The sequence below is a fragment of the Mauremys reevesii genome, linkage group 20 (genome assembly GCF_016161935.1).
Source record: "Mauremys reevesii isolate NIE-2019 linkage group 20, ASM1616193v1, whole genome shotgun sequence".
NCBI classification, from domain to species: Eukaryota; Metazoa; Chordata; order Testudines; family Geoemydidae; genus Mauremys; species Mauremys reevesii.
The window spans coordinates 23,738,888-23,992,871 of NC_052642.1; the positions used below are offsets into that span (position 1 = coordinate 23,738,888).

At 55.1% G+C, this 253,984-nt stretch overlaps 11 protein-coding genes and 1 non-coding gene across 28 annotated transcripts in view; 6 read left to right on the forward strand and 6 right to left on the reverse strand.

The window, feature by feature from the left end:
• Positions 1-8,378, reverse strand: part of SARM1 (sterile alpha and TIR motif containing 1) — a 10,563-nt gene extending 2,185 nt beyond the window's left edge. The window contains exons 1-7 of the mRNA XM_039508091.1: positions 7,839-8,378; positions 2,716-3,334; positions 2,245-2,457; positions 1,582-1,673; positions 835-1,070; positions 555-657; positions 78-267 (exon numbers count right to left, since the gene is read on the reverse strand). Of these exons, the coding sequence (XP_039364025.1) occupies positions 78-267; positions 555-657; positions 835-1,070; positions 1,582-1,673; positions 2,245-2,457; positions 2,716-3,334; positions 7,839-8,305 (1,920 nt within the window). The 5' untranslated portion in view covers positions 8,306-8,378. The remainder of the gene's footprint in view (positions 1-77; positions 268-554; positions 658-834; positions 1,071-1,581; positions 1,674-2,244; positions 2,458-2,715; positions 3,335-7,838) is intronic.
• A 6,266-nt stretch (positions 8,379-14,644) lies between these two features.
• Positions 14,645-20,754, forward strand: VTN (vitronectin). Its single transcript, XM_039507524.1, has 8 exons — positions 14,645-14,786; positions 15,374-15,493; positions 15,966-16,292; positions 16,725-16,864; positions 17,334-17,490; positions 18,097-18,249; positions 19,804-20,088; positions 20,572-20,754. Exons 1-8 carry the CDS (start codon positions 14,726-14,728, stop codon positions 20,667-20,669), a joined length of 1,341 nt encoding a protein of 446 aa, XP_039363458.1. The 5' UTR covers positions 14,645-14,725; the 3' UTR covers positions 20,670-20,754.
• KIF12 (kinesin family member 12) lies at positions 20,733-29,761 on the reverse strand. The gene is made up of 17 exons (XM_039507529.1): positions 29,611-29,761; positions 29,161-29,226; positions 28,960-29,038; positions 28,762-28,883; positions 28,071-28,146; positions 27,160-27,294; positions 26,820-26,955; positions 26,263-26,354; positions 25,776-25,917; positions 25,543-25,661; positions 25,182-25,286; positions 24,682-24,817; positions 24,366-24,495; positions 22,400-22,532; positions 21,792-21,928; positions 21,442-21,587; positions 20,733-21,077 (listed from the first exon to the last, which is right to left on the reverse strand). The coding sequence occupies exons 1-17, from the start codon at positions 29,688-29,690 to the stop codon at positions 20,959-20,961; spliced, it is 1,953 nt and encodes a 650-aa protein (XP_039363463.1). The 5' UTR covers positions 29,691-29,761; the 3' UTR covers positions 20,733-20,958.
• A 2,230-nt stretch (positions 29,762-31,991) lies between these two features.
• SEBOX (SEBOX homeobox) lies at positions 31,992-33,755 on the forward strand. Of its 2 annotated transcripts, none has more exons than XM_039507526.1 (4): positions 31,992-32,135; positions 32,276-32,463; positions 32,586-33,061; positions 33,534-33,755. In XM_039507526.1, the coding sequence occupies exons 1-3, from the start codon at positions 32,021-32,023 to the stop codon at positions 33,042-33,044; spliced, it is 762 nt and encodes a 253-aa protein (XP_039363460.1). In that variant the 5' UTR covers positions 31,992-32,020; the 3' UTR covers positions 33,045-33,061; positions 33,534-33,755. The 2 variants fall into 2 exon arrangements, with proteins under 2 accessions (XP_039363460.1, XP_039363461.1); XM_039507527.1 differs by having other exon boundaries at positions 32,586-32,744.
• Positions 33,756-40,626: 6,871 nt separating this feature from the next.
• TMEM199 (transmembrane protein 199) lies at positions 40,627-46,574 on the reverse strand. The gene is made up of 6 exons (XM_039507528.1): positions 46,293-46,574; positions 44,598-44,671; positions 44,336-44,425; positions 43,731-43,773; positions 42,965-43,077; positions 40,627-42,781 (listed from the first exon to the last, which is right to left on the reverse strand). Exons 1-6 carry the CDS (start codon positions 46,480-46,482, stop codon positions 42,686-42,688), a joined length of 606 nt encoding a protein of 201 aa, XP_039363462.1. The 5' UTR covers positions 46,483-46,574; the 3' UTR covers positions 40,627-42,685.
• Positions 46,575-46,595: 21 nt separating this feature from the next.
• Positions 46,596-55,114, forward strand: POLDIP2 (DNA polymerase delta interacting protein 2). Its single transcript, XM_039507525.1, has 11 exons — positions 46,596-46,859; positions 46,956-47,037; positions 47,590-47,687; positions 48,568-48,664; positions 49,315-49,390; positions 50,070-50,177; positions 50,457-50,593; positions 51,592-51,618; positions 51,821-51,946; positions 52,986-53,065; positions 54,643-55,114. Exons 1-11 carry the CDS (start codon positions 46,693-46,695, stop codon positions 54,755-54,757), a joined length of 1,113 nt encoding a protein of 370 aa, XP_039363459.1. The 5' UTR covers positions 46,596-46,692; the 3' UTR covers positions 54,758-55,114.
• A 6,098-nt stretch (positions 55,115-61,212) lies between these two features.
• Positions 61,213-73,444, forward strand: TSR1 (TSR1 ribosome maturation factor). Its single transcript, XM_039508498.1, has 15 exons — positions 61,213-61,365; positions 61,445-61,545; positions 61,716-61,929; positions 62,043-62,177; positions 66,382-66,812; positions 67,607-67,766; positions 68,337-68,482; positions 68,828-69,033; positions 69,473-69,635; positions 69,935-70,045; positions 70,567-70,699; positions 71,278-71,394; positions 71,673-71,813; positions 72,277-72,351; positions 72,491-73,444. The coding sequence occupies exons 1-15, from the start codon at positions 61,260-61,262 to the stop codon at positions 72,667-72,669; spliced, it is 2,418 nt and encodes an 805-aa protein (XP_039364432.1). The 5' UTR covers positions 61,213-61,259; the 3' UTR covers positions 72,670-73,444.
• Positions 70,279-70,369, forward strand: LOC120387614. Its single transcript, XR_005590259.1, has one exon. It is a non-coding gene; the product is annotated as a small nucleolar RNA SNORD91 family (small nucleolar RNA).
• Positions 73,445-74,610: 1,166 nt separating the features above from the next.
• Positions 74,611-80,141, reverse strand: SRR (serine racemase). 5 transcript variants are annotated; one of them, XM_039508343.1, is made up of 8 exons: positions 80,083-80,141; positions 78,295-78,472; positions 77,472-77,604; positions 76,733-76,836; positions 76,518-76,637; positions 76,229-76,303; positions 75,381-75,590; positions 74,611-74,929 (listed from the first exon to the last, which is right to left on the reverse strand). In XM_039508343.1, exons 2-8 carry the CDS (start codon positions 78,460-78,462, stop codon positions 74,726-74,728), a joined length of 1,014 nt encoding a protein of 337 aa, XP_039364277.1. In that variant the 5' UTR covers positions 78,463-78,472; positions 80,083-80,141; the 3' UTR covers positions 74,611-74,725. The 5 variants fall into 5 exon arrangements, with proteins under 5 accessions (XP_039364277.1, XP_039364274.1, XP_039364278.1 ...); XM_039508340.1 differs by lacking the exon at positions 80,083-80,141 and adding an exon at positions 79,596-79,895; XM_039508344.1 differs by lacking the exon at positions 80,083-80,141 and adding an exon at positions 79,178-79,475.
• SMG6 (SMG6 nonsense mediated mRNA decay factor) lies at positions 79,773-222,362 on the forward strand. 10 transcript variants are annotated; one of them, XM_039508330.1, is made up of 19 exons: positions 79,773-79,903; positions 83,458-85,228; positions 88,188-88,380; positions 89,649-89,759; positions 90,541-90,647; positions 92,099-92,177; positions 93,897-94,007; positions 96,002-96,214; positions 117,603-117,664; positions 125,303-125,448; positions 156,968-157,084; positions 157,758-157,923; positions 168,777-168,978; positions 203,186-203,362; positions 207,961-208,110; positions 215,214-215,367; positions 219,131-219,342; positions 219,686-219,767; positions 222,089-222,362. In XM_039508330.1, the coding sequence occupies exons 2-19, from the start codon at positions 83,463-83,465 to the stop codon at positions 222,217-222,219; spliced, it is 4,179 nt and encodes a 1,392-aa protein (XP_039364264.1). In that variant the 5' UTR covers positions 79,773-79,903; positions 83,458-83,462; the 3' UTR covers positions 222,220-222,362. The 10 variants fall into 10 exon arrangements, with proteins under 10 accessions (XP_039364264.1, XP_039364260.1, XP_039364269.1 ...); XM_039508326.1 differs by having other exon boundaries at positions 79,851-79,976; positions 207,964-208,110; positions 222,089-222,225; XM_039508325.1 differs by having other exon boundaries at positions 79,883-79,976.
• A 4,283-nt stretch (positions 222,363-226,645) lies between these two features.
• On the reverse strand, positions 226,646-234,686 carry HIC1 (HIC ZBTB transcriptional repressor 1). Of its 2 annotated transcripts, none has more exons than XM_039508338.1 (2): positions 233,723-234,686; positions 226,646-231,318 (listed from the first exon to the last, which is right to left on the reverse strand). In XM_039508338.1, the coding sequence occupies exons 1-2, from the start codon at positions 233,772-233,774 to the stop codon at positions 229,406-229,408; spliced, it is 1,965 nt and encodes a 654-aa protein (XP_039364272.1). In that variant the 5' UTR covers positions 233,775-234,686; the 3' UTR covers positions 226,646-229,405. The 2 variants fall into 2 exon arrangements, with proteins under 2 accessions (XP_039364272.1, XP_039364273.1); XM_039508339.1 differs by lacking the exon at positions 233,723-234,686 and adding an exon at positions 231,813-231,882.
• Positions 234,687-236,212: 1,526 nt separating this feature from the next.
• On the reverse strand, positions 236,213-243,537 carry LOC120387498 (hypermethylated in cancer 1 protein-like). 2 transcript variants are annotated; one of them, XM_039508337.1, is made up of 2 exons: positions 243,420-243,537; positions 236,213-240,014 (listed from the first exon to the last, which is right to left on the reverse strand). In XM_039508337.1, the coding sequence occupies exons 1-2, from the start codon at positions 243,428-243,430 to the stop codon at positions 238,091-238,093; spliced, it is 1,935 nt and encodes a 644-aa protein (XP_039364271.1). In that variant the 5' UTR covers positions 243,431-243,537; the 3' UTR covers positions 236,213-238,090. The 2 variants fall into 2 exon arrangements, with proteins under 2 accessions (XP_039364271.1, XP_039364270.1); XM_039508336.1 differs by lacking the exon at positions 243,420-243,537 and adding an exon at positions 242,405-242,724.
• Between the last annotated feature and the right edge of the window lie 10,447 nt (positions 243,538-253,984).

A 253,984-nucleotide genomic window follows, 5' to 3' on the forward strand; every position in this document is an offset into this window, starting at 1 on the left:
AGCCAGAGCCATCTCCAGCCCCTCCCACTCCTGCAGTGCCACCAAGTCCCTCTGAGCTCCTGCCCGGGGCGTCTCACCTTGTGCACCCAGTCCTTGCGGTCAGGGTCCCCCATGCACTTATCCAGCGTGTTTGGCGAGAGAACCAGCACGAAGTTGCGGGCGCTCATCACGCTCTGGATCAGCTTGTCCTCAAACTTCCCCGCCTCCAGCTTCTCCACATCTATGAACACGCTGAAGCCATGCAGCTGCAGATGGACCTTCAGCAGGCTGGGGGCAAAAGAGGCACCATCAGGGCACCCCCTGTCCTTGTCATCTCAGCCAGGGGCACCGTGAGATAGAGGAGCAGAGAACAGGCTCCGACAGAGCCAACTGCAGCCCCCCAGATGGTAGCTGCTGGCTCAGGCCTGCGCAGGCTCCAGGCGTGTGGGCTGTCACAGAACTAACAGGCAGGGACGCTTTAAGCCCTGCCTCTGACTGGGCCACCAGGGGTCTAGAATGAGGAAGGTGCAAGTCAGCATCAGCAGGGAAGCAGGATGGGGTTTGGGGGCACTCACCTGGCCAGCTGGGAGCCAGTGCTCCGTCGGTAGCTGATAAACACGTCCGGCCCCTCGGAGGTGGATTTGCAGCCACTGCACGGCAGAGGAGAGTGAAGCATTTCTAGATATGAGAGTGGATAGCAGCAAAGAGTTAATGGTGATCTGTGAACGGTCACCCGGCAGCCAGACTAGTCCTATCCGGACCCCGACCCAGTGATCTGACCAGCCCTGGCCGGGACTGACCAGTGACCAAACTGGCCCCTGGTGTCTCTCTGCTGAGATGGGAGCAGGGCCTTACCCCTGGCAGCAGAGAGAATGCGCACGCGGTGGAAGCCCACATCGATGCGGCAGTCCTCCTGCAGCTGCTCCTCCGTCACACGGTGCAGGAAGTTGCGGTCGATGCCACAAGTCACCAGGTTGTACGTGTACTGGCGGAACTTGGGGTCAACGCTGCCCAGCCAGTCGGCCAGGTTGCTGCGGTCGCAGGTGGAGTAAATTGCATATGTCTTCAGCTCCGTCAGCTCGCGGAAAAACCTGGCAAGTTGATGGATGTAAGCACAGGGGGGAGGGATTTGATGGGGCTCAGAGTCAGGCAGGCACTCGGGAAGAGAAGAGAGCACCCAGGTGCTGGGTGAAGGGTGCATGAGAGAGATGGACACACAGACAGTTGATTGACTAGTGGAACATCTCAGCATTGAGACGTGACGGGGCAGGACCTGCAGCCAGGGGAGCAGAACCCAGGATCAGTCTGCAGCTTTCTGAGTAGCGCACAGGGCCCCATCCCAGTTCCTGTGCTGAGGAGAGCCCATCCCATCCAGCCACTCCCTGTGGCACTGGCCACCTTGTGAGAACTCCCCCGGCAGCAGGATGGAGTCACAGGTGGGCACAGGGCCCCAAGAGCCTAGGCCTCTCCCAGTGTGAGGTCAGAGGCAGCTGCCTCTGGTGCTCCTGTCACAGCAGGGAAAGGAGGGGAGAGGCGAAGGTCTTTGCCCTGGACTCTCCTGCTTGTCTCTGCAGTGACTGCTGTGGGACACAAGGGTCCTACCTCTTCCGGATGATGCTAGAGGCCATCCCCAGATCTTCCCGCAGATCCGTCTCCGTCAGTCGCAGCAGCAAGTCCCCATCCACCTCGTGCTCCTGCCAAGAGAGGAGAGTTCAAAGCTGCCCACCAAGAGCTGCGGCACAATGCACATGGAGCCCTGAGCCAGGGAGGAGGCTCAGCCCGGGGACGTGGATGAGATGCTCCATGCAGTGTACGGTGGGCAGCCCACAGGAGGGCTCACGGGGCAGCTCCACTGTCCTAAGCCATCCAGAGATGGGACTGCTCATTGACAGCCTCTCCCTCCAGACTCCTGCAATTCCAACGTGCTCTGGCTACTGGGTCCAGGTGACACGTGACATGCGGTGGCCTATTGCCCCAGCTGTGATCAGGCAGGGATTCTCCCCTGGGACGGCAGTGTGTGAGGATGGAGGGCTTGCAGCACTGGTGAGACAAGACGCTGGTCTAGTCCCGTCTAGCTCTCCTCAAGGCTCAAGGTGCCAGGTGGAGACGTTGCCCTGGAGTGGCAGTGGCCATGAATTGCTCCATTGCTCTGGGTGACGGTGTATCTATAGGGGTCCTTATTACAGATGGTTACAGGGTGTGTTCTTTGTGTGTTCCCAGCAAAGGGCCTTTGCACTGGCCCTTTCCCCGCAAGCATGGCCCTACCAGGAAGCTCTGGCAGTATTTGTTGAATCCAGTCTGTTGCAGCCACGTCTGCACCTCGGTGGGTTTCCAGCTGGAGACGGTGGGCAGGATCCGTCGAGGCACCTCCTCACCCATCATGCGCAGCGCCTTCTTGGCCAGCGACGAGGCGGTGCTGTTGGTGGAGTAACACACTATCCTCTTCAGGCTCTGGGCAGCCCCAATTTCACTGAAAATCTGGGCACAGAAGAGCATGAGTCGTCCCATCCTTGTTCCCCTGAGTACCTTCCCGCTGCTTCGTGCTGCGCAGTCCTGGCACGTGGGCATTGCAGGACACCACAGCACCCTCCTAGGCAGAGCTGTGAGCACGTGGCGGGAGCAAGCGATGCCCCATTTCCCAGAAGCTGCAGGGCTGCTTGGATGCAACCTCAGTGCCCCTCCTCCCCCCACATCTACTTGTCTCAGGTAACTCTGCCCCCCAAAACCCAGCCTTACCTTGGTTTTCTTCTGCCTGGCTTTGATGGTGGCCTCTGTGCACAGGTAGAAGAGAGCGATGCACTGCGCCTCCAGCCGCGAGCTGTCCAGCAAGGGGACCAGCTGCTGCAGGTCCTTTGCTGTCCTTCCCTGACTGTTGTCACTGCTGTCCAGCAAGTCGCATGCAAACCGCTCCGGGTCCAGAGAGGCGATGAAGGGCTCCACTAGCGCCAGGGTCCCCGACCGCTCCACCTCTTTCTCGATCTCTTTGTTGGTGGCCAGCACCGTGATGGCCAGGCATGCGTGGAGGCGGATCAGCTCGTCATCTTTGGAGAACACCAGTGGGAAGAGCCACTCTGCCGTGTTCTTCTCGATCATCAGCCGCTGGTTGGCTTGCCCGCCGTACATGGCGCAGTTGGCCAGGGCCATGGCACAGTGGCGCAGTACAACGAGATCGGTCCAGCGGCACCAGTAGAGGATGGCGTCCAGGCCCCCGTCAGAAATGAGCTGGAAACAGGTCTCCTCAGTGTGTTTGAACATGTGCTCCAGGATACCTGAGAGGCTGCGTGCCACCTGGGGGCTGTCTCGCTCCTTGGTCAGATTCAGGATCACCCCCAGCCCAATCCGGGCAATCCGGTCCCTGGGAGAAAGAGAGGCAGGGGTGAAACCAAAGAGAATGGCAGTGCCAGGGCAACCAGAGACTGAACCCATCAATGTTTACATGGCACTAAGAGACTGGTATTTGCCCCAGGAGAGACAGAGGTTTCTATTGGCAGTGGAATGCCTCCAAGGGGCACAGATGCCAGGATGCTGTCTCCCATGTAGATGGGCTGCCAGGATTGCCTGCCCCTCCATAGTGCGGCTAGATACATACAGGGCTGGTACTAGAGAACCACTTTGTTCTCGTGCCTGAAGAGCCTTACAAATCCTCTTGGAGCCAGAGAGCATCCGGAGCCACCTGAGGAAGCATGGCCCAGAGACCCAGCTCCCAAGGGTTCCCTCCCACAATCTCAGGCCATCACATGAGCAGCAAGTGAATTTCCTGGGTTTACACCTCACCTGACTCCCCTCCCCCAATGAGGCTTGTCCCTGAAATTCTCCAGCCGTCGCCATCTTCTCAGCAAAGCTCCCACCAACCATCAGCCACCTGCTCAGTAGATTCAAACCCTCTTCTTCTTTCCCTTCTCACTTGCCTCTGAGCCCACGGGGGGCGTTCACTAGATGAAAGCTGGGAGCAGCCTCTGTTAGCGACACTTGCTCCCCAGCCAGGTTTCCCCTCCCAGCAGACGGTGTCTGGCCAGGTTGCAACAGAGTGCGTGGGGCCTCTGCACCATGCCAGCAATAGGCTAATGCGGATTGCAGGTCCAGGACAAGCACCGGCGGAGGGCACTGGAGCAGTCAGTACTGATCACAGCTCCAGCCAGTGGCTGGGACGAACAGAGTCCACACAGGGGTGGGCTGGAGGGTCAGCAAAGTCCCTGCAGGCAGACAGCAACTTTGCCAAATTAGAGGGATGCAGGCCAGGCAGCCCCTCTCTCCCCCAGTGCAGGTGAGATGGGTGTTTCTGGGAACTCCTGTTCTCTGTGCTGCTCACAGTGACCTGGGGCTAAATTTGACAGCAATCAATTCCAATAGCTCTGGAAAACAGACTCAGCCTGGGGCTGGGGTCCACAGTCCAGGCCCTTCCACCCAGTCTCCAGGTTCACCAGGTGCGTGGGGATTCTCTGAATCTCTGGCTAGGGCCGGGCACTGTCATCTAGAGCTTGCTGCAGCATGGGAACCATTACAAAGGATTCTGGGTAGGAGCTGCTGCAACTGGCAGCTTGTGTGGCCATGGCAGGAAGCAGGCTGAGAACCTGAGTTTAGTCTGAAGTGCTGCAGCTCAGTGTTCAGCCTGGGAACGCTGGGAGGGGGGTACCTTGGTGTCACCCCCATGGGGTTCTGGGCTCAGTGACACTCCAAGCCTGCAGTTGCTAGGGGCAGAGCACAGCCTGCTAGGCTGCAGCAAGGCGGCTGGCTGGGAGCAGAATGAACAGACTCGTCTCCTGGCCCAGATGCAGGATGTGTGGTTCTGGCTGAGTCAGGCAACGGGGCTAAACGGCCGCTCCCTCTTGCCAGGAACTGAGGGGCTGAATTCAAACTCTCTGAGCTGATGTTTCCTCCCATGTTAATGACATCCTAATGCATTCTCCTCATTAACCTCTTTGCCTCTCTGGGCCCCGCTGCTACCACTGGGCTCAGAATAGGCTGTGAATTTGGACGAGCCCCAGACTCCGCACTGGGGCCAGCTGCAGTACGTGCTGATCGATACTTGCACCAAGCAGCGTTTGCAGAGACCTTGCCCTCAGAAATGCCTCCTGCTCCGGAGCTGAATGTGTACGTTACAGCTGTTCCCTGACAGCAGCGAGTCCCACTACCCTCACACACAGATGCATGTGCAAAGAACGTGCCTCGTGCATTCACTCTCTTAGCGTGAATCTTTCTGCCTCCGTTCCTGTCCCAGAAAAGCGAGTCCTAACCGTCGGTGACAGCCTCTTTGGACACCCAGCTGTGCAGACCCGCGTTCGTGGGAGCTCTGCGTATCCTCAGCTGGACATTCAAGGCAGTGTCAGTCTCAACTGCCTGCTGGTGCCTGGACACAGTGCTGCCCTGGCAGGCAGGACTTGTGAGGGTGCGGCAGATCAAGCAGCACTGGACCAAGGTCCATGCAGAGCATACTGGCTCAGGCATTGAGTCCTGGAAGAGGAGGCAGAATGGCGGCTGGGTGGAAACCTGCTGGAGACCAGGAGAGGCAGGGGAATTGTGGATGAAAATGTCCAAGCTGGAGTGAGCTGCCATGTGGGGCAGCTGGCAGGACGGATGGGATAGACAACGTGATTGTCAGATTTGCGGGAACCATTAAAACAAGAAGTTCAGCTCAGATTGCAGAGTCTTCCTGCCTCGGCCTCCTCCACGCAGGGTCCAAGACCCTAGGTTTGCACTGTCCAGAGCAGGCGAGAGCAGATACAGTCCAGTCTGGGAGCCAGGAACCAGGCTGGGGAGTCTGGGCAGCCAGCACAGGGGGCAGGGAAAGGCTGTGGGGATAATTGGTAGGGAACCAGGGAAACCAACAGCCTAGCTCACAGCTGGGGCCGAAAGGCCAATGGCAGCCATCAGGAGGGACCTGCTAGAGTTTGGGGTAGATGGGCTGAGTCTGGGTGAAGCTGCCGGCCCACGGTCCTGGCATCTGCAGCACTGAGACCGGGGCTTGGTCGACGAACATACTGAACTGGCAGGGAGTTAGGGCTTAGAACCAACTGCCCCGGCCCCAGCCCCAGCCACTCAGTGTCCTGGGACAAGGAGAGCGGACACGGCTGTCAGCCCTAGCACACTGGGACGCGCTGGCAGGCTGAGGTCACTGGCTGTGATGAGGCGCACCCTGCGGGAGATGATATCACAGCCCAGCCCAGAGACAGGCTGCAGCAAGAGAGAGGACAGTGGGAAAACTCTTCCCGGCACTAACCCGCCCTCTGTGCTGCCTGCTCCAGAAACCTGTGCTCAGCTAGAGGAGTGAACAGGCAGAGCTGTGTGACTGAGCATGGAGGGCAGGTCTCATTTCATCCAAGCGGGACGGCTGGAGCTGTCAGACCCAACCCAGGTACAAGAGGTGCCTGAGCCGGTTCCTATGGATGTCAGGGGCAGAAGTCCTCGTCTCCCTGCCTACTTCCTAAGAGGCTGAGAACTGCGAGAGCCAGTTAGCTGAGCCTGGGACTTGTTCTGAGCATTGGGACCTGTAGCTCCGACAGCCCGAGTGTGCTAGCAATTGTCTAGCTTGCTTCACTCGTTAGGGGTGACTGGTCCCAATGAACGCCTGATCCCTGGTGATGCAGTGGATGTGCAGGGGTGCACAGATGTGGGGGACAGCACAGCACCACCCCAAGGAGCTGGCAGTCTCAAGGGGGCAGAGATCTGAATGCACGCACTTAGAGAAGGGAAGATCCAGACGCTGTACACAGACATGCTCCCATCCCTGTGCTGGAGAATATACAGTTATCACTAACCACTTGTCTGCCAGGCCAGCAGAAGAGTCTAATTCCCGAGCACAGCCCTGCAGAGACCGTTCTGGAGGAAGATCTCTCCCTCGCCATGCTAAGATCCCTAGCTAGGGAGTGTCACCCTGAGGGGCAGAGGAGCTTTGCTCTGGGAGCTCAGGGAGCCGGAGGCTTGCATGCCCTCTGTGTTACCGAACACACCTCCCAGCCAGAGCTCTGACCCAGGCAGCGAGTCCCTTGGACTTTGCCTCAGCCCCTCTTTCATGGCTGCCACCTCTCCAGCCTTTAGGGCTTCTGGTCTAATCCACTGGCCCATCCCTCTGTCTGTACAGCACCTAGCACGGTGGGGCAATGGGGGGCCCTAGGCATGACCATCGTAACCATGGTTCATCATCCTCAGCTGCCGAGCATGCTGGGCAGCCTCAGCCACGAGCCGGCTCCCAGAGGGCACATCCCCCTGACTGCTGAGGCCTGAACGGGGGACACCAGGTGTGAGACACAAACGCAACATGCTGCTGGAGTCACCCGTTTGTGTGAATGACTCGACGCCCTGCCCCAGGAGCCTGCAGCCCGGAGCTCATCACAGTCTGCAACAGAAGGGAGGGGTGGCGGGGCCCTTGGGCAGATGGGTGTGTGAAACATGGGGGAGGCCAGGGGGGCGTCTGCCTCGGTTGTGTGCGGAAGCAGTGTCTGTATGATCATAGGCAGTGGTCTGTGTGTGAGGGAGGCAGTGTCTCCGGGTGTGGTGGTCTGTCTCGGGTGTTTTGGGGTGTCTCCGTACCGTGGGCTGGGGGTCTGTGGAGTGTGTGTGTTTGGTGGCTGATGTCTGTGCTGGGGGGTCTCTGTGGGATGTGCTCTGGGGTGGGGAGGTGTCTTTGTGGGATGTGCTGGGGATCTCTGTGCTCTGTGTGGGCAGTGGGTGGGGGATGTCTGGGGGCTGGGCTGTGGGTCTGTTATCGGGCATGTGTCTCTGAGGAGAGGGCTCTGTGGGGGGCTTTGTGGGGGGCACTGGGGGGGAGGGCTCTGTGGGTGTATGTGGGTGTGCTGGGGGAGGGCTCTGGGGGGAGGGCGCTGGGGGGGGCTCTCGTGGGTCTGTGCCCTTTGCAGACTCACCTGTTTTCTGCCACCAGGATCTGCTCCAGGAGTTGGCTTGCCTGGCACTTGGTTTCCAGCTCTGTTGCCTGGAGCAGGTTCAGCAGCAGGTCCAGGCCCCCCTCCAGGCGGATCACGTCACACAGAGCTTTGGCCACATCTCTCCCCAGGGTGGGCATCACCCAGGCCTCCTCCACCAGCTGGAAGATCTCTGTGATCCCCTTCCTGAGATCCTCAGGGTCGGCTGCCTGCTTCATGGAGGAAATGGCCAGGTGCAGATCAGGGAGGATCCGATCCAGAGCCACCTGGACATCCGTGCTCACCCCAGGGGACACTTCTCGGTGGTTGCAGGCAGCCCCCGCCCTGGACCCGGACCCGGACCACAAGCACGCCTGGCTCATGGACTCAGGCACCGACGCCCTCTCCGAACTGGACATGGCAAAAAACCGGCACAGTTTATAGATGGAGACGAGCAGGGTGAGAACCATGGGCAGCCCCTAGAGCAGCATCCCAGCTCAGACGCCACAGGAGGGCACCGGAGCCTTGGCCTGGGGCTCGTCCTGGAGGGCACAAAATTAGCTGCAAAGCGCTGTGCACAGGCCCCTGGGCAGGCCAGTGGCCGCACGGCCTGGTGCCCTCGGAGGGGCGAGAGCAGCAGAGGGGAGATGGAGGAGACGGGAGGGATGGAGAACAAAGCGGGTGGAGGCTGGGGGAAGGAGGAGGGGTGGAGCTGGGCCGGGTACCAGCTGCAGTGCTTGGCCTGTGCCAGCTCTTTCTCCCCTCCCAGACTCGGATGCTGTTGCCGCTGCCGGGATGCAGAGCTCTCAGGACCAGGTGAGTGAATGGCAGCTGCTGCCTGCACTGCCTGCTCCAGACCCATCCAGGCTCCGCCTGCTGTCGGCTCAGCATCCTCCCACGGCCCCTGGGGGTGATGTCACCCAGCTCAGGTCCCGCCCCTACAAGGAGGATCTGTCCCCATGGCAACAACATCCCCTCCTCCTGCTGCCACCAGAGATGCTCTGGCAATCCACTGAGCAGGGATGGCAGCCTTCCCCTCAGGCCCTGCTCACCCAGAGCCCCCCTCTGCCCCCCCAGCTGATCCCCCCTGAGCCCCCCTCTGAGCTCCCCCAGCTGATCCACCCTAAGCCCCCCCTACCCCCAGCTGGTCCACCCTGAGCTCCCCTCTGCCCCCCCAGCTGGTCCCCCAGCTGATCCCCCCGAGCCCCCCTCTACGCCCCCCCAGCTGGTCCACCCTGAGCTCCTCCAGCTGATCCACCCTGAGCCCCCCCAGCTGATCCACCCTGAGCCCCAGGTCCTCCACCTGTATCTCCCTCAGACCACGCCCTTCTATCACCCCCTATCCTGAGACCCCTTCCCAGAGCCCTGCCATCTCCTCTCTCTCAGGCCCTGGGGGCAGAAAGCTCCTTCCTTCCCCTAAGTCTCCTTTGGCCACTCCTCCAAGATGGGGCGGGCAGCCTGAGAGAGCCCTGCCCAGCCCCTGGCCGAGGTGCTGGCCAGTGACAGTCTCACCCCCTGAACTCTCCCCCGTGCCATCAGCAGGGTGGGGCTCACGGGAGGGAGGGAGTGGGGGTCGCGGGCTGTCCCTTACCCCGGGCTGGCCTGGGGCCTGGGGAGAGCAGCGCACACTGGCCTTTCCCTCTCTCCTCTGCAGCCCCCACGAAGCTGCAAGTGGCAGCCCCTGCCCGCATGTCCCCTGCTGCCGCAGGCCCAGGTCACAGCAGCTCTGCTGGCGCATTACGGAGCCACGTGCGGGGGTCCAGCGCTGCAGTTTGCTGCTCGGTTCCTTCTCCACATGGTTGGGTGAGTCGCCCTGTCTGCCTGTCCCAGCCCGGGGACAGTTCTCTGCGTACGTTGGCTACTGGGCCAAGCTGGCCTCATTCAGAGCGGTGTCAATCAGGGTGACGCCATTGGCTCAGGATTTGCCCCAGGGTAGCTGCAAGCAGGATTTGGCCTGGTACCTGCTTTTGTTACCTAGCCCAGGCAGACACGCAGGGCAAAACGCATGGCTGGAAAGAGCCATTAAAACCCTTTGCACCAGAGCCAAGCCGCAGCCGCCTCAGCCTGAGACTTGAATCCAGGGGGCTGTTTTGGTGCCTAGCAGCCAGCGGTCACCTTCTCTGCACCCGCGTGGACGGACAGAGCCGGGGGCCGTTACCTTGTGGCAGGGGACAGTAACTAACGGGATCTGACCGGGCCAGGCCTCCAGGAGACGCTGAGCCGTAAGGAGTTTCCTAGCCCATGATTTCTGCCCAGTGCTAGCAATAGTTCATGTAGCTAGGAGTCCGCAGAGAAAAGGGGCTACCCACCGTAGTGAGCATCCCTAGCTGCTGGCCAGCTGGTGTGTGCGCGTGTCCCTGGGTGGGTGGTAGCAGGTGTCTGTGCATGTCCCTGGGGGGGGGCGGGTAGCTGGTGTGTGTGTGTGTGTGTGTGTGTGCGTGTGTCCCTGGGGATGGTAGCTGGTGTGCGTGTGTCCCTGGCAGGGGGGTAGCTGGTATGTGTGTGCGTGTGTCCCTGGCAGGGGGGGTAGCTGGTGTGTGTGCGTGTCCCTGGGGGGGGGGGGTAGCTGGTGTGTGTGCGTGTCCCTGGCAGGGGGGGCAGCGGGTGTGTGTGCGCGTGTCCCTGGGTGTGGGGGGGTAGCTGGTGTGTGTGTGCGTGTCCCTGGGGATGGTAGCTGAGGTGTGTGTGTCCCTGGGAGGTGGTAGCTGGTGTGTGTGTGTCCCTGGAGGGTGGGTAGCTGGTGTGTGTGTGTGTGTGCATGTCCCTGGGGATGGTAGCTGGTGTGTGTGTGTGTGTGTGTGTGTGTGTCCCTGGGAGGTGGTAGCTGGTGTGTGTGTGCGTGTGTCCCTGGCAGGGGGGGTAGCTGGTGTGTGTGCGTGTCCCTGGGGATGGTAGCTGGCACGAGCGTGCGTGTGTGTGTCCCCCTGTCGCTAGCCAGTTAAATTATTAACCTTTTGCTTTTCCATCTCTCTTGCTTTCCCTCCCAAGCCCAGAATTCTTTGGGGGGGGGGGGTTGTGAGAGCAGCAGGCTGGGGCTCTGCGTGTGACCTCAGCTTCCACCTACACCCAAGCGCGCTCCAGCTGGGAGAGGGCCTAGATCAGACCCTTAGTCTGGCCAGTTACTCTTGGCTCTACGCAGGCTGACAGGCAGGTCTCCGGGCTGCCCCCTGCGCCTGCCCCCGCTGAGCAGCTCCTGCGTGCAGGGCGTTTCATCAGCTCTCCCTGCTCAGGGTGACGGGCCCTGCAGCCCGAAAGAGGAGAGAGCCCACGTAGCTGAGTGCGGCCGATTGCCTGGGTCCATGTCCAGGCAGCAGGCCCCTCCTGTGGGGCTCCCCCTATGGTGGCGGTGGGGGGCAGCGGCAGAGATCAGTATGCCTCGTGCCTTTGCTTAGATCCCTGCTGCGGGGATCCCTGCTGCTTGCGTTACCCTGGGTGGCTGGAGAGGCTGCTGTTTGCTTTGCTCAGGAAATGGGCATCGCTGACTGGCTCTGCCCCTTGGGGAGGAATTACAAAGCCCCGTTTGGCTCTTATCCTCTCCCCTGGGCAGGGCTCGGCACCTGCAGCCTGTCTCGCCAGCCCCTGCCCAACACAGCTCGGGGGCCAGGGGCGGCACAGGCTGGACCTCTCCTTGAACAATGTATCAACTTCCCGTCCGGCTCATCTACCCAACGGGGAGACACCGACTCAGAGAATCACGGACATGTCGGGCTGGAAGGGACCTCGAGTCCAGTCCCCTGCGCTGAGGCAGGACCAAGTAACCTCGACCAGCCCTGGCCCGAGTTTGTCCAGCCTGTCCTTAAACAGCTCCAGTGATGGGGATTCCACACCCTCCCTTGGAAGTGCTTAACTCCCCGTAGAGTCCGAGCGTTTTGCTAATATCTAACCTCAGTCTCCCTGCTGCAGATTAAGCTGATTACTTCTTGTTCTACCGTCAGTGGACACTGAACAACCGATCACTGTCCTCTCTATAAGAGCCCTGAACATGTGTGAAGACTGTTATCAGGTCCGTCCCCCCCCCCACACACCATCGTCTTTTCTCAAGACTAAGGTGCCCCATTTTTTGCCCTTTCCTCAGGTCAGGTTTTCTAAACCTTTTCTCATTTTTATCGTATCTGTTTTCAACCATGTGAATGAATAGGAAGAAAATTAGGCCTTTATCACTGAACTAAAAGATAACTGGCAAACCCTATCCATACCGGCCTGCCTTTCCCACTGCCCTGGCCCTGGGGCCTTGCTAACCCCATTCGTCTGGGGCAGAAAGCCTTCAGCGACCCCTGCTGAGTGCGTTCCTAGTGCAGGATGGGAGGCTGAGGCGGATCTGAGAGCTCCCGGGGAACCTTGTCTCTGTCTCCCAGCCTACAGAAGGGGTGGTAAGGCTGACAAACCACCATGACTCCTGCAAGGGCAGAGAGCAGCGCACGCAGACCAGTCCCCAGTCTCTCCAGTCCCAGCAGCTCTGTCACTAAGTGTGAGATGCCCCACAGCGGGCAGAGCAGCCGGGCCCTGCTTTGCAATGGGACACTGCCCTATGCTCAGGCAGCGTGTACAGGCTGAGCCCAGGTGGATCCTGGACCTTGCTCCTTGCCCCCTGATGGCTGGGAGTTATCAGGAGCCAGGAGGAAGAGCTGAATTCATGTTAATTAGTAACAAGAGGGTCTGATGAAAGGAGAATTCTGGGAGCAGAATACACAGAGCTCTGTGTACCCAATGAACTGGAGAGCAAAGGGCCCAGACTCTGCTGGATGCAGCCAGGCTGGTCGCTGGCCCCTGGCTTCAGCCCCCCACCACTCTGGAGTGCCGGGCGGTTTGGTCACTTGCCCTGCAGCTGCTGAGACACAGGGAAATAGCTTCACTCAGATCCTAAAGTGCAGCCATCACTGCATGTCCTGGGGGCTCGTGTCAACATCGCCAGCCCCAGGCAGTCACAGATCCTTAGTCAGGCCCAACAAATCATGAGATTGGCTCAAGAATCCCAAATGCTGGGTTCTGGCCATTTGCTCTCTGAGCCTTTGGGGGTCAGTAGGATCAGAAGAGGCTAAAATAGGGAAAGAACAAGTTAAAAATTATTTAGACAAGTTAGATGTCATCAAGTCACCAGGGCCTGATGAAATACATCCTAGAATACTCGAGGAGATATCTGAGCCATTAGCTGAAAAGTCATGGAAGACGGGAGAGATTCCAGAAGACTGGAAAAGGGCAAATCTAGTGCCCATCTATACAAAGGGAAATAAGGACAACCCGGGCAATTACAGACCAGTCAGGTTAACTTCTGTATCCAGAAAGATTATGGAGCAAATAATTAAGCAACCAATTTGCAAACATCTAGAAGATAATGAGGTGAATAAGTAACAGTCAGTGTGGATTTGTCAAAAACAAATCACGTCAAACCAACCTGATAGCTTTCTCTGACAGGGTAACAAGCCTTGTGGATGGGGGGGAGCAGCGGATGTGGTATATCTTGACTTTAGTAAAGCTTTTGATACTATCTCACATGCCTGCCTAGGAAGGAGCACTGCAGAAAGGGATCTGAGAGTCATAGTGGATCACAAGCTAAATATGAGTCAACAGTGTAATGCTGTTGCAAAGAAAGCAAACATCCTTCTGGGGTATGTTAGCAGGAGTGATGTAAGCAAGACACGAGGAGTAATTCTTCTGCTCTACTCCACGCTGATTAGGCCTCAACTGGAGTATTGTATCCAGTTCTGGGCACCACAGTTCAGGAAAGATGTGGACAAATTGGAGAAAGTCTGGAGAAGAGCAACAAAAATGATTAAAGGTCTAGAGAACATGAGCTATGAGGGAAGATTGAAAAAACTGGGTTTGTTTAGTCTGGAGAAGAGAAGACTGAGGGGGGACATGAGAACAGTTTTTCAAGTATGTAAAAGGTTGTTACAAGGAGGAGGGAGAAAAATTGTTCTTAACCTCTGAGGACAGGACAAGAAGCAATGGGCTTAAATTGCACCAGGGGAGGTTTAGGTTGGACATTAGGAAAAACTTCCCAACTGTCAGGGTGGTTAAGCACTGGAATAAATTGCCTAGGGAGGCTGTGGAAGCTCCATCACTGGAGGTTTTTAAGAGCAGGTTGGACAAATCCCTGTCAGGGATGGGCTAGATCGTACTTAGTCCTGCCATGAGTGCGGGGGACTGGATTAGAGACCTCTCGAGGGCCCTCCCAGTCCTACGAGTCTCTGATTTTCAAACTTTTCGCTGCAAAAGTGAGGGCTAGAAAGCTACTGGCTATAAAATGGAAGCTGAGATTCTCATGTAACTTTCGCCACAGGAGCTGGGTTTTAAGGTTGTCAGGCACACACGTGACTCACGAGTTGGTAACATTCTTGGAACCTGGAGCAGCGTTTTACCTCCCGTCTCCTGTAGGCTGGCCTTGGTCTCGGTTGTTGGGTTTAGGGTGACACACAGGCCAGAGTGGCTGGTCTGGTGGCCCTTCCAGGCCTTAGACGATGACCGTCTGAAAAGGCCTCTCATCTCCTGCCCTGCTGGCTCCAAGGAGAGACTCGCTGGCCAGCTCCTTACTGTGGGGCTGCTGAGGCGTTTGGAAAAGACTCCCCGGCCCACACCAGCCAGTGGGTTTCAAACCTGGTTCTAGCCGCTTTCAGCTTGGTGCGTACGGGTTTTGTTTAGCCCTGCTAGAGAGTCAGCCCCCAAAGCAGGGTCCCAGCAGGTACTGCCTGTGCAAAGGCCTTCAGACCCCTTCCAGGCCTGCGAGGGGGAGGCCGGGGGAGTCAGTCACCTCCTGCTCTTTTGCTTTTTTGACCTTCTGACTGTTTGTTTTCGCCCTGGAGAGGGGCAGGCTAAGCAAACAGCGCGTTCCTGGGACAGGAGGCTGCAGCCCAGCTCCAGCAGCGCCTGAGCAGTCCCAGGAGCCACGCACCATGAGGCTGCTGGTCCCAGCTCTGATGCTGGGTTTGCTCTGCGGGGCTTTTGCAGCTGAAGGTAAGTCTCTGCTCTCCCTCGGCTGGGCTCCCTGCTGCACAGGCCAGTTCCCTAGCTCCCGCTTCCAGCTAGCCTTTGAGAGAGAGCCAGTGGGTCTGTTGGGCTTCTGGGGGCTGGGGCTAGTGAGGCCTCCAAGGAGCCCGGGAGAAAGCAGCAGCTGAGTTCCCCAGGAGCCTGCTGGGGTTCTGGCCGGGATTGCCAGGCAGCCTCTTCTGTGGACAGGATCTTGAAAGGAGCAGCCAGGCGCTGCTGACCTCTCCCCACAGGCAGATCTCCGTTCACGGCACTAGTCCCACATCGCACACCCCACAGACACCCTCAGCTCCAGCAGGTCCTGGGGCTTGGGGAGAAGCACAGCAGGGAGCTAGTGAAATCCTGCTGCAGTGCGCAGGGCTGGCCTGCTACAGAAGTGCAGCTGCCTGGGTGGCGAGGCTGACAGCAGCCGGGTCCCGTTTGCAGCAGCAGCCAGCCATCGCTAGCAGGTGGGGCTGGTGTGGGGCGTCGCTGGCCGCCCCGGGGGCCATGGCTCATTCCCTGGGGGTGGGTTTGCTGCAGTTACTTCCTGCCTGGCAGTTGGCTGTTTTCAGAGTCGTGTGTGGGCCATTGCGAGGATGGTTTCAATGCCCAGAGGAAGTGCCAGTGCGACACCCTCTGTGTGTACTACCAGAGCTGCTGCAGTGACTACGCCAGTGCCTGCAAGACGAAAGGTACCTGCCCCCTCTGGAGCCCCCCAGGCCCTTTCCCCTTGCCAGGGAGCAGTCACAAGCAAGGCCCGGGCTCCCTGCGGTTGCCATTGGCTGGCTGGTAGCAGGAAGGGTGCCCCAGATTTGCGTGTGGCAATGTGCCCAGGTCAGTGAGTGCCCAGCCAGCATGGCCCCTTTCAGTGGCTGCGGTGGTCAGTGGGACGTTCCATTAGGAGGCAGGCTGATGCTGAGCCCCCTTCACTGAGGGGCCCTTGTGATTTCCAAGGGGCAGGAAGTCTGGGGGGCTAGAGACTGATTCAGGGGGTGGGGAGTGTAGGAGGGACCCTTCTTCCCACGCTGAGTGGGAACGTTCTGGCAGCACATCACCTCTGGCCCAGCCACTCAGAGCCCCAGCACAGAGTCAGGGCTGTAGCATCCCCTGGGCTCCCGGCTGCTGACTGGCTCATGCTGAGCCTCTCTCTTGCCCTGTGCGCAGTGACCCGTGGGGACATGTTTGCGTTCCCCGAGGACGACTACGTGGACTACAGCACCAATGCTACCTGGGGTGACGACACAGAGCTCCTCGACACAGGGACTGACGCCCCAACCACATCTCCAGAGCCAGTCACTGCTGCCACTGTCGCTTCGGTCACAGCGCCAGGCAGTGGTGCCCACCTGCTGGTCCCCAGTGGGCCGGAAGAGGTGGAGCAGGTGCAGCAGGAGGAGGAAGAGGCGCAGCTGGAGGAGGAGGAGGAGCTGTGCAGCGGGAAGCCCTTCGATGCATTCACGGACCTGAAGAACGGTTCTCTCTATGCATTCCGAGGTACTGGGGGGCGAGTGCTGCCCGCGGGCGCTGGCTCAGAGCCAAGGGCTGCACAGGCTTCCCCCTCCAGGGCACTGACTCGCTTCCATCTCAGGTCACTCCCATCGGCCAGATGCTTGAGGGGGAAGATGGGTCTCAGCCCAGTTCCCATCCAACCCACCATCACAGCTGGCACTGGCTGGGCCCTTGACAGCCTGGGCTGACGGGTCACAGAGACAGCTGCTGTGCCGGCAGGGCAGAGCCCTGGGTCGCTTGCATTGCCGTGGCTGTCCTGGGCCTGGCGAGGGGCTCCGGCTTGGTGCAGAGCCTCCCTGCAGATAGCCAGCCTTTCACAGTGTGCACTTGGGGCAGGAAACAAAGCAGTGGGGGACTTTGTGGGGGTGGGGGCGGTGGGAGCTGCCCCTCACGGCTCCTGTCTCCCTCCTCGCTCAGGGAAATACGTCTATGAACTGGACGAGAAGAGCGTGAGGCCTGGCTACCCCAAGCTCATCCGCGATGTCTGGGGCATCGAGGGACCCGTCGATGCCGCCTTCACACGCATTAACTGTCAGGGCAAGACCTACATTTTCCAGGTGGGGCCGTGGGCAGGGATTGGCTAAAGTCCTGCCTGTGCTGCTGCTGCATGGCCTGACTCGTGAGCACCACTCACACCACCGGGCCGCCCCAGCCAGCCGCCGCCGGCTCCTTTGGGCGGCCCCGCTCTAGGCTGCCACCCTGACAAGCTGTGAGGCCTCGTCCCCCTGGCCTGTGCCCCTTTGCAGGAGGGCGGCAGGGGGCAGAGCTGGCAGGCCAGGCACACAGCTGATGGCCCCGGTCAAAGGTAGGAGAGTGACAGGAGTTTGCCAAGAGCCCTTGGGCATGCACCGGGCTGCCCCGTTGGTGTGTCCGGGCGTGGCCAGGCCGGTGTCCTGCATGGCAGCGGGGAGAGCGCTAACGGGGGTGGAATTTACATAGCTCAGGGTTGTGGGTTCATGGCCCAGAGTCCTTGTGGCTCTTGAATCCTGCTCCCCAGGTGACCCTGCCTTGTGGCTGTCTCCCAAGGGCAGTCAGTACTGGCGCTTTGATGACGGTGCACTGGACTCCGGCTACCCCCGCAATATCTCGGATGGCTTCCAGGACATCCCTGATGACATCGACGCAGCCTTCGCCCTGCCCGCACACAGCTACCACGGCCAGGAGAGAGTCTATTTCTTTAAAGGTAAATGAGCTGCTTTCCCAGCCGGCCCAACTACCCCTCCCCGCTGTGTCTCCCCACAGTCCCCCACACCCGGGCAGTGCCTCAGCTCACTGCAGCCCATTGTCCACTGGCCCTGCCGTTCTCCACAGCGCCGGGCCGTCCCTGCCTGGCTGCTCAGCCCGAGGGCACAGGGCACATGGGGCCCAGCAGCTGCATACCAGGCGGTGGGTGAAGTTGGCGCTGCCAGCTCCAGGCACTCACAACTCAGGAGAGTGGCTAGAAAGGATGAGGGTTTAAGACACTAATAACCGTGGTTTCGCCCGTAGCTGGGGCATGTCGGCTGCTCACTGCACTCGGTCATGGCACCCAGCTGGATTGGATTGAAAGGAGAGCCAGGCATCTCGCCGCTCACCTGCCTCCAGGGCCTGGGGTGTTACTAGCACCAAGACGTGTGACAACACGCTCGGCGCTGGGCCTGGCTACGCTATGAAGGCTGGAGAGCCCCTGGCCGCTGAGTGGAGCTGCCTTGTACTGCCAGCCAGTCCCAGTGCTGGGGGATGCCCTGCCCTGCTCCAGCCAGCAGGATGGCATCTCTCCAGCCTGACAGACTCCATGTCTCGTTTCCAGACAAGCAGTACTGGGCATACGACTTTGCCAACCAGCCCAGCCGGCAGGACTGCGAGGTGTCCTCCCCATCGCTGGTGTTTGATCACTACGCGCTCATGCAGGGCGACAGCTGGGAGGACCTCTTCCAACTGCTCTTTGGGGGCACCCCACGCAGTAAGTGGGGAGGAACGGCCCAGGTTATGGGCCCGGGCAGAGCAGGTCATTGAAGCCAGAGGGCTGGGGCAGGGGGAACCAGAGGCCATGGGACGCACCCCAAGCATGTATGAGCTGCTAGGGGCTTTGCAGAAAGGGAGTGACGCAGGTTGGGAGGTCAGGTGCTAAACAGGACAGGCAGGTTAAGGGCCCCTGATCCAGCTCTGGCGTATGTTAGACCCCAGTGCTCCTCAGTGGGGCCAGCTCCACCTAACACATGCAAGAGGCCAGATTCACAGGGAGCCTGGAAGGGAGTGATAGCACAAAGCACACCCCCACATGCTTGTGACAAAGTGGGGCTGTTCTTAATGTTTCCTCTGAATACTGTGTGGGTGCCTCCTTTCTGGCCTTTGTCTCTTTCCTGGGCCAGGAGGTCACCTGATCTTGTTCTCCCCCACCTTTAGCATCCCCTTCCCTGGGCGATGCTCTGGCACTGCTCCCCACAAAGCCAGTCAGGACTTTGGGGAGCCTCCTCTCCCTCGGAGCAGACTGTCTGCAGGGCAAGAAGCTCACACGGCTTCACCTCCTGGGTCTGACCTTGGAGCATTCAGCATCCTCTGCCCCTCCGTGCGCTTCCCACAGCGAGTCCGCCCTGGCGGGGTCCTGGGGAAGCCAGAGGGTCCTGCACCCCCACTTTGCAGTCAGATGTGACTCTCAGCCAGCCAGTAAAACAGAGGTTTATTCGATGACAGAAACACGATATAAAACAGAGCTTGTAGGAACAGAGAATGGGACCCCTCAGCTGGGTCCATCCTGGGGCCCAGTGAGCCAGACCCCCACGTCTGCCCTCACTCCTCGTCCCCAGCCAGCCCCAAATGGAAACCCCCTCCAGCCCCTCCTTTCTGGCCTTTGTCTCTTTCCCGGGCCAGGAGGTCACCTGATCTCTTTGTTCTCCCACACCTTTAGCATCCCCTTGCAGGGGGGAGGGGTCTGGGCCATTAGTTGCCAGGCGACAGAGGGTCGGCCAGAAACTGAGGCCCCCACACAGTATTCAGAGGAAACATTAAGAACAGCCCCACTTCCTCACAATGCTGCATCCCCCCAGCCCCAGAACACCTGCACATCACAACCCATGTCCCCAGGCTGCATCACCCCCCCGCACCCGCTGCTCCCCCCATGCAGGTGACATACCAGGATGGAATCAGGTAGCAGGTCCTGTCTGTTTTAACTGGCGCCAATGCTGCGGAGCTGTGCAAGGTGAAGAGAAAGCTGGGGAGGAGAGGGACGGGGTGGGAAACAAGGCTAGGCTCCAGGACCCCTTGCGGCAGGCTGGATCCTGCCATCACGTCTCTCCTCCCAGCCTGCTCCTTGCCCTGTCACGGGGATTGGGGTGGCTCTGCTGCCCCCCGCCAGCTCCTTTCCTTCCCTGTTCTGGAGGCCCTGGGGACCCCACTCCCTGAGGCAAGGTGGGTCAGGGGCTGCCTCCCCGCTGGGTGAGCCTCTCCCTGTGGCTGGGACACCACACCAGTTATGCTGCCAGCCAGTCCTCATGCCCATGCTGTGCTGGTCTGCCAGGTGGGGCCAGTGGACCGCGGTACATCAGCAGAGATTGGCGGGGAGTGCCGAGCCACCTGGATGCTGCCATGGCCGGCAGGATCTACGTCTCCTCAAGGGCCAGCAGCTGGGCTCGAAGGAGGAAATCCCGCCGGCACCGCAAGAGGTACAGGAGCCGGCGGCCGGCAGCTCACACCTTCTGGGACTGGCTGCAGGATGATTCCGACTCCTCGGACACGGACCCTGACTGGCTGCCCGGGGGCTCCCAGTGCCAGCCCATCCAGAGCGTCTACTTCTTCCTGGCAGGTGGGTCCCAGCACCATCAGCTCACCCCAGCTGCTCTCACAGCTGACCTGACCTAGCCCCCCCCCACCCCCAGCAGGGCTGGGCTTCAGCTTTGCCATGCGGCCCCACCAGCCCCATTATGGCCACCCTCTCCCAGGGCCCTGCAGTTCTGCTCAGCCTGACTGTGCGCGATTGGGCTGACTTGTGGAGAGGCGCCTCATGGGGGGGAGGAGAGCCGGAGCTGGAGCAGGCTGGGACCTGGGGCAGGGGGATCCTCACAGAGGGGCAGGCTGGGCCTGGACACGGGAGTCAGGCTGCCCTGGCGGGGCCTGGACTCTGGCCGGGGCCTGGAGCAGGGTTGTCCCTGCACTTGGTGGGAGGCTAGGGGAGGCCAGCAAGGCCCGTTCAGCTCCTGCTGCTCTGAGCTGTGGTTGAGGGTGGGGTGAGTGGAGCCCTGGGCCCTGTTCCCTGGGGGACTGACGGTCACGCCCTTCTCTCCCGCAGACAAGTACTATCGCCTCAACCTGCGCAGCAAGCGCGTGGACTTCGTGCGCCCTCGCTACCCACGCCCCATCGCTCAGTACTGGCTGGGCTGCCCATGAGCCCCCAAGGGGATGGGCTGCCGCCGTCCCGCCATATCCACAGCAGCTGGGTCTTTCGCTAAAGCCAAATAAACAGGGAGCTCTGTGTCAGCCCTGGACCGCGTCTGTCTGGGGCAGCGGGACCTTCGTGGGCCGGGCTATGCAGGCCACACCCCGGCCAGGCCCCACCTGCCTCCCCAGAGCCTGCAGGGGACTGGGCCCTGGGTCCTGGCCATGCACCAGGACATGGGGCGCTCCACCACGGCACTGAGAGGGTTAATGTTCCGTGGCGTGGGGCACGTGCTCAGAGTCAATCCCGGGCATCCCATGTGCAGCCGGAGCCCTGGTTCTGCAGGCTGTAGTATTGGAGCTGCTCCTGCAGAGAGTCCAGCACCTCCTCCAGCCGCAGCTCGGGGTCAGCACCTGCTGCTGGCCGCAAAGAACAGGAGCGATTAGTGGCAGCCCGGCCCTGGGCTCAACCCTCCTCCCCTCTGGCTGCAAGCGGGTGTCAGGGAACCAGAGCTGGGGAAAGGGTCACGCTCCTGGGATGGGCCCCAAAGCTAAGGAGCTCCCCACCCCCCCAGTTCAGCTCCATGAAGATATGACTTCCAGGGAGCCTCTGCCCCACATCTCCCTTAGTCTCTCTTGTGCAAGGCATGCTGGGAAGGGCTTCTCCTGTCCCAGGCTCACAGTATCTGCACAGTCGAGGGCCCCCTCTGGGGAGCCAGGGACACCCCAGTTCTGACCCCTCCAATAGGGAAACCTTGGCAGCTGCTGCTCTGTCACGTCTTACCTTGGCGCCCTGTGCTGCTGCCTGGCAGGGGAGGGGCTGACGGCATGACCTGCCCCTCCAGGCCGGGGGGAGGCTCGGGGCCCTGCTGCTGGGTGTCTCTCAGGAGCAGACACGAGCCAGCAGAGCTCTTCCTTCGGCCCAGGCTCCTGCAGAGCAAGCAAGGGCTGTGCTGAGTACTGGGGCCCACGTCAAATCTGGCCATGGCTGCCCCACCCCACTGCCTCCCACCCTGTCCCTGGGTCACCTTCTGACGTGCCCTGAGCCCCTGCCCTGTCCTGGAGCCTGTGCGCCTGCCTGCACAGCCCCACGGCTGGACTCACGCCTGGTCCCAGGCTGCTGCTGACTCTCACCTTTTCCCCTGGAGAAACCAGGGAGCCACAGGGTGCTGCTGGGGCCAGGGCTGAGCCGGATCCTGCCATGGGCTGCCCTGGCTGGGCCCCTGGAACCGGGAACTGCTCTGGGCAGTGAGCCCCTCCCATGGCGGCAGCTCCACGAGCAGCTGGAAGGACAAGCAGAGCCCTTAGGCTGAAAGCTCCTGTTGCCAGCCAGCCTGGCAGGGGGGCGTACCTGGGACAGGAGGCAGGGTCTGCAAGAGGAAGAGAGCAGGGGAGGGGCCGTGGCTCAGGCGTCCAGCCGGCAGAGTGCCTGTGTGTGCTGGGGCTTAGCCCCACACATGGCTGGGGGCGCCAGGGCCAGGGCGGAAGCTGGGGCAGGTGTCCCGCTGGAAGGGAGACGGGAGTCCAGGCCCCATGGCCCATCCGTTCTCTGCCCTTTTGCTGAGCTGGGTCCCGCAGGAGAGCGGCTTTCAGCCAGATTCCCCTGGGCAGAGCCAGAACCAGCCCAGACGCTGGGGCGGCGGCTCCCCTGGGGCATCACGGCCACGGGCTGAGACCAGCCTGCAGGACACGTGAGGGGCCAGGGCCGCGGGCGCCAAGTCAGACAGGAAGAGGAGACTCACGTGGCCACACTGGGCTGCGCCGGGGGCAGGGCGGGGGCAGGGCAGGGCCTGGATGCTGCAGGAGCCGGGGGCAGCTTTGGGGGAGCGTTGGGCCTGGCCCCAGCTGCTGAGGGTTGGGGGGGACTCCAGGTGCCTGGAACGTAAACGAGAGGAGTGGGAGTGGGGCCGCCCCGGCCATCACAACATGCCTGAGGAGGTGGGCCATCCCAGCCGAGGCAAGAGCCAGCAGCCCCACAGCTTGGGGGGAGAGACCTGGCAGGGTGCGACTTGGGGTGGGGGGGTCACCACAGTGACGGGCAGGCCAGTCTCCCAGCCAGCAGCGCCAGGGCCGGGTGGGGCCTGCAGTTCGCTGAGAAGCTGCCTGGAGCAGGAATTCCTGCAACACCCGTCAGAGGGGCTCCCTGAGCCTGGCTGTTCTGCCAGGCCTGCGCCTGCGCCTGCCCCAGGGACCGTGGCCCATGAGTAACTCAAGGCTGGCCGGAGGGTCGGGCCTGGGCTCTGCAAGGCGCTGGGAAGGAATTCGCTATAGTAACCTGGAACCCTCCCCAGGTAGTGTCCCGTCTCAGCACCCCCCCACGCCGCATGCCCTGTGGCCCCCACACACACATGCCCAGCGCCCCCCCCACACGCCCAGCGCCCCCCCCACACCCAGCACCCTCCCACACGCCCAGCGCCCCCCGCACACGCCCAGTGCCCCACACCCTGCGCCCCCCCTCACACACCCAGCATGCACCAAACATCCCCGCGCACGCCAAGTGCCCCCCCCCGTGCACCAGTGCGCACTGTGCATCCCCAGCACCCCCCGCATGTGCCGAGTGTCCCTCATGGGGCCCCCCACGCCAGCACTGAGAGGCCAGACCCTCCCGCCCAGTTCCTCAGGTGACTCAGAAATGCCTCCCCATCACGCACACAGCTCAGGGCCTGGCTAATGAGGGGTTTCCTCACCCTACAGCGCAGCTGCTGCCACCCACCCAGCCAGGCCTCCAGCCTGGGGCCTACCCACCCATGGGGCTCTCAGGCCCTGCCTGCATTGCCCCTCCCCCTGCCCCTGTACCTCGCCAGCTCCTGCGCCCTGGCGAGGGCTTGGCTGCTCGTCAGCAGGATCGGCTCCCTCCTTGGCCAAGCAGGACAATAGGAAGGGGAGAGTGTGGTGAGCAGTGGACGCTGGGCCCCACCCCAGCCATTCATCTAGACTTTAGCAGGGCCCACCCCCATGCAGGGTGCCTGCCCCGTGCCAGGCCAGATTCAGCACGCCCTCTGGGTAGTGCGCGGGGGCAACCCCTGGCTGGGTGTGAGGAGCCAGGAGGAGCGAGATCTGGCTCATTCACCCGGCCCAGCAGTGCTGATCTTTCGGGGTTCCAGGTCCAGCTAAGCTGTGCCCCCTCCCCGGTCGGGTGACTGAGCTGGGGCAGCCTGCAAGCTGCTGGGGGCTCTTCCAGGCATGGGGAAGGGTTGGTGGTGGTTCTTGGAGTCGCAGAGAGTCGGGCATGGCAGGGACTCTGCGGCGAGAGGCGGGCAGAGCCTGGGTGGGTGTTGTGGAGCTGCTGGTGAGTCTGTGCCGGGGAGAGCACCCTGTGCCAAGGCAGGGGCATCTTTGGCTTGGATCTCTGTGCCGAGGTGGGGGCATCTCTGGTCGGAGCAGCGGCTCCCAGCCAGGGGAAAGGCACTTGCCTGGGGGAGCGGGGCTCGGGTGCCCCTTCCCTGAGCCCAGCCTGGGAGGAGCTGGGCCTCGCTGCCTGCCACAGGATAGCAGCTGACTTGAGGTGGCTGCGGAACACACGGCGTGGCCCTGCCCACCCCATGTGTGTAGGGGGCATCGCTTTGCCAGTGACCTCTGTCCTAGGTACCAGGTCATGCCTGGGGCTCGCCCCCACATCAGGGCTCGAGGGAGGTGTGGGGCCAGCCCCCCTGCCAGGAGTTGAGTCTCCCAGAGGTCAGCCCAGGAGGGGGAACATCCTGTTGCTACCTAAGCTGCTCGTTCTCCAGCACAAACTCCTGCAGGAGGCCATAGAGGCTGCGCCTGGCCGAGCCGGGTGCTCTCCTCGGGGCCCCTCTCTGCCCAGGGGCATGGCTCTCCTCCTGGCACTCGGGCAGCTCTGCAAGGAAGACGAGATGGGTGACAACTGGAGCCCAGACGGGCCAGGGCCTGGGGGGTGGCAGGTCACATACTTCTCTGATGCACAAGCCCATGGTGCCCCTCTGCAGGCTCCCCATTCCTGTCCCCCAGGGCGGCCCTGGATCCCTCTGACCCCCAGCCCTGCCCCGCCCCCAGCTGTACGCACGTGTGGGGGCTGTGTGGGTGGCTGTGCTCCCACCCAGTATCCTGGGCAGCCGCAGCTGCTGGCGCAGGGAGAGGTTTTCCTCCCGCAGGGCCTGGATTTCTTGCTCCAAACTTCGCAGCAGCTTCTCCCGGGAAATCTGGGAAATCAAAGGCACAAGGCTTAGAGGGGAGGGGGCCCTGGCCACAAGGGGCCCTGCCCTGGGATGCAGCAAACTCAGATGTTCAGATGTTGTGAAGGCCAAGAGTATAACTGGGTTCAAAAAAGAGCAAGATGAGTTCCTGGAGGCCAGGCCCATCAACGGCTGTTAGCCAGGCTGGGCAGGGACACAACCCCATGCTGTGGGTGTCCCAAAACCGCCAACTGCCAGAAGCTGGGACTGGACGCCGGGGCAGGATCACTCGATAATTGCCCTGCTCTGTTCGTTCCCTCTGAAGCACCTGGCATTGGCTGCTGTCAGAGACAGGACACTGAGCTCCAGGTCTGACCCCACGTGGCCTTACCCTGTGTGCCACAGGCTTGGTGGTGACCTTCTTGGCCGTGCCGGCGAAGCGCAGCGTGCGCAGTGTCTCCGGGAGGCAGCGCGAGGAGGGCGAGACGCAGGCGACCTGCTGGACAAGGGACGAGGCTGAGGAGCAGTTCCCGGAGGGGCCCTCAGCAGAGACGGCTTTGGTGAGTCTCTCCCCGTGGCCCCGGCCTAGCCGGCTCAGGCAGGAATCCCAGACTCCTGGGTTCTAGTCCTGGCTTGCCCACAGCCTTGCAGTGTGACTTTGACAGGTCCCCGTCCCAGCTCTGCACCTGTGGGGCTGCGGCTCCAGGCCCTCACCCAGCCCTTCCCGGTACAGAGGGGAGCCAGGCTCCTACCATGAGCGTGATCCCGGATCCGCCCAGGGACTCGGCCAGCAGCCGGGTGAGCTTGCTGTCCCTGTACGGGATGTGACTCCGCCTCCGTCTGGGGTCCACCAGCAGAGAGATGCAGTGCCCTGCGGGGAGGACAGCCCGTCACACTCGCCTTGGCGCTCAGAAAAGAGCCTGCAGCCAGCTGGGGGTGCCTGCAAGCCTGGCCCCTCTCTCTGGCCCGGCTGCAGGGGCCTTACCCAGAGCCAGGAGACTGCGGTTGATGTTGCTGGCTTCCACTAAGCGCTCCCCAGCCGAGCCGGTGTCCTTCACCCTCTCGCTGCCGGCCAGGTCCACGAAGCAGAGCACGCCTTGCCGGCGGGATCTGGGATCTGGGCTCATCTGTGGGGAAGGGGAGGGACCATAGCTCACAGGTGTCCTGCCCCATGGGCCTTCAGGGACACTCCCAGCCAGGCAGCCGGCCCTGCACACCTGGGGTCTCCAGTGCAGGCCCTAGCGAGCCCAGCGAAGGGAGAAGCTCCAGGCCGGCTCAGACAGGCGTCAGCCCAGAGCAGCCCCTGGAGGGTGAGCAGGCCAGTAGCAAATCAAAGCCATTCAGGCCAGTGTTTGCCTCCCCGTGTGCCCCTAGGACCCTCCCTCCAGCTGCCAATGCAGCTGGCCCCCTGGGAGCAGGGTGGGCTATGCCATGGCCCCCGAGGCCCCGCGCGCTGGGGGCGAGTGACTCACAGCCTTGCGGCGGATGCGGATGGTCAGCAGGGCGTGGCTGCGGCTCGAGTGCCCATTCAGTGCATGCGCGGCGCTCCGCCGCCTTCGGGTGCCTGGGAGCGGGAGGCGCAGGCAGTTCAGAGCCGGGCGAAAAGGTTAAACAGCCCCTGACCCCCCCGGCGCTGGGCCTCACCCTCCTGCAGAACCTGCGCTCCCAGGGTCCTGAGCGCGTTACGGGGGGGCCCCTCTGCAGCTCCAGGAACGTCTGGCTGCTGCCTGTGCCCCCAGGCTGCCAGTCCTGCCTTGGAAAACAGCTGGGGACCTAGGCCAGAGTGATGCCCCAGTGCAGGCGGAAAGCTCCGGCACCAGGCAAGGCGGGACCGTGCCAGGGTCTGCTTGTGGGAGCAGCAGCTCCCCACCACTAGGCGCAGCAAAAGGGAATTCACTCCCCACCTGGCCACCGGGGGGCCCCTTCTGCACTGGGCTCCTTGCCCATGGGCTGCAGAGCCCTGGGGTGGGGGGTCCTGCCTGTGCCCCTCCCCAGCGCCCTGCAAGGCTGGAGACGCCCTGTGCGGTACCTTCCTGCAGCAGGTCCATGATGGCCTCCAGGCTCCCAAACTCCACTGTGAGCAGGTTCTCGATGTAGAAGCCCCTGGTTTTGCTCCATCGCACGGGCAGGGGCCTGGGTGGCCCTGGGCTCAGCAGGTCTCTCACCTGGACAGAGGAGAGGCAGCGGGACAAGTGGGAATGGAGCCCAGAAAGCCAGGAGCAGACGGGTGAGCGGGAAGGGCTGTAGCAGAGCGGTAATGGGGGGCAGGGACAGGTCTCTCTGGTGCCCATCAGCCAGCCCTGCACATGGGCTGGGGGCACGAGGTGCTGCAGCTCTTTGTCCAGGCAGGGTGGTGGGGGTGGCCCTACCTGCTCATTGTGTATCTCCACGTACGAGGCGCTGAGCACGAGGCCGGGTCTGTAGCGCTGCGTCTGCTCCAGGAGACACACAAAGGCCCTTTGCATCAGCCCCCCGAGGTAGGGAGTCGCTGGCTGGCCCTCGCCCTGCAGAGAGGGGAGAAGTCGGGGAAAGCCAATGGCAGGGTGCCCTGAGCTTCCACCCCCTGCAGCAGGAAACTGAGAACCATCCCCCACCCAGCACCCTGCCCCGCTCCCCACTGCGCCCCCTGCTGGGGGGGGCCCCAGAGCTGGGGTAACTGGGAGCTTCCCCCCACAGCCAGCGCCCTGCTCCACTCCCCACAGCGCCCCCTGCTGGGAGGGGCCAGAGCTGGGGTAACTGGGAGCTCCCCCCACACCCAGCACCCTGCCCCGCTCCCCACAGCGCCCCCTGCTGGGAGGGGCCAGAGCTGGGGTAACTGGGAGCTCCCCCCACAGCCAGCGCCCTGCCCCACTCCCCTCAGCGCCCCCTGCTGGGAGGGGCCAGAGCTGGGGTAACTGGGAGCTCACCCCACACCCAGCACCCTGCCCCGCTCCCCACAGCGCCCCCTGCTGGGAGGGGCCAGAGCTGGGGTAACTGGGAGCTCCCCCCACAGCCAGCACCCTGCCCTGCTCCCCACAGCGCCCCCTGCTGGGGGGGGGGCCCAGAGCTGGGGTAACTGGGAGCTTCCCCCCACAGCCAGCGCCCTGCTCCACGCCCCACAGCGCCCCCTGCTGGGAAGGGCCAGAGCTGGGGTAACTGGGAGCTCCCCCCACACCCAGCACCCTGCCCCACGCCCCACAGCGCCCCCTGCTGGGAGGCGCCGGGGCTCGTGATCCAGGAGGCGCTGGCTGCAGAACCTGCTCAGCGCGGCTGTCGGTTTGCCCCCGAGCAGGGCTCTCACCTGGGCTAAGGGTCCCGTTAACGTGTAGGTCTTTCCAGAGCCCGTTTGTCCAAAGGCAAAGGCAGTGCAGGAGAACCTGGGGGAGGGGGCGCACAGCCGCTGAGCACCTGCACCCAGGCCGCCCTCTCGTGGCGGAGCCAGGTAATGCAGACACGCGCTGTGGTAGAACAGCTGGGGGGCCTGTGACCCAGCGGCTCTGCACTGGCACAAGATGGTGCCGGGAGCACGTGGAGGTGAAGATGCGCAGGGCTGGGGGCACGCGCTGGTGTGAGGAGGATGGTGCTGGCAGTTACTGGGGAGGGAGGCCACAAATGGGAGTGGGTGCGGCTGGATGCTTGTGCCTGGGGGCGTGTGTAGGTAGAAAACTGCAGATGGCGGCTGGGAAGGAGGCCACAGTGGGGGTGAGCAAGGACGGGGAGCGTGTGCATGGCTGGCTGGGGCTATGGGGGGCAGGTGGAGGGGGAGCGTGTGCATGGCTGGGTGGGGGTTACGGATGGGAGTGGGGGGAGGGGGAGCGTGTGCATGGCTGGCTGGGGCTATGGGGGGCAGGTGGAGGGGGGACAGGTGCATGGCTGGCTGGGGGCTATGGGGGGCAGGTGGAGGGGGAGCGTGTGCATGGCTGTGGGGGGGTTACGGATGGGAGTGGGGGGAGGGGGAGCACGCTCTCCACTCAGGGTTGCCTCAGCCTCACCCATTCGCTGCCAGCTCTATGAGTCGCTTCATCCCGCTGCCTTCAAACACCCCTTCCTGGGACGTGCCTGCATCGAACACGGCACTTAACCTGAAGGCCGCCTCCTGCCCGGCCGCATTCACCTGGCATGGGGAGAAGAGAGCTGGCTCAGGATCAGGCCAGCGCCCAGCTTTGGCCTGTCCAGCGTGGGGCACTCACGTAGACGGTGTTGTCCCCAAGGCAGTGCACCACACGCTGGTCCCCTCTGCGGCGCTCCGGGCAGGTCAGGGGCCGAACCCTAGCCAAAGGGAAAGGCATCATTCACCATGCAGGCACCCTCCTGGCCCCAGGTGCCTGTCCCTAAACCCGGCCTCAGCTCATGCACCCATCAGCCGCCCGTCCCACTCCCTGCCCCCTCACCTGACCACCACCCGGAGACGTGTTTCCTTCCTGTCCACGGGATCCTCCTGTTCGCCTGCTGGGCTCCTGGGGAAAACAACCAGTGTGGGGAGCAGGGACTCTGGCAGCCGGGGGAGCCAGGGGCTGTCTTACTGGGCCATGCAGCTGCTAAGGTTTTGGGCTCCAGCGCCCCACAGCCCCTCACCAGCTGCAGCATTGGCACTTCCCAAGCTGAGGTCTGATGTGCCAGACGCAGCTGCTCAGGTATGTAGTTAACCCTTTCACCGCCAGAGGGAACGGCACCCTTGCACCTGGTGTGAAGGAACAGGAGACTCCAGGGCCCTTCTAGGCTGAAAGGACCTGTGGTCCTTTCCCCCTGCCAGGACTGGGTGCCCTGACCACCCTTAGTCCCTGGGTGGCCCCAGAGAGATGGGGTGGCCTTCCCCTAGCTCCTGTGAGACTCTGGCTTACTGCGCAGCTAGATGTAGTGGCTTGGCTCCTGCGCCCATCTTGGGCCCCTGCCCCTGCTCCAGCTCCGGCTCCGGCTCCATCCCACAGCTCTCCTCTGCAGGGTGAAATCTGCAGCTCTTCGGCTGCCCAGCCGCCCCCTTCTCCAGCCAGAACCACCCCCAACCAGCCTAGAGCTGCAAGTGCCAGCTCTCCGGTTAAATATTCACCTGCTCCAGCTTTGGGAGCTAGCCCCTCCCCCAGGCTCTTGGAAAGGGACCAGCTGCAGGGAGGCTCCCTGAGGAGAGGCCAGAGGGAGAAGGGGGCCAGAGTCTGGGTCCACCTGCCGCTGGAAGCTGGCCAACGCCAGCCCCTTTCAGAGGCACCCAGTGAGAAGGGTGGAATGACCCCAGCCAGCTCTGGGCCCCGCTCAGCAGGGAGAGGCCAGTGACTGAGCAGGTGACCAGGGCTGGAGGAAACGCAGTCTGGGGCCTGGCACAGGGCAGCCGCCAGGCGAGCAGCAGGGGCACCATGTGTCAGCCAGGAAGGGGCCATGACTCCCTGGACCCTCCCTGCCATGAGGGGCCCTGCACACGGCACACTGGCAGCGCTGCGTCCTGTCTGCCACAGAGAGGCCGGTATCCCGTGGAGCCCTCCCCACACAGATGAGAGGAAGAGGCCTGAAACCCTGCCCGCCCCCCCCCCCGAGGCCTGGTGTCCCTCTGCACTTCCACCAGGAGCCTTGGCCCCACTGACCCCTTTCTCCCCTCCCCCTCTCTGCTCCTCTGGCTGCTTGGTTAATTCACACTGAATCCACCTTCCAGCCCCCTCTGTCCCTGTGCCAGGAACTGCCCAAGGCACAGGGGGAGCTGGCCGTGCCCGTGCTACGGTGCAGGCAGCGCTCCCACCAGGGCAGCGCCAGCCAATCGGTACTGCAAACGGAGCAGCACAATCAGAGGCTGCGTCCCATCCACGCCCCTCCTCCCCCCAGGGCTGGAGTGAGCTCTGGTGTTTCACAGGGCCCTCCAGTGTCAGACTCTGGTGCCAGCCATGGATGGCACAGAGGGGCCTGCTCCCTGCAGCTGGCAGCCTGGCAAGAGGAGCACTCGCTTTTTATTCCCCTGGGAAATCAATTCCCCAAAGAGTCCAGCAGCTGCAGGTCACATGGCCCCTTGTGAGGCCAAGGCAGTTTGATGCTTAGCAGTGCAGGTGCAGATGGGCCGAGAGCGTTCAGGGCAGACAACCCACTGCTGACACCATCACGCCACAGAGGCGCCCGTGGGGAGCTGCACACAGCCGCTCAGCCCCCAGGCATTAATAGCGGATGTGCTGGCGCCGCTGGCCATTTGCCAGGCTGGGAGGTTGGCAGCCACTTTCCCCAGGGCACCCCGCCCTGTGTGCTGCCAGCCTGGAATGCGAGTGCAGAGGGGGCTGGCCTGGAGCACGGCTGACGGCTGGGCCCATAGGGAAAGGTGACGGGGGAATATCCTGTGCGGGGACCTGGGGCCAGCCCTGCCAGCACCCAGCAAGGAATTCGATGGGACCTGGTGGGTGCCAGCAAGAAACCGGTGAGGACCCGACCCAAAGGGAGGCTCAGCATTCACCATGTGGCCCCACACCCAAACCTGCTCTGCCTGGGGCCCCCTCTTGCTGAGACTCCCTCCCTCCCGGTGGGTCACAGCTTGGCCTGTCTCACTCCAAACCCGGAACCTGCAGCTGCCCCAGGTCTCAGCGGGGAAGGCGGAGCCCCGGTTAGTTACCCCTGGGCTCGGGGGAAGGGGGGCGCTGCTGCTCGGTGCCTGGGCCCTCCCTTCCTCAGTGCCTGGGCCAGCTCCGGGGCCACCCCTTGTCATCCCCACAGAGCAGGAGCAGGGCCTGGCCACTCACCCCACTGGGGGAAGGGCTGGTAGCCAGCAGGGGGCCAGGGCGCAGCCCAGGGCACCAGGACCTGGCTAAAGGAGCCCCAGCCGAGGGAGCCCAAAACAGCCCGGTCCCTGGGGGTGGGGAGAGACGGGGCTGGGCCGGGCCGGGCTGATGGAATGTGGGCTGGGCTGGGGTCGCAGGGATGGGGCTGGGCACAGCTGGGGTAGGGGGCTGGGATGGCCCAGGCTGACTGGGATCCCCCGATGGGTGTGGCTGGGCTGGGCCGGGCTGACGGAAGCGGGGCTGGGCTGGGCAGGGATGGGGCTGGGATGCCCCCACGGGCGCGGCTGGGATGGGGCTGGGATCCCCGACGGGCGCGGCTGCGGGGCCGGGCGGGCAGCCCGCGGCGGGATCAAAGCCGGCTCGCACCCGCCTGGGCGGTCCCAGACACCTGGGAGCTGCTGGCCGGGGAGGGGGAGCGGAGCGGAGCGGGGGATAAAAGGCCCCGGGAGCCGCCGGGCGGCCGCGCTGAGCCGCGAGACTGGACGGGGCGCGGGGACCCGGCAGGAGAATGAGCGGGGCTGGCCCCGCATCCGGCCCGCGACTCCTCTTCCCCGACGGAGACTCCGGCCGCTGCCCGCCGCCCGCCCGGGGCACCCCCGTGGCCGGGCCCGAGCCCCGAGCAGGTCGGTGCCCTGGGCAGAGCGCGGCGGGGCCGGGGGCTGGGCGCGGGGCCGGGAGCGGGGCTGGGAGCGGGGCCGGGGCGGGGGCCGCTCCCGGGGGCCGCTCCCGGGGGCTGAGCTCTGCCCGTCTCCCCCGCCCGCAGGGAGCCGCCCGAAGCCGGAGCGGGGCGCGGGGGGCTGCCCGCCGGGGCCCAGGAGGCGGAAGCGAACCACGTTCAGCCGGGGGCAGCTGTGCGAGCTGGAGCGGGTGTTCGCCGCGCTGCCCTACCCCGACATCGGCACCCGCGAGCGCCTGGCCGAGCTCACCCGCCTGCCCGAGGCCAAGATCCAGGTGAGCCGGGCCGGGCGGGGGAGCCTCCGGTGCCCCGTCGTATCCCGCGGGCCGGGACGTCGGGGCGCCCGCGGCTCTGCGGCCCGGGGCAGGGGAGTCCCTCACGGCCCTTCTCTCCCCAGGTCTGGTTCCAGAACCGCCGCGCCCGGAGGATCAAGAGCGGGAAGCTGGAGCAGCCGAGCTGCCGGCGGGCTCTGGCCAGTAAACCGCCCCCCTCCTGCCCCCCACCGCTCCAGGGCAGCTCCCTCCTGCCCCAGGGACAAGGGGCCAGAAGCCAACAGGTGCCCGAGCTCCGCCTGCCGGGCAGCTGCCCCCAGCAGTGCCTGGGCCCAGCGCTGCCCGGCCTCGTCTCTGCCTTCCAGGGGCAGCTCCTGTGGGAAGACAGTAGCCAGCCCCCCTGCAGCCAGGCGGGAGCCCACTGGCCTGTGGCTGCCCCCAGCCAGGCGGGGGCGCAGGGAGCAGACCCCATGGCCGGTGAGGGGCTCTCCTATTGGGATGTGTTCCCTGCGCAGACCTCCCTCGGGTACATCTCTGACCTCATCTATAACGCGGCCATCGTCACCAACCTGGGCGAGCCCTAGGCCTGGCCCCGGCCGAGGTGGGTGCCACAGGGGTTGTCGGGGGGCAGCCGTCAGGCCTGGCGCCTAGAGCTCCTCTGGAGCAGCTGGCACCAGGCACTGCTGGGCAAGACACTCGGACCTGCGGTGCCAGCTGGAAACTGCTGCCCATGGACATGGGGGCAAACCCAGCTAGCGAGGCCAGGCTGCCAACCTGGGGGAGGTTTCGGTTGGATATTAGGAAACACTGTTTCACTAGGAGGGTGGTGAAGCACTGGAATGGGTTCCCTAGGGAGGTGGTGGAATCTCCTTCCTTAGAGGTTTTTAAGGCCCAGCTTGACAAAGCCCTGGCTGGGATGATTTAGTTGGGACTGGTCCTGCTTTGAGCAGGGGATTGGACTAGACACCTCCTGAGGTCCCTTCCAACCCTGAGAGTCTATGATTCTAAACAGCCCTTAGCCATGTCAGCTCCCCTCCGCCAGGCTCCCAACCCCCACTCCATCTACCCACTAGGAACTGGAACAAACACTGGCCTGAATGGCAGCTGGGCGCTGGAGACTCTGGGCTGCCACAGGACACGGAGGACTAAGTGGTACCTGGCTGAATTAATCTGGAGGGAGGCTCTGCTCCCAGGGTGTGCAGTGGGGTGACCTCTGGATCTTGGCTTTCTTGGGTGTGTGCTGCAAAGCAATTCCATCACAATAATAAACGTGGGGCCGTGCCCCCTCCCCAGCTTAGCGCTCTAATTTTCATTAGAGGGGCAGTATTATTGCACTGACTCCTTAAGATCTTTGCAATACCATCCAATATCCTAAATGCGGGTCTGTGCTGCGGGCTGGCAAAGCGGGGCTGCCCGGTCCTGCATATCACAATCAGCCGTAATACCAACTAATCTTTCAAAAAAATACCTTAATCTCAGGCTGTATTTGCAAATGATTATGGCTGGGCCCCACCACGGACTTTATCTACATGACCTAATCCCGGCGCCATGTAACATTTCCAGGTTACAAAATAGATTTGCACATATCAGAAATATTAAAGCGTGTTTTTAGAAGGGGCTTAGCAGACATCAGAACATTAATCAACATTGTTAGCTCCTGGCACACTGCCCACCTGCTAGCCCCTCCCTGGCCAAGCTGGGCCTCCGGGTGCTGCGGCGGAGGGGGAGGACCCCCAGCTCTGGGGAGACGGTGTCAAGGCTCAGGCCTGCCCCAGTGCGGCAGGTGCTGGGTCCCCATACTCAGCGGTAAATCCAGCCTACTGTGGGAGGAGCAGCCTCCAGGGCAGGGTTCCCTGGCAGCAGTAGAACTTCCCCACATGGTGGCTGGTGCCTGGGAGTCCCCTTCTCTTTGCCTGCCAGTAACTGCAGAGGGGAGCATGGGAGGAGGGGCCATCGGAATCTCTCTGGCCCCCTGTAGCTTTGCTGCCCACGATCACAGGGTGCAGGGGCAGCTGTTTTTGCCCCCATGGCTGCTGGCCTGCTCGGTGGCTGGGATTCTGCCCAGAGGAAGGGGATTCTGGGACAAGTGTTCAGCAGCTGGGTCCAGGCCTGAAAATTATCTACCCCAAACCCATCCCCCAGAGGGAGGCTGCAGGCCTGGTTAGAAAGGCGCTGCAGAGGGGAATGTGGCACAGCCAGCCCCCCCGATAGGCTTGTAGGGCTGGGCCCATATGCCAGGTGAATTGCTAAGCCCCCAAGACAAGTATTTGAAGGCCATGAATCAGGCCCCCAAGTCACACGTTTGGCTTAGAAATCCTGACAGTTATCAAAATAATGGAGGGAGGGAGGGGTGTCTTTGCTGTCGGGTTTCTGAGTCTTCGGGGAGCACTTGAGTCACATTTTCAAGCTTTGTGCCCACGAGGACTAGACACTCCACTTAGCTTTGTTTTAAATGGAAGCCGAGAGTCTCCCTAATCAGTGGATTCCGGGAGCTGGGGCCCTTATGCGGAACATCCAATAGTGCAAGCCGCTCCGCCAGACAACAGTAGTTGTGTCTCTCCTGCAGCAGTGGGTGGCATCACTGGTCTCTGGTGCAAAGCAGGGAGCCGTATTTCTTACTGGGCTCAAGGTGTGTGTGGTGCTGGGGGGACACAGAACCCTGGACTCACAGCTTGGCAGTGGAGGGCTAGGTCCTGCACTGTTGAAGTTGATGGGAATGACCATGCGCCCTACAAGAACGAGGAAGTGATTTCCAGGTATTCTCATCTACGCTCAGCATCTCTGGCACTGTGTCTACACTGAGTTGGGATCTCATGTGGGTTTCACATCCCAGCTGCCTGGCAAGTTGCCTTTCAAAAGCTTAATTTGTAATTTAAAATCTCCCAAAGCCCATCACATCCTCTGACACCAGAACCAGCTCCCAGGAATGGACTCACCTGGCACCTGCATTCCTTCCCACAAAGTCATGCCACTGAGGCCACTGTCCCGTCATGGTGACTTTCAAACATGTGGGGCTGGGAAGTCACCGCGTGAGGGAGGGGAACTGCCTGCAGAGCCGCACTTACAATTTGAGGTGATTTTTAAAGGCAGGGCAGTAAACCCCCAAAGATTCACCTGCAGTAGAAGCCTAGTCCCCACATGCAACAGTGGCTGTGGCAGGAGGAGCTGGGGTTAGAGGGGTCAGAGTTCTGCTTGCTCCCATGACTTGTTCTTTGCCAAACACCAAGGGATTCTGGGACTTGCAGTCCAGTGAACATGGGACCTGTAAGCCGCTAACAAAGCATGCTGGGTATAAGAAGGCCCATTTTCCTCAGGCTGGGACAGGTCAGGGCTAGGGGGTAGGTTTGCTGTTACGTTCTCTGCCAAGGCGGTGACCAGGGCAGGCCAGGTTAGGCTCAGCTCACCTCTTCTCTCTACAAGGGGAAGGGGCTCAAGGTGTCTAGACAGGGCTGGGCAAGGGCCATTGTGGAGCACAGAGAGTGGTGAATTTCTGGGGTGGTTCGTCCAGCCCCTGAGAAGAAGCTGTAGCTCAGGGAGTTTGTTTTCCCTCCTTGAGGCTTGTCTCGGATTACCCTGGGAGGGGGAGATTTGGGTTCAGCAGAAGAGCTAAAACACCCAACCAATGGAGAAACTGAGGCACCAGCTGAATCTGATGCTAACAAGGTAAGTGCACCTCTGCGGTGGGACAGATGGAAGCAGGAGGATGTCTCATCCTGAAGCCAGGTTCTACTTACGGTGGACTTAGGCAAAGAGGGAATGAGAAGCAGGGTGAATCTTACCTAGCCCAGTGTAAGAGGGAGTCAGACTCCTATGAGATCCACCAGCCTGCTGCAGTCACTCTGCTCTGGCTTGGGAGTTACAGAGATAGGTCACACGTGCCTTGTATTTTAGACAAGCAGGGCTCATTTGTATTGACTGGACTGGGTGAGGCTCCAAGCAGCGGGTGCACCCACAATCCCAGTCAGAGAGATGCCCAAGGAGTGTTACCATCACCCAGAGCCAGCGTTTCCAATGACAGCGTTGGTTGCTATCGCTGGGCACGGCAGACGCCCACGGGTTTGCCCTTTCACCGTGGATGGGTCCTGCTTACCGGGGTTGAGGTTGCTCAGCTCGCTCCCCACTGTGATGGCAGAATGGAACAACAAAGCAAGGGAGAGGCTCGTCTCTGTCCCTGGGGCGCATGCTGCACTACCCCCCTCCGCTGCCGGGAAGTGGGGCTGACCCCAGAGGTGGTGGGAGCTCAGAGATTTCAAGGCCACAGGGGGCCATTGTGATCATGAAAGCTGACCCCCCGGAGAGCACAGGCCAGAGAACTGCCCAAAATAATGCCTAGCGTGGAGCTGTTAGAAAAACACCACATCTGAGTTAAAGATGGTCAGTGATGGAGACTCCCCCCTGCCCCTTGGAGGCGGTGCAAGGCCTGCGAGTGTTGGTTGATCACAGGATGACTGAGCCATCAGTGTGATGCAGCTGTGAAAAAGGGGAGATATTTCCAGTAGAGACAGGGAAGGGTTATTGCCATTATACCGGGCACTGGTGAGACCTCATCTGGAAGAGTGTGTGCAGTTCTGGTCTCCCATGTTTAAGAAGGATGAATTCAAACCAGAAGAGGTGCAGAGAAGGGCTCCTAGGATGACCCGAGGAATGGAAAACCTGCCTTATGAAAGGAGACTCAAGGAGCTTGGCTTGTTTAGCCCAACCAAAGGCTGAGGGAGATATGGCTGCTCTCTATAAGTACATCAGAGGGATAAATACCAGGGAGAGGGAGGCATTATCTAAGTTAAGTGCCAATGTGGACACAGGAACACATGGCTATAAACTGGCCAGCAACAAATTTAGGCTTGAAATTAGACGAAGGTTTCTAACCATCGGAGTGAAGTTCTGGAACAGCCTCCCCAGGGGAGCAGTGGGGGCAAAAACCCTAAGTGACCAAGACTGAGCTTGGTAAATGGAAAGGATGGTGATGGGACTGCCTACCATGACATGTGGCCCATCTAGGAGTGCAAGTAGCAAATATCCCCAATGGCCCGAGATGGGACACTACCTGGGGAGGGTTCCAGGTTACTATAGAGAATTCTTTCCCAGGTGTCTTGCTGACATGCTCAGGGTCTAACTGTTCGCCATACTTGGGGGTGGGAAGAAATTTTCACCCAGGTCAGGTTAGCAGAGACCCTGGAGGGCCAGGGGGGTTCACCTTCCTCTGCAGCATGGGGCACAGGTCACTTGCTGGTTTGAACTAGAGCAAGTGGTGGATTCTCTGTAACTTGAACTCTAATGATTTGAAGATGTCAGTAACTCAGCCAGAGGTCAGGGGTCTGTTACAGGAGTGGGTGGATGAGGTTCTCTGGCCTGCGTTGTGCAGGTCAGACCAGATGATCACGATGGTCCCTTCTAGCCTTAAAGTCTGAGTCTTAAGTTGTTCCAATGGTTAATTACTCTCACAATTACACCTTATTTCCAGTCTGGCTTTGTCTCACTTCAACTTCCAACGATTGGCTCAGGTTAGAACTTTCTTTGCTAGATCGAAGGGCCCATTATTAAATATTTGTTCCCTATGTAGATACTCACAGACTGTGATCAAGTCACCTCTTAACCTTCTCTTTGTTACTCTCGATAGATTGAGCTCTTTCACTCGCTCACTCTAAGGCAGGATTTCTAATCCTTTAATCATTCCTGGGGCTCTTCTCTGACCCCTCTCCAGTTTATCCACATCCCTCTCGAGTTGTGGGCATCCAAACTGCACACAGGATTCCAGCAGTGGTCGCACCAGTGCCATACAGAGGTAAACTAACCTCTCTCTTCTTACTGAAGGTTCCCCTGTTTATACACCCCAGGGTCGCATTAGCTTCATCAGCCACAGCATTACAGTGGGTGCTCATGCTCAGCTGAATATCCACCATGCCACAACTTCCAAATCCTTTCACGAGTCCCTGCTTTTGGGATCGAGTCCCCCAGCCTGTAAGTATGGCTCACAGTCTTGGTTCCCTCCTGTACATTTACATTTAGCCTCATTCAAACACACAGTTGGCTTGTGCCCAGTTTACCAAGTGATCGAGATCACTCTGAATCAGTGATTCGTCCTCTTCATTATTTACCACCCCCGCATGTGACTCTGGGGTTTCTCCCAGACCAGTAAGGGGCTGTGTCTCTGCTTCCCCTGTAACCCTGAGTGCATCTGTGCTGTGAAGGTTTGACTCAGAGCCCTGGCACCAGCAGCATGTCCACAGCACAATGGCCTCATCTTGGCTTCCACCAGCCTGGTCGTTCCTTGCAGGGTGACACCAACAGCCCTTAATGTGCTGAGTTGCCCCAAAACGGTCTCCACTGCAGTGTCCGGTCCCTCTCGCTGGACCCCCCCATGTTAAGTTTGCTGCCTCCAAAGAGACAAAGTGCACTCCAGCCTGGTAGTTCAGCTGAAGAGCCACACTTCACTTCAATGGCCGGCACTGGCCTGGCTTTGTAATAACACAAGGACAAAGTTATTAACGAAGAAGGTCGGTTTAAGAGAGAAGAATAGAAGACACAGGTTGGTTACAAGTAAAACACGCTTTCTAGTGACTAAAACTTAACGTTAGCAATTTACAATCTTTGTCTAAGTAGGTTTCTCACCATTGTGCATTCCCAGACACTGTAAGCCCCTTGGCTGAAGGATCCTCCTGTGATGAAGTGGGAATGTTTTTGATGTGTTATTTGAATACAGTTTGGAGCTAGCTGGGAAATGGAGAGGGGCCCCCCCGACAGGGCTTGGGCTTCCCAACGGGGCTGTGGCCTCCCTGGGGGCCTTAGATGGACCTAACTAAAGCGGGTCCTGTTATCTGTACCGGCAAGACCTGTCTTGGACTGTGTTCCTGTTGTCTAAATAAACCTTGTTTTACTGGCTGGCTGAGAGTCACGGTGAATTGCAGGAAGCCAGGGGTGCAGGGCCTTGACTCCCCCACATCCCCTTTCTCAGATTGAGAGCTCTGGCCTCTTGTGTTCCCACCGTGATGGATGCCAAAATGGCTTTTTTTCCTGCTTATATTTTCCAAAATCTATTATCTCTGTTTCAGGAGCCAGGAAGGCTTTTTGGGGGGTGCAGGCTCCCCACGAGTCATGACTGTTAATCTCTTCCCACCCCCTCCTTTATCTCAATGGCTTTGTTTATCTTTTAGGAAGATGTACTTTTTGTTGTCCTCTGAGGTTTTACCTGGCTCAATTCACATTGGAGATGCAGGAAAATAGGTGAAACATTCCTTAGTCTAGGACAGGCCAATGGTCCATCTAGCCAAGTAGCCTGTGTCTGACAGTGGCCAGTGCCAGATGCAAGGAGCAGAACAGGGCAATTCTGAGTGATCCATCCCCTGCTCTCCAGTCCCAACACCTGGCAGTTTAGGGGGTTGTGTCCCTGCCCATTTTGGCTAATGGCCATGGATAGACAGATCCTTCATGAACTTCTCAAGTTCTTATACTTGTGGCCTTCACAACATCCCCTGGCAAGGAGTTCCACAGACTGACTGTGCGTTGTGTGAAGAAATACTTCCTTTTGTTTGTTTTAAATCTGCTGCCTGTTAATTTCATTGGGTGATCCTGGTTCTTGTATTATGCAAAGGGGTAAATAAAACTTCCTTATTCACTCTCTCCACACCAGTCATGATTTTATAGACCTCTATCATAGTCCCTCCCCCCCATTAGTCCTCTCTTTTCTAAGATGAACATTCCTAGACTTTTTAATCTTTCCTCATATGGAAGTTGTTCCATACCCCGAGTCATTCTTGTTGCCCTGCTCTGTCCCTTTGCCAATTAATATATCTTGAGAGGGGGCAACCAGAACTGCATGCATTGCTTAAGGTGTGGGAGTACCATGGACTTGTATAGTGGCATCGTGATGTTTTGTTTGATCATCTATTCCTTTCCTAATGGTTTCTAACATTGTTAGCTCTTTTGTCTGCTGCTGCACATTGACAAGATGTTTCAGAGAACTATCCACAATGACTCCAAGTGGTAATAGGTAATTTAAACCCCATCATTTTATATGCATAGTTGGGACTAATTTTTCCAATGTGCATCACTCTGCATTTATCAACATTGAATTTCATCTGCCATTTTGTTCTCCAGTCACCCAGTTTAGTAAGATCCCTTTGTAACTCTTCACAGTCTGCTTTGGACTTAACCATCGTGAGTAGTTCAGTGTCATCTGCAAATGTTTCCCCCTCACTGTTCACCCAGTTTTCCAGATCGCTTATAAATATGCTGACAAGCCCTGGTCCCAGTGTAGATTCCTGGGGGACCCCATGATTTACCTTTTTCAATTGTGAAAACTAACCATTTATTCCTGCTCTTTGTTTCCTTTCTTTTAACCAGTTACTGATCCAGGAGAGAACCCTCCCTCTTGTCCCGTCACAGCTCACTTTGCTTAAGAGCCTTTGGTGAGGGACCTTGTCAAAGGTTTTCTGAAAGTCCAAGTCCATTATTACCTTTATCAGCCAGATATTTTTGATGAGATTACTAGTTAGTTTGACAGCATCTGTTTGCCATAAACCCATCATGATTTGCATTAATTACATTACCTTCCTTTAATTCTTGATTAATCAAGTCTTGTATCACCGGCTCCATTATCTTCCCAGGGATCAGTGTCAGGCTGATAGGCCTATAATGACCCAGGTCATTCCGTTTGCCTTTTTAAAAAATTGGCACAATATTAGCTTGTTTCCAATCTCCTGGAACTTCCCCAGTGCTTCAGGACTTACTGAGAACCAACGTTAGTGGCCTGGGAAGCTCCTCAGCCAGCTCTTTAAAAATCTTGGTTGCAAGTTATCTGAACCTGCTGATTTAAAAATGCCTAACTAGTGAACTGGAGTTATCACCATACGATGAGACTATATAATGTCTTTCCCTAAATACAGAACAGAAATATTGATTGAACACTTCTGCCTTTTCTGATGAGTGATGATTCTACCATTTCCAGCTAGTAATGGACCAATACCATTATCATGATTGCTTTTGTTCCTAATATATTTAAAAAACTCCTCCTTAATTCTGCTGGCTATAGATTTCTCCTTGTGTCCATTTGCTTCCCTTTTACGTTTTCTACAATTTCCAACTTGTGACTTGTCCCTATCCACTCCTTTTCTTTCATTTGTTACACATTTATTTTTGTATAGCTGCCTTCCTTTTTCCTCTAAACAAAGTCCGTTTTTAATCAGTACATCTTTCTTCCTTGCTTCCATCTTTCTGGGCATGTAGTAAGGTGTTCTTAAATGTTTCCCAATTATCATTTACACTTTTCTGCTTAAATCATCCCTCCCAGCTTATTTGGCCCAATTGGTTTTGGCTTTGTGAAATTGGCCTTATTAAAGTAGCACGTGTATCTATATTTCTGGTCTAGACTTTATTCAGACTGCACATAAGTCATAATCACTTGTACCTAAGCTAGCGTTAATTTTTAGATCTGTGGTCAGTTTCTATTAGACCTCATCTTAACAGATAAAGAATTCCCTGCATTGGCTGCAACACCTTCTGAGTTAGGAAATTTCCTAGTATGGGAGGAACAACGTGGGATTAGGTGCCCTCATTCTCCTGGGGAGCAGCTGTCTGCATGGGGGAGAAAATGCACTGCCATGAGCACAGGGCCTGGGTCAGGCACCCACTGCTTCAGCCAAGAGCAGGCAGGGCTCATGCCCTGTACAAACTGTGCTCTACCCTAAAGCAGCCCGGCTAGTGCGCCATGCAGGAATGTGAAGAGCATTAAAGAAACCAAGTATAACGGCTTCTGTAGAAGCAATGGAGTTGCAGGGGTTGCGATAAAGAGGGCAGAGAGACACACAGGCTGCCCAGGTACACAGTGCAGGCATTTCACACGCAGCATCTCTGCCCTAGAAATCTGCCTTGGGGCAGGAGGAAGGTAATTCTAATGCATACAGAACCCGTTTATTTTGAACAAGGGACAGCAACTTCAGAGCTAGAAGATGAGGCAGCAATAAGCCCCCCACTCCTCCCTGTGCCAGTCGTGGATTTGAAACCTCCCACTGCTGCTGACTCTTCTGTTCCATGCCACAAGGTCCCCATTCAGTGCATCTGGTGATTCATTTCAAACGTGGCAGGAATAAGGGACATGGTGTGAGGAAACTGCAGTAGGCACAGCGACCCAATGGACCAAAGCCAAACGTACCTGTGAACAAATTAATAACCCACAGGGGAGGAAAAGACCTCCAGCGTAAGGATCACAGTCTAAGTGAAAGCCGCCTGACTACAATCCTCCGAGCTCCCCTTCCATGGTCCGCACCATCACGTACAGTTCAGCCAAGCCCACCACTGAGGCCACGATCACAGCCGACAGCACACGCTGGGGGGACAAGAAGAAATAAGGGAGGTTTAAGTGACGCTGCTGGAGCGTTCCAATCAGCCTCCTGTTCTCAGTGGAGATGGCATTCCTGCCAGTTCCTTCCAATGTGCTCTGAACAACCCAAAGGAGGTTGAAGATGGAAAAAACAAACATGGAAACTGTGCTGTCCCAGCTCACACTCACCGCTGCCATTTCTGTGAAGATGTACTGGCTGCCCAGGTATGTGCAGGCAAATGCAGCCACCACTGTGACAATGAAGTTGAATATGGTGATGACCACGGCTTTCATGGACCTAACTGGGGATGGAAGGGAGGGAGGAGAAATGTCAGCAAAAGCATTTGCAGATAAAAGCGGTTTGTCATTAGCATGCAACGTAAGGGCTTGGGGTAAGCTATAGTACCCCTACCTGAATCTGCCAGTCCCTTCCCCATTGTTCAGATAGAAAAATACTCAAGAATAAACACACTTTGTACCTTTTGAAAAAACTTGCCTCTTTTGAAGACGCAATTTTGATTTAAAACACTAACAAATTCACCTCTGCCTGCATTGCTGGGCCCACAAACTGCAGCAGGGGGACAGCATGAGCCAGAGAGAAGCGAGCTGGAAACAAAGTTTCACTGGTCAGGCTATCTAGGTCAGAGCTGGCAGACATCTCTTCTTTAAGCACCATGGTCTCCCCTTTTGATCCAAACTCCCAACCCTGAGGCTTTTCAAAGTCCTTCAAACTCTGACACCCATATAATCATCCCCTGTAGTTATTTAATGTATAAATAGGGACCGTCCCTTATTTCAAATTAAACCCATCTAGTGAAACACAGCCTGCTAGTCAGAGAGAGGTGGGACTGCTGTCTTTGAGGATGAGTAGCTGGCAATTGATTTAATTCTCACAATTGGCTTTCTGCCTGCTGGGCATACACTGCCTGTTTCCTCCTGTGTTGAAAGAACTCACCTTGCCTTCCCAAGTCAGCCAGAGTCCCGTACCGGTTCAGTTCCTGAGAGGAGAAGAACAGGATTATAAAAACCTTATTCCACCCTAGGTGTCAATTCCATAGTGGAGACAATTCCAGTAGAGCATCCTGCACTGCTGTCCCATTGAGACTAGAACTATATTTGATCAACAGGCTTGTGGGTACCACCCTGATGGCTCAGGTTCCCTTGTTTACAATACAGAATTGGCAGCCCTGTTTGAGGTGGAAGGCTTCCAGCACGTCTACTTCTCCCTTCAAAGGCCTCGTGCTACATCAATCCTCACTCCCGGTGAGGGACTCTGGAGCTCAACAGTGATACTCTTGGATAGGCCAGTCGGGGTCGTGGGAAAGCAATATGAGATGCTCTCCGCACAGAACTGAGTTGCTTTTGCCTCTGAGCTTCCAAACCAAAGAGGCCAGGACCCCAAATTCATCTCTGGGCATTGCCACCAAAGAGCTGTGCTGAGTCACTTATGACTTTAACAGTTATGGTGGTTCCATAGGGTACGGTAAACTTTTATAATGGGTGGAGAACAGACTGTCCAGATTTATTCTGATCTTGTATCTTCCCTGCCCTTCTTCAGACCTGGCAGTTGATGTTTCTTGTTATCCGCTTGTATTCCTCATTGGCTAGCTTAGCCTTTATCTTCTCCAGACGGGCCACCAGCTCTGGGTTCTAAAGACAATTAATAAACAAGAGAAACTGCAATGAGAGCTGAGGTGCCATTCATTTATTCTGTACATTTCTTGGCACATGAAAAACCAAGTTTTAGCGTCCCTAGCTAAGAGATGGAAACAGTGTTCTAACAATAGCTGTAACTAGCATTTATTCCATGCTTGTTACATACCCTTGGAGGTTTCTCCACTTCAGGGAGATAAATCTCGCTGCCTTCCAGTAGCTCATGGAGATACACAGGAGAACCTACAACACAAAGAGTTCCTCTAAATCCTTTCCATTCAGAAATGTAGGCAAAGCAGTGAAATGTAACATCCAGGTCATTCTCTGGATCTCTAGCTGGTCACATCAAGGATGCAACAGGGAAATGTCTCAGAGAGAGAGAGAGAGAGAGAGAGTTTAAAAACAACTATTTTAAACAAAATTGTTTTCATTAAGTTAAATATGTTGTCAAGGAGAACAATATAAAAATCCTGATCATTCCACATAACAGCATCCGCTTAGTGCAAGAGTACTAGAGTGAAACTAGCCAGGCTAGGTTCACAGTTCCAGGATAAATAATTAGATTTGAGATCAGTTTGAGCAATGATGATGTTAACAAAGTAAGTGAGGAAATATTGTAAAGTGAGGGGTTTTATTTTGACTGTTTAACTTGAATTTTTACACTTCACAGTAGTTTTCATTCAGCCAATTCTGAGAGAACACTTTTTGTGGATAAAATTAACTGTTGCTTTAAAGTACAAGCTTTGTAGAGTCTATCATCTGAGATAGATCCCCAAACAGTTTAGAGGAGTTAGAGATAAATACTATGCACTTGTCTAACATCTACCAGCTGAAGATTTCAATGCGCTTTAAAAACAATAACTTAGGCCACCAAATACCCTGTGAAGTCAGTATTATCCTCATTTTTCAGATGAGGAAACTAAGGGATCGACATTAAGTGATTTTCCCAAAGTGGCAGAGCCATGAAAAAAAACCCAATTTGTGCCTTAAATTCTAAATCCTGTGTCTTAATTATACAGCCATCCTTCCTGCAACAGGGAAGAAAACATGTCAGAGGTATAAACATAATGAGGAGGCTGAGATACAAAAAGGGGGCTCTGGAGGCAGGAGTTAGAGAGAAGTCAGCACCAGTGCTGGCCACGCTGTCTGAAGGGGCAGAGGTCGATGGTTCTAGACAAGAGAGGGGAGTCCCTTAGTACAGGTGACTCAAAATCCATGGAGGTTTTTATAGACAAGAATGGAAGGCTCCAGTTCCAAGTTGCCTGAGGTAACAGGGTGCAGTCTGAAGATAGTACAATGTGGCTATGCCTCTCTGTACATGCAAGAAAGAGAGCAGCAGCATTTTGCTGGAGAGCTGGGACATGGGGAGACCACAGAGAAGCAAGGAATAACAGAGGTGACAGGAACCAGGAGAAGGATTTCAGCCGAGGCAGATCAAGGCTGTGGCACTTGCAGGAGATGGAAGTCAGTTTTACGGTCCCCTTACTGGAGGGGGCAGTAGGTATTTTGGGGACCCTGGATGTTATTTAAAAAACACACAACCTTCCTGGATTCCAGCGGCTTTTTAAACCCCTAGAAAATCTTAGATTTTAAGAGTTTGCAAAAGCAAAGTTTGGCTGCGGTGTCAGTATGTTGTGTGGACTGATAATTTATATAAAGGGTGAAGCTGCCGATCTGCTGCTGTTCCGCCGCTTAGCAGCGGGTGACTTTGTGCATGTTTTGGTTTCGCTGACAATAAGCTGGGCCCCCTAGAAGATCGGTGGGGGAAGTGAGTGTCCCGCTCGTGCCCGCAGCTGCAGGGGCCGGAAATGAGCCCGGCGGACGCTCAGCCTCAGGCCAGGGCTCCGGCCGGCGCCTCTCTCACCTGCCTGGCGCAGGGCGCCCTGCAGCTTCCGGAGCAGGCTGAAGGGGACGAGGGGGCCGCGCCCGGCGGCCGGGGCCCCCAGAGCGGCCTCCAGCTCCGCACGCAGCTCGCGGGGAAGCCGCCCGAGCTCCCCGCTGGCGGAGGCCGCCGCCCGCACCAGCCGCTCGCCCGCCACCATGGAGGACGCCATCTTGGACAGGACGGGGGGGGGGGGTCACATGATCACAGGCCCGTTACCAAGGCCTCTCCGATCAACCATAGAGCCCCCCCGCGCCGCGCGCAAAGGGCGCTGGGAAGGCGGGGGTTGCGGCCGCGCGGTGCATTGTGGACCGGTGGTGGTGTCAGAGCTAGGCCCTTCCGTTGTCCCCGGCTCGGCCGGCCTCGGGGGCTGGCGGGCGGGATGTCGGGCTGCGCGGCGCGGCGCTACCTGGCGGCGGCTCTGAGCAGGTGCCGGGTCCGGGCCCGGGCCCTGCCGCTCAGGGAGGCCCCGAGCCGCGGCCTCCGGGCGCTGTGTGCGGGGGGGCCCGGGGGCTGGCAGCTGCCCGCGCGCCGCCACCTCTCGTCCCGGTGAGCCGGGGGGCGGGGGCCGGGCGGGGCGCGGGGGGGGCCGGAGCCCCGCAGCCCCGGCCCGGCCTGAGCTCGCCGTGCGCTTTCTCCCGCCAGGAACCGGGCTGAGGGCAAAGTGCTGGAGACGGTGGGAGTGTTCGAGGCGCCGAAGCCGCAGGGCAAGTACGAGACGGGCCAGGTAGGTGCCCCGGGGCGGCAGCGGGGCCCGGCCCGGCCCAGCCCAGCTGCGAGACCCCGGCCGGTGAAACGGCCCTGAGCGCTGCCCGGCTCTGCCCGCTCCCAGGCCTCGTCCCGTCCCGCTGCGCCTCGCCTCGCCTCGCCTCACAGATCTGGGTCCTTTCCTGGCTGGCCTCACGCCGCCCCGGCCCGCAGCCCCGCCCGCGGCTCTGACATCTCCGGCCGGCTTCGTTGGCAACTGAAACGTCCCGTGGCCGAAGCTGCATTCCCAGATCTCTCTCAGCCGAGCCTTCTCCATTCCCTCCTCCTTTGTCACCACTCTCCTCTCTGTCAGCAGATCCAGAAACCGGAGCATGTCTTAGATCCTTTCTTCTCCCCTGCCCCATCAACTCCGGTTCTGCCCAAACCTTGCCATTTCTCCCTGCATGGTAACAATACAATGCTGCTGCTTTAGAAGTGTGAGGTTGTTACCTTTTTTATTTTATTTTGTTATGCGTTTTAATCTTTTGGCTGTGATTTGCACAGGACAGAAGTTTATGATTCCCCTTTTCAGCTGTTTCTTCACAGTGTATTTGGCTACCGAGGAATAGTCCTGTTTCCCTGGCAAGCCAGGTTGTATGATCGGGATGTTGCTTCTCCTGTTCCGGAAAAGTAAGGATTTACATTTCTTCATTTGCTCCCATGCTGTTTAAGCCTTTTACTCTTCTTCCTGGTCAGGGTCACTGAGGTTTTAGGAAAGAGTGAGGCAAAGCCTCAGGTGACTTGTGTGTGAGCACCAAACTGGGAGAGAGCGGCTCATAATAAGAGAAACTATTTTGGTATTAATTTAGATTAAGTTAAAAGGTGGGAGGAAGGTTTTCGGGAATGGTGTGTGTGCTTTAGAAAACAAGTGGGTGGTGGAATTGCATGTTAATGAAAGAAATTCCTGTGGATTTAGGTGTAGGTTGCTGTATAAGTCCCTAGTGATTTGACCTGGTCGGCCTTGGCTCCAGTCTTGGCAAGCTAGGTTCAGTTCAGCTTTCTCACAGATGGTGAAGGCTTGTCTTTCACCTTCCACTCCATGCAGCTGATGAACCCCGCGTGAGTCTTGTGGGACATGGATAGGACTGAGGAGTGAACACATTGAAAATAAGGGCGGAGTGAAAGCATTAACCCAGATAGGAAGCCTGGCTGAATAGCGAGACACTTCTCAGTCTCTGTAAATGGTTGCATCATGCCACTGACATGGATATCTTTTTGGCATCTCCCACACATACAGCAGTACATGATGTGTGGTGTGAATCTCACATTGACTGAAATGGAGTGACTGGAGATCCAGCAGTATGTTCAGAACCCCCTTTTCCTTTAAGAATGAACTTGTTGCTGGTAGCAACTGTTTGTACTTTATCCACAATATCAGAGATGCAACCTGATGTATGACCAAACTTATTCCTGCTCTATGTATCACTTGCTGCTGGCGGGTGTAATCACATCTGTAGGGTGTAGGCTAGTGAAGGGACTTCTTGTGCTCAGAATTTGTCTTTCTGTTTAGGAGTGAGAGTGCAGCAGGGCATGGATCCAAAGAAGTCAAAGGCAAAACTCACACCTACTATCAGGTGCTAATAGATGCTCGGGATTGCCCACATATAGTAAGTGTCTGATAACCTTGTTCTTGACACCCAAAGATCCCCTCTTCTGTTAGTTCCTTAGATGCAGACAGCAGCTGTAATGAAAGGCTGTTAATGTTGTTCCTCTATGGTGGGATGTTTGGAACAGGGGCGACTGACTGGTTCTGTTTTACCAGGTCATCATTCTGCTAAGAAAGATCATCAGAAATGTTTAACCTTTACTCTTCTGAGTAGGTCAAATTTCTTCTGCCTAGGTTAAAAGCGACAAAGAGTCCTGTGGCACCTTATAGACTAACAGACGTATTGGAGCATGAGCTTTCGTGGGTGCGTCTGACGAAGTGGGTATTCACCCACAAAAGCTTATGCTCCAATACATCTGTTAGTCTATAAGGTGCCACAGGACTATTAGTCTGGATCTGTAAAAAGCGACAAACACGGCTACCCCTCTGATACTTGATAGGTTAGGTAAAGGCAATAGGAAGCAACAAAATCTTCTTTTTAGTTGGTGTTTGGATTGTGATTTTTCTCTAGGAGATTAAAACAAGAGAAATGTTTGTTCTGAGCTGAACTGGTTAAATGAAAGAAATGTACAACCTTGAGAGAAGAAGAATAAAACTGCTGTTGGCCCACAGTATTGTCCATTCGAAGCGCTAAATCCCCTTTATTTTCAGTCTCAGAGGTCACAGACGGAAGCAGTGACGTTCCTGGCGAATCATGACGACAGTCGAGCTCTCTATGCCATACCAGGTGAGTAAATAGCTGCTCTTAAGCTTTCTGGAGAGTGCAGATTCTCATGAGATCAGGCTAGGAGGACCGTGAGAGGTGCCATCGCTAGTGTAGACTAGTAACAGCAGTACATAGATCTACCCCTGATGCCTTGTCCTAGGCCTCTTGGAGAACAGTCGAGTGACTGACGTGCACTGCACTGTGAAGAAGTGTGTTCAGCTGGAGTCAGTGGCTAGGCGAGTGAGGGAGTCTTGACTGTTGCTCAGATACTTTGAGCTGTTGACCCCAAACTCCACTCTCTCTACTTAGCAGTAGATCTACTCAGATCCTACACCCTGCATTCCTTTCACCTCCTTTATTTCTAGAGCTGCTGGATCTGTTTCTCCTTCTGTTGTGTTCCCTATCTGAAGTCCTTGTGTGATAGTCTAATCACTTCTGCAGCCGCTAGTGGCTCAAGAAGAGAATTGGCTTTATGTGCGGAGAAGTATGTATCCATTTTGAAGAAGATAGTAAAGCGAGACGTGAATAATTATTGCCAGGGAGTGTCCTGTAGGTTGAGGATAGTTTTGCTAGTTTAGATTTCCTCTGCCAGGCCCTTTCTTTCCTGCTCATTAGTGTAATGTCTTGCCCTAATAAGATGCCTCCTGTGAATCTCCCTTTGCTGATGGCAGTTAATGGCTGATGTGGGCTTCTTCTCTAGGTCTAGACTACGTAAGCCATGAAGACATCCTTCCCTACAGCTCCACCGACCAGGTGCCAATCCAGCATGAGCTCTTTGAGAGGTTTCTTATGTACGACCAGACAAAAGGTAACTGCATGCCCCTGGAGCCTTGCCCTAGAGAGAGCCTCTACAGAGCCATGTGCTCCTATAAGGCACTTTCATAAGGAAAGACAGGCATCTGCAGCTCGTTGTCTTAGATGCAGTGCATTACCCGTGCTGGGGTGAGTGAGAGGCTTTGTTCTAGCAGAAGCATCCTTAGACAGACCTCTGTAACCATGTAAAAGCTGCCACTCTGTCTGAGAGGTGGGAGTTCAGGAGCTTATGTATAGCCACTTGGATAAACTGTCATCTTTCCACTCCCTGCAGTTCCGCCTTTTGTAGCAAGGGACACGCTGTGTGCGTGGCAGGAGAAGAATCATCCCTGGTTAGAGCTGTCTGATGTGCACCGAGAAACCACCGAGAATATCCGAGTCACTGTCATCCCCTTCTACATGGGCATGAGGGTAGGTCTGGGTCTTTCCTAGCGTGGCCACCATTGTTACTCTCCTCACCCCATCCTTTCTATGGGCCAGTGCAGATAGTGCCGAGTCCTGCTGCAGCATCTCACTTTCGTCCTGTGACCTGGCTTCTTGTTCTACTTGCATCCTCACGTATCATTATCCCCAGTGGTTGTGAACATGGAAACAGGGGACAGAATGGTTATGGGAACATCCCCATCTCAGCCCCTGCTAGTTGTTAGCTGAGTTCTTTGGAAGGCCTTGGGCTGCTCTGTGGGAGAGGTGCTACTAAAGGGCAGGTGAGAATTTTCACAATGCCTGGATCATTACACTCCCTGCCGCTAGTGTTGGATGTAAAATGGCACCAGCACAATCTGGACTGCAGTGAGTTACACTTGCAGTCCCCCACTGCCTCCCGGGGTTTGGCACTCACTGCTTTGCCTTCTCCCTGGGGCTGAGGAGTTCCCTGGTTAACGCTTTCTGGATTCAGCTGACACCCTGTGCTTCCCACCTCGGGGTTCAGCCTGTGTATTAGCCAGCTGTCTCCTGGGGTGGAGAGCTGGGGATTTACACATACAGGTCAGTTTCAAAATAAACAGTGCCTCTAGGACCAGTAGGATTGTAAGGCAGCCTTGGACCACAACACGGGCAGGCCCCGATGTAAGCTAAGCTGCTGGAGAGCCGAACTGGTATGTATCCTGTCTGCTAAGCAACAGCATGTGGAGTTGGGCATCCTCGAACAGCACAGGGGGTATAATTAACAGGGGTACCCATGACTGGTCAGTTCTCCAGTCACTGGTGGATCCCTGGAGCTCTTCTGTCACAGTTACATAGCTGCCCAGGCCAGTGCTACCCTGGGAATGAGGGACTAACTCATGGTGAATTTGGAGAGTGTCTCAGTCTGCGCTGCCCAGTCAGCGTGCTGCATGCTTGTGCTGATCACTGAAGGGGCAGTGGCGCTGAGCTGAAGGGCAGCTATTAAACTAGTTTCTTTCTCTTGACAGGAAGCCCAGAATTCCCACGTTTATTGGGTAAGTGCCTTGTGCTCCTGTAAAACAGCCTGAGGAGGAGGAGGGCCTTTCTTTGCTGTGAGGTGCTGGAAGCCCCACCATGGCTATGGACAGATTTATCACGATGGGCTCTGAGGGAGGGTGGCATCAGCAAGTGGACCTGATACCTGGCCTATTGGTGGCTGGCTCCAGCTCCTGACGATTTTGTCTCTTGCCTCTCTAGTGGCGTTACTGTATCCGCTTGGAGAACCTTGACAATGAGGTGGTACAACTGCGAGAACGGCACTGGAGGATATTTAGTTTGTCTGGCACCCTGGAAACTGTCCGGGGCCGAGGAGTTGTGGGAAGGGTAAGTATTGCCTGGAATCTGTCCTCAGACATAGCCTCCATTTGGGGCACTCGCCCTGGGTTGATTTATCATTATGCGGCTTAATGGGCACTTCCAGTGACTGCAGAAAGTGTGCGCTGTGGGAGTCATGTGCACGGTTCCTTGCAGATTCTGTTACTCCTGAGGGAATTCTGCACCAAAAAATTCTCCGCACAATATTTTAAACTTCTGCAAATTTTATTTCTCAATAAATAAATGTGGCTCCAGCATGGCAGTGGGGAGCACAATCCACTGGCTGCATTGAGGTGGGAGATCACCCTGAAGCCTCCACCACTAGTTCCAGCATCTATGCCTTACTCCCACAATCCCCTTCCCCTGCCCTATTCCACCCCCCCATTCCTTCCCCACTACCTCTTCTCCTTACCCCTCCGTCCCATCCCTCATTTCTCCGCTGCACCTTGCCCAGCCCTACCGTGGGTTGCACAGGACGGGAGCTCCACTGGCGCTAGGACCCAGGAGGTGGCATTCAGCTGCAGAGTCAGCAGAGCTGCAGCCCCCTTCAGCTAGGCAGCTCTGCGCTTGCAGAAATGGTGGGGACAGGGGCACGTAACCCTGTGTGCTCGCCTGTTTGGGGGCAGTTCCCCCCAAACTGCACCAATGGTAGTTCCCCCTCCCCCGCACACCCTCCCTTTGGTTCCTTGCTGTTTTCTGCCTGCCCGGGGGCTGGGCTTTATGCAGGCACGCAGTCCTGCAGAATTACCCCAGGAAGGAGCCCAGCAGAAAGTGCAAGTCTCGTCAGCAGAGGGTTGTTCTAGTTCACTCAGTCCCCCAATCATCTGACTATGGGGGGAACTGAAATAGGGTGTCATGCTGGTGCTACTTATTAGGTGTGGCCTTTATTATGGGGGTGGTGATGGCAAGAGGAGGAACAATTGCTAAGCAGCATTTTGAAGCCTGAGGAGCTCTGCTGATTTTGTTGCAAAGCAAATCTGCCAATGGCTGGCTGTGGAGAAATCTAAGGGGAGCTGACTGATACAGTGGGGTCTCTTTGTGTCCACAGGAGCCAGTCTTATCCAAAGAGCAGCCAGCATTTCAATACAGCAGCCATGTCTCCCTGCAGGCATCCAGTGGTCACATGTGGTAAGAACCAGTCACTGTTGTGGTAGTGCAGAGTCCTCAGTTGGAGATTAGGACCCCCGAGACAGTCTGTGTCCCAGAGAGCTCACAGTCTGGGGTTCTGACAGGACTCAACTGCTGGTGGGTGTGGATGAGGCAACTAAAGGTGGCTGCACGTTTGCATAAACCAGGCTGTAGTGATAGTTCCAGGAACCCCTGCTGTCCACGAGCCCTGGCAGAGGCTCTTAGCTGGTTCCTCCTTCTCCCCCCGTTTCTCCCTTGTGACGGAGTTGGGCCCTTTCCAAATTATCTGCTTATATGCTCAGCTCCCCAGCATGTTACCTCTTGAGTCCCAGAGGCAGGGTTGTACTGGCTCTTGTGCCCTGGGGCCTTCCTTTAGCAGAACCCACTGGAGGAAATGCTAGTGAAGTGCAGTCACATTCTCCCAGAGTGAGTCTGAAATTCAGTGTCCAAAGGCCTGATGCTTGGGATTGTTCCTGGCTTACGCAGTCCCATGTACTTCACCACCATTGACAACTAACCACTCGTTCATTAAATCCCTAACTGTGCACGTTGTGATGTGGATGCTCAGCCCCTATCAGGAGAGGTGTCACATGACACCTCTCTTCCCCACCTTTGCGCGTATCTTTCTCAGAAGCGGGGGGCTGCTTTGCAGACACTTGTATCTGAGCTGGAATTACTACAGCAGATCTGCCCCTTCAGGCTGAGCTCTTGCTAACTCAGGCTTTCACCTTGCCTGGTTGGGTGTTCCTGACTAGTTGAATGAAAGGTCCCCTGGGAGTAGAATGCAGCTCGTTGTAGTGTTCTCCCTCCCCAAAGTCTGAAAGGAAAGCCAGGCGCCAGAGCTAGGAAGCCATTGCAGTAGTGGGGAGAGGAAGGGGCTGGAATCCCCGAATCACCAAGCCACATCACTTCCTTTCTAGTAGATGGTCATCTCAGGTGATGAAGAATCTGACTCCGAGCTATTATTTTATCTATCAAGACCTCTCCCTGTTAGCTCACATCCTGCATCACACAAGGCAGCTTGTTTTCCTGAGGCAGTGGGAGACCTGCTGGGGAGTTGACTTGTCTTACCTGTGTATGGAAATGTGTGTTCAGTGCTTAATCTTCCCCTTGGAAATTGTGAGGCAGAAACTTCAGCTTCCAAACTGCCTATGATGGGCCTTTAAGGACTGATCCCAGGTTGCTGAGCCATTGGGGCTTCTGCTGGTAAACAAGAATGTGAATTTGACCTATTTGCAAACTAAACTCAGATGGCCTAACTTAGCCTGTCTCCGGCCTGGACTGAGGCGAACATTGTCCGAGCTATCTGGGGGTGGCTTTAGGCATCTTTTCCTCTCCGTGGGGTGCCTTGTACTACAGCCTGGCCTGCTCTGTGTTGGGCTCACCGCCTTGCCATAAGTGAGTCACATGGCTGGTGATGCTTTCCTGCCAGCGCCTGCCTTTGCAGGATCCTCCCACCAGCAACGGCAGAGTGCAGAAGGGTTGATGCCTCCCCCAGGAGTTGCCATTCCATTGCTGCACTGTGCGGGGCGTGGTGATGCAGTGGTCTCAGTCTGGTCTCTGACTTTGTTTTGCAGGGGTACTTTTCGGTTTGAGAGGCCTGATGGCTCCCACTTTGATGTCCGAATCCCACCCTTCTCATTGGAAAGCAACAAAGATGAGAAGACGCCTCCCTCTGGCCTTCACTGGTAGAGCAGTCTAAGCACAGTGCCCCAGGAGAACAGTCGTGCACTGCAGACCTCTGCTTCCCACCCTGCTGCAGCCAGGGAGATGGAACTTTTCAATATTTTAAACCATTTTGTTTTAACCTTTGCTAAAGGGGAGTTTTTGAACGTTAACACTGGCTCTTTCAGGCTGCTTGTAAGCATCATAAGCTGTATTAGTGGATCCTTTCTTCCCCCTGGCACTGGCTGGTGCCCGAGCTCGGGGGGGTTAGAACTGTGCTGCTGTGAAGATGGGCCCCCTCAGCAGGGCTGGGCCCTTTCCAAATGTGTTTGAATTCTCTGGGACGTGAGGTTTCTCTTTAATAAACTGGCCCCTCTAGTTGTAGCCTATCTTCCTTTGTGCACCAAGGCGTTGGTCTCACGGCCAGCTTGCCCCAGGCTGTGCAAAGCAACGTCAGCCCAAACGTCTGTGCCCGAGGTGTGAGCTGGCTGTGCCATGTCAGTAAGGCGCTGCCAGCCCTAGAATGCAAACGCTTCATTGGGTTTAACAAGTGCTGCTGGAGAAGCCTGGTAGCCAGTGTGTGGAGTGCACCATTTGGCGCTGTGCTGCTTGCCAGGCTGTGCCCTGAATTGCTGCCAAGCCCCTGCTCTAACCAAATGGGTGCAAAGGGTGAACAGCATTGCGTGTGGGCCCGCGCAGAGCACGTGCTCTGAGACGGCAGCAGCAGTCATTGTGGTCAGCACAGCCGGGTTAAAGGTCACTAGGAAGGCGCCCCTCCTCCTCTGCAGGCCACACACTCTACCTAGCTTTGAAAATGTGCAGCTCAGTGGCTGCTGCAGACAGCCCCTTCCCTGCAGAGTTGTGACACTGGTGGTGCCCTGGTGTCTGTCCTGCATTAGCAACTCCTGCTTGGACAGGAAAGTTCCCCTCTGGGAGTTAGTGGAAGGTAGAAACTGGTCTGTAGCCTGGCTACCCTGAGGAGGTGCCTTACAGGCAGTGCAGAAAGGTCAAGGCCTGGGTCAGAGCTTTATTCCCCAGTGTGTGGGCTTGGACTGGGGTGTGCTATGACTCCCCAGGCTGCACAGCTGAGCAAACCAGGGGCTGCTTCTAATTCAGGTTGAATGTAGGTGGGTGTGCTCTCTTTGCTGGTGCTTGAGTATAGCAGTGGGGGTCCCTTTTGCATGTGAAGGTCCCACACCTCCCCAGAAGCCAGAGGTTGTCTTTCTGCATGTTGGGAGTGGAGTCTGAACAGCTCTGAGAACCTGGGGATGGACCTGCAGGAGTCTGGGGTACAGTGAAGGCTTCTGATGTGACACCGACCCCCAAGACACTTGTATTAAACCTGCAGCTGGTAACCTTGGTAGCTAGGCTCCTTCCCTGACTTACCATGAGTAATCAAAGTGAAAGCAGAGGGTGTGTATGCAGAATACTCAAAGTTCAATGGCTAATTGCTTCCCTGGCTAGTCAGACATTCTGGCTGATTAGTCTTGTCCTGTCTTCCTTTCTCCATCCAAATTGGGCTCTCCTTCTGCACTCCCCAGCTTAGTAGGGCTGTGGCCAGGAAATGAGCTGCTATTTGTGCAGAGGGAATAGTCAGTAACTTTGGATCTAAGCAAATAAAAAGCCATTTCTTCTCCCCACTGTTCTGACAACCCCCAGGAACAGCCTTGTTCTGTAGGGTGTGTGGTAGGGGAACATTCATTGCACAATCCTGTGCAGGGCCCCGCAGGATGATGTGCTTGGCTCAGTACTGTGCCACCCCAAAGGAACGGAGTTAAATGATTGGGAAGGGCTTGGTTGTCTTTGAGCAGAAGCAGAGAGGCTTCCAGGAAAGGGGTGTAGAATGGCCGAAGCCCTGCTCAGCCAGCTTGCACTTGCACAACTCTGGTGCCCAGGCTGCAGTAGATGGTTTCAATCCACCTGCTGTGGCTAGCTAATAACCATGGGCAGGAGCCAACACGTGGTTTCCAAAGGGCTGGAGTTCTTGTGTGAAGAGAGGGGGTTGTAGCGGCTTCCTGGCACCCCAGCCCCTCTTTCTTGTAAACTCTTTGCCTGGGGAACTGGCTTTGCTAGTGCAGTTGAGATGCACCTAGTGCCTGCGCAGCCAGAATTAACCTAAAACAATGGCTGTCAGTCGGGTGAGGTGCGCTCCCAGAGACATGGCTACACAGGGGCTTTGAATCCGGGGGTGTGAGGGGAGCCAGGCAGGTGTGACATTTCCAGGGGCATTTCCCAGGCGTGACTAATGGGGAGGAGCTGATGTCATTGGGCAGCACTTGAGGCAGTTGCCCTCCATGGCTCATTCTGCATTGGGGTGGCTTGTGACTGAGACCGTCACCTTTTTCTAGGTGTCCCTCTCTTTCGCCCTTGATGGCTCAGCTGCCTCCGGCTCAGTGTTCATGGTTCTCATTCTAGAGTGACAGCTGGTGCTACTGCCAGACAGGAGACATTGGTCCGCTCTCAGCGCAGCCCTAAATCCAACTGTTTCTGGGTGGGGATAATGATCAGGGCGGGTCCGTGGACAGGGAAATTTGAGCAATAGTTTTCAAACAGCACTGAGACCTGGAGTGCCAAGTTGCAGTCAGATAACAAGTCATGTTCCCTCCTTGCACCCTTACTAATGGGAAACCTGCATGAGCGGAAGGTGTGTAAATCTGGAAAGCTGCGGCTTGCACGGTCTCCCAGGCTGGCTTTCCTTTGTCATGTACATAGCTGTACAAATCAGTAATCAATAAAGTGTTGAAGTAACTGATGTGAGCTGTGGCTCTGATTTTCCCAGCTGTGCCCCTGGGCCCCAGCCTTTCCCCCTCCCCGTTTTGCTCGGATTCCTTCTGCAGGGTGGCCCCTACAAACCACAAATTTGTCAGTGCCCTTGGTGAGACAGGTACTTGGTAAGCTGGGCATTCATTGGGAGGCTGCTGCTGTGTCTGACTCCAGATCAAATTTGTTCTGTTTACAAGTGCAATGATTTCTTTCTAACTGCTAGCTCTGAACGATCCACCTGGAGTCTGAAAGACCAGCTGGTTCTCCATCTTGTGTGTCATCAGCAGCAGTAAAGGTTCTTTCGCCAACTCTGTCCTCAGGGGATACCTGTTGCCTTAGGAAGGTTGGAATCACTAAGATGGATTAGACGGGGGGTCCATCTAGCCCAATGTCCTGCCTCTGACAGCAGCCAGTACCAGCTGCTTCAAAGGAAGATGCAAAAAATCCTGCAGAAGGTGATTATGGAAGAACATGTACCCCAGGGGCAGTTTTCCTGGCCCCTGCCGGAGAGTGAAAGAGGAGGGTTTATGGCCATCGTACAAAAGGGGCATCCTGTCTATGAAACTATGGCTGTACTTATCTATGTGAATGTCTCATCCTTCTTTGAATCCCACTAAGCAACTGGCCTCTACAAAATCTTGTAGTAATGCGACCCTTGAGTTAATTATTCCTTCAGAGACTTGCAGCTTTGCAAGCAATGTTGTTGCTTATACTCAGGCAGGACTGGATTCTGCTCTGAGAGCTGCATTGGCACCATGAACTAGCAGGAGTGATAATCAGTTAACACTTTGTCACTAGGATGAATTGCCCTGGCCCTGATGCACCCCGGAGAGCTGCTGAGGATTGAAGAGCCTTTTTCACAAGTAGACACCCACTTTTCTAAGCAGAGCGATACTTTAAAGATGCTGTGGCTAGGTCCTGTGCTGCGAGACAAAGGAAATGTCCACCTCTGAGATGGAATGTGCATTTGAAAGGCAGTGGGGAAAAAATGCCCTTTTCTGTGGCATCCCCAAATCCTTAGTTTGTGAACTTGAGGGACAAGCTGCCAGCCATTGACGAAGAGCTGTGCTTGGGTCACAAATGAGACTCCTGCCCATTCAAACCAATGCTCTACAGGCGGGGTCTGCAGAAGCTGAACCCACCAAACCAGAAAGATCACCCCCACTTCAGTCCAATGGCTGAATTTCCCCACAGTGGCAGGGCAGCTGCCAGGTGACCAAAGTACTGTGAAACCACAGACCTGCTTCCTCTCACCATGACAAGAGCAAGCTCGTGAAATGCTTGCGAGGAGCTGGGCATAAGGGTGAGCGGACACCCCCAAGGAGAGAGCACCCGAATCCCCTGGACCAGCCCCAGAAGGGGCAGGTGAGTCATTGCTTCCCATGTAGTTCATATATGGAATAGGCTGCCTCTTCTATTCAGCTGTAAGGCCACTATGTCCCCGTTTGGCGCGAGAGTTAGACAGTTGCTGTGGAATTTAAGGCACCTCTCCTTGAAATGCTTCCGGGGCTAATCTGGCTGGGTTGTAAGGATTGTTGTTGGGGGTGGGGAATGTTCAACTCTCTTCCTACCACAAAGGTCTCTGTCTTCCCCATTTCTTCTGAGGGGCTGCTGGGAGCATCACTCCTGTCCCCAGGCTCCTTTGCTTGGCTTTGTGCTGCACAGTTACAGCTGATGGAAGAAAACGCGTTTCAGTCTGGCTGCATCTATATTTAAAGAGCAGAGGTGGTCATTACTGCGTGGCCCCTCCCTTCGGATGTGGCTTGTTTCTCTTCTATTCTCTAATAAACAATAGAGTGAATGACTTCCCAAGAGCCTGTGCTGCCCCCGTCGGGGGGAGAGGAGAAAGGGATGGTCCCTACCGAGTGGTCTGTGTTCCATTCCCCTTGGGGCAATGTTGCCTCCCCAGGACTCCATGCACTGCGTGAGAGACCCCCATCCATGGAGCCTGTTGGGTGAGAGGCAGGGGACTTATTCTTTACATTGGGGTTTCTCTGCTTTTGTCTTTGGACAGGCAGTTCTGAGACACTCTCCAGCAACTTGCAGTGTGTGGGGACCAGGATTTGCTGGCCAGGCCAGAGAAGAGGTCGCTCAGATAACTCTCCTTGTCTGCTCCCCATATGAGTGGCCAAATCTCTTTTGCTTTCCCCTCTGTGCACCTCACTGTCTTCGGCTCCTTGTCTGCTTTAGGGATGAGGAGTCTCTGGAAATGACAATCTTGTTTGAATTCCACAGAATCCAGAGGCAGCTGCTTGGTGTTTCCAGTAAATGACTCATCTGTCCCATTTCGAACGCAGAGCCTTGGCATGGGCTAAGAGAATAAAATCCAAGGTCAGGTAACATATGGGAACCTCTGCTGGATGGTTGTGTTTCTGGGTAATGCCCTGGGTACAGAGACCAGGCTGTGCACTTCTGACGTGAAAGAGGAAAGTAATGTCATATGGGGAAGGCAGAAGAGGAGGGCACTAAGTTATGGCTGCCAGGCAGCCCCCATGCACAGCTGTGGTTAAGAACCAGAGACTCTTCAGAGCCATCAGAGGAAACTTTCCTGTCATAGATGCAGCAGGCATATAGGGCTTTCCTAATATTCCACTGCAGCTGGCACTTGGACTGACCTATCCAGTCTGTTGCTGCCCCTGTGAATCCTGGAGCTCCCTCACAGGCCAGATCACCAGGGCTCAGAGGTGGATATTGATCACTCCAGGGCCTGTGGGGAAGGGGCTTCACCCCTGGGTGGCTGGCAGCGTGACTATCCTTGCAGCGACTCCTCCTGTGTACTTCCCTTAACCCCAGAGCTTGCTGCCCTGCACTAGTGAGGGAGCCAAACAACTTACCTTCAGCCACCCATGGTGCCTAACACCAGTGACTTTTCCAGCCGAGATGGACACTGCCCCCTTCACTCCTTCCCTGCCTCACTACGCTCCTCCATCCGTCCCATGCACGTGCACTGGGCCAGGAGCAAGGTGGGCTCCACAGGGGTGATGCAGGCACGTTCAGATGTTTGCACCGATGTCTGTGTATTTGTGCCTGGGGTGCACAAGCCAGGCACTCTGCCGTAGGGACTGACTCTGATCTCCCAAGAAGGGGAGCGGGAACTGAGCTAACCTCATCAGTGCAGTTTGTGCCGCTCTGCAAACTGCGGCCCCGGTTTGGATCGGGGAGAATTGTTGTGTCCCCCTTGTGCTGTATTGGATCAGGGGAGAGGAGTTGTGTGTCCCCTTGTGCTGTGTTATCAGTTGTGTGTCCCCTTGTGCTGTACTGGATCAGGGGAGAGGAGTTGTGTGTCCCCTTGTGCTGTGTTATCAGTTGTGTGTCCCCTTGTGCTGTGTTATCAGTTGTGTGTCCCCTTGTGCTGTACTGGATCAGGGGAGAGGAGTTGTGTGTCCCCTTGTGCTGTGTTATTAGGCCCTTGGGCTCACGCTCCATTTTGGAAAATGGTGCTGTAACATCCGCTGCTGCCCCCCGAGCCCGGTCCCCAGCTGTGAGCCGGCTCCTCCCCCAGCCAGGGCTCCCCATGGCCGGTTCCGGGGGGCTCCCCGAGCGGGCCCCTGTCTAGGGGCCGGGGGCGCTCAGCGTCTGTCCCCGACGCAGGGGCTGCGGGCCCCGCGCCAACACCGGATCCCCAGTCACGAGCCCGTCCCAGGGAGCGAGGCGCCTCTGCCCCCCCACTCCCAGCATCCTCCGCGGGCAGCAGGCCGGAAGTGAAGATGCCGTTTCCGGGTGACGCACGCGGGCTGCCCTGGAAGCGGAAGTGCTGGGCGGCAAGATGGCGGCGGGCGCGGGAGCCGCGCACCGGGCCGGGGCCCTGAAGCAGCAGAACAAGCCGCACAAGGGGCGGAAGCAGCGCGGAGCCGCCCAGCGCCGGGCGGGAGGTGAGACCCTGTCGGGGCCCGCGGTAACCGCCCTGCCCGGCCGCGGGGGCCCGCGCTAACCGCCGCTCTCTCCCCCTAGGCCGCGTCCCCGCCAAGACCCTGAGCCGCCGCCGGCGGGACCTGGCCAAGCCGGACCGGAGGCACCAGGCCCTGCAGCTCCGCAGGCAGCGCAAGGAGGCGGTGAGCGAGCGGGGCGAGCCGTGGGCTGTGACCGCGGGCCGCGTTCCCGGGCTGCCTCGGGGAGCGGAGCCTCTGTGCTGGGCGGGGTGTATCGCGCGGTGGGCCCGGAGCTGCCCGCCCCAGCAGCGATAGGGGCGGGCAGTTTTACTGTCAGCTGTTTCTGTTCCCAGGTGCTGGCAGAAAAGCGAAACCTGGGCAGCAAAGATGGGCCTCCTCACCTGGTGGTGGTGGTCCCACTGCACGCTGGGGTGGTCACCCACGACGCCTTGAGGTTGCTTCAGAGTGACGAATCTGCCCTGGTGCATAAGAATGAGAGAGCAGAGGGTTTTGTGCTGCTCTGCCCCCGACTTAAACAGCGATGGCGCTTTGTGACGGCACCCATGGGTAAGGGAACCCTGAAGGAATAGGAGGGCTTGTACTGGCTCCTAGTATTCCACTGTGTTCTGCTGAAACTCATCAATGCCCCATTCTGCCATATTCTGATACTGTGTTTCTAGGGAATCTTCATGCTGTGTTAGACCTGGCAAAAGCAGCCGATACCCTGCTGTTTGTACTGGATCCGCTCGATGGCTGGGACAGCACTGGAGATTACTGCCTCTCTTGCCTCTTTGCGCAGGGGCTCCCCAGCTATGGTAGGTGAATTAAAAAGAAGAGGGTACCCTAAGGGGTTGGAATTGGGTGTCTAAAGAGATTCCAGAGTTCTTGACTGGAAGCTGGTGCAGTAACTAGGACCCCCATACAGCAGGTAGGTTGCCACTGGATCTTGCTATCTAGAAGCTTGGAGTGCAGATCAGTTGATCTAATGTCATCAGTCCCCTGCAGCCTCACTCTGTGAATGCACCCCTGTTGGGTTAATGCTGGTGATCTAAAATCATAAGAGACATCTCGGATCCAGGCTGCTGTCTACTTGCTGAACACTTGTTAGCATTTTGACTATTTAAATGTGCCACATAGTGGGCACAAATGAATCTACATCAGTACATCCCCAGATGGAGGAGCTAAGGGAGACAGAGAGGTACATAGATGAGATGGTCCCATCCCCCGTCTGACAGCCTCTGTGCTGTTGAGGAGGATGAAAGTCTCAGGGAAGGAGAACATCCAACTGCAGCAGAGGGAACTGATCCCATAGTTGGGACCCTCCTTCCAGATGATGATGTGTGGTATCCTCTCGCACTGAGGATACCTCTCCAGGGGAGGGAACTCCAGTTATTAGGAAGGGACAGATTAGGAAGGGTGATTTGATCATGGGAAACAGATAGCTGGGAGAACCACATGGTGACTTAACTGTCTGGTGCGAAGGGGGTTATGGATCTCTTGAGCCATCTAGATAGACTTATGTGTAGTGCTGGGGAGGAGCTGATGGTTGTGGCACATGTAGGTACAAATGACATAGGGAGGGATAGGAAAGAGGTCCTGGAGGCCAAATTTAGGCTGCTAGGTAAGAGATTAAAGTCCAGGACCTCCATAGAAGAAGTCTCTGAAATGCTTTCAGTTCCATGTGCAGGGCCAGTTAGACAGCAGAACTGCAGGGTCTCAATGCATGGATGAGACAATGGTGTAGAGAGGAGGGGTTTAGATTTATTAGGAACTGGGGGGAGGGGAAGCCTATACAGGAAGGATGGGCTCCACCTAAACCAAAATGGAACCAGATTGCTGGCACTTAAAATTAAAAAGGTCATAGAGCAGTTTTTAAACTAAGGGCTTGGGGAAAGCCGACAGGTGTGGAGGAGCACGTGGTTCAGACATCCCCTAGGGAGGATCTATTAATGGAGATTCTCTATGTCCTAGTAACGAGGAGAGGATGGAAAATGATAAAATACAGGTAGGATCTGATGAGAAACAGTCAAATGAAAAAAAACTCTCATTCAATTACATCATGTAATGGCAGACAGCTAAAAAGTGACAAGTTCTTAAAGTGCTTGTATACCAATGCTAGAAGTCTAAATAACAAGATGGGTAAACTAGAGTGCCTGGTATTAAATGAGGATATGGATATCACAGGCATTACAGAAACTTGGTGGAGTGAGGATAATCAATGGGACACAGTAATACCAGGGTACAAAATATATCGGGTGGCACTATTTGTGAAAGAGAGCGTAGAATCAAGTGAAGTAAAAATCTTAAATGAACCAAACTACCATAGAATCTCTATGGACAGTAATTCCATGCTCGAATAATAAGAATATAGCAGTAGGAATATATTACTGATCACCTGACCAGAATGGTGATAGTGACTGTGAAATGCTCAGAGAGGTTAGAGTGGCTATTAAAATAAAAAACTCAATAATAATGGGAGATTTCAACTATCCGGGTACATATCACTTCAGGACGGGATACAGAAATAAAGTTTCTTGACACCTTAAATGACTGGTTCTTGGAGTAGCTAGTCCTGGAACCCACAAGAGGAGAGGCAATTCTTGATTTAGTCCTAAGTGGAACACGGGATCTGGTCCAAGAGGTGAACATAACTGGACCGCTTGGTAAAAGTAACCATAATAGAATTAAATGTAACAACCCTGTGGCAGGGAAAACACTCCAGCGGACCAGCACTGTAGCATTTAATTTCAGAAAGGGGAACTACACAAAAATGAGGAGGTTATTTAAACAGAAATTAAAAGGTACTGTACCAAAAGTAAAATCCCTGCAAGCTGCATGGAAACTTTTTTAAGACACCATAATAGAGGCTCAACTTAAATGTATACCCCAAATTAAAAAACATAGTAAGAGAACCAAAAAAAAGCCACCATGGCTAAACAACAAAGTAAAAGAAACTGAGAGGCAAAAAGGCATCCTTTAAAAAGTGAAAGTTAAATACTAGTGAGGAAAATGGAAAAGAGCATAAACTCTGACAAAAGAAGTATAAAACTATAATTAAGAGAGCCGAAAAAGAATTTGAAGAACACCTAGCCAAAGACTCAAAGTAATAGCAAAACATTTTTTAAATACATCAGAAGCAGGAAACCTGCTAAACAACCAGTGGGGCCACAGGACAATCAAGATGCTTAAAGGAGCACTCAAGGACGATAAGGCCATTGTGGAGAAACCAAATGAATTCTTTGCATCGGTCTTCACCATTGAAGATGTGAGGGAGATTACCAAACCTGTGCCATTCTTTTTAGGTGACAAATCTGAGGAACTGTCCCAGATTGAGGTGTCATTAGAGGTTTTGGAACAAATTGATAAACTAAACAATAAGAAGTCACTGGGACCAGATGGTATTCACCCAAGAGTTCTGAAGGAACTCAAATGTGAAATTGCAGGACTACTAACTGTGGTTTGTAACCTATCATTTAAATCAGCTTCTGTACCAAATGACTGGAAGATAGCTAATGTGACGCCAATTTTTAAAAAGGGCTCCAGATGTGACCCCAGCAATTATAGGTTGGTAAACCCAACTTAAGTTCCGGGCAAGCTGGTTGAAACTATAGTAAAGAACAAAAGTGTCGGACACACAGATGAACATAATTTTGGGGGGAAGAGTCAACATGGTTTTTGTAAAGGGAAATCAGGCCTCACCAATCTACTAGAATTCTCTGAGGGGATAAACAAGCATGTGGACAAGGGGGATCCAGTGGGTATAGGGTGTTTAGATTTTCAGTAAGGCCTCAACAAGTTGCCTCACCAAAGACTTTTAAGCAAAGTGAGCAGTTATGGGATAAGGGGGAAGGTTCTCTCATGGGTCGGTAACTGGTTAAAAGATAGGAAACAAAGGGTAGGAATAAATGGTCAGTTTTCAGAATGGAGAGAGGTAAATAGTGGTGTCCCCCAGGGGTCTGTACTGGGCCCAGTCCTATTCAACATATTCCTAAATGATCTGGGAAAAGAGGTAAACAGTGAGGTGGAAAAATTTGCAGATAATACAAAATTACTCAAGATAGTTAAGTCCCAGGCAGACTGCGAAGAGCTACAAAAGTCTCTCTCAAAACTGGGTGACTGGGCAATAAAATGGCAGATGAAATTCAGTGCTAAGTGCAAAGTGATGCACATTGGAAAACATGATCCCAATTATACATATAAAATGATGGGGTCTAAATTAGCTGTTACCACTCAAGAAAGAGATCTTGGAGTCAATGTTCAGTGGCAGTCAAAAAAGCCATCAGAATGTTGGGAATCATTAAGAAAGGGATAGATAAGAAGACAGAAAATATCATATTGCCTCTATATAAATCCATGGTATGCCCACATGTTGAATACTGCGGGCAGATGTGGTCGCCCCATCTCAAAAAAGATATATTGGAAAAGGTTCAGAGAAGGGCAACAGAAATGATTGGGGTATGGAGTATGTGCCATATGAGGCGAGATTAATAAGACTGGAACTTTTCAGCTTGGAAAAAAGACCATTAAGGGGGGATATGATAGAGGTCTATAAAATCATAATTGGTGTGGAGAAAATAAATGTTGTTTACTAATAACACAAGAACTAGGGGTCACCAAATGAAATGAATAGGCAGCAGGTTTAAAACAAACAAAAGGAAGTATTTCTTCACACAATGCACAATCAACCTGTGGAACTCCTTGCCAGAGGATGTTGTGAAGGCCAAGACTATAACAGGGGTCAAAAAAGAACTAGATACATTCATGGGGGATAGGTCCATCAACGGTTATTAGCCAGGATGGGCAGGGATGGTGTCCTTAGCCTCTGTTGCCAGAAGTTGGGAATGGGTGACAGGGGATGGATCACTTGATGATTACCTGTTCTGTTCATTCCCTCTGGGGCACCTGGCACTGGCCACTGTCGGCAGACAGGATACTGGGGTAGAGGGACCATTGGTCTGACCCAGTGTGGCTTTTTGAGTTTTAACTGTTAACTCTGCTGTTCTCTTTGCTGTCTGCTAGCCCTTGCTGTCCATGGAGTCGCTGACCTCCCACTGAAGAAACAGACAGATGCTAAGAAGAAATTGGGCAAAGCCATTGAGAAACGCTTCCCAGAGGCCAAACTCTTCCCCCTGAACACTGAGCAAGAGACTTTGTTGTTGCTGAGGCATCTTGCTTCCCAGAAGCAGCGGCACCTTGCTTTCCGTGACAGACGGGCCTATCTGCTTGCCCAAGAGGCTGAGTTTATGCCCAGCCACGATAGTGACTTGGTGGGGACCCTGAAGGTATCTGGCTTCGTTCGGGGACGGACCCTCAATGTAAACAGCCTGGTGCATATCGTGGGACATGGAGACTTCCAGATGAGTCAGGTTGATGCCCCTCCAGACCCCTTCTCTTTAAACCCCCGAGTGGCGAAAGGCCAGCAGAGGAAGGGCCAGGACATGGAAATACAGGTAGGATGGTGTTCTGGACTCGAGTGGCTCACTGAGAGTTATCTGTTCCCTAGTAATCGTTTAGAAGCTGCAGGATCTTTGAACCAATGTAATCTAGAATTGGATTAAGATTCACTTACTCAGCAGATGGGTCTAATAAATCTTTCTGAAGGCCAAACACTCAGCAAGTAGTGATCAGTGACTCTAAAATAGGTAGCTCATTGGGATAATTACCTCACCATTTCCTCCAGCACTGGACAGTACAGCTTTAACCTCCCTTTGTTACACACACTTATTTATAACTTTTTGTTACCTTCTCTTATGCATACATTATTAGTCTTTCATTTCCATGCTAACTCCTCTCCCCCATCAGTGCAGGTTTTGTGTTACTTCAACCTCATCTTTATTTTTTCAGTTACTTTAGCTTTTCTTCTTCCCACACACATGATTACTCTTCAATTTCGTACATGTGCAGTTCTCCTTATGCTTATGTTAAATGTTATCCGAACAGACTATGAAAAGCCACAGTAGGCTTCTGTCAGGCCTAAATATGCCTTAGTTCCCAACAGTCAGCACCTGTGGTCCTGCAGTCAGGTTGGTTCAAGGCAGAGTGTAAAGCTTTGCCCTCTCGGAGAAGCTCTTTGGACAGAGCAGTGTTTGCAATGAGCATAGGATGTGCTGTGGGTGAGTACTTCCTTGCTAGTGGTGGGATTATCTTGGGTAAGGAGAGGTTGTGGAGGGGCTAGTCCTTTGCTACAAACTGCGATGTGCAGCTTGAATTGGGTGGGTTCTCACATAACGACTTTGTCTACTAGGATGATTCTGTAAACGGTGCTGTTGAGATGGAGGAAGTCATTAAGGTCCTGATGAAGGCAGATCCTAGAAGACAGGAGTCTTTGCAATCAGAGGTGATTCCTGACCCCATGGAGGGGGAACAGACCTGGCCCACTGAGGAGGAGCTGAAAGAGGCAGAAGGTCAGTGCTGGCAATATTTCTCTAGCCTTTCCTTAGATTATTGGTGAAGTTTTTAATTTTTACGAGCTCTAGCTGAGAAGCTTATGGCTGGGCATGGTATCTAGCTTTGAACCCAGGCCCCTCTTGACTCCTATTTCCAGCCTCTTCCTCTGACCATTGGGCTGCGTAGCTTCTCCAGTTTGACCCTGAATTTGGGCTGGCTAGATCATTGGAGAGCATGTCATGGGATCCTGAGCATCTGTCTGCTGATGGCCATATAGCGCAGAGTTATTCCTAACTGCTCTGTGAGGGAATGAGCTGTGCTCTCCAGTCCTGGCATTAGTGATGCTGATTGGTGAAATCCCAGGGATGTGTGAACAGTCTCTGGATTTCGGTTACTGATTTCTGCACAGGGAAGATACATTGCTGTAAACCCCTCCACGTGTTTCAGGTAACTTGCTCTTCCGTCTGACTGTCCACCCAGCTGTAAAGCGGAACTAGAGCGAGCAGCCTAGTGCCATGTCTGGCATTACTGTAGGTAAAGAGGTGGGGGAGGCCTATGCAGTACTAACCACTCTAGGAATCTGGCAGAGTCCCTGAAGGAAAGGAGGAAGGTGGTGAAGGTCCCCAAGGGAACATCCAACTACCAGGCTGCGTGGATTGTGGATGATGGAGAGGATGGCAGTGAGGAGGAGGATAACATGGAGGATGAAGATTTGATGGCAGAAGCTTCCCAGGTAACAAGAGATTGATATTGTAGGTTGTGTCCAAGTACTAGTGTGCTTGCCCCCCTGCAAACCGCCTGTCTGTTCTTGCCACACCCAGACACGCAGTGTAAGGGCACAACATACAGCCAGGCTGGTGTCCACGTTTCAAGGGGGTAAAGTCTGATGCAGCCACATGCCCCTTTGTATTACTCCCTCTGTCGCAGTCAGCTACTCTCTTATCTAAACTCCAGTGGGGGCTGTGCTCTGCATTGTACGAGATGCATGCAGCCCCTGCAGCATTGCCTGGAATGTGGGTGTAAGTACACCTGGCGGTGGGCTGTGCACATCAAGCACAGTATATACTGTCCGTGTCAGGTTGGGGAAAGCAGTGAGGAGGAGGAGGAGCTCGTGGAGGAGGAGTGTGAGACCATGACTGTGGCAGAGTCTGCTCGGGACGACCTATACGACGAGAAGCTGGATGAGGATGAGGAGCAGATGTTGGAGAAGTACAAGCAGGAGAGATTGGATCAAATGTTCCCAGATGAGGTGGACACCCCCCGCAACTTGCCTGCCAGAGTCCGGTAAGAAACTTCATGCCAGGATGGAAGGAGCGAGTGTGCTAGTGACTCTCCCTTGAGTTGTCCTGGCTTTGAGACCGGCAGTGTGCAATGGGGAAATGGGACTGGACATGCTCTACTTTGCTCAGTGAAATTAGTGTGGTAGTGAGAACCCACGTGGGTGGATGCATCAAACCAGACCCTTCATCTGTGACTGATCCAGTGGGCGGGTGCAGTGACAGTTCCCTTGTGTGTGGCTCATTTGGGGGCTGATGGCATTGGGTGTTCCTGACTCTCCATGCTTGGATCTCTCCTACAAGCAGGATGAATTCCCCCTTGCTCTCTGTGGTGGTGTAAGTCCCAGTAAAGGTATAATGCAGATGTCCTCCCATGGGGGAAGGGTATTTGCTTGCTAACTGCTATAGGATTTGTTGAGTAAAGTCTCTGAAACTCTGTCCTCCAGGTTCCAGAAGTATAGGGGGCTCAAGAGTTTCCGGACTTCTCCTTGGGATCCCAAAGAGAATCTCCCCAGGGATTATGCCAGGATCTTCCAGTTCCAGGACTTCTCCCGAACCAGGAAGCATGTGTTCCGGCAGATAGAGAAAGAGGAAACTGAAGGGGCTGCGGTACCTGCCTTTCCTTGGCTAATTTGTCTTCCTGCTATGTTGCCCATCTCTCCTTCCCTGCTGTGTTACTCGCACTTGGCAGGCGAGGTTTGGTAGTGAAGTTGCGGCACTGCTGGTTGCTGGCTAGGCCTGTTCCTGTGTGGTAGATAAAGCCCAGGTAGTACTGGTGTCCTGTTTTCTCTACCCCACAGCCTGTGTGCCTAGGCAACTCCCCACATGCATGCTCCATCTTGCTCCTTCATACCTCGACAGCTGGGAACCTGCATTAACTGTTCTCTGTCCTCCTTCTCTCTCAACAGGTTGGCTGGTACGTTACACTTCACATCTGTAGTGTTCCTATCTCAGTGATGGAGAGTTTCAGGCAAGGGCTGCCTCTGGTCCTATTCTCACTGCTTCCCCATGAGCAAAAGGTGAGTATGCCACAGACTGTAACCTGTCATCACCCAGAAGAGCTGGAAAGCCACTGTGCCTCTTGCATGCAGCTTTCCCCTCTGGCTGATACAGGCGTGGCGTTCTCCTGGCCTTCCTGGGGCCTTTGCTGGGAGGACAAGGTCTGAGTGTACAAGGAATTCAGTTCAAATCTTTTGTGTTGGTTGGGGTTGAAGCTGTTTCTGCAGGTCCTGGGGGTCATATCAGAATAGCATGGAGATGGCCATGATGGTTTAAACCAGAACGTCGGAACCTGGCTGAAGTTTTGCTGATGAACCTTTTATGGCTCTGAGGCTTCTCTGGTGGGGATAGGGATTCTCTGGCATGAAAGGAAGATCTGGCAGCACTTTGGCTAAAGCACCTGGGTTGTGAGCTGTTGTGAGACACTGAAGACATCTGGCTTGCAGAGCTATTCTGCATTATCCATGGCTTTCAATCTTGCAACCCTGCCGTTCCAGGTGAGCTCGGCCCCTCAGCATTACCTTTCTCCCTCTCTCTGCAGATGTCTGTGCTGAACTTTGCAGTGAGGCGGCACCTGGGCAACAATGAAACAGTGAAAGCCAAGGAGGAGTTGATCTTCCACTGTGGGTTCAGGCGCTTCCGCGCCTCCCCTCTGTACTCCCAGCATAGCTCAGGTGGGTGTCGGACCCACTAGTGGACAAACTGCATATAGAGGGTGGGGCCCTTTGCTCCCTTTCTGTGCAGACCCCCTGCTGGCTGGGGTCTCTGGTGGGAAACCTGGGATGGCTGAAGGGACTCTGAGGACTTACATATCTTGGCTGTTGGGCTTCAACAAATGGACTCAATTCCTTTCCCCTGGGAGGGGGATGGATTGGCCTGGGCAGCATGTGGTTCTGTGGGACCGTGAGGAAGTGGTACCTGGTAGGGCTCGTCCTTGCTCAGGATTGGACGAGGCTCTATAATTTGAATTGGTGATCTCCTTTTCCAAGGGGTTGGCTCTCAACAGCCTAGTGTGATGGTGGAGGGAGGGGGGCTGCGTGTGACCCACAACCCCATGCTGCTGAGGTTGCTCTCAAGGCTGAGCAGGAGGAGGGAGTGGACGGACCTGAAGAGTGTTCCCTGAGCAAGGTGTTGATAGTCCGAATTAGTGTGCGTTGTGGCTGGCCTGCTGCTTGTTGGTGTTGGGTCCTGGAGTTCCCCTGCTGGCCACTGGCTGGTAACTGAGTTTTACTTGGTGCTTTCTCTCTTCTAGCTGATAAGCACAAGTTGGAGCGTTTCCTGCGGCCTGATGCAGCCCTGGTGGTGACTGTTTATGCTCCCATCACTTTCCCCCCCGCCTCAGTGCTACTGTTTAAACAAAGGAGTAATGGTAAGTCAGTGAGTGCTGAGGGGGTGACCGAATGAGAAATGAAAGCTAATCCTAGCAGCAGAGGTTTCCAGCTTCCACTGATAGATCTGGGTCCCATTCTCCAATACTGCCACGCATCTGACGTGCCTTAATCATCTGTCAGGCTCTCAGAGGGCTAACTTGCCCATCTCCTCTCCCTCAGGCTCAGGAGTAATGGCCTTGTCCTTATTCTTGCTGTGGGGACTGCCCTGCTCTAGGACCCACTGAGCAGTGGCATTCATGTCAGCTCTGCTCCACAGGAATGCACGACCTCATCGCCACAGGCTTTCTGCTCTCAGTGGATCCAGACAGAATCATCATCAAGCGGCTGGTGCTCAGTGGTCACCCTTTCAAGATCTTCAGCAAGACAGCTGTAGTGCGGTACATGTTCTTTAACAGAGGTATGTGGTGTGTGTGTGTGTGCGCGTGTGTGTGGGGGGGTGGGGCGGGGGTACAGCGGGTCCTGTGTGCCTCTGGAGACCCTGCGGTTCCATAAGAAAGTCTGTCATGACTTCCAATAACTGGAGCCTTTCAGACCTGGAAGTGCAGAGCTGAGCTCAGTGTGAACATTCTGACATACGTGTTGACGTGACCCAGATATCTCAGCAAGTGTCCTGTGCCCTGCAGAGAGGCTCTCGTGTTCTGAGCACACCCATCCATGCAGCAGTGATTCTGTTTCGCCTATAGGTGAATGCACACTATAGCTCTTTGGCCAGGGTGCTGCCGCTTGTCATACTCACAGCTGCTCTGGGTAGTAAGTCAAGCAGCCTGACTCCTGCCTGGTTTGCTAGCTACGTGGCAGGGTGCTGGGGAGCTGGAGACCACTGTGGCCTGTTTCTCACGTCTCTTGTCTTTGATCTGCAGAGGATGTGCTGTGGTTTAAGCCGGTGGAGCTGAGGACCAAGTGGGGCCGCAGAGGACACATCACAGAGCCGCTAGGTAGGCCCGGTTTGACATGCAGTGTTGCCTTGCTTTCCTCTCATGGCGTTGGGCCACAATCACTGTCTGCTCTTCGCTGGGCTGGGGAAGAGGAACAGGCAAAATGCAGCTAACAGCTTCTGTTGCTTTCTTTGCCTAGGGACTCATGGTCACATGAAGTGTCATTTTGATGGGCAGCTGAAATCCCAGGACACGGTGCTGCTGAATCTGTACAAGCGCGTCTTCCCTAAATGGACTTATGACCCGCATGTGCCGGAGCCGGTACCGTGGGTGAGAAACGAACAGCAGCTCCCCATGCAGGAGGTGGAGATGGAATAACCCTCCAGGCCTAGCGTGTCTGCTGTGGTTCGCACCTCCTGCACCCCACATGGGTGCTTGGCTGTTCCAAGCCTCATGAGAAGTAGGGAGAACTGCCCTGGACTTGTTAGTGCGGTGCCTTTCCTGGGGTTTGTGTCCAGCATTCACGCTGGCTGCAGCAGCATTAGATCTGGCTCACAACTGCCTATGCCCTGGCCTCCAATGTCAGTTTATTTCAATGGTAAATATATCTTCACCTCAATGAATGTCTAAGTGGCCGCTTTCTTGCAGTGGGGGGTGGCTGGATCGAGTTATTGTGCACACTGGGCATGCAGGTTTTGTTCATTCCCTCCTGCCAGGCTAGAAGCCCCTGAAGCTGCACTAGGGATTCTGTGTTTCATCCCCTCCCCTGCCATTTGTGTGTAACTTGAGAACATAAAAACATAGGCTGCCATACGGGGTCAGACCAATGGTCCATCTAGCCCAGCATCCTGTCTCCAACAGTGGCCAGTACCAGAGCTTCAGGGGGAGCGTACAGAACTGGGCAGTTGGGATGATCCACCCGTCTTCCCTTCCCGGCAGTCAGAAGTTTAGGGTTGCCTCGGGCATGGGGTTGCATCTCTGACCATCTTGGCTAATAGCCATTGATGGACCTATCCTTTATTTCGTTCTTCACTGAACCCAGTTATATTTTTGGCCATCAACATCCCATGGCAATGAGTTCCACAGTTTAACTTGCCATTGTGTGGGAAAAGTACTTCCCCTTATTTGTATTAAACCTGATGCCTATTAATTTCATTGGTAGTGGTTTTCCTATTGTGCGAAAGGGTCAATAACACTTTTTTCACTCCATTCATGATTTTATAGACTGTCCTATTTTTTTTCTCTAACAGCCCTAATCTTTTTAGTCTCTTCTCGTATGGAAGCCGTTCCATATCCTTGATCATCCTTGTTTTCCTTCTCCAAATATTTTCCACTATATCCTTTTTGAGGTAGGAAGACCAGAACTGGACACTGTATTCATGGTGTGGGTTCATGGTGTGAGCATTACAATATTCTGTCTTATTTTCTATCAATTTCCTCATTGTTAGCTTTTTTGACTGCTGTTGTGCATTGAGCTGAGGTTTTCAGAGAACTATCCATTGTGACTCCAAGATCCTTCTTGAGTGGTAATCACTCATGTAGAACCTATCATCATATGTGTGTAGTTGGGATTATTTTTGCCAGTGTGCATCACTTCATGCTTATCAATGTTGAATTTCATCTGCCAGTTCCTGAGAGCGCCCCCTGTGACTCTTGATTAATGAATAATTTTGTATCCTCTGCAGACTTTGCAATTTTGCTGTTCGCTCCCTTTTCCAGATCATTATTGGATACGTTGAACAGCACAAGTCCCTGCACAGAGCCTTAGGGGACCCCACTAATCGCTCTGCATTATGAAAACTATTTATTCTTACCCTTTGTTTCCTATCTTGAACCAGTTACTGAGCCATGAGAGGACCTTCCCTCCTTATTCTATGTCTACTTAGTTTTCTTAAGAGCTTGTGGTGTGGGACCTTGTCAAAGCCTTTCTGAAAAACCAAGTATACCCTCCAAGAACCCTACTAGATTGGCGAGACATGACTTCTCTTTACAAATGTGCAGTTGACTCTTCCCCAATAAACGGTGTTTGTCTAACTTAGAGCCTGTGGGCAGGAGGGAGCCCTGTCCCATGAGAGCACAGGGTCACACTTTACCACAGTCTCCTGCTGCTGAACACACAAGTGATCTCTCCAAGCAGCATGGGCTTGGGCCCCAGGCAGGGGGTAGCTGCATGAAACTCATTCCAACTGCCTGCCTTAGGGAGGCTGAGACACCAGCTGTTGGGCTCCACTCAACTGTTCCAGGTTAAGAGTAGCACCAGCTGCTCCTTGAGATGACAAGGTTTCCCCACTTCCTTAGAAATCACAATCCCTTTGCTCATGTCGTTTTTTTATTATTACAGTAACTCCTAGAGGCCCCACTGTGCAAACACAGCACCAGGCTCTAAGAAACAGCCCAGTTTCTCACTCCTTGGAGAAGTGGCTCTCAAGGCTGATCAGTTTCCATTTGCCCCTTTGCCAGGTGGGCTGAGCCAGGCCAGGGAGCCTAGGTCTATGTTTCCTCCACACAGTACAATGCAGACGTTCTTCACTTCCTGGGAGACTGAGCGAAACTGCTCAGAGAGCACAGCAGCCACTCCCACTCCAGCCGTTGGCTCAATAAGCAGCTTCATCCTCTCCCACACCAGCTGTGTTGCTTGCTGTTGGGGCAGAGAGAAGAGCAGTTACTGTGCTGGTAAATATTGTTCTAAGCCTTAGGTATACCCCACTGCTTAAAGCGGGGAGCTGAGCATGATACACATCCCTTGTCATGGACTTGTGGGCGATGCTTTGGGGAGGCGCAGGCCACAGCTGTGGGCATCTGTCGATAACAATTATGGGAAGAGGCTGGGACCCTAAATTACTGCATCCCTAAAGTGACAGGCAGCTGGGGCTGCTGCTGTGGAGCTGAAGACTGCCATGGGAGGAAATGGAGGAGGCCCAGCCAGCATGGCAGAGAGCGCTCATCCTTTGAAGGGGATCACGACTCCTGCTTCATGCTACAGCATGGGAGGGCAAGGTGGTGGAGGGAGGACAATATGTGTAAATGGAGGCACCTGTGCCAGAGCGCTGGGCCATTACAGCAAGGAGGTGCTTGGAGTTAATGCTTACCTGGATCTCCTCCTCTGTGACTGTCAGCACGTCATCCACCAAATCCTTAATGATAGGCCAGGTGTTCGGTCCAATGCTGGTTTTAACACTGTCTGCTATGGTGTCGGGGAGGTGGCGGTTGGGGGTGAGTTCCCCCGTCACCTTTGACCTGTAGCAGTCATCTGCATTGCATGGTTCAGCAGCATACACTCTGACGTCTGGTCTCAAAGCCTGCCCCAAGGAAGAGCAGGGGATGAGTTTGGAACTTGCTGGTGAACATGGCAAGCCAGGCCACCTCATTGTGCCTTAACCCCCATGTTCTGTAGCAGTTTGGGCTGGGGCAGGCCTTTCGCCTGCCATGGCATCTTCCCCTCCAGAAGAGTGTGTCTGGCATTTGCTGGTGTGACGAATCAGAGAGCAATCCATTGCTGAGCCAGGAGCAGGTTCCTTCTACTGCGGGCAGAGGGCGAGCTTCTCCTAAGGGCAACTTGTCTTCTTACTCAGCCCTAAAGGAGTGCCCAGCTGTCCTCAGGCTGCCAGTATCTCTCATCTGCCTCTGTTCCTGCTGGAAGTGGCACCATTTTATTCTGTATCGTGGCATGAGGCTTAAACTAGAGTGTGTGTCGCCTGCAGTGATCTGTCCTGGTTGCCTTCATTGCAACCTGGACCTGCAGGGGAGAGTGCTAACGAACTCTACAGTATCTCCTGATCCAAATACAGAGAAGGTCAACTACAAATCCAAGCTGCGTGAGAGACTCCTGAGTTCAGATGCTGTGTGAATCCGAGAACTTCCTCCTCACAAGGTGAAATGCTCATTTTTGGGCACAGTAACTCCTCAGTCCCCCCATTCCTGAGGAGAGATTTCTTACCTTGACGGCCACTGCTATTCCAGCAACCATCCCTCCTCCTCCAACGGGAACCACCAGTGCATTCACCTGGGGTACCTAGCACAACAGAGACCAAGAGACGAACGCTGTCTTGTGAGTGCGCTCAGAACCACAGACATGCTCCCAAACGGCTCACTCCCTGGAGGCTGGCTCCAAGTCCTGATGGACTAACTCCGGCTGCCCTGACCTCTCTGCAGCAAGAGCAGATGTGTCCCCCTGCTTGTTCTCTCCTGCCTAATCTGAATAGTACCAGAGGAGGAGGTCTCCTCACCTGCTGCAGTACCTCCAGTGCTATAGTGCCTTGGCCTGCAATCACAGCAGGATCCTGATTGGGGTGCACCATCACACCTTCCTTCTCCTGAACTGTCCGAGCTGCCACCTCCATTCGGGACTGGGGAGACAGACCAGGCACAAAAATTGTTAATGCCCCCGTGTGTGAACAAAGCCAAAATACCCTGCTGTGCTGCCCCCCTCCCTCTCTATTACCTTGTCAGTGGGCTCACATAATATCAGCCTGGCTCCGTAGGAGCAGATGGCAGCTTTCTTACAGAGTGGCGCTGTGCGAGGCACCACGACGTAGGCAGGAATCCCTGTGGAGTGAAAGGACTGGATAATGACGGGGGCCTGGCCACAGAGGCACATCCCCTGCTCGTCTGAGAGTGGGTCGGACAGACGTGGAGCAGAGGATACCCCCGAGAGAGAAAACCAGCTCAGTTGTGACCAGGCCCTTTGCAGGTAACCACCGTGGTGGTGCATGCAGGACAGGGATCTGAAAGTGCATTAGAGCTCTTAGACCCTGTGCTGCTGCAGTGGGAGTTCCTGGCTCTATCTGCACCAGCCTGTGGATGCATCCAAGCAGGGAAACACTTGGCCCTGCTGGCTAACAGTCCTGTCTGGGATTAACCCACCCGGCTGGGTGGCAAAGACCTGGGGCTTGCTTACTCCAAGGAATCCCCATGTGTAGTTAAGTCAGGCAGGGACTGAGCTGCAGGATGGATGCTGAGCCTGCTGGGAGCCAGAGCTACGCCGTGGCATTCCGCTCCTGAGCACTGGCAGGCTTCCCCTAGGCTAACCAGCCACCTCTCAGGAAAACCCCAGCTGAAAGACCTGAGCAAAGGGCTGCCCTTCCCTTACTGCTCTCTCCAGCTCCTCTGCTGCTGGAGAAATGAAGGGGCGAGTGAGGAGCCCCCAGCCCCACATGGCCAAGAATTTGGCTCCCTGTTACCTTCTACTTTAGCTGCAAAGGCAAGAGCTTGGCCGTGGTTTCCACTACTGTGTGTCACAACTGCCTTGGGCTGCTCTCTGTCGCCCTGGGCTGCCCGAACCAGACTTCTGACAGCATTCAGTGCGCCTCGGATCTGGGGAGAGACCACAGGTTGAGTGAACCTGCAAAGGAGGCAAAGCCTCAGCTCTCCCTGCTCAGATGGGGCAAGGGTTTGCTGCTGCTGTCGTGACCTAGCTGAGAGCAGCAAGGGGAGGTGGAGAAGCTGCTCCCCTGCACCCCTTTTAATGGCTGCTTTCCCCAGCAAGGTGGCAGCTGTGGATCCCTGGAACCAGTACAGCACCAATGCCAGCTTCCCTTTCTCCCCCTGAGTCCCTAACTGCAGGAGTCCTCAGAGTCTGTAATGCCCCACTGTGAACCATCTCTTCCTGGCGCTGGGGCTGCCAAGAAGTGCTTGTAAGTGGGGGCTGCACAGTAGGAAGTGGACAGGGGCCACCAGCCTTGTTTCCTGGGGGTAGAGGAACGGTAATTTCTAGTCCCTATTGCTCTGGAACTAGAGTTGAATTGTCCCCAAAGCTGGCAGGGCCTGAGGGCCAACCTGCCAGTGGACTCATACTGCATGTTCTGCAGCATTTAAGTGCTGAAATGAGCGATTCTCCCTTTGTACAGATGCTAATAGGGCACACTTTTGTATTTGCGCAATTGCTTCTCAAATCCAACCCTGGTCAGACCCTGTACCCTTTCCTCTGAGATAGCAGAGCTAGGCAGGTGGGTGGGTCAGGCTGCCCCCCCCCCCCCCCCCGTGCCACTAATGTGTCAGCTTTACCTTAAAGGAACCAGTCTTCTGGAAGAGCTCACACTTGAAGAAGAGTCTGTGGCCGGCTAACTCGTCTAGGCTGGAACTGGTTAGGATGGGGGTGAGGTGGATAAGGCCATGGAGACTTGACTGTGCAGCTTCAACATCTGCCAGTGAGATGCAGTACGGAGAGGACATGTTCCATAAGCTGAGGAGGGGGAGAGAGAGGCTGGAAACACATCCTACTGCTGGAGGGAGCCTGCCTCACCAGTCACGGAAGGAGTGCAGAAGAGCACAGGGGCTCCTAATGCTCCACTCCAAATCAGTCTCCTTAGATGTGTCTGGGCCCTGTTTTGGACCCAAAACACAGGGCGGGGTTAAGTTTTAAACACTTGACAAATTTGAAATTTAAAAGGAAAGTCCATGAAAGCAATTTTGCTGCTGGGTTAGGATGGTTGTCACAACAGCCTGCAGCTGTGAACTAGTGCCAGAGCCAGCTCCAGAGATGTTTGTGTTCGCTGTATGGCATGAAATGAGCCAGCTGCTGCGATGGCTTGTATGCAGGGAGGGTGTCACAGGATTACCTTTCACCAGAGAAATCCAGTGGCTGAGTGGTATGTCGCACTCTGCCTTTCTGTGAACATTCAAGGTAAGCACCAGCTCTATTTGAATAGCGTTTGCCTATTACTATAAGTAAATATTTCTGTTTGTGGACTTGGCAGAGAGAAACAGTGCTCCTAGTTTACTGTGCACCATGCTGCGAGTGCCCTTCCCGAAGCCCTGGGAAAGAGGAAACGGAGACATGGAAACAGACTAAAAGCCCAGGAATGGGGCAGAGGGGTGCATAGTAGCCACTTGGGAACTCAACCGACTGTGCAGTGTAAGTGCCCAGCCCTGCCCCTGTTTGCAGTACCCCTGGCAATAGGAGGTTTCCTCGGTGGTACTGTTGCTGGAGTGACTGAGGTGGACAGATCCTTCCCCCACGTGATCTGCACTAGTTTGAACGAGTTAGAGCAGCCGGGGGAGATGGTGATAGGAATCTGCTTTCCTGAATCACTTCTGCCCCTGCCCCTCCTCAGCTGTACTGCTCCAGCGGGGGGCCCCAGGAGCGGTCCCTGCTCTGGGCTCCCTGCAGTGCTGCTCTTCGGCCTGGCTGGCCAGGCTCAGGGCGCTGGTGCACAGGGGTAACAGCCCCGCGGGCGCTAAGCTTCGCTGGGCGTTACAGTCCCGCGCGGCTCTCGGTTGTACGGCCCGGGCCGGGACAGCCCGCACCACGGTGAGGGGCGGGGCCAGACCCGGCACGCGGGCAGCAGCCGCACGGGGGCGCTCACCTGGCCCGGGCCGCTCTCGCCAGCGCTCTGCGGCCTGGTCCCGGCGCTGTCGGACTGGGACCTCTGAGTTCCCGTCAGTCAATGCCCGTGGCGGCCCGGGATAGGGTGAGCGGCGCCGCGGGGCGGGCCAAAGGGCGCCGCGGCACGTGGGCTGAGGGGGCGTGTGCACTGGGGAGGCCGGAGCCGGTTAGCGCATGCGCGTTAGGAGCGGAGGATTTGGGCCCGCCCGGTTGCCGTCCGCCCCCTCCCGCGGGAGTGGGGCCGTAGGGGGCGGGGCGGGAGCGAAGATGGCGGCGGAGCTGGAGCGGGTGCGCATCTCGGCCGCGGAGCTGAGGGGGAGCCTGGCGGCGTTGGGGAGGGCCCCGGGGGGCGGGGGCCGAGGTGAGACTTCAGGGCCCGGCGGGCTGGGCCCCTCCCCCCGTAGAGCCCCGCGAGCCCCGGGCTGGGCCCCGCCGCGAGGGGAAGCGGGGCCGCGCGGTGCTCTCACGCGAGCTCGCAGGTCGCGTTGAAGCCGTTGGCTGCCGTGACCTGCTGGCTCGCGCGAGCCCCGGGGCTCGCCTGGGGGGTCCTGCTGGGGCAGCGTCGAAGGGGGCTTGAGCTCGGGATCGGGCCAGTTTCCGAACAACGCATTAAAGGTGCCGCGGGGTTCCCCGGCCCTGCCAGTATGGGGCCGTCACGGTCACAGGTCCTTGTGGATGGTTTTCTCCCCTCTGGATCTGTGACAGACCCGCCAAAGCGGGGGGACGCGCCGACTCTGCACGGGAACCTGACACTGACGATGCCCAATATGTGCCAAGTAAACAAACTGAAAACACAGAAGAATCCCCCCCCCCCCCGCAACACTTTCTCTCTCAGGAATGTGAGGTGCTACGTGTAACAATAAATAGTTTTGTGGCAGAAGTGTGATTTTACATTGATCACATCCTCTCAAAATAAAGTTCCTTATTGTGCTGGGTGCAGCTGCTAAGTTGCAGAGCCTTGTTCTGGATCTGAATTTATTTCTGCTGCAAGGCTACTGGACTGAATCTCCCCTTCTTGTGTGCAGCTCTCTGTGCTCTAACTTCTCCAGTTCTCTGCAGTTTGGTTTTGTCATCCTATGTGAGGGCCACCTCTCCCTTGTTGGAGTTAAGTTTACATCAAAGGAACACTCAGCATTGAAATATGTACGGCACAGAGAGGGATCTTGAGTCTACTTGATGCTCAAGTCCAGAAAACCTCTGTACATGCTGAAAAGAGTCTGTATTGGGCTGCAGCTAGCCCTAAATTTGTGAAAACTGATAGCTGCTCTCACTATTGGGCCAGAAGTAGCTGCACCACTTGCCTGTAAGAGTCTCTGCACTCCCTGTTTGAGAAACACTGTGTTCATGAGAAGTTAACGTCAATAATCCATGTATGGTATTCTGAAAGCTGCGTGTCCCAGCAGAGGTATATTTGCATCCTCTTAAGTTCCTTCTGCCCGCTTCCAAGTGCAGAGCTTGCTTAGGCTGTGCTGCTGGCCAGTGGTGACCAGTTAGGTTCTGCAGAGCTCTTGGCCTGCATTCTCATCTTTGCCGGCTTCTTATGTTGTGCTTGTCACTGCTGGTCTCCATTTCATTGCTGGTGTGGTTCATCATCCATTTCATTTTGCCGCACGGCTGCCCATTATTGCAGCAGCTTCCCACTATATCAGTGTTCCCAAGAACTCATTCCCAGAGGTCTCTGAGTATAGCACTGCACATACAGTAAACGAATTCCAGTCACCTTCTCTGCCATTTGCTTCCCCATCTGCAAAAGGGGGTTACCTGCCTCCTGGGGACAGGTGAAGAGGGATTGGGTTGTAGGAGTTAATTAATTAAGGTTTGTACAGTGCTTTGAAGATGAAAACTGCTAGATAAATGCAAAGGATTACTAAAGGCAATCCGTCCCATTGTCACTGCTTTCAGAATGCCCATCTCTGTTTGCTTCCCTGCAAGTATTCTTGCCTTTTGCGATTGTCAGGTAGTGGCTGTAGGAGGGCTTGAATGATTCTGGCTTGGCAGATGCTTTCTGTGTAGCGCGTAATATCCAAAACATCTGAAAAATTGTCTAGTTTCACTCCTCTGTAAAGCATTTTGGGATCTACTGATGAAAAGTGTGATATACAAATTAGTTGTTCTTGTTAGTTGGATGGCATGATGGCCCATAAGTCCTTTCCCTCTGAATTTCTTGACTGGTTTTGAGCCAGCTAATGTGATGAGCAAGGCAAGTGTATGTCTGTGTTACAGAAATGATTAACGCTCTTTGCTCTGAAGTATTGTGAGCAGAGTGGAGCTTTGAGACTATGAATGTTGGCTTCACAGATGCTGAATTGTTTTTTATCCAAGGCTGCTTGTGATGGAGATTCGGCAGCGGGCGCCAGCTAGTGCAGCACAGAAAGCTGCACTGGCTACTTGATGATTATGATTATATGCCGTCGTTACCTGTAAGTTATCCCAGGCATCGTGGCTGTCAAAGTTAAAGCAGTGAGAGGACTGCTGCATCTCCTCCTAACTATCCTCAAATTATTAGTCAGTGAGATTCATTTGAGACTGATCTAGAAGTGCAGCCACTACCTTGACATCCTCATATCTTGACAGCACTGTTGTTTGGTTAGAGTGAAAGCAATTTAATACCACATGGTTTTATGGTGGTGTCACAGCAATCAAGCTACTTCTGTTAATTTGTGTGGAGTATGAAATCATCCAAGGAGAAACTAGGGAAGCTGAAATTCTAAAATCAAGTTTCATGCAGCTAAACAAACTGTGCCCAACTATCTAGGGGACAAATGTCTCCAGAAAAAGTCCACCCTCACCACTCCCATTTCAGAAGCTTCTCCCATCAGTGCTCTGTCGTCATGGATGCAGTTTATCCAGTGTTCTAATGACAGAAACCTCAGAACTGCCTCTGAGGTGCCTTCATTTGTTCCTGTCAATGAATTGGTTAGGCTGCTGTGGGAGGAGATTAGTGAGAGAGGATCTGTAATTTCCAGTATGTTTGCTTCAGAGGGAGGTGTGTTCTTGCTTTGAGTGATTTCCCTCTGCTAGGTATGACTGAGGCCATCTTCATGGTGGTTTTCAGTTGGTATGAAGTAGAAACCATTCTATAATATGATGTAAAACCCCAGCCGAAGATACATATTTAATAAGAATAATGTATAATGCTGCTGCATGTGATGGCATTATTTTACATAGTCTTTTTCGTGTCAGTTGTGTTCTTTTAAGTACTTCTAGTATTAATATCATTACACAGAGAGAAATGTAACGAGTTGTGGGCCCGGGAGAAAAGAAGTCTTCAGTGCTGAGTTGAAATGGGATGTATGTAAATGAGGCAGGGAAGTACAGGGAGCTGTTCCAAATGGCAAGAGCTGCAGAGGGGAAGGCACATGTACCACCAACAGACAGATCAGAAGAGCAGAGGGTGAAATCAGGAAAACAGCAGCAACAAAACCCTTAGCTTGCACTCTGCTCTAAGTCTCCCAGTGTATCTTGTCTGTTTCTTACCTCGTAAGCTGCTTGAGGCTAAGGCTGTTTTGTACATGTGTTCTGTACAGTGAGGGGTACATTGGAGGTGCTTAACAAATAACAATATGTATCCTGAAATAAGGCCACAGGCTCAGAGTCATAGGTTTCCTCTCTGCGTCCTGCTCTTGCATTTCTCACCCCGCTCTGTGTGATATCACATAATACCCAGATAAAGAACTTCAGCTCTGATAGTCTCAATTTTAAAACCTCTTCCCCTCTTGGAGCCACCCTGAGACCATTAAAGACTCTTCACATTTCTCTAATGTTTCTGTCTCTCTAACTCTTATCCTGCTTTGCTGTTCCATAACTGGAATAACCCCCACCTCTTTATCTCTTCTTTACAGAGAACATGAAGGAACTGAAGGAGCCCAGGCATCGTAAAGATAACCGGCGTCCAGACCTTGAAATATACAAGCCTGGCCTCTCCCGGCTTAGGAACAAACACACACTATTAAAACAGGAAGCCTCAGCATATGAAGGGACCAGATCTGAGGAATCCAAGGCTGAAACTGCTAGTGACAAAGATCCTGCTGGTACTGGAGGGGGATCTCAGGTCACTGGCGATCTCAGCAAAGGTGACAGCCAGAAGCAGAATGGTCCCTCCCAGGGAAATGGAGAGATGGAAAGTAAAGCTGTTTTTCAGAGCCAAGAGAATTTGGATAAACACTCTGTCTCAGATGACTGGTGTCCCAGGATCATCAGGAGAACCAAGAAGCCGGACCAGCAGATCTATCAGCCTGGGAAACGCCTGCAGACTGTTGCCAAGGAGGCAGCCAGCCAGCCAGCCAATGATGAAATTGTCAGTAAGATGGAACAGCTGAGAGTTGAAGGAGATGAAGAGACTGAAAGGGACATCGGGAAAGGCAGCAACAGCAGCAGAACTAAACTAAACAGAGAGGAGAGGGAGGGAAGCCTGACTAGTGAGGGAGTGAAAAGCACAAGGGGAGAAAAAGGAAGGGAGGTAGAGCGGGCTGACAGGGTCAGGAAATCAAGTGATGACTTGATCCAGGGGAAGCTGGGATCTACAAAGCGATACTCCCGCTCTGACAAACGGAGGAGCCGATACCGCACCTGCAGCACAAGCTCAGCAGGGAGCAACAACAGCACAGATGGAATCCCACTGGCTGATGGGGGAAAGAAGCGACAGGAGCGGGCCAAAGAGAGAAGCCGTCCTAAAAAACAGCTCTCTGCTTCCTCCACTGACTCTCTGGAAGATGACAAAATTGGGGAGACAGAAGCTTTTGGTGCCAGCAGAAATTCAGAGAGAAAGCACCCAGAGCAGAGCCGAGCTTCTCAAAGTGAGAGTGAGTGGAGCAGCAATGGGAAGGAGGCCAAGGGAGCCCTGCGCGTCACCTTCAATAACACGACTGTGAACAGAGACATCTGTGTGGCGCAGACAGACAAGAAAAAGCCTCCGAAGGCTTTTAATGTAAGTGACTCCCTAGAGGCTGTGGACGTGAAGGGCAGGGAGCCTCAAGGGAGAGGCCGTGGGATTCTCATCCTACCTGCCAACACAGACCTCTCTGCCAGTGCTGCAGGCTCTCCCGAATCTACCCAGTCTGGGCCCAGGCTCCTGCTTGGGAGTGGTGGCAGCAAGGGGCCCAGAGGCAGGGGCCGTGGAGGCACTATGCGCAGATTGTGGGATCCAAACAACCCGGACCAAAAACCTGCTCTGAAGAGCCAGACCTCACAGCTTCATTTTCTAGATACTGACGATGAAGTGAGCCCCACTTCCTGGGGGGATGCGCGCCAGTCGCAGGCCTCCTACTACAAATTTCAGAACTCTGACAACCCCTATTATTACCCCAGTCCAAAAGGCCAGGGTCCTCAGTATCCTTATGGAGGGTATTCTTTGCAATATCAGATGGGCCCCAATAACAGTGTTTACCCAGGAGCTTACTACCCCGGATATCCAGGCCAGTCAGGGCAGTATATCTGCAGCCCCCTCCCCTCTACCCCTTTGAGTCCGGAGATGGAGCAGCAGATGAGGAACATACAGCAGCAGGAGCTCAGCAAACTCCTGCGAGAGGCTGGGAACCAGGAGCAGCAGCTCAGCAACCTGCTTTCCAGAGACCGCATCAGCCCCGAGGGTCTTGAGAAGATGGCACAACTGAGGTTTGAAGCTTACACTTTGGGCTATGCTGTGTGGGGCTAGGAGAGGGGATGAGCTACAGCATCATCCCCACTGGGTAGATGTTTGCAGAAATACCACCCTCAAATGTTTGATCTGTCCTTGGGCACTTGCTTGGGAGGGACTGGCCACGGCCCAGCTACGTTCCAGAGCGGTGGGGCTGCCTAGCCTGTGGCAAGCCATGTCTGCAGTTGGACTAATGGGTTTGTGTGTAACTGAGTGAAGAAAACCGAGGGAGAACCTTTGCTTCCGCTGGCTGTGCAGAAGCAGCTTTTTAAATGAGCAGGTGGCCTGACGTTGGAAAGGCACAGGCAGCAGCTCTCTGAGCTGGTGGCGAAGTCTCAGCTTTTTATAGTTAGAGAATCTTGTTGCTATGAGGGGAGGAGAGGGGCTGCTGGAGTGGCTCCTGGCTCTGGAGCGTTTCCTGCCCTGGTGGTGCCTGGGAGCTGAGCGACTGCAAGCCCTGGCTTACGTGCTGTCAGCCATTCTGGTGAGATGACCGCGTCCCTGGTTTCTGTCCAGCAGGCTTTGCATTCCAAGCCTGATCCACAAGACAGTCTGTTATATTCATTTACTGTCTGTTTGATTGTGAGCGTCTCTGGGCAGGGACCACACATCGGGTATTCGTTCGCGGGGTGGGGGTTCTGGTGCTATATAATGATGTGATAATGCTGGCAGTTTTAGAACTGAATAGAGCCTCTCACTGCTGACATTGTTAAACTCTGTGCCCTCCAGTGGGAATGGCCTGATGCTGCCACATGGTGAGGAAGAAATGAAATTGGCACCCTTGTTAGCTTCATGACAGCAACAGCTCCTGCTCTCCAGCTTCCATGTTCACTCAGTGACCTCCTTGTTTCCAGGGCTTCTCTGGTCACTTGTTTTCAGAGCTGACAGCAGCAGGTTCAGCAAGTGAATTAATTTCTAGACCTATCTAGAGTTTTCAGGACTCTCACAATCCACGCTCCATGGCGGAACGTGACAGGACTTTGCTATGTTTTACTGCAGACAACACTAGCTGTTCCAGGGCATCTTAAAGGACCATCCTTGAGACAGCAGTTGCAGCAGCACTTTATCTGTTGTCAAACTGCTGGAAGATGCTAGTGGTAATATGTACATATTTCTGGGCCAAGCACCCCCACTGTACAGCTCACTTGTGTGCAGAAAAGACTGTGTCAGACATTTGGCGGAAGTCCAGTCTGCGCAGGCAAATCGAAGTGTGATGACAAGTTACAGGGTGCGTCACAGAGAGCGTACGTAGGGTATAGCAGAGGGGGCAAATGGTCGTGTGTCAAGGAGAATGACTGTGCATGGGCAGCCTGGGAGTGTGGCGGCTCAGAGCCGGATCTGACTGGGAGTCCTAGGCCCAGGAGAAGAGATGGCATGGGTCACTCTGTTGTCATTCTTCCTGCTGAGTGTTTTCAAAGGCATCCTCCCTGGGAACCCCTTTACCTGTATGTTGTCTGGCTTCCCTGACTTGGCTGAAGTGTTGTTGCTTCATGTTTACCAGTCTCGGGAGGGGAGGGAAATGGGACTGTTGGTCTGAAGGTTGCTGCTGTTTTGTGGTTCAGAGGGCTCTGTGGAATTGCTGGGTTAGTCTGTAAACACTAACAATAGCCAAGAACTGCAGCCTGTACTCTGTGGGGCACGCAGAGGGGTCTGGGGTCAGGGTGAGACCCTGCTTTTTCTGCTTCCTTGGTCTCTTACTCACTGGTTTTTGTTACTCACTTTTATAGATTTTGACAATGAGGGGACTGGAGAAACTTGTTTGTGAGGAGAGGTGAAAACAGCTCAGTATATACACCTCTACCTCGATATAACGCTGTCCTCGGGAGCCAAAAAATCTTACCATGTTATAGGTGAAACCGCGTTATATCGAACTTGCTTTGATCCACCGGAGCGCACAGCCCCGCCCCCCCCGGAGCACTGCTTTACCGCGTTGTATCCGAAGTTGTGTTATATCGAGGTAGAGGTGTATTGTAGCTTGGTTAAGTGACAAAACCCTTCTCAAGTTCTTGTGAGCTGTGTACACCTAGGAAAGGAACAGAATTCGCTGAGGTGGGCCAACAAGGTAACATTGGAGCAGTGGGCTGACGATGGGCAATGGCCATGTAGACTGACAGCAGGATCAGCTCCCAAGGGCTGTGGAGTCATTTACAGCTGGAATGGTCCCAGCTCTAGAGAACGTAACGTAGGGAACGGTTCTGCTCTGGCCATTGGAGAGCTCTGGGGAGAGGACCTGATTTCTATGACAGTGAGTCTCTTGCTCACCTTCCCCCCTTTCATGTGGGCTAACTGGGGAGGTGCCGCGTTCCCAGGTGCGTTAGTCCCAGAGAGATGAAGAGGGATGGGGAATAGAGACACAGGGATAAAGTCTCTGTTTTTGTCAGACGTTTGTGACTTAGTTTTGGTTGGGAGGAGGGGAGATTGGTGCACCCTTCTTTACATGGCAGGGCTTTCCCTGCCCTCTAGGTCTCTCTCTCCCTGGCCTCCACAGATCAATTTAGTGCTCAGAATGAACAGGTATTTGGGGGCTAAGACAGCAGGGGGGGAAGGGCTTCTGTGCATTGGATCGTCATTGAAAGTCTGTACATTCCCTTCTCAGTACCAAGGTTCGCTCCTGCCTGGGAGATCCCAGCAGTGAGGCTGTGGCAGGAGCACCCTGTCTCTCGGCCAGGCCAGAAGGAACAGAGAGAGGCTCCTTTCACACCTGCCCTCCTGCACCGGGAGAAGTGTGGGACACTCTGCAGGAGTGTACTGGTGAGGGGATTTGTTTGCTGTCTAGTGGAACAGCGTGAGGTTGCTGGCATCTCATTCTCGTGTTGAATGCGGAAGTAGCGGGCAGTTCAGCAAAGGTTCCCTGGCAGCTCTGAGTCTGCGCTCGAACTAGCACAGCGGGGCAGAGCTGTTTAGTTGCTGTTGTCAGCTGTTGTCTGTGTCCCCTAGAGCGGAGATGCTGCAACTGTATGAACGATGCATCCTCATGGATATTGAGTTCTCCGATAACCAGAATGTGGATCAGCTGCTCTGGAAGAACGCCTTCTATCAGGTGATTGAGAAATTCCGGCAGCTCCTCAAGGATCCGCTAGGGGAGAACGGGCAGGAAATTCGGAACAAACTGCTCCAGCTCCTCGATGAGGTAAGAAGAGAACCACGGGTGTGAGGCTGGCTGGCTCTCTAGTTGTTAGAGCAGGGCTGTGGGGAGTCAGCACACCTACATTCTGGTCCAGTTCTGCATGACCTTGGCAGCTCACTTCTCTTCTTCAGGGCTTGTCTAGGTGAGAAACTTGCACCAGTTTAACTAAGGGTACGTCTACACGGCCTGCTCCTTTCAGGGGGGTGTCGTGTACATCTGCATATAGCCTCACTAGCACTGGTGTAAGTAGCAGTGTAGCCGGTGAGACATAGCTTAGACACGTACAGACATGCCCCCCCCGGAGCTCTTCCCGGCCGCCCGCCCCGAGCTCTTCCTGGCCGCCCCACCCCACCCCGGAGCTCTTCCGGCCGCCCCCGGAGCTCTTCCCGGCCGCCCCACCCCGGAGCTCTTCCCGGCCGCCCCCCGCCGAGCTCTTCCTGGCTGCGGGGAAGGGCTCTGCCGGCCGCCCCTCCCAGAGGTCTTCCCGGCCGCCCCTCCCGGAGCTCTTCCCGGCCGCGCGGAAGGGCTCCGCCGGCTGCCCCTCGCGGAGCTCTTCCCGGCCACGGGGAAGGGCTGTGGTGGCTTTTTGTTGCTGAAGCCTGTCCTTGCCGTCTGAAAAGTCTCCAGCAGCAGGGAAAGGTTCTGGCAAGGGTGAGTGGCTGCAGTCTTTTCCCACTGTCTCGCCTCTTCGAGAGCGTTTCACTGACTCGTGTAGCTACACACTGCGATGTGAACTCAGCCTGCTTTTCACTGTGGCATGGTGTGCAGTGTAGACATAGCCTAGAGGTGTGATTTTAAATTGATGTAGTTAAACTGGTGCAACAGCTGTGTGGACCCTCTTGTTTATTATAGTTTAAACAGGCTTGATTTGTTTTGGCTTAAGTCAGTTAGGAATTAGTTTCAAATAAACCAAAATAAGCGTAACTTAAACTGAACTAAATAAGGGCGTTCACAGACTTTTCTACTGATTGAATTAAATTGGTTTAAATCCCACCTTTAATTAAACCACTGCACCTTTCTGGTGGAGACCAGGCCTTAGTTTCCCTACCTGTACAATGAGATAATACTGATCTGCCTCCAAAGATGTCATTGTTAGATGCGTTTAGATCCCTGGATGACAGATCCTAGAAGAAGGTCATTTTTTTTTTTAAAGAAACAAATCCCTAGGGAGCGGGCTCTCTTCTGCCTTCCACCCAGCAGTGGCTGGCAGACCTTGGTTTTGTGCTCACGATCACTGAGGGACATCCCGTTTGTCTGCTTGTTTGTTGCAGGGCACTATTTTCTTTGACAATTTGCTTCAGAAGCTGCAGGTGTCATACCAGTTCAAACTGGAGGATTATATGGATGGGATGGCCATTCGCAGCAAGCCCTTGCGGAAGATGGTAAGTAGGCTTTCCTTCCAGGCCGTGTCTCCCATGAGAGCTCTGAGCCCTCGCTGATGAAATAACTGTCATGGCATCATCAGGAGGTGGGGGCTCTTTATGCCGATGACAGCATGTTCTCAGCAATATTTGCTCAGTTGTTCTGATAACCCAGAGTTAAACAGCTCCAGTGTTTATTGGGCCCATTTCTTTGCAAAGGAGAAGAACTTTGCCCTGCGCCAGCACTCAGACCAGGGCTGGGAGAGGGAGCAGGTGTTAGAAAGAACCATGATCAGTGTCTCATTTATTGAACATCCTCTTTGTAGCTATACTGAGGCCAGGTCAGCGATGGGAGAGAGAGAACAGCAGTGCCGTTTCTATGTGACCTAGTAGCTTGTCGGCCCTGGGCGGTGGAGCAGGAGTGGGGTCACCTAGCAAGTGGCGTTCTCAGACCAGCTCCATTTCCTAGTGGGTAGGTGTCACAACTATCCCCTGCTAGGCAGTCTCAGCAGAGAGCCCAAGGCCTGAACGAGCCATGGAGCCTGCACTCCCCTGACTCCTTCAGGGCAGGAGTAGGGCACGTTTTTGGGAGGGGAGATGGGAGTGAGGAGGGGAGTTTGTGCTGTTGCTGAACATGTGCCATGAGAAAATAAGTCTTTCTTGCAGCACCTTTCACAAGAACTCCAGCTAAACAGCAACTCCCGTCTCCCTGAGGGCGTGTGGAGTCCTTGTGTGCTGCACGCCTACAGATGAGCAATGGCTGCAGAGTTTCCATAGCATGTATTGAATGTTTCTTTTCAAGGTGAAGTACGCGCTGATCAGTGCCCAGAGGTGTATGATTTGCCAAGGGGACATTTGCCGGTACAGGGAGCAAGCGAACGACACAGCAAACTATGGGAAAGCACGCAGGTAATGTACCCTCCCCCTCAGCTCTAAGCAGAGCTATTACCGTACCTAGCTACAAGGGCATCACCTCATTTCACACCCAGTTATGCCTGTGGCCAATGCAGAGCTTCCATGTTCCCATTTGGTTACTGTCCAACAAGATTGAAGCATGCAGGGGATGTTGGACAGACTAATCTGCCACCTAAGAAGCACGCTTGTTTGGCTGATGGATTCTGCCCCCTGTCAGGGAGTGTTAAAGTGGAAGCTGTGCTGTGCTGGTCTCTGAAGTGATGGCTGTGCAGACTGTTGGGTCTGACAGTGTGGCTGGCTTGTTTTCTGCTGAACTCCTGCTGACTGCTTCTCACCAGTGGAGGGTCTCACATCCGTGTGTTCTGGCTGCAGCACGACTTGGTGGCACCTCTTGGCTCTTGTCACTCTATTTTTGCCTGTGATAAATGCCCTCTTCTGATCAGAGCCGTAGGCAAGGCAAAGCCCAGCATGGACGGCGGATAATGTGGCGTTGACAGTGAGGAGCAAAGAGACTCGAGCCCTGAAGCATAGCAGGGCTTGTCTGTCAGGGCCAATGTGCAGAGCAGGGGAACTAGCTTAGCCACTGCAGCTTTCTGACTTTTTTGGAAACCACCTGCCTGGTGTTCTTGTGGAACTCTTCTGTGTGGGGTGAGGGAGAGGAATAGGAGGCTCACCTCCTCTGACCAGCCCTCTCCCTGGGACAGAGGCATGTGGAATAGACTGGTGTACACTGGTGAGCAGATACATCCGCTAGGGAATGTAAAATAAAGAGCAAACTACCATACCAGTCCGGTCCTTTCCTCCGGGGTAGTTTTACCATCACAAAAGGATCCAGAACAATGCAAAACACGTGGTCCCAGCCAGCAGAGTCCTTTTCAGCTTCCACTGGGTCGCCTTACCTGGTTCCCTCCAGGGATAGCTCAGTGGTTTGAGCATTGGCCTGCTAAACCCAGAGAGGTGAGTTCAATCCTTGAGGGGGCCATTTAGGGATCTGGGGCAAAAATCTTTCTGGGGATTGGTCCTGCTTTGAGCAGGGGGTTGGACTAGATACCTCCTGAGGTCCCTTCCAACCCTGGTATTCTATTATTCCTGCTGGGTGCCCCGGGAGACACTTCCCTCATCTTCTTCAGAGTGAGCAAGGAGCATTCCTTGTCCTGATCTGCAGCAGGCAGTCACACGACACTTCGTCTGCTGGTCCCTCTCCATCATGTGCCCGTCTGGAGACTACAGCTCTCAAAGGGACTTAACCGGGCTGTAGCAGATGTGCTGGCTGCACATGCGCTCACAGGCCCTTGCCACTTGGGCAGAGGGCCTGCCCCCCCTCGGATGTGCCAGTGATGAAAGGGGCCCCAAATGAAGGGAAGGATTCTCTGTGTTGTTAATAATGGTCTGGGTCTCTGCAGTGTCTTGCTAGTCACCTGCTGTCTCTCTCTCTCCCCACTCAGTTGGTATCTGAAGGCTCAGCACATTGCCCCCAAAAATGGCCGTCCATACAATCAGTTGGCCCTGCTGGCTATCTACACGGTAAGAGCCTCTCTGTGCATGTGGAACCAGACGCAGTGTGGCCTCTTGGGTGACAGAGGATGTCTTTCCCGGGGAGGTGGCTGTGTGTGGGGGAGCGTCTGCACCATGCTTGTCGCCCAGTGATGGGGCCGTGCTATGAATGATGAGGGCACCATAGGTAAGAGGGACATGTAGTCAGATATGGGCAGCAGGAGCTCTAGTCCTTGGCCTGTCTGCAGCTCTTGGGCCTGGGGCAGTTACAGCTCAGTTGCATGCTGTGTTTTGAGAGTTTATCGTGTAAGTCTGAATTTGGTGCCTATAGTTCTAACCAAAGGAACCTTTCTAGCCATATGTGCCACATTTCTGTACCCTGCAAGGATCTGCTAGAGTTTAGTGTGTGAAGGTGGCTGGCTGGCTACCCTTCGTCCTGCCTGATCCCTGAGGACACAGTCCCTGTCCTAGCGAGCTCACATTCTAAACAGTCCTGTCCTGAACCAGCTGGCTGTGGGCTGGGGAAAGACACAGGGCAGCGTGTTCTTTGGGGACGTTAGCATGCAGGTTTTTAGAGCAGCAGTTGGGGTAGATTTTGCCAGTGAGGTGGTTCTGCTGTCTGGCTTGTTAATCTTTCTGGGAAGGGAGGCTTTTGGAAAGGGTGTATTTGATGGCAGACAGTAGAAGAGCTTCAGTTCATCTGCAAATTTGACACCATCAGCTCAGGATTAAACAAAGACTGTGAATGGCTAGCCAACTACAAAGCAGTTTCTTCTCCCTTGGTGTTCACACCTCAACTGCTAGAAGAGGGCCTCATCCTCCCTGATTGAACTAACCTCGTTATCTCTAGCCTGATTCTTGCCTGCATATATATACCTGCCCCTGGAAATTTCCATTACATGCATCTGACGAAGTGGGTATTCACCCACGAAAGCTCATGCTCCAATACGTCTGTTAGTCTATAAGGTGCCACAAGACTCTTTGCTGCTTTTACAGATCCAGACTAACACGGCTCCCGCTCTGATAATCTAAATCCCGAGTGGGTCTTGGCGGGTATAGAGCCTTTTGGGGCACCCTTTAGTAATGACCCGCACAAATAGCCCTGGTCCCCGCTCCAGCAAAGGAGATGCTGACTGGAAGGATAGTCCAGTAGTTATGGCATTAGCCTGGGGCATGGAGTCTTGGGTTCAGCCTCCAGCAGCACCTCCGAGTTTCTTTGTGATCCTGGGCAAGTCCTTTAGTCTCTCTGGGCCTTGGTTTGTAAGATGGGTAGAAGAGCATTTCCCTACCTCACAGGGGTATGGAGAGGATTGGGAGGTGCTTAGATACAATGGGAATGGGGGAAAGCAAATCCCATAGACCGACAGACTTGCAGTGTGAGGGACAGTGTGAGGTTGGGACTTTGTCGATACTCTCTATGGTCACCAACTAAACTGGCCCATTTCAGTGCCAGGTTCACTGGGCTGTGGCCTTTGGTCTGATGTTTTAGCTGCACTCCTCAAGGTGATGGAGGCTTGGATTTGATGCTGGTGACTGCAGGTAAATATGTTCCCCTGGGGAGTGTCCAAGGTCCCATGGCGTCTGGGATGTGCTTTGGAAGCAGGACGTGGCTACTCTGTTTTTAGCTGTGAATGACAATCTGCACTTGTGGGTGTGCCAAAAGGTACAGGGTGACGAGTGGCCTGGGGTTGGACTCATACGACATGCTCCAGAGTGATGTGGGATGTGTCTCTGGTTGTGTTTCTGCAGAGGAGGAAGCTGGATGCTGTGTACTATTACATGCGCAGCCTGGCCGCCAGCAACCCCATCCTCACAGCCAAGGAGAGCCTCATGAGCCTGTTTGAAGAGACAAAACGCAAGGTGAGTCTTGGTGCGGGGCTGCCTGATACTGCAGGTGCTGCTGCTCCCTCCTTGATCATGCCTCCTGCCATGTCCTGGAGCTGGGCTGGCTGACACTGCAGGTTCTTCCTGACGAGTGCTAGGGGTGTATTGTTCTAGCACTGGGACATGCTGAAGGTGCTCTCATGAATCGGTAACTGGTTAAAAGACAAGAAACAAATAGTAGGAATAAATGGTCAGTTTTCAGAATGGAGAGAGGTAAACAGTGGTGTCCCCCAGGGGTCTGTACTGGGCCCAGTCCTATTCAACATATTCCTAAATGATCTGGGAAAAGGGGTAAACAGAGAGGGGGCAAAATTTGCAGATGATACAAAATTACTAAAGATAGTTAAGACCCAGGCAGAGTGTGTAGAGCTTCGAAAGGATCTCTCAGAACTGGGTGACTGGGTAACAAAATGGCAGATGAAATTTAATGTTGATAAATGCAAAGTGATGCACATTGGAAAACATCATCCCAACTATACATATAAAATGATGGGGTCTAATTTAGCTGTTACCACTCAAGAAAGAGATCTTGGAGTTATTGTGGATAGTTCTCTGGAAACATCCACTCAATGTGCAGCGGAGGTCAAAAAAGCAAACAGAATGCTGGGAATAATTAAGAAAGAGATAGATAATAGGATAGAAAATATCTTGTTGCCTCTATATAAACCCATGGTACGCCCACATCTTGAATACTGTGTGCAGATGTGGTGGCCCCCGTCTCAAAAAATATATATTGGAAAAGGTTCCGGAAAAGGCAACAAAAATTATTAGGGGTATGGAACGGCTTCTGTATGAGGAGAGATTAATAAGACTGGGACTTTTCAGCTTGGAAAAGAGATGGCTAAGGGGAGATATGATTGAGGTCTATAAAATCATGACTGGTGTAGAGAAAGTAGATAAGGAAGTGTTGTTTACTACTTCTCATAACAAGAACTAGGGGTCACCAAATGAAATGAATAGGCAGCAGGTTTAAAACAAACAAAAGGAAGTATTTCTTCACACAGTGCACAATCAACCTGTGGAACTCCTTGCCAGAGGATGTTGTGAAGGCCAAGACCATAACAGGGCTCGAAAAAGAACTAGATCAGTTCATGGAGGATAGGTCCATCAATGGCTATTAGCCAGGATGGGCAGGGATGGTGTCCCTAGCCTCTGTTACCAGAAGCTGGGAATAGGCAATGGGATGGATCACTTGATGATTCCCTGTTCTGTTCATTCCCTCTGGGGCACCTGGCCCTGGCCACTGTCGGCAGACAGGATACTGGGCTAGATGGACCTTTGGTCTGACCTAGTAGGGCCGTTCTTATGATTGGTGGGGGGGTTGGCAAATGGCTATTGGGTATGGATTTGGCTCTTGCATAGTTCTGAGAAAATCACTTTTGAGGGTGGAAAGAAGACTCAGCTGCCAAAGTGAAGCTTCTTTTCCTGTTTCTCTCCAAAGAGCAGTGAGTGGTTCAAGAGATCACTGATAAGCTCTGGAGCTTTTTCATCTCTGGGTCACTGGTTACAGGGCATCTTAGCTAAGCAATGAGTGAAAGTTGCTCCAGTTCCTAGTGAGACAGGGATCCACCTCATGACAATCACCAACATACTACTTGGGTTTATCAAATAAGTCAAGAGTTCAGGTGGGCCATGGAGTCTGAGCTCCCCTCCTCTCCCATCCTTAGAGGTGGACACTCCAGATCAGAGGTGTGACAAGTTGGCAGTGCACTGCTCATGCTGTGTACGTGTTTTGTGGCTGGATAAAGTCTTTCAAACTCCTGGGCACTCAATCTAGCGTCTTTCACCAGTGCTGAGGTTACTGAACACCAGCAGCCAAACAATAGAGCAGGCAGTGAACTGCTGTGCTTTGCAGGCTTGGGGAACTGCTGGCTTCTGACAGGTTCTTTTCCCGGTAAATGAAATGACAATGTACTTTTCCTGAGCCATGATCCCAGAGGTTTCTGAATCTCTGTGTCTTGTCTGCACAGGCTGAGCAGATGGAACAGAAGCAGCATCAGGTGCTGGAACTGAGCCCCAGCCGATGGGGCAAGGGCAAGAAGTCCACGTTCCGACAAGTTGGAGACGACGCCACTCGGCTGGAGATCTGGATTCATCCTTCCCACCCCCGCTGCTCCCATGGCCATGAATCCGGCAGGGAGTCTGAGCAGGACAATGGTCTTGGGAACCTCAGCCCCAGTGATGTGAGTACTGTGGAATACTGCTGTTGTCTTTGGTGTCATATGTTTGGAATGCAATTGAATGACACTGCATCTGTTTTGCTTTCTTGTTGCTAAATATTCCAGCGTTTTGGCTTCTCCTGTGCCAGCAGTGCCTGGGTCAGCTAAGGAGCTGGTGACCTTGTGCTTCTTGAGTTTAAGGCATATTGTTATCACCTGTTCTTTGGTAACATGTGGTCATGTTGCTGTTCGTGGAATTGTAAAGAGACAGATGGAAGAGGCAGCAAAAAGATTCCACTGAGGGGCTTTAATTGAGGTGACACAAAGCGATGGGAAATGGGGAGGTCGGCAGTTAGGAGCTGTGGATTGCTGGTGATCCTCCAGCCTTTGGGACTTTTCCTGAAATGGGACATTTTCCCTAGAGCCACCTGGTCGGAGTCGTGCTCAGGGAGGGTGAAAGCCAGAGATTTAACTTCTATTGTAGGTGTAGCATGTGTGTTGTTTATTGTGCTGGAAGCCAGATACTTTCCTTTCCTCTTGCAAGGGAAAGACTAAACCAAAGGCATCTCTCACAGGTCCCATCTCTGTCCCTAGCAAGGGTGAGTCTGAACGAACTCTATTACTCAGATATGGCCCATGAATTTGTAAGCTGAACAAGCCAGTTGTTAGGAGGACACCTGCTTGGAGCTTTGTCGTTCTCTAGGAATGCAAACATTTTTTGGTATATCTTGCATGCAGGAGACCTTGCATAAGAGCTCTGAGCAGCCTCTCCGGAGACAGCTGCAAGGGGATACCTGACTAGGGGTGGGAGACATGCTCTTCACACAGGGCAGGGCCAAGAGCGCCACAAAGATCGTTTCGTTGTTAGAACTGGTTTGTTGTCTTCAGCTGCACTAAGCATACTGTCGCCTCGTTCTGCATATGGTGTTGCTATGCCCCTTCTGAAATGCAGCTTGCTGGCAAGTCAGCACAGACTGGGGGCCTGTTTTTCATCTTAGACTTGGATTGATGCATGTGCTTGTAACACAAGGCCTGGGAATGGCTTTTCCCACTGGCCTGTGTTCTCTGTTGCTGCCAGAGATACAGAAGTGAAAGTGAGGAGAACTAAGAAGGCAAGAACATCTTACACCAGGATCAGTGCATGAAGTTCTTCTATATTTGCTCCTTCATTCTTTCCTCTGTTGTCATCCTCATTCGTGTTTTCCCTACGCTCCAGCTAGCATAGTGACTACAGGGCGGGTTGAGTGCTCTGGCTTGCCACTATGTGGTGCTGTTTCTCCTCCTAATGAGGTTGTGTCAAGCACGGAGGAGAGTTAATGCTGACCTAAGAGAACATCATCCCTTGATCACATGAAGCAGGAGCACAAGTTCACTGGAGGGACGGGGAGACAACTGCTGTCCTAGGGGAACAGGTGCCAGGATTTTGGATGCTCTTTTATAGACTAATCTAAACTGTTTCGTTGCCTCCTTGGTTGCCTTCTCAACCAGCTTTAACACTAGGCAAGGTTGGCGCTGAGCAGTGCTCTCTCCTCTGTGCTGGCTCTGGTGTGCTGGGACCATGCGTATGTGAGGCACCTACTTCACCACATGCTCCCAATCTGTGGGGAAGCGGTATTTCATTTCTGGACAAGAGCAGGCGAGGGAGAGGGCAAATCCCCTCACTCCAGGATTGAGTGTAATACTGTAAAATAGCTGTTATATTATTTATGGCTCAGGGAATTGGGGAAGAGATTCTGATTCCTGAGCCTTTCTCATCTAGATGCTACTTCAAATCCAGGCAAGGCAATGGTGACTGAAAATGGTTATCCTGAGTCTGTTCCCTGCACCATAAAGCCCCCACTGTTGGCCCCTGGTTGGCGTGCTCAGCAGAGAGGCCACATACTGAGTGTTCGTTCTCTGGACAGGAAACGCATGCTAGCCCTGATGTGTGTTCTGTATGTTACTGAGCAGGGGACTCGGCTCAGCTTCCCACTCCCTCCGTGCACGCCTTGAACCAGTCACTTCCCTCTCTGTGCCTTCCTTTCCCACTCTGTAGGATGGGGCTAATGACACCAGCCTCGGGGGGCTGGCCATCGGCTTAGTAAAGCCCTTTGGCTGAGACCGTGAGATGAAAAAGGCTGGAGAAGGACAAATTACTAGGCTGATTATCATTATCACCAAGAAGACTGCAGTGCAGTCCTGTAATTTGCCTGTAGCGCTGTAAAAACGGCTAGTTAGAGGTTTGGTGCGGTTTCTTCTGCCACTGTTTACCACATCACATCTTCCAGGGGGCAGCAGAGCTCAGCAAATGCAACCCTCTTCCTCCAGGTATCCTGGCTCTGGCCCCTTTCTCTGTTGGCCTGGAGCCTGCATGCTGAGGGCATCCTGTTGCCTTGGGCTATACCACAGCGGGCTAACGCCGTTCCTGGGGTTTAGTTTGACGGGCTTTTCTTGTGCATGCAGCCTTTTGGGGCTTAGCTCTCCTTGTCTGTCTCTCCAGCTGCGCTGAAGTCTCTTGGAAATGTGGAGCACTGACACTCTAGCCTGGGCTGGGCTGGTGCACTGGCCTCCTGCTGGTTGGATTGCCATGTGCGTGTTCCTACTCAGGGAAACAAGAAAGTGGCTGAGCCAATGAGCAGCTCCATTGATTTTTAGTTGTTTTACAGCTGAGTAGTGCAAAGGGAGTCCAAGAGCTGGGTCCCTGCTTCCTGGCTGCCACTGGCTGCACTTGCCGTGTGCGTATATCTAGGTTTGAAGTGGGGTACTTAGTGGGTGCAGCTTGGTGAGCACACTGTGAGCCAGTGGAGCAAACCGTCCAAGTTCTCTCAATTCCTTGAGAAAGTGTTAATGTTACTCAGAGTCAGAGATTTTAATCACCCCTGTCAGGAAGTGCAGAGTTAAGGTTCCCACAGTGGCCTTGCCTTTTGGTTATGCATCGCAGTAGACTGTTCCTCACGTCATCATGCAACATGCTCCATAGGTGCAGCTAAGCAGAGCAGAGAGGCATTGTAATAATTAACAATACCTTGTCCTTCTCCTTGGAGGTCTGAGTGCTTTACAGCCAGTAATGAATTAAGCCTTCTGTGCCCTTTCTGAGGTAGGACAGTATCGTACAGCTATGGCCACACAGAGAGCCTGTGGTAAAGCTAAGACCAGAATCCGGGTCTCCTGATTCCCTGTCCTGTGCTCTAGCCACAAGACTTTTCTGTCCCAGGCACAATACTAGTTATTTCTTGACTAATGTGTCCCGTGCCAGCATTGTGGGCCCGTGTAGTGATAGGCCCTTTTGCAGTAGCACATCAATGCAATGGGGCAAAGGTGCAGTTACAGTGGGACTAGTAGAGCTGCAGTTCAAAGCTCATTGCGGGCAGCTCTTCGCACAAGCCTTCCTCCTCAGCAGCAGCAACTGAAAGAACAAATCAGCCTCATTTCTGCAAACAAGCAATAGGATGCCACCAGCAGCTGCATAACGGAATGAGGAGAGCAGATGCCTTCTTACAGACTAAATGTAGTGGGGTTCTTACCTTCCTATTCAGTGCCAAGATACTAAGGTAATGGGCACACTGGAAATACCTATGGAAGAGCTTCATTTTTGGTGATTAATGTCTCACCCTTAACACTGCATTCGCAGAGCTCGTTGTGCATCATGTCCTTGATTTTTCTGTTAATTCTCTAAATGACTGTGGTGGGTGTGAGTGCTAGTGGTGAGAGTGGGAAGGGTGTGACAGAGCTGGGTGAGGTGGCGAGGGCAGCTGACAGAGCATGAACTGCACTGAGCGTCAGATCTGTAAGCAATACTTCTCTGTGCAGTGCCCTCACAGTCACCTACAATTGACAGGAGATGGGCTCTGGGCCCTTCTAGCCTCCCGACCTTTCCCCAAGTACCCTTGTTCTGTGCTTGGTTGGAAAATCTTCTCGTTAGGTGATCAGGGAAATGCTGGTCTGAAGCTGGAAGTGGTGCTTTATGAAAATGCAATGTCACCTCTTTGTCCTTGCAAGGCAGTTGAGATCAGATGGGTTGTGTCCCTGCACACATACCCCCGCCCCGGTCTGGGTTCTTCTGGCTCATGAAGCTTGCTAGACCGTGCTTGTCTCTCTGTGGCTCTCTTCATGGCTGGGTACAAGTTGTTTCTGTTTGCGTCAGGACATCTTTGACCATTTTCATCTTCCCTCATTCACCAGCTCATCCTTTCTGAATTATTCTCTTCTACCCACTGCTTGTCTAATCATCCCATCACCATGGTGTCTAGACACCAGATGCATCCCTGCAACCATAATAGTAATCAAAGGTGGGAGGAGGCACTTCCTGTGACTCTGGCTGTCTGGCTGTCCAGGAGCACTGATGAGTCCTGTAGGTTGCCTGGGCTGCATGCTGCTTTCATCGTAGGGCAGATGCCCTCAGCAAAGAGCAAGGTCACTTTCCCAGTCAGCTCCTCTGTGTTTCACATCCGTTTTCCCTGGGTTCTATTTGCTGTTTCTTCTCCATGTGCTTGTTCCTCTTGGGTGCTGGGTCACTTGGGTGACTGTGCTGACTGGGGCGGCAGGGGAATGGCTGGTTTCCTCATCTTTTTAATTTCAGCCTAAAGTCTGTTCCGAGTCTGGGCTTCTGTGGCTGGTGATGAGATTTCATAGAGAAGTAGAATAAAATCTCCTCTCAGCCTAGCTGAATAGCTTTGCAGTACTCCTCTGTCCCAGATCTCTCCGCTTCACTGAGTGTGACTCTCACCTGTGTATCAATCCCACCCATCCAGTCCCCACACACACTGGGATTGCCCTGCTCTCTCTGGGAGCACTGTGTGTTTCTGAGGTGCTTGGCACTATACTAGCAAAGAATACATCTTTGCATTTACAGCTGTACCACAGAGACGTACTCCTTTGCCCAGTGAAGTCGTTGTGTGTGAAGGGAGCTGTTGTTACATCTGCAGCATTTCCTGTAGCTCTTTTCCTCTACATATAATTAGAAATAAGCGACAGACAAAAGTTGAAATGGCGTGTACCTGCCCCTTCGCAGAGGCACCGGGGAGAGAGCTTCAGTAGGAAAACGCATCTTTTCTGACAGTTCGTCAGACTAACGGGAACTTGTCTCCTCACTCATAGTGCTCATGGTAGTGTGACTCTGTACCACCCACCTGCTGTTCCCAGAGGCTAAAGAACAATTAAAGGGGAGGCCTGAGGTTCCGAGGCCGCTAAAGATGCGGGGAAAGTAAAGCTAGGCTGAGCCTTGGGGTGGCAGGAGGCAGGCAGCCCAGACAGCCGTGTTCAGAATGGAGCTAGCTGGGTGGCCCAGGGTTTTGGGGTCAGCACAAAGACAGGAGTTAAAGGAGGGGGCTATACTGCAACTGTGCAGACGTAGTAGAGGCTGACACTCTCAGGCGCAGAATGACCGTGACTGAGAATTTAGGGCGCCATAAGCACAATCTTCCCAGCTTTCTGGTGCTGCTTCCATAGGACTTTGAAGAGACTCTGGGCCACTGAGAGAGCCCTGGCATCTAGCTTAGGCTTCAAGCTATTGTAATGTTCCTGTTACGTGCAGGGCTGTGATGAGAGTCAGCCTGGTCTGGTTTTACAGGAGCCTGCCTGGGGAAGAATAATACCTGCTGGCAGAAGTGCAAGGCTCCCGGGGTCGGGTGGGGAGCCTAGGCAAAGAGTGACCCTTTTGTTTGGGGAGCTGAGATCTGGAGAGTCACCTGAGGCGGACATGGCTTCTATTTCCAGTTTAAACGGTGCAGTCGGGACTTGAGGCACAAACCCTTTGATGCAGCAGGCTCTGCGTTCTCCCCCTACTGTTCTCTTGGAGCACAGCTCTGTGAAAGGTTAGAGGTCACCCCGTATGTATGTGTTGGGAAACCGACAGGGCTGCACTCACCACTTGAGTGAATGCCCCAGAAACCATTAGCTCAGGACTAATGCCTTTTAATCCTTATAGGATGTGCACCTGCAGCCGTGTGCTCCATCTCTACCCAAAATCACTGAGTGGTGGGCAGGTCACCAGTTAATCCAGCCGAGCCCCAGGCACTTATCTGATAGCCTGACAGCCTCGGACCCTCGTGTTCATGCTGTACACTGCGGTGCTCCAGAGAGGTGGAATGTTTGTCCTCCAGTAGCGGGGGCTTCCGGTTCGTTGACAGTGCATGAGCCAGTGCTGGGTCATACTCCCCACAGCTCAGCCCCAGGGCCAGCTGAGTGCAGGGCCTTGTAGCAGGCACTAAGACGGGAGCCTCTGGTGGTTCAGGAAATCTGTCTCCTTTGCGCGTTGGCTATGAATATTTCTAGCCAGGGTGACTCCTGGCTGTGCTGGTTGTCCAAGTATTGCTAGATGGATAATGAGCTCCCTAATGTTGGACTTGGGAGCCCTGCTGTCACCCGTGCATTGTGTTCTGCTTTGGCAGGAAAATAAAAGTAATTGCTCCCTGTCCTCCTTACTGCATTACCTTGAATTGTATCAACTGCTTTGTTGCATTATGCTCCAGAAGTGCTGCTCCCATGAGGAAGGGAAGAGAAGAGATTTCTGGGGAGAGGACCCTGGGTGCTAGCAGGCGGCCAAAGGCCAGCTTCCCAAAGCTTTTCCTCTCCCCTCCCCGCTATGCCCTGGCAAGCTCCTTGAATTCTCTTCCCTGCCCTCACTAGAGACCTGCTTCCTGATTTCTCTCCTCTCCCACCCCAAGCAGAGTCCTGTCTCCACCCCCACAGGCTTGCAGGAAGCTGTTGGGTTTTGGTTACTCACTTGTGGAGGTCAGGTCAAGGTCTGGGGTTTTTTCCTTTGTGTTTAGGAAACGGTTTACAAACTATGTGTCAAGAGCTGGGGAGCAGGCCTAGTGCAGGTGGCGTGTGAAAGGGGCTTCTCAACCTGTTACTTGCTGGACTTGAGTTAGTTCTCTTCTTTGTCTCCCCACTGTAATTTTTCTCTTGGTTGGCAGTGTGAGCACCTCTGAGTGCATCCCCCAGCCTGCAAACTCTCCGCCTCCTAATGTGACCTCGGTCACCAAACCACCCTGGGCTTTATTTTTACTCGAGCCGTTTTGTTTCGAGCTGTGATCTTGGTTTCTTTCCTCTAACAGAGAGAGGCCTTCTTGGGAGGAAGCAGAGTGTGCCAGGCTGCAGTTGAGGCTGGTTAAACACTAAAACCACATTCCTAGCCTCTCTGGGCTTGAGACGTGACATAAGCCATGCAGCTAGCACTGGCTTCTGCTCCCTCTAGCCTGCCAGTTACACACCCTCCCAGGCTTGCACGGAACTCCCTTTTTTAGTTATGCTTTTTGTTTGAAAATATTTGTAGAGCCCCCTCTCCTGTCTCAGTGGCACTAGAGATCCCCAAGAATCAACGCCGTTTCCCCAGCTCTTCCATGGGCCTTCCCCAATGGGCTGCTGAGACCTGTCCCAGCTCACCAGGTCTGATTACCAATAGATCCTGTGCGTGCATGTCAAGTGGAACCCACATGTTGCTTTCCAACCCACTTGACCTTTTGTCATTACCCAGAAAGTATGGGCTTAGTTACCAGTAAGAATTTCCAGAAGTTGGTATCAATTTTTCAGACCATGTTGGTGGATTTTTTTTTTTTTCAAATGTGAGGACCAAGATAGGGACTAACACAGCTTGACGGGGAGAGATTGTGTGACTTGCTTTCCTTCCAGCTATGGGCATCTGATGCTAGTGGATATCTGGAACATTACGGTGCCTCGGAAGGGTGCTTACATCCCCCGTGCTGAGAAAGGCTTGGATGAGTAGAGAAAGTTCTAACAAGAGCTTGCTAGACTTTACAAGCAAATGCCATCTTCCTGAAAGCCCCTTTCCCTGTGACTCACTCTGTCTTCATTTCGTTCCCATCATTGCTGAGTAGCCAGGGATTTGTGTGTGGCCAAAGCCCCCTCCTCGTTCCAACCAGCCACCTCCTGCTGCTACACGAGTCCATCCTTCCGGAGTGAAGGTGCTGGTCTGGGCTCTGGAGTGGGGCATTGCTGAGGATGGAAGGAGGGAGTTTGCGGTTTAGGCCTAGCAATGGTAGTAATTGGCAGTGCTGGGAAAGGGTCTAAGTGGAGTGTCAGGAGAGTGTTTGGTAGATTTCCCAGAATGAGGCAGGTGCTTGTAGGCTCAACAATCCTCCTTATGGTTTTTGTCGTTGGTCTAAGAGCTTGTCTACATGTGCTTGCAAAGCACTCGAGGAGTGTGATTTGTAAAGCAGACTAATGTATTGCGCTCTAAGTGCCCCATGTAGACCCTGCTGGCATGCTCTGATAGCTATCCAGTTTGTGTTAACATAGTCCTGTCTCAGACCTTTTCAGCAGATAGAACAGACTGAAACCTGGTTTTCCAGAGACTTTGTCCTGACAGCTTGTTTGAATCTCAGATGACACATATTCCAGTGCATGCTCCTGGGTTTCCCAGGGGCATCAGCCTTTGAATTGAATCCCCTCCACAGCTTCCTGGACAGGTTCTCCTCCGAGGAAGAGGTGAGCCTCTCAGCTTGACCTCTCCTGACCTCATCAGAATTATCTGTCACAATGTTGTTATTTTCTGGAGAGGTTCTTATCCTATTGCAGGAATGAGAGAGAGTCCTGTCTCCTGGGCTTTTCTCCCCTTCCTTTGTGACACATAACAAGTGGGGTATAACCTAGGAGGGGGGACACTGGCAGCCACCCCTTGGAGATGGCTCATCGGCCCTTTCACTTGATTGGCTTTCCTTGGAAAGATCCTAGAGTCATAGACTCGTAGGACTGGAGGGGACCTCGAGAGGGGTTCTAGTCCAGTCCCCTGCACTCAAGGCAGGACTAAGTATTAATCATCTTTGTTTTCTCTCGGTTAGAAATGGGGTCACCAGTTGAACAGCACCACTTAGCAGTGGTTCATCGTTCTAAGAAGGGCAGGTGCAGCACAGAGCTCACAAACAAGCAGGTCAGTCTATTGAGCTTATTGTAAAGAAGGCTAAATGGTGACTTGGTCACAGTCTGTGAGCATGACACAGGGAGAAGATGTCTGACTATAAAGGACTTTTTAATCTAGCAAAGGCATAACAAGATCCAACTGCTTGAAGCTAGAAAAATTCAAGCTGGAGATAAGGTGCACATTGTTAACAGTGACTGTAATTAACCATTGGAACAGCTCAGCAGGGGTTGTGGTGGATTCTCCATCACTTGGATGTCTCTTTCTGAAAGCTCTGCTCTAGCTCTACCACAAAGTTATGGGCCGGATGCAGGAACCTGGGTGAGGTTCTTTGGCCTGGGTTATTCGGAAGTTCAGATGAGATGAATGCAATTATCCCTTCTGATTTTAAAATCTATTAAATGTATCCCTCACATGCCTCTCAGAATTAATGTTCTATCAATGATCATTTGTTTATCTGTGGAGTCGCTAAGTTACAGGAAGGGGGAAGCCGCCTCACTGCTAGTGAAAACCAGTTGGTTTAAGTAGCGTTTGCTTAGTAGTGAGCTATGAAATCTCTTGTGCTGTACCCTGCCTTCCACTTCAACACTGAGCCCACAGACTCTCCCTCACCCCGTAGCACAAAGAATGGGTCTGCCTGGGTCACTTGTCTTGCTGATGCCAGTGCCCTCTAGTCCATCCTGTACTGCACAGCTACATGCAGCATGAAGAGCAGAACGTGTCCCAAACAACCTGCAGCACCAGCGCCAACTTGTAGAGAACTCTGCCTTGAACTCTGTCTGAGGAGTATCTTTGGCATGTTTTAGAGTGGCCAGTGCTGGGAAGGAGAAAATTGGGTGCTGTAAGGCAGTTTTCGTTGATAAATATTGTACAGTGTCTGTATTGGTCAGGTACATTTGGTTGTTCAGAATTGGCAAGAGCCAGTGGAGCCTCCACTGACTGGTGTCATTTTACTAAAATGCTCTGTGTACAATGCTCTGTGTACTAAAATGCTCTTGCAATGGGACCTGGTGGTGCCCTGAGAAGGGGATTGGCAGGCTTGTCTGTTTCACTGGAGCTTCTCTAAGGGTTTCTGTTTCCTCCGCTGAGATGCCGACTTGTAATTTCTTGCAATGCTCAAACCTGCCATAGAATCATAGCCAGTATCCCTCAGCCTCCTGCAGCGACAGAGCAGTGTGGGGTGGGTGAGCATGTCAACATTCCCTTTGCCATAGAGGGTACAGGTGTGTGTCACAAGTCTAGGGTACTTCAGGGCTCTGGACCTCTTTACAGTGGTACCACAAGCATCAGCAAACTGGATTTTATTTTTCTGTATAATTTCTTAATCCCAAATAATCAAAGTTCTTTACAAACTGTGTGCGCGCACATACATTTTTCACACAGGAATCACTGGTACCAGTACTGAAATGCAGCCAGTTCTGGGGTGGGACATGGAAGCTACTAACAGCAAACAGCATTACGTAGTGACTTAGGACAGGAGACGAAGGAGAGTTCTGTATCTATTTGATATTGTAGGAGAATTTAGTCAGAATATAATTACGCAGATGTTGGAATTTGGCCACGATGCTATGGTTAACGCATATATTCTTGCAAAAGTTGCCACGTCATCTTAAAGACTCCTTGGTTTTATATCTCCGTGAAAGATAGCCCCTCTAACGACACAGCACCCTCCAGTACCTTGCAAGGGTTGCTGTAGGAGAAGGGAAAAGCACCTCCTATTATGTGACCAGCACCGCACCCTGCAGCTCCCTGGATTATTCCAGGTTACTGTTCTGAAGATACAAAGGGCTGTATAAATGTCTGATTTTCATTGGCAATTTCCCATTCAAACACTGTCCAGGTCTGGCCCTGCTTAGTTTGGAGTGTGATGAGATCTCAGATTGGGTGCTGGGAGGTGCTGCAGATTCGGTGTTGCTATTGTAATGGATGGACATGCCAGCTCTAGCAAAGGGGCTGAAATGCTAAAGAAGCCACCCCTGGAAGAGAGACTCTTATCGAGCACGATGGAAGGTCTGGCAGTGTGTCCCCTGAGCAGGCAGAGTCACATTGTCCCAGCTGGTGCCTGGCTGAAGGAACGCTGAACCTTACTGCACAAATTCATGAGCAAGGAAGCTGTGCCTCAGAAAGGACTGATGCCACTAGTGGCTGGTTACCAGTAAACCCACCAGTCACCAAGTGTATGGGACAGATGTGGTAGATGGTTTGGAGCTGAGCTGTGTAGTTTAGGGGTCTGCAGCCCAAGCCCCTCCCCACTGAGGACACCCTAGACCTAGGAGAGCTGCCTGCTGTGCTCACAGCCTCCCAGTGGAGGTGATGTTGTCTCTTCATACAGTCTTGCATCTGGTGTCTCTTGATTAATGGACGTGTCTTTGCAGCCTGTTTTGATTCTGACACTGCTTTCGGCTCCACAGAAGCTTTGCTGCTATTGAGGAAAGTTTGCTGTACTTGATAAAGAACAGATACAGAAATTTAGTTCCAAACCTGAAGGAACAATTTTTAACTTGAAACAGCTTTTCCTTGGGAGTTGATGCGCCAGAATCCTTCCCTTATTTGGTGCCTTGTTCACAGCTGGGCCTGATGCTCAGGTGCCAGAGCTCTGCACTCATTCTGGCTCCTTGCAGCAAGCCTGATGGATCTTTGCTCATGCAGAGAGCAGGATCCTCTGGTTCCCACATCAGTTCTTGCCACTCCCTTTCTTGTGCATCTTGATGGTGTTTCCTGTGTTGTGGCGCTGGGTGAGAGACATGTTTTGAGGCGTTTCTTGAGCAGCGCAAAGTCCCTTGAAATTGGTTCTTTTTCTCCTCTCTTCTGACTCGAGACTGTGTTGAACCTTCACTTTAACTGTCTTACCAGATCTAATTGAGACAAGGTGGGTGAGGTAATGTCTTTATTGGACCAGCTTCTGTTGGTGAAAGAGACAAGCTTGTGAGCGCCACATACCTGACCTGCAGAAGAGTTCTGTGGAGCTTGAAAGTTTGTCTTGTTCACCAACAGACGTTGGTCCAATTAACAAATACTCCCTCACCCCCCTTGTCTCTACCAGCACTAGGCTGTCTGGCAGAGGTTCTGAGCGTCACCTGAGCATTCTGATTGTGCCATCTCTGTGATTTAAGCTGGCTTGTCTAGTATGTCTTTTATCTGCTCCTGGTTTCCTTAGCCCCTCTTCCAGCTGTTAATCAGTGCCGCTTGCTTCCATGCTACAAGTCCCATTGCTTGGTGATGCAGTGTCTGAATGCAGCCTGGGCAGAAGTAGGCAGCTTTGTCTGGTGGTGTTGCCTCTTCCTGGCAGGGTTTTGTCTGTCTTCACATACTGACTCAAGACAGCTGAAAGAGCTGTTTTCAGCTTCAGGTACTAGTTGTGGGTGAGGTCCCCCCTCTTCTGCCTGACTAGGTGGTTTGGTTTTATAACTGGTACCTTTACTATATGCTCATAATTTCTTTGGACACCAGTGGTTCTGGGATGCCCACTACTGAATTGTCAACCCCCTGCTCCATGGTATCATTCCCTGAAATGCTTCTAATTCCATCCATGCCAGCCAGCCAGGCAGAACTGCAGGGTCTCAATGCGTGGCTGAAACAATTGTGTTTGGAGGAGGAATTTGGATTATTAGAAAAGGGGAAAGGAGGAGCCTATGCAGGAAGGATGGGCTCCACCTAAACCAAAATGGAACCAGATTGCTGGCATGTAAGATTAAAAAGTTCATAGTGTTTTTAAACTAAGGCCTGGGCTGACAGGTATGGAGGAGCACACGGTTTGGACAGATGCAGCCCTTAGGGGAGTATTGATTAAATGGGATATTTTGCATCCTAGTGAAGAGGAAAGGATAGAAGTTGATGAAGTACAGGTAGGAACTGAAGAGAAACTGTCAAATGAGAGAGAGTCCCATTCAGTTACATCACATGGAAGGCAGACAACTAAATAGTCACACGTTAGAAGGGCTTGTACACAATTGCAAGAAGCTTAAATTCCAAGATGGGAGAACTTGAGTGCCTAGTATTAAATGAGGACGTTGTTATAACGGGCATTACTTGGTGGAATGATGATAATCAGTAGGACGTGATAATCCCAGGGTACAAAACATATAGGAATGACAGAGTAGGTCACACTGAGGGATTCGGGGGGAATGGCATTACATGTGAAATAAAGCATAGTGTGAAATACAGTCGAACCTCAGAGTTACGAACTGACCAATCAACCACACACCTCATTTGGAACCAGAAGTACGCAATCAGGCAGCAGCAGAGACCAAAAAAAATCAAATACAGTACAGTGCTGTGTTAAATGTAAACTACTAAAAAAAACCCGGAAAGTTTTTTAAAAAAGATTAGTCAAGGGAAGGAAACTGTTTCTGTGCTTGTTTAATTTAAATTAAGACGGTTAAAAGCATTTTTCTTCTGCATAGTAAAGTTTCAAAGCTGTATTAAGTCAATGTTCAATTGTAAACTTTTGAAAGAACAACCATAACATTTAGTTCAGAGTTACGAACAATCACCATTCCAGAGGTGTTCATAACTCTGAGGTTTTACTGCATAGCAAAAATCTAAAATGGGTAGGCAACCTATGGCACGTGTGCCAAAAGCGGCACATGAGCTGATTTTCAGTGGCACTCACACTGCCTGGATCCTGGCCACCGGTCCGGGGGGCTCTGCATTTTAATTTAATTTTAAATGAAGCTTCTTAAACATTTTAAAAACCTTATTTACTTTACATACAACAATAGTATAATTATATATATTAGACTTATAGAAAGAGACCTTCTAAAAACGTTCAAATGTATGACTGGCATGCAAAACCTTAAATTAGAGTGAATAACTGAAGACTTGGCACAGCACTTCTGAAAGGTTACCGACCCCTGATCTAAAATGTAAACAGGATCATAGAATCTCAATGGATAGCAATTCCATGCTTGAATAATAGAGTATAGCTGTAGGAATATACTACTGACCACCTGGCCAGGATAGTGATAGTGATTGTGAAATGCTCATGGAGGTTAGAGAAGCTACAAAAAAACAGAAAACCCAGTAATAATAGGGAATTTCAATTCTCCCCATATTGACTGGGAACATGTCATCTCAGGATAGGATGCAGAGGTAAAATTTCTAGGCACCATAAATGACAGCTTCTTGGAGCAGCTAGCCCTGGAACCCACAAGAGGAGAGGCAATTCTTGATTTAGTCCTAAGGGGGGCACAGGATCTGGTCCAAGAGGTGACTGTAGCTGAACCACTCACCAATAGCGACCATAAAGTAATTAAATTTAACATCCTTGTAGGGGGAAAATACCAAAGAAACTCACCACAGAAGCATTTAACTTCAGAGAGGGGAGCTACACAAACATAAGGAAGCTAGTTAAATGGAAATTAAAAGGAACAGTCACAAGAGTGAAATAAATGCATGCAAGCTGCATGGAAACTCTTTACAGGTACCAGAATAGAGGCTCAAACTATACGTATACCCCAAATTAAAAAAAAGGTCAGTAATAGGTCATTAAAAAGTACCACCGTGGCTAAACAACACAGTAAAAGAGGCGGCTAGAAACAAAAAGTAATCTTTTAAAAATTGGAAGTCAGCCACTACTGAGGAAAATAGAAAGGAACATAAACTCTGGCAAGGCAAGTGTAAAAGTATAATTAGACAGGCTAAAAACAAATTGAAGAGCAACTAGCAAAAGACACTCAAACTAATAACAAATATTTGTTAAGTACATCAGAAGCAGGAGGCCTGCCACACAATCAGTGGGGCCATTGGACTATCAAGATGCTAAAGGAGCACTCAAGGAAGACAAGGCCATTGCATAGAAACTAAATGAATTCTTTGCATTGGTCCTCAGTGTAGAGCAGTGGTCTCCAAACTTTTTTGATTGTGCACCCCTATCAGTAAAAAAAAATTTGAGCACGCACCCCCTGCTGCGCCGAAGACCCCCCCCCCCCCACAAAAAGCCGCTCAGACTCCCGCCCAAACTGCTGAAGCAAAAAAAAAAGAAAAAGAAAAAAAAGAAACCAAACAACAACAACAAAATGCTCCTTCTGCCGCACACCCCCAAGGATCCTCTTGCACACACCCTGGGGTGCGCTCACCCCACTTTGGACATCACTGCTGTCGAGGATGTGAGGGAGATTCCCACACCTGAGCCATTCTTTTTAGGTGACAAATCTGAGGAACTGTCCAAGATTGAGGCGTCAGTAGAGGAGGTTTTGGAACAAATTGATCAATTAAACAGTTAGATGTCACCAGGACCACATGGTATCATCCAAGAGTTCTGAAGGAACTCAGATATGAAATTGCAGAATTTCTAACTGTGGTATGTAATATATTGCGTAAATCAGCCTCTGCACCAGCTGACTGGAAGATAACTAATGTAACGCTGATTTTTTTAAAAGGCTCCAGAGGTGATCCTGGCAATTATAGGCCAGTTAGCCTAAGCTCAATACCAGGCAAATTGGTTAAAACTGTAGTAAAGAACAGAATTATCCGGCACATATATGAATACGATTTGTTGGGGGAAGAGTCAGCATGGCTTCTGTAAAGGGAAATCATACCTCACTACTCTATTAGAATTCTTTCAGGGTGTCAACAAACAGTAGACAAGGGTGATCCAGTTGATATAGTGTACTTGGACTTTCAGAAAGTCTTTGACTCACCAAAGGCTTAAGCAGAGTAAACAGTCCTGGGATAAGAGGGTAGGTCCTGTCATGGATCAGTAACTGGTTAAAGATCGGAAACAAAGAGTAGAAATAAACTGTAGTTTTCACACTGGAGAGAGGTAAATACTAGGATCCCCCAAGGATCTGTATTGGGACCTTTGCTGTTCAACATATTAATAAATGAGCTGGAAAAAAGGGTATAAGCAGTGAGACGGCAAAGATTGCAGACTACAAAATTACTCAAGCTAGTTAAGTCCAAAGCTGACTGCAAAGAGTTACAAAGGGACCTCACAAAACTAGGCAACAAAATGGCAGATGAAATTAATGTTGATAAATGCAAACTAATGCACGTTGGAAAACATTATCCTAACCATACATACCAAATGATGGGGTCTAAATTAGCTGTTACCACTCAAGAAAGAGATCTTGGAGTCACTTTGGATAGTTCTCTGGAAACATCTGCTCAATGTGCAGCGGCAGTCAAAAAAGCTAAGAGAATGTTAGGAACTATTAAGAAAGGCACAGATAATAAGACAGAAAATATCACAATGCCACTATATAAATCCATGGTACACCCACATCTTGAATACTGTGTGCAGATGTGGTCGCCCCATCTCAAAAAAGATATATTAGAATTGGCAAAGGTACAGAGAAGGGCAACAAAAATGATTAGGGGTGGAACAGTTTCCATATGAGGAGAGATTAAAAAGACTGGGACCGTTCAGCTTGGAAAAGAGACGGCTACGGGGGGATACGATAGAGGTCTATACAATCTTGACTTGGAGAAAGTGAATTAGGAAGTGTTATTTACTCCTCCACATAACACACGAACTAGAGGTCAGCCAATGAAATGAATTAGCAGCAGGTTTAAAACAAACACACAGAAGTACTTCCTCACACTAGACACAGGCAGTCTGTGGAACTCATTGTCAGGGGATGTTGTGAAGGTCAAAAGTAAAATTGGGTTCAGAAAAGAGCTAGGTAAGTTCACGGAGGCCAGGCCCATCAATGGCTATTAGCCAGGCTGGGCAGGGACACAGCCCGTGCTCTGGGTGTCCCTAAACCTCTGACTGCCAGAAGCTGAGGCTGGACGATGGGATGGATCATTTGATAAATTTCCGTGTTCTGTTCATTCCCTCTGAAGCATCTAGCACCGAGCACTGTCGGAGACAGGATACTGGGCTAGGTGAACCATTGGTCTGACTCAGTATGACCATTGGTCATTCTTATATTCTTACTCTGAAGGCCATTCCTTACATCTTCCCCAGAGAGTGCTGCAGACCCAGTGCCACTTCCCCATTCCCTGGCTGGGGGCTGCTAGGAACTCCGTTTGGCTGGTACAGTGTACCTGTCCGCTCGCCCGTGGATGGAGCCCGCTGCAGAGTGCAATAATCTGTGTGTTCAGGGAACTTGTTCTTCCCTTTGATCTGGAGGTGTATGGCACATGTCCGCATGGCCCTTCTCTCCCCAGAGCACCTTGCGGAAGCCTCTTGTGGCACTCTCTGCCCTTCAGCACTGAAGGCTGGTGGAAGGTTTGAGGAAGTTACAAGGAAGAGAGTCCCTTCCCAGCCCTGCTAACTGACTCGCCCTCTGCCCAGGGCCCTGGGCTGCGTTCATTGCCTCAGGGTAAGAAGCTCATTACCCTGGGTTTGGGGAAGTGTCCCCTCCCCCACATGAGTGCAGCAGGTGATGTGACTTCCTCTTTCCCCAGCCCCAGAGCCTTGCTGCTCAGTGGAAGTCACTGTTCCCTATTGCTGTGAGAAGCAGCTTTTGACTGGATGAGCAGGAGGGCTCCCAGGGACTGAGTGGCAGGTGAGTCACAAGGGGAAGAGTCATTCAGAGAGGAGCCCAGTCAAAGCAGCCAGTGGCCTTAGGTTGAACTCTGGAACTTTCATCTCAGTGTCAAGCGATTAGCTCATCGCATGCTGGGGCTGGGGGGTAAAAGTTGTGTTGAACCAAGTGAGAGAGGTGCTGCCCATGTGTGCAGCTACCGCACAGGGCGCGTAGGCTCGTCTCTGCCCAGGCTGCCAGATGGTTGGTGCTGCAGATGCTGCTTAGTGTGAAACATGCTCTTTTCCCAGAGGTGTTCTGGCTTCCACTTCCTAGAAACATTCACCATGTCCACATGGCTCCCCCTTAGCACCTGGACTCCGCTGCAGCCATCCAGCCCTTTGGGAGCGGGCCAGCATTGCACTGGACTGCAGCTTGGTGCTCCCTGCCGAAGGGAGTGGAGCTGGAATACTGTTTACCCCCTCCCTTGCCTCTGAAAAGGCTGGTTCATTCTGTGTGGGAAGAATCTGGTACACGCTTCCCCACGGTGTGCATGTGTCATTTTCCACTCCTGGTGGGGAGTTTTGCCACTCCCCCACTGCCAGTAAATGGGTGCAGTGGCTGGAGGCTGAGAATTCTTTGGGGCTGTGGGCTGGGAGTGGGGCTGAAGGAAAAGAGTTTCTGTCCTACCTCACCTATATTCCCCACCCCCTTCTCCTCACACACATGCAGCCTGCAAACAAGCTCTGGTAGAGCTGCCGTGAGAACACTGGGCACGTGTGGGCTCGTGCAGGGGGAAGGGCAGGTTGATGGAGGGAGCTCAGTCACCCTGGTCCTTATCCCCCCCTCAAGGATCCTGGAGGTGGCGAATTCCTCTCCCATGCCTCCAGCAGTCAAAGAAAGCATGCAGGACGGGGTCCCAGCCACCCATGTGCTCTGGGTTCATCCACCTGCTGGGCAGTGAGACTCACTCCAGTGATGGGCTTTCCTTAACCAGGGACAGGGCAGGGGCCGGGAGGCGCAACCCAGGAAGCTGGGGTACCTGCCAGTGGTAACCCTCCTACAAGCTTGCTCCTGCCCATCAAATTATCTTGGCGTAAATGCTCTTTTCTGGTCTTGGCACCCCAGAGCGATTTTGCTTCCCCTCAGAGAGGCGATGGAGAGGCTGCCTGTGCTTATGTCATATTTAAACTGGGCAGGTACAATGGATTAGGGCCCTCACTGAACACTGCTTCCTGCTCTGGCCTGCCAGTCGCTCTTTAACCGGCTGGCCTAGTGTTCCTCGTGTCACTCCCGGGTTTCACCTGCAGAGTTCATACAAGGGTGGCAAGTGAAGTCAGGTTTGAATGCAAGTGGTGCTTCTGGGCCACAGCAAGATAGCTAGTGAATGAGTGAGAGACCCTGGCTGCAGGGGCCAGTTTAATTGGTCTAGGTATTTTTACGAGCAGATTTTATGTTTAAGCTCACACATGGCCCAGGAGCGACGCTGCAGCAGGGCATTGCTCTCCTGCATGGGTCCTGGGGGAATTCAGGTCAAGCCTAATTATACCTAATTGAGCAGCCCCACTGCACAGGGCTTGCAAAATAATGGGTGTAGGTTGGAAAATAAAGCAAACAAGAAGAGAGGTAATTAGTGTCGGAGCTGGGCCCATCATGCCCCAGTAAATACCCAGCAAGGTGTGACCCTCCTGAGCAGCCCTCTCATTCCACATTTGTACAGGTTCTTCAGCACTGGCAGGACACTCGGAGAAATTCAGTTCCCTGCTAGCAGCTGAGTCTTTACAGCCTAGGGGAAAGGGCACTGAACTGGGACTCAGGAGACCTGGGTTTAATTCCTAGCTCTGCCGCTGGCCTGCTGGGCGACCTTGGACAAGTTGCTTCACTCCCTGTGCCTCAGTTTCCCCCATCTGTAAAATAGGGACAATGAGACTGCCCTCCTTTGTACAGCACTTTGAGATTGAAAGATGGAAAGCGCTATAGAAAAGCTAAGTATCAGAGGGGGAGCCGTGTTAGTCTGGATCTGTAAAAGCAGCAGAGTGTCTTGTGGCACCTTATAGACTAACAGACGTTTTGGAGCATGAGCTTTCGTGGGTGAATACGACGACGTGGGTATTCACCCACGAAAGCTCATGCTCCAAAACGTCTGTTAGTCTATAAGGTGCCACAAGACTCTTTGCTGCTTTTAAAGAAAAGCTAGGGATTTGTTAGAGCTGCCATCTCCTGCCAATGGGTTCAGGTTGTTACTGGTTTCCTCACCAGTGTCTCTTCTCCAGATAGTTCTCGAGGGGGCGGGTAGTTTGGATTGATTTCTTTGTCTCATAATAGTGCTGTGTCCTTCAATAGTCCCTTTCATCCCGGGATCTGAGGACTTTGCAAATGAGCCTCACATCACTGTGAGTAAGAAGGGTAAGACATATAGGGTTCCATTTATCCTGCACTGTAATGCAGCTACTTCTTGGGTGAAGCACAATAACTGTTTAACCATGCACAGCAATGTCCAGAATGGTTTAGGAGGAGTGAAAAAGTTCAATATCCAAATGAACTTGCAGAGAGAATTTAGAGCAGCAGGATGAAATTACCAGTGACACGTCCTGCAGGCACCCAGGCTTGTGAGGCATCTCGCTACCACCTGCCTTGCCTGTGCCTGCTGTGGATGCCTGACTCCACTAGCCACGGGCAACACAAGCACTGCCTCTCAGCTTACGCAGGCTCCTCTGTCTCGGTGCAGGCACGCTCCAAGCAAATCCATTGGACACTTTCCGAATTCACAGATCTGCTACTCACAAAAGAATAATACGCGTCACTTTACCAGTTTCACCTCAGAATCACTACTCCGCTTAACACACAGCACGTAGATATGTTTATAGTGAAAATAAGTATACGTTTCAAGAAGAAGCCCGTAGAATGATGGAAACAAATGGTTACCTATAAAAAAATCATAACCTGCATTATGGACCCTAGCCTTAGCTAACAGGTTATGTTTCAGTCCTGTAGAGTTTAGCCCAGCCCAGAGTTTTTCTCCCAGTGTTTTACAGCCTGGCTGGCTGTGACCCTCTGTTCATAAGGTCTGGATGCTGACAGCTTATCTCATAGGTGAAGGCTACCAAGTACACCCCTGTATATTCCATCAGTTCATTGTCTGTACTCGTAAACTCATGAGCTGCCTCTGAAACAATTCCACAGTGACATAGCAGTGTAGCTCCCTGTCTAGCAGGTGATGGATGGAAGGAGGAGTGCCCAGGGAAGGCATCTGTCTCTTCTACAGCCCAGGCACCTCCCAGAAATACCCTCCTAGGTCTCACAGAATCAGAGGCCTGTAAACATGTTAGTAAAAGCTTTGTTATCCAGCATGTTGGGAGGATAGGGGGTGCTGGCTAGGAGCAGCAGGGACATGTCGCCGCTTGCAGGGAGCCGCCCAAGGTGAGCACCGCCTGGCTCTGGATACCTGGCAACCCTATCAGAAATGCCGGTTTCTAGAGCTTTCCAGTTGGTAAAGTGCTGGATAACAAAGCTTTTACTGTTTTATCTTGCTCTAGCCTCTTCTTTGTTTGCCATGACTCTCTGGTAAAGATCTTTCATGCCTGGACATAGCAAAATTTGTCCTTATTTGGGAAGAGAGAAACCAGCGGGGCCCTTATTTCAGATGGGGCTAGCGGATGTGAGGGCTTGATTATTCAGGTAAGTGGTAGCGATGTTTTGAGCAGTGCACCAGAAGCAGCTGTGTAGCAGTTACTGCTTCTGGTGTCACAAGGATTCCCAGCACTGAGCTGAGTCCAGGATAAACAAACACCCAATGCAGTAAAATCACCTGCACCATTGCGGGTGCTTTGTTTCTGGCTAATCGTGCATATTGTCCAGTAGAAGTTGATTGTTGGGATCACTGCAGATGGGCACAGTAGCCAGCAGATGGTGCTGTGTGTCCATTCAACTTGCTCACCCTGGCTTCACGCTCCAGCTGTTTGACACTTGCCCTGTGCCTATGTGCATAGTGTTTGTGAGAGTTTGGGCATGTCCATTTGGTTCCCATCTGCAGTGCCCACCCCCCACATCCAGGCCAGGTTATTCTCTCACCAGGGACTCTGTTCATTCACAGGAAATCGGGGAGAGTTTAATTGTTTTCTCCTCTTTTTTTCCCATGCAGCTGAACAAAAGGTTCATCCTCAGTTTTCTCCATGCCCATGGGAAGCTGTTTACCAGGATTGGGTAAGTGTGCAGGATGTTTATTTTATTTTCCTACATTACAAGTCTTTTTGGAATTTAATATTGTTAGCAACTAGGCTGTGTTTGTAACTGAGGGCACAGGGTGTGAATTCTTTCAGGCCTAGCCTCGTGGTTCTTCTTCTCCTTAGCCGCCCTCCAGTCCTGTGCTGGTTATTGTCTGGGCTTTTTGTCTTCTCACCCACCTCGAGGCTGTGTCCTGTCAGACCGTGGGACGGTGTATAGGCCTGGCCCAGCCCTGTGGGCTCTGGAACTCCCAGGAACTGCTTTTCAGTTCCCAGATCTCCCAGTCATCTCCTCTGTATGAGTTTCCCATATTTATCCACCGCGTTCTTACCCAGCAGAGCGGCTGCTCTCCTGCTTCTCCAGGTCTCACTGACTGCTCAGGTGTTCTTTTCTTGAGCAATTTGCATTCCTGTGACTGCAGATCTGCTGTTCAGACATGGTGCGACAAGCGCTATCCCTTAGTCACTTCAGCTCCTTTTCCCTGGAGGCTGTTGGTTAAGTGCTACCCTGGCAGTGGGAACTCGTTTATAAAAAGTGCTCTTAGCATGTCTGGCATAATGGGGCATCAAATAATTCGATGGCCCTCCTTGAACTATGGCGAGTCTGCTCAGTCCTGGGCTGAGATCCCAGCCTGGGGGATTCGCATCTGACCCAGGGAGCACGAGTGTCTCTGTGAGTCATCTGAGCTGGGCCTGTTACTATCAGGTGCCTGTGGTGCTAAGTGCTTGTGTCTTTGCTTAGTGTCTGGTGTTGTGGTGGGACCTATTTCTCAATCCAAACACCCTGAGTCGCTCTTCTTGTAATGTACCGTTCAGTATGGGAGCTGCCTGGTCAGCAGTGTGTTCCATCTCTTCTCTTGCCTCCCAGGGCTGGTCTACACTAGGGGGGGTATCGATACGCAACTTCAGCTGGGTGAATAGCATAGCTGAAGTCAAAGTATCTTAGATCGATTTACCTCGGGTCCTCATGGCACGGGATCGACGTCCGCGGCTCCCCCTGTCGACTCCGCTACTGCCGCTTGCTCCGGTGGAGTTCCGGAGTCGACGGGAGCGCGTTCGGGGATCGATATATCGTGTCTAGATGAGATGCGCTATATCATTCCCTGAAAAATCGATCGCTACCCACCGATACCGCGGGTAGTCTGGAGGTACCCCCAGTGGCCTAGAGGGTGATATTGTAACCAGAGTTCCCACGGCTCCTGCACTCTCTGATAGAGGCGTTTATTGCCAGTTACCAGACTGAGGCTTGTTACAGGCCACCTGAGAGAACCCCGCACTGGCCTGACTGGCTCATTGTCCTTTCTGGTAGAGCAAATTCTTTTGACTCAGGCAATGTAGTTTCTTGCACTAGCCAGGGCCTGTCTATCAGCCCTTCCCTGGAAAGCCCTCCCCAGTCTTATGGGCTGGAGGCTGTATTCATTAGTAGTAGTGTAGAACACTAGCAGTGAGCTTGGCTTGGTGTAAAGCTGCAGTTCCTGCCCCAAGGAGCTCACGTTCCAAGCTGGCTGATCAAACTATGCCTCTGAAGCCACAGGTACCTGCAGTTTCTGTTGTCTTTCAGTTTGATTTCAGGATCTTCCCATCTCAATGCAAAGTATGAGCCACTCTGGCTAATTCAGTGGAGAGTGAGTCCTTTGAGCTGCTCATGGCTAACAATGTGAATCCCCGTCTGTGTCATGAGGCACTGTTTATCTGAATGTGGACAGCATGTTGGCCTGGAGTGAGGAGTCAAAGAACTGGATGTCCTCGTGGATGGAGAAAAAAGGGCAGATGGAACTTTTAGTAACTGAATCGTGTTTCTCTGCCTGAGGGCATTGTGTCCAAGGACCTGCCTGTCCTGAGCTCTGCTGAGGCCGTGCTCATGGCTGAGTTATGGTTTGAACGCTTGCCAGCAGGATGGATTAATGGGGATGTTGTGGTGATCGCTTGCAGATTTGTCTCCTGAGACTTTCATGAAATTAAGATGCAGCATTTTAGGAGGTCACTTCCCAGGACAGCCATTTAAAAAAATCCAAGTATGTTTAATGACAGACTCTCTCCCTGCTGTTCTTATTAAGGGAACTTGAAAGTAATATCAAGCCCCGGGAAGGGAAATCAGCTGGTGGTGCTAAACAGCTTCTGTGCTTAAAATAGGTGAATGGGGAAAAATAGATCAGACCTACTGTTCGTGCTTAGATCATTAAGCTGTGGATGGCATGGGCTGTGTTTTGTGGCATTAATTAGAATGTCTCACTGCTAAAACCAAAGGCAGGCACTTCAGTGAAGACTTCCACTTCACTGCTAACCTGCTGGGCTCTGAGCTCAGTGGGCTTACCACACATGCTACCAGATGTGCTAGAGTATCAAAGCACAGCTGCCTGGGTTGATGAAGCCGTCACTCCTTCGAGCCTTCCAGAGTCCAAACATGACAATAACGTTCATTTCCTTTTGTAAGAAAGGAACAAATGGGGGAGAAATCCACCCTGTAAAGGGGCCCTTTGCCGTGCTGAGATCTGGGCCTTGTTTGCACTCTAAGGATGTTGGCTCTGTGGTGAGTTGTACAGGGTACATGAGACTGTATTGAAATCCGGAGGCCTTTAGAAACTATCCTAGCTCCCAAACACCAGGAACGCTGCCTCTTCCAGGGGGAGCAGCCCCATTCTGCAGGGCTACAGAATAGCAGGGGTGTTGTAGCAGCCAGTATTTGATGCAGCGGATGGCTTTGTGCTGCTTTCGCAGACAGTGCGGAGGGCGTGGGCTGTCCTGCCGCTGGGTTGCACTGGGTTTTAAAAGGCACCGTGAAGCACAGACTTTAAAAGTAGAGCAGATTGCACTCCGAGGATGTTGTTGGATCTGTGATAATTTTATACTGTGTGCTTTTATACAGATTTCACGGGGGAGACCAGCGTTTCCCAAATTCATAGATTCATAGATTCTAGGACTGGAAGGGACCTTGAGAGGTCATTGAATCTAGTCCCCTACCCTCATGGCAGGACCAAATACTGTCTAGACCATCCCTGATAGACATTTATCTAACCTACTCTTAAATATCTCCAGAGATGGAGACTCCACAGCCTCCCTAGGCAGTTTATTCTAGTGTTTAACCACCCTGACAGTTAGGAACTTTTTCCTAATGTCCAACCTAAACCTCCCTTGCTGCAGTTTAAGCCCATTGCTTCTTGTTCTATCCTTAGAGGCTAAGGTGAACAAGTTTTCTCCCTCCTCCTCATGACACCCTTTTAGATACCTGAAAATTGCTATCATGGCCCCTCTCAGTCTTCTCTTCTCCAAACTAAACAAACCCAGTTCTTTCAGCCTCCTTCGTAGGTCATGTTCTCTAGACCTTTAATCATTCTCGTTGCTCTTCTCTGGACCCTCTCCAATTTCTCCACATCTTTCTTGAAATGCGGTGCCCATGAAATTGGGGGTCCTGACCCAAAAGGGAGTTGTGGGGGGGTTGCAAGGTTATTTTAGGGGCATTGTAGTATTGCCAGCTTCAGAGCTGGGTGGTCAGAGAGTGGCGGTTGTTGGCCGGCGCCTAGCTCTGAAGGCAGCACCCTGCCAGAAGCATCGCAGAAGTAAGGGTGGCAGTACTGCAACCCCCCCTACAATAACCTTGCGACCCCCCCACACACACACACACACAAAACTCCTTTTTAGGTCAGGACCCCTACAATTACAACACTGTGAAATTTCTGATTTAAATAGCTAAAATCATGAAATTTACAACTTTAAAAATCCTATGACCGTGAAATTGACCAAAATGGGCCATGAATTTGATAGGGCCCAATGATGATCCAACCAGCCTGAAAGGATGTTGCGGAAGCCCAAAAACATTGTCCTTGTGGGTTACCAGGAGCATCCCATTCATCCAGTCTGGAGCCTTCTCACATTGCACGGTCTGAATCTGTGTGGGGAAGGATAAAGGAAATCACTACGTTTGCTGAGTGTGACAACTGGGCATGTCCTGGAGGCCCCTGCACTCAACTGCTCGAACACTGAGGCTGCCCCTGCTTTTCCCAGGATGGATTTCAGCTTTGCTGTGCTCCTCTGGAAGGGCACACTGGAGCCTTGTGCCACTGCTGACTGGAGCTGGTGGTCATCCCAGCACACTGCCCTGGCATTGGCTCTTCACCAGGACAGAACCACTTGCTAGAACAGTTGTGGGCTTTGCTGGGGGAGTTCAGAAGTAAGGGTGGGAGTAACACTCTTTCCAGTCCACTAGTATCTCTGGAGGATGTTAACAGAAGCTAGTGAAGTTAGACATTTTTAAATCAGCAGGTTCAGATAACGTTCACTGAAGAGCTTTAAAAGAGCTGGCTGAGGAGCTCACTGGACCATTAATGTTGATTCTCAGTAAGTCCTGGAGCACTGGAGAAATTCCAGGAGACTAGAAGAAAGGTACTGGAAAAGGGTAAACAGGATGACCATGTCATTATAGACCTGTCAGCCCGACACTGATCCCAGGGAAGATAATGGAGCAGTTGATACAGGACTCAGTTAATAAATAATTAAAGGAAAGTAATGTAATTAACAAAATGAACATGGGTTTATGGAAAATAGGATCTGTCAAACTAACTTGATATCTTTTTTTTGATGAAATTACATGTTTGGTTGATAAAGGTAACAGTGTTGATGTAATATACTTAAACTACTGTCTGGGGTTTGGCTTGGTACCACATGACATTTTGATTAAAAACACTAGAAATATATATAATTGGCCCATATTAAATGGATTAAAAGCTGGCTAACTGACAGGTCTGAATTGTAAACGGGGAATCATCATCACTGAGCAGGTGTGTTTCTACTGAAATCCCTCAGGGATCTGTTCTTGGCCCTACACTATTTAACATTTGTATCAATGAGCAGGATGAAAAGATAAAATCATCACTGATAAAGTTTGCAGATGACACAAAAATTGTGGTAGTGGTGAACAATGAGGAGAGGTCACTGATACAGAAAGCTCTGGAGTGCTGGTAAACTAGGCACAAGCAGACAATATGCATTTCAATATGGCTAAATGTAAACGTACACATCTAGGACCAAAGAGTGCAGGCCATACTTAAAGGAAGGGGGACTCTGGGAAACAGTGACTGAAAAAGATTTTGGAGTTGTGGTGGATAATCAGCTGACCATGAGCTCCCCATGTGACGTTTTGGCCAAAAGGACTAATGTGATGCTTTTGGGAGCACAAATGGGAATCTCAAGGAGCAGAGAGGTTATTTGACCTCTGTGTTTGGTGCTAGTGGAATACTATGTCCAGTTTTGGTGCCCACAGTTCAAGAAGGTTGCTGATAAATTGGAGAGGGGTCAGAGAAGAGCCATGAGACTGATTAGAAGGATTAGAAAACCTGCCTTGTAGTGTTAGACTCAAGGAGCTCAATCTGTTTTGTTCAGCAAAAAGAAGGTTAAGAGGTGATTTGATTACAGTCTATAAGTGCCTACAACCGGTACAAATATTTACTAAGGGGCTTTCGGTGTTGCAGAGAAAGGTCTAACCCAGTGGTTCTTAACTTGTTAATGCGGCCCACAGTGTGTTAAGTGGGGCGCAAGTTGAGAACTACAGCCCCCTCCACCCTAAAACCGCCCATAGTGGCCTATGACCAGCACCCCGCCCAGAGCAGGGCCAGGTGTGGAGCCCTGGGTGCAGTCCAGGCAGCCAGACCCAAATCCTGCTGCATGGGGCTGAATGGGACCCGTGGCGCGGAGCCGGGCAGGAGCAGGAACCCGGACCCTGGGCCGGGCAGGAGCAGGGACCTGGACCCTAGAGCCGGGCAGAAGCAGGGACCTGGACCCTAGAGCCGGGCAGAAGCAGGGACCCGGACCCAGACCCTGGGGCCGGGCAGGAGCAGGGACCTGGACCCTAGAGCCAGGCAGGAGCAGGGACCCGGACCCAGACCCAGACCCTGGGGCCGGGCAGGAGCAGGGACCCGGGCCCGGACCGCGGGGCCGGGCAGGAGCAGGGACCCAGACCCAGGGCGCGGGGCCGGGCAGGAGCAGGGACCCGGGCGCGGGGCCGGGCAGGAGCCGGGACCCGGGCGCGGGGCCAGGCAGGAGCAGGGACCCGGGCCGGACCCCGGGCCGGGCAGGAGCAGGGACCCAGACCCGGGCGCGGGCCGGGCAGGAGCAGGGACCCAGACCCGGGGCGCGGGGCCGGGCAGGAGCAGGGACCCGGACCCCGGGGCGCGGGGCCGGGCAGGGGCAGGGACCCGGGGCACGGGGCCAGGCAGGAGCAGGGACCCGGACCCCGGGGCACGGGGCAGGAGCAGGGACCCAGACCCGGACCTGGACCCAGGGCGCGGGGCCGGGCAGGAGCAGTGACCCCCAGCACCGGGCCAGTAGTGGAGCTTCTGGCAGGGCTGGCAGCCAGGAGGGGGGCCAGGAGCAGAGCCCCTCCTAAAACCTGGGGCAAACCCCTTAGTTCCCAGAGCCTCCCCCACTCTCCTGCCCTACGGCCCTCACCAGCCCTCTGCTGGCAGGAGCACAGATGCAGTCTGCAATAGGCTGTCTCCCCCTCAGCCAGCCCTGCTCCCTGCCAGACCAGAGCGGCACATTTTGAATTTTTTTAGCACACAGCTGGGCCGCAGCTGTGTGCTAATTGGGCCACATGCAGCCCGTGGGTTGAGACCCGCTGGTCTAACCCGATCCAATAGCTGGAAGCTGAAAGTAGAGAAATTGAGCCTGGAAATAAAGTGTAAAGTTTTGAAGGTGAGAGTAGTTAACCACTGGAGCAATTGACCGAGGGTTGTGGTGGATTCTCCATCCCTGGCAATCTTTAAATCAAGGCGTTGGTGTGGGGAAGTTCTCTGGCCTGTGTTATAGAGGGGCTCAGACTAAATGGGCACAGTGGCCTCGGAATCTCTGAAAATACCCTCTAGTAGGCACCCCCTGACGAAGCAGAGAAGAGGCAGCACTGCTGGTCTGAGCAGAGACTGGGAGAATCTGTCTGCCATTAGTTTGTGAAGCCTGTGGAGGCAGGGATCAGTCTGACTCCGGGCTGTAGAATAGCTAGCACCCTTTTGGGACTATATAAAGAGTGATACTAAATGAAGAGCAGCGTAAATGTGTTGGGTTTCCTTGGATGAAGGTGCCTGTAACTGCTAAGGCCTTTGGTGTTGAAAGGACGCCTTGCTCAAAGCTGTGGCATTGCATCTGGTGGCTGGTCCCTCTTGATGAGTGATAGTAGCTGTGTATGTTTCAGGAAACAGCTGTGGTTTTGACACTGGTTTTCATACAGTGACTACCAGCATCTAAATGAGACATTGTTAATCTGCAGGGGACCCCACATCCCTCTCCCGGGGCCAAGTTGGGGCTCTCACAGATGAGACACAATGCCAGTGTTCTGGTGCTGGGTAATGTGGAGGGCCCTCACTGCCTGCCATATGACTGGGGCCCACACACTGGGAGCACTTTCCTCTTAAACAGATGATGTTTACAAAGTCAGTTGCCCCCGACTCCATGGGTGTGGGTCATTCTGTCTGCCAGCTCCAGCACTCCATGGGCTGCTGCTCCCCTGCAGCTGAGGAGGGGGGTGGCTATCTCAGACATGCAAGAGCTGTGAGGGTCTCCCTCCGTCCTCTCCTCGCTGTGCCCTAAGGCCTTGGTGCAAGCATTCCTGTTGTTCTCTTTCTGTCTGCAGGATGGAGACGTTCCCTTCGGTGACAGAGGAGGTGCTGCGGGAGTTCCAGGTGCTGCTGAAGCACAGCCCCCCTCCCATTGGAAGCACCCGCATGCTGCAGCTCATGGCTATCAACATGTTTGCGGTGTACAACTCCCAGCCCAAAGGTACCAAGTGTTGTCAAGGGGGGGGCTGGGGAGTTCTGCCCTGTTCTGTGTGGCGAGTGATTCAATCCATGTGGCTGGAGAGGGATACTGACCGCGCAGCCTTCAGGGAGGCAGAGCTGTCTTTGAATGCCTGCTGTGTGGGAGGCAGTAGAAGGGGCCCTGAGGCCAGGATCTCCCCAGAAAGCGCTGCTCTGTTCTGAGTGGGGAGAAGCTTGGGGGTGTCTTCCTGGAGTTGGGCAGAAGAGTTGTGGAGGAGGAGGATGCGCAGTGCTCACTTAGAGCCTGTCCCAGGACTGAATGAATGAATGCCGAGTGCTTTCCCAGCATCTGTCTCAGGCCCCGCACTTAGAGGCAGGCCTGAAGCCAGCTCCTCTCCCAGGCATCATCCATGGCATTAAAGGAGCAGCTCTGGGGGAGCAGACCCAGCCCAGTGTCTGCCTGTGACTGCTGAGCCTCTTTGGAGGGAGCTGATGGAGGCGGTAACTGAAGGGCCAGGAAGGAGCCCCCCGCCCCAGGCAGAGCCAGCTGGGAAACAAAGCAGGTGTGTCCAGATGCAGCACGGTTGCTTCTCTCCTTGTGCCCCCTCCATTCACTCTTGGGCTAGGTGTGTTGGCTTATAGCCTTGAGTCTGTTGAACAAGTGGCTGTCTCCAAAGCCAGTGTTCTCCCTGAGCCTGAGAGGGGGCTCCGGGGCTGAGTGCCCTTCCCCCAAGCGCTCTGCAGAGAATTCCGAGTGCAGCTGAGGTGACTAGTTCTTCCCCACTTGCCTGTTTGTTCGCAGCCCTAGGGAATGACAGAGGGGTTGGGCTTGCACTCCCAGGGCAGGAAGAGCCGACGTTTAAAGCACCAGCTGCTGGATGTTCAGATTCGGAAGGGGGCAAGGCCTCTCCCCCTTGGATGGTGCACTGCAGTTGTGGCCGAGTGCTGGGTTCTTACAGATACAATGAGACATGATCCCTGCCCCAAAAAGCTCGTGATTTCAGCTTTTCCTCGGCGAGCAGTTGGCTCCTTGTAGTGCCAGACTATGACAGGGGGACGAGATGAGCTGACTGGGTGAAGTGGTGTGCTGGAGAACTAGCTGCATCCCAGCCTGCTTCCCAGGTATCTTCCTGTCTTAAGAAGGAACTGCCCCCTTGGGAGTCACAAGTGCTGCTGCTTAGGTTGGGCTCGTGAGCCCAGTCTGCTAGATGCCAGCAAACCAGATGGAGTGTTTATCTTTCCCGGCTTCAAAGTACTTTACAAACATGAGCAAATGCCTCCTCTCAGCCCCCTGGGAGCCAGGTCATTGTCCTTATCCCTGTGCTACAGATGCAGGGACAGGCACAGAGTAGGAAAGGGCCCTGGCCAAGCTCATGCTGCAAGGCACAGGCAGAGCTGTGGCTAAAATCCAGGTGTCTTGACTCTCAGTCCTGCACTCAGACCACCAGCTTTGGCTGCTGCATGCCCAGTTCCAAGGGGATGCAGGCAAAGGGGGAGGGAGCTGAGGCTGTCTCTTCTCTCGTTATGTGAAATAAGCCCAAATGTTCTTAAGGGTCCCTCTCTCCTAAGGGAGTAGGTGCCTGCTGCACCCAGCCTCATGTCTCTGTAGGGAGCCAACCCCTTTCCTGCCTGGGGCTCAGCAGTGAGTGCCTGGAACCAGGGACTGCGTTCATGAGATGCCTGTGAATTGGAGGATGCTGCAGTTCCCACCTGACACTCAGCAATGGTCGAGGGTTTGTCGGAGGTCTTGTGCTTGGCTCTCGTGTTTGAGACCCTAGGCCACTGCTGATCACGTTCCTGGGGTAGAAATACTATTGTCAAAGTGAGCTTGTTGCCAGCCGAACATCCCTCACATTTCCGGGGTGTGCATCTGTCGGATGCTGGCAAAGTCCCATGTGAGTTTGGAGCAGATTTCCTGGTACTGAGAGGTACAAAGAGCTGGATGCTGAGGAAGAGCAAAGGGCCTGGAGTTTTAAATGTATGCAGAGCTTTTGCTGCATTGTTGCCAAGTGCCCAGTGCATAGCTGAGGCGTTGGCTCCACGCCCTGGTGTGTGGGCTGCTGTGGGCAGAGGGCTGAGGGGAGCTTACTGCAGTGATGGCTGGTGGGAAGATGCATGTTTCCATTTCCCAGCATATGAGTCACCTTCTGTGTGTTGCACTTGCACGGACAGCGGCAAGAGGGGGTGTTGTGGTGATCAGCATCTGTGTATATGGGGGAGGCTGAAAGACCTTAAAACCATTCCCTAATTATCATCAGCACAGTCACCGAAGGGAGTGGCAAATCACGAGTGATTCCATTCAGCAGCCTCTGCACTGCTGGGCTGCGCACATGCCCGCAGGTGTGGTCTCTGTCAGGTGCAGGCTGTCTGATCTCTGCTCAGAGCAGGAGGTAGGCTGCCTCCGGGGTAGAGAGGGGACTCATGCCCTGGGGCTCCTGCTGTGGAATGGACCTGCTGCCCATAGGGTTAGTTGGCTCATGAGCCTTCCCTTTGCTCCTGTTGATCTCCAGGCCTCCGAGACCCCTGTCTGTACTAGAAAATCTTTTCAAAACTTCCCCACCAGCTGCTTGTGCTCGCAGTCAGCTTAGGCTGTGTGGCTCCTCCCCCTTAGGGCTCCCGTCACTGTTCATACCAAGGGAGCTGGACCGGTGCTAGCAAAGGTGCAGCAGACCTGGGGTCAGGCTACCTGTCCCTTGGAACTGGGACTGGTTCTATTGCTTCCATTAACAGAATCTCACTTGACTCCAGGTGGAGCCAAGAATCCTACTCAGGGGCTTTTCTCCTGATGGAGCCCCCAGTAACCAGTGAGCCAGCCCCTCAGCCGCCCCTGTGGAAGAGGTGTTAGGAAGGGGGGGGGTGCCCCAGCTGCTGCCTCGTATCAGAGCCATGTAGTGCTAGGGCAGACCCTGGACTGGGATGGGAAAAGAGAACTGGACGCAGGATCCAAGGCTGCAGCTTGTGCAGTTGCTGCCCCTGTCTAGTGTGAGCTGTCAGTGGCTGCTGATACCTTTGAGGCCATCCTGGGCTCCCAGGGAAGGGCAGGGACCTTTTTGGGGTGGCCATGTTTAATAGTTTGGTAGCCATCTGCACATGTGACTCGCAAGGAAGTTTGGGTCCCTTTATCCAAACCACAGACACTCCAAGAATTTAATTTTTTTTAAATTCTGTAATTTGGGGAAATAAAACTCTGGTTTCTGAAAGGGCTAATTGAAGCCGTGCTTGCAGCAGGGGCATGTTGGTGGGGAGAGAAACCCCCTCCCAGCCCATCTGTGCCCAATTTACTCCAATCTGGCCTCTCGGGGGCTTTTTTCTCTCTCTCTCTCTCTTTAATAATTTGTTTTATAATTCCTGGAATCAAACCCATCTCAGACACACTGTTTTATTTTACTGTATTATTGGATTATACTTCCTATAAATCACTGGATGTTATTCATAGGCCACCCCCGGAATAACTTCCCCTCTCCCCGATGGGTCTGCATTCCACACAAATGCACACCAACCTGGGGGCTCAGCAGAGGGCACCCTAGAGACACTTCCCGGAAATCCCAGCAAATTTCCCTGGCTCTGGGTGTGAGGCATCAGGCTGCCGCACCTGGATGCCTTCTGGCTCTCTCAGTCCTGTTGCATTTGTTCTTTCGAGTTTGTGAGGAACTCGGGCTGAAAGGGAGGGGGTTGCCACATGTGCATCCCCAGCATGTGTGGGGAATGGAGTGCAGAGTCAGGGCTGGTACTGCTGCTGCGCTAGTGCTTTGGGCTCATGAACAGGAAGACAGGCCAGACTTTAATCAGAAGAAATGTCAGTGGGGTGTGGTGACTAACCTGTGTGACCTGCCGACCATTCACGAAGGCTCTTGCTGGTTGGACGGCAGTCGCACCACCGAGGCGGCTTTGGAGCATGGGAACAGGGTCATTAGGGCAGCTTATAGGAGATCAGTCCCTAATGTAGAATCGTACTGGTTTGTGGCTAGGGCTTGGCTCACATGGGCCCAACCCTGGGCCCACTCTCCCATATGGGCCCAAAGGTCCCCCTTCCTCTCCTCCCCCCACTGGAGGGCAACAGCACTGGTGTGGCAGTGCCGGCTGAGGAGAGTCCCACCCCTGTGCGCCGGGGGCCTCTGGAGCAGCATGGCAAGCCATCATTGCACATCCTCTAGCCACTGCTGTGCACATGTGGAACGGAAAAAGCTAATGCTTAGCAGAACTGTCTGGTGCATAGACTCCTCTGCACCAGTTCCTGCCAGGTCCACTGAAAGACATAATCTGAGAAAGGAATCTGTATGGTATTGCAAAGTATCTGTGCCCCCAGGTATGTGTGAGACCCTCCCCCTTCTTCACCAGGTGCATGTTCAGTATCTGTGCACATCACTCATGTCATTCTCAACTGAATTCATGATGTACTTAGTCTGTTACCAAACAGACAGCTCCCCTGCCATCCTGCTCCTATGTGCGGCTCTGTGCGCTTCGCTTTTGTGACCGCAAATGCTCTGACTTGCGAGCTAGCCCTGTGAACCCTTAAAATAACCCCTGAGATGTTGGAAAGGCGAGCAGAGTCTACCCTTGGCGGCAGAGCCGGGCCTGTCTCCGAGTATCTCTTCAGCACTTGCTTGGTTTCCCGCACAGGATCACGCTTTGCTTGACGAGCTAACTGCAGCATCGGAAAAAAGGCTCAGCCGGAAACACTTACTGCTCATCTAGCGCAGCCGCATCTCAATGGCTTTTCGTGAGGGTCTAACCACATTGTGCGTATTGGAGCACACAGAAGGTGCTGGGAGCTGAGCCCAAAGGGGTCCGGTGCAGTCGAGCTGGTTTAAAAATAAAACACTGCTGTGGACAGCAGCCTTGGTTTGGTGGAGTTTTAAAATTAGGTTTAAAACGAGGCTTAATGAAACCTCAGACTCCAGTTAGCAGAAGCAGTGGTGTGATCGCCCTGGCTGGGAAGTGGAGCTCAGCCCTTTCTCCTAATTCCCCCTCTCTGTGGTAAAGCTCAGCTGTCCTGTTCTCTGCGTTTTCCATAGTAGAGCACCTGGAGCAAGAGGAAAATCAGAGCAGAGATTGGATCAGGCGGGCCAGGCTTGGTGAGGACTGGGTTCTCTGCACAGTCTGAAGCCCAGCTTGGCCACATCTCTACTGCATGTTTTCCCCATAGCCGGGATGCCCCTGTTCTAACTGGGTCTCCCAACACGGTAGGGTTTACATGCCTTTAGAGTAGGTCGCTGCTGTTTCCCTTTAAGGCTGACTGGGTGTTACTGTCCTTAGTATGTGTGTGAGGGGTCTGAAATGACACTCTCAGAGCTCTGCTTTGGGGAAGAGAGTCATTGCATTTCCCCCTCCCCTTCTCCCTGTGCTTGGACCGGGAGCTGCAAACCCAGAGCCTGGGGCAGGGACGTCTCAGACTGTGGCCTAGCCCAAAGGAGAAAGGGGGGGGGGCTCTTGCAGAGAGTTCACAGTCTGGTTTGAACTCCAGCTGTGCTGAGCTCGCTGTGGAGATTGGGCTGGGAAGAGCATGCACTGAAGGGCACCTGGGGATTGCAGTTTGCACGTTGGGTTAGGTTTTATCCTCAGCCTAATATTGAGGACAGTAGCAGCACCTAGCACCCCAGCCATGGACCCAGGACCCTACTGTGCTTAGCACGGTTCAGGAAGAAGGTCCCTGCTCCAGTGAATTTACAATCTGAGCAGTGCCTTGGCCTTTGTACACATCTGCTTAGTGTCTGTGCTGTTCACTTGAGGAGAAAATATGCACCCACAGCACCCCCTGTCACTTCTGTAGGCCATGGGCCTGCCCCTTCTGCTTAGGAGAAGCCTAGCTCTGGAATAATAGAGTGCTGCAGGTCAGGCTGGAGGTGCATTGGCAGAGCTGTGAGAAGGAACGTCTGTGAAACCGTCTCACGCTGTGCTGGAGCTGATGCTGGACTCCTGTGGGATGCAGGCATGGCTGGAAGTGCTGGCAGATTGTTAGGGTTTTCTCTCTCTCAGGTAGCTGTGAGGGTGGGGTTTGACAGGACGCTGGGAGCTCCTTCCCTTTCAGGGAGGAAAATCTATAGGTCTCAGCCACAAGACACATTAGTAAAACTCAGGTAAGCTGCAGTGGTCCTAACACGCTTTCTGAAGAAGCCTCTCCTGAGCTCTTGTGGCTGGTGGCAGCAATATTTAGACCGAAGTCTTCCTTTGCTTATTCCCCTCGGTTTCCTGTTTAAAAGGCAGATTCACATATCTGTGGATTTATTTACAGTAATTGGAATTATTCTCATAGCTTCTGACTTCCACCCTCTGATGCAAGACTGCATAGTGTAACGTGTCCATAAAGCCATGTGACTTTCCCCCCTTGCCACCAGTGCCAGCAGGCGATGCAGTAATCAGCATGCTGCAGGGAATTTCCATGTGCAGTTCAGGTTTCTGAAATCTAGACTTTGGCTTCAGAAGCAGAGCATGGAGCAGGACCTTGTGAAGGGAAGGAAGAGGTTTCCAGTGTGTGCTGAGTGCCTGCCGTTGTGTCAGATTCTCCAGGCCTCCCCTCCAGCTGGAATGGGGCTGTGCAGCAAAGGTCCCTGTTGGGCAGTCTTATTAGGTGAACTCTTTGGGGGCTTCTGTCAGGCCTGCCTGTGATGTAAGCACTTCCTCACTGTCTGCTCAGGAGAGAGGGCGAGACCTAGATCTCATTTCAGGGCAGCAAGCAGAGGGAAATGATTTGTAATCACAAAGCTAGACCCTGCTTTGCAGCCCAGGTTTCGCTGCCTGAGCGTGCAGGTTAGGACAAATCCCGTGGCAACTTGAGTCTGTTTAGAGAGCGTTTCTGCTGTTAGTGTGACACTGAGCCCAGACTGGCTGTGGGATGTGCCTCCCTCGTGATGTATTTTCTGGAGCTGGAGGAACTCTGGGCATTTCAGAGACACCCTGTGAGGGGCATGTGCTGTGTAAAATGAAACTAAAGGCAGGAAATTCTGAGCTCTGATAGACACGCATCCCTCAGTCCAGGCACTATGAGACGAGAGTGGTGATCAGTACAGCTGTTCTGCGGTGCCTCACCCTCTATGTGGGGGTGTGGAGAAAGGGGAGTACTTGTGCTGGGAGAGTGAGGACTGGAGGTGATGCAGGACTGGTTTGCACCCTGACAGGAAATCCTCTCACTTTTAAGGAGACGTTTCATAGTCTAAATATATCTCTTGACTGTGTGTTGCACCTGTGATTTCCTCCTGTTTCTGTGGAGCAGAGAGTTAATGACTATGTTTTTATTTAATTCCATGTTAGAGAACATAGTATAATGAGGCTCGTTACAATGTTTTGTGATGTGGTAATGATCTTGATGACGTTTGCCAAGCTGCTCTGTAAGACCTGCCAGCTTTAAGCAGTGAAAGCCCCCGGCCCTGCGTCACCATGCCCTGCACAGGCTCAAGAACAGTGTCCCAGCTCTGTGAGCCTAGCCCTTCCCGGCCCCTGTGGGCTAGCGGACATTGTCAGCTCACCCCCCATCACCTTCTTTAAGAACCAAATCCCACTCAGTTCTGTCTCATCTCTTCTTGCATTTGTAAGGCACCAATTCCCATGGTAACTAGATGCTAGGTACACGAAGGGGGTTAGCATTGGCACAGCTCTGAGGGCTGTGTTGGCGGGGATGTAGAAAGTGCCTTTGTCCTGCCTGGGACCAAGGAAGGAAAGTGAGCACAGTCAGAATATTTCCATCCATATATTTCAGGAAGCCACGTGTCTGAGAATGAAAGGTGCTCCTTACGCAGGCTCAGGTCAACAAGGAGACTCTTGCCTACCTGTTCTCTCCCCTACTTCCATCACATTTGGTGAGGAGGCCATGTGCACCCCTGTGTGTGTGGCACTTGGTCCTGTGGCAGGGCAGTGTTGGATCTGCCTGTGATGATTCTGTGGGCTTCTCTTCACAAGAAAACCTTGAGGAATCATGTTTGCTAACACGATGTTAAATCCAGCTTTGCAGTCAGTGTAGACTGGGACAAGTTGTGTTTAATGCTGTTAGTTGATCAGGGGTAAATCTCTATAAACCCAGCAGAGTTTCTCCTGAGCCTGCTGACACAGTGTTAAACACGACAGTCTCTATCTACACTGATTGCAGAGTCATGTTCAACACTCTGTGATTCCCGGAGGTTGTGGTTAACATGATCTAGGGAAAGCCAGTAAGTGCCATGGAAAGGGGATAAGTGACTCTCTCCAAATGGTAATGCTATGGCTAGAGCAACCCTCCCGTGAGCTTCTGGCTCGGCCCAAAGCTCTGACCCCACTCTAGCCTTCTGCAGCTCCTGCTGTATCCTTCATCCTTGTGTTTCCGACCTCATTGTTCTCCCTGAGCATTGGATTGGGCCAGCAGGTTTCCATAGCCCTCTGTACTCAGGGCCATGCTGTGTGTGGGATGGGGAAGCAGTGATTGTCACCATGTTGGATGGCAACACAACAGCCAGAGGGAAACTGGACATGCAAACCAGTGAGAGAAATGCAGTTTGCTGGCTGTTCTCACACACCCGGTAGTTGTGGCTCTGCGGTGGGATTTTGTTTTAACCTTACTCAATACCTACCGGGAGCTCAGTGTGTGGATCTCCCCAGCATTCTCTCTCTGCAGACTCCTGGTGTGTCTCTGCCTGAGCCGGAATGGAGACAGGGAGGCTTGCGTAAGCAAATCCTGCTCTCCAGATAATGGCACTGACACAGAAAGGAGGCCCCTGCTGCCAAATGTACATTGGGAACAGCATAAACCCTTCAGAGCGAGTCCTAGGGAGCCAAGGGCTGAGGAGACCTCGCAGTTGGTGCTGGGAGCAGGCCTCGCCCTTCTCTGGGGCCCCAGGATACAAGGTCCATGGCAGAGAGGGGAAGAATTCTGCCACATGTGCTTGTGTCTTTAAAAGTAGGCAAAGCGGAAGTGATGCTCTCAGCCCATCTGCACTTGGGGCTGCACACAGCTAGACGCACTGCAGCTGGTGCGAGGCCCTGGCAGTGTGAGGAGCTGCTGTCTGTTGGGGTTTACTGCTGTCTACGTTGAAACATGGCTTGGGAGGGGGTTAGTGGCACAGTGCCAGGCCCTGTTAGCCTGGCCTTCTCTTTCCTTTCTCCCTCCACCCCCCCATGCTTTAAAGTCACATTTCCAGGCCAGACATAGAATTAATCTCTGGGCACTTCACATTGCTGGCAGCACAAAGCAGGATGTGGGATCTTTTTTTCTCTCTCTCTGCGTCTTGGCTGACTTTTTTACCTCTCGAAGAATTTGGAAGGGCCGTGAGATTCCCCCCCGCTCCCCCCTTGCCTCAGTGCCGTGCAGTTTTTCAGCAGGCTGATCACCCTGCTGTGGCTTCACCCTAATAGATTTCATATGTTGATGCAGTTGACATCAGTATCAAACTATTTTACATGTGATCTGGTGTATTTCCTGAGGAAATCTGCAAGATATTTATTAAGAACTAATAAAATAAACCTCTCCATGAGCTTTTAGGTAGTTTTCAATTTTTCATGTCTCTCTCGTTTCCTCTTATCAATGAGTTTCTATTTTCTCCCTCCTCTCTGACCATTGCAAAAGGAAACAAAAATAAATGCTTTAAACCATTCCTGAATGGATCCTGAGAATATTTCTGCAGTGATGTATCAGCAAAGTTGTATTTTTAGTGAAGTATTGTCAAGACCAAAAATATCCCGCTGTAGTGCATCCTTTTTATAGGTCTTTGTGTGTGTTTTGAGTGTTGTTCAAGCTTGCCCCAGAGTCTGCCTTTCTACTACAGCAGCTTTGCCTCCTATCACAGCTGGAGTCCATTAGGCCTTGAAAATTAAAGTAATCCTGGTTAAGAAAGAAAAATTAATCAATGTAGCAGAGCTGCATTTTCCCCGGCTGAGCCCAGATACCTGCATGGCAGCACTGACTAGAAAGACTCCAGCGAACCAAGAATGTGTGGGTTGGGAGTGTGCTGTGGTCCAGTGGTTTTGCTGCTGTGTTCTTGCCACTGAGGGTGTTCCCTGTACCAAAGTTAGCTTGCACTGTACAGATAGCAGCAGTTTCCCTTTCTTGGTGTGTTGTGGAACATCCACACCAGCAGGGTCTGCCTGGGGGTTGTAGTCACCTGAAGGTGTTCATTCCAAGGGAATCCTTGGGGGGCTTGGTGCATTGGAGAGTAGATGTGTGTGTAACTGATTGGAGACTGACATCTACCTGGGAGCTGGGTTTTTATAGCCCAGTTACCCTAATGTCAACTTCATATGTTCCAAGGAGTTCTCTGTATGTGCTTTATTGGCATTTAATTCTGTGTCCTTCATTGAGCTGTATCCCGAACAGAAAGAGCCAGAGGTCAGAGTTGAGCTGGGCAGTTGCATTCTCCCACCCAACACCCAAAGTGCAGGGTGTCCTGACCTAGAGCGAATCCATCGCTCAGTCTGTGCTCAGTGTTCTGGGATGAGCGGCAGTGCAGGCACAGCCTGAGAGTGACTGCTGGCTGCTGCTCGTTATTGAGGCCACTCCTGTGCAACCATTTCCAAGATGGAATGTCCCTGCTGGCCGTAGTCTCCAAACGCCCAGTGGAGAGGTGGGGCCAGCACTCTGGTTTCCCGGATGCCACCGGCAGCTGGTGCTGTAACCAAGGCCTGCGGACCTCAGAGAGACCACAGAAAACATTATGTATGATGCTAATCCAGGGCCCCAGTTCAGGAACTGGTGTCCCTCAAACTCTAGCCAGGGCAGCAGGGCCTCTTTCCTTGGCAGCCTGTCTTGTCTGAGTTACTTGCCTGGTGTACTCATGGGTGCCTAGCATTACTGTCTGCTGCTGTCTGGAGATCTGCAGTCCTCAGTTTCCTGTAGAGCCGTTCAGCAAAAGCAGTAATTAGGGCTTGTAAAAATGTATTTTATTAGCAAGACGTGTTGGTGGGTAATTGGCCATAATTCGAACCCAGCCAGATTGGAGATTAATCAAAAATCCCAGAGATCTTTTTACCAGAACTGCTAGGGTTGTTCCTTTCCCAGGCGGGCGGGACTGCATGGCTGTGCTGTGGGGAGTGCAGCAGGCTGCTAGCGCCTGTGCTGTACCCGTCCTTGAGGGTGTTTGACGCTGGCATTGGAAGAAAGGAAACCTTGTTTTCCAAGAACTCTGCTCTCTCTCAGCTTGATAAGCATTTAAAATAAAAGCTGCACAATTGGAATTGGCAGAGCATCCTCATTCTTTTGTCTGTCTGTTTATTTTTTCCCCTCATCCCTCGACATGTGTGCTACAGCCCACGGTTACTACACCCCGAAGAACTGCAGGCCTGGAGCTCTGCAGACTCACACCAAGTTCTGCCCACTCCCATCCTGGCTCTTTGAAGCCTGGCTAAGCAGCAGAGCTCTGGTCTGCAGACCCGAGCTCCGTCTCTGTTCCCAATGTCACTTCCCAGGGCTTGGTGCTGGGCTGGGACCCTGGCTGCCTCGTGGCCTGCCAGGGCACTTGGCTATTTCACATACCATACTTTCATTTCTGGTTGGTTCTGTGCTGGAGGGCAGCAGCAACGAGGCTTGGGGCAGGTTTTCTGGACCCAGGCTGTGATTCAGACCTCTCTGTGTCTTTCAGCTTGGCCCATGAGTAGAGCACAGAGGTGGAAGGCTTGGAGGGGGGCTTGCAAAGTGAGCCCGTCTTGCACTCACCCTGCAGTGGCTGCTCCTGTCGTGAGATGGGGCAACCAGACCAAATTTGAGTGGGCCGTGCTGCAACCCTGTGCACCAGGTGGCAATAGCCGGAGCAGGGGGCCCAGCCCTGCGGGACAGGAGCCTCCACTGCAGGGAGAGTTTTTATAGATTGGTTTGGTTTTGTTTTGTTTTGTTTCACATTTGCAAGAACCCCAGGTTCTAGCCATGTGTTACACTGTGGAGCTGGAACTGTTTCTCACCACTTGGTATTCCGGGTCTGGGATTGCAGTGGCTGCATCCTGTGTATTCATCACGGTGGCTTGTGTCCGCGATTGGTGAATGAACTGATCCAGTCAGGGAGTAAGGAAGAGGCAAGCCCCTGCATACTATGTCATGTTAGGTTAGTAGTGCTGGGTGACTCAGAACAGGGTGTTACTTCAGTTTACTAGTCCTGGTTGTTGCTTGGTGTAACCGAGCAGGGTGTTATTTCAGGTTAGTAGTGCTTGTTTTTGCTTGGCAGCCTTGGGTGGAACCTGGTGGAACAGTTTCCAAAAGAATATTTTTGGTTTTAAAACTGAAGGTCAGCAGTTCGCAAGGGCTGTGCTTGCAGCCAGCTCTGTGGTTCTCCTTGTGCCACTGGGCCAGCAGCACTGAAATCCTGATCAATTGATCTGCAACAATATGAAACCACAAATGGGAACTGCCAGATAAAACTCTGTCTCGCCCCATTTTCCCCACCCAATGTGTCTTTCTGCCCATATCCCCTTTCTCACTGCCTGTCTCCCTCCCTCCCTCTCAGCTGTGTATTGGACATTTTGGCTATCTTTTTCCATCTCTCTGTCTCTTTTCATAACAGTTTTTAATAATGTTTTAGTTAGTTCCAGCCTTTTCCCTCAATGGATCCCATTGGAAAATGCATTTGAAAGGAAACAGTTATACACTTCCCTTCCTTTGAAACTCTGTTGGCACCTTTTCCAGTGCAGTAAACCATACAACATGGATTTTCAAAGTTTCCAAACACAGACATGCTGGCGTTAAATTTATGAAAAAATATTGTATTCAGTTGTATAGTAACTGTGAGTCTCTGAGCTGCTGGTCACAGTGAAATCGAAGCTCGCTTTGGAACTACAAATCTCAGCAGGAAACGGAGCAACACTGGCTCTAGAGCGCTCCCAGCTCCCTCAGAACCAGCCGTTCCCAGCAGGAGGCGCAGTGGGGAATGGGACAGGAGCTCTGGCTGTGAGGGGCTGCTCCCTGCTCCTTCAGTCCCAGCCTGTCCCAGCAGGAGGCGCAGTGGGGAATGGGACAGGAGCTCTGGCTGTGAGGGGCTGCTCCCTGCTCCTTCAGTCCCAGCCTGTCCCAGCAGGAGGCGCAGTGGGGAATGGGACAGGAGCACTGGGTGTGGAGAACCTCACAGCTATGGCCAGTCCCATCTAAAATCATGGGGGAAACGAGGAATTTGACATGGAATCGTAATGTCCTATAATTATGCTAGTAAATGGAGAAGATTAATTTGTTTAGGTTACTGCAGGCCAAGACCCACTCCAGAGGGGCGAAGCCGTTCCTGTGTGCGCACTACTTTGGGAGCCGAGGCTCCAGATGATCGTACTCCATACATAATGCCTGTGCACAGATGGTAAATGTCCTGGAATAGTGTCTCTGTACCTCGGTTTGCTCCTGCCACTAGGGACGTACCCGCTGGACACCTGAGACTCCTGCCTTGTGGGGTGCTGTTCAGAGCAGGGTTCCTTCCAAATTTCCAGAACAGAAGAAAACTACCTGTGCTCATCACAAGTGCTGGGATTGGTGAGTCCCTGCTGCATCCTCCACACATTGCCACATTCCCATGTACTGCTGTAAGGTGTCATGTCCAAAGAGCAGCTTCCAGAGCACCTGCCCCGGAGCTGTGGGCTGTAGTGCGTCGCCATAGGAGTGATGAGCCGTAGCGCAGATGAGTGATGGACATGACGGCAATGCAGGGGAGGATCACTCTTTCTCCTGACTCTTTGTTCTTGTCAAGTTACTCCAGGCACTTTTCCTTCACAAAGGAATTTTCTAAATAAACTACTGTTCAGTGCTGTCAGCATGCTCAGCACTGTCTGAGGCCTGGTCCCTGCCCCCCTAAATCGCCAGCCAGCACAAACACACTGGGAGACCTAGAGAAGGGTTCTGTCTTAGAGCATCGCGGTTTGCATGGGTCTGTCTGTCTAGTCAGAGGCTTGATACATTTTTTTAAAATAAAGAATGTTAAGCTTGCAAAGTGGAGAATCCAGCAGCTAAGAAATGGCATTTTTATGATTGTCCATGTAACCTTGATTCAGCCCCATTGGGGACCGTTGCCTTATATGTTCAAAGCACAACTCCCAGTGACTTCAGTTGCAGCTGGGAGTGCCCAGCACTTCTGAAAATCTGGCCTCAAGTGTTTTAAATTGGACACCCAGAAAATGAGGAACATATAACTAGTGACCACCTGTAAAAGTTTGGTCTGGGTGACTTGCCCAGCATCACACAAGAACTCTGTGGACAGAAGTAGAATCCAGTTCTCCAAGGCATCATTTATCTGCCTTAACCATGGCACCTTCTTTTCCTCCAATCCTTGTCCTCCTCCAATGAACACCTTTCAACAAATGAGGCAGGGTCCAACAGACCACAGCCTCCTTCATTACACAACCCTGACTCATCCCCAGAGCAGGTCCAGTCTGTGTACAGAATGAGGCAGGGTCCTGTGGAAAAAATAGTATGTGATCATGTAGTTAAAGACTGTAGCATAATGCATACGCACGATGGGACTGAATTCAGGTTACACGGGCAATCCTAAATCTGGATTTCCTAACTCATGAGCGCTGGATTTTGCAGCCTCAGTGTTCTTTTCACAGAGTTGGTTTCTGTGTGTAATTTTTTCATAGATTTGTAAAAAGCAAACTGAAAAATTCGATCATGTGGAACTATAACAATTGTCACATGGATCATCAGCAGGGTATGAGACCCTTTTGCTCCACCCAACAGGCTTCTACCACTTGAGCTAATGAATAACTGATAGCAGTAGGCTGTTATCCTCTGTGTGGACCAGCCACTGTAGGGGAATATGTCACACTTTGCTCCTGGGTTTCACAGCTGTTGCTGACAGCAGAGGAATGTTGGGACTCAAGAATCCTAAGTTGGAAGGAGTGTATTTAGTTGTTGCAGTCCCTTCTGCCACATCTGTCCGTCCCTCTCTGCTCCTGTCTCCCCTTCTTCCAGTCTGCATCCTAGTCTGTCCCTGCCCCCACCCCTTCTCCTCGCCTTACTGCAGTCAAGCAAATCAGGCAGCTTCCTTCTCCTTCTCCTGATTGTCTGGGCACCATCACTGGGGAATTGAAAGCACCAGAGAGTCTCACTGCTTTCAGAGTCTGGTGCCATAGCAATCCCTGGCAGCCACAAGATGCAACTGCAGGAAGAATCCTGCTCAGACTCTGCCTGCTTAGTGCAGACAGAACCTTCCCTAACAAGTGCTGCCAGCCTCTGACAGGGCCGCCCAGAGGATTCAGGGGGCCTGGGGCAAAGCAATTTCGGGGGCTCCTTCCATAAAAAAAAGTTGCAATACTATAGAATACTATATTCTCATGGGGGCCCCAGGGCAAATTGCCCCACTTCCCTCCCCCCCCCCCCCCCGGGCAGCCCTGGCCTCTAACAAACCTCTACTAGAGAGACAAGGGGGGAGGGGATATCTTTTATTGGACCAACCTCTGTTGAGGAGAGAGGCAGGCTTTCAAGGTAAAAGATATTGCCTCACCCACCATGTCTCTCCTGTGTCCTGGGACTGACACGGTTACAATAACACTGTGTACAAGAAGGGAAAACCTCCACTGCGCATGTCTGAACTGCAGCGTTCAGAGTGTTGTATCTTGGCCACATTTTGGGGAGTTTTCATGGGACTGGCAAAAAGAACATCCCTGACACCAGTGTGATCCCCCTGCCAAATTTCCAGTTCCTGCTCCAAAGCTTGGAAGTGCCAGACCTTCCTTCTAAACTCGTTCTGGGAAGCGGCCCAATCTTTTCACCTGAAACCTACCCCAAAAATTCAACCCAAAGGAGACTTTTGGCATGGAGAATTTCAGCCTGAATGGTTAAAAGTTGGCAAAATTATAAGCAAGTGAAAGCAGGGTCTTATAGTAGAAAGTGTTAGGCAACCTTAACTATAGGCATAGCTCCCAGCACTGCCTGGGCTACGGCCTCATCACCATAGTGTCTGAGCACTATGGATGGGTGGCAGCACTTTCACTGGCAGGGAATAGCAGTGTCTAAGGGCTGCGTTGCAGAAGGGAGCAGTGAGCAGGTCTCGGAAAGGGGAGGCTGCTTGGTGCCCTGCAGTGAGGAGGGAGTTCCAGGCCTGCAGGGGATGGGATGGGAGCCATGGGGTTGCCGCCTCTCCAGTGGGACATAGGATTCATTTTACTTTTTGGCAGTTTCTTTGCAAACTCTGACAAGCTGGTGTGTGCTGATCCCTCAGGAAGCCATAAAAAGAAGAGCAGCAAATGAGTGTGTTGAAACGGAAGCTCCTCACTTCACTCTGCCTGCCCCATCAAAGGCTGCTTTCTGTGACTCTGCCTGTCTGCAGGCACTTTCTCTCATTAACGTCTACTCCAGGTTTGACGCGCTCCCGAAGGTTCACACCAGAGAGGCATGTTTTGAGCTGTCGGCATTTGCTGCCAGAGACATGCCCAGCTCCAGCACAGTGGGAAAGGGCTGCCTTTTATTTCTTGGGATTGTCCTGGTAAAACTTCACTCCCGGCTGGAATGAATCTCTTGGGAAGCCCTGTTCACACCTCCTCCCCCATTGTAAATAACATCTGACACAATTATGGTTGGGAGCATGCAGTTCCTGGGGGGAAGTGCTAGTAGCAGCTTGCTGTGATATGCTGAGCTGCTGGGCCATGGCAGCATACCCCTCCCAAGCAGGCATGGGATTGTGCCTACATCCTCACTAGCGGCTGCTTCTGGGGCAGCTGAGCCAATGCTGAGAGCTGACTCTGGCCCAGCTGCTGACGCTTTATTCACACTATCATCTAACCCTCTAGAGCGAAGGTCTACTCTACATGGTGGTTACATCACCGGTCTCTGGTCTACACTAGTGCTGCCATCAGCCACAGTGCAGTGTTTGGGAGATTTCCTGAGCATTGCCTGTATGGATGAGGGCTACGTGCAGGGGCGGCTCTACAAAGTAGGCTGCCCCAAGCAGCGCGGAGCGCTGCGCCGCCCTTCCCCAGTCCCGCGGCGGGTCCCCTCTTCCCACGGCTCCGGCATCCTGGGGAGGGCGTCATTTGGCATGCCGGCGGCAGGTCCACCGGAGCCCGGGACGAGCGGACCTGCCGCAGTCATGCCGGTGGGAGCTCCACCGGAGCCAAATGACGCCCTCCCCAGGATGCCGCCCCAAGCGGGCGCTTGGCCCGCTGGTGCCTAGAGCCGCCCCTGGCTACGTGCCTTCAGTCTTGTCCATGCGTGGGAGCAGACACGTGTTTGCCTGCTTGCCAGCATGCTTGCAGCTGGCATAGTTTGGTGCCCTTGTGCAGACAGGCTATTTTAAACAGTCAAGCTAGCAGGAGCTGTGCTGCACACGACGATCTGAGCCAGGCTCTAAGATGGAGTAACGTGCTGGTGACACTGATGGAGGCAATGCACGCCATGCTTAGAAATGGCTCCAAAGGCTTTGCTGCAGGGGGGGACCGATTTAAATCATGATTTCAATCACCAAGTGGAAAGCTTTGATTTAAATAATTGATTTTAATCAATTTTTCTATTTGTACTTAGTTATTTTCTAAAGAGAGGTGCATTCTCATTGATATAACCATAAAAACATGTTGGTTTACAACTCAATAGAGCCTGTACACTAAATTTGGTGGTACTTTTTGCTGCCTCGGAGGGTGCACTATATCTATATACAGTTATTTAAGCAATGATATAGATTAATATTTCAGATTCTTAGTAATGGTACATTTTTAGTATGTTAGAAAATGGTGACTGATGGGTGGAGTCATAAATATTCATAATATTCAATAATCCTCATGAGATACATGATGGTGTCTCATGGAGTCAGGGGCTGGGTCTCAACACCTGTGACGACTTTACCAGTCTCTTGCACTCAGTAACACAACCCCTGGATTCCCCACAGGATTAAGACCTTAATACCATACATGACCTTTGTGCCATATTTATAAAGCTTGACCTCAAAAGTTAGATTTTTCCTCTGATTCTTTCTTTATACAGAAAAGCAGACTTGAACTCAGGATTTTTGATAGAATCTCAGGGATTCAGCATATTTATTTTTTATTTAAAGGTATTTAGGGCTTAATGTATTTTGTATTCAATTCAGATTTTATTTTAAGCAGTTTTATTTTTAAAAAGAAAAACTTGTTTAAATTTACAATCGGATTTTTTATTTAATTTTTTTCCCGATCACTGTTTTATGCCCCAGGCTTTGCCGGGCCTGTTGGGTGCAGACCAGGCGCCTGCCTCTGCCAGTAGGCCTGCTGTGGTCTGTGCTGGTGACCCCAGGCAGAGGGAGCCCTGCAGTGCTACTCCCTGCAGGTGGAAATGGCTGGAGTCCGTGTTTTGACTGATGGGTCTTTTCAGGAAATTTCTGAGAATAACATTTTCTAAAAACGGCTGCTTCTTCCCCCAGATATTTCCTGGAAAAGGCTGGAGTTAATTTTAAACCAGTGTCCTTTTCCCTTTTCAGGGTGGAAGTGCTCTCTGCTTGCCCTGCAGGCAAGCGTCAGTTCCTTCTCTCTGGGATTGGAGAGTTGCCTGCAGAGGTGCAGTGGAGGGAGCACAGTGTCCCTTCTTCTCACAGCTGCCCTGCGGGAGCAGCTGACCTTCTGGGGCCGTCTATGGAGGTGTTGTGTGCCCTAGGGAAACACTTCCTGCATATCGCTCTGCCTCCCCAAGGAAACCGGATAGATCCGTTCTCTCCTGAGGCGTTGCTTGGTACACAGCTTCTGATCAGCTCCCAGAACACATTCTGCTTTTCACTGACACTGTCTTTATAAATGTTTCCTTGCCTGCCCTGGAGCTCTGTTGTCCATCAGCCTTGGAACCTTGGGCTCAGCCCGTTTACACACTCCAGGTAGGAGGGTCCAGCCCTGGGGGCAGTGAGAGCGGGTGGCAGCAGGGTCCTGAGGTCAGCAGGAGCGGGCTGTCCTGGGCGAGCAGGTCCCTCTGTGTCAGTGAGAACACAGCTTCCTCTGTGGTGCTCGGGAAGGCTTGCGGCTCCGTGTGGGAATAGGTCATTAATTTTTATACTTTCCCCGTAAACCATTGACCCTTTTTATGATGTCATGAGGGATTCCTTAATTTTGCAGCTGCTTCCTGGTTACGTCAGAGAAGAGCCTCCTGTCCTGGAGTCCAGCGCTGCACTCCACAATGGCTGGAAACAAATGAAGTGTTGAATATCTAATGGCTTCCACAGGGAGAGCTGCTTGATCCTCCCCAGGCCCCCGGCATTCCTCACCTCACAGGCCTTCCTTCCTCCCTCCCTTAGACAGCAGAGAGCAAAGGGGGCTGGAGGCTCCTGAATGGCTGTGGCTGCCTTGAGAGTGCATGCACCAAGGATGCTTGCCCTCAGATGGACACAGCTGTGCATCAGCCAGCAGTCCTGCTGGGTCTGTCCATCCTCCCACCTCCCTACACTGCCTCCTGCTGAGGAAGGCTAGGATTAGAGTAGCCAGGAGCTCCCCCCATAGTAAGTGGTGGTGCCCCGCTCCCTACAGTACTGCCTACCGGGGGAAGCTGGGGCTGCAGCAGCTGGAGTTCTGCTCAGTCAGGGCTTCTGCACATCCCCTACTGGGAGACTAGAACTGGGGCAGTTGTGAGTGCCCCACAGCCAGCTGTTCCTACTGTATTATTGCAGTCTGAATTCCGGCTAGCAGGAGATGCAGCGTCTGCACTGAAGTCAGAGCTCAGCTGTTCTGTAGCTGACTGAAGGAGCCGGTGTATGCTGTGTGCAGCGCACGGCTCAGAGTGATCCCTGTAGGATGGTCCAGGCCTGCCAATGCAAAGTTAGGCTGTTTCCCCCCGGGAGAGTTGCACTGGTGCATTGTGGAATTTGTAAATCGGTGTGGGGAGGGGCGCGTGCGCATGATTCCCACTGTATTGGTGGGGGCAGTGGTGGAGGCTGGTAAAGAAGATTCCCATGGTCTTTAAGGGGGTGAGTCGCATGTTCTCTGTGGCAGGGTAGTGAGTTTCTATGACTCACATTATCCACAGGGGAAACGGGGGTGCAGGAGGGATTGGAAGGGGCAGTAGGGAAATGCCCCGTGTCCAGGAATCTCTCTCTCCTTTTTGTTGCTGCTTTGTGTTCTGTCTGGTTTGTGTGCCAGCTCCAGCTTCTCCTGCAGCCAGCTGGTGCTGTGGGGAGCCCAGTGCATCAGCTGTCAGCCCAGTGGTGCTCTCCTCTCCTTGCCCACTTCCTGCAGACAGCCGGATTCTGGAAGCCTGCTCAGGAGCTGTGCCAGCACTTTGTCTGGCTGGGGAGTGACTCATGAAAAAAAGTCTCTTGTGTCTGAGTGATAAGAGAGCAAACAAATCGCTCCCAGGTGGTGTCAGCTTGGAGGTGACCAGCCTCTGTCTCCTTCCCTGCAGGGCAGTGGCTGGCTAGGAGCAGAATGAATCAGTTGTCTTGTCTGTGCTTTGCCCAGCTGCTGCTTGGGCTATAGGGCCCGTGGCTCAACTCACTGAGCAAAACTGCCCTCTCAAACTGCCTCTACCTCTGGCCAGTCATTAGGTCATCTCCTCAGCAGTGCATCAGGAGAGCTGCTCTCGTTGCTTGTCTCCACACATGGTCCCTGGGCGGTGTCAGCTGCTGCTTCCTGGGAGCAGAGCACATCACTGCTGCTCTCTGTGTTCCAGGGTAGCCACAGGCCACCTGTCCCAGGATCCATCCCCCAGGAGAGGCCCACCTGGGGACTGTCTCACTGGTGTCCTACAGCAGCCTGAATCAAAGGGATCTGTGTTAACACGTGTCAGCCTATTATATTTTATCTGCTAGAGACTCAGGCGCCTGTTGATTAAGATTGACAAGGACAGCAGCATTAGCATGTTCACTGTTGCTGCTCAGTTGCAAATTTCAGGGTAACCAGGGCTGCTTTACATTGTTGCCTGCTACAGGCTGGGACTGGACCAGCTGAGAGTTCTCACATCACTGCCTCCCGGAGAAGCCTGGCGATGGAGTATGTTGGTTGTGCACTGTAGTGCCTCTACTTGGTCATCCCTTGCAGGACTTCCTCCTGAGGTTGGCACCGGCGTAGTGGTGAACTTCCCCAGTATATGGCTGTTCCTTCCATTGCCTGCTCTGTTCCCATTCCCATTTCCTGTGGCTGGCTGCATTGCCCTAGTGGAGATCTGGCAGTGCCGGCCTGCGCAGCCTGGTGGGAGAGGGGATGTGTTTATCACTTTTCCTGGAGATTATCTGTTTAAGCACTCTCTGACAGTTACAATAACAAGGGCAGCGCGTTGTGTTTCCCAGCAAAAGGACACTCGCTGCTGAAAGATGTATAGCACTAATTAGAAATACATAACATCCGGCCACATGGCAGCCTTCTCCCGGCCGCTCCATTTCCTGAGCTCAGACAACTTTGACGACAGTTGGTTTATGTTTTCCATGAATATAATGTTCTCAGAGAAACAAAAATTTCTCCCAGTTACACAAGGTTCCCCCCCCCAAAAAAAACCAGGTAGATTTATGGCTGCGGAAAACTTGGGCTGACAGGGAAGCCAGAACAAACTTTTTAGCTCTAAGCATGAAGTGTAGCTGAGAGCCCAGGTAGGTGGCTCAGAGGGGGCGCTGCTGCAGCTGCTTCTGTCTGATGGAGTCAGTTCTGCAAACTTTTGTAAAGGAAACCGGTTTGTAGGAAGGGAATAATGCTGTTAATACTGGATTTAGAACTCCCACCCTGCTGCAGGAGAGGGACTAGGAGTGGACTGTGAGAGACCTGCTGGAGCTTAGTGTATTTCAGTCTTACACACAAAACTATGTTAAAAGAAAATTACTAAGGTTGCAAAGTCAAGCATTCAAAAGTTAGAATAATGCTAGAATTAAGGTTTCCTGTGTAACCTTAATTCATTGTTCTTGTGCATCTACATTATGGTGCAGTCTTTAATTACATGATCAGATACTATTTTTCCACAAAAAAAACAGGAGTACTTGTGGCACCTTAAAGACTAACAAATTTATTTAAGCATGAGCTTTCGTGAGCTAAAGCTCACTTCTTCCACAGTATCAGAGGGGTAGCCGTGTTAGTCTGGTTCTGTAGAAGCAGCAAAGAATCCTGTGGCACCTTATAGACTAACAGCATGAGCTTTCGTGGGTGAATACCCACTTCTTCGGATGCTTGCATCCGAAGAAGTGGGTATTCACCCACGAAAGCTCATGCTGCAAAACATCTGTTAGTCTATAAGGTGCCACAGGATTCTTTGCTGCTTCTATTTTTCCACAGGATCCCTGCCTGATTCAGTGCACAGTGTGGACGGTGTTCACTGAATGAGAAGTTATTCCATATTTTGTTTTTTTCCTCATTGTTTAGTATGCCCCTGGATTCAAACTGTCCTCTCTTCAAACCCTGCCTTGGATACAGAATTATTAATTTCTGCAGTGGCTTTTCTATGACACTCATCACTACAGTATCTGAGGGCTTCCCAGGCTGTCATTTATCTTCACAACACCCCTGTGAGGTGCAGGGTTGGTATTCTCCCATTTTACGGATAGCGAGCTGAGGAACGCAGATTAAGGTCAAAAGTTTCCACTAATTTTGGGTGCCCAATTTGAGACACCAGGGACCTGATTTTTCAGAGTTCTTAATCCCAACTCTGATGGTTTCAGTTGCAGTTGTGAGTGCTCAGTGTCTTTGCAAATCAGACCCCTAGATCTCATGGTGGGCACCCAGAAAATGGAGAGAACACAATAAGTGGCCACCAGTGACAAGTTTGGTTTCAGTGACTTGCCCACGAGGGTGGCATTCAAGAGCCTTAACCGTGAGACATCTTTTCTCTTCCTTCAATCCCGTCCCTCATTTACTACTCACTTGCTGCCGTCTGTAACAAATATCCTACAGACAACAGCCTCCTTGACTAAACAGCCCCAGTTCAGCCCTGGAGCAGGCCATGCTATGTACTGAGGGAAGCAGAGGGCCTGTGTAAAAGATAGTATGTGATCATGCAGTTAAAGACTTCCATAATCCATGGGCACAAGAAGGCTGAATTAATCTTGCAAAAGCAACTATAAATCTGGCTTTTCCTAACTTTTGCATGCTTGATGTTGCAACCTAAATAATCTTTGAATGTATCTTTTTGTGTAATTTCCTAGGTTTTTAAAAAATGCAAACAAAAACCATTCCATCCTGTGGCATCACATTGACACCCACCTGCTCTTGAGCAGGGTTGGAGCCTTTTGATCCATGGCACAGGCCTTTGCCACTTGAGCTAATGGAGTGAATGATCACAGTAGTAGGTTGTCATCCTCTGTGTGGCCCAACACTAGAGGGAGGTGAGAGAGACTCTGCCAGCAGCTTTCCCAGATGTTTGCTGCCAGCAGAGGTGGGCTTAGATTCAGTAACCTGGGACTTGGTTCTAGGCACTGAAGGGGCGGGTGCTCTGGTAGGCACAGACTCTTCTGTCTATTCTCCCAAGCTTGACTCTTGTCCTGTCCCATTCTCGTCTCTCCTCCACTTACTGTCCCACACCCATTCCCTTTGCCTGCCTCGGGCTTCTCATCTCAGTCCCAGGCTCCTTGCCCAGCCTGGCCTCGTCTCCCCCACAAGATCACTGTCTTAGTCCCAGGCTCCCGCCCCCTCTGCTCCTTGTCTAGCCAATCCAAATCCCCTCCAGCTCCTCATCTGAATGGTTTCTCCCCCCCTCACCTGCCTCTCAGTCCAGTCTCTGGCTCTCCCACCTACCCCCTCCCTGGCTCCTTGTCCCAGGATCTTTGCCCAGCTGGTCCCAGTCTCAGCACACAAGCTGCTTGTCAGATCTCTCTTCCTTCTCACTGTTTCTAGTTTGCCTCTTTGTCCAGTCAGTCCCCAGTCTCCCTCCCTCTCCCCAGCTCCTCCGGTCTCAGTGCACCCCAGCTGGCTCCCAGTCATACCCCCCCATATCCCTCACATGCTTCCAGACCCAGGCTCCTTGTCCAGCGAGTTCTAGCATCCCTTTTCCAGGCGCCTTGCTCAAGACAGTACCAGTCCCCAGCTCCTAATCACAGGTTCTCCCCTCCTCTAATCCCAGGCTCATCAGCCTCCTTGTCGCAATCTACTCCTTTTCTCTGCTCCACCCTTCCCCTGTCCAGCTTTTGTTCCCTCTGCATTCAAGACAGCTTCCTCCTCCACTGCCTGTGTGCCAGCAGGGGGTCACGGAGAGCACACGAGAAACAGGACCCCTGCCCACAGCAATCTTTCCCTGGGGTAAAGCATGCTCTGCTGCTCCATGAGGATGGCGCACAGCATTAGGAGCTAGGAGAGGCTTGAGCATGCTCAGTGAGGATGGAATCTTGGCGAGTTTAGCTGCTAAAACCCAAGTCTCTACTGAATGTGTCTGACCTGTGATAGTTCAGAGGCTCGTAATTTAGCCACATTGGGGCAGATTTTCATGGGGTTGACAAAAGGCTCATCCCTGACTACTCCACTGTCCCCTGCTCCTGCCTGGGGCCACTGGAGCTGTTCAAAGAAAAGGTTGTAAGGAATTTTAGAGGCAAAACAATGTTATTTGTCCCTAGCCTCGTTCTCAGAAATGGCGGAACTGACAAAAAACGCAGCCTGAGGCAGAAGCCCAGCATGGAAAATTTCAGCCCAAACAGGAGAGTTTGGCAAAAATATAAGCAACTGAGAACAGCATTTTATAATGGGAGGGGCTGGGCATTCCTAAAAGTGGTGCTACCAGCCCCACCTGTAATAAAGGCTCAATGGTCAGCTCCCGCAGTCCAGCTGAGGGTCCCGAGGCATGGTGCAGGGGAGAGTCCTCAGAGCCAGGTGCTTGCAGTGCTTTTGGAAGGTGTTCATCAGAATTGGAAGCAGGGTCAGCGTCAGCTGTGTTTCTTCCCTGGGTGCTTAGTGCAAAGGCTGAGAATGGAGTGACTCATGGGCTTGGGGCCAGGTGCTGCTGAGAGTTGCCCATTAATTTTCCTCGGCATCACCAGTTTTGGAAGGAGCATTGGAGCCCAGGCCTTGCTCGGTGTTGGGGGCACGTAGGAGCCACGTTTCTAACCATTTGGGGGCATTTTACTAAATGACGATTCTTTTGTCTGTGGATCCTCTTCCACTTTCCAGAGTTGATTGGTCGGTCCCCTCTTGGGCACATCCTTCCCCTGTCCCATCCAGGTGGGGCTCCACTTCCATATGCTGTGAGAGAGTGCTTTTCTGTCCCTGTGAGGACGTGGCTTTATCTGAATGGAGCCTACTTTGGGATTTAGAGCAAAGAAGCTGAAGTGATTGGAGCCTTAGCTAATGGCAGCTTCAGCTGGTTGGACGCTGTGACTGATACCTGGAAGTGCCCCCTGCACAAAGTATTTGGTGATGCCTGAAGGGTAGGAAACAACATCCCCTGCTTATTAGGCAGCACGGCTGCCTTTGGCGGGACTTTGGCATGGAGGAGTTTAGGGGGAAGCTGCATCTGTGACATTGACAGGATTTATCCTGGAGCCGGCAGGACCTCTGCTGCTTTGGTTTGTACCTGTGCTGGAGGTAGCCCAGCTTGGCTTATACTGATGCCATTCTGACTGCTGGGAACCAGCTAGAAAAGGTGAGGAACAGCAGAGCAGTGGGGTCCCCTTATTTCTACCTGTGCTCCAAGGAAGGAAAGTCTCTGCCTCCAGGGAGTTAAATCATGGTGCACTGTGCGTCCCAGCAGCAGTGCCCATCATGCAGCTCTGAGGGACACCCAGGCTCCGTGGCCTGCAAAGCCCAGCGCATCTGTTTCAGCAACACTTTCTCTAAAGAGAGTTTTCTCTCCGCCAAGGCAGTCAACCGCATTGTGTTGGATGTGTGGGGCCATGCTGGGGTGGTGCAGAGGAGGTTTCTTAACACTCAGCACTCACCCAGCACTTTGCAGCTTCAAAGCACTCTACAACTTCTACCTAATTAACCTCCACTTCCTGGGCACTCTGCGTCTGCTCTGCTCTTCACTTGCTAACTTACCCTGTCCATTTTCCACTGCATGCTAGGCTCCTTTGTTCGAGACATGTCCCCCACAAGCCCCTGTGGCATGCAGCCATGGCATCTTTGCTACGCAGCTGCAGGTCCCCATTGTGACTTCCCCTGTCCCGAGGAAAAGGATGGAAGTGTCTGAGCAGAAAGTTTCCCCTAATTTTCAGAGCTTCCTCTTTGTTCTAGAATCAAACCTCTAGGGCTGTGACACTGGGGAGCAGGGGTGTTGATGTAAGGGCAGGGTTCTTGAGCAGCCCCACGCACCCCTCTCCCTGCAGAGCTGGGCTGGCTGGATTGCTCTGGGGCTGGGGGAGGTGGGGAGTTTCCTGTCCTTGGCCTGCTTAGGAGCTCCAGTGTATGAATTCTCAGGGCCACATGGGTCCTGTTTACTTGTCATGCTGAGAAGACATTGGCCCATTGTAGCTGAGCTGGAAGTGAAGGGGAAACAACCCTTCAATTCATGTGTGTAATGCTCCCTGATTCCTCCTTATGCTGACACCATGAGCCACCTCGTCTCCTGCACCAGGGCTCAGCTCCAGGCAGGCAGTCGCCTGACTCCATGTAAATCAGGCATTAGTCTGTGTGTACATGTGAGCAGGGCCAGCTCCAGGCACAAGCCCGGCAAGCAGCTGCTTGGGGCGGCACGTCCGGCTCTTCGGCGGCGGGTCCCTCACTCCCTCTCGAAGCAAAGGACCAGCCGCCAAATTGCCACTGAAGCGGCAGTGGTAGAGCTGCAGATCGCGGTCACGGATTTTTTTTTTTTTCCTTCTTTTTGCTGCTTGAGGCAGCAAAACCCCTGGAGCCGGCCCTGCATGTGGGTGTGCCTGGTTCCTGACAGAGCCCAGCCTGCTGTGCTAAGCTGGAGTGAGCTGGGGCAGGGAGGGCCCTACTGTTCGCCTGGAGTGGCTCGGCTGCACACTCCCTTCTCTCTGTCTCTCTGGAGCTAACGCCGGGCTCTGTAATGTTACCATTTAGTTCCCAACATATCTGTGTTGGTTCCATGTGTCATGGATTCACAGTCTCTGTGCTACAGCCCGGTTTGTAACCCCCTTCAGTGGGGCAGACTCCCAAGGAGTCCCACTCGTTCTTCAGGATAGCCCATGCAGCCTCACCGCCTTCTGGACTTAGCTGCCTGATGCACACTGGGAGCTCTGCCCAGCGACTCCAACTGAGAAAGACACCTAGTGGGAGACCTGTCCATGCTGCAGGGACTAATGCTCCCCGGGCCTGTATTTGCCGTGACACCCAAACAACATTTTCAGAACACAGTGGGGTTTATTAGTCGGCTGGAACACAGCATTGGAAGGCCTCAGGTTAGCAGAGAGAAATGAAGGTTAAAACATGGTCCATTCTGGTTAAGCCAGCACAAGTCACCAGCCAAACTGTCATGAACTCCATTTCAGGCTTGGTCTCTCTCTGACCTCCTTAGTGAGTCCTAGGAGAGAGAGCAGCCAGCTTCCTCCAGAAGGTTAGCCCATGCTGGTCACGGCTCTGTCCTTTGTTCTCAAGCTGGGGTCTGTGCTCAGCTTCCCTGCTGAAAGGCAGGCAGAAAATCTCCCTGCCCTTAGTGGTGTTTACTAGGTGTCAGTGTTTGGTCATTGTCGCTTTTGCATTGGCTCTTTGGGATTCTGCATTGACATAGGTCGCTTTCAGCAGGTTCCAGCCAGTTCCTTAAGGACCCTACTCACTGTGGCCCAGACAGCAAGGCATCATCCACACCTCATGTCCTGCGCTGCCCCAAGAGCAGATTTAACACTTTTTCCTCCACTGGGTAACAATGCAAAGTACAGAAATTGAGGCACATACAGGCCTCATAAAAATGTTACAGAAACTTCCCATTTTGCCACAACATGTATTTTATTGTGGTGCATTTTCAGGGGGAGGACAACTAAGCACTTATCTGCACCTGTTGGGAAGAAAGCCACATACCCCAGGATCTGAAAGATGCAAAGATAATTACTCTTTATCAAAATAAAGGCGACAGAGCAGACTTCAACAACTATTGCGGGACATCTCTGCTCAGCGTGGTCGGCCAGGTACTTGGAAGCGTCCTGCTGAAGACTCCCAAGTCCTTGCTAAGAGAGGCCACCCTGAGAGCCAGTGTGGCTTCAGAGCTGAGTGCTCCACAGCTGATGTCCTTCACGTTGCTCTTGGTGCCAGAAAAAAGCTGTGAAGAACAGGCACCTCTCTACGTAGCATTCATTGACCTACGAAAGGCCTTTGACTCAGTTAGCAGGAATGGCATCTATAAGATCTGGTTGAAAATTGGCTGTCCACAAAAGGTGCTCTCCCTATTCAAGGAGTTCCACAAGGAAATGAACATAACCATCCAGTATGAAAATGAAACAGCATCCGAGTTTTAGTATTGATACTGGTATCAAGCAAGGCTGCATCTTCGCACCCACCAGCTTTGGCATCATCTTCTCTAGTCTTCTTAAGTACGCCTTTGGAAATGATCTATCTGGCATACCAACTGAATGGAGGCAGGATGGCAGATTGTTCAACATCAGACAATTTCAAAGCAGAAGGCATATTATCAAGCTTACTGTTCGGGATCTGCTTTTTGCAGACAACGCCACATTCATCTCTCATTCACCTGATGACCTGCAGGTCATGAAGAACAAGTTCTTTGATGCATGCACCAAGTTTGGCACGGTAATCGGTATCAAGAAAACAGTTGTCATGTCACAAGGAACCAACATTCCACCTAAAATCTATGTCAATGACAACATTCTGGATAACATGGTTCACTTCTGCTATCTCAGCTCAGTTCTCATCAGCTCACTTAACCTCGATAAGGAACTTGATGCTAGAATTGGGAAAGCTTCTGTCACTTTTGGCAAACTTACCTCACGTGTTTGGAACAACAAGTTGCTAACCCTGAACACAAAGGTGTCTGTTTATCAGGCTTGTGTGATCCGTACCCCCCTCTATGGTTGTGAAAGCTGAGTCACGTACTCCAAGCAGGAGTGGAGATTGAACAGCTTCCACCTCCGTTGTCTCAAAAAAAATCCTTGGAGTTACTTGGGACCAATGGATCTCTAACAGTGAGATCCTTGAGAGCACTGGCCTGCAGACTACACTGGACGCTGTCTGGGACATGTGGAGTGTGTGCCTCAAGATCATCTGCCAAAGGCTGTGAGCTGTGGTCAACTCAAGAACCCCCCACATCACAAAGGAAGGCCAAAGCTCTGCTACAGCCACGAGGTCAAGCAAGGTCTCAAGAAATTCAGAATTCCCACTGGCAGCTGAGAGAACCCTTACCACAACTGCTCAGTCTGGAGAAGTTGCGTCAAGGCTGATGCATTCACGGCAGAGAGCTTTCAGAGAGCCCAGGCTGAGGCCCGCAGGCAAGCCAGGAAGCAGAATGTGCTCCAACCTCCTTCTGGTGAATGGACCTGTAGCCACTGTGGGACGTCTGCCACTCATGCATCGGGCTCTTTTCCCATACCATTGCTAAGCACCACTGACAGACTGACTCTGCTGCGTCTCCTTTCATCTGTCAAGATGTTGGACAGTGGGAGGATAGCTGTTTGTCTTTGGGGGCACTGCATCCTAGCGGCTATAGGTTTATGATCCTACCCACTGCAGCCTTCTGGCGTTTGCAGAGCATCTCCTTCACTGTGAAGGCCAGCCTTGGCTAGCCCAGTGCTTGTTTTCAGGATGGTATAAGAACTTGCATTAGATGATGGTGGTGTGGTTCCAGGAGGGGGGCATGGGGTGTGAGTGTAAAGCTGCCCAGAGCCCCTAGGGCATTGGCCCAGAAATACCATCTTGAGGGCTGTGTGTTGGACTGCCCACAGCTTTTCAAAGGGTCATTTCCTTTGTCTTGAATATATTCATCTCTTAGGTTTATATAGTGCCTTCCAGCCGGGAGGATCCCAAAGTGCTTTTGGGGCTGTACATCTCCTGGATGGTCAGCTTAGGACAGGAAGTGAAGGAGAATCTAGTATCTGATTGAAACTTGGGGATGAGTTCCAGGGAAGCGGAATGTAGTTTCTTGAACTGGACTATGGCCAGGACATTGGGGCTCTCACTCTTATTGTGGGAAAGGTTTCATGAGAGTGAGCGTTAATGTCCCAGAGTGGTCACATCCTCCGATTTTATGTTTCTCCAAAAGCTGGCACCCCTTGCTGTCATGCTGGGGCAAGGTTCAGCACAGCCTGGCAGATAAGAGCGCTCCCTACTGAACCGCCAGCCTCCATTGAGTGGTGGTCTCCCATCCAGGTACTAAACTCGTTAGCATCGACTTAGAACGTGATGTGACAATATCAAGGTTTCAGGCCTTCCTCTCAATTTGTTCTCATTTTCTTGATTTTACTTACCCCTCTTCCCACTTCTCTGAAATTCCTCTGAAAATCCACAGAGTCTGCGCCCTCCCTGGCCTCGTCCTTTCCCTGATCTCTGCAGGAATGGGGTCTGTGTGTCTGTGGGTTAGGGCTCCTGCGCCTAGCTGAGATCTGCAGCCTGCTATGGCTTTGGAAGTTCAGCTTAATGTCCCTTCTCTTTTTCTGATGCATTATTATGCATTTTTAGTTAGTCAGTCAGTCATGGGGAACATGTCTGTGTTCAGAGGGCAGATGGGGAGAGGAGCCTCTGGTCTCTGCTGTGGCCGACCCAGCTGGCATGGGCACCGCCTGGTATCTGCGTTGGATGTTTGCGGTAGCTGTAACACAAGCCTGGTCTGGCTTGTTCCAGGTTCTTCCATGGTGCTTTGCATCACTTCTTCCTTGGTGCTGAGAGAGGCGGGTGGGCTCTGCAGCTGGGACTGAGTGAGCCAGCGGCGTGCTAAGGCAGTGGGGCTATTGCAGCGTGACTGGCCTGACCTTAAGCATGGAGCCATGCAGAAAAATAAAATGGCCTTCACCGTCCTCCTCCTCTCTCCCTCTGGACAGGGTCCTCACCTCCCCTGCTGCTGAGTCTGGCCCCTGCCCAAACAGCTTCATGGTCTGTGCCCTCTCTACACTTTCTCACTGGAGTGTGAAGCCACCAGAAGGGGCAGAGAAATAATTATGAGGGCACATGTTGCCAGTAATGAATTGCTAAAATGCCTGTTCCCCAGCTGCGCCCTGCCATGACTGACTAGATTGGAGAGTGGGGCAGCGTCTGCCTTGCCCTGCCAAGTGTAACCCTTGCCCGGCCAGCTCCCTGCCACTCTCACAGCCTCAGAAGTGGGTTCTGACTGGCCACAGATGCACTGGTGGGATTTGCTCTGCCCTGAGGCAGCTCTGTTGGGAAGAGTTATGGTCATGTGGCATCTACTTGAGTAACAGCTTAAGCCCTCTTGAGGAGCTGTTGTGTGACTTGTGAACTACTGGGAGGAGCCCTGTGCTCAGTGCTGAGGTGAACATGCCAGCAGGGGTGGAGATGAAACATGCAGCTAATTATCCTTTTAGCACTTGGGAATTCTCCCCTCATTTGCAGGAGGAATTAAGAACTCTGAGAGAGTGGCAGCTTCTGAGCCCTGAGTGCTGGCTTAGCCATGATGGCTCCGCAGGCAGGGCTTTGAGGCACCCAGTGGGAAGTGGCTGCCAGGAGCTTGGGGTCTCTGCCTTGCCACTTCCCTGTTTGGAGCCATGCCGATTCCTCCTCTCCTACCGGGGGAGCGGGGGGTGTTGGCTTGGGGGAAAGGAGCATGCTGGGTGCTTGGCTTTCCCCCTGGAGTCTCCCCCAGCCCATGCACTAGGATGAAAAGGGCAGGAATTGTCCCTGGCTCTCAGAGTGGGTTCAGGGTGAGGGGCCTGCTGTCCCCACCATAAGCTGATGTTCTCTGCTTGTCTCCTCAGAGTGCCTCTCGGAGGACTGTCGCTCAGTGCTCCAGGAACAGGCCACGGCGCTGGGACTCTGCATGTTCGCCCTGCTGGTGAGGCGCTGCACCAGCTTACTGAAGGAGTCTGTCCGAGGTAAGGGAGCTGTCTGCCCAGTGCTAGGTAGTGCTGGTAGCCTGCCTAACAACACTATGCTGCAGTGTCACGCTAGCCCATGTCCTCCCTGCCCTAGCCCAGCCCTGCTTCCCAGGCCTGGCTCACTTCCTGCTCCATCACACACCACTTGTCTCTTGAGGCCTCTAGGTTTTGTCCTAGTTTTCAGACCATGCCTCCCTCCTCCATCCCTGGAGTCTCTCCCCCTTTGACTCCAGGCAGTTCCAGGACTTCACTGTGGGGCTGCCCGAGCTGGAGAGCCCGCGATGTAAGCTGGGGGAGAGACTCCATGACCCTTAGTCTTTTCACCCATCCTGCTACTTGACAGGCTTTCTGATGCCTCCAGGCGACTCCTGGAAGTCAGGATTCCTGGGTTCTGTTCCTGGCTCTGCCATTGACTCGCTGAATGGGCTTGAGCAGGTCACGACCACCCTGTAAAATGGGGTGATGCTGCATCCCGTCCTTCCCTTGGGCCAGTCGCTGCGTCTGGGGTGCGTTAGGGGGGATGCAGCACACTCTGCATCTCTGGAATCAGGCACTCAGTGGCCTTCGCATGCACGCACGCACACACCCAGGAGGGAGGGACTCAGCCAGCCTTCCCCAGGAATGGGGGACTGCAGCGGCCCTGGCCCAGCTTTGTGGTTTGTCTCTGCAGCTTGGCCCCAGGAAGCAGAGCAGGACGAGGAGGATGATATCAAGGTCTCCGCTTTGCCCCAGGATCTGAAGGAGCTCCTCCCCAGCGTGAAAGTCTGGTCAGACTGGATGCTCGGCCACTCGGACACCTGGAACCCCCCTCCCACCTCCCTTGAGCTGCCCAAACAGTATGTGATCTCCTCCTGCTCTTCCAACACGTGCCCATCACTGCGGTCTCCTTGCCGGTGCCCCTCACGGAGGTGGTGCGCTCTGTCCTCCCAGCACCACTGCCTGAGCGGAGGGTATCGCTCACTGCCCTGTGCTGTGCAGGGGATGTTTCCATGGTGCTGACAGTGTCCTGTGCATGGAGAAAGATGTTAGTGACAGAGGGCTCTTCCTTAGCAGCGAGAGCTGGTGTATGTGGCTCAGGGTGGTGGCAGGCATGCCAAGGGCACAGCATTAACCCTTGTGACTAGCTCCCCTTCGTTCCCTAGTGTGTCAGGGAAGGTTCGGCCGGATTTCTAGCTTACACATGGGATCTCTCTCTTCATTTCCTGGGGTGCATCTCCCCAGGCCCTTTGCCAGCCAGCCAGCTGTTTGTCTGTGAGAGTGGAGCCGGCTCCCAGCTCGCTGCTTGAATTCTCCTCACCTGTGAGAAGGGGCTGGGCAAACTGCATTCAGCCTGGGCCAAGCCTTGAGCAGCCTTGCTGTGCTTGAAAGCAATTTCCTCTGCCCCAGCCATTCACAAAGGGTTAATTTGCTAAGCTGGCTGATTCCAGAACATTAGTCCATAATGCGGACTAGGCAATTTGCATATTTTTGGACAGAAAATCATGTGAAGGGGCCAAGTATGGAGTATGCGAAGCAGCGTCTGAGCATGCTCCATAACTGCTTTCCCGCAGGATTTTCCATCTGCCTCCGGTACTCTGGATCCAGAGCCTGAAATCACGTCTTATTGTTAATCCAAAGGAGCCAGAACCCAGGGTGATGGGAAGGCGCATTAAGAGTAATCCAGCAAAGTGGCTTAACCATTAATGGGTCCCTGCTCCAATGCATCAGGTCCAGTCCCGCTCTCCTGTTTTATTGCCTCCATTCCAGTTCTTTTTCATTTGGCTGAGGAAATGGAAATCTCACACAGGAAGTGCTGGGCCTCATTTTGTGGAGATGGAGTCTGTTTTCTGTTTGTCGGCTGCTCGATGTGGGACCGTTGCCTGCTCATGTGAACTGTTGCCCATCTTTGGGCAGGAACTCAAACTCGGAGCTGTCATGTGAGCATGCTTGCACCAATCCGGAGCCCCTTTGCGCTGCCTGTGCAGGGAGCTGCTGAGCCGTCGGCAACGGGCTTGCTTCGAGATGGAATTTCTGATTGGGTTCATGCAGCCAGCGCTCATCATGTTCCAGGGAGGAGCCACCTCCTCCCTTGTTCAGGGTGCGACTGAGATCTGCTTCAGCTGTCTCCGGCTGCCGGGAACCCGGTCTGGCTCCCTGACGGGGTTAGGAGCAGGTGCAGGCTCCCCCTTTCCCATCAAGACGGGAGAAGGTGAGGGTTACAACCCAGCCCTTATCAGAGACTGTGGCCCATAGTTCCTTCAAGTGCCAAGGAGCAGCTGAAGATGCAGGTCCTGGGTGGTAGGAGGTAGCTGGGCATGAGCCACAATGTACTTTGAGCGCCTGCTCTGCTCAGAGCTCCAGAGTTGGGGAGTCAGCGAGCTTCACCATTTGGTGACGGCTCAGGAGGCCCAGTCATTTCCCCTGCCTTGGTCTCCTCATGCAGTACCTGGGCCTGCCCCTCCTCCCACTGTTGAGATCCTTTCCCTGCAGTGACTAGAGCCCGTTCTTCCCCATTGCCCACTGGCTGACGGGCCCCTCAGACATGGTGAGCTGTAGTTCACATGGCAATTCTCTGGTTTATTTTTGGGGTGCTCCAAGATGTTCTTTTAGCACAAGAGTTCTTTGCCTGTTTGCCACCACTCTTGTGTACTCTGTGTGAGGGAGGCCATGACCGCGCTGTAGCGGTCTGAGCAGCTGAGAAATGGAACCCCCTGCTGGAGATGAACCTCTCCAGCAAGAAGAAGAACCAGCTCCGCCCTGCCAGGTGACCTCCTCCCCTCACTTCCCCAGACTCAGCATGTCTCCCAAGTAGGTTGGACAGAGTAGTGATGACTGGCTTCGCATTCCTGCTTTGTACTGACGCACGCCTGCACTCTGCTCCTGGGGCTGTTGGCTAATTAATTGCAAAATTAGGCTATCCCATCATACCATCTGTTGGCTAACCAGGGCAGCCATCATGTCCAGGGCCTTAACAGATGTTCCAAAAGTAAATGATGGGCCGGCGGGTGAGTGAATGCCTTGGGCCAGGTCTGCGACCCACGGGTGGGGAAGAGGGAGGGAATGTGTAAATGCTAAGGGCAGAGCTTGACTCCTGGGGCAGGGCAATGAGGAGGTGCAATGTTCCAAACTCCACGCTCCCTGCAGCTGGGAGTTCTCCCTCCAGGGCATACTCTGTTCCCCCATTATCCCCTTCCCGGCCTCGTGCTCAGAGGCTGGGCTGGGATAGTTGGGAGCTGCCCTTCTAGCGCTACTTCGCCATTCCCTTCAGTGCCGCATCTGGGGGTTGGAGCAGAGCAAAGGGACTGAATAGAAATTGAAAAGTGGGAGCTGTGGGGATCCAGTGAATCTCTGCGTCTCTAGAAATCTCACCGGCTCTCCAAAAAGCCCAGGCCCAGCGCCAGCACAATGGCTCATCCCGGGGCCAAGGCCAGGCCCAGCACCGGCCCGGTGGCTCATCCCGGGGCCAAGACCAGGCCCAGCACCGGCCCGGTGGCTCATCCCGGGGCCAAGGCCAGGCCCAGCACCGGCCCGGCGGCTCATCCCGGGGCCAAGACCAGGCCCAGCACCGGCCCGGTGGCTCATCCCGGGGCCAAGGCCAGGCCCAGCACCGGCCCGGCGGCTCATCCCGGGGCCAAGCCCAGGCCCAGCACCGGCCCGGCGGCCCATCCCGGGGCCAAGGCCAGGCCCGGCACCGGCCCAGCGGCTCATCCCGGGGCCAAGGCCAGGCCCGGCACCGGCCCGTGGCTCATCCGGGGCCAAGGCCAGGCCCGGCACCGGCCGGCGGCTCATCCGGGGCCAAGGCCAGGCCCGGCACCGGCCGGCGGCTCATCCGGGGCCAAGGCCAGGCCCGGCACCGGCCAGCGGCTCATCCGGGGCCAAGGCCAGGCCCGGCACCGGCCCAGCGGCTCATCCGGGGCCAAGGCCAGGCCGGCACCGGCCGGCGGCCCATCCGGGGCCAAGGCCAGGCCCGGCACCGGCCGGCCCATCCGGGGCCAAGGCCAGGCCCGCGGCCCATCCGGGGCCAAGGCCAGGCCCGGCACCGGCCCGGCGGCACATCCCGGGGCCAAGGCCAGGCCCTGCCCCGCCCCGCGGGCCCATCGCGTGGCCAAGCCCAGGCCCGGCACCGGCCCGGCGGCTCATCCCGGGGCCAAGGCCAGGCCCGGCGGCTCATCCCGGGGCCAAGGCCAGGCCCGGCACCGGCCCGGCGGCCCATCCCGGGGCCAAGGCCAGGCCCATCCCGGGGCCAAGGCCAGGCCCAGCACCGGCCCGGCGGCTCATCCCGGGGCCAAGGCCAGGCCCGGCGGCCCATCCCGGGGCCAAGGCCAGGCCCAGCACCGGCCCGGCAGCCCATCCCGGGGCCAAGGCCAGGCCGGCGGCCCATCCCGGGGCCAAGGCCAGGCCCGGCAGCGGCCCGGCGGCTCATCCCAGGGCCTGACGCAGTAGCAGCAGCAGCACAGCAGCCCATCCTAGCTCATCCCAGGGCCTGGGCTGGTGAGATGGCTTGTCAAGGCTCATTCCAGAGCCTGGGGCCTAGGCCGGTGGGCCTGCCTGTCCGAATGCCCCAGCTCATGCTGTATTCTCCACATTCGTGATTCCTAGTTCTGCACAAGTGACAGTCAGGGGACTTTGAGAACGTCTAAACTCAGCCCAGCTGTGGCAGTTGGTTTATTGCTTTCAGCTGGTACTTGAACCCGGGTCCTGGTCTTGGAGTCTTTCCCAGGTTTAATCCCCGGAGTTTTCTCTGCAGCTGTATGACACTGCACTGACCCCGAATGAGGATAGGAAAATAGAACCGGTGCCAAGCCAGAGTCTCTTTTTCATTTGGAGTCTGGCTGTCTGCCCATGACCAGGGTTACATAATGGGAAACATAGCTGGGGCTCTGGAGAGCCCGCGTTTCACCGCGCTGCCCAGACCTCCGCATTCTGATGCCATATATCTTCCTAACTGCAGCGCAGATGCATTCATCACACTGCTGGATTTGAGTGCTCAGCTTGCTGCTTTCCCCGCTGGACAGAGACGCAGGGAAAGGTGTTAGGTAAATGCTGCGCTCCGCTCCAGCACACGGCCCTGGAGACTCAGAGAGCAGCATCTCAGGGGTGTCCTCTCCCGGACACGTGCTTGGGAAGATGCGTAGCGCATGAACCCCAGCATTCAGGGTGTCCTCTCCACATCCAGACGGGCTCCGGGGCTGCACCCTTCCCAAGGTCCCCACTCTGGATTCTAGGCTGCTCTGAGCTGAGCCCACCCATAATAGACTGATTGGTGCCGGACCACAGAGGTTTTGGAGACGATGCAGACAATGTGTAGCCCTCTTTGGGACTCTGCGTGGGGGGGCAGGGGTGACATTTCTTCTCCTTCACCTCTCTGCGGGAGGTGCCTTCCGTGGCTGCCACGTTGTGGCACCGTTCCTGGGTAGTAGCAGGGCCTCCTGTTGATGGCACAGCTGCATCATGGGCATCTCTGCTTGGATTCCAGAGAGCAGCAAAGTATTTGTGTGGTGGCTCCCATGCCTAGCGGGGTTTGGTGAGTGAAGCGTGTGACTCTCACTCCAGCTGGAGGGAGGGCATGTGTCTTCCTGCCCCACCCACTGGTACCAAAGAGTGGATTGTGTGACCCAGCTGTGAAAGGCAATAACCCCACAACACAACTTCCTCATGCATAGCATCTCTCTCATGAACTCCTTACGGAGAGTAGCTGGGGGGTGGAGGGTGGATGAGACACAAGCAAAGGAAAAGCGAGAGCGAGAGTTGATGAGGCAGAGATGGCGTGAGGCAGAGTCGCAGGCCGAGGAGGAGAGTTTCGGTGTGAGGTGGATGCTGGAGCTGCAGACACTGGAGGCAAAGTGGAGGTGGGGGAGCCAGGGCTGCCGGGCAGGAAGCTGCTCCTGCCTTTGAGGCGGTGGTTGAGGAAGTTGAGACTGGTGGGCAGGGAAGAGCACAAATTCCCTTGTGATCTCAGAGATCTGCTCGTTGCTCCTCCTCACACCGACGAGCACATGGGGAACTCAAACTCAGCAATGTGCCGTTCAGTAGAGAACCCCCAGGCTATTCAGTGTGATGCGGGGTGGAATCTGCTTTCCCGCTAGGCTGGGAATCAGGGCCTCTGAGCTTGCTATAGGCCACATGCAGCGATTTCAAGTAGTGCATATAAACCAACTATTAAATTCAACCCAAATGCTTTGAAAAAATTCTAGAGCCTACTTTATAGGAGCATGGAAGAGCATGTCAGGCTGCCCTCATCACACAGGGCCTGCTGAGCTCCCACTGAGGGACACCACCCCAGCCCAGCCCCTGAATACAGGTACCAAGACCAGGGGCAGCTCCAGGCACCAGCACACCAAGCGCGTGCCTGGGGCGGCAAGCCACGGGGGCGCTCTGCCGGTCGCCGCGAGGGCGGCAGGCAGGTTGCCTTCGGCGGCTTGTCTGCGGAGGGTCCGCTGGTCCCGCGGCTTCGGTGGACCTCCCGCAGGCTGCCGCCAAATTCGCAGGACCGGGGACCTCCCGCAGGCAAGCCGCCGAAGGCAGCCTGCCTGCCGTGCTTGGGGCGGCAAAATCCCTAGAGCCGCCCCTGACCAAGACGCTGGTAGGGATTGCTAAGGGATGAGTTGAAAACGTCTCCTTTAGTGAATGTTCCTCATGGAGCTGTCCAAAGGAGAGCTGTCACGCCAGCAGGGTCAGTGGCTGGGAAGAATGAAGGTAGAGTCAAGCTAGAGAAGAGGCAAAGATCAAGTATTTGAGCCCCACCTGGGGAGGGGTCATGGAGCAGCCTCAGCGCCGTTAGCTAGGGAGGAGCAGGAGCCTCTTGGAGAGGTGCCCTGTAGCTGTGGAGGCAGGTCCATGTGGCTGGAATGATTTACAGTGTCAGTAACCGTCCCGAGATCAAGGCAAACGGGGGGGAAGCCATTGGCTGCATGGAGCAGATGGCATCTCATAGCTGGGTCTCCCTGTGCCGTTGCTGGGAACGGGGAGATAAGAGCTGGGGGTGAGGGGTGGTCTCTGGGTAGGGGGAAGTGAGGTGGAAAAGGTGCCAGAGGCCAGGGAGTTGTGTGGGTTGGGGAAAGTGCTGGTGTCAGTGGGAAGAGGCTGGGTCTAGAGGGGATTGTCTGACCCCAGCGGGGCTCTCTGTAGCCTCATGGATGTGCCCCCAGGGGGCTCCAGGGTCATTGCTCCCCGCTGGGTGCTGGGGAGAGAGTTGAGAGGCATCGGTTGGATTTTCTGGCTGACAGAGTCAAAGGAAGGGCCAAGGGTGAGGTAAGTTCTCCATCCCAGGGCGTCTTTCTAATGGGTCTGTTACGGGGTGGGCGAGGTTCTGTGGCCTGCAGTGTGCAGGTCGGATGCGATGATCAGGACGGTCTCTTCTCGCCTTAAAGTTATGAGGGTGGCTCTAGCTGGGGCTTGTGCAGGGCTTGCTGTGGGGGATTCTCTAGCCTGGGATATGACCGAGGCCAGACTAGGTGGTGAGAACGGGCCCTGCTGGCCTTAACACCTGTGAATCTAGCTCTGAGACCCTCAAGAGTTTCTGCCCTTTCCAGATGCTCTACGTTTCCATGAGTTACCTGCCGTAGCTGTCAGCTCGAGAGAGCCCAGGTGAAGGGGACATCCCCTCTGGGACTGCAGGGGCCCTTCAGTGCCCTCAGCAGCTGTGCCCCTGCAGTTAGGGGCAGGGTTGATGAGTGGCCCTTAGGAGAAGCGAATACTTCACATGCCTACAGAGGAATTGCTTTTATTCTGGTTTCCCCTGGGCTGGAATGGGGCTTGGAGGCAAGGAAGACGCCTGGTGGGGTAGTGGGACTTTGGTGCACAGATGTGGAGAGCCTGGTGCCCTCTTGGCTTGAGCTTTCTCAGCCTCTGTCTGCCTTCTCTGGGGCTTGCTTGCCTGCTGCGTTCAGCCTCTTTGAGCTCTGCTTGCCCCAGGAGCAGAAAGGCCCGAGTGATTTGCCATCTGTCCCGCGGCTCGGGAGCACAGTGCAGGGTTTCTCACACTGCACTCTGGGTTTGTTGTGCAGCTGTGGAGTTTGAATGTGAGTGTTTAAACAAGCTGGTATTACTCAGGAAATGGCCACCTCCACAGGCTTGGAACATGGGGTCATTGTACTTGCATGAATCACCAGGCAGCCTGCTCCCCCTGTGAAGATGGTGGCTTACGTGAAAGCATTGCACAGCTTTGGCCCTGTCCAGGGGGACTCAGCGAGTGTCGGGCTGCGCCTGCCACAGAGTTGTTAGCAAGAGCTGCCTGTTCCTGCCCTGCTGACTGTTCAGGACATTGGCCTCTGGAGGCAGTAGGCCTGGCTGTTGTGATTGCACAAGTCCAGCCCTAACCCTCGTCGTGGGAGTTCGTTTGGCCCCTGGGTGCCCTTGTCCATGCACGTGAGCTGTGTTCGCTCCATCCCGTCGCCCTGCCGCTGGGCTACATTCAGCCTGGGTTCTGAGACAGCAAAAAGTGAGCTAACTCTTCGTTTTCCCTGTCCTTATGGGTGTAAATGTGTCTGTGGGGAAGAGAATGAACCCAACTTGTGAGGAGAGACGTTGGGCTAACCCTCGCTTGGCTTCCTCCATTAGAAGCCTGGAGAGCTTCGTTCTGTTTACCTGGGAACTGTGCACTCCAGGGCTCGGTGTCAGCAATTCTGCAGAGCCCTCTGCAAAGGCTCCACAAAGAGGCCTGTTGCAACTCAGGTATTGTGTCCGTACAGCATGTGCGGAGGGTTGGATCTCTGAGTATCTGGGCACAGAAATGCCCTGAATCACAGCAATCCAATCAAGGTGATACAAGCCAGCCAAACCTAGAAACCGCCACTGGACCCTGGGGGCCGAAGGAGAAAGCACCTGGCCAGGTTCCCAAGGATTGCACGTCCCTCCATCATCTCCCTCCAGGACGGTCTCCTAAGGGCTCAGGCAATGAACTTCCTGATTCTTTGGCCATCACCTGGACCTGGTGCTGGGTGTGTGGAGCCTGGAGAACTACCCAATCCCGTAGTTTCGTACATGCCGACACACAGGAAGGAGGCCACTGCTCAGGATTCTGTCAGATGCACTCCCAGCTAAATCCCTGTCATTGTGTGTCAGAGCTGGAAACCAGGGTGAAAACAGCAAAGGGAAAGCTCTTCTCGCTCCATCCTTATTGCCAAGGTCCCATGCACTCACAGCCGCTTCACACCTAATGGATGCAGCCCAGCCCCTGCTCTGAATTACACAGCAGCCGGGTCGATAGCTCATGACAAAATTGCCCCAACCGTCAGTTTGATTGAGGGGACCGTAAAGTGGAAATCTGACACCTACCATGGAAAGGCCGGATCTGCTGAGCCATTGCGAAACTGTGGGGAGCAGGGAGGATGCTGCGGAGCAGTGGCAGCAACTCCTGTCCCAGTGGAAGGTCTGGGGGGGCTTGCACTGGAATAGGGGGCTGGAAGGGTAAACTCCTCATCAGTGGGGCTGGAGCACTAGCGACCACGGAGGGAGGGTGCTGGGCAGAGCTGCTAAGCCTACAGGAGGGGAACGCCCCAGCTCTGCCATTTGGAGATTAGCGAGCTCTCTTAAATGCAGTAATGTGAGTTATGTGACCATTTGTATGGCCTGGGGATGGGGTTGGACGCTGAGCCTGTCGGGGAGCCAAAGGCCACGAATGTCACGTCAGGAGTGTTTCTGCAGCGTGTTGCTATGCCTCTGCCTCCCCTCCCTGCCATCTGCCCAGTCCTCCTCCCCAACTGGCATGGAGCACTCCCTGCTGGGTGTCCTGCCCCTCCTCAGCCATAGGTCTCTGCCACCAGCACCCTGGTCTGGGACTGCTCCCCCGGCACCCTGTGTCATCCATGCCCCCCACCCCTGCTGGAAAGGGGGCACTCCCTGGCCGTGTCCCCAGCCGATCTGCAGCTGTTCTCGCTGCTCAGCCCGGTGTGGAGCAGCCTGCTCAGTCTGAGGGCCAGGAGTGCTATGTGACCAGACCCATGCAGCAGGGCTGAGCCTTTCAACCCCTGCGTGTCTCCCATGGGCAGAGCTCACGTTGGAGGTGGCCCAGAGCAGCCCTATCACATCCGGTGCTTGTCTCTGCAGCCTGGGCTGAAGGATAAACTATCAGAGCTGTGGGGCAGTGGATCATTCCTCTTATTATTTTCTTCTTTGCAGATAGGGGTCGTGGAAAGTTCAGTTCCTTTTAACCCTCACAGCTCTGTTTATTTTCCAGCTGGTAGCACAAATGCAGTGTTTCCCATTACATCACAAAGGGCCTCGGACAGATCCCTCCGAAAAACGTGTTGCAACTGTTTATTTTTTTCCATATTTAAACAGTTCTGACAGCCAGACCTGGCCGAGCCAAGCGATGGAGCTTTGTGAATGAGCCCAGCTCCTGGTGTCTGTGCACAGAGGGCTTCGAAGGCCCTCTTCTCCTCTGCAGCATGTTTGCCGGGGCCGGCTCAGGGATGTGGGTGACTCTGTTACACGTGTGCTGATTATGTGCTGGGCTTTGATTAATGGCAGCTCATTCCGTCCAGCTCCCAGGACGCTCTTGAAAACAAGATGTTTCATTTCAGTGCACTTTCCTGGTACATTGATTGCCATAAATAAACGAGTGCAGACTCTGTCCACCTGGAGCAGTTCACGGAGCAGGGGGCCTGCTCTAGCCCCTTGGCTGCCTCTGGCTGTTGAGACAGTCCCATCCCCCCAGCATTGGTCTCTGTCCTGTACCTCACAGTTCATCAAGGAGGCACAGATGGGCACAGCACAAGGCTGCTGTCTGGGACCCAAAGGCGTGGGGAGCCCAGCTCAGCGTGCTGCTTTCCCTTCCCCATCTCCCTGCCCTTCTCCGGCCTCGATCTAAAATCCCTGCTTGCTCTCCCAGAAGAAACCCTGGTGTGAAATAATGAAGAAGTAGCAGTTGGTTGTGAGCTTGTAGCTGTGCGGTTGTTCTGCTGCCTGAGTGTGTCACTGTGCCCCACCTAGACCCTCGGGGCACTGGGCTCCAGCTGCCCTCAGAGGAGAGCAGAGGCTACAGGCAGCTGCTGAAGCTGCTCGGGGCTCTGCGTGTCACTGGTGCTCGAAGAAGGTGACACACCACACAGGCAGCTTTGCTCCAAAGTGTTGAAATTGTGACCAGAAATGAAACAAGGTGTAACGTCGTGTGACTGGCATTTAAAGACAAAGCCCCCGAGGTCCCGCGTGGCCACAGCATGTGATGGCAGATAGTGACCTGGGCTCTGTCTGCTCTTTGCGAGACACAGATAGGGCCCTGGCGACATTCGCTTCTAGAAGGGGCTGGAGAAAATAGGCTGTGACCCAGGGCTGGAGCTGTGGCTGCAGTAGAGTAGAGGAGGCTGCCCAGACGGAACATGGAGCATTACTCCTCTCTGGAGTAAGCTGGATTATTCTCAGCATCACCTGGGGCTTTGGTGGGGCAGATGCTTCCCCATGTCTCTGTCCCAGGTTGGGCTTGCAGGGGGGGCTGTACTGTGGGGGGGCTTCCTGGTCCGCAGTAGAGGAGTAAGGGGGGTTTTGACTGTCCTCATCTGCAGAGGGGGGAGAGGGCTTGTGTTAGCAAGTGCTGAGCTCACTGCGTGGGGTAAAACCCTCTGTGCAGTTGGGAGCCCATGGGGCTGCACTCCTACCCTGAAGGGTATGTGCTGGGAGGTGCGTCTTGCCTCATCTCACCTCCCTGATATTTGCTGTGATGATGCAGAGAACATGCCAGAATTGCTCACATCTCTTCCCCTCATTCTCCCAGGGTCTCAGTGGATGTGTGGGCGACACTGGCCGACTTCTGTAACATACTGACCACAGTGAATCAGTCGGAGGTGCCGTTGTACAAGGACCCCGATGATGACCTTTCCCTGCTCAGCCTGGAAGAGGATCGGCTCCTTTCAGGCTTTGTCCCCCTGCTGGTCGCCCCCCAGGAGCCCTGCTACGTGGAGAAAACCTCGGACAAGGTCAGCACTAGGCCAAATATCCCCCCTTGATTCCTCCAGACTTTTATTCTTGGGAAGTTTTCTGTGCAAACGGAACACGATTAAGTCATTGAGAAGGGTGTTAAGGGAAAATATCGACCTTTTAGCCGCTGACATCCAGCTCTGTGTCATGAAAACCCCTCTCAACTTCCTCTGGTGTGTGTGTGTGCTCGCTGGCATGTTGTATATACGATCATTTCCTCACTTGTTTAAATAGTGCAGCTTGTGTTGGCAGCGCTCTCACTCCACTCCAAATGGTTTGCATCATGCTGAAAGCACCCTCCCCCTCCCCGGCCACAAAACTCTGTGCTAGGAAAGCAGCCAGGGCTTTTTTCCTTCTCTAAAGAGGAGAGTGATAAATAGGTGACTAGAGAGAAGCAGACACCATGTGTTAACGTACAAAAGGCTTTTAGGAATATAAAGCATTCCCTGCTGCCCGCTCTCTATTTTCCTTTCTTTGCTCTAGGAGCCCGGTCTAGCCTGAACTTTCCTCGGCTGTTGGTTTTTAGACTAATGAAATCAGCTCCCTTGTTGATGTGGGGCTTAGGTTCCATTCTCTGCCACCGCCCGGCCAGGGGGGATGTGGGGGCTGTGGCTGAGAAGGTGCCTGCACTGGCCACGTGCACTCCTGCTGGGGGTGGAGAGGGGAGAGTGACATTGAGATTGGGGACCACACGGGGCAGGGCAGGAATGAGGAATGGAGCTTGTCAGTCCCCTGTGTGTGTTGCCTGGGGGAGCCCTTCAGGGCAGCATCCCAGAGCTGGAGCTGTCACTCTCCCAGGAGGATGTTGTGATGTTTCCCTGAGCAGAGAGGACTCTAGGAAGAGAAGTGGAGCTGCTGGGACCAAGTCTGTAAGAAAGGTGGGTAAGCTGGGGCTGGCCAGAGATGTGCATTTCCAGGTGTCACTTCTCCATGACCTGTTCCTGAACTGACCGTGAGAAATCTGGGACCCTCGTGAGAAGGGGAACCTGAGAGGTGCTAATTTCGGTTTCATTTCCCTGTCTGTCCCACTGCCACTTGTAACGCTGCTCTGGGGCAGAGGGGAGAATGCAGTCACTGTCTCTGTTTCAAGAAGTACCTCTCTTCAGGAAGAGGGGCTTTAGGGGCGTGTTCCTGGGGTTTAAAATAGCAGCCCTGCAGTCGCTATTTCTTTCCCCCAGGAAAGCTGGCTTGTGTTGGTGGCCTTGCAGACTGGCTTGGGCTTGGTTCCTCTGGGCAAGAGAAGGCAGTCTGACTCTGTCCATACAGTCAGCACTGATGACAGGCCCTTAGCATCAAACCCAAGACAGGAACGGCAGACAGCCAGACAGGGTTATCTGGCCAGAGAGCACAATGTACCTGCTGTGTCAGCATTCCCTGGACTTTGCCATTTCCCACTGTGCACCAGAGGCATTTGGAGTACCCTCCCCAAATACTGACATGCTCAAAGCATTTGTCCCTTAGCCCTCAGTGAGCTGCAGAGCAGCCACAGAGCTGAGGTTTTCTCCCTTCTTGGTCCCCAGTGTGGGATGTAAGAGAACTGTGGGGGAAAAACGAGGGAGGGACATGTCTTGCACAGCAGTGCAGCATCCACCCAAATAGCATGGGTTTTCTAGGGTGTTGGTAGAGAATGTGAAACTGCCCCTCTCAGGACTGAATTCTCACACCTTGCTGCTTAGGAAATGTCTCTTTGTTTCCTTTGCAGCCAGTTCTTCACAGCCCCGTTTCATTTGCACAGGTGTTAAACACATTGCCGTGTTCCCCAGACTCTGCATGTGACAGTCATTTTACCTAAACACAGCAAATACCTAGGAAGAGAGACACATTTGGATTTTAGCCCTTCTCTGATAATACCTGAGATTGGACTGCAAGTCTTTGGGGCAGGGTCTGTGTTTTTATCTTAAATAATAAATTCTGAGCATTGCGATTGCCAGTTTTTCTGTTCATTCCCATTCTGTGGTAGAGTGCTGCAGTCCATCAGAGCCTCTTCACAGCCAGCACTTCTCAGCGGGTCACTGGACATTTGGATGAACATGTTCCACACCTTTCATTGCTGGGAGGCTCTGCGGTGGGATTCATGCCGGAACCAGCATGATCATAGAATATCAGAGTTGGAAGGGACCTCAGGAGGTATCTAGTCCAACCCCCTGCTCAAAGCAGGACCATTCCCCAGACAGATTTTTGCCCCAGATCCCTAAATGGCCCCTTCAAGGATTGAACTCACAACCCTGGGTTTAGCAGGCCAATGCTCAAACCACTGAGCTCTCCCTCCCCCCTAGATTTTTCTGTCTTCTCATGCACTACCATTGAAGTTGTCACCTTTTCCCCGTATAAAGCCAGCTTATCACCGGCTCAAGCTCCCCCATAAGTGTTAGTTCCGGGCTGAGCATTGCATGGGGATGTTTTAATTGGTTGTGTGTTGGGCAAATACCTGCTGAAACACACACTTGTATGCAGGACTTGTGCAGTGGACTTCAGTAACGCATACCAATCAACTGCAGTCTACATAACCAGCAAAGTGAGGCTTCATACTGTGCCTACAGGTTCACAGACTATGGGCATCTTGTCAGGGCCTGTCCCGCTTCCCTGGGAGCTCGTCCCGTGCCCATAGCATCAGGCTCTTACCTAGCTTTGCTCCCCAGGGCAAGTGCTGAGTAGGATGGTGTGGTGGAGTGAGGCTGCTGGCAGAGGGGAAGGTAAAGAATGAGGGTTTCATCTGTGCCTGCGTGGTGGTGGGGGCTTCCAGTGGCAAACATTGGATTGCACTGAAAACAGAGCCCATCTGCTCTGTGCACTAGGGGCGTTCTCCCGGGAGTCTTGGGCATCTGATGGTTTCTTCCACGCTCACTGGCCACTGATTGCAAGAGGGCTCCTCTGGAGTTGGTGGTGAGGCTGTGACTGGGCTGTGGAACTCCCAGGTCGGGAGAACGGCCCGGAGAGCGCCTGTGTGGTGATTCTGGAGCCGTGTTTGGATGCTCATCATCACCAGTGTGCGTCCATTCCTACCAACTCTGCATAGGCTGGGCACGCAGGGGAAGAGCTCTAGCAGCTCAGCCTGTCGTTTACATTGAAACATGCACCTGTGGGAGCCCCAGCCAGAGAGATGTGGACGAGAAAGTGTTAATGTCCCTTCCCACAATCAATGTCTGTGAATGGGGGGTCCTGAAACGTGAGCCTCTCTCTCTCCTCCCCCAGCCTGGACACATGTTAATAAAAGGCTTTTAAATACCAATAAAAAGGCAGCAGCCCCAGTTCACTGGGGTCCGGGGCCCTGTGTCCTGGGGAAGGCCCTTCACAAATGTGGTTTTTGCATTTTCACGTTTTTGGCTGGTGAATAAGATTGAGGAGAAATGCTCCTTCCCCCGATAACAATACAGTGAGACGCAGGATCAGCAGTGTGTGGATTAAAACCAGACGGTGAATGATTAATACACTTGCTTATGGGGCTAGTCACTACGGCTCCCTCCACTGAAACAAAAAGGAGCCTTTCTCTGTACACGTGCTCATAGGAGCATGCTCTTTGTACGTGTGTGGTGAACTCATTCACCACTGGCAGGACCCCAAGTGCTCGGCCTCCTGCATGGTCCTGGAAAGGCGGCAAATCGCTGGCATGTGTCTCTGAATGAGACACTGCAGTCTAGGGACTGGCCCATGCATGGTGGGGCGTCACTCCCGCAGCTACGCAGCCCAGTTAGTGTTTCACACTTGCCATATTCCCTACTTGACCAAGGCTCAGCTGCCCGCTATGTGCATGGGCCCCTGCTGTGGGAACAGCCAAACGGTTGGTCCCAAACCTGGTTCCATTAAGGGCCTTTGTTTCTCTTTGAAAAGCACAAGCCTCTTTTCTCTGGTTCCAGGCCCTGGTATGTTTTCTGAACTATTAATCTCTCTCTAATCTGGCTCATATGTTCTGGGTTTCCATAACTGCTGGCCACTGCATTGGCCTCTCAGGAGCTCTCTCTGTTAGGCTTGGGCTAACGTTAGCCCATTTAGCTAGCAGAGTGTTGAGATGCTTCTTAGCAAGATACAGTTTTCTAAAGACTTTCAGCTCTTCTGTGTGTGAAGTAGAGTAACTGTCTGCCCCGAACGAGAGCCCCCGCAGAAGGGCCAGAGGAATAGGCATTGGATTGCCTCGTGAAAACCTAGGTCCTGGCCTTCCTGAGATGACAGATCTGTGGCTAATCTCCTGAAAGCCTCCTGGGACATTTACCGTCCTGAGAGTGGCTCTGAAGCTTGTTGTCTTGAGCTAAAAGAAAAGCAGCAGGAGGAAGTTCCCATGGGGTGGTTGGCAGAGCAATGTGGGTAATGAGGAGTAGAAAGGCTTTGGGCTCAGTTTGGCCACCCGTATGTGGAGCAGCACCTTACTCCACGAGTAATCTCATTGATGGCAGTAGGCTTCTCTCAGAGCAAGGTGCTGCCCCGCAGGAGTAAGGGTGGCAGAAGTGGGCCCTCTGTGAGGGGCAGCCTCATCCCAAACAGGAAAGAGAACCCTGAGGCAAAGCGATGTACCTGCTTCCCAGCACCCCGAGGTGCTGTCTGTGCCGAGCCACGCCGGAGGCTTGCTCAGCCCATGAGCAAGGGGCTTGCAGTTCACATCAGTGGGGAGGAGGGAAGCAGTGAGACAGAACTCTAGAGTGGAAGAGTCCAAGGAGATCTCTGTCTGCCTTGCTTTCCAAACAAGCGTTGACAGAGCCCTGCCAAAAGCAGCTACATGGCAGCAGCTGGTAGCCCATAGGCTATGGAATTAAACATTGAAATGCTTGCAGACCAATCACTAAACTCCACTTTGACCTCGTCCTTCCCTTTCATGTGGTATCTTTGGATCGTAAAGGGCACTGGTGGTGAGTTACAATCAACGTCACTGGGAATAGAGAAGAAACTGGGTTTCACCCGCTGAGAAGGTAACATGCAGAGTGTTGCCTGGCTTGAATTCTTGATCTTATTATCTGCGTTTCCCCTGAACCTTGTGTGCCAGTGATTGTTCAGATACCCCATGTGTCACTCAGACATTCTGAATTTGCCAGACACCATTGACATCCTTTGTTTGTGATGGGAGGTCTCACGGTCCACCCATCTCCCCGGCCCAGTGTGGCAGATGGAGGACAGGCTGACCTCTGAGCTGTGCTTGTGGTCAGTCCTGCTGGAGCATCCTCGCGACCCTTGTTGCCCTCAGCCAGACTCGGCCCGGCTGTGTGCCAGAGGGATTCTGAGCAGCTCTCATTTCATCTGGCCGGCTATTTGCTGCTTAAACACAGCAACATTTGAGCATATTTTTAAAACTCTGTTTTATTGTGGCTGAAGATAAAGGTGACTTGGTGCAAACAAGCTGTAGTATTGCATGAGGACACTAAATGCAGCCCTGGAGAAATCTGCAATGTGGAATAATAGTTCAAGCTCTTAAAAAAATGGGGGAGGGGGGGAATTCTGCCATAAATCTAGTGAGTGGAATCAGAGGGAAATGATCCCATCTGGAAAACTCCAGCGCTGGTGCTGCTGAAGGCTTAAGGAGCGATGCAGATCGCAAAGAGAAAACCCTGCAGTCTGAGGATGACAGGCTCCTTAATTGATGTCCATTGCAGCTGGTGCTCTGCCAGTTTATGTTGGCCATGCTCCAGCGTGCTGTAATTTTGGAGCCAGGTGTGAAGCGTTTCTGTTCTGTCTTGTTCCCAAGCACCTACAGAAGCCTCACGCATCTCTCTTGAGGCTGCAGCCATGTAGGAAACAGCTGTACAGGTATAGGTGGAAGGAAATGTCACAGCTGGGTTGGGAATGCTCCCCCACACCTTGCCTGAGGTCTGGGTTTGAGAGGAGGGGGCACCCCCCTCTGGCTACACCAGGCTAAGGGAATGTAGCCAATGTCATAGAGGCCCATCTGTCTGGCTGTCTGTTGATCAGGCACTCTCAATAGCAGTGGGAGTCCGGGAGAGACACAGGTCAGCAGTCTCCCTCGGCAAAAGACATTCCTCCATGATATGCATTAGCCAGCAGAATAGCAAATTCTAACAGCAGGGATTCCTAGAGGGTAAGGCCAGAAGGGACCACTGGGATCATGTATTCTGCCCTCCTGTCGAACAGGCTGTGGGACTCCCTGAATGAATGCCTGTTTGAAATAGAGCAGAGCTTTTAGAAAAAAAATCCAATCTTGATTTTAAAATGATCAATGAGGGAGAATCTACCATGACGCTTGGTAAATTGGTCCAGTTGTCAAATACCCTCACGTAGGGTGAATAAAAATCAACTTTTAAAAACATTAAAAAAACAGATTTTTAAAATTTAAATTAAATACATTTTCTTTTTAAAAATAAACCTTTTGAAAATGACATTTGGAAAAGCCTAAATTTACTATAATCTGTTAAAATAATTGTAATTAAATAAAACAAATTAAGCAATGCATATTTGTAGCTGAAGTTTAAAGAAAGTCAGACCACTGAACTGATGTAAGTCTCTGGCTAAGCTGGAAACCAGAGTTTGTTGAAGTGCCAATTCTACAGGTGCAGAGAGAATATCTACCTCGTTTCAGTTTATTCAACTACCGTACTTTAGTTCAACGACTAGTTCCTCAAAGCCCAGGAATGGGTTGGGAGTTGAAAAAGCGGGAAAGCTGGTTTTCCTCTCCCAATCTGTGAATAAAATGTGAGGTGAGAGGATGAGAACTAGTAAGTCTACAGTCTTGAAGGACATAAGACTAGAAACTGTCAGTTCACTTAACTACAGGGAAATTAGTTCCTTTGGTTAATAAAATCTGTTAGTTTTAAATGCAACACAAGTTTTGACAAACTATTTTTTTTCTTATGTCTCCTTCACGTTTAAAGTAGTTTTATGTAACTATTTAAAAAATGCTGGGTTTGTGCATTTGAATGCAACTGTAGAATTGAATTCTAATTTCCATCCAAATAATTATGACACAAGTCATCAGTAAAAAAATGAGTCACCAGCTCGTAAATAGGAAATGCATCATTCACCATATTCTAACATCATAAAAAAAGTAAAAAATAAGAATCTGAATAAATGTGTGTCAAGCTAGATAATTGCTTAAATAAATGTGTATAGATACAGTGTATCCTCCTGGTTAGCAAAAAGGAGTACCACATTTAGTGGAAAGGTTATATTTCGTTGCAAATCAACATATTTTAATGGTTACTAACCAGTGAGAATCAACCTTTCTTTAGGAAAAGAACTAAAAAGAACAAATGCAAACCAAGATTAAAATAGATATTTAAATAAAGGTTTGCCTGCTTGCTGATTTAAATCATTATTAAAATTGGTGATTTAAGTCACTTTGATTTAAATCAATCCACCCTGACCTCACTGTTAAAAATTTGCACAATTCTTACTTGTCTGAATTTGTCTAGCTTCAGTTTCCAGTCATTAGATCCTGTTATCCCTTTGTCTGGTAGAGTGAAAAGCCCACTATTACCAAAGTTCTGTTCCACAAATAGGCACCCGCAGACTATGAACAAGTCATCCCTTAACCTTCTCTTAGTTAAATTGAATAGATTGACCTCCTGTCACTGGACAAGTCTACACTACAGCGCTACATCGGCGCAGCTGCACCACTGTAGCGGATCTGGTGAAGACGTGCTATGCCAACGGGAGAGTGCTCTGCCATCCGCATAATTACTCCATCTCGGCAAGAAGTGGCTCTCCCACCGCCATAGCACCAGTATGGACAGAGCGAAGCTTGCATGGCTCGGGGGGAGGGGTTCTTTCAGACCCCTGAGCGACGAAAGTTAGATAGATTTAAGCAGTACTGTAGACCTGCCCACTATAAGGCATGTTTTCCAATCCATTAATCATTTTCATGGCTCTTCTCTGAATCAGCATCCGTCTTGATTCTTACATTGAGGACACCAGGGTTGGCCACAGTATTTCGGTAACAAGTGCCAAATACCAAGGTAATATTACCTTTCTGCTCCCACTTGATCTTCCCCTGTTTACACAGCCCAGGATGGCATTAGCTCTTTGGACCACTGCATCACACTGGGAGCTCTTGTTCAGATGGTTTCTATCATGAGCCCTACATCCCTTTCAGAGTCACCATTTTCCAAAACATTGTCCCCGATCCTGTGAGACCGGCACATGGGTCCTAGATGTACAATGGAACATTTGGCAGTATTGAAACAGTATTGTTTCCTTTCACCCATTTTATCAAGCTCTGTATTAGTGACCTGCCTCCATTATTTACTACACAAATCTTCGTGTCGTCTGCAGACTACATCAGTCGTTCGTTTATGTTTCCTTCCAAGTCATTGATAAAAATGTTAAACAGTGCAGGGCCAAGAGCCGATTGCTGTGGGATCCCACTGGAAACGCCCACTCAGTGGTGATCCCCTGTTTACCATCACGTTCTGAGACCTGTTGATTAGCCAGCTGAGAGTCCATTTAATGTGTGCTGAGAGCTGCTGTTCACTGCAGGTGTGGTATATTCAGGAGCTTGAAGCCTTTCGTCTTAGCTCAGCCAGCCATGCAGAAGATCTGTGGGGATGGCTGCCTGCCCGCTGACACACAGCAATGGTATCGAAATGTGGGCTAGGCATCAAACACGGGGCAGAACGCCAGTGCAAAAATCCTTGCCCTGCCCCAGACTTGCCCTCTCCCAGGGGATGCAGAGTATTATGCCTCAGGGGCCAGAAGCTCTGCCTGAAAGGGACAGAAGCTGGCGAAGGAAATGCTGTTTGATTCAGTGCTCTTGGGTACACCCTGACTCCTGCTGCAGTGTAGCTTTCTTGCCCTGCAGTCTGAGGGAGCTGGGAGTGTGAGAGCCAGAGCCTCTGGACATCGTGTGGGACCAGCTAGCAGCCAGCCCTGCATGTTCAGGGGTGTTCCGGAGGCACTCTGCGTGAGAGTGTCCTTTGAATTCCGATAGGTCTGCCCATCTCTCCCCCGCCAGGAGACACTCCTCTCCAGGAAGCCCCATCTCTGAAGTGAGCAAGAATAGCTGGCATCCCATGGCATTGTAGGAGGTGAAAGTACCTCGTCACTGGAAACAGTTTCCTTTCAGAATTCATCCCTCCTGGCACAGATGGGGGCCTGGTGCATCGGGTACGAGGGGCACATCTTCCATAGGGGGAAGTAGAGTCCTTCCTGCTTGTGGGCCTGGTCTGAGCCTAGCCTGAATTATGGGCAGCCTTGCACTGCCCTGGGATTGCAGAGCACCTTGTGCAGCAACTGGGAGGACCCAGGCTATGTCTTTGGCTGTCACTTCAGGGTGCAGTGGAGGGGAGGTGGGAGTGCACAGGGATTGGGGGATAGGAGCAAGTGCTCCGGAAAACAGGCACAGTAAATAACTTCGGCTGTCACTGCCATGAGTGTGGCCAAACATTTTCCTGAGACACACTGACATCCATCTCCCCTGCCTTCGCCCACCCGTCTCCTGTCCCAGCCTCCCCCTGCTGTGCTGTGAAGTAGACAGTCTGGATACTACTCACTTGTGCCAACATCCGTGCAGTCCCATTGCCAATGCTCTGTTCTAGCCCCATTGCACTGACTCCATGTTGGAGGTGAGGGGCTTCTTTCCAGCATTGACTGGAGGTATGGCATGACCATCAATGGAAAGCCTAGACTCTCACATTAAGTGTTCCTGGCGACAAAGAAGAAAGTATTGGGGTCAGAGGTGAATGGCTAGCTCCACTCACTGATGTTGAGAGTACAGGGTAAATATGGTTCACCCCAGGGCTGTTTTCAGCCCGTCAGTATTTAGGGAACTTCTCCTGTAGATCAGATTACTGTCATCATCACACATCACCACCAATACCACCAGTCAGGCGTTGTTCATGGGAAACTCCTCTTTGTTCAGTCTTTGTGGTAAGTGGTGCTCCCTGTATTCATCCTGGACTCTTGGGAATCAGGAAGCTCCTTTCTCTTCAGAGATCTTACTGAGCACATGGTCCCAAACTCAGGTACCAGGAAACATCAGGATTAATTAGGGGAGTAACCTATGAAGGGAATCCAAGTGTGAGATCTCCCGTGCAGCATCTTCTGGGGAGATAGTAATACAGAGTCCATTCTGATGGGTGTATTCTGCTTGCAGCACACATTTTCTTGGGAATTAGGAGTGGCCAGGAGGCTAGCTGCTATTGCACTGGCAGTTTTTCACCACAGTCGTTTGTGGTACTAAACCCTCCATCCTGGCAGAATATCAGAGCCTGGTAGTTCACAGCACTCGTATGAATGGGATGTTCTTCACCACTTCTTTAATGTATTAAGAAGTGAAATGTTGAAGTTCATTGGAATTTGCTGGTTAGCCTTTATGTATATCAAAAGAACTCATTAAAATCCAGTGCCTTGCATGGTGTCAAGTATCAGGGGGTAGCTGCGTTAGTCTGTATCCACAAAAACAACTAGGAGGCCGGTGCCACCTTAAAGACTTACAGATTTATTTGGGCATAAGCTTCCATGGGTAAAAAACCCACTTTTTCAGATGCATGGAGTGAAAATTACAGATGCCGGCATAAATATACTGACACATGAGGAGAAGGGAGTTACCTTACTCCCTTAACTCCCTTCTCTTCATGTGTCAGTATATTTGTCTGCCAGAACTTGCTCTGAGCCATTTAGACTCCTAATTCATGCCCTTAGCCATACTGGGCCTCACACTTTTGCAATATGACCATTCCCATAGCCGTTGGGCTTGATCCTTAATTGTCAGGTTTCATGTTTTTCATGTTGGGTCTTCAATCATGTTCCTTGCATTAAAATGCCACACTGCAGTATCAACCGGATTCGGTATCCATCAGTGTAGCTACTCAAAGGAGCTTCATGACACCTGGAGAAAGACCCCAATAATAGAAGAGAACTTCTCAGCCATTGTAGTTCCTCACTATTAGCCTGGCTAAGAGCCACATTCTGGGAAGCTTGCCAGAAAAGTAAAGACTTCATGAAATGCAGGGAGTGGTCAGCCCAAATAACAGATGTGTGTATGTATACGCTGTCTCTCTGGGAGATGGAAAATGACCTTCTGTCATTGACTTCCACATTTCTATCTGCAGGAAGGCCCTTTCCTTGTTTGTATGGATGCGAAACTGTCTCCCTTTTGTTTAATGGTGTTAGGCTCACCATCTTTGTGTCATATATTCATCCAATACAGCTACATCTCACATTAGCTAGGAGGCCTTGTTAGACCAGGACAGGGTGTATCATCATGGAGTCTATGTTCTTCAGTGTTCAGAATGTCATGGCCATGTTTGTGGCTTTCTACTATCCTATGGCTTTTCTGTGGTGCTCATCACCACAGCATATGTGAGCATCTGACAATGTATCTTCACAATACCACTGGGAGGTAGGGAAGGATTATCCCCATGTGGAGAATTGAGGCACAGAGAAACTGAGGAACTTGCCGCAGGTTTGGCAGGAAGTCTGTTTCAGAGCAGAAACAAACCCCTACATCTGAAGAGTTTCAGTCCAGTGCCTGAGCTACAAGTACTAAGTCTGGGCTCATTGGGAATGATTTAAACTCTTCCCAGACACAGACGTTGTAGGCATAGCGTGACAGCTGCTGAAGGAAGTAGACTCATCTGTAAACTACAGAACTGCAACATTGCCATTAAAAATCTAATAGTGACCAGATACTTTACAATAATTATTTCCCTTTGGGCTTCATCCATTTGGTTATTGCCAGTATTGCCATGTGAAATCCTCCTCATACATTTCTGTAACATCCTTACCATGGAATGTCACTGGAAATAATGCACACCAAAAAGCTTGTTTAAAGCAACAACGTTTTGACATAAAATGTTGCATGTCAGCGTTTTACAGAGACAACGTTATCTTTGTCTGTGAGCTTCTCTAGTATAAATAGAGACAAGAATGGCGAATAATATTAATAACTTACATAGAATCCTAGGACTGGAAGGGGCCTCGAGAGGTCACCAAGGTCAGTCCCCTGCACTCATGGCAGGACTAAGTATGATCTAGACCAGGGGTCTCAAACTCAAATGACCACAAGGGCCACATGAGGACTAGTTCATTGGCCTGAGGGCCTCATCATTGACACCCCCCCACACACACTGCCCCCGGCCTTGCCCCCACTCCACCCTTTTCATGAGGCCCCGCCTCTTCCCACACCTTCCCTGCCTCCATTCCAACCCCTTCCCCAAAGTCCCCACCCCAACTCCACCCCCTCCCTGCCCCTAGCTGCTGCGGGAGGGGTGTGGCAGGGGCTCAGGGCAGGGAGTTGGGGTGTGGGGTGCAGGAGGGACTGTGGGGTGTCACAGAGGGTTGGGGTGCAGGAAGGGGGCTCGGTGCAGAAGGGATGTGGGATGCAGCAGGGGGCTCAGGGTAGGGGGTTGGGGTGCAGAAAGGGGTGTGGGATGCAGCAGGGGGCTCAGGGTAGGGGGTTGGGGGACGAGGTGCAGGAGGGCTCCGGGCCAGAGCCCAAAGCCACTTACCTAGAGTGGCTCCAGGGTGGCCCGGCCCTGGCAAGCAGCTGGAACCATGTCCCTGCGGCCCCTGGGGGAGGAGGGATGCAGGGGTCCGCGCGCTGCTTGCCGCTTCTCCAGGTGCTTCCCCTGAAGCTCCCATTGGATGTGGTTCCCCGTTCCCGGCCAATGGGAGCTGCAGGGGGGCGGTGCCTGGAACCAGGGCAACACATGGAGCCCTCTGCTCTCCCCCGGCCACAGGGACGTGATGCCAGCCACTTCAGGGAGTGGCACGGGGCTCAAGGGGGGCAATCCTGCGGCTGTAGTTTGCCCACCCCTGGCCTGGAGGTAGGCAGGAGGGCGGGCGCGGGCCGCTTGGCGGGCCGCGTGTTTGAGACCCCTGATCTAGACCATCCTTGACAGGTTTTTCTCTAACCTGCTCTTAAAAATCTCCAATGATGGAGATTCCACCACCTCCCTAGGCAATTTATTCCAGTGCTTAACCACCCTGACAGTTGGGAAGTATTTCCTAATGTCCAACCTAAACCTCCCTTGCTGAAATTTAAGCCCGTTGCTTCTTGTCCTGTCCTCAGAGGTTAAGAAGAATATTTTTTCTCCCTCCACCTTGTAACAGCCTTTTATGTACTTGAAAACTGTTCTCATGTCCCCTTTCAGTCTTCTATTCTCCAGACTAAACAAACCCAATTTTTTAAATCTTCCCTCATATCTCATGTTTTCTAGACCTTTAATCATTTGTGTTGCTCTTCTCTGGACTTTCTCCAATTTGTCCACATCTTTCCTGAAATGTGGTGCCCAGAACTGGACACAGTTCTCCAGTTGAGCCATAATCAGCACAGAGTAGAGTAGAATAATTACTCCTCATGTCTTGCTAACGACACTCCTGCTAATACATCCCAGAATGATGTTCGCTTTTTTTGCAACAGTGTTACACTGTTGACACACATTTAGCTTATGGTCCAGTATGAGCCCCCAGATCCCTTTCTGCAGTACTCCTTCCTAGGCAGTCATTTCCCATTTTGTATGTGTGCAACTGATTATTCCTTCCTAAGTGGAGTACTTTGCATTTGTGCTCATTGAATTTCATCCTCTTTACTTCAAACCATTTCTCCAGTTTGTCCAGATCATTTTGAATTATAATCCTGTCCTCCAAAGCACTTGCAATCCCTCCCAGTTTGGTATCGTCTGCAAACTTTATAAGTGTACTCTCTACGCCATTATCTAAATCGTTGATGAAGATATTGAACAGAACCGGACCCAGAACTGATCCCTGCGGAACCCCACTCATTATGTTCTACCAGCATGACTGTGAACCACTGATAACTACTCTCTGAGAATGATTTTCCAACCAGTTATGCACCCACCTTATAGTAGCTCCACCTAGGTTGCATTTCCCTAGTTTGTTTATGAGAAGATCATGCAAGACAGTATCAAAAGCTTTACTAAAGTCAAGATATACCACATCTACCCTTCCTCCCCCCATCCACAAGGCTTGTTAACCTGTCAAAGAAATCTATCAGGGTGGTTTGACGCGATTTGTTTTTGACAAATCCACACTGACTTACTTATTCACCTCATTATCTTCTAGATGTTTGCAAATTGGTTGCTTAATTATTTGCTCCATGATCTTTCTGGGTACAGAAGTTAACCTGACTGGTCTGTAATTCCCCGGGTTGTCCTTATTTCCCTTTGTATAGATGGGCACTAGATTTGCCCTTTTCTAGTCTTCTGGAATCTCTCCTGTCTTCCATGACTTTTCAAAGATAATCACTAATGGCTCAGATATCTCCACAGTCAGCTTCTTGAGTATTCTAGGATTCATTTAATCAGGCCCTGGCAACTTGGAGACATCTAACTTGTCTAAGTAATTTTTAACTTGTTCTTTCTCTATTTTAGCCTCTGGTCCTACATCATTTTCACTGGCATTCACTATGTTAGACATCCAATCACCACCGACCTTCTTGGTGAAAACTTAGTTCTTTTTAATTTTTTCAAAACTTGAGATAGGTCGATACAGATCTAAAACAAAGTTCCTGGTGTGGAAACAAGGCCATTCGTAAATTAGAGAGGTCCAAAAAAATATTAGACACAAGCTTCTTCCAACCCCTAAATGACTTAATGGATTTTCTTGTAGCTTTCCAGAAAAATCAGTCTCTGCCCCAAAAGTAAGTGGTGTGACTTTGACTTTGGCCAACATTTTTTTCACCTACAGCAAGGATTTAACGCCCCCTCTGTATCTAAAATAGTGGATTCAACCTTAACCACAGACTCAGCCCCAATGCCTTCCTAGTAATAGGTCTGCATGTATAATACCCGATACCTGTGTGTCACAGGAACACCGTTTTTTTCATAAATTTGAAAAAGCTACTGTTGGGTAAAATTTTCAAAAGGGCCTAATGACGTAGGGACTTAGTGTCCTATTGACTTACCGTTAGATTTAGGCTTTCAAGGCCCTTACGTCACTTTTGAAAATTGGACTTTGGCGCCTAAGACTTTTGGCACGTTTGAAAATTTTACCCATGGCCAAATGAGATACTTTTCTTTACTCCACTTCATGGTGGAATGTTTCTTTTCTTTTCTTTTCTTTTCTTTTTTTTTTCAAGAGAGTTCAAGTTCTGTCTTAAATAGCAAAATGAATTTGAATCCATCAGATGATACCAGAAGCTCTCCCAGTCAGAGCTCTCCTCAGTCCAGTCTGTGCTGGAGCTGCTTTGTATGTTCTTGAAGGCCCCTAGATGGAACCTGATCTCAGACACAACCATCCAGACTGATTTCCCTCCGTCACTAGTGAAATATGTTCACTACTGATCGCACTGGTGTGAGACAGGCTAAAGGAGGGTTTCACAGTCCCACAGGCAGGCTCCTCACTTCTTAGTTCTTCCCAGATTTCCCCTCCGTTTCCCCCTCTTTCATTGGAACGCTTGGCCTCTTGCACTCAGTCTCAGGGCGGGGAAGCTTGTTTCTGTTGCTGGCCCAGTGCCAGATGTCATCACTGCAGGCAGTGCCACGCTGCACATCTTCAGCGGTTTGAAATGGAGAGACAGGGAAATACAGATAAGATCAGCAGCTTGAGGTGATGGCATTGTTTCAAATAAACCATGCATGACCCAAAGCTTCCACTTCAAATGGGGAATGAAAATTGCTTCATCCTTTGACAGCTTGTTTCATGAAAGAAATTTATCTCCACTTAATTGCTTTGGATCCCAAGAGCCTGCCTACAGTAATTTCTAGGAGATAATTATATCAAATTAAAAAAATATGTGACTATCCGACTGCTGAGCAGAATGCACTGGCCAGGGAGGAAGGAGGCACCACATCTGACTAACACTTGCAGGTTGTTACTTCCTGCCCTTCTCATGGCCCACAGACATGGAGACCACAGGGGAGAGTCTCTCTGGGATGGGACTGGACTACGATCGATTTACACAGCCAGCCTAGAAGTGCTGAGGGTGGTGGTGGGAACCCAGAGCCTTGTGTTCTGTTTAGCTCATCCCAAGACCATTTAACTTTGGGAGGGTCTGTGTGCAGATTGTTGGCATTTCTCTTCGTCTCCCACCTGTCGTAAAGTGGCTGTTGCTCCCACCTGCACCTAGATTGTAAGACTGGACCATCAAGTCAGGAGGGCAGAGTGACTATCCTATTTCTCCTCCTGTATTGTCACCATGACAGAGCTAAGGAACCAGAAAGCTTGTTGATTTAGAAGCCCAGTGTAAACTTCCTGCCTAGACTGGGACTGGATTCTTGACCGTGGCTGAGTTTCCAGGTTTCATTTCCTTTGCCCTCATACTTCACATTGTTTGTAGCTCCCAGTGTGTTCCCCTCACTCATCCCTCCTTTGCCCTCCCTTGCCCCGCACTTTTCTCTGCACAGAGTGTTGTAGAAAAGTGAATTGAAAAGAGAATGCACCCTATAAGAAGGTGAGAAATCTTTTTGCACTGGCTTCCCTCTTGGTCGCTAGGAAATAGTACTTCACAGCCACAGTCGTGTTGTCCAGGTTGTAAGACCTCTCCTGGGAGCAGGATATGGAGTCTTTCACCTCTAGCAAAAAGAACGAGGAGCACTTCAACCTCCCTAGTCACTCAGTTACAGACCTAAAAGTCACAATTCTCCAACAAAAAACTTCAAAACCAGACTCCAGCAAGAAACTGCAGAATTGGAATTAATTTGCAAATTGGACACCATTAAATTAGGCTTGAATAAAGACTGGGAGTGGATGGGTCATTACACAAAGTAAAAAACTATTTCCCCATGCTAATTTTTCCCCTCCTGTTACTCACACCTTCTTGTCAAGTGTTTGAAATGGGCCATCCTGATTATCACTACAAAAGGTTTTTTTCTCCTGCTGATAATAGCCCACCTTAATTGATTAGTCTCCTTAGAGTTGGTATGGCAACCACCATTTTTTCATGTTCTCTGTGTGTGTATATATCTTCCTAGTGTATTTTCCACCGCATGCATCCAAAGAAGTGGGTTCTAGCCCACAAAAGCTTATGCCCAAATAAATGTGTTAGTCTCTTAAGGTGCCACAGGGACTCCTCGTTGTTCTTGCTGGTACAGACAAACACGGCTGCTGCTCTGAAACCTTTCACCTCTAGGTTGCCTGTTTTCTCAGTCTTCACTTTCTCTTGACCACTTGTCCTCTGTGTTGTCAGCTCTCTGTCTGGTCCCTTTCCTCCTAGCCTTCTTCCTTGACCTCTTTCTTCACTTAGTCTCCTCTGTAGTTGGTAGCTAAGGATACCGTAGTTAAAGCCACTTCACATAGAGCCCAAGTTCTTCAGGGGTTCCAAAGATTGATTTCCATCATATCCAAAGCAAGGAACCCAGGGGAGTCAGCTGCAGTCTGGGGTCTGCAGAGGCCTGGTATCTTCCTGCAGGAGGTGGGGAGAAGCACATACCAGGACCTGAAAATACAAGCAGCTCTCACCTGGCTGGAAGCTGCTGCTCTCAGGGAAATGGAGTTTCTGTTTCAGAGCCATTAATGAGTTCATTAGTCAGCAGTGATCTCGTCTGCTTTAGATTTTGCCCCTCATCACCCCCTCCCCCTCCTGCAGGATCTCAAGCTGTGGCAGGAGATGAAGTAAAACGCTAAAGTTTATTGCAAAGTTCATCTCTGAATCGTGCTGGAACTTGCGTGTGTTGTGTTGGCAGCTTCAAGGGGATGCTACCTGGTAATTAATTAGGTGTCAGGAGACAGCCCAGAGGATCCAAGTCCTATATACTTGCTAATAGAAATTGTCTCTTTTTACGTTGTTCTCCTTGGCTTGCCTCTATTTCCACAGGGTTGGAGAGAGCCCAGCCACCCATGGGTGTCTAATCACACCTTCCCTTGGCCTCCCTTCTGCATACGCTAGCTCTTGCCTTGAATGGAACATGAGCACAATGAGCCCAGTCCTGAAGTCTCCCTTTGTCAGCCAGGCCGGATTCTGCTCTCTTTTCTCACCCTTGCCCTGCCAGGGACTCCTGCCTCACTTCTCCCTCCCCTCCTCCTCTCACTCTCATCTGTGCACTTGTTCCCACACTGGCCCCTGCACCGGGAACCCCTCCCAATCCTCTCATTTATAATGCCTGCTCAGGGCCCACTTCTGCCATGCAGCTCCTAAGCGTCGCTCTTCCCTGCCCCCAGCACTGGCAGACAGGCGCTCCTGGTCACCCAGAGCAGTTGAGCTGTGGGGTTTAGCTTGTAAGCGCCCAGGGCCAAGAGCCAACTCTTCCCAGTGTCTTACACAGCGCTGAGCGTGCTGCCAGCACTCAAGGTCCCAACCTTGTGCCATGCAGGCACTTGGCACAGCCCTCCTCCTCTCTCGCCCCTGGCCCTCTCTTCTTTATTAAATACCCACATCCCCTCGGCTACCTTACCCTGGGCTGCTTCTTACTGTCCCTTCCACTGCCCCCCGACCCCATTCCCTCCCAGTTACTGACCTCCTCACCCTCACACTCAGCCCCTTCCTCTCACGCGCTCTCGCCTCCTTCCTTTCAGCACTGCTGTCCCCCATCCCTTCATCCCACCTGTTCCTCCACCTACAGTCTCATTTCCCTTCTCTCTTGCACATACAAGCTTCTGGAAGTTGCCATTAACTGGTGCTGCTGGATAGGGTCTTCTAATGCCCTTCCAGATACACCACCCCATCTGGTTCCTGCCCTCTCCACTCAAACAGCTCTCACTCACTAAGGCTGCATCTCTAGTAGAAAACCTGTCCCAGAGTAATTAAATCCATCAACACATGCACACCAGCCTGGGCTCCCCAGTGATTGCTCCCTGGCCAAGCCTTTGGCCTCTCCTCCATCCTTCGCCTCGTGGATAGCCTTCAGTACTGTGGATCATACTCTCATCCCTAGGCTGCTATGACCCTATACTCTCCTGGTTCTCCTGGATACCATAGCTGTGGGCAATCTTAGCCCCTTTGCATAGATTCAGTTGTCTCTATGCTAATGACTCACAAATGTACTTCTGCCCTGCCCTGCATATCTGCCTGTCTCTGACATCTCATCCTGGGGATGGCTGGCTGCCAACCCACACTCAGTATGGCCTAACTGAGCTCCTTCTCCGTTTCTGCCATCCTGCACTGCAGTGAGCAGCAGCACCAGCCACCCTGGCCCTGGAGGTCCCTTGTGTAGCTTGCCTCTCCTCTCCCCACACATCTTTGCCATAGTCAACTCTTGCTGCTGTTTTGTCAGCCACATATGGAAAATCAAACCTTCCTTTTTGTCCTGGTGGCTAAGACACTTGTCCATGTCCTGGTCATCTCCTGCCTCCATTGCTGCCGTTCTCTTCTGTCAGGCGTGGAAGCCGAGGTGACCTAGCTCAGTAGAGCTAGGTAATGTTTGGAAAGCCCTGTGGGGAGGGAAACCTATGTCCTTGTGAAGTAACCGATGAAACCTCATGTGCCGGTGTTCTCCCTGTCTTTCATATCCTGTTTTAGCACCCTGCGCAGGTTCACTTCACCTGTATCCAGACAGGGCCCCTCAGTGTCTGCCTCATCTGGAGAGCTCCCAGACCGACGCACGTACCAGGGTGAGGAATAGCTTCTATTGGACTCACTTCTGCTGGTGAGAGAGACAAGGTCTCAGGCTGCACACACTCAGGCCTGTGTGGCTCGAAAGCCGATCTCGCTGACCAGCAGAAGTTGGTCCAATAAAAGATATCACCTCCCCCACCTTGTCTCTCTAATAGCCTGGGACCGCCACATTACAGATGCATGCTCGTACCATAATGCTTCAAAAGAGCAGGACAGTCGTGAGGGGCAGTCAGTACCAAGCACAATGGCGCAGACACCAAGATGTGGTCCTCAGACTTGTGAAAGTGAAGAGAATTGCAGTTCTCCCCTTGCCAAGCCCTGTGCACAAGGAGGGGCGGGGGCCGGGGCCGGGGCTCTGCGAAGTCCTGCGTCTGCCCCTTCAGCCCCAGGCAGCGTTCCGTAGAGTGTCACTGCATGTTAGTGGGGTGCTCTCACAGCTCCCCGAGAGCACAGGCAGCCAGTGTTGTGCCCACGTCGCTGCTGCTTTTAAAATACAAGGACACATTTTCTTTGTATTTGTGTGAGCATAGGAGCAATTAATGCTGAAAGTTGCTATTGTTATTGCTGATATAGCCCTGTACGTGGGTGTGGCATTTTACAGGCAAAGTTCCTGCCCGGGATCCAGCGCTGTAGAACGTAAGTCAGGGTCTCGTGCTCCAGGGGTCGGGGAAGTGGGAGGTCAGGGTGAGGGATGGGAGTGCTCTATGGAGGTCAGCTGCTGCTTTATGTTCGTGCCATTTTAAGTCGACTGCTGGTCGGGCACAGGCAGCATCAAGGGAGCTGCTGAGCAAAGCGCAGTGGGGTGAGGGCTCACTACGGGCTCAGGAGGCTGTTCCAGGTGTAAGGAGCGGTCTGAGAGAGACACATTCTAGTGCAGAAGGTGGAGACGGAGCCAGATGGCAAGCAAAGGCTGCATTACACGGAGTGCCCAAAGGAGATGATCAGAGATTCAGGCGGGAGCAGAGCTGTGAGATCCCAACAGATGTTAACAGGATGGGAGGCAGAAGGTGGCAGGAAGCCAGTGAGAGGCATTGAGGGGTAGGAGTGACATGGTCCTAATGGTGGCAGAGGGCAGCATGTTGGATTGGGGGGAGGTGAGAGATGACCGTGGTGAGGGTGAAAGAGTTGGGGTGTGTGGAGTGGAAAGGATGGAGGCTAACAACATTGAACAGGAAGAAATAAGATCTGGCAACACTGAGTGTGGGACAGAGGGGAGGTGACAAGCTGGGGTGACGGGAGGGCTCAGAGGCAGCAGGACACGTTGCATTTGAAGCAGTGGTGATCTGATCCTAGATTAGTTAGGTGTTGGAGGCAATTTCAGTTGTTTTCTATTTTAGCTCCTCCAGATCCTCAGGGCCTGGAAGGGATGGACAGGTGCTGTGTTGATGGCAGCATCCGTCCTTTCCTGCTCTCAGCACTTTCCCAACCAATAACATTGGGAGGAAAATGTTCCATACATGGTCCCTCCCCAGGTGTGGCATCTGGCCTTCCTGGTTCAGTTCGGTTGTTTAATGTTTGCTGTGTTTGTGTTACGGGAGAGTGAAATAAATACTTTCCCATTTGAAAAATTCTAGGCACTAGTTTTTAGACATGGAGGCAGCAAAAAATGACTGATGTTTGACACATGAGGGCTGGTTCCCTAGGTTGGCTATGGAACAACTTCATCCTGAACATGCCTCCGGAGCAGCTTCCTACTCAGCGTGTCATTGCCTGCAGGTGGGCACTGGTAGATGGCTGCACTGGGCGGGCAGGTGGCACTAATGCAGTGTGTCCTGGCACATGGCTGTGCTGGGTGGGCGGGCGGCACTAATGCAGTGTGTCCTGGCACATGGCTGCACTGGGCGGGCGGGTGGCACTAACGCAGTGTGTCCTGGTACATGGCTGCGCTGGGCGGGCGGCACTAATGCAGTGTGTCCTGGTACATGGCTGCTCTGGGCAGGCGGGCGGCACTAATGCAGTGTGTCCTGGCACATGGCTGTGCTGGGTGGGCGGGCGGCACTAATGCAGTGTGTCCTGGTACATGGCTGCACTGGGTGGGCGGGCGGCACTAATGCAGTGTGTCCTGGTACATGGCTGCGCTGGGTGGGCGGGCGGCACTAATGCAGTGTGTCCTGGTACATGGCTGTGCTGAGTGGGCGGGTGGCACTAATGCAGTGTGTCCTGGCACATGGCTGCGCTGGGCGGGCGGGCGGCACTAATGCAGTGTGTCCTGGTACATGGCTGCGCTGGGCGGGCGGGCGGCACTAATGCAGTGTGTCCTGGTACATGGCTGCGCTGGGCGGGCGGGCGGCACTAATGCAGTGTGTCCTGGTACATGGCTGCGCTGGGCGGGCGGGTGGCACTAATGCAGTGTGTCCTGGCACATGGCTGCGCTGGGCGGGCGGGCGGCACTAATGCAGTGTGTTCTGGTACATGGCTGCACTGGGCGGGCAGGTGGCACTAACGCAGTGTGTCCTGGTACATGGCTGCGCTGGGCGGGCGGGCGGCACTAATGCAGTGTGTCCTGGTACATGGCTGCACTGGGCGGGGGCAGGCGGCACTAATGCAGTGTGTCCTGGTACATGGCTGCACTGGGCGGGCAGGTGGCACTAATGCAGTGTGTCCTGGTAGATGGCTGCACTGGGTGGGGGCAGGTGGCACTAATACAGTGTGTCCTGGTACATGGCTGCACTGGGTGGGCAGGTGGCACTAATGCAGTGTGTCCTGGTACATGGCTGCTCTGGGCAGGCGGGCGGCACTAATGCAGTGTGTCCTGGTACATGGCTGCACTGGGTGGGCGGGCGGCACTAATGCAGTGTGTCCTGGTACATGGCTGCTCTGGGCAGGCGGGCGGCACTAATGCAGTGTGTCCTGGTACATGGCTGCACTGGGTGGGCGGGTGGCACTAATGCAGTGTGTCCTGGTAGATGGCTGCACTGGGTGGGCGGGCGGCACTAATGCAGTGTGTCCTGGTAGATGGCTGCACTGGGTGGGCGGGCGGCACTAATGCAGTGTGTCCTGGTACATGGCTGCACTGGGCGGGCAGGTGGCACTAATGCAGTGTGTCCTGGTACATGGCTGCACTGGGTGGGCAGTGTGCCCTGGCTGCTGCCAGGTACTAACACTCAGTTGGCAGTCGAGGTTGCTCAGGACTGTCTGTGACTCAGGCTGAGTGACTCCAGATTGTCTTTGCTTTTCCTTTGTAAAACCTAGTAAATCAAATGCGAACAATCCGTTTTGCAGCTCCACACGAGTGTCAGGAGAGCGCAGGTTCCCCAGCAGCCATGAGTCAGGCACGCTGCACTGATGCACTGGTTTCAGCTCTGTTTTCTCTCTGTGGAGCTTCGCGTGCTGTTGTGTGTTGGAAGATGTACACCCCGTGCTGACTGTGTGCGCAGTAACCCTGCCGTGGGAGCCGTACCTGGACATAGCCTGATTCATGTTCATTGTATCTGGGCAGTGGGATTGTTGCATGTTTGGTGTGGCAATGAGCAGTGTAATATGCCTTCTCTTGTGCCCCGGCCAAGTTGCTCAGGTCTCACCAATCACAGCTTCCCTTCATTCTGCTGCTTGTGAACTTGGGGTTCACCTTGAACTCATCAGAATACACTGCATTCCCCCAGACCATCTCTCCCTCCTCTCCGGTCTGAGTCCGTGCAGTGCTCATCGGGTGGGGACCTGCTCTGTTCACACCAGACCTGGTAATGTCTGGCCAGCAGCTCTGCCAAAGCCCAAAATTGGCTCCTAGCACACAGCTGGATTGCAAGGACAATGTTACATGGAGGGTGGAGCAAGCACATACCCCTTCTTCCTACTGTGCTTTCAGGAAATGTAGCTATAGCAGCTGTAAGTGTGAATGAAGTCAAAAGAATGGATCAGTGCCCCCCAGCCCCTCCCTCATCCAGCCCCATCCAGTGTCCGCACCCCTATTGTTCTGGTTCAGCTCCTCCGTGTCAGGGCACGCGCCCAGCAAATGCTCTCTGCATCTGGGTCCCAGGAGGAGGAGGTTTGGAGAGAACAGACAAAGAATAGGTTTTCCTTGCAGGCGAGCTGTGAATTCCAATTGCTTGTTCCCCTTCCTAGGTGTGTGTTTAACACCCAGCCCAGCTGGAAAGGAGTGATTCTGAGAGCCAGCCAGCCAAGCTGAATGTTCAGTACAAGTAGCAGAGCTGTGTTTGCTGCTTCCTGAGAGACAAGGCTGCAGAGCAGGATTCACAGGGGCTAGAGCTCCACTCCAGTTCAGAGTTACCTCTCTGACAGGCTAGCGAAGCCTGTCCTGCTTGGAGCAGCCCTTTCCCACAGAGGCACACGACTCTCCTAACGTCAGCGGGAGTCCCCTAAGTGACAGCAGTTCGCTGTGGAGCGAAGTACAGAGCAGCATTTCTCTCTCCCCAGAGTGGCAGCTGGAAGCAGTGTCAGTGCGCTGCCTCCCGCCCTGCCATGAGCATGCTGCAAGTGTGGTTCTTGTGGTGGCGGGAAGTGCCAGTATCGCTAATATCTTTGGGCTGTGGTGTAGCAGCTGACCAAGTTGTGGAGGCATTTTTCTGGTGTCATTAAACTCCCTCCCATAGCCCCACCCTCTGTTTTCAAGGGAATTTGGGTTCCCAGGGAGCTCCTCCCCACAGACTGCACACCCTGTCTGGCTGTGCCACTCCCTAGAGGCTGTTGGCATTCCCATTCCAGCTGCGCTTTGCTGGACGTTCGCAGGGCCCTTGCCTGGAGCCTGATGCACACATTGGCTGCCCAGGTGGACAGCTATTATTTGTAGGGAAATCGTTCAGCTGCTTCTCCATGAGATTCAGCCGTGCTGGGGCACGGTGCAGTGTTCAGAGTGGCAGCAGATGGATGAGGCCAGTGTTTTGCAGAGTATTAGTTTTGGTTTTCGGAACGGAGACTTTACATCATGCTGCTGTGACTTAGGTACCTGTTTCCTCTAACATGGGCAGCCTTGCTCCCCACGCACGTTTGCTCTGCCATTCACTGAACATAATGCGATTTTGCTTAGTAACACTCCTGTGCCTTGCTGGTTTGCTGAGGGTTTGACAGTGTGATTTCTGGTGTCTCCGAGGTGGGAAGAGCAGCATTCTGGGAGCAGTGTACTCGACAGTATTTTAACTCTACAAAGTCACGTGAAAATCAGTGGGGCGACCATCCAATTCGGGTACTAGCCTAAAAACACATGAAGGAAATGAAACCCACACAACCTGCTAGAATTACACTGGACCTGACTCAAGTCTACAAACATACGTTAATTCAGATTTCCTGCTGCCACTCCCCATAACTCCCCCATATACCTGCGTGTTAGCTCAAAGACCCTCTGGTCAGACTCTTTTGGTTTGCACACCCCCCCCCCCCCCGTATTCAGTGGGGTGAAATGATAAGGCTGAGTTCCCTTGGTTTGGGGGCTGAGGAGGGACTGTGTTTTTCCTGGCAGAGTGGCCTTTCCCATATTCAGTACCAGTCTGTCATAGCAAAACACTTCAGTTCTTTTCATGTGCTACAAGTTACCGAGCAATGCAGCCAGTTTCCCCAGGGCAGGCTCCCAGTTCAGTAAGGTCTGGATTCCAACCTGGGAAAGCTGCTTGTATTTGAGTCGCTGAGGACAGGAGCAGAGCCACTCTGAGCAGTAGCCAGGTGGTAGCCGCATTACTGACTTCTGTGGTTTTGAGCTGCTGAAGTTAAATGGTCTCTTCCAACCTCAGAAGTTTTCTTATCCCAAGTTTCCAGAAAGAGGAGCAGAAAATTCCCAAGTCTTTCATCCCCGTTCAAATATCCACCAGGGCAAGGAACTGGGGACCGTAGAGTGGAATCTCAGATGACATTCTCTGGAAAGCAAACTTCACAGAGTGTAAGTATTAGCCTAGCCAGTGCCCTCTGCATGGATTTGGCCTGCGTCTGCACCTCTTCCCTTCCTGGGCAGATTAACAGAGGCTGGAGAGGGTGAATCACAGAGTCTGCCTGAGGACCCCGTCTGCTTTGAAGCCTTTGGCACTTCTGTGAGATATTTAAATGACAGACAGACATCTAGAGAGCCGTAAATGTGTGCTTGGTGCCAGCGAAACCACAGAGAAGATACTGCATTTGTGGTGCAGGGAGGTTCAAATATCTGTGGTCAAACTTAAAATTTGACATAAAACTCTCATCTGTGATGGAAGGCATCCAGGAGCTGCACAGAGGACGCACAAGCTGTGCAAACTCACCCAGACTGCTTCCAGATTAGCTCTGCCAGTATGAGGCAGAATGTTCTAGCTCCTTAACTGTTGTTTCCCTCCCACTGTTAAGGCCATAAGTCAGATCTCCAAGGGATGCAGCAACCGGTGTCTGTTTCCATGGGCAGGACTCTACCATGCTCTGGTTGTTACTGACACTGTTTTGCGTTCTGCAAACTTCAGAGAACCTGGAGGCCCAACCCCCCTTTCCTGCCAAACGGACTGTGTGCCTTCCATATTGCCCCTGCTGTCAGCCTCTGAGCCACATCAGCTGTGGGCCTTGCTCATCACCAGCAACTTCGCTATCAGAAGATGTTGGGAAACAGCTCAATGAGCTACTTCATTTCAGGCCAGCTCCACATTCTCCTTTACCAGGCAGGTCACTGCTGCCAGCTGGGGACCTTCAGAAACCATTCCTGGGTTGAACAAGCTTCTCTGACCTGTTCTAGCTTTAGTGAATCAACTCAGAGGCCACAGAGAAAGGGCAGCGTGTGTCTGTCAGGGGTGCAGGAGTCCCTTTTCCCTTGCTTAGCCATACGCCCTCCACCAGAGAGCCTGCTAACTGCTTTCTTATTTCTCTCGCAACTCCACAAAACAGCTCTGACAGGGCACACAGCCTCGGAATTAGCAGTAGACACTTCCCACAGTGATGGAAGGGGGTTCCACTGATGTCGGTGATTCCCCCCCCCCCCCCAAGAGGCAATAACTAGGTCGACTGAAGAGTTCTTCACTGAGCTAGCTGCAGCTACAGCCTGCTTTAGGTTGACCTAGCTACATCGCAGAGGGTGCAAAAATGTTCACAGCCCTAGGGAACAGTCACTGGACCAAACCTATCCTGCCACTCAGACTCAGCTCTCTAGAGATGATGGACTCCCCACTGCTAATTGAGGCTTTGCAAGGCCAGCTGGCCAGCCCTTTGTAGACTTCTCAGAGTGTGTAGAGTAGCTGAAGGAGACTTTGCGTTTCTGCCTCCCGGTTATTTGCTCTGTAAAATTACCAAGTTGTAAAAGTTGATTGAAGGCATCAGGGGGTGTGACACAATTAGCCTCGCTGAGGAAAAGCTGTATGTACAGCAGCCTGGTCCAGCACTGACGGAAGAAGCTGCCCCAAAGCTGATCGAGAGCAAGAATCTGGTTAGTGTCTGGTGATGTCACCTTGTGAGTGCCAGGTGCACTGCATTTGCAGCTCACAGGAGTGAGTCCCTCCCTGCCTTTAGTCTCCTGTAGCACATGTGCTGCCTTCATGGCTGCGTGTGCTTCAGGCTGGCTTCTGGCCTTCCTGTGCCCATGGCTTTGAGCAGTGCTTCAGCACAGAATCCTCTAGTAACATAGCGAGAGAGCTAATACTGCCCATCACCTGTTAGTGCCTTTCCCTCCGACATATTTCAGCCACCCCACCCCGGGGCCAGCATGGGGAAAAGGAGGCAAAGGACACCGAGGGAGGGGGGGTTGGAGCAGGGATTACACCTGGGGAGCTTTGGTGCCCTGTCCTGTGGTCTTCTGTAAATGGTCACTGGAAGGCAAAAATAGCAGGGCTGGGCTGATAGCATTAAAACTGCAAAGGCTCTTTGAAAATGCACCAGCTGGTGCAATTAACATGCATCCCACTGTGTCAGGCAGTTAGCATGTTAATGTATGTCCTGCTGTGTCTTTGTGAATGATTAGCATGTTAACATATGACCTGTGAATTAGCAGGCAGTTAGCCCTCCTCACTGTGCGTTAGCAGGCAGGCAGCATGTGCGGGGGGGGGGGGGGGGAAGAGTGTCTTACTGCGTATCTGACATGTTTGAGTTAGCATAGGCCCAACCTAGCCCCCATGAAATCATTAGGCCCGTGATCCATGCAGCTACTGCACCTTACCTCCGAAGCCACCCCACGGCGATCCCCTCCTCAGACCTCCAGCTGCGTGTCCCCAGGAGATGCTGTGGTAGTGAGGGGCACTGTCATCCCAGCAGCACTCATGTCTCTAGGGAACTGAGCCCAGGTCACAGTAGGGCACCAGACCACTTCACCAAAGCTTGGTTTCAGTTTTCCTTTTCAAGTGGCTGTGTGCGTGTCAAGCTGATTGTAGCCTTCAGTGAATACTTGAAGCCAGGGTTTTCGGTTCCTGCTGTCTCACTGCACAGCCTGTGGGGGAAGGGCACGTTCTGCTGTTGGGCCCCGTCTGCTGCTGCACCTCAGCAAATCCACTCTCTAGTTTTGCATTTGAACTTTCAGTTCTTTCTGCAGCATCAGAGATATACACATCGTCCCGCCCCACCCCCCAGGCTGCTCCTTCCCAGCTGAGCCTGCGTGAAGAGTAACTGATGGCCCCGGGCTGCCCCTTTGGGTCAGATGGGCTCGCTGGGGTGAAGCCCAGTGGCCTGGAACATTCTTGGCATGCTGGGGCTGATACGGGTGCTTCCGTTTCCACCCTGAAACAGGAAGCTTCCAGCGCCCTGTGTAGCTGTGTGTCACGCAGGCTGCTGCTGTACAGTACCAGCTACCCGGGTGCGAGTCAGGGTCAGCCTGCTCAGACCGTGTGAGAGAGGCCACCGTTCCCGGTGCCATTCTGAACTGGGGAGAGCCCAGCCCTGGGCTGCTGGCTGCTAGCAAGGCTGTTATTCCTGGGTGTTCACGCGATGGGGGGGTGCTGAGGTTATTTGCTTCTGATGCAGCCTGGAAAACTGTGTTCATGAGGCAAGTTACTGGGGGATTATGTCACAGTCCATCAGCTGGGCGCTTCTCCCTTTGAACACTCTCAGCCTGTGTTAGCCTGGCAGGAAATCATTTGCTTCCTAGTTGGATTTTTTTTCAGGGAGGGGGTAAGAGGCCATGCCTAGTTGCCCCCACCCCACCCCTGTGGGGTGCGGGAGGACTTTTCTGCACCATCGCTGGTCACTCTCCAGGCTGAAGCTCCCTGGCTTTGTGGGGGATTTTGCAATTTATTCCTGGCCCCTCCTGTTTACTCCCAGGCTCTTCTCCCTCAGGTGTCTGGGGGAAAGCGTCTCTCACGGTGGGCTAGGAATGCAGCCCCGTGGCCACATTGCAGGAGCTGGGGCGGCGCTGAGTCCTGTTGGTGTAGCTGCGGTGCACGCACAACTGCCGTTAATGTCGGAGGTGCTTCCCAAAAATCCCTTCAGGATGCCCAGCTGCTTAGCCAGGCTGGGCCCCTCACGCCAATCCCAGGTCCTGCATTGAGCTGTATTCCTGCCATCATCTGCTTGTGTGCTAGACCTTGAGTGACCAGCTAGAGACTCCACCTCGTGCTGCTAGTGACCAGAGAGGTTGCTCCACTCACCAGTCCCCAGCAAGCTCTTTGCAGGCCTGTGAGTCCTTCCTCTGTGGGTGACACAGGGGAGCCCCAATGCTTTGTGTCCCAGCAGCACCCACTCACCCCACCACGTCACTCCCGCACACGTGTGCAAGCCCAGGCACCACCACACCCAAGTATTCGCACAGCTGTGCTGAGCTGCTGGAGCTGGGCATGCATGGTCATTTACACAGCAGCCCAGGCCCATAGAACTGCTGAGATTAGAGCTGGAAAAGTCCTGTCACTGAAGCCATCTGCTCTGAGCCAAGGCAGGACTGGGCACCAGGGACTTAGCGAGTCTAGTTTGCAGTGACCCAAGCAAGGGGTTTTCCCATTTCCCCAACATCTCCACAGCCTGGTAGCTCTCATAGGCAGGACGTTCCCTTGATATTCAGCCTAGCTCTATCATTCTTTGTTCCTTCCAGCTTTGCTCCTCCACAGAACAATTGATTGGGGTGGCCGATGGTGTGACGAAGTGGGACTGTTTTTAATGTTTCCTCTGAATACTGTGTAGGTGCCTCAGTTATGGCCGACCCTCTGTCTCCTGGCAACTAATGGCCCGGGCCTTCCCCCCGCCCGTGCAAGGGGTTGCTAAAGGTGTGGGAGACAGAGAGATCAGGTGACCTCCTGGCCCGGGAAAGAGACAAAGCCCAGAGAGGAGGGGCTGGAGGGGTTTGGCAGTTTTGGAAGCTGGCTGGGAAATAGAGAGGGGCGCCCGACTGGGCTTGGGCCTCCCAGCGGGGCTGTGGCCTCCCTGCGGCCCCAGATGGACCTAACTAAAGGGGGTCCTGCTGTCTGTACTGGCAAGATCTGTGTTCCTGTCATCTAAATAAACCTCTGTGTTACTGGCTGGCTGAGAGTCACGTCTGACTGCAAAGTGGGGGTGCAGGACCCAATGGCTTCCCCAGGACCCCGCCTGGGCGGACTCGCTGTGGGAAGCGCACGGAGGGGCACGTGCTGAATGCTCCAAGGAGAGACCCAGGAGCCGTGTGAGCTTCTTGCCCTGCAGACAGTCTGCTCCGAGGGAGAGGAGGCTCCCCAGAGTCCTGACTGGCTTTGTGGGGAGCAGCTCCAGAGCATCCCCGGGGACTCCGTGACAGGCGAGGGCAGTGGTGTTGCCTCCAGGACATATTCCAGGGTGTCCAGTCTAGGTTTAGGGGTGTTCCAAGCAGTGAAGTGCCCACTCTTCCCTTGGGAGATGATACCCAGCCTAGATCATAAGAATGGTCAAATTGGATCAAAGCAATGGTCCATCTAGCCCAGTATCCTGTCTTCCGTGCCAGTGCCAGAGGGAGTGAACAGAATAGGCAGTCATCCGAGTGACCCATTCCCTGTCATCCACTCCCAGCTTCTTGCAAACAGAGGCTAGGGACACTCACTTGCTGGAGGATTCTCTGCACCTTGGGATCTTTAAACCACGATTTGAGGACTTCAATAACTCAGACATAGGTTAGGGGTTTGTTACAGGAGTGGGTGGGTGAGATTCTGTGGCCTGCGTTGTGCAGGAGGTCAGACTAGATGGTCATAATGGTCCCTTCTGACCTTAAAGTCTATGAGTCTATGAGCATGGGGTTGCATTCCTGCCCATCCTGGCTAATAGCCACTGATAGACCTATCCTCCAGGAACTTATCTATTTCTTTGCTGAAGGTTGTTATGGTTTTGGCCTTCACAAAATCCTCTGGAAATGAGTTCCACAGGTTGTCTGTGCATTGTGTGAATAAATACTTCCTTTTGTTTGTTTTAAACCTGCTGCCTATTTATTTAATTGGGTGACCCCTCGTTCTTATGTTATGTGGAGGAGTAAATAGCACTTCCTGATTCACTTTCTCCACACCAGTCAAGATTTTATAGACCTCTATCATATCCCCCATTAGTCGTCTCTTTTCCATGCTGAAAAGTCCCAGTCTTTATTCTCTCCTCATATGGCAGCTGTTCCATACCCCTAATCATTTTTGTTGCCCTTCTCTGTACCTTTTCCAATTCCAATACATCTTTTTTTATATGGGGTGACCAGATCTGCACACAGTATTCAAGATGTGGGCGTACCATGGATTTATATAGAGGCAATATGATATTTTCTGTCTTATCTGTCCCTTTCTTAGTGATTCCCAACATTCCGTTTGCTTTTTTGACTGCCGCTGCACATTGAGTGGATGTTTTCAGAGAACTATCAATGACTCCAAGATCTCTTTCTTGAGCAGGGCCGGCTCCAGACCCCAGCGCGCCAAGCGCGCGCTTGGGGCGGCGTCCCGCGGGAGGGCGGCAGGCAGCTCCGGTGGACCTCCCGCAGGCATGCCTGCAGAGGGTCCGCTGGTCCCGCAGCTCCTGTGGAGCATCCGCAGGCATGCCTGCGGAGATCCACCGGAGCCGCGGGACCAGCGGACCCTCCACAGGCACGTCTGAAGGAGGTCCACCGGAGCCACGGGACCGGCGACCGCCAGAGCGCCCCCCGCGGTATGCCGCCGTGCTTGGGGCAGTGCAAATCCTAGAGCCGCCCCTGTTCTTGAGTGGTAACAGCTAATTTAGACCCCATCATTTTATATGTATAGTTTGGATTTTGTTTTCCAACGTGCATCACTTTGCATTTATCATCATTGAATTTCATCTGCCATTTTATTGCCCAGTCACCTGGTTTTGTGAGATCCTTTTGTAACTCTTCACAGTCAGCTTTGGACTTAACTAGGTTGAGTAATTTTGTATCATCTGCAAATTTTGCCACCTCACTGTTTACTCCTTTTCCCAGATCATTTATGAATATGTTGAATAGGACTGGGCCCAGTACAGACCCCTGGGGGGACACCACTGTTTACCTCTCTCCATTCTGAAAACTGACCATTTATTCCTACCCTTCGTTTCCTATCTTTTAACCAGTTACCACTCCATGAGAGAACCTTCCCTCTTATCCCATGACAGCTTACTTTGCTTAAGAGCCTTTGGTGAGGGCCCTTGTCAAAGGCTTTCTGAAAATCTAAGTACGCTATATCCACTGGATCCCCTTGTGCTCATGTTTGTTGACCCCCTCAAAGAATTCTTGTAGATTGGTGAGGGATGATTTCCCTTTACACAAACCATGTTGACTCTTCCCCCACAAATCGTGTTCGTGTGTGTCTGGTAGTTCTGTTCTGCACGATAGTTTCAACATTCCCGACAGTTTTCCTGATGTTCAGACAACATTTCCCTTCTCTTAGTTCAACACCATTCCCCCTTGTGCCACTCTCCCCTTCACTCTCGGATCCCCTTCGACCATGAATCGTTCTTTAGCTAAACCGAAGGCATTTCGGCTCAGATCCTGCAAGGGCTTTTAGGTACCTGACTCACACTGAAATCAGCGGGAGATAGGTGCCTAAATATCTCTGAGGATCTGGGGCTTTAGCCTTTCCATTTTCCCTTCTGGCAGCCCACCACCACCACCCACAGAGGCCTCTGCCCCGGGGAGTCAGAGGCAGGTTTGTTACTCCTGCTGGCTTGCGGCAGTTAGCAATGTCTGTACGAGCGACTCGGAGGAGAGGGCGTCTGAGCTGGCTTGCGGCAGTTAGCAATGTCTGTGAGCGACTCGGAGGAGAGGGTGTCTGAGTGATGGGCCCTTTAATTCTGTGCTGCTTCAGACACAGAGGAAAGCCCTGCGCTTGTTACATAAGGCTCCCTAGTTCATGCAGTAGCTGGGGCACAAGGTCAGGGGTCACAGTGGGGTCAGGTGGTTGACACACTGTAACAACAAGGTGGTTAAAATTAGCCCACAGAGAGGAAACTGGCAGCATTGTGGAAGTGCAGAAGTTTCCTCTGCGCTGCAGCCTGGTGTGGGGGGGGACGGGGGGGGCACACTGCGTGCCGCCTGCCAGCCCATTACTCACTGTCACCTGGCCCCTCGTGCTACCTCAGCCCTGCTTCTGTATTTCTGTTCTCCCCACTGCATGTGTTTGGTATACGCAGTGTTTCCCATAGCAACATGGGATCCTGACTGCTGTTGCTCGGCACAGCTGGGATGCACTGCACTGCTGCCCCATCTCTTCCCCATGTCCACACTGTGTGTTGAGCCGCCCAGTTATCTCCCATTGTGTGTGGTGCCGCCCCTGCTTCCTGATGTCTGATCCTTGGGCCCTCCCGATGGGTGCTGGGCACTCAGGTTCACTGTGGTTGCACTGGAGTGAAATCAGCAAGAACCCAGAAATGAGCTGTCTGGTTCTGGGGTCCATGAGTGGGGAGCAGGCTGGGGCCTTCTGATTTGGGGAGCAGAATCTGGGCACTACTTCCAGTGTAAACAGAGTAAAGTGGAGCCAGAACCAAAGTCCATGTGAGACTGGTACAAAGAGAAATCCAGTGAGCATGAGCAAGCAGGGCACAAGGGTAACTTGTTGCTGTGAACTTGGCCATCATAGGTTTGTAGCACTTGCGGCCCCGGTTTGCAGTGGACAGGACAAACAGTCGCCAAGGGTTCGGCTCTCCCAGGCTGGTGTCCCAGGGAAAGCAGCAGGCAGAGAGGGTACAGGCGCAGTGCTGGGCTAGCTAGCAGGGGAAGGGATTCTGATCTGCCCACGGTCTGGTGCAGGGCTGGGGGGCTTGTGGCACCAGGGGGGAGCATTCCAGGCTCTGGTGCTCTGGAAACTCCATCCGAGAGTCTCATACATTTGATAATTACCTACGCTACTGAATTGCATCCTGGCTAGCTCAGCCCTGACAGGCTCCCTGGTTACTTTGTGAGCTGAGCTCATGGGCTGAGGCAGCAATGGGGTCCAGGAGGTGTGTGGCTTTTGTAAAGTACCCCCACCTGCTGGCTCTCAGCACCGGTGTCCTTCCCCTGACAGCTGTCCGCCTGACCCCTGCTCTTAGAGCGTTGAACCCTCCTGCTTCCACTGGGGAGGCTGTCGGGGGCTCCTGTTGATTTAGCTGAAATGAAACAGCCAGGACGGTCCTCCTCATTGACCTCCCACTTGAGCAGGTTTCCAGCTCTTGGGTGGGAATTCTGCCTGGGGGTGGGAGGCCTTTCCTTCAGCTCCGACCCGGGAGCGGGCTGCCAGGGAGAGGCTGGGGAGGTGGCCTCTGTCTGCCGTGCACAAGAGGTGTCGGGGCCTGTGCTTGCATTAGCCTGCCCCAGTTCTCCCTGCCCTGGGCCACAAGCTCAGATACCGGAGCTGGGCATCAAACCAAAGGGGGCTGAGGAACCATCCTCTCCCAGGTGCTTACTTGGCCCTGCTATATGCATCGGCGCTGCTCGCAGCAGCTGGGCCCCAGGCTCCAAGGTTTCCCTTTGGTCAGTGGCTGACCACCGCTGCTCTCTGCCTTCCCTGGGCACTGACTCGGTTTTTCTTTCTCTCCCTGACCCCCTTGTCCTCACCCTGTAGGTTATTGCAGCTGACTGCAAGAGGGTCACAGTTCTGAAGTATTTCCTGGAAGCCCTTTGTGGACAAGAAGAGCCTTTGCTGGCATTCAAGGGTGGAAAATATGTATCAGTGGCACCCGTCCCAGACGCCATGGGAAAGGAAATGGGAAGCCAAGAGGGAAAACAACTGGAAGATCAGGTACCGTGCGGGAAGAGCGCGCCTCGGCGAAGGAAGGGTCGCCCCTGTGGGGCCCTGCAGCTCCCACTGTTTATAGCCAGGGTGGCTGTGTGTGCATTCTGCACTGGGGCGAGGGGAGGGGACTGGTGAGCAGCCCTGGTCTCTCGAGTCTACTTCGCTGGTGCCCCTTCCTGCCAGTCCCACCCATGTGCCTCTGTCTTGCTCACTGCTATGAGTTCCAGATGCTGCTGTTCCATGCGTAAAGGGGGAAGAGCTCTCCTAGCGTGCAGCGCGGGAGCCCGGCGAGGGGGTGTCAGGGTTCAGGCTCAGTGTGGCAGAGGCCTGAACTCCAGCCTCCAGCACACGCACAGGAAGAGCTGACATTCGCGCCCCCTCCCTCCCCTGCCTCTCACATCCTGATGTGATTAAGGAATTCTCTCTTGTTTTTCTGCCCTTGCTTGTTCCTGTAGCCCTCGCTTCGCTCCAGGCTCAGTGTGTGTCCGGCGGCCCTGCCAGCCACACTGCAGGTGGACACTTTCCTTGTGTTTAATCTTGCAGTTTGAAATGCCAGGGAACCAGTGGAGGCATTTGGAGCTAGGGGCTGGGTGGCCCTGGCTCTGCCCATCCTCCTCCATCGGGGCTAGAAAGACACAGCAGGTTAGAGTAGGGAAAGCCCTGTGGGTGGCCTGCCTTCGGAGAGTCCACTTAGCTAGCTCAGCTGTCCCCAGAGGAGCCCAGGCACCCAGCTAGAGAGTGTTAGCTCCCTTCAGCCCGCCTGCGATCTCCGCATGGCAGCACTGGGCGTGACCCTGACCTGCAGGGGGACAGACCAGGACTGCAGCTCTTGGGAAGGACAGTCCGAGATCCCGGCAGCAGTGGTCATAAGCCACTGTGATACACAGAGACGTGAATCCTTCCGCTCTGAGACAGAGACAGACCAGAGAGAGAGAACGACCCATCTGGAGTTTTGTGGCACAGTTCAGTGTCTGCCACTCGGGCACCCTCATTCCTCTCAGCAGGGATTTCCTGGCGGCAGGAATTCCTTCTTCCATAACTGGGCTAAGGGGCAGAGACTGGCGCCCCACGCCCTGTCATTCCCTGCCCCTCTGGGCTAACCAGGGAGGCCCCTAGGCTTGCTTAACTGTGGGAACCTCTCTGTGAACTCCTTACGTAACCCACGAGCTTCTGCATTTGGGTCCGAGCTGAGCCTCAAGCAGGCCAGCGTGACCATCCCCTGACCCTGGGTGAGCTTATTCCAAACCTGGAAACAACACTGCAGGCTGCACATCTGAACTGTGCCCCACGCTGGGGCTGTCGTCTCTCTACCTCTCGCTGTGGTCTGTGCTGTCCTGAGAGAAGGAAGTGAGTCTGAGGGCTCTGTCTTCCTCCTTCCCATGGCTACAGGGTCGCTAGGAGGGAGGAGCTGCTCAATGTGTGACCCTGCCTGGGCTCAGTAAAATTACTGAGTGTGAAACCAGGAAGCATGAGGTGCCCAGTGCATATGTGAGTAGCCTGTGCTCCCTGAAAGCCTCTCCGAGTTCTTGGAGCTGCGCTGAGGCTGGAGTGCTGTCATGGAGTCCCCGGGCAATGCTCTGGAACTGCTCCCCACAAGGCCAGACAGGACTATGGGGAGCCTCCTCTCCCTCGGAGCAGACTGTCTTCAGGGCAAGAAGCTCCCACGGCTTCACCTCCTGGGTCTGACCTTGGAGCATTCAGCATCCTCTGCCCCTCCGTGCACTTCCCACAGTGAGCCCGCCCCAGCAAGGTCCTGGGGAAGCCACAGGGTCCTGCCCCCCCACTTTGCAGTCAGACGTGACTCTCAGCCAGCCAGTAACACAGAGGTTTATTAGATGACAGGAACAGGGTCTAAAACAGAGCTTGTAGGTACAGAGAACGGGACCCCTCAGCCGGGTCCATTCTGGGGCCCAGTGAGCCAGACCCCCATGTCTGCCCTCACTCCTCGTCCCCAGCCAGCCCCAAACTCAAAACCCCCTCCAGCCCCTCCTCTCTGGCCTTTGTCTCTTTCCTGGTCCAGGAGGTTGCCTGATCTCTTTGTTCACCTTTAGCTATTTCCTTGCAGGGGGGAAGGGCCCGGGCCATTTGTTGCCAGGGAGACAGAGTGTCAGTGATTTATGCACACTGGCCTTTATCCCACCACCTAGAGATGTAAGAAATGCATAGGGGAAACTGAGGCACCCACACAGTATTCAGAGGAAACATTAAGAACAGTCCCACTTCGTCACAGACGCCCAGAGATTTAGTAAGTTCTGTCCCAGGCTGTCAGCCTTCGCCTCTCTTGCCAGGTCCAGGGCTTGGTTGAGACTTGAAAGCCTCACCCCCTGGCCTGGGAATTGGTGCTTTGTGTGTGGCCGAGGTTCATCCTGATCAGTGGGAATGTCTGAGCAGGCCTAGTCCCATGAAGACCATCTGAGCAAACCAAACTGACCCCCAAACACACGCCATGTGGCATGAAGAGCAGGGGCTAACTTCCAGCACAGGGGCTTCCACAGGAACCGGAACCCAAGGACTCATAGACTTGAAGGCCAGAAGGGACCGTCATGATCATCTGGTCTGTCCTCCTGTACCTCACAGGCCACAGAGCCTCATCCACCCTCTCCTGTAACAGACCCCTGACCTCTGGCTGAGTTACTGACATCCTCCAATTGCCATTTGAAGACTTCATATTACAAAGAATCCACCATTTACACTGGTTTAAACCTGCAAGTGCCCCATGCCCCATGCAGCAGAGGAAGGGGAGGGGAGTGTCAGGGTTTATAGCCATGCAGCTCAGTGTGGCAGAGGAACTGCCATTTCCCCCTCAGCTCCAACACACAGGAGTCCTGAGGCCCTTCCAAGGGGATTTCTTGAAACAAGACAAGAAGCCCCCAACATGAGCCCTTCCCACCCAATTCCCTCAGGCAATTGCACATCCTTACTGGCCTGGAGCAGCACACACAGCCTGCTGCAGTCACCAAGGGTATCAACCACCATCCAGGAGCTAGTCAGAAATGTAAATGAGTCAACTTATTAACTAGGAATGTGCTCGTGCAAAACCCAGAGGATGCTGTACACCCTGCCTTGGAACCACGATGAGGCCAGAGGCCGAGTCCAATATGGAGTATATCTAGAAGGGTCCCACGGGGATCTCTTCTCGCCCCAAAGCTACTCAGTCTTTGTCAGTGGTGTGGAAGAAAATATAAAATCCCGGGGGGTAAGGTTTGGAGCCGAGGCCCAGACTGGTGCAGTGGTGGATAATGGTGGGATAGGACAGTTCTCGAGAGCAATGCGGATCACCGGGGAACCTGGGCGCCCTTGGCCAACCTGCTTTTCAATGCAGCCAAAGGCTGGGTCCTCCAGCTAGGAGCCAGGAAAGCAGCTCTAACTTACGGGGGGGCGAGTTCTGGAAAGGGGGGGCTCTGCCAAGGCCGTGGGGTCATGGTGGAAATCGGCTGAAGCGTGGGCTGGCTAAGAGGGTGAATGCAATCCTTGGCTGTGGAGCAGGAGAAGGGAGGTGTTCCCACTGCATTCGGCCTGTGGGAGACCATTCTGGGGATGGTGCTCAGTGCTGGTGTCCGCGCTTCAGAAAGGACGTGGGCCAGCTGGAAGGGCTCAGAAATGAGCTGCAGTGATTTGAGGTCTGGAAAACCTGCCTTCCGGTGAAGGGAGAGATGCTCTGCCAGTGCTAGCCAAGAGACAAGGCAGAGGTGACTTGATCACGGTCTGTAAATAGCCACCTGGAGGAAGATCTGTGAGCGGAGAGGGCTCCTCAGTCCAGCAGACAAAGGCTGAACGCGACCCAGGAGCTGGGAGCTGAAACCAGACAAAGTCAGACTGGAAATGAGGTGCCAGTGTTTCAGAGTGAGCGTAACAGCTCAGCGAGGGATGGGTGGATTCTCCACACTTGGATTGTTTAAATCCAGATTGGACTTCCCTTTCACAAAGATCTGCTGTGGTGCAGGCAGAAAGAATGGGTTTGATGCATGGAGCGCTGGGGACAGTTCTCTGGCCTGAGTTACACAAGAGGGCAGACCAGACAATCTAATGGTCCCTCTGGCCTTGGAATCCAGGAATCTAAGTTTCCTTCTCTAGTGGCAGAAGGCTCAGTTCATGTTTCCAGCCTTTATTGAGTTTTCACTTGTGTTAGGGTAGTACCGAGAGGTTGGAGCCCATTGGTAGACACATGATAGGACGCAGTCTCTGCCCCAGAGAGATTACAGTCTAAATAGACAAGGCAGAGGAAGGGTAGGCGAAAGGCAGCTGCATTCTCCCCATTCGCAGAGGTTAAATAACTTGTCCAGGGTCACACCAGGCATCTGACAGAGCCTGGAATTGAATGCAGACCTGTGCATTAACCACCACACCCTCCTTACTCTAAGCCTCAGCTCTGGATTTCCTGGCCTTTCTGGTGTCACTCAGCCCTGTTGCATTAACTGGTGGTAGGTGGGGAGGAGGGTCATTTCCCTTGTTTTTTTGTTTAGTATTTCCAGAAATAGGCTGAAACCTCCCCAAGGAGTGTCAGAGCAGCAGGGGGCTTTGTGTGCTGGGGAGGGGCGTTCAGTGTTGCTGACTCTCACCTATAATGAATTCTCCTGTTCTGGTTTGACTGGATTTCCTGTAAGAAGGAGGATGACTTGAGGATTGAGGCGTTTGAAGATGATTCTGAGGCTGAAGTCAGTGGAGAAGAGTTTGACATCAGGGAACTCAGAGCCAGGAAGCAAGCACTGGCGAGGAAAGTAGCTGAGCAGCAGCGTCGTCGGGACAAGATTCAGGTAGGGCAGCCTTGGCGAGTGGGAGCGTCGCTGAGCCCGTCCCTCGTACACCTGGGCACTTATCAGAGGGGTAGCCGTGTTAGTCTGGTTCTGTAGAAGCAGCAAAGAATCCTGTGGCACCTTATAGACTAACAGATGTTTTGTAGCATGAGCTTTCGTGGGTGAACACCCACTTCTTCGGATGCAAGATTGTATCCCCACTGGGAGGGTAGGAGTCAGCTGTTCTCCCTGCTGTGTCTGAGGGCAGGGAGCTATTGGGGAGTCTCGCAGAAGTCTGAGCTTTCCTTCTGGGTCACATGGGAGAGAGTGGAAAAGCCTCCATTGGCTTCAGAAGAAAGGAGCCAGGCCAAGGTGAATGCAAACCTGTCGGACACCTGGGAGCAGCCAGGGCAAGTGAGGCCAGGTGTCACTGTGCTGCCCCCCGTGTGGGGTCATCCTCCCGTCAGGGATCTGCACAGCCAGGCCTCGTGATGTGCCTCTGCATTGCTGCCCTGGTGGGGGGGTCTCTGCAGGCAATTAAAGAGCCCCCATAGGGAGATGCTGCCACATGGCTGTAACCAAAGCATCACTTTGGCAACACAAGCAGACAGACAGAGGTTCTCTTACTCTAGCCTCATTGAGTTCCTAGAGCTTTCCCCAGTGGTAGCTTGTGAACTAAGCTGGGTGGATTTGGAGCTGGGCCCTGGTTGTGAGTGCACTGGCCCTTTAAGAGCAAGCCCACATGCATGGCTATTGGCCACTTTGCTTTCTCTGGCCCCTCTTCCTCCTCCACCCTCGCAGCCCAGATGAGGATTTCTCAGCAGAGGAAAATTCTCCCTGGTCCCCCTCCCCCTCACCTCCGCCCTCTCTAATGCCCAGGGCCCTTCACTTCCATAATTCTTCATTTTCCAGCCTTGAACGTAAGCCAGACACATCTGTCTGGCCAGATGCGTGAACTCTGCAGTCTGTGCCGAGGTGGTTGTAAAACAGGGCCGCTGAAGGCCCTACTGGGAGAGCGCACACATGTGTACCCTCCAGCTATTGGCTGGGGGCCCAGAACCACTGCACTGCACTTCCAACCCCACCCCAACCTTTCTGGATGTTTCCCCTTTTTTACAAATCCCTCTTGAGGTGCGGGGAGGGAGGGGCTGCCCTGCATTAACCAGCCCATTGCTGCTGGCAGGGATCTGCTACAAGGAAAGCAGCAGCAAGTGAGATGGAGATTGGAGAGAGGGGTTGTAAATTACTGTGTCCTGAAGCCTTCCAGCCTCCCAGGGTTGTTAAGTGGGAGGTGTCAGTAAATTCCCCACTTCCCAGCGCCGTGTTCAGACACAGCAAACAGGAACTGCCCGTGTTCAGGGATGGCAGTGCTTGCAGAGCCCGCCCGGGCCGCTAGTCCTTCTCTGCATCTGTGTACTGCTTCCCTGGGTGCCCCAGGGTCCCCACTTCCCATTGCACAGGGAGAGCTGGGGGCTGCTGGAGGGTGTTATGGGGTTTCTTTCCAGTGCACTCCTCCCTTCTTCAAGAGCTGCATGGGGCCGGGCCTTGGAGCCCGCTGGAGGTCAGCACGAGGGCGTGGGCTGCGTCGGGGGCTGTGCAGCTGGGAGCTTAGGAGCCTGATTTTCAGGCGTGGAGGAGAGCTCGTTGAGTGAAGTAGTTCAGCCCAGCGTTGGCCGGGAAGAGAATGGAGCAGGACATGTGGAGGGCCCCAGCCTTCATGCTGCAGTGGGTGCTGACCGGCAGCCTGAGGCAGGGAATTGGAGTCGCTAGGGAGCAGGAGGGGACTGAGCTTCACCAGCGTTTCATCTACCTGGGGTTGGCTGTCTGGAGCAGTGGGGTTCGGAGACTCCGCAGCCAGGCCTGGCTCGCTCCTGAGACTCAGCTGACACTGGCCTTGATTTCATCCCCCACTCCAGGCCCGTTGTAAAGCTTGCCTCCCCTCCGTGAGGAGGGTGGGGCTGTCTCCCAACCTGTCCCTGGGCCAGCAGCTTTCAGTCTGCCTCGCTGAGGTAGATACGGCCCCCCTCACTGAGTAGTGTCTGGGCACTGCACAGCCTTTAATGTGTCTGAGGGCAGCACGACCTTTATCCCCACATGACAGATGGGAACTGAGGCCCAGAGGGACTTCGGAAGTGTCTACGCTGCAGTAAAAGACCAGCAGCATGGCCACAGCTAGCCCAGGGTTGCAGTGGAGACATTTGGTCTCAGGCTGGAGCCTGGGTTCTGAAACCCACGGGAAGGGCGGGGTGGGGCGGGGTCTCAGAGCCCAGGTCCCAGCCCAGGCCCAAACAGCTACACGCAGTTTGTAGCCCCGCAAGCCACAGTTAACTGACCTGGGCTCTGAGACTCAGGGCCACAGGGGGGTTATTGCAATTTAGACGTATCCTGAGGGACTTGCCCAGGGTTGCAGGGAATCTGTGGCGGGCCGGGAGTTGAGCCCACCTGGCAGGTTAGTGCCCTGGCCACTGAGTTATCCTCTTTCTCTCCCTTTCCCCATCTCTCAATCCCTCCAGCCCGCTGGCTGGCTTCAGTGCTTTTCGCTGAGCTCCCTGCAGCTGGTCAGGCTCTGTGGTGCCCCGAAGGGAGTGCAGCATTCCAGGAGCAGACTCAGCCGCCCTGTGGAGAGGGGTTCTCTGTGCATGCAGCCCCAAATCCCACCCGTCTCCTTTGCCTCTGCCCCTGCAAGCCCTTCTCTAATGTTCTGTCCACCTCGCCCCTCAGGCTGGGTCTGCCATGCCCCAGGTTCCTCCCCCAGGGGGACTGACTGAGGTCGGATTAGCTCTCCCCACCCAGCTGGATTAGCTGCATTCTTCCCAGCTGAATCTTCTGGCATTTCCTGCCCATTTCTGCTAGCAGTGTCCTCTCTGCCGTGCTCCCCATCTCCCATCATGGCTGCCAGCAGGTTGCATGACTCCCCACCCTAGGGCGCTAGTGAAGGCCAGCCCCAAGCCCTGTAAGACCCTTAGACATGTGCGCCAGGTTGGTTACTGGCTATTTGCCATTGCTTCCGCTCCTTTAGTCAGCTTTGTCTCCACGACAGGGCCGGTATCCGAGCCCACCGAATGCAGTGGAGTGACACCCAGAGCCTATGTTCCCTGCACTCCCTTTAGGTAACGGTGCCTGGCGCTCCTGGCCCCATTAGCCTCTGCGTGCTCTAAGAGACTGGTCCATTTCCCGGGAGGGAGAGGAGCGTGGCCTGAAGCCTCTCCTTCCCTTTGAAGGCCTGTGCCCCTGGTGCGGTAGGGGTTGGAGCAGGAGCCAGAGGGCATAGACTTTCAGCTCTGTCTACCTGTACATTTCATAGCTTGTTCTCTCTGCCCTGGGCTGGCATCCCCTTGGCCCGCCTTCCCTGCAGGGGCAGAGTCCTGGTGCCCCCTGCACCCATCTCCTGCCATTCATCCCAGCTGGTGTGTCTGCCCACTCCTCCCCTTTGCTCCCAGCCAGCATAAGTGCTGCTGCATTTAAACTTAGAGCCGCACGGCTGAGTTCAGCTTTTTGAGCTCTTATATTCTTCTCACACACTGGCATAGATGCTGTCACGGAGTCCCCGGGCGAGGCTCTGGAGCTGCTCCCCACAAAGCCAGGCAGGACTCTGGGGAGCCTCCTCTCCCTCGGAGCAGCCTGTCTGCAGGGCAAGAAGCTCCCACGGCTTCACCTCCTGGGTCTCCTTGGAGCATTCAGCATCCTCTGCCCCTCCGTGCGCTTCCCACAGCGAGTCCGCCCAGGCGGGGTCCTGGGGAAGCCAGAGGGTCCTGCACCCCCACTGCGCAGTCAGACGTGACTCTCAGCCAGCCAGTAACACAGAGGTTTATTAGATGACAGGAACAGGGTCTAAAACAGAGCTTGTAGGTACCGAGAACCCCGTCTGCACTTCACTCCTCGTCCCCAGCCAGCTCCAGACTGAAAAACCCCCTCCAGCCCCTCCTTTCTGGCCTTTGTCTCTTTCCCGGGCCAGGAGGTCACCTGATCTCTTTGTTCTCCCCCACCTTTAGCATCCCCTTGCAGGGGGGGGGAAAGGGCCTGGCCATTAGTTGCCAGGAGACAGAAGTCGGACAGAAACTGAGGCCCCCCCACAGTATTCAGAGGAAACATTAGGAACAGCCCCACTTTGTCACAGGGGTGGTAATTCTAACTCTGTGTGTGGCAGCTGGGCCCCTCTCAGGCAGCCATGTTCTTTCTTAGGAAGCGCTGGCTGCTGCCTGGGTTCCCAGCCTCCCCCACCCCTTGGCCGAGCCCTTGTGCCACTGCTGTGCACTGGGAGCGGTCAGGTTTCCTGAACCGCCAAAAACATCCCACCTGAACCATAACAGGCTCTTCCTCTGGATGCTGCTATTGTTTTGCTCGACATTACAGAAGCAGCTTAACTGGGCAGCCAATTATGACATGTCTTCCCAAAATAGCCTCACTCCTGTCCCCTCCAAGCACACACAGTGGCCACCCCCTTAAGATGCAGCCGCTCCTTTGTGGTGGCTGCGTGAGTAACTTTCTAAATATAGCCACATCCCATTCACGCTTTCCACTGAGGAACAATGCGGCGGGTGCACACGCGCTGACACGCACCTGCCGGGGAGCGGGTGCCTGCTGGCTGCGGAAGGCGTACACCCACCCCCGGCGGCTCCACCGCGGCGGCGGCCCCAGCTCCCTACCAGGCACGGGGCACGTTTACGCCTGAGGAAGACGCTGCCGACAAACCTTGGAACTAGGAAACCCTGGAGCAGTCTCTAGTAACAGGCATTGTTCTCGGTCCCTTGGAAAATCCGCCTGTATCCCCACGGAGCAGACAAAGCCCGAGTGGGCAGAGGCGCCTGGACAAGAGCAGGAATGGCGTCGGCGCCCCAGCCGTGGCATGGGGGCTGGCAGAGGGGCTGTCACACTGCTAACAGCCCCACGGGGCTCCTCCCGCAGCGGGGACACTATTCATTGCTTCCCAGGGCTGTCCTGGGGTGCCTCTGCCCACCGCAGTCTGCACTGTGACTGGTACCGCCCCCCCCAGGCCCTGCACGGTCTGCACCATGGCTCTGCCCGTGGCTGGCTCCCTTTCCAAACAGGAGGCACTGGCACGGTCCCCAGGGGGTTCCAGCTGGTGCTGACATGGAGGGAATTTGGGGCTCCAGTGTGTTCAGAAGTGTCTGATTTCTGTGCTGTCACCAGCTGGGGCAGCTCCTTGCACTCCCTGGGCACGTGGGCTGAGGGCCTTGAGGAGACCAGCCTGGAGTATCCCATTGGGGCAGAGTGCAGGGCAGACGCCGTGGCTCCAGGCCATGGGCTGGCGGAGGATGTGGAGTGCTGCCTGGTCCTCAGCTCTCCTCCTTCCTGCCATGTAAATGAGCCACTGCTTCCTCTGCCAGAGAGGCATGGAGCACTCGCTTCCTCTTGCCCCAAGAGCTCAGGGTTGTAGCCAGGCTGGCCTCACCCACTGGGAACCAGGGCCCCAAAGTCCATCTCATGCCAATGCAGCTGTTACTCTAATGCTAGTAATACTCTGTGCCAGGGCTTCACACACAGCCTGGCCTCCCAGCTCGTGGGGAAGGGCCATTGTCCCCATTCTAGTGATGGGGAAACTGAGGCCCGGAGAGATGAAGTGGTTTCCCAGAGTTACACATCACAGGAATAGAAGCCTGGGATCCCAACTCCCAGCCCAGTTTCTCTTCCTCTTGACCATGGTGCAGGCTCCTGTGTCCTCAGTACCAGCGGAAGAGTTAATGTGGCTCCTGCCTCTCAGTTTTGCACACAGGCTCTCTTCCGTCTTTGGCACAAGGCCAGTGAGAGGCTGTATGAATCACAGGCCACTCCCCCCCCATGTCCCCTTGGCCAGAGGCTTCTGCAGCCTTTTACTCTCTCAAACAAAAATAAATCTCGCTGCCGGCCTCTGAACTCTGCAAAGGCGAATTTCCCTCTGGCTCCCTGAGCGTCCTGGAGCTGCAAGGGGACTTGGCACACTCCCCACAACCTCGCTCTTTCACTCCCTGCGCATCCTGTGTCCTTCTCTCACCGGGCGGCCCGGGGAGCGGAATGGGACGTGACGACCAGCACAGGCCCTGCTCGCAGCTGCCAGGAGTCTGATGGGTACAGTCTGAGAGAGCTAGGACAGCAAATGCCGCATGCAAGGGGGCATGCAGACGGGGTCACCTGTACACAGGGTCCCACGCAGTGTCTCAGGCCTGGCATCACCCATGTGCATACGCACGCAGGGTCTCATATGGGGAGTGATCTGTGTTCAGACATCCTCCCACAGTAACCCTGAAACCCGCTATCCAGTGGGGCCTGACCTGTCACGTGCACTTAACCCCTCTGCTCCCAGGTGAGGGGGAGCTGGGGCTGCCCTTGCCAAAGGGGGCATGCAGAATGCCATGGTGCCAGCCACCGCCTGGGAGCCTCTCTCCCTGCAGTCCCCTGGCACTAGTCTGAATTCTGAACGGGGCTGTCTCACTGCCCTTCTCCCACACCGACATCCAGAGGAGCTAGCAGCAGCTGCCATACCGCATAGCACAGCAAAGCCCTCCCTAGGTCCCTCGTCCACCTGCACTCCCCGCAAGGGCCCTGCCCACTGGAGCACCAGCTACATCTTAGTGGGCGCTGAATGACCTGGGAACCACCCAGCCTCTCTCTGTGGGTACAGATGTATGGTTTAAAAGTGCTTATACCAGAGGAGCTCTTCCTGTCCAGGAACAGGAATAAACTACACCAGCAGAAGGCACCTTTATACCAGTCTGTCTGTGTCCAGACACGGTATTCTTCCAGTGTAGCTGTGTTGGTAAGAAATCTCACCCCTCCCGGGCATAGTTACACTGGTACAAAAGCTGTAGCCGAGGCCTGAGTATCAGCAGTGAAAGCTCTGAGACGTGTGCTGCAGCTCAGCCAGATTTACCGTGAGAAGTGCCCTGTACACAGCCCCGGGGACGTGCGTGCCCCTGCGGAGCATTGCTGAATGCTCAGGGAGGCGAAGGCCTTGAGGTGCTGGGGGCGGGACGCAGCTCGCTGCTGTAAGTCCCATTAGCGCTCTCTGGCCCAGGAGTTTGGAGGCTCTGACCAGGGTGTTCAGAATTGGAGCCTGGGGGATGCGCCAGGTCGGGAGCTTGCTGTGGCCAGGCCCCCTGCTCACTCTTTGCTCTGGGCTCTTACAGGCTGTGCTGAAGGATCAGAGCCAGATGCGGCAGATGGAGCTGGAGATCAGACCTGTCTTCCTGGTGCCAGACACCAACGGCTTCATCGACCACCTGAACAGCCTGAAGAAGCTGCTGGAGTGGCGGAAGTTCATCCTGGTGGTGCCCCTGATTGGTGAGTAAGGCCAGGCGAGGTGCTGCTATCTGCAGGGGGTGCTGCCCCTCCAGCTGGGCGGGGCCCAGTCTCCCATGTGGAGCCCTCGGCAGGCTGACCCCCTCCATAGTTACTTGTGTGGTCTGTTGCTGTGCGGTGCCTTGGCTAGTGGCGGGCAGCGTGACGGATAACTGTATTCATGAGCCAGCAGCGACCCCACGTGAGTTCCCGCCATTGGTGCTGGGCGGGATGGGGTGGGCCCCGGGAGCCCTCTCCCCACACATGCCCTTTGGCAGGTCTCTTCTGGTCCCTGGCACGGTTGGCTCCCTTTCTGCCATGGCTCTGCCCACAGTCTGCTCCATTGGTTGGATCCCCCTCCCACAGGGGCCTATGGGGTGCCAGGGCACCATGTCTGTGGGAGGCAGGAGGGTGTTAAACGGGATTTCAGGGGAATTTTGAAAGGAACAGGGTGGGGGAATTGTTAAACAAACCAAGCAGACAGCTTAGCCTGGCTGAGCTGGGGCTTAGGCAGCCGAAATAAATGGCCAGCCTGTGTCCCAGCGAAGCCCAGCCCTTCTTTTTCTCCTTATAAAGCTTGCAGTAAAACCCAAGCTGGTTCCCGTTATTGGGAAACACTCGCCCTGGCAGATAACGGCTGTGCTGCTGGGTGGTCTCCCAGGGTGGCGGAAGGTTTGGTTAGCTGCCGTAGCTCTGATTATCCGATCACTCCCTGGGTTCGAGGTATCGTCCCTCTGGCCCGGCTCGCTTTAGGGCTGCAGAACTGGAGCCCTGTGGAGGTAGCCCGAGCCCCGGGCAGTGAGCCCCAGGCAGCACTAGCCTGCAGCCCAGAGAATTCCTGGAGGGACGCAGAATCAGGACCAGAGCTAAGCATCTCCAGGCCCAGTGCCCCAGAGAGCTGCCTGTCCCTGCCTCAGTTCCCAGCCTTGGGGTCTGTCCCAGTCTGAGTGAGCAGGACTACATGTAGCGTGTGGGCAGTGGGACAAGCATACCTGTGTGAAACACTTGGGAATGGAGGATTGCGGTCCTGGGCCCCTGCTGCCACGAGGGCCGGGAGGGGCATTCCTCTCTCCGCCTCGTGTTCGCAAGGCAGGTGTCCCTGCAGGGTGCAGGGCAGTAGTGAGATCCAGGGACTCGCGGGCACCAGAAGGAATTCCGTAGCTCAAGCTGTGTCACCAGGAAGATGCTGTGCCCTCCTGCTCGCTCGGCTCTTCCATGGAGGAGCCATCGTCACCACCAGGCAGCAGAGCAGGAATTCCTGTCCTGGGGGAGGATTCCTGGTTATGGCAGAGGGGGATCCATCACCTGGCTGGCTGCCCAGCTCAGCATGGGAACCCTAGGGTGCACAGCAGCTCGGCATTCCAGCTCCAGGGCTTTGGAAGCAAAGGGAAGGAAGCTGTCAGCCCAGCAGAGCTTACAGAGCCCTGGGGGGTTGTGCGACCCACGCTAACAGCACCTGAGAAGGTTGGCACCCTCCCTTCAGCTCTCGTGTGGTTTGATTGAAGCTGGGTAACCCCAAGCCCCAGCCAGAGGGTTAGAAACCCAGTGTCCCCACCCTGCCAGAGGAGCTCCTGCCCCGTCAGTCACTGGGGATCTAGGACGCTGTGGGCACTGCGTGGCTCCAGCTTCCTGCAGCCACGAGAGAAGCAGCGTAGCCTGAGCTTCTGGAGTCTAATCCTGGCTCTGACACCTCTTTCCCATTTGTGCCTCAGGTTCCCTCCATACTAGTGGGGCTGCTGGGGCCTCACCCCCACGAGGCTGCCAGATCTCCTTGCTGGCTGTTAGTAAAGCATGCCGAAGCAGCAACGGCTGTAGCTGTGCTGGACATAGGTTGATTTCTCCCGCACACACAAAGCCCTGTGAATTAATTATAAAATCTGTGCCCTGGGATCAGTGTGAACCCTTGGCCGAGGGAGCTGAGCTGGCCCCAGGTGTGGGAGTGGGAGGCACAACATTCCCCTAACAGCAGAGGTGCTCAGCATGGCGTCCCCGTTCTCGGATTGCAGGCTGCACAGAACCCTGCACCCCCGGGATGCAGCAAGGGGTTAAGTGCAGCTTTCCATTCACTTTGTTTCTCTTGCTCTTTAACCTGCTCCGTGCTCCTCGAGCCTGACCCTGCCATAGAGAAGCCAGGCCTGGTGCAGAAGCACAAACAAGTCTCCCCTTTGAAGCCTGTTTGGTTTGGAAGCAGGAAAGCGGATTTCGGGATGGAATACCAGCTTTTCCTGTTTGATGTTCCGTTTTTGCACCACTTCCCTCACCCCACCCCACCCCCGAATCCCAGCCGTGCCGTGTGTGGAAATGGCAGCAGTGGGTCTCTGGAGTCAGGAGTGAGTGAGGAGTGAAGCAGCTCCATGTAGCTTTCATCTGAATACCCAGACAATGAGTGCCAGCCTCCCCCTAGAACAGCGCGATCACACAGTGATTCACAGCACTGGGGAGAGGCCTCAGACCCCGAACGCTCTCCCCAAGCCCCCGAGGAATGCATATTTCCCACTTGATCTCAGGGCTTTGGCTTGGAGCTTGGAAAGAATCTTCAGAAATTAAGCCATGTCTGAAAGCCAGACTGGCTCCCTCCCTCCCTCCCTCCCGTGCACAGGCTCGCTCACACGTGTGCACAGAGAGCAATCACCCGCCTGCCCATGCCCACAGTCCCACGGGCTGTTTCTGCCGGGTGAAAGTGCCTCCTGGGGTGTCTCTTACTGGGAGCGGCTGTGGGGCCAGGGGCTCCCAGCGCTTTCTGTCCGACAGCCCCTATGGGCATTGCTGCGGTCTCTCTTGCTGGCAAGGGCAGCCCCCACTCTGCCCTCAGGTGCTGGAGTGGCTGAGGTTTTCCTGTCCCTTGGCACCAATACAGAAGGCTCTAGGACTTAATCCTCAGCCAAGCAAAATGAGCAGCAGGCCTGGGAGTCAGCCTGACCCGGGGTGAGGCTCCACGTGTCAGGAGGGCAGCATGGTGTCTCTGCCTCCCCGTGTCAGTCGCAGGGCAGCAGAGAGGACCCTCTGTCCCACAGGCTGGGCAGGAGGGGTCTCGCTTCCCCCTACTTCAGCCAGCCCAGTAAGGGGTTGGGACTGCGTGCCTCATCCTGCCCAGGCAATTGGCAATCCCACCTCCCCCCCTGAGCTGGGGACAGTGGCTGCCGTGAGGCTCGTTGCAGGGGAGACGGCAGGGCCAGGAGTTCTGCAGGCTTCCGTGAAGGTGCTGCGGGGCACACACTGCCCACGTAGCGCTTAGCCAGGTGCATTCCTCAGCAGCATCAGTGATTAGTTGCTGTAGCCAGGAGGTGGAGATGGGGCTGGATGGCCCAGCATCGTCCTCCAGCCGGCACTGCCCCGGGTCTGGCCTCCCCACAGGCTCTCTCCCCTCCCATCCCTCAGCCTGAGCTCTGAGTAGAGCATCCGGCTCAGCATGAGTGGGTGACAGTAGTGCCTGGAGACCCTCCAGGATCCAGCCTCATTGTGCTGGGCACACTCAGAGACCACCCCTGCCCTGAAAATCGTACCGTCCAAATAGGCAAGACAAAGCTGGGGGGGTGGGAGAAAAGCAGCAGCATTCTCTCCATTTTGCAGGTGGGCAACTGAGGCCCAGGGATGAAGTGACTTACCCAGGGTCACCTGCAGAGTCTGTGGCAAAGCCAGAAATTGAACCTGCATCTCCTGAGTTTCAGTCCAGTGCCTTATCCATAAGGCCCTTTGGCAGATCTGTGTCAGTCTTGAGCATCCTGCTGCATCCTAACTCAGCTTCCTCTTCCCTTTTGTTTCCAAGTGATCAATGAGCTGGATGGCCTGGCCAAGGGCCCGGAGCTGGAGCATCGGGCGGGGGGCCATGCCCGCCTGCTGCAGGAGAAAGCCAGGAGGTCCATTGAGTTCCTGGAGGAGCGCTTTGAGAATCGCGACAACTGCATGAGGGCTCTGACTAGCCGCGGCAACGAGCTCGAGTCCATCTCCTTCCGCAGCGAAGACACCACCGGCCAGCAGGTAAAGGGAGGTGCAACCTGAGGAGGACACTGCTCGGAGGAAGCTTGCAGCACGGCAGCCCCATTTCTGCAGTGGTGATGAGGTGCTGAACAGAGAGCGCTGGAGCTGGGCAGAGCTTCTCTGCATGTGGGCAAAGTGCATCCCAGGGCTGGAGGGCAGCTCTCCCTCACCCCCACCCAGGAGCAACCCTCTGCACATCTCCAGCCATGCTGGTGGGAGAGGAGGGCCGCTCCCTGCCACAAGCCAGATGTGCTTGGAGCTACCCAGCCGTGGGGGTCAGGGCTGCAAGGCAGAGTCCGGCAGTTCTCTTTCCTGACATGGGTCATGCTGTCCTTCCTTCCAGGGCAACAATGACGACCTGATTCTGTCCTGCTGTCTCCATTACTGCAATGACAAGGCCAAGGACTTCATGCCCACCAACAAAGGTACAAGCACAGGGTCAGGGCCACTCACAACGACGTGAGGGCCCACACGCTGTGCCAGGCACCCAAGGGAGCAGAGGCTCAGGGAGTTTATCACTCTGGTCCTTTTGGCTTCCCCTCCCCTCACGCGGTGCTGTGCGCACTCTCTGCGTCCCTCGGCCCATGCCAGAACCTGGAGCCAGTGTGCCGCAGGAGCAGCCTGTACTCAGTCCTCCTGGGAGTAGCATTCTGCTCATTGTTTAACCTCTTACCAGCAGGAGCAGGAGCAGGGTGCCATGTGCTGGTGCTGATCAAACATGGCCTCCGCATTGGGCAGCTGGCAGTCTGAGGGCGGCTTAACTACATCGCTCAGGGCTAGGAAAAACGTCACTCTCTGTGCAATATAATTAAGCTGCCCTAAGCCCCAGTGTAGACACCACTGGGTTGCCGGAAGAATTCTGCCGCCTGCCGGAGAGGTGGATTGACTGCAGTGATGGAAGAGCCCCTTCCAGCTCCGTGGTTAGCGCCTACACACCAGCGCCACCATTGCCTCTTCCCTCGGCAGTGGCACATGGCGCGTATCCCGGGGCTGTCTGCACCCTAGTCAGGTGGGGCCCTCCCCTCCGCTTGCCCACTTGGCCTCTGGCGCCGTGTACTAAAATCAGACAATCCTGGAGCTGTTTGCAGGGGCTGCTGGGACGGGAATTACATCAGCAGCTGCCCCAGAAATCAACGCACATTTGTCAGCGCAAATTCTTAGCAGCTTAACTTGTCAGATTCACAGAGAAACCGTCACCAAATGTTTATGTGTAAATGATGCTGAATTTTAAAATCATGTGGATTATGGTGGATGGGGCCTGACAAGCTGACAGCCTCTGGTTTGTAACAAGGAGCCACGTCACCAGGCTCAGAACAGGGGATGTTTATTGTTGCACATTTCTCAGGGTCCGTACAAAACCTCCTGATCCTGCTGCCAACAGATCCCTGCCCCCACCACGCATCAGGTCCCAGGACGCCCTCCTGTCCAATGCATCAGGTCCCAGGACACCCTCCTGTGAGCCTCCCCCCAATGCATCAGGTCCCAGGATGCATCAGGTCCCAGGACGCCCTCCTATGAGCCTGCCCCTCCCCCAATGCATCAGGTCCCAGGACGCCCTCCTATGAGCCTGCCCCTCCCAACCCAGCAGATCCCAGGGGCCCACCCCTTACAACACAACAGGTCCCTAGACACCCTCCCTTGGGCCTGCCCCTCGCAGTGCAGCAGATCCTGGGCCCATGGTGGGCTTCCATGGACTCCTTTTTTTTTCCATTCAAGCCCTGATTTGAAGGCACTGTGTTTCCAGTGCTCATAGGAGCAGCGCTCTGGTCACAGGATCCAGCCGCTTACATACAGCGTGTTCACTTCCCCTGTCCACAGGCATGTAAGCAGCGCTCCCACAGCCCCAGCCCAGCATGATGTGTGCAGGTCTGGTGGGCGAGACCATTTCAGTTATTTCTCAGGGCTCAGCTCTTTCTGTCTAGCCCAGCAAAGCCCTAATGTTTGTGGCCCTTCAGAGGGAAAATGGCTCAGAGTAAGGTTTGGTTTTAAAGACCTTACAATGAGCACCAGCGTCCTGCTGGAACGTACGTCAAAGGCCATATTCCTGCCCCTCAAATGTGCTGCCTGCTCTGTGCTTTCTGCTTTACACACAACCCCAGCCTGGGGCATAGCAGGGCCCTCTCCAGGGTTCGTGTGGGACGGACGGACATGCTGGGGATGCATACAGGGGCCAGATCTAATCTGTGATAGGGACATGGCATGCCTGCTGTGCCTTGCCCTAGGGCTGTCTCTGACTGGCTTCAGGGGTCAGTATGCAGAAGTCGTGAGGCTCCATCAGAAATGATCTGCTCGTGAGCCAGACAGCTGAGCCACACCCCATAGGTGCCACAAGGGGTCATGCCCTGTCCAGGGCACCTGCAAGGCATGGGGACACCTTGCTGTTTGCCTTCAGTACATAATGCTTCATACCCCAGGTAGAATATCCTCCCCAAATACCAAAGAGCACCGCAGGGACTGTCCTGGGAAGAGCATGTGTCTGCAGCTGGCGGGGTTTGAGGACAGGGAGCATGGGCCAGGCATAGGGGCAGCATGAAGGAAGGAACCAAGTTGAGTCGGAGAAGCAGCCCAAGCGGGAAGAAGCAAAGAGCAGGAGAAGCTGAGGGCAGCATTAGGTGCAGCAGAGCTGGGTGGCTGCACGGCCGACGTGCTGACAGCAGAGTTCAGGTGGCTGGCAGGGGCTGGTTAGCTCCCTCCCTCAGGCCAGGAGCTCCCCCTAAGCACACGTCCTCTCTGGTTATTGTTTCAGATGATCCAATCCGGCTGCTCAGAGAGGTGGTGCTGCTCACGGACGATCGGAACCTGCGTGTCAAGGCACTGACCCGGAACGTGCCCGTGCGAGACATTCCCACCTTCCTGAAGTGGGCCCAGGAGGGCTGAGCGGGTGTCACTGAGGAGGAGATGTCCCCGCGTGAGTGACGCAGCGTGTTGCTGGTGGGAGTATGGCTTTCAAGGCAGCCCTGCACCACCACCACTGCCGCCCGACCCACCAGTGAACAATAAACACCACGTCTTCAAACCCCCCCCCGAATGGCCATGCTGCAAAGGGAAGGTCACTGCTGCGGATGGGTCGTGCGGAGGCTAGGACTCTGCGGGGGAAGAGCGGGGGGCACTGGTCCCTGGGGAAGCTTTGGGCTAGCCCCATTGCCAGTCTCAGCCTCTTGCTTGTCACATCCTTGATTGGAGAAGCTCCCACTGAAGGTCAGTGTTCTCCTTGGAGCTGTGCCCTGAGCCAGCCAGAGGAGTGGGAGCCTCCTGTCTGTTAACTGGCTACGGGAAGCGGGAGGGACCTGGCTTTGTGGCAGTCCCTGCTGGCGGTTTCCAGAGGGGCTTGTGTTCCTGCGGGAGCCCTGGCTGCGCCCCCGAGACACTGTGAACGTGGAGCTCAGGGTCCGTCCTGCCCTCTCTGGCCATTTCGCTCACACCTTGGCTGTTCCTCCCGGCCTGGCTCGATTCCTTCATCTGTCCACTTTGCTGGCAGCTCCTTGCAGCCCTAGTTGTGTCCCACGGGAGCAGGGCTGCGGCAGCCCCATCACTTCCCAACACTGGAGCCCGGCTGGAAATAACGGATATTTGGCTCTTTTTCCCCTTTTCAAGATGCTCTGGTCCCCTCTGCAGCATGGGGGCAGCAGGTCCTGCTCTGAGAACGTCACCTCAGGCTGTGGGGTTGTGTCTTGCTCAGGATCCATTGCTGCTAAGGAAAAGCATTAAATACCCAGGCTGCATTCATCCTTCATTGCTTCTGTCACTCTGCTCCACACATCCTCTGCCCCATATACCTCCCGACCCCCCTGCTCTGCTCCTCTGCCCCATATACCTCCCGAGCCCCCTGCTCTGCCCCTCTGCCCCATATACCTCCCGAGCCCCCTGCTCTGCCCCTCTGCCCCATATACCTCCCGAGCCCCCTGCTCTGCCCCTCTGCCCCATATACCTCCCGACCCCCCTGCTCTGCTCCTCTGCCCCATATACCTCCCGACCCCCCTGCTCTTCCCCTCTGCCCCATATACCTCCCGACCCCTGCTCTGCTCCTCTGCCCCATATACCTCCCGACCCCTGCTCTGCTCCTCTGCCCCATATACCTCCCGAGCCCCCTGCTCTGCCCCTCTGCCCCATATACCTCCCGAGCCCCCTGCTCTGCCCCTCTGCCCCATATACCTCCCGAGCCCCCTGCTCTGCTCCCCCATACCAGATGCACACCCTTAGATCCTGCCCCACACACTCCCTGCCTCTTGTCATGCTTGTAACCTGCTCTTAAGGCTTTGACATTACAATAAAACTCTCCATTGAGTCCCCCGGAGCTCATGCCAGGCCGTGCTTTGGGGTGCTGAGGGGGCTCTCAGGTGCTCGCTTTCCCAGGGGCTGTCATACGGGGCCAGAGGGGCCCAGGAGAAGGTGAATTATTCCTGTGGCCAGAAGGCAGAAGCAGCTGGGCTGGGCAACAGTGAACAAGGCCCTGACACTGACCTGCCAATAGTGGCTGCTTGAGCAGCTGTGCGAGAGCTAGTTGCCCCGTCAGCCTGGATGGGGAGCCCTTGAGCTGACCCCATTGCCCCATCATCTGCCTCATTGAGCCTTGTCAGGCAACGTCCTCTCCAGAGTGGAAAGGGTCCCAGGCGCCAGGCACTGGTGCAGCTTCCTAGTGCTGCTGGGCAAGTGCGGCCCAGCGAGGCCCCCGGAGCCAGGCCCTCCTGGGCTGAGTCAGAGCCCTGGCGGGGCATCGCAGGGGGCAGAGGCTGAAGGAGCTGTAGTCAGCTCCAAGCTCCTGCAGCTAGGCCAGGCCTCTGCAGAACAGCCCAGGGAGCCCTGTGGCCAGGCAGGTACCCAGCACCTTCAGGAAGGCGCAATGTTGCCCTCTCTAGGGACTTTGCTGTACTCCCAGGCCTTCCCCACGCAGGGCCAGCATCTCTGCAGGAGCCCAGGGGGCCAAGGGCCCTGTGGGGGAGGGGAGGGAGGCAGCCAGACCCAAGCCAGCTGTTTGTTTTTGCCAGTGAGGCAAGGATGCAGCGCTGCCCCGGGGGCGTTGGGAAGGGGACAGTGCTCTCTCTGGCCTCCCTCAGGAGAGAGGGAGGCGGCTGCTCACCGGCAGATGGGGGGTTTCTCTCACCACCAGCAGCTCATCAGCCCTTCCCCAGGGACTGCCTCGCCTGGGACCTTGGCGTGGGGCAGGGCTGTGCCCCCAGGCCCTGCTGTGCCAATTACAGATGCCAGGGCAGCCTGAGTCCTGGTGCTCACCAAGCAGTGCTAGCCAGGGGCTTTACAAAGAGCCTCCCTGCAGCCCCTGCCTTCCTGTCACGGCTCGCTCCGGGGGGGCTAGGCAGCAGGAGGAGGTGCCTGGGCTGGGGACGAGCCCCTGGACCGAGGTTGGGGCTGTGACATGCAGGCAGGGGCCGGTCGGTACTGGGGAGGTCTCCAGGCCAGAGCATGCCTGCAGGGGCGCTAAAGGAACGCAGCCTGGAGCCGCTGCCACCTGCTACTGGACACCCGGCCCAGGACCTTAGGACTGAACTGTGCCAAGGGGGGCTGCTGGTGTGATCTGTGCAAGGAGCTGGGGCAGGCCGGGCTTCGCTCTAAGCGACGTTCGCCCGTTTACCTTTCCCCAAACCGTGCGGCGCTTGAAACGTTTGTTCTGACGCACCTGCTGAACTCTGCCATTGAACGGCCCCGGCTGAGCCGCGGCGTCAGGAGAGAGCTGGCCAGTGAAAGGGACACCCCATGCCCTCCCCTGGAAGGACTTGCTCCCACCATCTCCCCAGGACGCTGCTGGCGCCAGCTGCTGCTTCTCAGAGATGTCCCCGGACTGCAGGAACTGCTCTGGGACCTGACTGTTGGCAGCATGATCCGCCGTGGACACAAGGACCTGCTGGTGACCGTCTGGAGGCAGCACCCGCCCTCATAGGCTCTGGGGCCCCGCTTCCCCCAGGACTGCTGGCTGCTCCCCGTGGCCGGGTGCTGGCTGTGCTCCAGCCCTGCCCTTTGGCTCTGGGGTGACTCTTGGGTTCTTCGCTTCACCTGGTGCCCAGGAGGCGGGGCAGAGCCTGGGCCCCGCCCCTTAGCTGCGGTTGTGTTGCTTTGTTAAGATGTTTTCTTAAAAAGTTTTTCCTACCAAATGCTTCTCTGGGCTGCCTCGTTCTGTTCTGGTCCCAGCTGGGGTGGGAATCGGGGCTCACGGGCCTGCAGCCCCAGCTGGGCCCGGCAGCAGCTCCAGCCCTGGGAACCGCTGCCGAGTTTGGGGGTGAAATGGAGCCGGGCCCCCCTTTCCCAGCCGGGCCAGGAGGCTCCCCACAGACCCCGAAGGAGTTTTGCCATTGAATTCAAAGAGGCCAGCAAGGGACCATGGTGGCCAGCCAGCCCGTCCCCCTGCACAGCCCAGAGCAGAGCATCTGCCCCAGCGTCCTGCAGCCAGCCCAGAATTCCTGCTTGTGCCACAGCAGTGAATAGTCCATTATCCCCCCCTTGCTGTTCTCCCCATGGGGGGAGCCTGTCACCCCTGGCCCAGTGCTGTTCTCCCCCAGGGGAGCCTGTTCTCCCCCCCCCAGTGCTGTTCTCCCCATGGGGGGAGCCTGTCACCCCTGGCCCAGTGCTGTTCTCCCCCGGGGAGCCTGTTTCCCCCCCCCCAGTGCTGTTCTCCCCATGGGGGGAGCCTGTTCCCCCCCCCAGTGCTGTTCTCCCCAGGAGCCTGTTTCCCCCAGTGCTGTTCTCCCCATGGGGGGAGCCTGTCACCCCTGGCCCAGTGCTGTTCTCCCCATGGGGGGAGCCTGTTCTCCCCCCCCCAGTGCTGTTCTCCCCATGGGGGGAGCCTGTCACCCCTGGCCCAGTGCTGTTCTCCCCCGGGGAGCCTGTCCCCCTCCCAAGTGCTGTTCTCCCCATGGGGGGAGCCTGTCACCCCTGGCCCAGTGCTGTTCTCCCCCAGGGGAGCCTGTTCCCCCCCCCGCTGTTCTCCTCATGGGGGGAGCCTGTCACCCCTGGCCCAGTGCTGGACTGCAGCAGAAACACCCACCACAGCTCTGGCTTCGAGTCCCAGGGCTGCCCTTTACGGCAGCACCTCTGCGCCAAGGGACCCTCGCTGGTGCCCCAGGAGGGGCCTGGAGTCAGGGTGGAAACTCCCCCAGGCTGCATGCCTTAGAGCAGCCACTAGCCCCACAGCTGGGCTTTGGAGCCACGTCCCTCGTCATCCTCAACCCTCCCCAGGCTGGGCCAGCACCCGACTGCCCACTCCCAGGTCACCCCCTCAGGAGTGGAGTTTGCCAGGCCCAGGCCCCAGCCCCAGGCTGGGCCCATCCAGACCAAAAGAAGGAGCCGAGACCTCCTGTGTTAATGTCACTTTATTGCTCATTTGGTCTTGAGTATAGAAAAGGACGGGATAAAACGCCCGTGTACAAATCAGAAGAATATACAAAGTGGGAGGGGGCAGGGAGACCTGGATCCATGCACTGGATACGTCCCCTCCCCCTGCGCTTTGGTCGCAGCTGCTGCAGCTTTGCCCTGTTGGCTGCAAGGGGGCAGGGCAGCCTGTGCTGGACTCTGGCCTGGGATTCCGGGCCCTAGCCAAGCCCTTCGTTGCCTGGGGAGCCCGTTTGGTGCCCAAGTTCCTGCGCAGCTGGAGGCAGGGTCAGAGCCCTCTCTCTCTGCCAGAGGCACCTGAGCCGGCAGCATGGACAGTCGGAGCCAAGCCCCCTTGGCGGAGCAGCCGGTCAGGCTAAAGGCACAGTGGGTTGGAGGCCAGGAGCAGGCACCGTGGGGTGGCCGCCTCGGCCTCGTGTGCAAAGGAGAAAAGACTAAGGCAGGGAAAAGAGCTTCACATTATCCTGCAGGCCAGACGGGGGTGGGATGGGACCCCGCCCTGGGTCCCTCAGGCCAGGGCCCTCGGCCCAGCCTCTACGGCTCTGGTGGCCCAGCCTGGACAGAGCAAGGAAGGCCCCAGGCAGGGCTCTGGGAGTGGCAGCACCTGGATCTTGTGCCCCATTAACCCAGGAGTGCGGGGAGGCTCTGCCCCTCAGTGCAGCCTGGCCGGGCGGGGCGAGGGGGCGCCTGCGTGCAGCACCTGTCCCCATTGGCCACCAGGCCAGAGACCTACCCGCTCACCCCCTCAGTGTCACTGGCCCCCAACTGGCTTCAGCATAAAGCTCTCAGCCCCACCCCTGCCCGAGCATGGCAGAGTCCTGCTGCCCAGCGGTGCCCAGCAAGGCAGAGCCGGAGAGCAGCCCGGCCCCGTGCCTGCATGCTCTGCGGCCTGGAGCCCTGCTCTGCCTGGGCACCAGCTATGGGAGGGGGCAGCTCCCCCGCTGCAGCCTAGTAAGGCAGGAGGGGGGCCGCCCACCCCTGGGAAAGCTCAATTGGGGTTTAACAAACGGCTCCCGTGTCCTCATGCTCCCAGCCCAGCTCCCAGCAGAGACCCCCAGAGAAACAGCAGCACGGTCCCCCCCTGAGCCCCCCGCTGAGCAGAGACTGGAGGGTGGGGAGGGATGCAGCCCAGGGGCTCAGTCTAGGCCAGCTGGGCCCCAGATCCACGCTCCCTCCCACCAGCCACTGGGGAAGGGTGGCGGGGGGAGGCTCTGGGCTCAGGAATCGCCCAGGGCAGGAATTCTCCTCTGAGGCAGCTGGGCCTGGCCCAGCCCAGGCAGGACACTGGGGCCATCCCTGAGTACAGCGAGGGTGCGGGGGCTGGGTCTCCTCCTCAGCTGGTTGCTTTGGTTTCGGCTCAGCGAGGTGGGCCCAGGAGGATCTTTGGGAGCCAGGCCCAGCTGCAGTCAGAGCTGGCAGAGGAGCTGCCCCAACCAGGGCTCTGTAGCAAGAGGCACGTGCCAGGCCCAGGCTCTGGGCAGGGTTTGCTGGGCCAGGGTGTAGAGATTCCTGCAGAGGCCTCAGAAGATCAAACCCTTCTGCTGCTCCCACTATACCCAGCAGGGATCCGGCTGCTGGACAAAGCTGTGCCCACGGGCAGCTCCTCCAAAGGCTGCAGGGACAAGGCTACTCTGGGTAAGAGCTGTTCCTGCTGCCACCGCCCATGCTACCAGGGGTCGAGCCAGGCTCATGTTCCCTGCAGCAGGCACTGACAGCCCCTTCTGGCTGGGGTGCAGCCAGTGCCTAGTGGACATGACAGCCCTGGACAATGGAGGGGCCCCTCTGCATTTGCAGCAGGCTGGGCCGCGCTCTCGAGCCGGAGTTCAGGCTGGTGAGCAAAGCCGGGGGGATCCCAGCTGAAGGCAGCTGCGAAAGCCAGTTTTCATTGAGGCACAAAGCGGAGCTGCAGTTGCTTCAACAGCAAATGTCTGTGTCCCTCGCAGAGCCCTGGGCTCCTCTGGGCCTGGCGCCATTGGGAAGCTGGGCTCCAGGGGGGCCTGAGCAGAGGCAGCCTAGGACTGGGGGCAGGGGGCGGGGGCAGGAGAGGAAGATTTAAGCAGTGGGCACAGAGCTGGGTTATTGTGCTCGTATTGGGCCCGTCTGCAGCAGGGAGGCTGGCGGGGAAGGCTGCCATGGCCCTCCTTGAGTCCCAGGGAGGGGAGCGACTGGCTCCTGAGGTAGGAGGCAGGTTCACATTTTCCTTGTGGTGGGAGGCACCAGCCCCTGCTGGGCACTTGGTGGCTGTGCCAGGTAAGGCAGGGGCACGGAACAGACTGCCCTGTATCTGGGCACGGCTCCTGGCAGCCTCCAGGGAGCAGCTATGACAGGACGCAAGAGGGGATGGATGCCGTGGGCCAGGAAGTGGGGTTTGATCACAGCCGCACCCCATCACCCTACTATTCGCACCAAGCCATAGCCCAGCTGAAACACAGCCCCACCCCGGCGGCATATTACTCCCAGCACCACCGCAGCACCACTCATGTGGGACCCTCAGCTAGGGGCTTGGCCTCCCCCCCGCTGTTTGGCTGGGCTGGTCTGTCCCCATGAAGTGGGGGAAGCAGAAGATCTCCACCACTGCACATTTTCTGGGAAAATAATTCCCACTCCCCAAATGCTACAGAGAGTCCATCTGGGGCTAGAACCGCTGGCTCTGCAGACCCAGCAGCCACGCGGCCTCTTTGGCTCCAGCTGCGGTGGGCGGCCCTGGGGGTCTTGCGCCACCGCACTAGGTGGGGGAATAGCACTCTATGGTCCGGTCGCCGTGCAGCAGTGGGCCTGGACCCAGCATCTCGGCCGCCTTCTCCTGGCTCAGCCCCAGGTGCTCGGCTGTGAACCGGGCCAGCGGGTACAGGCTCTCCAGGCCCTTGGGGTCGCTGAGGAAGTGGGAGGTGTGCGACAGCAGCTCGGCCGCTTTCTCCTGCTTGAGGCCCAGCTGGTCGGCCGTGAGCCGCGCCATGGCGAAGACGCTCTCAGGGAAGTCCAGCTTGGACTTGCCGTCGGGCCCGGCCACGTGCATCTTCATGTGGCTGATGAGGTTGCGCTGCTGGGCGAACTTGCCGCCGCACACCTGGCACTCGTAGGGCTTCTCGCCCGAGTGGATGCGCATGTGCTCGGTGAGCCGGTACTGCCGGGTGAAGCGCATGCCGCAGGCGTCGCAGGCGAACGGCTTGAGGCCCAGGTGGCTGCGCATGTGCCGCGTCATGGTGCCGCGCTGCGTGAACTTCTTGCCGCAGATGGTGCAGGGGTAGGGCCGCGTGAGCCAGTGCGTCTTCTCGTGCTGCCGCAGCGTGGCCGGGTCCTTGTAGGCCTTGTCGCAGGAGGAGCAGCGGTAGGGCCGGATGATGTCGCCCAGGCTCTGGCCACCTTTGTCCAGGAAGGGGCCGGCCTGCTCCGAGGCTGCTTTGTGGTACAGCTCCTCCTCGGTGTGGGCCTCCACGTGGGCGTTGAGCTGCTCCGAGCTGGGGAAGCCCTTGCCGCAGGGGATGCACACGTACAGGTTGTCCCCCAGGCTCTCGGGCTCGTAGGCCAGGTGGCTGCAGTAGGGGCCCAGGGTGCCCCCAGGAGGGCCCTCGCTGCTGCCCGTGTCCTCGCTGGTGCTGTTGTCGTTCTCCAGCTCGTTGCTCTCGATGCTGGGGTAGCGGGACTGCGGGGGCGACTCGGCCTTCTCCTCCCGCTCAGGCTCTTTCTCCGCCTCACACTCCTCCAGGTAGCTGCCCGGGGGCTCGTGCTTCATCCAGCGGTACAGGAAGTCACGGCCTTCGGCCCGGGCCAGGGGCTCGGCGCAGGGCGGGCTGCCACGGAAGCGCTCCGCAGGGTGGATCACGCCTTCGCCCACCTGGGGGGGGTCTTTGTAGGCAGAGCTGTGGTTGACCAGCAGGGAAGCGCTGCCCGGGGGGCTGTCGTGCCTGGGGGGCAGCAAGGGCTCTGCTGTCCCCGTGTGGAGTCTGTCTGTGGGCAGCAGCTGGGAGGAAGGGCTGGTGGGGCTCTTTTTGGAGAGGTCCAGGCCGCAGGGGGGGGAGCAGTGCCTCTCGGGTGGGCACAGCCCAGGCTGGTGCAGGGCGGTGCCCTGGGAGGCGGAGGCATAGAGCTCCCCGCACTGGGTGCTGAGGGGGTTGTGGGGCTCGCCAGGCTGCATGTCCACAGGCCGGGGGGCACCCGAGTAGCAGGTCTGGATGACGGGGGTGGCGGCCCGCAGCCCCCTGGCCATCTTGCCGTAGGGGCTGTAGCCGCCTCGCAGGTGGCAGTACTTGCCCGTCCGCTTCAGCTTCTTCTTGCACAGGGCCACCAGGGCCGGCACCTGCAGGTAGCTGGCGGCCGCCAGCACCGCGCCCAGGCCCGGCTCCCCCGGCTCGCACTCGCCCAGGCGGCCGGTGTAGATGAAGTCCAGCACCAGGCGGAAGACGCCCGGGCTCACCATCTCGTGGTCCAGGTTGAGCAGGTTGTCGTGCACCACCAGCGACTTCAGGTAGGCGCTGCTGGCCGCCAGGATGTTCTTGTGCGCCCGGAACAGCGCGTTCTGCACCACGATGATCACGTCGCACAGGAAGCCCTTGGCCCGCTGCGTGTTGAGCTGCAGGAGCAGCTGCCTCGAGTGGCTCGGCATCTCCATGGCCTCCAGCACGGGGCTCCCCCCGCCACCTGCAAGAGACACACGGTGAGGGGCGCCAGGCTGGCGGCCGGCCCGGCCCGGCCCGGCCCAGCGCGCGGCCTAATTTAGGCAAAACATCCCCGCCCGCTGCCCGCTGCGCAAGGCCCTTGGAATGCAGCGGCGGGCGCTGCCCGGGGAGGGAGCCGGGCCCCGCCGTCCGACCTGCCGCCCCCCGGCGCGGGAGCCCCAGCCTGGGCAGCGGGGACCTCGGGCCGCCGGCCCCACGCGCCCGCCCCAAGGGCCCAGCGAGGCGGCAGGACCCGCGCCGGCTGGGCTCGGCTCGGCTCGCCGGCCGCCCCTGCTAGCGCCCGGCCTCGCTGCGCCCGTCGCGGCTCCCCGCCGGCTGCGGGTGGGAGCGGAGGCGAAGCCGGGGCAGTTGCGCTCTCGGAGCTGCGCCACTTAGACGGGGCGAGGGCGCCGCGCCGCCGGCCGCAGCGGGAAGCCCCAGCCCCGGGATGCGGAGCAGCCAGGGCCCAGCCGCTACCTGGCGAGGAGAGGGCGAGTCCTGCCGGGGAGCCGGGGCTGCGCCGCCTCCTCTGCGCACTGGCTGCCGCCTGCCTTGTGCCACCCCTTATATCGGGGCTCCTCTGCGCGGCCCGGCGGGGGAGGGGGCAAAGCCCCTGCCGGCGCGGGGAGAAGGTGACATCACTCCCTCCGCTTCCAGCGCCGCCTGCGAGCCCGGCCCCACCTGAACGGGGGGCGGAGGGGCCAGGCCACCTGCCGCTCCCCGGCCGGGCCACCTCTGCCTCCCCCCTGCCCCCTCCCCGCCTTACGCGCACCCGCTGGCCTGCAGCTCAGCCCGCTGCTGCCTGCGGCCGCCGACCCCTCCCCAGCGCCCGCAGCCCCCGGGGGGGGGGGAGAGCCCCGCTCCGCTGCTGATCCCGAACTCGACAGCGGGGCCCGGGCTCCAGGGCCAGCCCCGGGGGCCAGGGGTGCTTGGGGGGCCCGGAGCCCCTCGCCTTCCGGCCCTGCTTTCTCCTGCCTCCCTGGCGCGCCCTAATTGTAGCCGGCGGCGGCGATTTCGCACCAGGAGGCCCCAGAGCCAGCGGAGGAGCCGGGCAGGGCTTCCCCGACTCGCCCCAGCCCGGCCTGGCTTGCTGGGGAGACCAAGCGGCCCCGGGGGAGCGGGACCCCTTTCCCCGGACCCAGGCCGGGACAGGCCGCACGGCGCTGGGATGCGGCTGGCGGGGGCGACTCGAGAGAGCCGGGGCAAGGGAGGGGAAGACGCTGCTGGCCGGGTCGGCCTGGCCTGGGACCGGGATGGCCGGAGCCCTAGACACGGGCCGGGCCGGGTCTGCAGCGAGCGGGGCCCCGGCTGGCGCAGTTGCTGTGGCGGGGAGAGCGAGGCGGTGGCTCCCCTGGGAGGCGAAGGGGCCGTGGTGCGCCAGGGCCAACTGGGCTCAGGCAGTGCGAGCCCGAGGGCGGCCGGGTGGAGCCGACACCCGCCGGGAGCCAAACTTCGCCATTTTACAGCATCTCTGGGCAGAGGTGCCGGACGGACGTTTCACGGGGCGCTGAGAGCCACGAACCCCTGTGCAGGATGGAAACCGCCTCCACTGCAGCCCCCGCGGGCCTGGGTCCGGCACCTCTGTGCCTGGGGCTGGAGCGGGGCCGGGGAGCGGGGCACAGGGGCTGGAGAAGAGAGACCGGCCTAGGGGCCAGTCCCCGCCCGCAGGCAGCCGCGGCCCGACTCAGCCCCGGCGGGACCCGCTGTCTGCCCGCGGGGATCGGTCCCTTCCTGCAGCCCCGCGTGGGGAAGTCCCAGGCCGGCTCTGCTGGCCGCCAGCGAGAGTCGCCCGCGGGACTCCCGTCCATGGGCTTGTCGGGGAGCCCGAGCACCGAGGGCAGGGCCCGGCCCCACCTGGGCGAGAACCCCTGGGGCCCTGCCGGCTCTGGGGCCAGGGACACGCGGGGGCCCAGCGCTGGCTCCCCGGATCCTCGCTCTCAACTCCCCTCCCGGGATCTGGCAGCGGCGCCTGCAGGGCGCCGGAACAACGAGGAGAGCGGGGATGCTGCGAGCCACGGAACCAAACTGTGACCCTGGTGCTGATGGCGCCACTTCAAGCCGGGGGTGGCCGCGCCCGCAGCACCCGAGTTCCAGCCCCGGCAGGGACCGACCCTTCCCCCTCGGGTCTCTGAGCCAGGCGCCCCGGGCTGCGCTCCCCGTTCCCTGCAAAGCGCCCGCTGCCTCAGGCTGCTGCGGCGCCGCCTGCCCGGCTTTGTGCGGTCGCGTCCCGGGAGGGACCCAGCCGTGGCCCCGGGCGCCCCGTCCCCGGTCCGTGCTGCAGTGCGGGGTGAGTGGGGCGCCGGCCAGGTGAGCGCCCGCCCTGCTCCAGGGGCACGGGCAGAAGCCACTGGCACCGGCGCCCTCCAGCCCCGGACCGGCCCGCGTACCTGGGGGCTCCGTCGCTTCCGCCAGCCAGCCGAGGTCTCTGCGGACTCTCATGTCCCCTGAGCAGCAGCCTCAGCCCCTGGGTCCCCGCCGCGCGCTCCCCGCCGCCAGCCGGCGCCTCCGGCCCATGCCAGCTCCGCGGGCTGTGCTGCCAAGGCGCTGCCTCCCTCGGCGCTCGCTGCGCCCTGCGTGCCAGGCCCGGCGGCCGCTCCGGGGCGCAGCGCAGGAGGCAGCATGTGCCGCCGGCGCACGGCTGGGCGCAAAGGTAAAGCCCGGGCTGCGAACTCCCACTGACCCCGGCCTGAACTCCGCTCAGCGCCAGCGCCTGTTAATGGGACAGCAGCTGATTTCCTCCTCCCCGGGCGGGGCCGGGCGAGCGGGCCCCGGCAGCAGGGGGAGGAGCGGGGCCCTGGACGGCTCCCCACGGAGCTGGCCCGGGGACCCCTGCCCGCGGCGGGAAGGAAAAACCCCGCTTGCCTCCGCCACCGGCCTGCCCGGATCCCGCCCCCTAAGCGTCCGCCGGGCGCGGGAATTTAACCCGCTTCTGCTGCCTGCGGGGCGGGGGGCGGCCCGGGCCGCGGGGCTGGGAGGGGCCCGTTGGGAAGGTGGAAGGAGCAGCGCCAGGTCCGCGCACGGCTCCCCGGCGGCCCCTTCCCCTCCAGCCCCGACTCCCGCGGAGGGAGAGCGCCCAAGCGAGCCCCGGAGCCCGGCTCCCGTCCCGGATGCCTGGGTGAGTCTCTCGGGGGCCGGGGAGCGGCGGGTTCCCCCGGTTTCCTGCTCCCGCCGCGGGGCCCTTCCAGCTGCGGAGAAACGGCGCTAACCGCACAGGATGGGCCCGAAGGGCGCCGGGGACCGGCCCCGCGGGGGGACCGGGTCGGGGACGGGGACGGGCTCCCCCTTTAGCCCGGGATGTGGCTCCCGGGGGTCTATGCTCTGGGCCCCGCTTCCCCCAGGACTGCTGGCTGCTCCCCGTGGCCGGGTGCTGGCTGTGCTCCAGCCCTGCCCTTTGGCTCTGGGGTGACTCTCGGGTTCTTCGCTTCACCTGGTGCCCAGGAGGCGGGGCAGACCCTGGGCCCCGCCCCGCCCCTTAGCTGCGGTTGTGTTGCTTTGTTAAGATGTTTTCTTAAAAAGTTTTTCCTACCAAATGCTTCTCTGGGCTGCCTCGTTCTGTTCTGGTCCCAGCTGGGGTGGGAATCGGGGCTCACGGGCCTGCAGCCCCAGCTGGGCCCGGCAGCAGCTCCAGCCCTGGGAACCGCTGCCGAGTTTGGGGGTGAAATGGAGCCGGGCCCCCCTTTCCCAGCCGGGCCAGGAGGCTCCCCACAGACCCCGAAGGAGTTTTGCCATTGAATTCAAAGAGGCCAGCAAGGGACCATGGTGGCCAGCCAGCCCGTCCCCCTGCACAGCCCAGAGCAGAGCATCTGCCCCAGCGTCCTGCAGCCAGCCCAGAATTCCTGCTTGTGCCACAGCAGTGAATAGTCCATTATCCCCCCTTGCTGTTCTCCCCATGGGGGGAGCCTGTCACCCCTGGCCCAGTGCTGTTCTCCCCCAGGGGAGCCTGTCACCCCTGGCCCAGTGCTGTTCTCCCCCAGGGGAGCCTGTTCCCCCCCCCAGTGCTGTTCTCCCCCTGGGGGGAGCCTGTCACCCCTGGCCCAGTGCTGTTCTCCCCATGGGGGGAGCCTGTTCCCCCCCCAGTGCTGTTCTCCCCATGGGGGGAGCCTGTCACCCCTGGCCCAGTGCTGTTCTCCCCCGGGGAGCCTGGTCCCCCCCCCCGTGCTGTTCTCCCCATGGGGGGAGCCTGTCACCCCTGGCCCAGTGCTGTTCTCCCCATGGGGGGAGCCTGTCACCCCTGGCCCAGTGCTGTTCTCGGCCGGGGAGCCTGTTCCCCAGTGCTGTTCTCCTCATGGGGAGCCTGTCACCCTGGCCCAGTGCTGTTCTCCCAGGAGCCTGTTTCCCAGTGCTGTTCTCCCCATGGGGGGAGCCTGTCACCCCTGGCCCAGTGCTGTTCTCCCCCAGGGGAGCCTGTTCCCCCCCCCAGTGCTGTTCTCCCCATGGGGGGAGCCTGTCACCCCTGGCCCAGTGCTGTTCTCCCCCAGGGGAGCCTGTTCCCCCCCCCCCCGCTGTTCTCCTCATGGGGGGAGCCTGTCACCCCTGGCCCAGTGCTGGACTGCAGCAGAAACACCCACCACAGCTCTGGCTTCGAGTCCCAGGGCTGCCCTTTATGGCAGCACCTCTGCGCCAAGGGACCCTCGCTGGTGCCCCAGGAGGGGCCTGGAGTCAGGGTGGAAACTCCCCCAGGCTGCATGCCTTAGAGCAGCCACTAGCCCCACAGCTGGGCTTTGGAGCCACGTCCCTCGTCACCCTCAACCCTCCCCAGGCTGGGCCAGCACCCGACTGCCCACTCCCAGGTCACCCCCTCAGGAGTGGAGTTTGCCAGGCCCAGGCCCCAGCCCCAGGCTGGGCCCATCCAGACCAAAAGAAGGAGCCGAGACCTCCTGTGTTAATGTCACTTTATTGCTCATTTGGTCTTGAGTATAGAAAAGGACGGGATAAAACGCCCGTGTACAAATCAGAAGAATATACAAAGTGGGAGGGGGCAGGGAGACCTGGATCCATGCACTGGATACGTCCCCTCCCCCTGCGCTTTGGTCGCAGCTGCTGCAGCTTTGCCCTGTTGGCTGCAAGGGGGCAGGGCAGCCTGTGCTGGACTCTGGCCTGGGATTCCTGGCCCTAGCCAAGCCCTTCGTTGCCTGGGCCCGGGGAGCCCGTTTGGTGCCCAAGTTCCTGCGCAGCTGGAGGCAGGGTCAGAGCCCTGAGTCTCTGCTAGCCAGAGGCACCTGAGCCGGCAGCATGGACAGTCGGAGCCAAGCCCCCTTGGCGGAGCAGCCGGTCAGGCTAAAGGCACAGTGGGTTGGAGGCCAGGAGCAGGCACCGTGGGGTGGCCGCCTCGGCCTCGTGTGCAAAGGAGAAAAGACTAAGGCAGGGAAAAGAGCTTCACATTATCCTGCAGGCCAGACGGGGGTGGGATGGGACCCCGCCCGGGTCCCTCAGGCCAGGGCCCTCGGCCCAGCCTCTACGGCTCTGGTGGCCCAGCCTGGACAGAGCAAGGAAGGCCCCAGGCAGGGCTCTGGGAGTGGCAGCACCTGGATCTTGTGCCCCATTAACCCAGGAGTGCGGGGAGGCTCTGCCCCTCAGTGCAGCCTGGCCGGGCGGGGCGAGGGGGCGCCTGCGTGCAGCACCTGTCCCCATTGGCCACCAGGCCAGAGACCTACCCGCTCACCCCCTCAGTGTCACTGGCCCCCAACTGGCTTCAGCATAAAGCTCTCAGCCCCACCCCTGCCCGAGCATGGCAGAGCCCTGCTGCCCAGCGGTGCCCAGCAAGGCAGAGCCGGAGAGCAGCCCGGCCCCGTGCCTGCATGCTCTGCGGCCTGGAGCCCTGCTCTGCCTGGGCACCAGCTATGGGAGGGGGCAGCTCCCCCGCTGCAGCCTAGTAAGGCAGGAGGGGGGCCGCCCACCCCTGGGAAAGCTCAATTGGGGTTTAACAAACGGCTCCCGTGTCCTCATGCTCCCAGCCCAGCTCCCAGCAGAGACCCCCAGAGAAACAGCAGCACGGTCCCCCCCTGAGCCCCCCGCTGAGCAGAGACTGGAGGGTGGGGAGGGATGCAGCCCAGGGGCTCAGTCTAGGCCAGCTGGGCCCCAGATCCACGCTCCCTCCCACCAGCCACTGGGGAAGGGTGGCGGGGGGAGGCTCTGGGCTCAGGTTCTTCAGGAATCGCCCAGGGCAGGAATTCTCCTCTGAGGCAGCTGGGCCTGGCCCAGGCAGGACACTGGGGCCATCCCTGAGTACAGCGAGGGTGCGGGGGCTGGGTCTCCTCCTCAGCTGGTTGCTTTGGTTTCGGCTCAGCGAGGTGGGCCCAGGAGGATCTTTGGGAGCCAGGCCCAGCTGCAGTCAGAGCTGGGAGAGGAGCTGCCCCAACCAGGGCTCTGTAGCAAGAGGCACGCGCCAGGCCCAGGCTCTGGGCAGGGTTTGCTGGGCCAGGGTGTAGAGATTCCTGCAGAGGCCTCAGAAGATCAAACCCTTCTGCTGCTGCCCTCACACCAGGGTGAGTGAGCAGGTGGAGAGAACTGCTGCCCAGTGCCCTTTGCCAGGGGCTCACCCCACCCCCTCTTTGGCTGTTCTGGCCTTTCCCCATTGGATGGAGGCTGGAGAAAACATTTGGCCGCTGCACATTTTCAGGGAGAAAAGTTTCCACTCCCCAAATGCTACAGAGAGTCCATCTGGGGAGGGGGCGATGGGCTCTGCAGACCCCATGGCCGCGTGGGCTCTTTGGCTGTGGCTGGAGTGGGCAGCCCTGGGTGCCAGGGATGCCCCGTTAGGTGGGGGAATAGCACTCAATGCTCCGGCCCCCTTCGCTGTGCAGGTGTGAGGCTGGACCCAGCATCTCGGCCGCCTTCTCCTGGCTCAGCCCCAGGTGCTCGGCTGTGAACCGGGCCAGCGGGTACAGGCTCTCCAGGCCCTTGGGGTCGCTGAGGAAGTGGGAGGTGTGCGACAGCAGCTCGGCCGCTTTCTCCTGCTTGAGGCCCAGCTGGTCGGCCGTGAGCCGCGCCATGGCGAAGACGCTCTCAGGGAAGTCCAGCTTGGACTTGCCGTCGGGCCCGGCCACGTGCATCTTCATGTGGCTGATGAGGTTGCGCTGCTGGGCGAACTTGCCGCCGCACACCTGGCACTCGTAGGGCTTCTCGCCCGAGTGGATGCGCATGTGCTCGGTGAGCCGGTACTGCCGGGTGAAGCGCATGCCGCAGGCGTCGCAGGCGAACGGCTTGAGGCCCAGGTGGCTGCGCATGTGCCGCGTCATGGTGCCGCGCTGCGTGAACTTCTTGCCGCAGATGGTGCAGGGGTAGGGCCGCGTGAGCCAGTGCGTCTTCTCGTGCTGCCGCAGCGTGGCCGGGTCCTTGTAGGCCTTGTCGCAGGAGGAGCAGCGGTAGGGCCGGATGATGTCGCCCAGGCTCTGGCCACCTTTGTCCAGGAAGGGGCCGGCCTGCTCCGAGGCCGCCTTGTGGTACAGCTCCTCCTCGGTGTGGGCCTCCACATGGGCGTTGAGCTGCTCCGAGCTGGGGAAGCCCTTGCCGCAGGGGATGCACACGTACAGGTTGTCCCCCAGGCTCTCGGGCTCGTAGGCCAGGTGGCTGCAGTAGGGGCCCAGGGTGCCCCCAGGGGAGGGGCCCTCGCTGCTGCCCGTGTCCTCGCTGGTGCTGTTGTCGTTCTCCAGCTCGTTGCTCTCGATGCTGGGGTAGCGGGACTGCGGGGGCGACTCGGCCTTCTCCTCCCGCTCAGGCTCTTTCTCCGCCTCACACTCCTCCAGGTAGCTGCCCGGGGGCTCGTGCTTCATCCAGCGGTACAGGAAGTCGCGGCCTTCGGCCCGGGCCAGGGGCTCGGCGCAGGGCGGGCTGCCACGGAAGCGCTCCGCAGGGTGGATCACGCCTTCGCCCACCTGGGGGGGGTCTTTGTAGGCAGAGCTGTGGTTGACCAGCAGGGAAGCGCTGCCCGGGGGGCTGTCGTGCCTGGGGGGCAGCAAGGGCTCCCTGCTGTCCCCCGGGTGGAGTCTGTCTGTGGGCAGCAGCTGGGAGGAAGGGCTGGTGGGGCTCTTTTTGGAGAGGTCCAGGCCGCAGGGGGGGGAGCAGTGCCTCTCGGGTGGGCACAGCCCAGGCTGGTGCAGGGCGGTGCCCTGGGAGGCGGAGGCATAGAGCTCCCCGCACTGGGTGCTGAGGGGGTTGTGGGGCTCGCCAGGCTGCATGTCCACAGGCCGGGGGGCACCCGAGTAGCAGGTCTGGATGACGGGGGTGGCGGCCCGCAGCCCCCTGGCCATCTTGCCGTAGGGGCTGTAGCCGCCTCGCAGGTGGCAGTACTTGCCCGTCCGCTTCAGCTTCTTCTTGCACAGGGCCACCAGGGCCGGCACCTGCAGGTAGCTGGCGGCCGCCAGCACCGCGCCCAGGCCCGGCTCCCCCGGCTCGCACTCGCCCAGGCGGCCGGTGTAGATGAAGTCCAGCACCAGGCGGAAGACGCCCGGGCTCACCATCTCGTGGTCCAGGTTGAGCAGGTTGTCGTGCACCACCAGCGACTTCAGGTAGGCGCTGCTGGCCGCCAGGATGTTCTTGTGCGCCCGGAACAGCGCGTTCTGCACCACGATGATCACGTCGCACAGGAAGCCCTTGGCCGCTGCGTGTTGAGCTGCAGGAGCAGCTGCCTCGAGTGGCTCGGCATCTCCATGGCCTCCAGCACGGGGCTCCCCCCGCCACCTGCAAGAGACACACGGTGAGGGGCGCCAGGCTGGCGGCCGGCCCGGCCCGGCCCGGCCCAGCGCGCGGCCTAATTTAGGCAAAACATCCCCGCCCGCTGCCCGCTGCGCAAGGCCCTTGGAATGCAGCGGCGGGCGCTGCCCGGGGAGGGAGCCGGGCCCCGCCGTCCGACCTGCCGCCCCGGCGCGGGAGCCCCAGCCTGGGCAGCGGGGACCTCGGGCCGCCGGCCCCACACGCGCCCGCCCCACACGCGCCGGCTGGGCTCGGCTCGGCTCGCCGGCCGCCCCTGCTAGCGCCCGGCCTCGCTGCGCCCGTCGCGGCTCCCCGCCGGCTGCGGGTGGGAGCGGAGGCGAAGCCGGGGCAGTTGCGCTCTCGGAGCTGCGCCACTTAGACGGGGCGAGGGCGCCGCGCCGCCGGCCGCAGCGGGAAGCCCCAGCCCCGGGATGCGGAGCAGCCAGGGCCCAGCCGCTACCTGGCGAGGAGAGGGCGAGTCCTGCCGGGGAGCCGGGGCTGCGCCGCCTCCTCTGCGCACTGGCTGCCGCCTGCCTTGTGCCACCCCTTATATCGGGGCTCCTCTGCGCGGCCCGGCGGGGGAGGGGGCAAAGCCCCTGCCGGCGCGGGGAGAAGGTGACATCACTCCCTCCGCTTCCAGCGCCGCCTGCGAGCCCGGCCCCACCTGAACGGGGGGCGGAGGGGCCAGGCCACCTGCCGCTCCCCGGCCGGGCCACCTCTGCCTCCCCCCTGCCCCCTCCCCGCCTTACGCGCACCCGCTGGCCTGCAGCTCAGCCCGCTGCTGCCTGCGGCCGCCGGCCCCTCCCCAGCGCCCGCAGCCCCCGGTGGGGGGGGGGGGAAGAGCCCCGCTCCGCTCCTGATCCCGAACTCGACAGCGGGGCCCGGGCTCCAGGGCCAGCCCCGGGGGCCAGGGGTGCTTGGGGGGCCCGGAGCCCCTCGCCTTCCGGCCCTGCTTTCTCCTGCCTCCCTGGCGCGCCCTAATTGTAGCCGGCGGCGCCGATTTCGCACCAGGAGGCCCCAGAGCCAGCGGAGGAGCCGGGCAGGGCTTCGCCGACTCGCCCCAGCCCGGCCTGGCTTGCTGGGGAGACCAAGCGGCCCCGGGGGAGCGGGACCCCTTTCCCCGGACCCAGGCCGGGACAGGCCGCACGGCGCTGGGATGCGGCTGGCGGGGGCGACTCGAGAGAGCCGGGGCAAGGGAGGGGAAGGCGCTGCTGGCCGGGTCGGCCTGGCCTGGGACCGGGATGGCCGGAGCCCTAGACACGGGCCGGGCCGGGTCTGCAGCGAGCGGGGCCCCGGCTGGCGCAGTTGCTGTGGCGGGGAGAGCGAGGCGGTGGCTCCCCTGGGAGGCGAAGGGGCCGTGGTGCGCCAGGGCCAACTGGGCTCAGGCAGTGCGAGCCCGAGGGCGGCCGGGTGGAGCCGACACCCGCCGGGAGCCAAACTTCGCCATTTTACAGCATCTCTGGGCAGAGGCGCCGGACGGACGTTTCACGGGGCGCTGAGAGCCACGAACCCCTGTGCAGCCCCCGCGGGCCTGTGTCCGGCACCTCTGTGCCTGGGGCTGGAGCGGGGCCGGGGAGCGGGGCACAGGGGCTGGAGAAGAGAGACCGGCCTAGGGGCCAGTCCCCGCCCGCAGGCAGCCGCGGCCCGACTCAGCCCCGGCGGGACCCGCTGTCTGCCCGCGGGGATCGGTCCCTTCCTGCAGCCCCGCGTGGGGAAGTCCCAGGCCGGCTCTGCTGGCCGCCAGCGAGAGTCGCCCGCGGGACTCCCGTCCATGGGCTTGTCGGGGAGCCCGAGCACCGAGGGCAGGGCCCGGCCCCACCTGGGCGAGAACCCCTGGGGCCCTGCCGGCTCTGGGGCCAGGGACACGCGGGGGCCCAGCGCTGGCTCCCCGGATCCTCGCCCTCAACTCCCCTCCCAGGATCTGGCAGCGGCGCCTGCAGGGCGCCGGAACAACGAGGAGAGCGGGGATGCTGCGAGCCACGGAACCAAACTGTGACCCTGGTGCTGATGGCGCCACTTCAAGCCGGGGGTGGCCGCGCCCGCAGCACCCGAGTTCCAGCACCTCCGGCCGCTTTGCCAGCCCCGGCAGGGACCGACCCTTCCCCCTCGGGTCTCTGAGCCAGGCGCCCCGGGCTGCGCTCCCCGTTCCCTGCAAAGCGCCCGCTGCCTCGGGCTGCTGCGGCGCCGCCTGCCCGGCTTTGTGCGGTCTTGTCCCGGGAGGGACCCAGCCGTGGCCCCGGGCGCCCCGTCCCCGGTCCGTGCTGCAGTGCGGGATGAGTGGGGCGCCGGCCAGGTGAGCGCCCGCCCTGCTCCAGGGGCACGGGCAGAAGCCCCTGGCACCGGCGCCCTCCCGCCCCGGCCCGGCCCGGCCCGCGTACCTGGGGGCTCCGTCGCTTCCGCCAGCCAGCCGAGGTCTCTGCGGACTCTCATGTCCCCTGAGCAGCAGCCTCAGCCCCTGGGTCCCCGCCGCGCGCTCCCGCCGCCAGCCGGCGCCTCCGGCCCATGCCAGCTCCGCGGGCTGTGCTGCCAAGGCGCTGCCTCCCTCGGCGCTCGCTGCGCCCTGCGTGCCAGGCCCGGCGGCCGCTCCGGGGCGCAGCGCAGGAGGCAGCATGTGCCGCCGGCGCACGGCTGGGCGCAAAGGTAAAGCCCGGGCTGCGAACTCCCACTGACCCCGGCCTGAACTCCGCTCAGCGCCAGCGCCGGTTAAAGGGACAGCAGCTGATTTCCTCCTCCCCGGGCGGGGCCTGGCGAGCGGGCCCCGGCAGCAGGGGGAGGAGCGGGGCCCTGGACGGCTCCCCACGGAGCTGGCCCGGGGACCCCTGCCCGCGGCGGGAAGGAAAAACCCCGCTTGCCTCCGCCACCGGCCTGCCCGGATCCCGCCCCCTAAGCGTCCGCCGGGCGCGGGAATTTAACCCGCTTCTGCTGCCTGCGGGGCGGGGGGCGGCCCGGGCCGCGGGGCTGGGAGGGGCCCGTTGGGAAGGTGGAAGGAGCAGCGCCAGGTCCGCGCACGGCTCCCCGGCGGCCCCTTCCCCTCCAGCCCCGACTCCCGCGGAGGGAGAGCGCCCAAGCGAGCCCCGGAGCCCGGCTCCCGTCCCGGATGCCTGGGTGAGTCTCTCGGGGGCCGGGGAGCGGCGGGTTCCCCCGGTTTCCTGCTCCCGCCGCGGGGCCCTTCCAGCTGCGGAGAAACGGCGCTAACCGCACAGGATGGGCCCGAAGGGCGCCGGGGATCGGTCTCGCGGGGGGACCGGGTCGGGGACGGGCTCCCCCTTTAGCCCGGGAGGTGGCTCCCGGCGGTGTCGGGCTCCCGAGTCCCCGGCTGAAGTTCCCGTGGCCGCCTGGGCCGGTCACCTGCCCCCGCGCTGGCCGGGAGTCGGCTGCTCTCCCGGCACCTACCTTGGGCTCATCGCTCAGGCCAGGTGCAGCGATTCTCCCGCCGGGCGCTCGCCCCTGTCTCGGCGAGGCCCCGGTCGGCCGTAGCGCCTGCTCCTGCTGCCACCTAGCGCCCTCGCCCCGCTCCTGCGCCGCCAGCCCCGCTCGCAGCCCCTGCAGCATCTGCGCTGCCGGGCGGCTCCTCCCCGCGCACCTGCGCGCCCCTGGCACCGGGGCAGGTGCCTGCGAGGACAGGTCGCGGTCAGCCCACGTGGGCTCCGTAGGCCCGGCAGCTGCCAGCCCGGGGTGCAGGCGGGGTCCGGGCGCTCCGCAGGGAGCAGCGCGCTGGGCCAGGCGGGGCAGGGCAGGGGCTCCGGGGCGCTCGGGGAAGGCCGCCGCTGCAGGGCTGGAGAGCGAGGGCCCGACCTGGGGGCCGGTTCTGGAGCCCTCGGGCGCAGGGACTCCGGCCCAGCCACGCGGCCGCTCCGGGCTAGGGGCTGGCGGGGCCTGGGCAAGGGAAGCCGCTGGCCTGTGGGCACCAGCTGGGCTCTCCGGGCCCCGCCTGCGGCCTCCCCTCGCTCTTCTTACTCGCACGGAGTCCCCCGGCCTGGGGCGGAGCGGGCCCAGCGGAGCCGGGGGGACCCCCAGCTGCCCGGGGATTTCACACCACCCGCGGCGCTGGCGGGCCGGCTGGCGGCAGAGCGCTGTGGCACCGGGCACCGGTTAGTGTCCCCCTGGGGGCGGCTGAAAATGAAAGTTGTTTTTGGGGGGCCACCACGTGACTTACACTGGCCAATCGATCTTGGGAATGCGACACCCAAATATGGCAAATGAAGGAAGGAAAAGCGCCCCGCTTGCTGGGACCGAGCAGGGGAAAGGCGGCAAAGACCGCGCGGCCCAGGGGTGCGCCGGAGGTTTGGTTCTGCGGGAAAATCGCCGGCCCAGCGCCCCTGCAATGTCCCGATCCAAGTTCCCCCAACCCAGCTCCCCCGAACCTCATGATCCAGCTGCTGCCGATCCAGCTTCCCCACCTCATCGCAGCTCCCCCCAATCTCCCAGTCCAGCTCCCCCTAGTCCAGCTGCCCCCAACCCAGGTCCCTCCCGCCCAGCCCCCCCCTGCTCCCCAAAGGACCTTGTTTTTGTTTTGTGTGTGTGTGTTAATGTCTTTGTCTCAATGGAAAGTCCTTCCCTTGGGAAAATGTTCCCACCTCTGCCTGCCCCCGGATCTGCGTCCCCACGGCGAGTCCCTGGCAGACTGGCAGAAGGGGACGGGGACCACGGCAAAGCGACAGATGCAGCAGTTCTTGGTGCAGACCTTGGCTGGCAGAGACCAAAGGGCCATGGGCGCGTCTTGAGCCCCGTCTGGCCCCATGGGCGGGCACCAAGGTAACTAGTGGGACTCGGACTCCTGTGTCCCGCATGGCAGTGACATGGCTGGAGACCATGCAGGCCAGGGCGGGGATAGTAACCATGGCAACGAAGGGTTTCGCCAAGGCTGGCAGGTGGCCCCAGCTGTGAGCAGCTCAGCAGGTGCTGGCACTGCAGCACACAGTGCACTGTGGGTGCCAATGCCTGCGTGGCCTCCAGACACTCCTCCCCCTCCCCCCAGGTACCCTGGGGCAACCGCCCCGATTTTCCCAGCATGCACCGGCAGGCCCAGCTGGGTGGGCTGGTAGGTGTGACCCACTATGTGGCTGACACATCGCCCTGTTGTGAAATAAACAAGCTGCTGTGCAGCCCATCTCAGCGCTGTTTGCATGGGGCTGGCCAAGGGTGTCATGAGCCAGTTGTGCTTGTGGCATAGACGGGCCCACAGTGACAAGTGGCCATGGCCACTCCCTCTATTTGGAGCCCAGTCCAACAGCAGATGAGACAGTTTGTGGGCCCAGGGCAGAGTGAGTGCAGGAGAGCTTCTGTCACGTCTACTTTCCTCTGGCCTCTTTGCACGGAGTGAAAACAGCTCCCTTCTTCTTAGACCCAGGCCCATGAAGCAGCATGTGACACTCAGGCATTTACACTTCACCTCTGCATTTGGCTCACTAAATGGCAGGGGGTCTAAGCTGGTTTAATTAACTCACATGCAGAAGGTCTGGAAGAGAGGAGCAGAGCAAGAAAAGCAGGCGTATGTGGCCACCCCAACGTTAATGTGGCAGAGGTATGTGGCAGAGGCATGCCCAGGCAGCCATGTTACACCTGTGTCTGCCCAGCTCCTTGATAGGTCACCAAAGGCAGGGTCAGCGTGGTGTTTGCTGAAAGCCGTGAAGTAGCTGTTCGTGATGGTGATTGGCAGAGGTTTCCATGGTGTCCTTTAGGAGAGGTGTAAAAGGTAGAATATTACAGCCAGCCAGATGAAGCATCATGGGGATGAAGCATCACTGGGGATGAAGCATCACCCACCATGGGATGGGCCTCATTTAACTCAATCAAGAGTGAGAACAAGCAACATCTTTGGGCCCAGATCGGCCCTGTGTTTACAGTCAGGACACTGGAGTATCAACAAAAGCAAAAGAGCCCCAAGACAAGACACTACGATCTTCACATCTTCTTCAGAGTCCCTGTGTGACAGCAGGGAATCCTCCCGGCAAAGCTCCCCATCTGTGGAGTTGAAGTGGCTGGAATGGTAGAAGGAGCTAAAACTGAGAGAGCTGGAGGATCATGAAAAACAGAGACAACATGAGCTGGAGGAGAAAGAGTAGGGGCAGCTCTAGCTTTTTTGTTGACCCAAGCACGGCCGTCAGGCAGCCTTTGGCAGCTTCCTGTGGGAGGTCCCCGGTCCCGCGGATTCGGTGGCGCCTGTGGGAGGTCCCTGGTCCCACGGATACGGCGGCAGCCTGCGGGAGGTCCCCGGTCCCGCGGATTCGGCGGCAGCCTGCGGGAGGTCCCCGGTCCCGCGGATTCGGCGGCGCCTGCGGGAGGTCCCCGGTCCGCGGCGCCTGCGGGAGGTCCCCGGTCCCACGGATTCGGCGGCGCCTGCGGGAGGTCCCTGGTCCCGCGGATTCGGCGGCAGCCTGCGGGAGGTCGCCGGTCCCGCGGATTCAGCGGCGCCTGCGGGAGGTCCCCGGTCCCGCGGATTCGGCGGCGCCTGCGGGAGGTCCCCGGTCCCGCGGATTCGGCGGCGCCTGCGGGAGGTCCCCGGTCCCGCGGATTCGGCGGCAGCCTGCGGGAGGTCCCCGGTCCCGCGGATTCGGCGGCGCCTGCGGGAGGTCCCCGGTCCCGCGGATTCGGCGGCTTGCCTGTGGGAGGTCTCCGGTCCCGTGGATTCGGCGGCAGCCTGCGGGAGGTCCCTGGTCCGCGGATTCGGCGGCGCGCCTGCGGAGGTCCCGGTCCCGCGGATTCGGTGGCTTGCCTGCGGAGGTCCCGGTCCCGTGGATTCGGTGGCTTGCCTGCGGGAGGTCCCCGGTCGCGCGGATTCGGCGGCAGCCTGCGGGAGGTCCCTGGTCCCGCGGATTCGGTGGCTTGCCTGCGGGAGGTCCCCGGTCCCGCGGATTCGGTGGCTTGCCTGCGGGAGGTCCCCGGTCCCGCGGATTCGGTGGCTTGCCTGCGGGAGGTCCCCGGTCCCGCGGATTCGGCGGCAGCCTGTGGGAGGTCCCTGGTCCCACGGATTCGGCGGCAGCCTGTGGGAGGTCCCTGGTCCCGCGGATTCGGCGGCAGCCTGTGGGATGTCCCTGGTCCCGCGGATTCGGCGGCAGCCTGTGGGAGGTCCCTGGTCCCGCGGATTCGGCGGCTTGCCTGTGGGAGGTCCAACTGAATTGCTGCTGAATCCGCGGGACCAGCAGACCTCCCGCAGGCAAGCCACTGAAGGCAGCCTGACTGCTGCCCTTGCAGGGACTGGCAGGGTGTCCCCCGTGGCTTGCCACCCAGGCATGTGCTTGGAGCACTGGTGCCTGGAGCCACCGCTGAGAAAGAGAGACAGAGGCAGCATGAACTGGAGCTGGCGAGGCTGAGGAGCAGTGAGTCTCCGGCTGCGCTGAGTGAGGGGGGACCCAGGACTGCGCGGAGCTTTGAGAAGTGCATCCTGGCCCCGCACAAGGAGGGGGAAGACATGGACGACTTCCTGGGTGCCTTTGAGACGGCCTGCGAGCTGCACCAGGTGGATCCTGCGGACAGGCTCCGGGTTCTCACCCCCTTACTGGACCCCAAGGCCGTGGCGTTGTACGGCCAGCTGGGAGAGGAGGAGAAAGGGAACTACGAACCATTCAAGCAGGCCCTGCTGCGCGAGTTTGGGCTGACCCCTGAGATGTACCGGGAGAGGTTCCGGAGTCAGGATAAAACCCCTGAGGTCTCCTATCTGCAACTAGCCGCCCGCATGGAGGGGTACGCCAGCAAGTGGGCAGATGGGGCCCAGACGAAGGGGGACCTGGTTAAACTGATCATACTAGAGCAACTCTATGAGCGGTGCCCATCCAACCTGAGGCTGTGGTTGGTGGACAAAAAGCCAGAGAACCCGCGACAGGCAGGGCGGCTGGCCAAAGAGTTTGTGAAGAGCCGGTCGGGGGGTGGCAGGGAAGAGTCCAAAAGGAACAGACCCGCCATGATGCAGGAGAGAGTGACCCTGGGACCTCCCATAGGGAAACCACAGAGAACCCCCTTCCAAGGGGAACATCCGGCGTCAGGGCCAACCGAGCGGCTTGAGGGGACCAACGGGACGTGGGCTGCTATCACTGTGGCCAGAGAGGCCACATATGGACCCAGTGCCCCAGGCTCAAGGACAGACTGAGCAGTTGGAAGCCAGCCAGATGAGGGGCAGGCTTCCCAGGTGTGACGAGGCAGTTCTGGCGGGACCCAGCTGAGGTGCCAATTCAGGACCAATTGCTCAAACAGGGAAGGCACAGCCCTAGGCTGGGGTCTTTCCACCTCTAAGGCAAACCAAACCAGCCAGACAAAAAGGACTTCGGTTTTACCCCGCTGGCTAACCACACGTCACACAAGCAATTTCCTTAGACACTCCAGTCTCCTAGTATCACCACCAGTGCACTCGTCCTGAGGATGAATGGTTATGAAAACCAACACCCCAATAAAAGGAAAAAGGTTCTCTCGATCCCAAAGGACCAAGCCCCAGACCCAGGTCAATATACACATCAGATCTTACCCACAAATCACGCTGTTGCCAATCCTTTAGAATCTAAAATATAAAGGTTTATTCATAAAGGGAAAAAGGTAGAGATGAGAGCTAGAATTGGTTAGATGGAATCAATTACATACAGTAATGGCAAAGTTCTTAATTCAGGCTTGTAGCAGTGATGGAGTAAACTGCAGGTTCAAATCAAGTTTCTGGAGAACATCCCCCACTGGGACGGGTCATTCAGTCCTTTGTGCAGAGCTTCAGTTTGTAGCAAAGTCCCTCCAGAGGTAAAAAGCAGGATTGAAGACAAGATGGAGATGAGGCATCGGCCTTATATAGGATTTTCCCAGGTGTAAGAACACTTCTTTGTTCTTACTGTGGAAAATTACAGCAAAATGGAGTCTGCAGTCACATGGGCAAGTCCCTGCATACTTTGCTGAGTTACAAGGTGTATCTGCCTTCTCTCCATGGGTCAATTGTGTAGCTGATGGTCCTTAATGGGCCATGAAGCAGGCTAGGCAGAGCTAACACCAGCTTGTCTGGGATGTTTCCGAGAAGCACAGCACAAACTTGAAATACAGACAGTAAAGAGCCAATACTCATAACTTCAACTACAAAATGATACAGACATACAGACAGCATAATCCTAACCAGCAACCCATAACCTGGTCTTAGACACCTTATATGACCCCTTTTACATAAGATTTGGTGTCACTACAGGACTTGGTTGCAAACCATGTTCTATATGGTCCCAGTTTATATCAATAACGTCACACCAGGCAAGGGGGGCTGGCAGTTTATCAAATGCTCAGGCGAGAGGAGGGTCCCAGGCCAGCTCCTCTGCAGGGCTGGATGCTCCGGACTCAAGGTTCTCTGTTTACAGGTGGGGTGGCCCTGCGGAGTGAGTGCCTTGTTCCCCTGGAGGTGGATGGGAGGAAGGTCACTGGATACTGGGACACGGGTGCTGAGGTGACGCTGGCCCAGCCCGAGGTGGTAGCTCCAGATCAGGTGATGCCCAACACCTATCTGACCCTGATGGGGGTGGGTGGGACCCCATTCAATGTGCCCATGGTGAGGGTACACCTGAAATGAGGGGCCAAGGAGGGCCCCAAGGAAGTGGGGGGTGCACCACCATTTGCCCACTGAAGTGTCAATGAGGGGGGCATGGAGGACTGGCCAAGCAAACCCCAGGGTGCCCTGGTCATGACCCGTAGCCCAAGCCGGCAAGGGACACTGAGCCCTGACCTCGGGGAGGGTACCTTGCCTGAGGCAGAGGACCCTACCCTGGTGGGGAGGGAGTGCCCTGGGGAGAGGTGGCCGGAAAAGGTTCCTGTGGGAGAAGGGGTTCCTGTACCGAGAATGGGCTCCCCCAGGGAAAATGGAGTCAGGGGGGATCAGGAGGCAGCTGGTGGTACCCCGGAAGTATCGCCGCCACCTGCTGTGCCGGGCCCATGACATTCCCCCCTCAGGGCACCAGGGAGCCTGGCGTACCCAGCAGAGGCTGCTGCAGAACTTTTACTGGCCTGGGGTCTTTACTAATGTCCGGCAGTACTGCCAATCCTGTGACGCCTGCCAGAGGGTGAGGAAGGTTCAGGACAAGAGGAAAATGGCTGTAGGACCCTTGCCCAGCACAGAGGAGCCTTTCCAGAGGGTGGCCAAGGCAAAAAGGGGGGCTCTGAACCAAGAGAGCCTGAATCACAGCCCTCCAGACTGGAACACTGGGAGAAGACCCCAGCCCAGCTTGAACCCCAGGGGTATTGGGGTGGGAAAAGGGCACAGGCCGCATAAGCCTTCCCACCTGCGGACTACGAGTGCTATCGAGCACCCCTGACCTAAAGGTGGGCAGGAAACTGGAAGGGCCTGGTGTAATTCTCCCCTAGGAAGGGGGAGGATGCTGGGGCATCCAGGGGAATGTTGGTGGGTTCGAACTTCCTCAGGTCACTGGCTGAAGTGATCCTGCTCAGTTCGGTCTCAAAGGGGGGCGAGGTGTGACGAAGTGGGAATGTTCTTGATGTGGTCTTTGAATACTGAGTGGGGAGTGTTGACCTGGGAAGGTTGCAGGGGAGTTTTGCTGGGACTGTCTGCATTGGGGATGGGAGGCTTTCCTTGAGGGAGGATACCTGAGCATGTAACATGAGAACCCAGGAAGGGGGTTGGAGGCCGGGTGACACCTCTGCCCAGGAAACTGGACAAAGGCTGAGGGAGGCTGAGTGAGGGGCTGGAGGGTGTTTCAGTTTGGAGCTGGCTGGGAGAATGGAGGGGGATTGGCTCTGGCCTCCCAACGGGGCTTTGGCCTACCTCCACCGCCTTCCCCCCCCCCAAGATGGACCTAACTAAGGGGGTCTTGTTGTCTGTATCAGCAAGACCTGTCTTGGACTGTGTTCCTGTCGTCTAAATAAGCCTTCTGTTTTACTGGCTGGCTGAGAGTCATAGGGAATCGCAGGAAGCCGGGGGTGTAGAGCCGTGTCTCCCCCGCACTCCGTGACATCCTGTCCCAGGCTAGAGTCCCCCATCCTGTAAGTACAGCCTGTGTTCTTTGTTTCCAGGTATGTACATTGACATTTAGCTGTGTTAAAATGTGCATTGTTTGCAGCCAGTTTACCAAATGATCCTGATCACTTTGTCCTCTTCATTACTTACCACACTCCCAATTTTTGTGTCATCTGCAAACTTGATCGGTGACGATTGTCTGTTCTGCCAGGTCCTTGATAGAAATGTGAATTAGTGTAAGTCCTAGAAACGATTCCTGTGATACCCCAGTAGAAACTCACCTGATCAGTGATGATTCCCCGTTTACAGTTATGTTTGGAGACCTATCAGTCAGCCAGTTTTTAATCCATTTAATGTGTGCCATGTTAATTTGATATCTTTCTAGTTTTGTATCCAACATGTCATGTGGTACCAAGTCATATGGGGTATAGAAGTCTAAGTATATTACATCAATACTATTTTATCTTTATCAACCAAATTTGTAATCTCATTTACAAATGCATATATCAAGTTAGGTTGACAGAATCTATTTTCCATAAACCCATGTCGAATGGCCTTAATTACATTATCCTCCTTTAATTATTTTTTAACTGAATCCCATCAGAGCTATTCCATTACCTTGACTGGGATTGATGTCAGACTGACAGGCCTATGTAAGCTGGTTCATCTAGTTTCCCTTGTTAAATATTGACACAACAGTAGCTTTCTTCCTTCTTCCTGAACTTCCCCTGTGTGTCAAGAGTTACTGAAAATCAATAGTAACAGTCCAGCGAGATACTCAGCCAACTCTTTTAAAACTCTTAGATGCAAGTTAGCAGGATCTGCTGATTTAAAATATGTCTACCATTAGTAGTGGCTGTTTAACATCCATCAGTGAGTACGTTCTAAGAGGGATGATTTCCATCCTCTTCCACATCCCCTCTAGCTTTGTAGTTGTATGATGGCTTTACAGTGGCACAGGATTAAGTCTAACATTAAAGGATGGTTGTTTGGAAGCTTAGTGGGACAAAATAAACTGTTGGTTAAATGGAAGCTTAAATACTTGGGTGAGCCCAGGAGGGAACTTCAGAGCCACTCTCCTGGTTCTAGACAGTTGGCTGTGTTGGCAGAGCTGGGCAGTTCAGCAGGAGACGTGGTAGAGCTGATCGCCAGGTCTGCAGTGTAAATGTCTTTATGTGCTAGTCTGACTCCAGCCCATAATGAATGGGCTGAAATCAAATACCTGGGGACATACCCAGCCCTCGTTAATGGGAGTTCAGATAAGATAGGCTTGAACGCCCCAGGGAAAATTCCAAATCCAGACTTCAATCTGTTACACACTGTCAGAAACACTCAGGTCTGGACACGGTGCCTGTGCATGTTACCCTGCAGGTAGCTGGGCCTTCCCTGCATGGAGACAATGTTCTGTGAGTTCGAGATCTGAGCCCTGGCTTAAACACTTCCAACTGTGACTCCCAGTGCACCACGCGACCGCATCCTCCCGCCTCTGCCAGCCAAATGTGTGTGTTTAATAATTACAGCCCTGAGAGGAGATGGGGGGAGGGGAGACCGTTGTGTGTTTTCCACAATGTATAATTTTGCATCTGATTAGTGCACTCTAACTTCACATGAAGGGACGTTCTGCTAGATTCTGACGCCACGGTGCTCGGGAGGAAGAGGACATTACATGTAAGCGAGGAGCAATTGCTTGGAGCTTGAGAAAGCAATTAGGGAAACCTCAAGCAGATTCTTCCCAATTGAGCTGATTTTGGAAAGAAGGAATCCCCTATAATTAGCTCTCCCGCTTCCCAGCAGCCCAGCCCCTTCCATGTGCTAGGAAGCAGTGAGGACAGTTTCATGAGCAAAATATGGTTGCAGTGGCTGCTTTGAAAGTTTTTCGGCTCCAACACATTTCAGGCTGAATTCATTTCCGTTTGGCAAAGGCCTAAAGCCTCTGTAGGGAGACTCCAATAGTTTCTCCTATTAGCTTTTCTGTGGACCAGTGGTTTGGATCTATTCTGGAGCCCCGAGGAAAAGGATGTTCTGTGACAGACACTTAGCACCACCTGCTGGTACCATCAGGGCTGGGAGTCTCACACCAGCATTGGGAAGGGTGGGGAACGCAGGCAGGGGAAGTGTGGCACAGAACAGTTCCTGGAAGCCTCCTCAGGCCTGAGACACTGGGACAGCTGATGTCAGGGTCTCCTCTCTGAATGCTCTTGCCCCAGCACAGTTCTTTGGTCCCCTGGAGGTGGGCCTGACAGCCCACGGGAGGTCATCCCCCTGCAATGCCTTTATCTGGTTATTAACAATGACTGGGGCGGGGCCTGGTACCATTCGTGCGCTATCCAGAGCTCTGTGGGGGCAGGACCCAGAGGTGATTCTCTGGGACCCCTCAAATGGAGCTGACTCTTGATATAAAAGGGTTGGAGGGAGGTTTAGGCAGCTGCCAGCCTCCTGCTGGGGAAGAAGTGGAGCCCGTCTGCTTTGGGCTGGGGCTGGGCATAGTCGCCACATTCTTCACAGCTTCTAAAGCCAGCGGGGACCACTGAGATCATCTTGTCTCAGCTCCTGCACAGCCCAGGCCAGAGAACATCCCCCAGCAACTCCTGCATTGACTAGGGCTTCCAGCTGAGCTTCTACAACGCGACACCCAGTCTGAATGTACGAACGGCCGTACCGGGTCAGACCAAAGGTCCATCCAGCCCAGTATCCTGTCTGCCAACAGTGGCCAATGCCAGGTGCCCCAGAGGGAGTGAACCTAACAGGCAATGATCAAGTGATCTCTCTCCTGCCATCCATCTCCATCCTCTGACGAACAGAGGCTAGGGACACCATTCTTACCCATCCTGGCTAATAGCCATTAATGGGCTTAACCTCCATGAATTTATCCAGTTCTCTTTTAAATGCTGTTATAGTCCTAGCCTTCACAACCGCCTCAGGCAAGGAGTTCCACAGGTTGACTGCGCTGTGTGAAGAAGAACTTCCTTGTATTTGTTTCAAACCTGCTGCCCATTCATTTCATTGGGTGGCCCCTAGTTCTGGATTGAAAGACTTG

Coding starts and splice junctions, on each gene's coding strand:
- SEBOX (XM_039507526.1), top strand. CDS start 32,021: ATGAGCGGGGCTGGCCCCGCATCCGGCCCGCGACTCCTCTTCCCCGAC. Junction 32,136..32,275: donor CGGGCCCGAGCCCCGAGCAG/GTCGGTGCCCTG, acceptor CCCCGCCCGCAG/GGAGCCGCCCGAAGCCGGAG. Junction 32,464..32,585: donor TGCCCGAGGCCAAGATCCAG/GTGAGCCGGGCC, acceptor TTCTCTCCCCAG/GTCTGGTTCCAGAACCGCCG.
- SMG6 (XM_039508325.1), top strand. CDS start 79,883: ATGGCGGCGGAGCTGGAGCGGGTGCGCATCTCGGCCGCGGAGCTGAGG. Junction 88,381..89,648: donor TGCTCCAGCTCCTCGATGAG/GTAAGAAGAGAA, acceptor TGTTTGTTGCAG/GGCACTATTTTCTTTGACAA. Junction 90,648..92,098: donor AACTATGGGAAAGCACGCAG/GTAATGTACCCT, acceptor CTCCCCACTCAG/TTGGTATCTGAAGGCTCAGC.
- TMEM199 (XM_039507528.1), bottom strand. CDS start 46,482: ATGGCGTCCTCCATGGTGGCGGGCGAGCGGCTGGTGCGGGCGGCGGCC. Junction 44,426..44,597: donor AAGTGGAGAAACCTCCAAGG/GTATGTAACAAG, acceptor AATTGTCTTTAG/AACCCAGAGCTGGTGGCCCG. Junction 43,078..43,730: donor GGCTGACTTGGGAAGGCAAG/GTGAGTTCTTTC, acceptor TTCCATCCCCAG/TTAGGTCCATGAAAGCCGTG.
- TSR1 (XM_039508498.1), top strand. CDS start 61,260: ATGGCGGCGGGCGCGGGAGCCGCGCACCGGGCCGGGGCCCTGAAGCAG. Junction 61,546..61,715: donor GCAGGCAGCGCAAGGAGGCG/GTGAGCGAGCGG, acceptor TTCTGTTCCCAG/GTGCTGGCAGAAAAGCGAAA. Junction 68,483..68,827: donor TGATGGCAGAAGCTTCCCAG/GTAACAAGAGAT, acceptor TGTCCGTGTCAG/GTTGGGGAAAGCAGTGAGGA.
- LOC120387498 (XM_039508336.1), bottom strand. CDS start 242,637: ATGCTGCCTCCTGCGCTGCGCCCCGGAGCGGCCGCCGGGCCTGGCACG. Junction 240,015..242,404: donor GGAAGCGACGGAGCCCCCAG/GTACGCGGGCCG, acceptor TGTCTCTTGCAG/GTGGCGGGGGGAGCCCCGTG.
- VTN (XM_039507524.1), top strand. CDS start 14,726: ATGAGGCTGCTGGTCCCAGCTCTGATGCTGGGTTTGCTCTGCGGGGCT. Junction 14,787..15,373: donor CGGGGCTTTTGCAGCTGAAG/GTAAGTCTCTGC, acceptor GGCTGTTTTCAG/AGTCGTGTGTGGGCCATTGC. Junction 15,494..15,965: donor CAGTGCCTGCAAGACGAAAG/GTACCTGCCCCC, acceptor CCCTGTGCGCAG/TGACCCGTGGGGACATGTTT.
- SRR (XM_039508343.1), bottom strand. CDS start 78,462: ATGTCCTCTCCGTACTGCATCTCACTGGCAGATGTTGAAGCTGCACAG. Junction 77,605..78,294: donor AGAAGACTGGTTCCTTTAAG/GTAAAGCTGACA, acceptor GTCTCTCCCCAG/ATCCGAGGCGCACTGAATGC. Junction 74,930..75,380: donor TCACAGAGGAGGAGATCCAG/GTAAGCATTAAC, acceptor CTGCCCCAACAG/CAAGCAACACAGCTGGTGTG.
- KIF12 (XM_039507529.1), bottom strand. CDS start 29,690: ATGGAGCCGGAGCCGGAGCTGGAGCAGGGGCAGGGGCCCAAGATGGGC. Junction 26,355..26,819: donor CATGGACCTGCTGCAGGAAG/GTACCGCACAGG, acceptor TCCCGCTCCCAG/GCACCCGAAGGCGGCGGAGC. Junction 24,496..24,681: donor CACCCACACAGCCCCCACAC/GTGCGTACAGCT, acceptor TCTTCCTTGCAG/AGCTGCCCGAGTGCCAGGAG.
- POLDIP2 (XM_039507525.1), top strand. CDS start 46,693: ATGTCGGGCTGCGCGGCGCGGCGCTACCTGGCGGCGGCTCTGAGCAGG. Junction 51,947..52,985: donor GCCGAGGAGTTGTGGGAAGG/GTAAGTATTGCC, acceptor TTGTGTCCACAG/GAGCCAGTCTTATCCAAAGA. Junction 53,066..54,642: donor GCATCCAGTGGTCACATGTG/GTAAGAACCAGT, acceptor TTTGTTTTGCAG/GGGTACTTTTCGGTTTGAGA.
- HIC1 (XM_039508338.1), bottom strand. CDS start 233,774: ATGAGAGTCCGCAGAGACCTCGGCTGGCTGGCGGAAGCGACGGAGCCC. Junction 231,319..233,722: donor GGAAGCGACGGAGCCCCCAG/GTACGCGGGCCG, acceptor TGTCTCTTGCAG/GTGGCGGGGGGAGCCCCGTG.